This window comes from Patiria miniata, unplaced genomic scaffold, assembly GCF_015706575.1.
Source record: "Patiria miniata isolate m_02_andy unplaced genomic scaffold, ASM1570657v1 HiC_scaffold_20, whole genome shotgun sequence".
NCBI classification, from domain to species: Eukaryota; Metazoa; Echinodermata; class Asteroidea; order Valvatida; family Asterinidae; genus Patiria; species Patiria miniata.
In genome coordinates, this window is record NW_024037059.1 from 34,832,564 (window position 1) to 35,120,921 (window position 288,358).

The 288,358-nt window shown below is 40.3% G+C and overlaps 17 protein-coding genes and 1 non-coding gene across 19 annotated transcripts; 11 read left to right on the forward strand and 7 right to left on the reverse strand.

Annotated features, from left to right (window-relative positions):
* The first annotated feature begins 4,433 nt into the window (after window positions 1–4,433).
* On the forward strand, window positions 4,434–11,266 carry LOC119728076 (laminin-like protein epi-1). The gene is made up of 10 exons (XM_038200151.1): window positions 4,434–4,486; window positions 5,061–5,229; window positions 5,845–6,017; window positions 6,412–6,519; window positions 6,873–6,990; window positions 7,847–7,993; window positions 8,758–8,903; window positions 9,019–9,198; window positions 9,813–10,118; window positions 11,062–11,266. Exons 1-10 carry the CDS (start codon window positions 4,434–4,436, stop codon window positions 11,264–11,266), a joined length of 1,605 nt encoding a protein of 534 aa, XP_038056079.1.
* A 1,729-nt stretch (window positions 11,267–12,995) lies between these two features.
* LOC119728724 (laminin subunit alpha-2-like) lies at window positions 12,996–17,572 on the forward strand. Its single transcript, XM_038201070.1, has 4 exons — window positions 12,996–13,113; window positions 14,175–14,277; window positions 16,478–16,600; window positions 17,214–17,572. Exons 1-4 carry the CDS (start codon window positions 13,021–13,023, stop codon window positions 17,357–17,359), a joined length of 465 nt encoding a protein of 154 aa, XP_038056998.1. The 5' UTR covers window positions 12,996–13,020; the 3' UTR covers window positions 17,360–17,572.
* Window positions 17,573–20,537: 2,965 nt separating this feature from the next.
* LOC119727159 lies at window positions 20,538–26,752 on the forward strand. 2 transcript variants are annotated; one of them, XM_038199022.1, is made up of 7 exons: window positions 20,538–20,594; window positions 22,408–22,524; window positions 22,944–23,222; window positions 24,181–24,408; window positions 24,699–24,878; window positions 25,465–25,543; window positions 25,898–26,752. In XM_038199022.1, exons 2-7 carry the CDS (start codon window positions 22,422–22,424, stop codon window positions 26,310–26,312), a joined length of 1,284 nt encoding a protein of 427 aa, XP_038054950.1. In that variant the 5' UTR covers window positions 20,538–20,594; window positions 22,408–22,421; the 3' UTR covers window positions 26,313–26,752. The 2 variants fall into 2 exon arrangements, with proteins under 2 accessions (XP_038054950.1, XP_038054951.1); XM_038199023.1 differs by having other exon boundaries at window positions 25,901–26,752.
* Window positions 26,753–35,419: 8,667 nt separating this feature from the next.
* On the forward strand, window positions 35,420–45,774 carry LOC119728077 (fibroblast growth factor receptor 1-like). Its single transcript, XM_038200152.1, has 14 exons — window positions 35,420–35,575; window positions 37,068–37,373; window positions 37,635–37,862; window positions 38,103–38,225; window positions 39,402–39,552; window positions 40,105–40,196; window positions 40,903–41,139; window positions 41,490–41,600; window positions 42,066–42,253; window positions 43,004–43,126; window positions 43,333–43,444; window positions 43,625–43,724; window positions 44,031–44,130; window positions 44,267–45,774. The coding sequence occupies exons 1-14, from the start codon at window positions 35,497–35,499 to the stop codon at window positions 44,342–44,344; spliced, it is 2,028 nt and encodes a 675-aa protein (XP_038056080.1). The 5' UTR covers window positions 35,420–35,496; the 3' UTR covers window positions 44,345–45,774.
* A 5,085-nt stretch (window positions 45,775–50,859) lies between these two features.
* Window positions 50,860–60,137, forward strand: LOC119728078 (fibroblast growth factor receptor 2-like). Its single transcript, XM_038200153.1, has 14 exons — window positions 50,860–50,917; window positions 51,541–51,819; window positions 52,781–53,008; window positions 54,160–54,306; window positions 54,698–54,848; window positions 55,427–55,518; window positions 56,208–56,438; window positions 56,693–56,803; window positions 57,282–57,469; window positions 58,143–58,265; window positions 58,471–58,582; window positions 58,769–58,868; window positions 59,165–59,264; window positions 59,377–60,137. The coding sequence occupies exons 1-14, from the start codon at window positions 50,875–50,877 to the stop codon at window positions 59,452–59,454; spliced, it is 1,983 nt and encodes a 660-aa protein (XP_038056081.1). The 5' UTR covers window positions 50,860–50,874; the 3' UTR covers window positions 59,455–60,137.
* A 5,039-nt stretch (window positions 60,138–65,176) lies between these two features.
* On the forward strand, window positions 65,177–73,205 carry LOC119728080 (tyrosine kinase receptor Cad96Ca-like). The gene is made up of 14 exons (XM_038200154.1): window positions 65,177–65,294; window positions 65,946–66,242; window positions 67,269–67,496; window positions 67,750–67,953; window positions 68,304–68,454; window positions 68,996–69,087; window positions 69,800–70,030; window positions 70,355–70,465; window positions 70,871–71,058; window positions 71,897–72,019; window positions 72,226–72,337; window positions 72,523–72,622; window positions 72,918–73,017; window positions 73,128–73,205. The coding sequence occupies exons 1-14, from the start codon at window positions 65,177–65,179 to the stop codon at window positions 73,203–73,205; spliced, it is 2,133 nt and encodes a 710-aa protein (XP_038056082.1).
* An 8,850-nt stretch (window positions 73,206–82,055) lies between these two features.
* On the forward strand, window positions 82,056–88,329 carry LOC119728081 (protein SLG1-like). The gene is made up of 6 exons (XM_038200155.1): window positions 82,056–82,155; window positions 83,565–83,837; window positions 84,158–84,385; window positions 84,675–84,824; window positions 85,780–85,858; window positions 86,997–88,329. Exons 1-6 carry the CDS (start codon window positions 82,056–82,058, stop codon window positions 87,412–87,414), a joined length of 1,248 nt encoding a protein of 415 aa, XP_038056083.1. The 3' UTR covers window positions 87,415–88,329.
* A 6,353-nt stretch (window positions 88,330–94,682) lies between these two features.
* On the forward strand, window positions 94,683–101,896 carry LOC119728082 (kyphoscoliosis peptidase-like). Its single transcript, XM_038200156.1, has 6 exons — window positions 94,683–94,807; window positions 95,754–96,075; window positions 97,396–97,511; window positions 98,145–98,267; window positions 99,279–99,462; window positions 100,390–101,896. Exons 2-6 carry the CDS (start codon window positions 95,770–95,772, stop codon window positions 101,521–101,523), a joined length of 1,863 nt encoding a protein of 620 aa, XP_038056084.1. The 5' UTR covers window positions 94,683–94,807; window positions 95,754–95,769; the 3' UTR covers window positions 101,524–101,896.
* A 15,371-nt stretch (window positions 101,897–117,267) lies between these two features.
* LOC119728824 (kyphoscoliosis peptidase-like) lies at window positions 117,268–124,237 on the forward strand. Its single transcript, XM_038201220.1, has 6 exons — window positions 117,268–117,752; window positions 118,364–118,715; window positions 119,161–119,276; window positions 120,204–120,326; window positions 121,325–121,508; window positions 122,408–124,237. Exons 2-6 carry the CDS (start codon window positions 118,380–118,382, stop codon window positions 123,539–123,541), a joined length of 1,893 nt encoding a protein of 630 aa, XP_038057148.1. The 5' UTR covers window positions 117,268–117,752; window positions 118,364–118,379; the 3' UTR covers window positions 123,542–124,237.
* Window positions 124,238–127,242: 3,005 nt separating this feature from the next.
* Window positions 127,243–147,933, reverse strand: LOC119728083 (adhesion G protein-coupled receptor L3-like). The gene is made up of 27 exons (XM_038200157.1): window positions 147,889–147,933; window positions 147,375–147,414; window positions 145,637–145,941; window positions 144,439–144,592; window positions 142,569–142,679; window positions 141,741–141,895; window positions 141,256–141,414; window positions 139,840–139,987; window positions 138,712–139,160; window positions 138,406–138,627; window positions 137,778–137,993; window positions 137,298–137,366; window positions 136,678–136,792; window positions 136,125–136,247; window positions 135,611–135,807; window positions 135,000–135,064; window positions 134,457–134,598; window positions 133,525–133,637; window positions 132,781–132,886; window positions 132,262–132,415; window positions 131,540–131,606; window positions 131,279–131,345; window positions 130,625–130,710; window positions 130,074–130,194; window positions 129,743–129,784; window positions 129,506–129,571; window positions 127,243–128,855 (listed from the first exon to the last, which is right to left on the reverse strand). Exons 1-27 carry the CDS (start codon window positions 147,931–147,933, stop codon window positions 128,757–128,759), a joined length of 3,636 nt encoding a protein of 1,211 aa, XP_038056085.1. The 3' UTR covers window positions 127,243–128,756.
* A 5,604-nt stretch (window positions 147,934–153,537) lies between these two features.
* LOC119727258 (sushi domain-containing protein 2-like) lies at window positions 153,538–157,458 on the reverse strand. The gene has a single exon (XM_038199117.1). It carries the CDS (start codon window positions 157,453–157,455, stop codon window positions 154,006–154,008), a length of 3,450 nt encoding a protein of 1,149 aa, XP_038055045.1. The 5' UTR covers window positions 157,456–157,458; the 3' UTR covers window positions 153,538–154,005.
* A 6,016-nt stretch (window positions 157,459–163,474) lies between these two features.
* Window positions 163,475–175,462, forward strand: LOC119727106 (monocarboxylate transporter 13-like). The gene is made up of 6 exons (XM_038198969.1): window positions 163,475–163,835; window positions 168,543–168,839; window positions 169,326–169,687; window positions 171,926–172,151; window positions 172,964–173,107; window positions 174,476–175,462. Exons 1-6 carry the CDS (start codon window positions 163,682–163,684, stop codon window positions 174,676–174,678), a joined length of 1,386 nt encoding a protein of 461 aa, XP_038054897.1. The 5' UTR covers window positions 163,475–163,681; the 3' UTR covers window positions 174,679–175,462.
* Window positions 175,463–186,174: 10,712 nt separating this feature from the next.
* On the forward strand, window positions 186,175–210,330 carry LOC119728085 (monocarboxylate transporter 13-like). Its single transcript, XM_038200158.1, has 8 exons — window positions 186,175–186,327; window positions 193,582–193,690; window positions 194,444–194,569; window positions 204,618–204,914; window positions 206,792–207,153; window positions 207,783–208,044; window positions 209,246–209,389; window positions 210,066–210,330. The coding sequence occupies exons 1-8, from the start codon at window positions 186,175–186,177 to the stop codon at window positions 210,272–210,274; spliced, it is 1,662 nt and encodes a 553-aa protein (XP_038056086.1). The 3' UTR covers window positions 210,275–210,330.
* Window positions 210,331–211,925: 1,595 nt separating this feature from the next.
* LOC119728831 (thiopurine S-methyltransferase-like) lies at window positions 211,926–227,273 on the reverse strand. The gene is made up of 9 exons (XM_038201228.1): window positions 227,108–227,273; window positions 223,810–223,939; window positions 222,981–223,073; window positions 222,091–222,223; window positions 220,259–220,311; window positions 217,583–217,657; window positions 216,675–216,760; window positions 215,669–215,713; window positions 211,926–214,210 (listed from the first exon to the last, which is right to left on the reverse strand). The coding sequence occupies exons 1-9, from the start codon at window positions 227,181–227,183 to the stop codon at window positions 214,098–214,100; spliced, it is 804 nt and encodes a 267-aa protein (XP_038057156.1). The 5' UTR covers window positions 227,184–227,273; the 3' UTR covers window positions 211,926–214,097.
* Trnal-uag lies at window positions 215,360–215,432 on the reverse strand. The gene has a single exon. It is a non-coding gene; the product is annotated as a tRNA-Leu (tRNA).
* A 5,769-nt stretch (window positions 227,274–233,042) lies between the features above and the next one.
* On the reverse strand, window positions 233,043–241,368 carry LOC119728830 (thiopurine S-methyltransferase-like). Its single transcript, XM_038201227.1, has 9 exons — window positions 241,168–241,368; window positions 240,010–240,124; window positions 239,105–239,197; window positions 237,881–238,013; window positions 237,375–237,427; window positions 236,761–236,835; window positions 235,406–235,491; window positions 234,752–234,796; window positions 233,043–233,383 (listed from the first exon to the last, which is right to left on the reverse strand). Exons 2-9 carry the CDS (start codon window positions 240,090–240,092, stop codon window positions 233,271–233,273), a joined length of 681 nt encoding a protein of 226 aa, XP_038057155.1. The 5' UTR covers window positions 240,093–240,124; window positions 241,168–241,368; the 3' UTR covers window positions 233,043–233,270.
* A 4,753-nt stretch (window positions 241,369–246,121) lies between these two features.
* LOC119728829 (thiopurine S-methyltransferase-like) lies at window positions 246,122–256,732 on the reverse strand. The gene is made up of 9 exons (XM_038201226.1): window positions 256,540–256,732; window positions 253,728–253,853; window positions 252,871–252,963; window positions 250,683–250,815; window positions 249,782–249,834; window positions 249,149–249,223; window positions 247,957–248,042; window positions 247,489–247,533; window positions 246,122–246,452 (listed from the first exon to the last, which is right to left on the reverse strand). The coding sequence occupies exons 2-9, from the start codon at window positions 253,808–253,810 to the stop codon at window positions 246,334–246,336; spliced, it is 687 nt and encodes a 228-aa protein (XP_038057154.1). The 5' UTR covers window positions 253,811–253,853; window positions 256,540–256,732; the 3' UTR covers window positions 246,122–246,333.
* Window positions 256,733–257,538: 806 nt separating this feature from the next.
* Window positions 257,539–276,635, reverse strand: LOC119728881 (monocarboxylate transporter 13-like). The gene is made up of 7 exons (XM_038201316.1): window positions 276,204–276,635; window positions 269,828–270,185; window positions 268,694–268,990; window positions 261,819–262,168; window positions 260,720–260,945; window positions 260,058–260,201; window positions 257,539–258,790 (listed from the first exon to the last, which is right to left on the reverse strand). Exons 1-7 carry the CDS (start codon window positions 276,228–276,230, stop codon window positions 258,555–258,557), a joined length of 1,638 nt encoding a protein of 545 aa, XP_038057244.1. The 5' UTR covers window positions 276,231–276,635; the 3' UTR covers window positions 257,539–258,554.
* Between the last annotated feature and the right edge of the window lie 11,723 nt (window positions 276,636–288,358).

Genomic DNA, 288,358 nt, shown 5'->3' on the forward strand with positions numbered 1-288,358 from the left:
TATCGGGCCTTTCGTAACGCGCTGTTGTATTACAAACAAATGACATCCAAATTGACCAATCCACAACTTAGTCAGCATTTCTGTTCAAAATAATGTCACAGTCTATTGCTGGTGCATGGGGTTGCGTAAAAGTTACATGCTATGATATTATCAGAGGTTCTACATAGTGGCTTTGCCCACGTGAATGTCATGATCCTCAGACTCCATGTACAGGCCCATATCAGACTCCATGTACAGACCCCGAACCGTGTGTTTCTTCGGTTCATCGGATAACCAATCCAACTGGAAAGTATGGTCTCAATACAGCATCGAGTTTCATTGATTCTGTATTTTCTCCTCAGTTTATGGAATTTCTTAACTTCCTCCTATACATAGTTGACTTCCTACGGCGGCAAGCTCGAGTTTACCGTCTCAAGCAACGTCATCCCGGAGAGAGGCGATTCAACCTCCACCCCGCTGATCAGGCCTGATGTCATGATCACAGTAAGATGCTCTAAAAAGTTTTTAAAAAATCCTGAGTATATTAAAAAGAGCTAGGACATAAAGATATTGTGTATTTTTTTTAAATTCGTGCCACATAATATTGAAATACGTTTTTCTTTCTGGCTATAAATGCAACAGCGCCTCATTGTGTTGGAAAATAACAATTCTTAACCATAACAGTTCTGAATACTCTAATATAATTTTTTTCACACACTAAGAAGAAGGGTTAATAGTGTGAAGTTAAACAAGGTGTTAATCAATTTCTTTTTAATTCTGAGGCATAAACGCCTGTACACAATGTTACCAAAATGGAACTCATTAGAACCATCTCTACTGATGTTGTCGTTTGTCTTTGTTACCAGGGTAACAACATCGCCATCACGTACACCAACAGGGAGCAGCCGCAGAATGGCCGGCCTCTGGACATGTCTCTCAAACTTCTGGAGGTTAGCCACTTTCGTTGGAGCTTACTTAGCCATGACATTTACTAAGAACACAAATATATTGGTGCACCACGCACAAGTTCCCCCTGGATGGAAGAAAGGAAGAGTTCAAGGAAGACCACTGGGGGAGACATACAAATGCATGCAAAGTTACTCATGCAAAGATGTTATGGTTGTGTGCACATTGAGAATAAAATTTTAGAGGAAGTTGAACGGAGCACGGAACAATAAAAGAAACTGCCAGTTGTAGAGAAGACAATTTGATGCATACTTCATGCCATACGCGCCTGAACCAGCAGTGCACACTTGAATGAACACGAGAACAGGGTTCCGAATGAATGACATGGAAGTTGTCATTCCACTTATTGGGGAGTAGATGAAGAACGTCAAGACTTATATTAGGCTCCTACCCAAACTGGCGCTATTTTGTGTATAAAAATGATGAAAGCATTCATTCAGTTCAGGAGCAGAAACGATACGACCATACAAGTGTGCGTGGTTATATAGTGGGATTGTCAGCTTTGTCTTTACCAGTTTGTAAAGCTGTTCCGGGACTTCCATAAATTTCGTATTAATTCAATTAATTGTCCCTTTTTTTCCATTCGGCGTTTTGTTCGGCTGCTGCCATTTTAAATGGTGGCCCAGCTGCACTCCACATGCATTCGGGCGTTCATAATCGGCCCTATGAGAACGCTGTTTGCGGGTAACTCGAGAACGGAGTTACGATAAGACATTTCTGTCCTGTCCACTGCGCTCTCGAAAGTGGGACAAAAGTGCCCTGTCTCTTTCTGTTGACGGAACCGATTATTGTACAAAAAGAAATTAAATGTTTTTTTTTTCCTTGGCCACAACGCTGTAGATAAAAAAAGGTAAAGGGGACGAACCTGTGTTCACAGGAACGGAGTGCCCATCTCTCTTTCATTAGCGATTGGGCCAGACTCAATATGCTGCGGGGGGGGGGGATCGCCACACCTCCTCCACAGCGAGTCTGTTACCTTCCCAGCATTTCATAATGCCGGTACCACTTGAACACCTGGGTTGAGAGGAGTAATTGAGGTAAAGTGCCTTACTTAAGGGCACAACACGCATGTCCACGATGGGGCTCGAACCCACAACCTCACGATCATGAATCCTGTGCTCCACCGCTAGACCACACGTGCCCATGTGCTGTAGACAAGACTACATGGTCTGGTAGGTGTTTGAGTAATTACATGAGTTTTGAGTACTGAGTATTTTTGTTTTGTTGCTGTGATAGGATAACTTCAAGTACAGCTTCTCGACGCGGACGGTGACCCATGAGGATATGATGACGGTGCTAGCCAGCATCACGTCCATCCAGATCAGGGCACAGTATTACAACAAGATCCTTGATGCAAGGTGTGTACCAATTGCATTGGTTCAGAAATGAGAAAATAGTCTTCAGAGAACCCATATGTCAACATCAACATTTGAATACTCATTTTTTTCCTAGAAAAAAATATGCAACTATAAAAATGTGATAACCTTTCAAAGAGAGCTAGATTCCACTCTCCTGGAGGCCTCCTTGTTTGTTTTTCAGTAAAACTTCAGGGTGTTTTTTTTTTCTATTAACTTCCAAGTTTTCCCTTCACTGATGTAGTTCTGAGGAGCATTGCATTTTTTTTACTCGTATGTTTACAACTGTTTTTGGATCGGATTTGACATTATATTCTCTTTTATTAAAAAAAAAAATACCCCCACAAAATCAATACAAAGATTAAAGAGGAAAAACTAGTAAGATAGCCTGTATAACTACATAATCCATTTCTAACCTCAGGTTGATACAGTTAACGTTGTCTTTTGCAAGTAAACAACTAAGCAACAAAAACCCTCAGATAACTAGAAATGTGTCTTTGACATGATGAACACCTGGTGACGTCACTTCAAAGTTCATCTATAACACATTCCGGTTAACATACATATCAAGCAACAACCAAAAATAGACAAATAGTTCTTTAGATATAGGCCTCAGAAAGATGTACCTTTAATGTGACGTCGCATCACAATGTGATGACGACATGACTTCAAATTTCATCGATAACACATTTGCCGTGCATGTCAAGTGAATATGTTAACATTCACATGTAGATAAAAGTATTAAGAAATGACCCTTTATGTGATGTCATATGACCGTGATGAAGTCACCATGAAATCACTTCAATTTGTATCTGTAAGACGTCCTGGTGTCAGCACCAATTGCAACTTACCAATTTACAACCAAATCCGACATAGTTATGTAGACCTGAGATTAATGCCCCTTTCATGTGACGTCACATGACATGTGATGACGTCGTAATGACACCACTTCTATTTTCATGTGTAACACGTCCCTGTCTATGTGCATACCAAGTTTCAACCAATAATATGTCTTCACGTGACACACGACGACGTCATTGTGACAAAAATCATCGGGGACCATCTTCGGCTGGCAGTCAAAGTGCCTGCTAAAGTCTTAATTCAGTCAGACATCGTTTGAAGAAAAACATGTACAAAACCTATGGAGAAAAAGTGCACTTTTAATGTGATGTAACTCAATTGACACATGATGACGTCATGACGGCGAACATCTTCTAAGACCATATGTTGGTTGTGATCTATAAGTGCCAAGTCTTAAGTCCATCGAATTTACGAAAGTGCCAAAGTGTACTGGTGAAAGAAAAACATATACAAACGCTATGGAGACAGTCTGAAACAGGAGGGATACAATTTTACCAAAAAAAAGAAAACAATAGCTGTTTCGGCGTTGCCGAAAAGCTAAAACAAAAAAAACAAAAACAAAATCAGAAAAAAAATCAAAGGCTTTTTCGCTTTTAAGTTGAAAAGCAAGAACAACAAAATCTTAACGTAAACGAGAGATGTTTTGGCTAAGCAGCTGGAAAAAGCTCAGAAAAAAAATCTTTACGAAAACAAGAGCTGCTTGGGTGTTTACCAAAACACCTTATTACTTACAAAAATACACTGAAAATAGACAATCAATAGTAATATTTGTATGCTGTGATATTTACACGTCTTGGATATTGTTGACTTCTATTTGTGTCCTCAGCCTTAGCGATGTCTCATTGGACGTCACCAGGAGAGATGGAACCGGCTCCCCAGCCTACGAGGTGGAACGATGCCGTTGCCCTACTGGTTACACCGGTCTGTCGTGCGAGGTATATTCAACCTTTCTCTATTGCCCCCTTTGTGGTTTGCTTATATTTCGTATCACGGTAAACATATTGGTGCTCAGAAAAAAATTGTACAGCACTTTTAATCACACAAATGTTGGGATTTTCAAAACTCTGGGTCCATATAGTAGAAGGGGCACTCCAAAACCGGCAGGGGGATTTTGGAGGATTGAGGAGTTAAAGCTTGCCTTATGTTGAGGCTACGTACGAATTGATTTTGTCAAATTAAATGTTTGTTTCTTAATAGTGGCTGCAATCTGCATTACCCAGCTGCGTCTTCAACAGTGGAGACATTGACGAGGTGATAGTGAACGGACACCCCATGAGCCTCTGGAACTTTGCCGATGCCATCAATGCCTACGACGGAATCTCAAGGTAAGGACAAATGTATGGGAACATTAAGGAAAAAAACAGGAATATTTTAAATGAGCTTCTAGAAAAATGACTGGACAATTTTGAAACGGTCACTGGTTTTCGGATGAATCATAGAGAACCATGGAAAACTAAACTTGGAAGAACGGGAAGGATTTTGAAAAGTTCAGGAAAGGTAAATGTTACTCGAAGAGACTCGGAGAATGTTAAAAAATGGACACGGGTATGCATGTCGGAAGGTCCGGGAAAAGTAATAGAAGCTTCTAAGGGAAGTCAGTTTATGAAATAATTATTTCGAAAATTGTCATCAAGCAAAACAAAGTGTACAAAAGAAAATAGAAAATTACTTTAAAAATAAGATGCTTGAGACTTTTGTGAGAAAATTGAATTTGAAAAGTGACATGGGAAAAATGCCTTGTTCAGAGACTTTTTGGAAAACAAATTTGCAAAATATTTCTAGTCCTTGGTCAGAAGTAAAAAGATCCGTAATTTAATAAATTAGAAAATGGCATTTTACACATTTTAAAAATAATAATATTTTCCACTAATTCCCCTACTTTTGCGGCTTTCAATCAAGGAGTGACACCATCAGTGTTCCGGTGGATCCTGACACGGACGGAGTCCTGTTTGACGGGAGCGGCTACATCGCACTAGAAAAAGAAGCCTTCAATGCCCGCTTTACCTCCATGAACATTGCCTTCAAGACTCACGCTGCCAACGGCCTGCTGTTCTTTATTGGTGACCAGGTGATTTTTTTTGTATATCTTTTCTTGTTTAATGTGATCTGTTTTTCTCTGTGGAAAATTTTCAGACTTGATACAGGATTTAATATCAGTTTATTTCGACTCCATTGTTAAAATTAACACCACAAAAATAAAAAAGGTAAAAACATGAGTTGCCTGTTCCATTAATTCGTGATTTATTATTTGACACACCACAACCCAAGTGGCAGTCTAATTATTACCCGTTCTTCACGCAGCCCATCTCCAGTAGAACGTCCGATATATCTAAGCATGCGTGACGTCATTTAATTCCGAAATCAGGACTAAGATTGTGATTGGTCTATTTCGGTGCCACATTTTTGTAATACAACAACCTGTACAAAAATGCTAGTCATCGTGGGCGTGATGTTTACGCACGTGTTGAGAGGTCACATTACGTGCATATAGAAGGCGCCTGCTGATTGGCCAGTCTCTCGAGGTCATACGCAGTCTACTTGCTTAATTACTAGCCGAATCTGTTTACATATCATGCACAGACCATGGTCGGCTTCACCAGGGCCAGGTTACATAGACTGCCCAAGTGCATGAATTGTAAAAAAAAACACCTTATTTTGAAGGAGAAACATTATTGTTCCATAGGGCAAATATTTCACCGTTGAGCTGAAGGGCGGCCGCTTGCAGTTTGACTATGACCTGGGGACTGGTCCCCTGACTCTCATCACAGACCTCCAGTACAACAACGGGGAGCAGACTATGGTCCAGGCTACCCTGCGGGGGAATGCGGGAAGCCTGCGAGTAACACCATCGAGCAAGTGAGTAGCCTACGGATCAGTTTTACTGAAATGCTGACACTCGCATTTACCGGAATGATTTGATTGATTGAATTAATTAGATTGATATTATGTATTGATACGTAAGTTGATCGGTTTGATTTGGGTTAATGGGCTTGTTTGGATTGATTGGATTGATTAGCTTGAATTTATTGATAGGATTGATCAGGTTATTAATACAAGATTTGATTGGGTTGAAAGGGTTGACCATGGGTTTGATTGGATTAAGAGGGTTGATTGGATTGATTAGCTTGATTTGATTGATAATATTGATCAGATTGATTGATTGGAGTGATTGATGCGATTGGATTGATTAGACTGTCTACATTGATCGGTTGATCAGGTTGATTGGAATACATTTTGGCCCTATTTTCAGCGTTGTGGAAGCAAAATCGGGAGAATCTCCAGGAGATGGATCAGAACTGGCTGCTGGAGAATACTTCTACGTGGGTGGCTTGGCGGCAATCCCCGACGATCTCTTCCCGTAAGTCGGCTGGAATTTGAAGAATTATCTTGCTTGATGAACCACGCCATCTTCTCCTTTCTTGTATTGTTATCCTGAAAACAAATTCACTGTACTATACTGATCTCTACGTATGTGTGCCTCAAATCTTTACCCATGTCATTGTGTCATATGCTACAAGTTACAGGTAGGCCTACATCTAGTAGTCTCCTTTTTGGGAGGCCCAAAAAGCAACTTATGACGACTTCACTTCTTTGTGCATGAAGATGGACGCATGCACAATAGAGCCAGTATAAAGAAATTAGGTGTGTATTTATGGACACAACTCAATGAAGCTAAACCACCCCTTTTGTTTCCGCGATTTTGTCTCCTAGGTCAGTGACCCGTGACGGTTTCCGCGGCTGCCTGACGGAGTTGTCCTTCGGAGGCCAGCAGATCAACCCTTTGAAGAACAAAATGAGCTTTGGTATCTACCCCAACTGTGGTACACAGGTGAACAGAACCATTTTTTTTGCCTGAAGTGAAGTTCGAAACCATGGCATTTGAGCTCTACGCCACCACTCTCTGGCTCCTGTTTGAGATCAATTGCGTATACCCCGAAAGGTTGGATGTTCTAATTAGGTGCACAGCAAACACTCCATTCGGGAGGTATGGTCAGAGGAATTTGCAAGACTGCAAGTAATTAAGTGTTTGTTTCTGGATGTTAAGTTTTGGGCACTAGCTTCTTTGTAATTCGTCTAAAGGGAAAGTATACCCTCATGCCAAACACGTATTGATTAGTTTTTCCAGAAATTTTGATTTGACACTATTCTTATTTTTCTTATTCATTATATATTGTTTTTATTATAAATATGTATTAGTAGTTTTATGATTTTGTATTCGAGCAGTTACAATTGTTGTAAAATACATACTTAGGCCAAAAAAAAGTCTCCGGTTTCTGGTATTGAGCTTGTCCAAAAAGTGGTGCGGCGACGCGGCTTTTTTTTTTTTTACCCGACTTTTTTTTTTTTTTACCTGACTTTTTTGCTTCAAATGTCGGCTGGTGACTGCAAATGGTGCCCGACTAAACTTAGTGCAAATATATGGGAGTCCAGAGAGGCCACATAAAGCTTATTCTCGATCATAACCCCATCTAAAAACACGTTGAAATTGTGCAGCAGCAGAATTCCAGTCAAACCAGTGAGTTTGGCGGTTTTGAGGCATCATCTTTCATTGAAAAAAAAACTTTTTCATTTTGCCGACGCGCATGGCTACGGCGACGCGCGCGCATACCAGAAACCGGAGACTTTTTTTTTTTGGCCTAATCAGATGTCCGGGCCTTTTTTTTTTATTCCGTAATGCATTGCAGAGAGTCGGCCTGGTATCGTTCAACGGTCCCTTTGGCGGTTACGTGTCGCGGACGCCGATAGATATCAAAGGCGACATCAGCATTATCTTCAGGTTCCGCACCTTGGAGCCCGACGGAGTAATGGTTTACGCGTCCAATGCTGACAAGGTAAACGGAACAGTAAGCAGGAAATCCATGTAAGCAAACAATTCTGTGCTTTCGGTTTAGCGTATTTCACAGGTAATCGGGGAATTTAAAATAAATGAACTGTTCTGTCAAAATCAGGCTTTTCTGGGCAAAAGGTCAAAAATGAGATTTTTGCATATTGTTAAAATATGTACAGTTTCCTTATATATGTAAGTTGGTTTAATTTTGAAACCGGTCATTCCTGGGCAAAGCTATGCTATTTTGAAGTTCATCGTGTCGAAAAGTAGAAAACAGAGAAAATGGCAGTTAAAGTTATCTCAACTTCAACCTCTGCCCAGAAGCGTCTGCTTTTGATTTGGCTGGTGTGATTATGTATAGTGTTATGCGTTCGCTAGGTAAGCATATGATTTCTGCACTACTGCTGTAAGCACGCGGTGGTGATCTTTTTTTCTTATAAGCGCAGCATTCCGTGGTTAGCAGGGCCATTAAGTTGAGCCTTGGGTTCAGACCAAATGCGTGAAGAGGCTTCCAGTGAGTTGCGAATCTCAATTAACTGAATAAACTGAATATGATGTTGCGTGCTCTGGGAACAGTCCTAGTCGGGTAGTGCTGTTGTAAAGGATTACATGGTAATGGCCAAATCCGGCCCTTTGGGTGGACCGGATTTGTGAAAAGACTTCCAGTGAATGGATGCTCTCAATCAACTGCATCGAATGTGTGTACTCTGTGACCAGATTCAAAAGGCTAACATCTTATCTTGCGTTTAATGTGTTTTTTTTTTTCAGACTCAGTTTGTGGCAGCCATGATCGTCTCAGGCGCGGTGTGCATTGTCGCTGACGGTAAACACGATAGCATTGAGGTTGTCTCCAACCAGAATTCTTACAACGACGGGGATTGGCACACAGTCATCATCACTAAGAACAACAGGAAGTAAGTTTCGGTGTTCCTAAAAATCGGTTAACTTTTCGTCCTTGTACCGTTGCAGTAAATTTCTGGAATTAACATTTAAATCATTTCCCCCTCATTTTATTCTCCTATTTATCAGACTAACAGTCGTGGTGGACGACTCCGACTCCAACTTTGCCCGTTTCCAGAAGAGTGCGTTGAGAACAGACGGCTATTTCTTGGTTGGCGGCTTCCCTCAACCTCGCTTCGTCGAAGCTGCCATCTTGCCCACGACGGACAACTTCATCGGCTGCTTATCAGATCTGACTGTCGGTTTTGAGTAAGTAACTGCTCTCGCAGATATCCAGACACTGCCTTTAAGATATATTGTCTGTACTCTTTGACAGTATCATTTTTTTGTTTTACGATTTCTAGCAAAATTTCAACCTGAAATTTTTATCAACGAAGAAAAACAACCGTGTGAAAGAAGGCTTTTATTTTTTTGTTGCTTTTTAAACAGATCCGCGTTTTGAGTAGAGTGGTTCCCAAGGACAAATTATTGATATGAAAATGGATTCACGAACCAGTCTAGCTTGTGAGAAATAAATTAATGTCATGCCAAAAAATAAATTATAATCTGTGAGGTAAATATTTTATAACTCCTGGACCGATTTTAATTTTTGGATTTCTCTTTAAAAAGTGACGTTTGTATTGGCAGAAAAAGTAGCTTTAAAACAGGAATCTCTTTTGGGGGTGGAACTTGAATTCAGCATGGATAGTATTAAGTTTCTTTAGACAGTATATTAATGAAAATCTTTTTGTTTAAACATAATCTTTTTGTCAAACTATGACATCTTTATAATTATGATATAGGCCTAAGCAGAACAGTCCACGGACTCAGTTCAAGAACATGAGAAACTTGTGACAAGTTATCAAAAACAATTTGTAATACAGGACTGTGAACTTCAACGATCAAATCCTCTCGGACAACAACGCCAATGTAAACGTCTGCCCCATCAGCTTAGACCATCCCACAATTCCCTCCTCCTACACCATGGGGCCACACCCTGGTCCCGTTGCCCCCACCATCGCGCCTGTGCCTGCCAAGACCATGCCAGGACCAGTCGAGGGCGCCTGCAAGCTTCCCAGGGTGGCCAGCGCCGGCGAGCAACTGCCGGAAGATGAGGGAGCCGATCAGTATGGCATTACCAGCTACAGCCGCAAAGAATATCCTGTCCTGGATGATTCCTTCAAACGAAAGTGAGTCCATCGACAAAATCGGGAACGAGGACATTGACAAACAGGGGAACCACCAAGCTAGGGCTGGGATCGCTCAGTCGGTAATCTGGCAATCTGGAGGTCACAGAATCGAACCAATTCCATTCAATTTCAATTTCAAAATGGACAAATTGGGGAACCGCCAACGTAGGGCTGAAATTGCTCAGTTGGTAGAGCACCGGAACGGTAATCTGGAGGTCGGAGGTTCAAACCCCTCTCCAGTCAATTTCGATTTTAACATTGACAAACTGGGGAACCGCCAAAGAAGGGCTGGGATCGCTAATCTTTTAGCTCACAAGAACTATTATCCGGTGGTTAATGGCTCGAACCCCACCCCAGTCAATTTGCTTGTTCAACTTTTTGTAAACCGTTTTGAGAAGTTATGAAAGTTTTGACTTAATACCTTGCTGTGGATCATTAATAATTGACAGTGTTTGAAACTGCGGCCTTGCCTCCAGCCTGGGCTTCATAGTCAATCATAAAAGCCTTTGAAATGTGGAAACACTTTATATTAGATGTTTTCGCAACAGAACATATTCACTTTCTGAGCCAGAGCCACATTCAGGGCCTGAAAACTATGGAAGCCCAATTTTCAAAATTCTGGTAGTCTGGACTCATAAATATTTTCAAAAATGTTAAGAAATTTTTGAAAACTTTAGCCTGATTAATAGAATTTTTTTTTACCATATAAAAGCGTTTATCTTTGCTTTCAAAATGATACCTTGTGCTTTTTTTCCTCTGAAAATTTGGTGTCATTTTTTTGCAAGGAGTCAAATGTGAATGAGCAAGTGTGCTGTTAATATTAACCTAGATCACAAGATATTTTTCAAATTTATCGCGCAAACTGCATCCGTTCGGTGGCCCAGAAGCACATTATCTTGTATTCTCTTTGGTTTTTATTTTAAAATCCGTAATCTGACAACAGCATGGTCATGCGAGTGGAGCTGAAGACATTGGCCCGCAACGGTCTGATCATGTTCACGTCCGACACCCGAAACATCGACTTCACTGCAGTGTACCTGCGGGATGGCAAAGTGGTCTTCGGTTGGGACTATGGGAGTATACCCTTGCTGATTGAGTCACCGGAGAGCGTCAACGACGGAAACTGGCACACGGTGAGATTTGCTTGACTCGGCCCAAGGGCCATGAGTGAAAAAAAAGAAAGTCTGTTCCAAGCATAGAGCTTTATTAAGCCGGTATGGCTCATCTCTGGTTTCCGTGAGGTGAACCGAATAAACATATAGTTCCCCTGAATGTGATGCTAAGAGGCAAATGCTGAGAGGTGGAGAGAGGCACGTGGCGGTAAAGTGGCTTGCCCAAAGAGACAACATATGGCGAGCAGCAGAATTCGAACCCCTGACACTCTGATCACGAATCACATTCCACTGTAGGTTACATCCTTTTGATCGCTGGTAACCATAATTATATCGGTGGAGGGAGGCAAATGGGGGTGGAGTGGCTTGCCCAAGGACACAATGCACGACCGGCAGCAAGATTCGAACCTCTAACACTCTGCTCACCAAAATTCCACTGCAGGTTACTCCTAGCTGGTAACCATATATGGGTGGAGGAAGGCAAATGTGGGTGGGGTGGCTAACCCAAGGACACAACGCAACGCAATTGGTAGCAGGATTTGAACCCCTGACCCTCTGATCATGAGACATTAGCATCTCTCTTCATGGGCCCTCAATTGAACTAAACCACAATTACAATTTACTGAAAGGTTAATACGTGTAAAGGTACCATTAAGGAGACGCGTTATCGTAATTTCTTCGCACGATGGGAGACATCGGTCATTAGGGAGACATTTGCATGACTCCCTAATGTCACAGCTCCCCTTTAGAGGCAAAATTTTGCCGTCGCAATTAGATTACATTTGTTGCTCGTGGTCTAATTAATAGTAAACATACCGAAGTTTGTTTTAAAAAGGACAAGGGAATATTGGGTTACGGCACAAAGTTGAAATTTGAAGAAAACAAAAGTGTGCACAGGTCTATCGGAATGTCTCCCAAATGACCCATTACCCAAAATGTAATGCTTTGTAAATAGCTAGCCGCTGGTCCCCAGCTTGTTTTCGGCTAACCGCCAGGCAATATTCTTAACGTTTGGGCATAGCAAGACAATAACTTGGACAAAAAAAGTGCCGCTATAGACCTGTTTTATCATGATTGTTCATCGTTTGTTTGTTCCATGTAAAGAGTCTAATGCAACTCCTAGAATATAGTTTTATCTAGTAGGTCTTTATGCGAATGAGAATTTACATATTCATGAGAAAACCATCAATGCAATCAAAAGCAAAACCTTCATTGATGTAGCTGTGCAAACAATTCAGTCTGCTGTTGTTAATAATCAGGGTTTCCAGCTACTCTGAAAATCAGGGAAAACCTTGAAAATGAGTTTTCATTTTACTAGTCGGGGAAAACTTAGGGAATTTCGGAAAATCACCCCCAAATCGGGCAAATGTCCGGGAAATTTGACGGTGACCCAGAAGGGAAAGGTTTTCGCCAATTTGGCGTTTTAGGCGAGGAGTTGCCCGTGCATTATCAGTATGCCTAAGTTGCTTTACTGCAACGACCTCGGGACTTCCCAGCAAGCTTGTTAAAGTGGAAATTTCCCTGGTAAAATTAATTGCAAATATTGTTCTGTTTTTGTTAAGTGCTGTGAACCTAGTATAAATTGTTCATCACGTTTAATATCTGATCCCTATTTTCATGCACCATGGTTTGTTAATGTGAACAGATTTCTTATGGAATTGTTCGTGAATTTTGTCATCCTAAAGTGCTGCAAGCCCTGTTTAAATTGTTGTTCACATTTTTCATGGGTTTTCCCCTCTTCCATTCCCCTAGGCTCTGCCTACTCTATTGACAGCTCTTTTGAGCTGAGGATGTCCATCAAGCCGAGAGTCACCACGGCTGTCCTGATGTCCGTCCAAGGCGCTCGCGGGGACTACCTCTCTCTTGAGATGGTGGACGGAGTGGTAAGTCCAATCGGAGCAGTCGCTCTAGCAGTGGCGTAACTAAGGGGACAAGGGGATACCCTCACCCCCAAACTCTTGAGTCCGAATTTGGAAGAAGCAGAAACGAGTTGTTGTTTTCTGGAGAACCTATTGAGCCTCCCAACCACCCCCAAGTTCCCCCTGGAAATTTGACCAGTAGTTACGCCAGTGCTTTTTAACCATGAATATTTTGTTGAACTCTCGTTGGAAATATTTGTTTGGATGAACGTGCCTCGCTCAGAGTGTTGTAATCAAATCCATCACAAGTCTCCACAAGCTCCCACGACCACGAGTCCAACAAAAGTCCATCACAAGTCCATCACAAGTCCCCACACGTCAATTTTAGGTCCGCGCAAGTTCCCACAAGTCCAGCACATGTCCTCACAAGTCCCCACAAGTCCAGCACAAGTCCCCACAAGTCCGTGCACGTTCATTTTAAGTCTGCGCAAGTCTCCACAAGTCCCCACACGTCAATTTTTAGTCTGCGCAAGTCCCCACAAGTCCCCGCACGTCAATTTTAAGTCTGCGCAAGTCCCCACTGTTTAAAGCTATATATTTGTCAAGCTTTACACACAGACTGAGACAAGCAGATGTTATAAGTTGGCTGTGCTATTGCCAAGTGTGGCCTTTATTATTACATTCTATGTTTAAGTATAAATGATCAGTGTAGTGGTCTTGCAATGTTGCAGTGTCAGCAAGCTGACGTGGACAGTGGTCTGTTACTTAATGTCTAAACAAGTGACCTTAGCTGGGGTTACTAGTTGCAACATCAGCACATCAACACACCCACAAGTCCATCACATGTCCCCACACAAGTCCATCACATGTCTCCACAAGTCCCCACAATTCCATCACAAGTCATTCAGTGACAAAGGCATTTCTTTGTCAATGTCCCTCTTCTGTTTACTTGTGCACAGAGATTTGATGGACTTGTGATTTACTGAACCACAGTAACAATCACTCATTGCAAAAGGTCCATGATTAATCGACTTGTGTCAAAATAATTAAGATGGTTAACTATTATTGTTCTCACCTTGTATCAGCTGTACCTGTGCTGTGAGAATGGAGGAGGCCAGATAGTTGCTACCTATGTGCCTCCCGAGGGGACCTTTTTCCCGTGCGATGGCAACTGGCATGACATCCTAGGTACTCCATTTTGTTATCATTTTGTTTACGAATTTACCATTCAGAATAAGCAACCCTTCAGCACTTTGCATATACACTCTGTATACACTCTGTTGAACGCATGAAATTATTCGGTGCAGGGGCAGTTTGGGGAGTAACAGACAGGGTGGCTGGTGGTGGTACAGGTAGTAGTAACAGGCAGGGTGGTTTGTAGTCTCGGCCCTAGGGAACTAATCAGCGATCGAGAAAAAAGTTCAATGGCTCACCTTACGGTTGCGCCATACGGGTTATACGTCGTGCGGTGATCAAGCACGGAGCTATAAGAAGGATATGTGTTTGTTCGAATATATTCAGACGGTCTTATTTACATGAAATGGCCCCGCCCCCATTGCGAAGTGACCAAGACGTTAGTGAAAGAAAGTAAAAACCAATTATGCAAGTGCGCTACACAACAATGCAACAATCGCTCTTGATCGCTCTTGGGACAAGACTAGGTGGTTTGAGTGGTACAGGTGGTATAGGGAGTGCGATTTGGGGGCAGTACAGACAGTAGCCTTTAGTCAAGTCCCACGCGCCTATACCCGGACCATCCGGACACGTATTGCACTCCAGATGCTGGCACGTAAAAAGACTAGCACGAGGGTCTTTACTATCTCGTGGGACTAATCACTTATTCATTTATTCACGTAATATAAATCAAGCAATATAAACCAATCATCTAACGGTGGTTTGCGGTTACCAGCAACAGCACGCGCGCGTGCTGTCTGGCGCCAGACGACGGCTGATTTACGTTAGTAATTCTGCATTTTCATTGGTCATTTCAGAACGGGTAATGCATTATGCATGTCTACCAAATCGGTAGACAAATGTAAAGAAAAACATAAGCGTTCTCCACGAGATGGTAAAGGCCCTCGCGGCTTCGCCGCTCGTGCTAGTCTTTTTACGTGTCAGCATCCGGGTTGCGTCACATGTCCGGGGAAGCGCGTGGGACTTGACTAAAGGCTATACAGGGAGTAACTCGCAGGGCGGTTTGGGACAGAACAGGGAGTAACAGGCAGGGTGGTTTGAGGCGGTATAGTCGGGCTCCGTATTATCGCGGCATCCATATTATCGCGGCATCGAAGATTTCTCGTTTTGCGTTGCCAAAACTCCTTCAAGTGGCGATTTTTATGCAGTTCACCAGGCAGTAAGGACTTTTTTCCGAGTTGTATAAAAAGGACGATTAAAAAATGTTGTGTCTTTCGGGACTTTTAACGATTTTTAATAAAAATTAACATTTTCCAAAATTTGCAAATTTTCCTTCACCGTGTCTGCTAAGAGGTACCGTCTTTATTTTAACATAAATCTTTAATGGTGCTCTGTCCATGAAGGTTCCATTGTCTGGTTCCCCCTCTACAGCTGCAAACACAAAATAAAGTCGAAGGACAAAATTTCCTCCGCGAAATCTTAAAAACTTTGACGGAATCAAAATAAGGACAACGCTTTAACAAAAAATTAAACGACACACCATGTAAAGTGAATGGCGCCCCCAATCGCCATTCAGTAGACTTGTCTCAGTGATAAGAAATCATCCTGCAGGCATAAAGTCTTTAATCAACTTCAACGTTACAGGGAAAATATCAGACTTTATTTAGGGGGGGATGTTTTGGTCAAACATTAACTATGAAAAAAAAGTTGAGATCATTTAAAAAAAAAAAAAAACTTCCCGCATACCGCGATAGTAGGGAGTCCACCTCCGTTCGCACTCTTCGAGCATATCTATTTTCACAGGCATCGCACACGGAATAATCCACATCACCGTCGGATTTGTTTATATCAAATTGAAAATGAAGAGTTATACAACACAAAGACAGGACAATTCGGGACGAGAAACGTGATAAGTACCGCGATAATACGGAGTCCCAACCTACATGAGGCATAGGGAGTAACAGGCAGGATGGTTTGAGGTTGTACATGTAGTAACATGCAGGGAGTAACAAGCAGGATAGTACCCGGAGCAAAGGACAGGGTGGTTTTGGACGGTACTAGGAGTAACAGGCAAGACATTTTGGGGCGGTTCAGGGAGCAATTGGCAGGGCGGTGTGGGGGCGCGGTACGGGTAGAAACAAGCAGGATGATTTGGGGCAGTACAGTATCTGATGTCTTACATCTTAAGTTACAAAAACAATGCTTGGCCTCCCCTCGAATCAAAATTCCGACTTTTCCATACATTTTTTTTCAGTGGAGAAGACCAAGAATCTGCTGACCTTGACAGTGGACGGTGAGCCAGGGGAGCCCGGCCTTGGCAGTTACAACTTCCCCTCTGCCGACACTACAGCTCCGCTCTTCTTCGGTGGCATACCCGGTGAGCAGAATGTTGTTTTCATTGCACATTGTGATATTTTATGGTACATTGTAATATCGCCCTCTAGAAACGCATGTGATGGAGTGTGCCATGTTCGGTTGTGACATGTACGAATTGTCGACACAATTTTTAAAACCCTTAAAGGAATTCAAATAATAAATGACACACAGTTAAAGATGCAATCCCCTTACAAATGTTTACCTCGCAAAGTAGATTTTAAGTTTTTCCCCTCAGTTTTTTTCCCAGCAACATATAACTTATACACCGACATTTAGTTATTGAATTATTTCTTTACAAAATTCAAATTATTAGTTGGCAGACAATAAATCGGCTCTTGAAGGGCGGGTTCAGTCATGCACAAAATGATTGGCAGACGCCCAAAATTTGAACAAAGTAATGTTTCTTTTAATGAAACAAAACTTGCAAATTGAAAATTTATTAGGGTAAAAAGTAATCGACCACAATCTGACCTTCACGGTTCCGTGGCCAGATACAGAATTGCTTGCCATATTTGTCTGTTAAAAAAAAAAAAAAAAAAGTCAGTCGTTTTTAACCGTTCCGTGTTTCAATCCTTGTTTAATAAACCTTTATTTAAATGCATCTTTCCTACCAGATGGTGCCAGTCATACAGGCCTGACCACCGCGGAGAGATTCGTGGGCTGCATCCGTGACGTCATGCTACGCGACGACCTGGTCAACTTCAAGGAAGCGGAGAACATCGTGGGCGACATCAACGTCATGTCCTGCCCGGCCACCTAGAGAGGGCGCTACAACTTCCAACGAGGTTCTGCAAAAAAATGCAGAAATGTTGAGCACTCCTAGCATACATCAAGTTGTATTTGCGTTTTTACATTTACTCTTCAAATAAGTGTTTTTTCTAAGGTTTGTGTAGTCTGCATTGTGCGGATTAGTTATCTGACCTTAATTGTTTTGGGTTTTATTGTGATAATGGAAAAAGGGGGTGGGGTGTGTGCAGAATTTTTTTTTAGAAACTGAGCTATATGTGTTACTTTTTGACTCATGCATGACTGGAAATGGAATGGAGAACACTTGAATGTTCGGAACAGCTAAACTAGTAGAACCTGTCATCATAATTTTACCGATATTAGACTAAGGCAAAAAAAGGCTCCGGTTTCTGGTATGGAGCTTGCCCAAAAAGTGGTGCGGCGACGCGGCTTTTTTTTCACCTGTTTTTTTTTTGCTTCAAATGTCGGCTGATGACTGCAAATGGTGCCCGACTAAACTTAGTGCAAATATAATGAGTCCAGAGAGGCCCCATTAAGCTTATTCTCGATCATAACCCCATCTAAAAACACGATAAAACTGTGCAGCAGCAGGATTCCAGTCAAACCAGTGAGTTTGGCGGTTTTGAGACATCATCTTTTATTGACAAAAAAAAAAATCATTTTGCCGTTGCGCATGGCTACGGCGACGCGCGCGCATACCAGAAACCGGAGACTTTTTTGTTGGCCTAAGCCTTAAAACCCATCCACAATAGAAACTCGTGAACTGAGCATGTTTTTGTTAATACAACATAGTTAAATCCCCTTTAGTAAAGTTAAAAACCTTCTCTGACCCTAAACTCATTTACAGTAGAACACCTTCATAGCAAGGTCCTTGGGACTTTACTAGTTACCTTGTTATAACAGGTACCTTGTATTAACAGGTAATGAAAAACAAAGAAAAACTAAGACTTGGGACCTAAATTGTCCTTGTTATAAGCAGGATTTTGTATTAACAGTGCTCTTCTTATCAGAGTTCGACTGTATATCTTAATTTACCGTCCCCAGATATAATTGTTTCTGTTTTGTACTATTAAGGGATTCAAATAGAGTTGTGTAGGACTAAAGCAAGGAAGCACTGAGCCGGTGATATTGCAGAACATCAATTTTGGCCAAGTGAGGGCGCTGAAAGATAAACATTTCATTAACCGAAATAAATAAAATATATATGTACTTTTGACCTCATAATTACCTTCACAATATATATAATAGCGATGAAAAAAACATAGTTCCCTAAGCATCCATGCACTTTTGTCAGAAATCGAATCTTATAGTCCCTCTTAATTGCCATTGTATTGTCAAACTTTTAGACTAGTACCAAGTCCCTCCGTCATCAATTCTGTCTTCCCATATTTTATTGGAGCGGGAACCAATCTGTCTCTTCACTCTGCTGTCGATCGCAGTTTGCAAACTTGGTGAAATTTCACTTGTTTATCGAAAGTACTCTTTGAAATCACTGTACTTAAAGGGAATGTACATCATTTGCTTTTGCTGCAATTTTAAGCAATAAATGGATTTGGAAGATTAGTATGTTATAGAAAATATTGTTAAACTAACTTGTTTCACGTTTTGGGCTTGTAGATGCTGGAAAAACCAAGAAAACATATCATGTTCTTGTAGTCTGGCTCCCCGACCCCACTTAACCCCTTAAGCACGGGTTATAATGGGGACATTCCTCCACACAAAGAGCAAGTGGCCCGCATGACTGCACAGCCTTTGTGTGATAGCGGGCCTGCACAAAAGCATCAGCTGTGGAATTACCCACTAGCCGCGTGCCACTGCATACCACAACTGGCAACTGCATTCCAATGAGGATTAGCGGCCGCGGCCATGACCGCTTCCCGGGCCCATGGGGTTAAGATGAAACGAGCAATTAATACACTTTGGGGATTTGTGAGGTCAGAGAATCAGTCTAGCAGTCTTGTACCCCTTCACAGGTGTGTAATCAATTGCAAAGAAATGTCAAATAACTAAATATGAAAAATTAGGAAATGCTTTTGAAAATAGCTAGTTTTCTCCAACGCTGGTTGGCCGACCAGCCCTGAAAAATACACTTTTTCTTGAAAATATCAGCACACCAGGAGCCACAATTTTAAAGGATGCTTTAGACCATCAGTCCCTAACAATTCAGTAAGGCATTTCGTGATAATTTGATCATTTCATTTTTTGATGTTTGCAAATGATGTGTCTTTCCTTTGATATCAAGTTTATACAGTTTTCATATTTTAAAAGTCTAAATAAAGGTCCGTTAATTCAACTGCAACTCCAACCAACTTGTGTCCTCGCAATTGTCTCTGATGTAATTGACCTATCGCCGTTTGCGAGATAGCCACGGTTGTACGTGAACTTTTGACGTATATCATGTGATTGGACAATAATTTACAAGTTGCGCTGACGCGATTCTACTTGGATAGGTTAATTGCTAATTCTATGAATGAAGACTTGCAAGCCAATGTAAATAGGTGGCCAGTCCTCCCCCTCCCCTCCCTTCCCGAAAATGAAGAGAAAAGGGGTTGGTAGTAGGGAATTTTTTTTTTTAATGAAACTATAGGGACTAGACAATATTAAGAATGAAAATTACTCAATTTACATTGGAATACTTTGGAAAAATCAATCCAGGGGAAACTCGAGTGAAAACTGAATCTAATCAACAATTGACTGAAACGTCTGGTCCTGGTTCCGGTCGATCGGAGTGAATTGAATTTTCATTCTTTGGAAATAAGAGAGAAATAGGCCGCCATTATCAACCCGTTATTGATTTGCTAACATGCACGATTTAATATACTAAATAATAACAACGAAGTACATTTTTTTCTGCTCACATTTCACGAGTAGAACATCTATTTGTCCATTTTTTGGCCACTGTGTTGCATTTTCTACCGATCCTCAAACATCGTTTAGTCATCATTAGTCAGCCGTACCATTCCACTGATTTGCAGAACAAATAATATCTCAGCACTTCACTGACCTTTTAAGCACGTGATTGAGACTTGCTCTCATTAGATGACGTACAAATACGAGGAAGGAAGTACCCATTGGTTTCACATATCACAACCACTTCCTCTATTGCGCCATACAGCCTGAAATGCATTACGTGCGTGTGAAAGATAAACTTCCATGGAGATGTGCATGTGCCCACACACAAGCAACCTTCACTTGAACCGTACACCTATCGAACGTTCTCAGCCAAAGACTGGACAGCATTCTAACGGGTACGTGTCAATGGTCCGAACAATTTAATATGCTATAATCAGTTGTTTTTGTTATAATGGCGGATTATACAATTGAATCAAGTACCGGTAGTTTCATCGAATACCGGTGAGATAATTGTTTGAGGCGAGTACCTTGGAAAAGACAGTGAAGGACTAGAGCAAAGGCCTTTTTCATAAGATGATGTTTTTTTAACGCTTTATAGCTCGTGCATTTGACGGAGTTCGAGGGCAATGTTTTGTTTTGAATAGATAGACACGGGTAAATATTTTGTTCATCCATTGTTACTAATTATAATTAAAATGACAAACCAAAGCCTCTCAGACGCAGCGCATTAGGCCTATACCATTGTGTCAAAACGCTTCAAAGTTAAGTAGTAACCCTTTTAATCAAGCTTCGAGACCAGTTTTCGACAGCAGCTCGAGATCAGCACATGTAGGTGTTTTACTCTTACAGGTATCAATTAATATTCCTGGATGGAGACGGGCGGTTGTAGTAAAGTGTCTTGCCCAAGAATACACACAAAAGTATTTTCCCCGTCAGGATTAAAATCCACGTAACTATGATCAACCGCACAAGTTAGTCGCCATAGCCATTGAACCACGACGTTTACCACAGTTATTTACTTAGTACAAAAAATATTTGCTGAGCAAAAACACACTTTTAATACATGCCCTACTGTCATGCAATGTTGCCTGTAACTCAGTGGAATTTTACTGCCAGAACATTTTTTTTGCTAACAATTTACTTTCCTCCCAGCTGCTCCACGAAAATTGATCAAAGAAAATTTTACAGCGTTAGACCGTGAGACAAAGAAGAGCTTGTTTCCACTGGTAATGCAGTAATCAATGAAAAATGTATCACCAACCGATTGTCACAAAAGTTGACCGATACTGTATCACTAACCGTTGATGTAACAAAAAAATGACTATTAGTGTAGTAAATATACTACACTATCAGTCAATTTTGTTACATTTTTGTTGCTGACCGATAATGCATAACTGATCGTGTAAATGTAACTACACGATCAGTCAATTGTTGTTACATTATCAGTAAAGTGATACAATGTCGGTCAATTTGTGCGACATTATCGGTTGGTGAATGGTTACTACGTCATGAGTTGTAAAAGAGCTCTTTTTTTAAAGAATCACATTTTTTTCTCCCTCAGACCAGATTTAAAAGCGCTCCATTTGACGCGGGGGGATTTGTTTCTAATCGATAGAACTTATGACACTGATTGTCAATTTTTTGTACGAAAAGTAGCGTAAAATGTGACATTTTCCATTGACCGTGTACTGGTAAGGCGCACAGGCGGTAGTAGTAACAATTATAAATGACTACTCTGTAAAACCTGTTAACGATTGTATTTAATAGCTTTTAAGACATTAAGAACCCATGTCTTGAACTGCCTTCCGAATTTCAATAATCCATGTTAAGAGGGAGTCAATAGTAAACGAGCTAAAGATCCAGCATATTCTTATGTCATTAACATTTTGTCAGGTGATCTCTGGATCTCAAGATGAAGGTCGCTAGAAATCACATGTTTAATTTCCGGGATCGGTTTTGCCTTACACGTGCAATTTGAGATAGAGCTGCACGTCACTAGAGTTCCGCAACGTTTCGATGCACGTATATACATTTTCCGCCTGGGGAAGTAATTCTGTCCAGCGTAACACTGTAAAAGGCACTGTAAATGCCAATCGACCTTGTATGTGTAGACATTTTGATATAAAGTATAATGTAGCTACTAGTGTTTCCTGTAAGCTAGACGGCAGATTTGATGTGTGAGGTGTAAAATTGTTTTTTCATTTCAAGAACATTTTGCAGACATGACAAAGATGGGCGAAAAGATGTTCCGTCTTCGCTTGCTACATGCAATACTGTGGAAAATGACCTTCCAACTCACGTTTGTTACCTCCAAGCAGCAAAACTGTAAGTAGGTCTACGACTATTTCATGTATGACTCGAGATTGTTTATGTCTCTCTGCATTTGATCGAGTTCATTTTTCTGTCCAGAAAGATTACCTGCTAAATTCAACCTACCCAAGAACCCAAGCCAAGTGTATAGCAACTGGCTTAAGATTGAACCAATCAAACTTATGCAAGCCAGATGTAAAGTCTGATTTTGTTGTTGTTGATCGCACCATGGGATCATTACATTATGATTGAAAATTCAGTTTCTACACAGCATGTCTAGCCTTTTAACTTTTAAAGAATTGAGAGCTGTCATTGTTTGAACGGGTTTCCCCAACATGTATAACATTATGACTGAAACTGACTTGTCAAGGTAGGTGTCAAGGAAACAGTGACCAGCATAACTGGATAAATTGCTGCTTTCTCTCTCGTTTCAGTACCTGGCTATTTGGGATGTTTTGGTGATTCGACTGATCGCGCCCTCCCGGCGATCAGTGAATCGTCCAATGAACAGTTTGTAGAGCGCTGCTTCAGACACTGTCTGGAACCCACCCAGTTTAAATACGCCGGACTGGAATACTCATACGAATGCTACTGTGGGAATAACGAGGACTATGACAAACACGGGGAAAAGCCGGAGTCCGATTGTCAAGACAGTTGCGCCGGAAACAGCAACCAGATCTGTGGAGACAGTTGGAGTTTATCTGTGTACAGAGGTAAGAACAGATACCAATATAAAAACCTGTCAAACACATTTCTCAGGTTTTTGTAATGTGGATTGGCATTTCAAACTAGTGTTGTAGTGGAGTCCATCACAAGGGCGGATCCGGGGGGGGGGGGAGGTGGGGCCAACAGGGGCCACCCCCCCAAAAAAAAAACACCCATTTTTTAAATGACGTCACAATAAAGGCAGGCACTGCGTACACTACCATCTTTTCCTCCAAAATAGGTTAAATTGGTCAGAAATTGGCTCAGAACGCTCCACAGAGCATCTAGAATCCAACAATTTTGGGGGGTCTGAAGCAGGCCCCGAACTTGCCTTACGCCGTCATTTTTGAGACCCACTTTGGGGGGGGGGAGACCATTTCTTTTTGGTCCTCCCAAGATTGTGTTCTGGATCCGCCTTTGGTCTTATGCACCAGTTGAACATTTTTGTCGAGTTCTCTTAATGTATTTCATTATTTGTTAACTAATGAATGGGAATATGGGATGGCGCTAGACTGTTTATGCAGGCATAATGCAGCCTCATTTTACTGTCATTTCGTTTTTAATCTGGCTTATAACATTAGGGAATGTTTAATTACAAAATTTTAAATTATTCATTGAAGAATACTGGAATTAATCAGTGATTAAATGCTTTCATTTCTCTTCGCAAGTTCCAAAACAATTTTTGGAATGAACAGAACAGATTTTACCTCGCTTTCAATTCGATAAGGCTGACTCGTACATAAGGCCCAACACAAGTCAAGTGAAGTCACACTATTCAAATGAACTGAGACGAAGGTATTTTTGTCACTCCCATCTCATGTTACTTGTGATCGGACTTGTGAAGTAGCTTGTGATTTACTGGTGGTGGCATTGTGATTGACTCGACTATAACACTGATCCCAACCCCGCATCTGAAATGCACAAGGTACATGTATTATTTTTGTATGAATGTCTTTAAATTTGCAGTATCAGATGGAGTATGCAGTAACGACATAGGACCACCCACCAAAGGAGAACACGCCATCACCAACCCGCGTTCACTGTCTTACAATCTCAACAACTTCAAGTTCTTCGGGACTCGTGTAGATTTCTCCTGTGACCCTGGATATACCCTCCATGGAGCATCAAGCATTGAATGCATTGCGACTGACTACAACAACGTCACGTGGAGTGACTCGGTACCGACATGTGAAGGTATTTCAGAAAGACATAGTAATCGATCAAAATGAGAAAAGCCTTAAACTAGATTTTACTGAAGACTGAAGATGTGACGAGCTAATATCATTTACTTTGTATTTTGACAGCGCCCCCAAGCACTGAACATTTAATATGCTGACACCGCCCTTGCACTTTACGAATTTTCACGGCTGGCCCCGGACCAAAATCAAAATTGGATAAAACAACCCCAAGAAAAATTTCTCGCAACGCAACTGCCCACAAAACCTCTGTAAAAAAAATCTGACGTCTTCTATTTTCTCCAACAGTTTCTACTAACACGACAATTCCAACGACATCTGCGCCTACCACTACGCATTTACAAAGCACTGTCACTGACTCACTGATGACGAGTGGAAACTCGACAACCGATAGGACGCCCTCTTCGACGGATTTTCCCAGCGAGACACCGGGGGACAACGAACCAAATACCGGAGCGCTCCAGACAGGTACGAAAAGTAGTAATTCTCACCCATAATTCACCGCGATACCGGTTTACGGACTCCGTGGCTCTCAACGGTGGTAAAGAGGGAATTATGACGGCCATTTTGAATGCGATCTGTACCAACATGGGTTTGTCGCCCACGCACACAATTGTGTATTTTCCTGCAATCGGGGACCCCCTGTTGTCCATCTTGTGTTGGTACTTTTTAGGAAGACCTCCCATATGTTTTGTACAAGATCGCCCAATTAAGGACCTGCGGAAATTGGGAACCCTGTTGTCCTCTATTTTTCAACATCCCTATTGAATGCAGAAACAAACTCAACGAAAAAGCTGTGGATTTGTGCACACTTAATATTAAATAAAATTGGAGCCGCTGGACTTGCTGATGAATTTAATCAAAATGTGTGATGTTTCCTCAATCTTTTTGGCTGCAAAGTCGATTTACTTTTGCAACACTTTTCAATCATTAATCCTTTAAATGTTTCTTTTCTCTTTGCCAATCTTTGCAATATCCTTTTTATCCTCCTCCGACCCCCCCCCCTCCCTCAACAGACCAATTCCCACTCTTTTCCATCCTTTCTTCTTTACAGGAGCAATTGTTGGAATAGCTGTTGGAGCCGGAGTGCTAACTACACTGATACTGTTAGTGGTTCTCCTCTGCAAGAAAAGGTACGTATTGAATGATGTAGCATTTTGTACGATTGCAACTCGTCTTGCGAAAATCCTTCTAAAGGTTTTGTTTTACGACACGCAACTGGTGTATTAACAAACTGCCCCCCCCCCCCCAGGTAGAATAAGGTATTTCTATGTTGGGCGAACAATCCAAAGATCTCTCTTGCTTCCCGTAAAACCTCGTAAACCTCCCTTAGAAGTTTCTGTCTAATGATACCTTTATGTGGCTAAAATGTTGCATGTCTCCCTTTTAACAGTTAGCACTGTCAAATAAAAGTTACTCCGCTATGTATGTAACGATGTCACTGCGAAACACTTTTTTGAAGATGCTCCTCTGACTTTTTTTCCCAGAAGAAAACGAAATAAGAAGAGCCCGGATGTTAGGGGGGTAACATTTGGAGACAGTTACACAAACAACGCTTACGCACTACCGGAGATCGTGAGCCAGTCGATCACGGACCAATCAACGATGCCCATTTACAGTCAGGTCATCAAGAACAAAACCGATTCTGATGACGTGTACGCTACTCCTGATGACATCACCAGCCCCGATGATAACGAGAACGTGCCTAGCGACCAACCAAAGGGCGTGGCTCCATCACGTGATCAGGAGAGTGGGTGGGTTGAGAACACGCTGTACATGTGCGAATCATTCCCAGCCGAGCCTACGACGAGAGTCAATTATTCAGACGGACAAACAAACAGTGGACCACCGCTAACAATGGAAGGAAAACCTGGATGGGTTGAAAATATCATCTACGAATAAAAACAAATGTAAACCCGCTGTAGAAACCTGTATCACAAAATTAGCAGACTTGTACATAGAAATGCGACTGGATCTTGACTTGGCGTCGAGAGATGTACATGTTAATATACATATACTTAAAAATGTTGTTCAATTTTTGTATTTTCTTCAACGACGTCATTTCAGAAGTGCTGTCTTTTAAAGAGCTTACAACAAATATTACAAGATTAGCATATGTGAATTAATCAAATAAGTCAATTATGATTTGCTCTGGTTCAGACATTGGCAAAGTATAATGTTCTGCTTCTGTGATTACTTATAGAAAACGACAGTTTTGTGACGGATAATTATTGTGACAATTCCAATGATGACGAAATGCCACAAACTGTGACTGTCAATGTCTTTGCCCTTGTTATTATACCGAGCAGCAGAATGGTGTGCAATCCAAGTGTGAACTAGTGTGCAGTATTGTGCAGTATTTGCTTGAGTGGTTCTATCTGAAATGAATACACAAACCAAAATATCATAAGTACAAAAATAATGAAATCAAAATGTATCTCCACATGTATTAAACAGTACCGATTTTACATGCATTGATAATTAAATGGCTGACGTGAAATCCTCAAGCATATTGTTGTGTCCATTGTGATTTATTTTCTCACCAAACTAGAATGTGTGTTTGTCTGTTTCAACTTATATCCACTTAGTGCAGACTTTCCTTCAGTGTTTAAAATGCAAATCATCACACAAAACAGTTTTCAAAAATATCCACATTCTGTCATCTGAGAAATTCATGGTCATAGTTCATTTCTAATGAAAAACTACCGATTTCACATAATCTTACAAAACATGCTTCTATGCAGAAATCGGGTACAGATACGTTGGTTTTACGCACTCACGCCACGAGTATCGTGTGTGAGTGTGACCAAGTGTTTATGACGTCAGTCAAGTGCACCTACCATGTGCCCCCAAAATTGAAACTCGGATATTTTACCCAGCATACCGGTAAGAAGGTCGACCTTTGAACCCTAACCCAGTGACCTTGAATAACGAGCCAGCCAATGGCTGCTGGTGTTGTTTCTGTTCGTTCAGGCCATCCTTTACAGCGTGTCCAGGTTCTTTCCTCCAAAGCAGCATGATGTTACACCTGCGCAGGAATTTTTCTAGAGGGGGGGGGGGAGCAAAGCATTTTGTTCCAAAAAATCCCTATATTTTCCAGCATTTTCCGGATTGATCATTTTTTCAAGGGTGGGCAGGGACATTTGCCCCTTCCTCAACCTATTAAACTAACAACAATATGAGTTTTTCCTTTTTTCCCCTGTGTGTGTGTGGGGGGGGGGGGGGCAAGCGCCCCCCCCCTTGCCCAACCACAACCCCCCCCCCCCCCTCGCGACGCCCATGCGCAGGGGAAAGCAACGGTCTGTAACTTCTCCCCTGGATCTCCGTCGATGTGTTTGGTCACGAACCTGTCTACATCCAGACAGTAGAGGGAGCCCTGTTTGCACTTCCCTTTGACATTCGTTTCCATGTGACCCGAAAGTCCCTGGAAACAAAATAAAGGAAAGCACGTGTTAAGGTTTGCAACCCCCTAGTGTTATACCATACCAAAATTCAAGAGTAGGATTTTAATATGTTGGTTAAAGTTGCAACACATCAAGCCTGTAAATATATTCTCTTTTATTTTTGACACGTTCATAAGCACCGAGTACACAGCGCTTTTATCGCAAATTTTTATTATCGCAGTTATTTATCCACAGGTAAACAGAGCCGACTTTTGTTCGTCGTTGTCTCCTGCATTAACAAATGAATAACTTTTGTATTTTTGAAAATAACGATTTAAAATCCATTTTTCTTTTTAGAATGAAACTCCAAAACAGAACGGACAGTACAATTTTTTTTAATTGTGTAGTACTGGTGCAAAATTATATCGCTGAAAACCGAGCATAGATATACTAGTTTAACAAATAAGTTAAGTGTTGAATGTTAAGTTGAACAAATGATGTTAAGATGAACAAATACAAAAATAAACTAAGTCAAATTCAAAATTACTTAATCATTACTTAAGCTGTATGGATTTTTGGTTTTGTTTAACTAAATAGCTTTCAACATCAGTCTCTGCAGAGCTTACTTGACTGACCAGGCTGACTGTGTTTATTTCTTGTGGAGAATTATGTGTATCTATATATATAAGAGAGAGTTTAACTCGGCCTCCAAGACGATGTTTGCTCATGAAAGGATCCGAGACCGCGGGCTCCCGCGGTGCCAAAATCGCTCCACGTCCGTGGAAAAATGCGGAGGGTGTCTTCCGGCGGGTCGGACACTTCGGGTCGTCCTGATTTTCCCGTACGGACCGGCGATCCTTTTCGTCTATTTTTCGTGACTGCATTTTGCGCAGGAATTTGCCGTCGTGTGCGCTTTCACGTTGACTGCCTGGCCGCCCCCTGTCCTGGCTTTTCTGCGTGTCTAGACTGTGCGAGGTCAGCGGCTTCGACGTAGGGGTTCCGTTTACGTGTTCTACTCGGCCGTTCTGCAAAAGCGTTCACCAAATTGTGGGTGGGGTGACCTTGGTAAAATATTTTTTCTCCATGGTGCGTGGCCACCAAGTGCCCCTATTCTTTCATATGCTTCGCTTGCCGCCCCTGCGCCAAGTGCAACGAATACTCAGAAGGACTACACATTAAGTATGCCTTGCGCGGTCTGACCAATCGAAAGTCTACACTGCGTAGTATTTCCGGGCTATGCAAAACTGTCGATGGCAACGCGCACTGCAGCCTGCTCCACACCCTAGAAACGAGGTTGGGTCTACGGTGCTCGCTATTTGAAGCGCAAGCATGTGACGTGTAGAGTGCTGTTGCTTCCATGATGTGTTTACAGCTCCATGCTTCCACCACCAAGGCTGAGCGTTGTGAGTTCGCTGCCCGCCACGTATATTTCAGTGTTGTGTTATAATTTCGGGGGCCTGTTTGGGGTCAACGAAGGATCGATGCATTCACAAAAAAAATGACGAAAAAGTGTCCGACCCGGTGGAAGACACCCACATTTTTCCACGGACGTGGAGCCATTTTGGTGTACGTGTCGAGGGAGACCGCGGTCTCGGATCCTTTCAGGAGCAAACATTTCTCGGAGGCCGAGTAAAACTTGCTCTTATATAGATGGTTGAACCAACTTCAATAAAAGTTAAATCGACTTTTTCCTCGCAGACGGTCTCGCAAATTGTAAGAAGTTCAAGTTTACGTTTGTTGAAGAGTCCAATACTGAAACTTTATTATGACCTTCGTCCATGATTCAGACCGTTTGTAAATTTATGGTAACACTCAACATTTTCATTTCAAATGACACCTACCTTTACGTTTTATTGCATTATGATTTATTGTCGAAACTGTACAATCAGCCTTCGCCTGTGTACTACGGTAACCTTTTCACTGCGTTTTCCAAATGCGACTGCCTCACAAAATGCCAATTTAACAGACCAACGGGAACATTTACAGACAGTTGCCATGGTACATTATCATGTGCGTAAATCGACGGGGGACAGGGGGAAACAACCCCCCCCCCCTCCCCATTTTAAAGCGGGGGACATTGTTTGGTTCCCCCCCCCCACTTTTTCTTCCCCGAATAAAAATTGTAGCCTACAACAAAGATTCTACTGCTCAGAATACATGTAGCTGATTCAATTACTCCAAACTCAAAACTTTAAAAGATGATCTTTTGCTAAAATTGGTTATAGTGGTCAGAAATTGCCTCAGATCACACCACAGAAATTGCTTTTCTATAACTGCATGTCTCCTTAACTATATCCCCATTTACATTTAACTCCCCAAATTTTCATCCCCAACACTACGCCCTACCCGATCTATGATCGGGTAAATCAGCTTGTCAAATATAAAACGATGGCTGTTGTCTGACTATTAGGGGACTATTCCAGTTTTGGACACGATATATCGTCAACAGGCGGCGCTATTCGTCGTCGCCTATTGGGGGAGTAATAGTAGCGGCTGTGAGGTGCTGTCGCTTTCATTAATTTTGCTCATAAAAATGACAATTTAGCCAATGGCAAGTTGCCCCTCTCCTCCCTCCCGGCCCCGCCCCCAGTGCTGACGCCACTGTTTGTGTATGTCATGTAATCGCGTGCCCTGATTCGCAAGGGCGTCGCCATGATTTTTCTCTAGAGGGGGGCAAAACATGTTTTTCCCAAAAAATTCTTTGAACACATTCTTGATTTCTCAGTTTTAGACGGGGGAAGGGACATTTTGCCCACCCACCCCCCCAACTCATTAAATTTACACCACTATGACTTTGAGCCTCTTTTTCGTTTCTTTTTTTCTCTTTTTTTTCCTCTTTGTTTCTCCCCCCCCCCCTTGTTTATTGCTTTTCCAGGGGGGAGGGGGGCAAGCGCCCCCCCCCCCCTCTTCCCCCCTCGCGACGCCCATGCTGATTCGTCTATATCCACAGGTAGGCAAGGTTTGTGAAATGTGTTCAGAATGTCGTATGTAAGGATTCTATGTTTACAGGGTAAGCACACAATTTCTGTGCTAGCACTGTAAGCACAAATCGTAGATCGCAAACGTAAAATCCTTGGTTGTTATAGCAGAACCACCAAAGTGGCTCCTACCATACCGATTTGTCTTGTCTCATGTTTCTCTGTCACCGGATCCCAGCGATGCACTACTCCACCGACGTACTCAATGAAGTACAAACACTGATCGTCGTCCTAGTAGGGTCTTCCAAGAACACCATACACCTCTTCAAAAACCAAAGACACAGACATCCTCATATAGCTATCTCTCTTCATCTGAAAGAAGACTGAACAAGTAGGCTCAAAGTTCTCCTGGTGTATGCGTAGTCTCCTAGAGTAGTGTAGTCCATACCGTCACGAGTAAACGCACAAGTGAGTTAATTACCAGTAAAATCCGAGAATGGATTATGATGACTTCACATGATACGTGACCTGTACTGATGTGTGAAAACCGGACTACAACTCTGGCACGTGGATCTCAACTGAATATCAACATATGCACATGAAGAAGATAGTACCAAAGAGCAAGTAACAGTATTGTCCAGATCATTAAAGTCATGATGGCCGGAAACGTGATCCTGGTAGAATCTTTCTTGTAGGCCTAGACAAAATGACCAAACATTTATATTACACAATTCTGCCATGATTTTTGTATTTAAGATCACTTTAGTCTAAACACTTTGATGCTAATTAGTTAATTTGAGACTATCGATTTTACCTATCTCACTGACTGACTTACTGTCACTTGTGAGCGGGGCGACTAGTGCTATCGTATTGGAATACACCGTAACGCAAATGAGTGGGCTAAATCCCCATATTGTATTACCCAGATGGATGAAAAGACTTCCAGTGAATAGCCACTTTGAATCAAATGAATAGAATGCTGTACACTCTGGTACTAGACTTGTTTATAGGTTGAGTAAATATTGGGTAAGTACTTAATGGGTTTAAGTGACCCATGCAGAAACCCAGAAAAAATTAAATCATTACAACTAAAAAAACAAGCTTACCATGAAAGATATTTCAAAACATAGTTCATCAGTATGATCAAAAGGTCACTACACCGGCACCGCTGCGTTCTGCGCCAGGCGCGTGACAATCCCCATTTAAGGATTGTTTAGTACTACTCGCGCAAGGCATATACCTCACGGTGTTCATTACCAAATTGCGCGTGCGCAGATCCTTGTTTAACAACGGCAACGGAACATTGCATACGGAACATGAACTGTCCGACTTTTGTGAAGCTTCTTTAATGACATCACAGTTTTGCTCTTTATTATGGACATAATTGTATTAGCATAATAAAATCAAAGGGCACCAAAACGCCCTTAAAATGGCAATGTGGATATTAAAAATAATGTATGTTAAACGGAACACAATCGTACATCTTCAATGATTGAACTTAAAAAAAAAAAACCTTTTACATGGGCCCTTTACGTCCTCAAAGTTATTGTAAATATTATGCCCAACTCGGGCGATACACAATGCTGTGCGCTACCGAGAGATGGCAACGGAGAGTTCATTTTTTCCAGTGCATTGTGGGAGATGGTCGACAAATTCGCAGCCTCGGACATTTGAAATTGTTCGTTTTTCCGGTTTGTAGTTTCGTAAGCGTATGATTCGAGTATCTGTTTGCCCTTTTCTTTTCTTTTTATCAATATGGTGTCTTTTGTAAGGCGGCAGATAGCTATGCCCCAGTCTATAACAAATAAGCTCATGTTGTCTACTGACACTCATTCAAATGGGCCATGTTTTGTCGACCGTAAACTTGAAAAATGAATTCTCCATGGCAGACTCTTGGTGGCGCACTGCATTGTGAATCGCCCGAATTTTCAAAAGAGTTTTCCGTTTTCATTTTACTAAATATCGTTTACATGTTGTAGCGCGGTATGTAGGAGCGTGATTATTAGGCTACGTTGTTGCTTTAAATAAAATCGTTTTATTTTTCAGATATCGCGAGGAATCGCTTCGACAGCTTGAGACTTCATATTTAAAAATAACGATGACCTGCAGTACCTGCGCCATTGAGGTGCCCTCAAAGTATTGTTTAGTGTATAACCAGCAATATTAATAAAACAGGTTAACTTTTTTTGAATACCCTAAAATTGGAAGAGATCAAATAACTTGTTTATAAAATGATAAGCTGATAAATGCGAGAACTTTATTACCGTAGTATGGTGTGTATTTCTCTCTTTTTGCAATTGAGAAAATATTAATGTCTGTTATGATTTTTTTAATGGTATCGGAAGCATTCTGCGGTCTATCATGCTGTTTAACATATATTATGCTACTTCCTGAATTTGTTTGCACCAGTTTCGTTTCCTCTTTTAGATTTGAGGAAAGCAACATTACCCGAAGGAAACACGCACAGGTTGTGGTGGTGATGTGGGTTGTGGTTTTTGACATTATGCTAAGTTTAACTGCCTTTCCTAGTATTTTCAACAATATGGTGAGTGCAAATGATAACCCCTACAGCGAACGCATGGGCCATTCATTGACTTCCTTCAATTAAAGGGAGACTCCAACTTGCTAAAATGATTGGTAGCCATTTAGAATTTATCATTTTACAAGGTTGTTGAGAAAGAAAGCATGGGACATATTAATGCGATGATGAAACACACAAGATATTAATAGGAAGAAACAAGAAAGAAACACATTACCTCTAAACACTGTCCGTAAAATATGCTACAAAATATGCTCAGGTGAAAACAGTATTTATTAAGTATGCAGAATTTAATTAGCTGTTTCTGTGTACACACCGAAACAGCTCTTGTTTTCGTTAAGATTTTTCCCCCCTGTTTTCCCCCTCCTCTTTCAGTTATTTGTCCCCATATATTTTGTACACGTTTTCTTCTACCAGTCCACTTTGGCTCTTTCGTAAATCCGATCGACTTCAGACATTGCACATACTTAGACTACTACCCAAAGATGGTCCTAAAAGAAATTCGTCATCGTGGCGTCATCAGGTGTCAGGTTACGTCACATTAAATATGTATTTTGTCGCCATATGTTTTGCACACGTTTTCTTCAAGCCATACACTTTGGCACTTTCTTAAATCTGATGGACTTCAGACTTGGCATATATTTATACTACGGTCCTATGGCACATATTTAAACTACGGTCCTAGAAGAAGAAAACGTCAGGTTACGTCACTTTAAAGATACAATTTTTCCCCATATGTTTTGTACACGTTTTCGTCAAACATTATACTTTAATTGGCACATTCTTAAATTTGATCGACTTCAGACTTGGCACATTCTTAGATCATCACCCCTAAATAGTCATAGAAGATTTTTATCATCGTGACGTCATCAGGGGTCAAGTTAAAGTTCAAAGCCTTATATCTTTGGAAGAACAAGTCCGATTGGGTTGAAAATTTGTGGGTACATACACAGGGATATGTTATAGATAAAAAATTGAAGAGACGTAATGATTTCGTCATCACAAGGCATGTCACGTCATATTAAAGGTGCATTTTTAAATGTCTAAATGTACAGTACAAAAGATCCAATTTGGTTTGAACTTGATATGTACCTATATCGGGATGTGTTATAGATCAAAATTTAAGTGACGTCATCACAACGTCATCACATTTCATGTGACGTCACATTAAAAGGGCATTCATAATGCCTTTATATATAGGTTGGATTTGGTTGTAACAAGTCCGTAGGTACTAAAACCGGGATGTCTTACATGTGACAATTGATGTGACGTCACGATGACGTCATCACAGTTATCTGCCCTCGCCTAAAGTGGCATTTTAAAATCTGTATATACACATGTGAATGCTGACATATTCACATGTCATGTACATGACATGTGTTATCAATGAAATTGGAAGCTGTGACGGTCGTCATCGTCACAGAGTCGTTACATACACACGAAACAGCTTGTTTTTGTCCACAAACACATTTCTAGTTATATTTACTTCGGGTATTGAAAAAAAATACAGACATATAAAAAATATTGAGCACGTCAATCCAGTGACAAATCCATGATTTTCCGAAATGTGGCTGGGGTGTTGAAATATTATTCCATGGATGATGTTGCAGTAAAAGACCCAAAAAAAACCCAAAGACCTGAAGCAGTGAATCAAGTCCGGTTCCCCGACTGGAGCAATTTATAGACTTCGGGAAATTGTAAGGTATAGAGAATCAGTCTAAAAGGCTTGTACCATATAACAGGTGTGTAATCAATCGCAAAGAAAATGCGGAATAACGAAAAAAAATGGGAGCAGTTTTTGAAAACAAGCCAATTTCGACCAGCGTTGGCAAAACACAATTTTTCTTGAAAATGTCAGCATACCAGGAGCCACTATTTTACAGGATGCTTTAGACCGTCAATCACTTACAATTCAAGGTATTTCGTGATAATTTGATCATTTCGGTTTTGTATGTTTGCAAATGTTGTATCTTCCCTTTACATTGGTTCTACATTTACATACAAACACATGCAGTGAGCCGTAACGGATATCTAACCGGAAACAAATCGTATTGAGTTGCAGTTGCAACTCATAGCAAAGGATGTTTGACACGGTGACAGTCTAAACAAAGGACTAAGCTATTAGTAAATCTGCAATCGCGCATTTTTCATCTATGAGTGGAGTGCATTTAGTACTGGTGCACATAATCTGGTCATTGTCGGTGAAACATAGCCATGTTTTTTACTAAAGCATCGCCTGGTTAGTAATGGATCCTTGCATGTTTGTTTTTGCTCTGTTTACCACAGCTTGCAAGCTTGTGTTTGTTTTGTCACAGCCGCGGAACGGTAAGTCATTATTATTATTTTGTTTTAATTGAGCACATTCATTTGAATGTCAATACAATTTTGAGTTCTCGGAGAGAACTCTTGCCCTTCACCGATAGGCATGCTATACAGGGTAGGCATATTGTCTAAAAACCTGTAAGAAGAAATTGATTGGGTGAGACTCGAGCCCACGGCCTATATTTGGACTTGTAGGCCACCCTTTGCCGGGGTAAAATGGACGAATGTCTGTTTGATTGATCGCGTCATTGCAGTGGGAACCGTAATCATTTGTTTGTTAAGTATCATTCAGTATATATTTATCCTACAACCTGCGCTTTCCCACTGCCAGCATAATTTCATTACAACCCAAGAGAGGACGATGTGACAGACTCAGCCTTTGGTCTTGAGCAAACCTAAGAAAGAGTAAATCCGACTGCCGAAATTCAATGACTCAACTAAGGACAAGACTTTAGATTATGTACTAGACTTTAGATTATGTACCTAGAGGAGCACTATTGTTTTGATGGCCCATTTCCCATCTCGAGAGGGGCACAGTTTTATTATTGCGAGAGGGCTGTTCGTGCTTTCGAGGGATAGTTTTCCATCTCGAAAAAGTTCACAATCTTGTTTATGCGCGAGCGCTTTTGTGTTTTTGAGGGGCACTTTTGCATAACAAGGGATGAGACAATTTTTGAGCGCAATCATAACGGATGCGTTCGTTTAGCTCACCCGGGTCGACACGGGTAAAGGCAGACGGGTCAGCCACGACAGCCGTGCTAATCGAACGCTAAACCGCGGGCCATCACGATCCTCATGTGACGCCCTTAGCCGTGGCCGTAGCCACTGACAAACCGCCCGTTTCGGATTGGGTCTTAGTTTAAGATGTACTGCTTAGTCAAATTGCAAAACTCAAAACTGGGCTTAAATTATAGCCTCAAAAGTCGCAATGAACTCAATAAATGATAACATAGTCCCTATTTGAGACTTCAAATAAAGTCAACTTTAAGTCCACTTGAGATTTCCGCTGTCCGGCCGCCATATTTGTCCGTTTCTAGGAATGAACAACGCATGGGTGACCATGGAGGAAGGAATGGGGTGACGTACTTCCACCAGACAGTGGCTCTGCTGTACGAGAAGGGTATGTGGTGGCTGACCCGGCTGAGCCTCGAGAATGACGTCAGAGCTAATCGAACGGCACGGGGCTGACCCTAAACGAACGTACCAAGTGCTTTCATGTGTACGTTTGAAAGGCATTTTTGTTTTTATCTCGGGGGGGGGCACATTTATGACCGCGAGAGGGGCACTTTTGTTGGCCTGAGAAAATCTGGCGGGGGAGTGCCCTCGAAGCGGCAGAGGTGACTCGGACTCGGGTTCGGACTCGATGTTTGGTGACTCGAATACAAGTCTGCTATATGTACACTACTGAAACTTGTTGAGACACTACATAAAGTGCTGCTTTGCATTTAACGAGTGATGATACTTTTTCACTTTTCATTCTGACTTTTGATAACAGCTCCTGGTTATCTTGGATGCTACGTGGACTGTGAGGATGTGACCTGTGTCAGCGATACACGTGTGCTCCCGATCGGACCAATACACAGCATCAATCAGTCTGTAGAGTGGTGCTTCAGACGCTGTCTGGATGTAGAATATATCAGCTACAGATACGCAGGACTGGAATACGCACATGAATGCTTTTGTGGAAGTAACGAAGACTACGAAAGAGACGGGGAAAGGGCAGACTATGAGTGTCAATATAGGTGTAGGGGAAACAGAAACCAGCTCTGTGGGGACTCCAATCGGATCTCTATATACGAAAGTAAGGCTTAACCCATAGAATTTGAATATGCACCACGTATTTTTAAACGTACATGTGCCAATAGTAGACGGGGCGTGGCTTAAATCAGGACTGGGGTATTTTGGCTGTTGGTAGGACCGGGAGGGGAAACGTTGGTAGGACCGGGAGGGGAAACATGGTGTTCCTCATCTTAACTATCATGTGCTTCGGCCGATTTTCCTAAAATTTGATCATCTGTTCAGTAGCAAATCGCAAAAAGGAATTTTCTTTTTCTTAATAAAGTATTGCAAGGAGTGTGCAGTAATGACACAGGACCACCCACCAACGGAGACCACGTCATCACCAACCCGCGTTCACTGTCTTACAATCTCAACAACTTCAAGTTCTTCGGGACTCGTGTAGATTTCTCCTGTGACCCTGGATATACCCTCCATGGAGCATCAAGCATTGAATGCATTGAGACTGGCTACAACAACGTCACGTGGAGTGACTCGGTACCAGCATGTGAAGGTGGGTTAAGTAACACGCGTTAAGGTAGTCCTGTCTGTTTTTGCATTCTCTACAAATTTCCAGGAGGAGGCGACGAACTAGTTTGAAGACTCTTTATAAAGAGAACGAAACAGATAATCGAGCATACTCTAGAAAAAAAGTAAAGGGTAAAATCATGCGCACGAAATTCCTCCATCATAATATCAGCTGATCAAAAAATATTCTCTTTCCGGTCAACGACACTTGTGTCGTCTATTGCAGAACCCCAAAGTAGGACAACGACGGCTGGCGTTGACTTCATCACATCAAATGACATTAGCAGCAAGCCCAATACTAGCCCTGTGATAACAGCTGGTGTGTCTGTAGGGGTATCTAGCAGCAACGGTAAGTTAGTGACTGTTACCACCACTCCCTTGTGGCAGAGGTTGGAGTCCCAAACCTAGGCTTCGTCTCCAGTTTCGGCTTAATAAAATTCGAATCGCCTCAATAATGTTCCATAGTTTGTTTCAGACACAATGCATGACTGTAATATATATTTACGTGTTCTTTGGAAAAATCAGACGTGTGGTTGCGAACTCCAAAGTGTGCCGGTTGTTATCAGCAAAGCTAATCCGGTAACGTACTTAGACGCTGTAACAGAGCAGTGATCCCCAAAAACATAGCAATTTAAACGTTGTGTTTCTCAGAAAATATGCTCAGTATAATGGAAATATTGAAATATAACATAAAAAGAAAAGGGAAAAGGGAAAACTTAGCCGTCATTGATTCTGAAACGTAAATATATTTGTTACTGGTAAAGCTGACCTTTAAGCAGCGGCCGGCAGCGGAAAGCTTTTCAAAACGGAGGCATAGGCCTATGCATCATCAAAAAGGGGCACTTGCTCAGTTAAAGCCATATTCCGTCGGTGCAGCAGAGTATCCAGCATTTGGGGGGGGGGGGCACATCCGTTCTGAATTGTCGAAACGTTTTTATCACCGGAAACTTGGCCTCCGTAAAAACAAAACGTGTGGGGGAAGGGGGATCCTCAGGGAATAAACCCTGAAAGTTGCAAGAACATACGGTCTTCCATACGGGAGAAACTAATTTTCAAAGATTTCGCACGCCAACGTGATCTGATACACCGTACCCTCTGGAGACGTGTGTACCATACGGAACAAAATATTGTATACGTCTCCACAGGGCAATTTCTATAGATGAATAGATGTCTCCACAAGGTTTTCACGAAATAGATGTATAGATTTTACACAAACACTAGGAATTTCCAAGCTATGTTGATCCGTCGCAAATGGAAGAGTTTTAGAAAAGGGATTAAGTCCAAATTTCAGCCAAGGAAATTATTTCTGGTTAAACTTTCAGGGTTTATTCCCTGAGGATCCCCCTTCCCCCATTTTTAAACTACACTTTTCAACTCGAACATTTTAGTACACGACAACAAAGGAATGTCTGCACAAGGATACAAATTCCTCTTTGTATGCTCTTTGAAACGTTGTTAAAAATCAGAACAACATTGCATCAAGCGATTGAAATAATGTTAACAATGTTTTCTTGACATCATACAGAACCGTCGGATGTTGGAGTCATAGTTGGACCATTCGTGGCGGGCCTCATCGTTGTATTGGCAGCTCTTGGTCTGTTGATAATTTGTATGTGGCGGCGTAAAAAGCGAGAATTAGTGAACGACTGTGACAACCAGCTTGTCAGAAATGACAGGTGAGACGCAGTTAACGGACACAGAAACACTATATACAATCTTTCTTGATCATTTGCGTTTATCCCGATAGAAACCTTCGAATTATTATGAAAAGCTTTCTTGGATTAGTATTGGTACAATATACTAAACACCCTTTGAAATTATTTGGGCTGGCTTGCTGTGATTTAGAAGAAATCAGGAAATGTAGATGATTTCCAACGATCAGTTAATGGACTGATTTTTGGAAATAAAGAGTGCTATAGACGAAACTGTGTTTTGTGATGATAAGGTTGTGTATGGTTTTCCCTGTTTATTTTCACTGAAAAGGGTAATATCCATTGAGCTTAAACTTCAATATGATAGGTTTTGAACATTTTGTCATAACTTTTGAAGGCAAAATTCATGAAAAGCAGATGGTCCGTATGCCTTTATAAACAGAGTCTGGAAGGATGCAGTGAACAATACCTTTTTTTGTAAACAAAAACTTCAGACGATCCCCTTCATCAAATGCAGACCACATGAAGTAAATTTGGAAACATCAGGTTGAGCAAATTTAACGTTTTGTTTCTCAGCAGTTACATGCAGCCAAACCATAATTCGCAATCACTGCGTTCAGAAAGACAGGATCAAGTTTGTACAATACAGGCAGATGGACAACTCGAGGGTGAGTCACAAAAAGATAAGTAATGAGTTTATTAAATCTTTACAAATATACAAAACATGCATATACGCAATCAGGAACCTTCGCAAAGAATGGGTTCGTAATTATAGAGTTGTAATAATCCCCAAAATGTTTGCCACGGTTCGAGTTTAACACAAGAAGGTCACAACTCGATCACAAGTCAACAATATATTGATTACAAGTCAATCGCAAGTCAATTCTAACTGAATCATAGGTCGATAACATTAAAATACAAGTTAATCAAAAGACAGTCACAAGTCAAAAGCAGGTTATCATGTAATCAAATCACTGATATGTCAAAACACAGTTAAGGCCTCAAATGACGGGGTAAACAATTCAGTGCCAGTTTGAGCCTTCTTCGTGGTTCGTTTGAAAAAGAAAATCTGTTGAGACTAGTATAGGTTGGGATTTACTCGGGATAACTTGTGATTGACTTTGATTGGCTTGTTTTACACCTGAGATGACTTTGATCACTTTTGACGGCCTGCGATTGGCATGTGATTGTCTTGCTATTAGCTTATGACAACTGCTAAATGATGACTTACGACGACTTGTGATTGAATGTGATAGACATATATGATTGACTTATTACAACTTTGTTGCTTGGTGTCCATCAAATCTGATTGCAAGAAAAGACAATATCCATACACAAAATATTTGTACATCTCTCTCTGTTTTCAATTGTCAGCTATCCCCTTTGGTGCGTTGTCCGCATCGACAGCGAACGAGTGCAACCCTGGACACGAGATCCAAGCTGCGCTTGCGGCATATGGCAATGTAGGCCCCAATCTATCGCTCTCGAGAGATCTCGTTGAAATCGAGAAAGAGATTGGTAGAGGTGCCTTTGGGAGAGTGCTGCTGGGGACCGCACTTGGGATCGAGGATGTTGACAAACGAACCAAGGTTGCAATCAAAACTATCAAAGGTAAACTCCATGTTAACATTACTGATTCTGAGCAGTGCATGCAAAGATCATATTATAGCCTTTGTAGATACGGCGGCAATAAACGTCGTCGTATTGCCCAGATCATAGCCTTAGCGTGGCACCATTATGAATCTTACATTAAGAGGGCGCTATTCCGCTTGGGTAAACTCTTTTGTGTGCATCGTGTAGCTCCTTTGTGTTAATCCACATACGCTCCTATTGTGATCTCAAAGAGTCCCATAACAGCTAGGTAATGACAAGAAAAGTATTAAGGTAATGTGCAAAGCAAAAAGTTCACGAATATCATAAATAATGTATTTACATAAAGTTAACTTATTCCCTAACACTAGAGGGCGCTGACAGACAGGCGACTATGGAGCTCCTGGAGGAGTTGGACGTCATGAAAAAGATTGGGTCTCACCCAAACATCGTCAGATTACTTGGCTATTGCATAGAGACAGGTAGGACTCCGTGCAATTGGCTATTATTTTCTACAATATTAATCTATGCAAATAAAAATACTCACTTTATAATGTGTAGTGTGGAGTTAAAATACTGTAGACATTCTTGAAATCGCTACGAGGAGTTTTTTGTCTTCTTTAAAACGTAGTACATTGTCCTGAATTGATTATCCAATTCTATTTGTAGATATTGCATAACCCTTTATGTTTATGAGAACACATTTGCCCAGTACATTGGTCTGTGGATAAAAACAGTTGTGACCGAACACACGTGAATGAGTTTTTTTGTTCATACCCAAATTAAGAATTATCAAGATGCCAAACTGAAAATATCAAAATGACGGACGGGGAAGCTCATTGTTCTGCATTCGAAAAAAAAAATAAGAAATCTTTCATGTCATGTTATTCGGCCATGAGGTTTATTAGTATTATTGCTAGTAACTTTGTAAGCTTAATTTATTAAAGATCCCATCTATCTCATCGTGGAGTACCTGGGTGAGGGCGACCTCAAGAAAGTTCTGATGGGATACAGAATCACAGATACTGGGACCGGCTACGGCAACATTTCTGGTCTGAGTCAATCACTCTCGTTGACCTTGGTCAAATTCGCCAGGGACGTAGCCAATGGAATGGCATTCTTGGCTTCGAAAAAGGTAGTATTAGGGCGCTGTATGATTCACTGGTAGCCATGGGCGTCGACAGGATTTTTTTTAGAGGGGGGCAAAAAAGTGCCCCCCCTTGCCCCCCCCCCCCCCCCCCCCCCCCCTCACGACGCCCATGCTGGTAGCCCTATCACATTTTCACATTTGGTACTCTTTAATAAATAAATCTAAAAAACTAATGAAGAATATATAATATTTGTTTTTGAATTAAAGCAACATGTAACACTTTATCAAAGCGCCCTCATTCCATTCGCTCAACAATTTGGCCTGTTGACGTGGGTATTAAGGACTGAAGATTGCAGACTAGTAAATAGGCCCAATATTGCCTACAGTTCAATGCCCGCAGTTGTTTTTCTTAATGGAGGGTCTGTGACCCTTGCACTGGAGAGTTTGTAGCAAGTAAGATTCCAAGGTGTGATCCAGACTTGAAAAGTATTTGCTGAGAAAATGGGGATCAAATTGAAAAGGATTTGGCTCGTTTTTACAATAGAGTTGATACTTCATTTTCAAAATGGCCATGGAATTCAGGTATCCGACTGGGATACCAAATTTCCAATGCAAATGTGAGATTTGCGGTTACCCTTCTATTTGTAAGTCACTTCAAGCACATCAGAAAATCAAACAACAACAACAGCTGATCCGTTATCTGTTCACATCTTGCAATTTCAAGTCGCAACTGACTAGAATCCACAATCCACAATTCACAATCCACAATCCTCCAAATCTTGCTGACCTTTGCAGTGCATTCACCGTGACCTGGCCGCCCGTAACGTACTGGTTGGTGAAGACATGGTCTGCAAGGTGTCTGACTTTGGACTCGCACGTGACGTCATGAATATCAGAGTCTACCAGCGAGAATCCCAGGTATCGTTTGTTTTCTTGAAATACATACCAATAATTTTATCATCATATCCCGCTGTAACCACTTCATAAGGGGTTTTTGTGTCTAGTATAAATAGAAAGAAGTATTTGGTTACGGACTTACAAAACCCAATAATAACACGAAGAAACATGTTATCTAAGAAATGTACACTGTCGTTAAAACGGCTGGGCAATTATTTGCCCGACAGGGTCCACTGCCCATGCGCTGGATGGCACTGGAGTCCTTAATTGATGACGTGTACACAATTGAGAGTGACGTATGGTCTTTCGGGATTCTGATGTGGGAGATCGTAACACTTGGTAAGATTTTTTATTCAGACTTCAAATATGTTTTTCATTTCTCGAAGAAGATGTAAAATCAGATTACATCAACAGCTTGATTTAAATAATAGCCCTCAGCCCATGATGTTACGTGACATAATTTTTTTTAAGAGGAATATATATAAACACTGCTGAATTAAATTTTAACAATGATGATAGGTGCCCGGCCATACCCACACATTATGACTTCAAAAGATATGGTGAGGCAGCTAAGGAAAGGCTACCGCATGTCCAAGCCAAGTAACTGCAAGAAACAACTGTAAGTATTAACCGGGCTTATACCGCAGCTACGGTAAAGCAAATTAGGCTGATAAACCACTCCAGTCATTTGTGTGCAACTAGTACTAACCAGTGTCAAAACTTGATGACTTGTCATGAGAAGTAAAGAAAATCCATCACAGAAAGACATATTTACACTTAATGGTGATCACAAAGATGTGAAATAGACTGACACCATCTACTGAAACAGACACTGGAACTATCTATGGTAGTACAATAAGATGGCGTGTTTATTTAGCAGGTCTTACATGTTTTCATCAGTTTATCATATACCACATTTTTTCAGATATTCCATTATGCGCAGTTGCTGGCATACCAACCCGAGGGCAAGACCAACGTTTCGAGATGTTGTCGAGAATCTGGAGGCGTTGCTTAGTGAGGAAATGGTAAAACACACATAAAACATTAGCAAATAATTATAAGATAAAATACAAATAAAACTTTATGTTAGTGAGGGACCCACTCGTATTTTTATCAATAATTCAACAAATTGTGAATTGTTTTCTTCATTTTATTGAACAGGAGTACATAACTGTTGGAAACATCGACGAAAGCATCTACGAGGTCCCAAGAATCATGGAAGAGAACGAGAAAGTGTGAATCACGAAATAGAAGAATGTGTGAAATATTCTGGGAATTAAAAGATAATTCAAAAGCACTAGAAATGATGATCTGGTTTCGACTGAAAATACTTAATTAAATTTAATTCGTGACTTATGCGAAAACATTTGTATGCAGATGGATAGTTCCAGGTTATTTTCTAAACCATATTATTGAATGAGATTGTGGCATCAAGTTGTCATAGTAACATAGTCGCAAGAAAATGTAAAGTTAATGAATAAAACACAATCTGACGAAATTTGTCAGAGAGTATAATAATTGTAGAAAAACTTGACTTGCATGTATGACAAGACCATCGTTCTAAATAAGCAAAAGTCAAGCATATCGGATTGCACAGTTGAAAACATTTGTGGCCTTGGCACAATTAAAGATGTAAACCCTAATTATAAAACAAAACCTGAATGAAATAAGTCTTATTATATAAAGATAAAAAAATCATCTTTTGACAATATGAATTACATTACATGTACGGATAACGAAGACAGACGGTGTGGTGCTCGATATTTTTGACCACGAAAATTCGTGGTGTACCTCGTAATTAGCATAAATAGGAGGTGTGGCTATATTTAAGTTCTAGGTTTAAAGACCAATTGTATGACAGTTTGCTAATCAATTGTGGATGATTGTTGTGTTCGCCTCTCTTAACCAGATTGACATTAATATCATTATTAATATTACCATTTACTCAGATTTATACAGTCTTACTCTCTGCTTATTAATAATTAGATTGATATTAAAGGAGTAATCTTCTGAGTAAATGAAGTGGTATCGGTTTAACAATCTGCATGAAACCTGCTTAACAAGTTTGATATATTTAGTAACATTCTGCAAAGTAGATTGATATAGTTCGTCGTTGCTTAACTACATTGTATTTAGTAAAACATCTGCTTATCAACTAGTTTGGTATTGTGTAACATTCTGTAAAGAAGATTGATATAGTTTGCCATTTCTTAACTAGATTTTATTTAGTGTAACATCTGCTTCACTAGTTTGGTATTGGGTGACATTCAGGGAAGTAGATTGACAAAGTCTGTCATGGCTTAAGTAGATTTTATTTAGTGAAACCATATGCTTCCATAGTTTCACATTTTGTAACATTCTGTAAAGTGGATTGATGTTGTATGTCATTTATTAACAAGAATTTATTTAGTTAAACCATTCGCTTACCCAGTTTGATATTTTGTAACATTCTACAAAGTTGATCGACAAGGTATGCCATTGATTAGCTAGATTGTAGGAAGTGAACCATTTGCTTAAGTAGTTTCATGTCGTGTAACATTCTGCAAAGTAGATTTCTATAGTCTGGCATGGCTTAACTAGATTTTATTTAGTGAAAAGATCTGCTTAACTATTTATATTTTGTGTAATAATCTGCCTAATTAAGTATAATATAAAGCTCCAGTGGATCAAAGGAGGTCAGCATTACACAGTATGCTTTGAGAAGTGTGCGTTTCCTATGGGAAGTTTGTGGTTCAGACTGGCGGATGGCAGTTACATGCGGAGAGAATTGCCAAACAACAAAGCATGAATTCCACTTTTGTGTTCGAACTCAGCTGGCATAATAATCGTAACACTCATCAGTTTCTCTACTTTTCTGCACTATATCGTTGGTCATACGATTAAGACATACCAAGAATATCAAAGACTTGTTTTCCCTATGATCAGACTAAAACTGTCTTACCAAAACTGGCTTACCGAAACGGTACCCAGTGCCGCAACTCTGACGGTTGCTCTGAATACCGCCCTCTGTTTAATAGCGAAGAAGCTAAATTGTAAGTCACGGAGTCATCGCTGTCTAATGCATATCTTCTGATAAAAAAAACTAGGCTTGGGAATAGCTACATCGCAGTCGTAGGGCAGTCGAAACCAGCCCTGTGTGAATTTAGTGTGATGATATGTTTATATGCAATGGTTGGCGTTGTTTCCTCATTAGATTTCCATCTACACTCGAGTGACTGTCAGGAACCGAGAGTGTACAATAATTAACTACGTGCACTTCAGCACTCTGTGGCAAGTGGTACAACGGTATCGATAGACTGAGGCAAAAGTCGGGAAGTTGTGGAGTTAGGTTTGGGTGCATTACCGAATGGCATGCAATCGTGTTTATATTGACTGAAAAGTGTTCAGCTACTGAGGAAAATTCGTTGATTACAACACAGACTGACACCATTGTCATAGCTCGTAGAAGGGGGCCTATTCATACCGGGAGATGGGGAGCGCCCCCCCCCCCCGCCTCATTGATAATTTCGAGGCGGTGATGAGCATTGTGATCGTTCCCCTTCCCTCACCCCCAGACATGTCAAGCATGGCGTCCACCTGTCAACATGACCTCTAATAAGAAATAAAAGAAGTTGCCAATAGGGCAGAGCCTGAAGAAAGTTCACTAGCCACTCGAAAATACTGATGGATTTGAATAAAATGCGAACGGATTAGACTTGATTAACAAATTTAAGTAATATTGGAATCGGGGTATACAATTAATGACGTTCTTTATATGTGATGTATGTGCTATCAATCAAAGCAATAGTAACTATATAAATAAAAGTGATCAAGTAAGGATACAATTAAAGTGATCAACCATCCGGGTTTAAATATGACCTTCATTCCACAGGCACAGAAAAACAATGCGCCAAAGAAAAATGTACATGTACAGTAGGGTACTAAAAATGTAAAAGTAAAGTTGACATGAACAGATAAGTGATATTCACTCTGTGATGTTTGTGTTATCAAGCAAAACAATATCAACTGTAACATATCTTCAAAGTGATCAAGTGTCAGGGTTCATGACCTTCATAGCCACACACAAGGATTAAACCGTATGCGCCACAAAATATAGTAGAGTACTGACAAAATACACTACGAAATAGGCCGCATTTGCTTAAGCAGCTTCAACCGTTAGTGACATGTACTTGTGTTTTGGGGGAAAATTCATTCATTCGTATGTAGATACGAGATACCTCCAATGTGATCGTTTTCTCCAGAACCACTAACATTGTCAGATCATCACTCAGAAGTTCATGTTCCTGACATCCACTGATTCTATTCCACTGATTCGTAGTACGGTTTTAAACCATGTGATTAATACCTGTTCTCATTAGATGACGTACAAATACGAGGAAGGAAGTGCCGCATTGGTTTCATAAATGAAAACCACTTTCTCTATTTGGCTATGCGATAAATATATGAACTGCATACGTGCGTCTGAAAGAGACGTGTTCATATGCACGCAAGCAACCTGAACATAAAACAGTGATCGAGCGTTCTCAGCCACAGACTGGACAACGTCGTAACAGGTATGTGTCAATGATCCAAACGATTTTACATGCCATATTTTTTTTGTTATAGTGGTTTGTAAAACATAATCAAATACGGGTGTACGATTGTTGATGCAAGTACCGTGGAAAAGACAGCATAAGTTAGACCAGGGGCTAATTCTATAATGTGGAGCTGATATTAAACGCTTCATGGGCCTTATGTGGAGTTAGAGGAAAATGATTTTGTTTTGCATGGATTGACAGGGGTAAACATTTTGTTCATGCATTGTTAAATGACAACAAAAGCCTCTCAGACGCAACGCATATGAAGGTCTACACTCTAAAAACAACTTAGTCAAAATATTGACTGGTTTTCCTAGTAATTGAAAATTTACTTAGAACTTAATTAAGCATGCAAAGTTTCGTATCATGACTAGAAAAAGTCGTTGGATTTGACTCCAATTTTAGTAACATGTATTTGCATAACTATTTTTCCTATAGTTATTAATATTGACTCGAAAAATCTTGTCAGATTGACTGATTTTTAGTTGCACCAAGCTGTCCCTGAATCGCTTGTCAAAATTTAACTGGTTTCTAGCCACACTTGCCCCTTTTTTCGGGGGGGGGGGTGGTGTATAACAATCATTGTGTCAAAATGCTTCAAAGGTATTAACCCTATAAATTATTCAAGCCACCAGACAAGTTTTCGGCAGCTGCTCGAGATCAGCGCAAATTGGTCTTAATTGTGATTATACATGTATCAATTGAAACTCCTGGATGGAGACGGACGGTTGTAATAAAGTGTCTTGCCCAAGAACACAAAAACCATTTGCCCCGTTAGGATAATTGAACCCACGTATAATCAATCGCACAAGTCAGTCGCCGTAGCCACTGTATCACGACGGTCCCCATGATAATTTCCTTATAGTACAGAAAATATCTGCTCCGCTAAAACCCGCTTACATGCCCAATTTACATGCAATAAAATTAACATTGCCTGTAGCTCATTTGACTTTTGACCACAATATGCTTTCGCTAACCATATACTTTCTCCCTAGCTGCTCCGTGAAATTTGGCCATTAATTATCGGTACCCCCCCCCCAAAAAAAAAACACGCAGGTCAAAGCAGAATTGGTTTTTTTAAGGATCAGTCAGTTGCCGCCGTGTCTCGCGTAGCTGCTCTATTTTCTCGTCCACACACCTTACAGCAACGCGAGACCAGCTAACGATGGCCATAAAAAGGGCTTCAAAAAATTGGCAATTTTCATGGCAAACCACAACCGATCCAAACAAACAAAGCTGTTTTAGGTAGTTAAAGACCTACTTCATACATCTACCAAGGTATTTTTTTCTCAAAAAAAAAAGGATTTCGATGCATTTTGACGATATTATTTCACGGACATATCGACTAAAAATTGTTCGAGAACGACGAAAGTATCCCAAATGTTGAGGCAATCAAACGAAAGAGTGAACCTTCATCTACAAAAAAAATCTCGTGAACGTGATGTCGTTAATATTTTAAGAATTCAATGTACACACAACTTCCATTTTGCACATCGTGAAAAGATCGTCGCAATTGTAAAGCATAGAGCGAGAAGCCCAAACACGTTTTCACCTTGTGACCCATACGCCCACTGATTGGTTGAGCTTGCGCTCGAGTATGGCCTGCTTAATATTCATGTCATTCATTGCGCGAATAACGCGTGCTATTCACAATGTTTTCAGGCCAACGTAAGTCGGCGTACGTTTACACGCGTACATTGTGATTGCAAATCATGAAATCTCGCAAAAGTCTTCATTTTTCAAAATTTTTGAAAATGAAGCGTATACTTTCCTCTTGTATACTTTCCTCTTTGTTTCGGCCGTTTTTAAGAATCGAATGTACACCTAAAAACTATCGGCCCTCGATTTTGTTGATAAAAAATATGATTGTGTTTGACAGGCCATAACAACACTTTATATTTGTCAAAAGCAGCTATTCTTGTCATCAAAATTAAGCACACGATTTCAACTTTTCACTTATTTAGCCATTTTGGCTAAACATTGCATGTTTCCAGGCACTTTTTGTGTTTTCTGTAGCCTCGAATAAATCTCGTAAAATCGCGTACGCTTTTGGGCCATGCGTGCTTGACTTCGGGACGAGAAACTGAGGTCAAACAGGGCTGTGTGCGTGACACGGCTACTGACTGGGATCACCGAATTTTGTCAACCCGGCCGTTTACGTTAATCCTGAGGCCAGAGTTTAAAGCACACCATTTAACTCCCATAAGACGCCTTTATCGTATTGAGGTTGACTGAGGTTTCTTTGATGTCTTGACCACTTCTTGAGGAATTCTATAAACTTACAACACATTTTTTTTGGAAAAAGAGTGGCGTAAAATGCGACATCTGTCATTGACCGTGTACAGGTAAAGCGCGCAGACCGTAGAATGAATTATATATGACTGCTCTGCAAAACCTGTCAACAATTTCATCTAATTACTTTTGGAGACTAAGCACGTAGGCCTATGTCTTAAACTGCATAGCGAATTTCAATAAAATATGTGACGGGCAATCTGGACTGTAAGAGGGAGTCAACACTAAGCAGGCTATAGATTTACATGTTCTTTTGCCATTGACATATTTTGTCAAGTGATCTAGCTCTGTGGTCAAGGTGAAGGTCGCTAGAAATCAGGTTTTGCCTTTCGTGTGCAATTTGAGTTAGAGCTGCACGTCCCTAGAGTTCCTCAACGCTGTTTTCGATGCACGTATGTGCCTGGAAGCAATTCTGTCCAGCGTAACACTGTTAATGCCATACGAGTTTGTATGTGCCGAAATTTTGGTACAAAGTAGAATTTAGCTAATAGTGTTTCTTGTAAGCTGGACACTAGCAGTGGCGTATCCGGGGGGGGGGGGCAGGGGAACTGTGCCCCCTCCCCCCTGCGGATTTTTTTTTACATTTCTTTTGTCAGCAATGATTGAAATAAATGTTTATAGAGTTCTTCTGACATCAATCTCACCAAGGAAAACCCGCTGAACTACCATTCCAATGCGCCGTGATAATGTCCATATAATATGTAGTATGCATAATAATAGTCAGTTTGAAAAGCCCCCCCCCCCCCCACACACATCAAAAGCTGAATACGCTGCTGCTGAAACACATAATTTGATGTGTGAGGATGTATATGTTTTTCATTTCTGGAGCATTTTGCAGACATGACAAAGATGGGTGAAAAGATGTGCCGTCTTCACTTGGTACATACATTACTGTGGGTAATGACCTTCCTACTTGCATTTGTTCCCTCCAAGCAGCAAAACTGTAAGTAGGTCTACGACTATTTCATGTATGACTCGAGATATCTCTTTGCATTTGAGTCCTTTTTTTTCAACTTTCAACCCTGAAATATTGCAAAATTCAACCTACCCAAGAAACCAAGCCCAATGTTTATTGACTGGGTAAATTTTGAACAAATCAAACTTATGCAAGCCAGATGTAAAATTTGATTATGTTTGTTGATCCCACAATGGAATCATTACATTATGATTAAAATTTAATGGTAATTCAGTTTCTACACTGCATGTTTATCCTTTAACATTTAAAGAATTGAGAGCCGTTATTGTTTGACCAAGATTCCCCAAAATGTATGGAATTCTGGCGCAAACTTCCTTGTCAAGATAGGTGCAGTGGCGTAGCCACGGGAGGGGGGGGGGGGGCGAAAACCTTGTCGGCCCCCAGTCGCCCCCCCCCCCCCCCCCACTGAAATTTTGAGTTTCTAAAACAATTATCATTGCTCTACATGACGCCCCCAATGAATTGTTCCAGCCCCCCCCCCCCAGCGCCCCCCCCCCCCTGAAAAAATCCTGGCTACGCAACTGGATAGGTGTCAAGGAAACAGTGACCATGCATAACTGGATAAATTGCCATTTTCCCTCTCGTTTCAGTACCTGGCTATTTGGGATGTTTTGGTGATTCGAATGATCGCGCCCTCCCGGCGATCCGTGAATCGTCCAATGCACAGTCTGTAGAGCGCTGCTTCAGACACTGTCTGGAACCCACCCAGTATAAATATGCCGGACTGGTATACTCATACGAATGCTACTGTGGGAATAACGATGACTATGACAAACACGGGGAAAAGCCGGAGTCTGATTGCCAAGATAGATGCGCCGGAAACAGCGACCAGATCTGTGGAGACGGTTGGCGTCTATCCATATACAGAAGTAAGTACGGAAACCAATATAAAAACCTTGCCAAACACATTTCACAGGTTTTTGTAATGTTGATTGGCATTTCAAAGTAGTGTTGTAGTGGAGTCCATCACAAGGGCGGATCCTGGGGAGGAGGGGCCAACAGAAACCACCCCCCCCCCAAAAAAAAAAAAACAACACCCCATTATTAAAATGACGTCACAATAAAGGCAGGCACTGCGTACACCACCATCTTTCCCTCCAAAGCATGGCTAAAGTGGTCAGAAATTGGCTCAGAACGCATCACAGAGCATCTAGAATCCAAACATTTTCGGGGGCCTTAAGCAGGCCCTGAACTTGCCTCACGCCGTAATTTTTGGAGACCCACTTTTTGGGGGAACCATTTTTTTCTTGGTCCTCCCAAAATTGTGCTCTGGATCCACCTTTGGTCTATGGGCCTTATGCACCAGTTGACCATTTTTGTCGAGGTCTCCTTATGTATTTCATTAATTGTTAACTATTGAATGGGAATATGGGATGGCGCTAGACTATTTATGCAGGCCTAATGCAGGCATATTTTATTGTCATTTTGTTTTTAATCTGGCTTTAAACATTAGGGAATGCTCAATTACAAATTTTAAATTATTCATTGAAGCGGACTGGAATTAATCAGTAATTAACTGCTTCATTTCTTTTCGCAAGTTCCCCAATTTTTTTTTCGAATGAACAGAACAGATCACCTCGCTTTCAATTCAATATGGCCGACTCGTACATGAGGCCTAACACAAGTCAAGTCACGCTATTAAAAGGAACTGAGACAACGGTATTTTTGTCAACCCCATCCCATGTTACTTGTGATCGGACTTGTGAAGTAGCTTGTGATTTACTGGTGGCAGCATTGTGATTGACTCGACTATAACACTGATCCCAACCCCGCATCAGAAATTCACAAGGTACATGTATTATTTTTGTATAAATGTCCTCAAATTTGCAGTATCAGATGGAGTATGCAGTAACGACGTAGGACCACCCACCAACGGACACCACGTCATCACCAACCCGCGTTCACTGTCTTACAATCTCAACAACTTCAAGTTCTTCGGGACTCGTGTAGATTTCTCCTGTGACCCTGGATATACCCTCCATGGAGCATCAAGCATTGAATGCATTGAGACTGACTACAACATCGTCACGTGGAGTGACTCGGTACCAACATGCGAAGGTGGGTTAAGTAACACGCGTTAAGGTAAGCCCTGTCTGTTTTTGCATTCTCTACAAATAACCAGGAGGAGGTGACAAACGAGTTTTCAGACTCTTTTTAAAGAAAACGAAGCAGGGAAGTCTGCATATTCTAGAAAAAGTAAGGGTAAAGGTAAAATCATGCACATGAATTTCCTCAATCATATAGACTTTCATAACAAATTTGTCTATGCAAAACAGCATGAAATTAAACCCTAGTAAGTGCTTTCAAATGAATGTTGATTTCTCTAGAAATAGCCCTGTAATGCCTGTTATTTCTGTTGATGATTATGAACTCTGCATTACACCACATATCAAGGTTTTGGGGGTTAATATCCAAAGTGATATCAAATGGGACAAAAATGTGGACAGCATTGTCAAACGTGCTTATGTTAAAATCCATATGTTAAGGGTTCTCAACAGTTACGGTTTGCCTCACAGTGATCTCATAACCATCTATAAAAGCTTCATCAGACCATTGATGGAGTATGCACCCCTGTGTTGAACGGAGCACTTACCCAGCATCAGGTGACTCGGCTTGAAAAAGTACAGAAACGTGCCTTGAAGATCATTCTTTGGGTCGCGTATTCGTCATACACCCAAGCTTTATCGCATTTCAGCTTAGATTCTTTGGCAAACAGACGTAATCAAATATCATTATCCTTTTTCAACAAAACCCTTAAACACACTGACATTTTTCGTGATTTTTTTTCCGCCTCAACATACTAGAATGCTGCGGAATAAACCATCCATCCCTGAAATCCATTGCCGAACAAAACATTATTACACCATTGCGCTTCCTACCCTAATCAGATTGCATAACCAATAATAATAATTTTAATTTTTCGATATGTAAATTGCAATGGACATCTTTTTAACAGGATGCTTTGTACGCGTGAACTGTAGAAGTCATTGTTCGTGTTTTAATGGTTTTCTGCTTGTGTGTGTACATTGTAATGGTGATTGTTGTCAAATAATTTGTTGATTTGGTGTTAAATAATTTATTATTTTGTTAAATCCATTGCAATTCAGTTTTTAACTGCAATAATGGATTGAAATAAACCAATATGAATGAATGAATGAATTAATAAGCTGATCACCGCAATATTCTCTTTCCGGTTGTCATCATTGCAGTACCCCAAAGTAGGACAACGAAAATCGCGTTATCCACAACGCCACCCCAAACTAGAACAACGACGGTCGTGTCCTCTACAGCAGTAACTCAAAGTTGGATATCTGGCGTTCACCTTACCACGTCATATGACGTTGGAAGTAGCAACGGTAAGTTAGTGACTGTTGTCTTCACTCCCTCGTGACTGGGTTGCGGTCACAAACCTAGGCTTCGTCTCCAGCTTCGGCTAAGTGAAATTGGACTCACCTCAATAAAGGGTATGTTTCAGAAAAAAATGCATTCCGTAACATGACTGTAGTATTTACGTTTTCATTGGACATAATAGGTTTCAGACAGATGCTGAAGCCATTAATATAGTATACTCGGATAACACACTTCATATACAGTGTTTATACGACGGTTAAGGGAAAGCCTAATTGAATTTGAACAAAGTTTGACAAAACTGAATGTAACTGCTCTTTGAAATGTTGTTAAAAATCAGAACAACAGTTGTATCAAGGGATTGAAATAATGTTGAGAATGCTTTCTTTTACTTTACAGAACCGTCAGGTGTTGGAGTCATAGTTGGACCGTTGGTGGCGGGCTTCGTCGTTGTTTTGGCAGCTCTAGGTCTGTTGATACTTTGTATGTGGCGGCGTAAAAAACGAGAGTTAGTGAACGACTGTGACAATCAGTTTGTCAGGAATGAAAGGTGAGACGCAGTTAACGGACACAGATACACTTTACACATTCTTTCTTAAAGGCATATACGATCATTTGCATTTATCCCCAAAGAAACCTTCGAATTATTGTAAAAAGCTTACTTATTTAATATTAAACACCCCGTGAAATTACTTGGGCTGGCTTGCTGTCATTGAGAAGAATCAGGAAATTAAGGTGATTTCCAACGATCAGTGAATTGACTGATTTTTTTCGAAAATAAAGAGTGCTATCGACGGAATCGTGTTTTGTGATGATAAGGTTGTGAATGGTTTTTCACTCTTATATTTTCACTGAAAAAGGTAATATTCACTGAGCTTAAACTTCAACATATGTTAGGATTTGAGCATTTTGTCATAAGATTTGAAGGGGTGTTAGTAATGGAAACGAGCAAAGTTTTTGAAGTTCAGATGGTCCGTATGCCTTTATAAAAAGAATCTGGAAGGATGCAGTGAACAGTAAATTTACTTTGTAAACAAAAAGTCCCGATGATCCTTTCGTAAAATGCAGACCACATGTAGTAAATTTGGAAACATCAGGTTGTTCCAATTTAACATTTTTTTTCCTCAGCAGTAACAAGCAGCCAAACCATAATTCGCAATCACTGCGTTCAGAAGGACAAGATCAAGTTTGTACAATACAGGCAGATGGACAACTTGAGGGTGAGTCACAAAAACGATAAGTAATGAGTTTATTAAATCTTTACACATATACAAAACATGCATATACGCAATCAGGAACCTACGCAAAGAATGGATTCGTAATAATAGAGTTGTTATAATCCCTAAAATGTTTGCCACGGTTCGAGTTTAACACAAGTCAGTCACAATTCAATCACAAGTCAACAATATATTAATTACAAGGTAATCGCAAGTCAATGCTAACTGAATCATAGGTCGATAACATTAAAATACAAGTTAATCAAAAGACAGTCACAAGTCAATAGCAGGTTATCATGTAATCAAATCACTGATATGTTAAAACACAGTTGAGGCCTCGTGTGACGGGGTGAACAATTCAGTGCCAGTTTGTGCCTTGAAAAGCTGTTGAGACTAATATAGGTTGGGATTTACTTGTGATAACTTGTGATTGACTTTGATTGGCTTTGATTGACTGAGATGACTTTTGATCACCTGTGACGACCTGCGACTATATAGCATGTGATTGTCTTGCTATTGACTTATATTAACAATTGCTAAATGATGACTTACGATCACTTGTGATTGAATGTGATAGACATACGATTGACTTATTACAACTTTGTTGCTTGTTGTCCATCAAATCTGATTGCAAAAAAAGACAATTTCCATACACAAATATTTGTGCATCTCTTTCCGTTTTCAATTTCCAGATATCCTATTGGGTGCGTTGTCCACAGCGAACGATTACAACCCTGGACGCGAGATCCAAGCTGCGCATGCGACCTACGGCAATGTAGGCCCCAATCTATCGCTCTCGAGAGATCTCGTTGAAATTGAGAAAGAGATTGGTCGAGGTGCCTTTGGCAGAGTGCTGCTGGGGACCGCCCTTGGGATCGAGGAAGTTGGCAAACGAGCCAAGGTTGCAATCAAAACAATCAAAGGTAAACTCCATGATGTTAAAATGACTGATTCTGAGCAGTGCATGGAAAGCCCAATATATTGCCATAAACTACGTTGTCTTGCCAAATTATAGCCTTAGTATGGCACTATACGCTCCTATTGTGATCTCAAAGAGTCCCATTACAGCTAAGTAATGACAAGCAAAAGTATTTTAAAGGTAATGTGCAAAGCAAAAAGTTTACGAATATCATAAATAATGTATTTGCATTAAAGTCAACTTATTTCCTACCACTAGAGGGCGCTGACAGACAGGCGAAGGTGGAGCTCCTGGAGGAGTTGGACGTCATGAAAAAGATTGGTTCCCACCCAAACATCGTCAGATTACTTGGCTATTGCATAGAGACAGGTAGGACTCCGTACATTTGGCTATTATTTTCAACAATATTAATCTATGCACATAAAATACTTACTTTATAATGTGTAGTGTGGAGTTAAAATACTGTAGAAATTCTTGGAATCGCTACGAGGAGTTTTTTGTATTCTTAAAAACGTAGTACATTGTCCTGAATGGATTATCCAATTTTATTTGTAGATATTGCATAACCCTTTATGTTTACGAGAACACATTTGCCCAGTACATTGGTCTGTGGATAAAAACAATTCTGACCGAGCACACGTGAATGAGTCAAAAATCTTTTTTTTTTCTTCATACCCAAATAAAGAATTATCAAGATGCCAAACTGAAAAATATCAAAATAATGGACTGGGAAGCTCATTGTTCTGCACCCCAAAAAAAACCCAAGAAATCTTTTCATGTCATGTTATTCGGCCATCATTTTTATTAGTATTACTGCAAGTAACTTTGTAAGCTTCGTTTATTAAAGATCCCATCTATCTCATCGTGGAGTACCTGGGTAAGGGCGACCTCAAGAAAGTTCTGATGGGATACAGAATCACAGATACTGGGACCGGCTACGGCAACATTTCTGGTCTGAGTCAGTCACTCTCGTTGACCTTGGTCAAATTCGCCAGGGACGTAGCCAATGGAATGGCATTCTTGGCTTCGCAAAAGGTAGTATCAGACCGCTGTATGATTAAATGATATCACGTTTATCCAAGCATATTTTCACATTTATTACTTTGAAATATTTAAATCTAACAACGATTAATAAAGAATATATAATATAAGTTTTGATTTAAGCAACATGTAAAACTTTGTCAAAGCGTCCTCATTCCATTCGCTCAACAATCAGGCCTGTTGATTGGCTTTTTAAGGACTAAAGATTGCAGCCCAGTAGGCCCAATATTGCCTGCGCCGACCAAATCTACAGTTCAATGCCCGCAGTTGTCATTTTTAATTAATGGAGGGTTTTGTGGCGCTAGCACTTGAGGGGTTGTAGCAAGTAAGAGTCCAAGGTGTGATCCGGACTTGGAAAGTAGTTGCTGAGAAACTTGGGATGAAATTGGAAAGGATTTGGCTCGTTTTTACAATAGAGTTGATACTTCATTTTTCAAAATAGCCCATGGACTGCAGGTATCTGGGATACCAAAGTTCCAATGCAAAACGTGAGATTTGCGGTTACCCTTCTATTTGTAAGTCACTTCAAGCACTTCAGAAAATCAAACCAACAACAACAGCCGCTCCGTTATCTGTTCACATCTTGCAATTCCAAGTCGCAACTGACTAGAATCCACATTCCACAATCCACAATCCACAATCCTCCAAATCTTGCTGACATTTGCAGTGCATTCACCGTGACCTGGCCGCCCGTAACGTACTGGTTGGTGAAGACATGGTCTGCAAGGTGTCTGACTTTGGACTCGCTCGTGACGTCATGAATATTAGAGTCTACCAGCGAGAATCCCAGGTACCGTTTGTTTTCTTGAAATACATACCAATAGATATATCATCATATCCCGCTGTAACCACTTTATAAGAGGTTTTTGTGTCTGTTATAGATATAAACTAGTATTTGGTTACGGACTTACAAAACGCAATAATAACACGAAGAAACATGTTATCTAAGAAATGTACACTGTCGTTAAAACAACGGCCAATATTTTACCTGACAGGGTCCACTGCCCATGCGCTGGATGGCACTGGAGTCCTTAATTGATGACGTGTACACAATTGAGAGTGACGTATGGTCTTTCGGGATTCTGATGTGGGAGATCGTAACACTTGGTAAGATTTCTATTCAGACTTCAAATATGTGTTTCATTTCTCGAAGAAGATGTAAAATTAGACTACATCAACAGCTTCATTTAAATAATAGCCCTCAGCCTATAATGTTACATAACATAAATTGTTTTTTTAAAAGAGGAATTAATATATAAACACTACTGAAGTAAATGTTAACAATGATGATAGGTGCCCGGCCATACCCACACATTATGACTTCAAAAGATATGCTGAGGCAGCTAAGGAAAGGCTACCGCATGTCCAAGCCAACAAACTGCAAGAAACAACTGTAAGTATTAACCGAGCTTATAGCGCAGCTATGATAAAACAAATGAGGCTCAGAAATCACTCCAGTCATTTGTGTGCAACTAACCAGTGTCAAAACTTGATGACTTGTCAGGAGAAGTAAATCCTTCACAGACGGACATATTTACACTTAATGGTGATCACAAAGATGTGAAATACACTGACACCATCTACTGAAACAGACATTGGAACTATCTATGGTAGTACATTAAGATGACGTGTTTATTTAGCAGGTCTTTCATGTTTTATCAGTTTATCATATACCACATTTTGTTTCAGATATTCCATCATGCGTAGTTGCTGGCATACCAACCCGAAGGCAAGACCAACGTTCCAAGATGTTGTCGAGAGTCTGGAGGCGTTGCTTAGTGAGGAAATGGTAAAACACACACATAAAAACATTAGCAATTAATTAAAAGATAAGGGACCCACTCGTATTTTTATCAATAATTCAACAAATTGTGAATTGTTTTCTTCATTTTATTGAACAGGAGTACATAACTGTTGGAAACATTGACGAAGGCATCTACGAGGTCCCAAGAATCATGGAAGAGAACGAGAAACTGTAAATCACGAAATAGAAAAATGTGTGAAATATTCTGGGAATTAAAAGATAATTCAAAAGCACTAGAAATAATGATCTGGTTTTGACTGGAAAGAGTTTATTAAATTTAATTCCTGACTTATGCGAAAACATTTGTGTGCAGATGAATAGTTCCAGGTTATTTTCTAACCAATATTATTGAAGGAGATTGTGGCAAGTTGTTGTCATAGTAACATAGTCGCAAGAAAATGTTTAGTGAATGTAAAAAAACCCACCAAATGACCAAATTTGTCAGAGAGTACTATATAGAAAAACTTGAGTTGCATTTATGACACGACCACATCAAAGTTTAAAATAAGCAAAAGTCATACATATCGGATTGCACAGTTAATAGATAGTGGTCTTGGCACAATTACAGATGGAAAGCTCGATTATAAAACAAAACCTGAACGAATTAAGCCTTATCATATAGAGACCAAACAAGTCATGTTTTGGCAACATGAATGTAAGCATTACTTGTACGGATAACGAAGACGGATGGTGTGGTGCTCGATTTTTTGACCACGAATGCCAAATAGTTTTGGCTCGCGAAACAGTGGGTTGGTGTGCCTCGTAATTAGTATAAATGTTGTGAAAATACGTTAAGCGATAACTGTAACAATCACTAGAAAGTGTGGCTAGCTTTCCTTTTAAGCCCAAGGTTAAAAAAGACTTTGGAAGATTTTAGTGTACGCCTCTCTTAACCAGATTGACTTAACATTATTAATATTTACAATTTACTGGGAGTAACAGAGTAACTTTCTACTTAACTAGATTGATATTAAAAGTGTAATCTTCTGCTTGAAACCTGCTTATATAACTAGTTTGATATTAAGTAACATTCTGCAAAATAGATTGATATAGTTTGTCATTGCTTATTTAGATTGTATTAAGTAAAGCATCTGCTTATAAACTAGTCTGGTACTGTGTAACATTCTGTAAAGTAGGTTGATACAGTCTGCCATTGCTTAACTAGAGTGTATTTAGTGAAACTATCTGCGTATTAGTTTGATATTTGTGTACAATTCTGCAAAGTAGATTGATAATAGTCTGCCATTGCTTAGCTACATTGTATTAAGTAAAGCATCTGCTTATAAACTAGTTTGGTATTGTGTAACATTCTGCAAAGTAGATTGATACAGTCTGTCATTGCTTAGCTAGGTGTTTTTAGTAAAACTATCTGCTTATCGAGTTTGATATTGACTTTTTGTGTAAAATTCTGCAAAGTAGATTAATATAGTCTGCAATTACTTAACTAAAGTTTATTTAATGACACCATCTGCTTAACTTTTTTGATATTGAGTAACATTCTGCGAAGAAGATTTATACAGTCGGACATTGAGAAGGGTGGATCCAGAACACATTATTTTTTTAGGAGGGCAAAAAAAGTCCCCCCCCCCCAACAAAAAAAGTGGGTCACAGATTTACAGCGTGGGGTTTGGGGCGGGCCCTCTTAAGGGCCCCGAATTTTTTGGGGGGGGATTTTAAATGTGTTGTGGTGCGATCTGAGGCAGTTTCTGACCACGTTAACTAATTTGTTTTCGAGCAAAAGATGGTGGATTACGCAGTGGCTGCCTTTTTTGCGAGCCTCACTTTAAAAAAACACACACAAAATCGGGTTGTTTTTTTTTTTTGGGGGGGGGGCATGGCCCCGTAGATCTCTCCCTCCCCCCCCCCCCCAGATCCACCCTTTGACAATGATATACGTACATTTTATTTAGTGACACCTTCTGCCAAACAAGTTTGATATGTGTGTGACATTCTGTTTAATTTGGGACAATAAACAGCTTCAGCCGCTCAAAGGAGGTCATCACTACCCAGTATGTGTTTCATTCAGGAAGTCTGTGGTTGAAACTGGCGGATATGGGGTTTGGGCAAAGCAGATGAAGAGTGCGCGGTTTGTGGAGAGATTTTGATTGGCGTGCATTTAAAGCCTCACTTTCATTTTTAAATATGGCCGAAAACATTAAGGTAAGTTTAATCACAAATTGTAAATAATGCATCAGAACCGACTGGTATTAATTTGCAATGAGCATTATTTCATTGCTTTCATTTCTATCCGTAAGTTCCAAAATGAAGGGTTTACCTAGTTTACCAGTCATGTCCGACTGATGAATAAAGTGTATTAAATCCCCTTTTGCTTAGCCTCAGATCGCAAAGTACACATAAGGCTATGAAACTTTCGCGCAGCACCGGTTTCCTTAATTTTCTGTCACTTTGTTGTTGACGATAGGATTAAAATATTCCCCGGATCTCATATTTTCCCCGAATTACCTGAACAATTCAAAATGGGGTCCAAAACGTTAATGATCATTCCGCAACTCTGACGGGTCGCTTTGAATACCGCCCTCTATTGCCAAAAGAAGCTATGCAAGTCACGGATTCATCGATGTCTTTTAATGGGTATCTCAAACAGGAATAGCTACAGGGCAGTCAAACCAGTCTAATGTGAATCTACTGTGATGATATATTTATATACAATGGTTGGCGTTATTTCCTCATTAGATTCCCTCTACTCTCTAGAAATAGGAACTGAGAGTGTACAGTACTTAACTATAGTGCACTTCAGCACTCTGCGGCGAGTGGTATCGCGGTATCGATACGCTGAGGCAAAGGTAATTAAGGTCCGATCGGGAATGCTGTGGAGTAAGGTTCGGGTGCATTACCGAATGGCATGCAAGCGTGTTTTTATTGACTGAAAAAGTTTTCTTTTGCTTCTGAGGAAAATTCGTTGATTACAACACGAAGATAGATACATGTAGCTCGTAAAAAGGGGCCTATACATGCCGGGGGTGGGGAGGGTCCCCCGCCTTATTGGAAAATCCGACGGTAATGAGCCCTTCTTCCTCCCCAGACATATCAAGCATGGCGTCCACCTGTTAACATGACCTCGAATAACAAATAGAAGAAGTTGCCAATAGGGCAGAGCCTGAAGAAAGTTCACTAGCCACTCGAAAATACTTAGCCACTCGAAAATACTTATGGATTTGAATAAGATTAGACTTGATAAACAAATTAAAGTAATAATCGAAACGGGGTATACAAGGGATGATGTTCTTTATATGTGATGTCTGTGTTATCAATCAAAGCAATAATAACGTAATAAATAAAAGTGATCAAGTAAGGATATAATTAAAGTGATCAAGTATCCGGGTGTAAATGCGCAAAAAAACTTACATGTACAGCAGGGTGCTAAAAATGTGAATGTAAAGTTGAGATAAACAGATAATAAGTGATAGTCACTCCGTGATGTTCGTGTTATTCAAAACAATATCAAATATAATGCGGATGTCTTCAAAGTGATCAAGTATTCGGGTTCATAACCTTCATAGCCATGCACAAGGATTAAACAGTATGCGCCACAAAATATAATAGAAGGACTGAACAATTACACAGTTGTTCGGTAACGACGAAATATGCCGCGGTTGCTTAAGTGGATTCAACCGTTATTGCCAAATGTAAGTGTGTTTATAATGTTAAGGGATCACATGAAAAACTTTGACCGGATAAAGTTGTTCCTGTTTCATTCTCTAGGGTGCACCACGAAGTGACGTATCGCCTATGGACTTTGTGCACAAGGTACGTTACTTTGTGGTGCGACTGACGATTCGTAGAATGTTTTGGTGACATCATATATAACGATGTGTCAAAATCTGACTTTGCAAACAACCCAACTGAACGATACGGGCATGTGACGTATAATGTGCAAGGAGGTTTGTATGATGAACTGCGCCACCTTCGGGTGTCCAGTCACACCCCCTCCTACAGACACACCCACACTAGTGTGTATTTACCTGCAATCGTGGCCCCCCTATTGATCCTCTTGTGTTTGTACTAACTTTTAAGGAAGACCTCCAATATGTTTTTTATACGATCGTCAATTGTGGACCTTTAGGAATTGTGGACCCTATTGTTCTCTATTGTTCACCGCCCCCTATAGAAAGCAGGAACAAACTCACCCCCCCCCCCCCCCCCACTCATGGGTGTGTACATTTATATGTACAATTTCAATTGAGGTAACAAGCTATTCCAATGAATTGTAACAAGAGCATTCCTTCGTTCATGATCGGCCCTGTTACTTGTGAACGTTCTTGTGATTAGCTTATGAAAGACCTTTCCTTTTTTAAATCAACTTTGTAAGGGAGTTTTCGATGTAGTGATAAAATAAACACTATGAAAACATCATCTAGTTTACACACACACAAGATTTATCACCAAAACGTTATATTAATGTCGTCACCTTCCTTGAAAATCAATCAACAGAAACAATGTTTCTGTCAAGGATCAAACTGCGCGAAAACACATTGTTTGTTGCCATGCTGTATGTGAGAAAAACAAAAATACTTGCACACGCGCACCTTTTTCGTTAGAAATTGTGCCTCTCGGAAAAACTAACTTGTAGTACCATTTTTGTGGTTATTTTATCTTACCAATGTCCAATTTTGATGTTAAATATTGCCAATAATATGCTGGGTAATGTAACCATCCAAATGGGTGACAAGGAACAAAACTTTTTAGAAGCGTGGGTATTATATACGCCTACCATTTCTATTTGTACCTAATGAGTAAAAGTGACAGGCGCACAATCACATTAATTGCTGTAAATCTCTACACAACACTGTCGGTATTCAGTTGGTTCATGTTCTCCGTACTAGCCATGCAAAATAAAATGTCGGGTTCACATAGGCCTACATCACGCAGTAGAATTGTCTAAATTGTTCAGTACTGAAATTTTCGATGAAAGTTCCGTTTTCGGTTTTGTGTCGGACAGTTGTAGGTCGAAGTGTACAAACGAAGTTCGCATTGTATGCTAATTGTATCCTTGTCTATTTTCAACATAAGTAAGTAAAAGGGAAAGTATAAACCTGATTGCGAGCTGCGCATGAGTCATTCATTTACTTCCATGAATTAAAGGGGTACTTCAACATCCTAAAATAATTATCCTCAACAAGTCTGTCCGTAATGTGCATGTCAGTGAAACAATTAGGACTTTAAGGGATTTTTATAATTTGTGTTCATTGGTCAGTTGGGGGCGCAGTCTGTCACCCCAGCCATCCTCCTCGGATGGGCCATTGTAATCTAAACGAGTTTTACTCTGTTCAGCCCATTTTTCAGGTCCCCTTTTGAGACGACAGTCTTCCTTTAATAAGGAACACTTCCTTATTTTTGGTGATGTTTATGCGATTTCATTTTTTTTTCTCTTCTCTTGATTAAAACTACTTTTTACGGTGCTTTGATTAATAAAGCAGTAATCACAATGTCCACGTGATTTTTTTTCTCAGGAACACATTTAGTGGTTAAATGAGACATGAAGGTGCCTTATCAAGAATTGCATTAAAAAAGTTATATCTCATGAGGCATTTAAATTTGTTCCAAGTAACTATTTAAGTATTGTTTGATTTTATTAGGGAATTATCTTATGAATGCAAGTTTATGGACACTCGATATTCATGCTTTACGATCTGTTACTTACAACACCTCCAATAAAAACAAAACTGCTGCTTGAACTTTGGTTCTCACATTTACACAAATGGGAAAAAAATGTGGTGAGAGCGGTAAGGGATATCTACCCGGAACCAAAACGTATTTTGTTCAACTGCGTTTCAATGCGACGGATGTTTGACACGATCTCAACAAAGGAATAAACGTTAATTCTCATCTACAACTGGAGCACATTATTTAAATTGGCTTTAGGGAATTAATTAGTCATGTTTCTTCAAAAGTACAAACGTAGGAGTGATGGAAGCTTTTCCAAACTCCCGTTCTTATTCACTCTGTTCACAACAGCTTGTCAACTCGTGGCAGTTTTCTCGCAGCCACGCAATGGTAAGTCATTGTAATTGTCTCTCTGGAGATGGTGCTGATTGTCGACACATTGTGTCATTGGTCGAGTTTTTCATTAGGTGAATTTTGTAAATTGCTGAATTTCAACAGTCAGTTACATAAGCAAACATGAAGTGTTGTAATCACAGGAAGCGTAATTAAAATAAATCAAACCCGAAGTTTAAATTCGGTCAAATTGTTCAAACAGCTTTCTTGCAAGAGTGAATCCTGCGTCCGTAAGTCAACAAAGCGCTTACTCTATTTTTGTTTACTTCGGAACATCATGATTTACAACCTAATTATGAGATGTCATTGTTATTTAAGCTGTTTCTGTCACTTTCCAGACTTATTTGCGAAAGAAAACTAGGGTAACTGTTATAAAGGAATTATTGTTATCGTATTTGCTTTCCCGTTTTCACTTATAAAAGCAACATCGAGCTGCATAGTTATACTTCCATTATTATAATTATTGTGTATGGGAAAATGAAGGGATTTCATGTCAAGCTTTAAATGAGTGAGAACCCTGCAGTTTAAGGTTCATATTAGTTTTTAAAAAATCTAACGTATCGGGCACCATTCCATTGTTTAGCGTAAATGCATACAATAATGTTTACACCATGATTTAAATATCTGCAATTGATTTTTCGATTTTAGCTCCTGGTTATTTGGGATGCTACAATGACTGTGACACTATTTTTTGTCGGCGTGCCCTGCCAATCGGGCCAGAAGTTAGCGGCGATCAATCTGTGGAGTGGTGCTTTAAGTACTGTCTAGATACGCGTACGTCAAGCTACAACTACGCAGGACTCGTATATGCAAATGAATGTTTCTGTGGAAATAACGAAGACTACGACAGATTTGGAAAAAAGGCGGACTCTGAGTGTCAAGACAGGTGTACGGGAAACAGCAACCAGTTCTGTGGAGACTCAGACCGGATCTCTATATACAGAAGTAAGGCTTCGTCCATTCAAATTAAATAATGCGCTGTTATACATTGCCATGCCATGCAGTGGTAGATCAATGTTTTTTTCAGAGGGGCTTGGACTGGGGTGTTGAATTCCACAAGTTTTCAAGCGATTTTTTTATTGTGGGGTTTTAAGGATTGGATTTAACACAAAGGCAAAAGGCCTCAAACAATTAATCGAGATGTTCGACTAGTATGACGTTTAAGATTTGGCCAACCATCTTCTAAACACACTCTTGCAATACAAACAGAAAAAGGAAAGCGATTCTAACATGAAACTGGAAACTGTCACGGTTACAGTTATTAAAATGTGTCTAATGATAAGGCGCTTTGAGATTGTTGATGCGATGGAAAACGCTTTTTATAATCATTAGGAAAATAACGGCACTTAAATCACATTAATGACAAGATGTTTAACTAACAAGAAAGGAAAGTGTATCTTGTCAGGGTGATTTATCTTGTTCGAATTACAAGTCAAATCATGTTATTTCAGAAATCTGTATTTGTTGTACGGATGGCAAGTTCTTGTTTGTCATTTTGACGTAATAACGAGCACGTTGATCATCCGTACTGAAAGGTAGACCGGTTTTTGTTATTTACCTCTGTAACATCGGCGGTGGGGGAGGAGGGGCTGGATACCTCTTCAGAGTGGACGATTATGACCACTATTTTTTGGTCAATATAGGTGATTCTCTTCGTGACGGCGCAATTACATACGCTTCGCGACACGTTAAAAAAACAAAAAGGCACTCGTCGACAAAAAAGGCTATCGTGAAAACAAGGGCACTCGCAAAAAAAAAAAAAATTGGGGAAGTCCCTTCCACCCCTACCCCACCCTAGTGATACGCCCTTGCCGTTAATGAATAGAGAAACAGCTCTGAACAGCTCAAAACAAAAACTCATGGAAAATGCCTAAAATGTTCACTATGAAGTATTTCCACAGAAATTTTTTTTTTCAGAAAGCTATTCCAATGTATGGAGTTGACTATAATGGAAAAATATTTTTATAACAGTATCACAAGGAGTATGCAGTAATGCCATAGGACCACCCACCAACGGAGACCACGCCATCACCAACCCGCGTTCACTGTCTTACAATCTCAACAACTTCAAGTTCTTCGGGACTCAGGTAGATTTCTCCTGTGACCCTGGATATACCCTCCATGGAGCATCGAGCATTGAATGCATTGAGACTGACTACAACAACGTCACGTGGAGTGACTCGGTACCAACATGTAAAGGTGGGTTAATATGCGTTAAAGTAAGCCCTGCCTGTTTTTGCATTCTCTACAAATGGCCAGGAGGAGGCGACAAACGAGGTTTTAAACTCTTTATTAAGAGAACGAAGCCGAGAAGCGAGTAAATTCTAGGGAAAAAAGTCAAAGAGTCAGGGTAAAATCATGCACATGAATGTCCTCAATCATCTATACATTTATAAGCTGATCACCACGGTATTCTCTTTCCTGTCAACGGCACTTGTGTCATCAATTACAGTACCCCAAAGTAGGACAACGACAATCGCGTTATCCACGACGCCACCCTTAAGTAGGACAACGACGGTCGTGTCATCCGCTGTAGCATCCAAAAGTTGGACAACTGGCGTTGACCTCATCACGTCAAATGACGTTGGAAGCAGCAAGTCCAATACCAGACCTACGACATCAGCTGATGTGACTGTAGGGGTATCTAGCAGCAACGGTAAGTCAGTGACTGTTGTCCTCACTCCCTTGTGGCTGAGGTTGGGGTCCAAACCTAGGCTTCGCCTCTAGCTTCGGGTGAATGAAATTCGACTCACCTCAATAAGGGTCCATGGTTTATTTGAGAAAAAAAAAACATTCCGTAAACATGACTGTAATATTTACGTTTTAATTGGACATTATAGGTTTCAGATGCTGAAACCCTTCAATATAGGTTCAAAAGCGTCAGCAGCAAAGTTTGCAGAAAATGAATGCAACTGCTCTTTGAAACGTTGTTAAAAATCAGAACGTTGTTAAAATTGCATCAAGCGATTGAAATAATGTTAATAATGTTTTCTTGACATCATATAGAACCGTCGGATGTTGGAGTCATAGTTGGACCGTTGGTGGCGGGCCTCATCGTTGTATTGGCAGCTCTTGGTCTGTTGATAATTTGTATGTGGCGGCGTAAAAAGCGAGAATTAGTGAACGACTGTGACAACCAGCTTGTCAGAAATGACAGGTGAGACGCAGTTAGCGGACGCAGAAACATTATATACAATCTTTCTTGATCATTTGCGTTTATCCCGAATGAAACTTTCGAATTAGTATTAAAAGCTTACTTGGATTAATATTAATACTATACTAAACACCCCGTGAAATTATGAGGGCTGGCTTGCTGTCATTTAGAAGAAATCAGGAAATGTAGGTGATTTCCAACGATTAGTTAATTGACTGATTTTTGGAAATAAAGAGTGCTGTAGACGAAATTGTGTTTTGGGATGAAAAGGTTGTGTATGGTTTTCCCTGTTTATTTTCACTGAAAAGGGTAATATCCATTGAGCTTAAACTTCAACATGATAGGTTTTGAACATTTTGTCATAACTTTTGAAGGCAAAATTTATGAAAGGCAGATGGTCCGTATGCAGAGTCTGGAAGGATGCAGTGAACAATACCTTTTTTTTGTAAACAAAAAGTCCAGACGATCCCCTTCATAAAATGCAGACCACATGAAGTAAATTTGGAAACATCGGGTTGTGCAAATTTAACGTTTTGTTTCTCAGCAGTAACAAGCAGCCAAACCATATTTCGCAATCACTGCGTTCAGAAAGACAGGATCAAGTTTGTACAATACAGGCAGATGGACAACTTGAGGGTGAGTCACAAAAAAAGATAAGTAATGAGTTTGTTAAATCTTTACAAATATACAAAACATGCATATATGCAATCAGGAACCTACGCAAAGAATGGATTCGTAATAATAGAGTTGTTATCATCCTAAAATGTTTGCCACGTTTCGAGCTTAACACAAGTTAGTCACAACCCGATCACAAGTCAACAATATATTAATTACAAGTCAATCGCAAGTCAATGCTAGCTGAATCATAGGTCGATAACATTAAAATATACAAGTTAATCAAAAGACAGTCACAAGTCAATAGCAGGTTATCATGTAATCAAATCACTGATATGTCAAAACACAGTTAAGGCCTCGAGTGACGGGGTGAACAATTCAGTGCCAGTTTGTGCCTTCTTCGTGGTTCGTTTGGACAAAGAAAATCAGTTTGGACTAATAAAGGTTGGGTTTTACTTATAATAACTTGTGATTGCCTTTGTTTGGCTTGTTTTAGACCTGAGATGACTATTGATCACTTGTGACGGCCTGCGATTGGCATGTGATTGTCTTGCCATCGACTTATAATGACAATTGCTAAATGATGACTTACGACGACTTGTGATTGAATGTGATAGACATATATGATTGACTTATTACAACTTTGTTGCTTGGTGTCCATCAAATCCAACTTCACAAAAAGACAATATCCATACACAAATAATTGTACATTTCCTCTGTTTTCAATTGCCAGGTATCCCCTTGGGTGCATTGTCCACAGCGAACGATTACAACCCTGGACGCGAGATCCAAGCTGCGCATGCGGCTTACGGCAATGTAGGCCCCAATCTCTCGCTCTCAAGAGATCTCGTAGAAATCGAGAAAGAGATTGGTCGAGGTGCCTTTGGCAGAGTGCTGCTGGGGACTGCACTTGGGATCGAGGAAGTTGGCAAACGAACCAAGGTTGCAATCAAAACAATCAAAGGTAAACTCAATGATATTAAAATTACTGATTCTGAGCAGTGCATGAAAAAGTCAAATTATCGCCATAAACTACGTTGTCTTGCCAAATATATCCCTAGTATGGCACTATTATGAATCTCACATTAAGAGGGCGCTATTCCGTTTGGGTAAACTCTTTTGTGTGCATCATGTGGCTCCTTAGTTTTAACCCACATACGCTCCTATTGTCATCTCAAAGAGTCCAATTACAGCTAAGTAATGACAAGAAAAGTATTAAAGTAATGTGCAAAGAAAAAACTTTACGAATATAATATATTTACATGAAAGTTATCTTACCCACCACTAGAGGGCGCTGACAGACAGGCGAAGGTGGAGCTCCTGGAGGAGTTGGACGTCATGAAAAAGATTGGTTCCCACCCAAATATCGTCAGATTACTTGGCTATTGCATAGAGACAGGTAGGACTCCGTTCAATTGGCTATTGTGTTCGACAATAATGGTTTACGGAAAATAAGCATATGCAAATAAAAATACTTATTTTCCTGAATGGATTATCCAATTCTATTTCCAGGTTTTCCCTTTACATGAGAATACATTATTTTGTCCAGTACATTGGTCCGTGGATAAAAGCAATTGAGAGCGAACTCGACAATATTAATCCTTTACAGTCATAATTTTCTACCCAAATTAAGGATAATTAAGATGCCAAACTGAGTAATTTATCAAAATGATGGACTTGGAAGCTCATTGTGCTACACCCGAAGAAAGAAAAATTGTTCAAGAAATGTTGTCATGTCATGTTATTCAGCCATGATTTTTATTAGTATGATTGCTTGTAACTTTGAAAGCTTAATTTATTAAAGATCCCATCTATCTCATCGTGGAGTACCTGGGTAAGGGCGACCTCAAGAAAGTTCTGATGGGATACAGAATCACAGATACTGGGACCGGCTACGGCAACATTTCTGGTCTGAGTCAATCACTCTCGTTGACCTTGGTCAAATTCGCCAGGGACGTAGCCAATGGAATGGCATTCTTAGCTTCGCAAAAGGTAGGAGTCAATAATGATCCGTGGGCGGAACTTTAACACGGTGATTGTGTTTAAAATTCCATAACTCCAAAGGTACACAAGTGATTTGAATGATTCTTAAAAGGGCTACATGCAGAACGTCACTTAAACAGAAGTCCCGACTTTTGGGTTTCCCTTTTTTTGACTCACCCTGTATTGCGTGCGCCGACCAAATCCACAGTTCAATGCCCGCAGTTGTCTTTCTTAAGGGTTTGTAGCAAGTAGGAGTCCAAGGTGTGATCCGGATTTGGCTCGTTTTTACAATGTAGTTGATACTTCATTTTGAAAATGGCCATGGACTGCAGGTATCTGGGATACCAAATATCCAATGCCAACTGTGGGATTTGCGGTTGCCTCCTATTTGTAAGTCACTTCAAGCATTTCAGAAAACCAAATCAACAACAAAATTAGCCTTTCCGTTATCTGTTCACATCTTGCAATTCCAAGTCGCAACTGACTAGAATTCACACTCCTCGAACCACAATCCACAATCCTCCCAAGGGTGGATCCAGAACACAATTTGTTGGGGGGCCCAAAAACATTTTGGTCCCCCCAAAAAGTGGGTCAAAAAATTACGGCGTGGGGCTCGAATTTTTTTTGGATTCTAGATGCTCTGTGGTGCGATCTGAGGCAATTTCTGACCACTTTAATCAATGTTTTTGGAGGAAAAGATCGTGGTGTACTCATTGCCTGCCTTTATTGCGCCGTCACATAAAAAAAAATGGTTTCGTGTGGGGGGGGGGGCATGGCCCCCTTTGCCCCCCCCCCCCTCCCCCCTGGATCCGCCCTTGAATCCTCCAAATCTTGCTGACGTTTGCAGTGCATTCACCGTGACCTGGCCGCCCGTAACGTACTGGTTGGTGAAGACATGGTCTGCAAGGTGTCTGACTTTGGACTCGCTCGTGACGTCATGAATATCAGAGTCTACCAGCGAGAATCCCAGGTATCGTTTGTTTTCTTGAAATACATACCAATAAATTTATCATCATATCCTGCTGTAACCACTTTATAAGGGGGTTTTGTGTCTAGTATAGATATAAAGTAGTATTTGGTTACGGACTTACAAAACCCAATAATAACACGAAGAAACATGTTATCTAAGAAATGTACACTGTCGTTAAAACGGCTGGCCAATATTTTACCTGACAGGGTCCACTGCCCATGCGCTGGATGGCACTGGAGTCCTTAATTGATGACGTGTACACAATTGAGAGTGACGTATGGTCTTTCGGGATTCTGATTTGGGAGATCGTAACACTCGGTAAGATTTTTTATTCAGACTTCACATATGTTTTTTATTTCTCGAAGAAGATGTAAAATTAGACTACATAAACAGCTTGATTTAAATAAAAGCCCTCAGCCCATAATGTTACATAACATACATTATATTTTTTAATAGAGGAATATATATAAACACTGCGAATTAAATTTTAACAATGATGACAGGTGCCCGGCCATACCCACACATTATGACTTCAAAAGATATGGTGAGGCAGCTAAGGAAAGGCTACCGCATGTCCAAGCCAACAAACTGCAAGAAACAACTGTAAGTATTAATCGGGCTTATACCGCAGCTACGACAAAACAAATGAGTCTCATAAACCACTCCAGTCATTTGTGTGTAACTAACCAGTGTCAAAACTTGATGACTTGTCATGCGAAGTAAAGAAAATCCATCACAGATAGACATATTTACACTTAATGGTGATCACAAAGATGTGAAATACACTGACACCATCTACTGAAACAGACATTGGAACTGGTAGTACATTAAGATGACGTGTTTATTTAGCAGGTCTTACATGTTTTATCAGTTTATCAACTTCCACATTTTGTTTCAGATATTCCATCATGCGTAGTTGCTGGCATACCAACCCGAAGGCAAGACCAACGTTCCAAGATGTTGTCGAGAGTCTGGAGGCGTTGCTTAGTGAGGAAATGGTAAAACACACATAAAAACATTAGCAAATAATTATAAGATAAGGGACCCACTCGTATTTTTATCAATAATTCAACAAATTGTGAATTGTTTTCTTCATTTTATTGAACAGGAGTATATAACTGTCAGAAACATTGACGAAGGCATCTACGAGGTCCCAAGAATCATGGAAGAGAACGAGAAAGTGTAAATCACGAAATAGAAGAATGTGTGAAATATTCTGGGAATTCAAAGATAATTCAAAAGCACTAGAAATGAAGATCTGGTTTCGACTGAAAAGAGTTTATTAAATTTAATTCCTGACTTATGCGAAAACCCTTGTACAAAGATATAATTCCAGGTCATTTTCTAAACAATATTATTGATTGGGATTGTGGCAACTAGTTGTCATAGTAACATAGTCGCAAGAAAATGTAAAGTTAATGAATAAAACACAATCTGACGAAATTTGTCAGAGAGTATAATAATTATAGAAAAACCTTGAGTTGCATGTATGACAAGACCATCGTTCTAAATAAGCAAAAGTCAAGCATATCGGATTGCATAGTCGAAAATATTTGTCACCTTGGCACAATTAAAGATGTAAACCCTAATTATAAAACAAAACCTGAATGAAATAAGTCTTATTATATTAAGACAAAAAAAAATCATCTTTTGACAATATGAATGTACATTACATGTACGGATAACGAAGACAGACGGTGTGGTGCTCGATATTTTTGACCACGAAAATTATTGGTGCACCTCGTAATTAGTATAAATAGGAGGTGTGGCTATATTTAAGTTCAAGGTTTAAAGACCAATTGTATGACATTTTGCTAATCAATTGTGGATGATTGTTGTGTTCGCCTCTCTTAACCAGATTGGCTTGGAATTATTAATATTACCATTTACTCAGATTTATACAGTCTTACTCTCTGCTTATTAATAATTCGATTGATATTAAAGGAGTAATCTTCTGAGTAAATGAAGTGGTATCGGTTTAACAATCTGCATGAAACCTGCTTAACAAGTTTGATATTGAGTAACATTCTGCAAAGTAGATTGATATAGTTCGTCGTTGCTTAACTACATTGTATTTAGTAAAACATCTGCTTATCAACTAGTTTGGTAACACTCTGTAAAGAAGATTGATATAGTTTGCCATTTCCTAACTAGATTTTATTTAGTGTGACATCTGCTTCACTAGTTTGGTATTGGGTGACATTCAGGGAAGTAGATTGACAAAGTCTGTCATGGCTTAAGTAGATTTTATTTAGTGAAACCATATGCTTACATAGTTTGATATTTTGTAACATTCTGTAAAGTGGATTGATGTTGTATGTCATTTATTAACAAGATTTTATCTAGAGCAACCATTCGCTTACCCAGTTTGATATTTTGATATATAACAATCTGTAAAATAGATTGATATAGTATGCCATTGATTAGCTAGAATGTAGTCAGTGAACCATTTGCTTAACTAGTTTCACGTCGGGTAACATTCTGCAAAGTAGATTGCTAAAGTCTGCCATGGCTTAACTAGATTCTATTTAGTGAAAACATCTGCTGAATTAGTTATATATTGTGTAGTGTTCTGCTTAATTTTGCATAATAAAAAGCTTCAATGGCTCGAAAGAGGTCAGTCATTACCCAGAATGCTTTGCGAACTGTGTGTTTCCTACATAAAGTTTGTGGTTGAGACTAGCGGATGGCAGTTACATGCAGAGAGATTCGCCAAACAACCAAGCATGAATTGCACTTTTATGTTCCAACTCAGCTCGCATAATAACCACAACGCTCATTAGTTTCTCCAATTTTTGGCACTAAAAATCGTTGGCCATACGATTTAAACATACCTAGAATATCCAAGACTTGTTTTCCCTATATTATCTGGCTAACAATACCTTACCAATTGCCGCAACTCTAACAGTCGCTCTGAATACCGCCCTCTGTGAGCGAAATAAGCTAAATTGTAAGTCACGGAATTTTTTCCCTTTATATGCTAGCTCCTGGTTACAAAACTAGGCTCGAGACAGTTGCAGGGCAGTCGAACCAGTCTAATGTGAATTTACTGTGATGATATATTTCTATTCAATAGTTGGCGTTGTTTCCTTATTAGATTTCCATCTACACTCAAGTAATTGTGAGGAACCGAGAGTGTACAGTACTTAATACGTGCACTTCAGCACTCTGAGGCGAGTGGTGCCGCGGTATCGATAGGCATTCTGAGGCCAGTGGTGCCGCGGTATCGATAGGCACTCTCAGGCGAGTGGTGCCGCGGTATCGATAGGCTGAGGTGAAAGTCATTAAGGTCCAATCGGGAATGCTGTGGAGTTAGGTTTGGGTGCATTACCGAATGGCATGCGAGCGTGTTTATATTGACTGAAAAATGTTCCTATGCTACTGAGGAAAATTCGTTGATTACATCACAAACTGACACCATTGTCATAGATAGCTCGTAGAAGGGGCCTAAACATACCGGAGATGGGAGCGTCCCCCCCCCCCCCACCTTATTGAAAATTTCGAGGCGGGGATGAGCATTGTGATCGTTCCCCTTCCCTCACCCCCAGACATGTCAAGCATGGCGTCCAACCTGTTAACATGACCTCAAAAAAGAAATAAAAGAAGTTGCCAATAGGGCAGAACTTGAAGAAAGTTCACTAGCCACTCGAAAATAGTTATGGATTTGAATAAAATATGGACGGATTAGACTTGATAAACGGATTAAAGTAATAATCGAATCGAGGTATACAAGGGATAATGTTCTTTTTTGTGATGTAAGTGCTATCAATCAAAGCAATAGTAACTATATAATTCAAAGTGGTCAAGTAAGGATATAATTAAAGTGATCAAGCATCCGAATTTAAACGTGACCTTCAAACCACACATGCCCACACAGAAAATAATGCGCAAAAATTTAAAAATTTACATGTACAGTAGGGTACTCAAAATGTCAAAGTAAAGTTGAGATAAACAGATAATAAGTGATATTCACTCCGTAATGTCTGTGTTAATAAGCAAAACGATATCAACTATGATATATCATCAAAGTGATCAAGTGTCCGGGTTCATGACCTTCATTGCCATACACAAGGATTAAACCGAATGCGCTACAAAACAGGGGCGTTGCACGGCCATTTTTATTGGGGGGGGAATTTTTTTTGAAAAGGGCACTTGCACATCCGTTGTGAAATGTACACAGGTTTTTTGGACACTTGGCCTCCGTAAAATCAAAAAGCGGGGGGGGGGGGGGGCTGGAACCATCTGTCGATCGGGGCGCTGTTCAAAACCGACAATTTATGGTGCTTTTCAGGGCGATACATGTGCGAAATTCTGAAAAAGGCACCCAAAACGGCAGATGCCACAAAAAAAAGGGCACAACTTCTTTTTTGAAAAGGGCACTTGTTCGGAAAAAGGGCACTTCGAGTAAAAAGGGCACTCTTTACAAATTACTGGGTGGTGAGGGGTAAGCCCGTTGAAAAAAAGGCATTTGAATGGAAAAAAGCAGATACCCCCCCCCCCCCCCCGCAGGCTACGCCTATGCAAAATGTAGTAGAAGTACTGACAAACTACACTGTCGTTCGGTAATGACGAAATAGGCCGCGTTTGCTTTAATAAGTATTCAACCGTTATTTGATATAACTTATGTACTTGTGTTTTGGGGGAAAATTCATTAATTCATATGTAAATACGAGATACGTCCAATTTGATCCTTTTTCTCCAGAACTGCAAACATTGTTAAATCATCACTCAGAAGTTCATTTACCTGATAGCCACAATAGTCAGTGGTTCCATTCCACTGATTCGTAGTACAGTTTAAAGCACGTGATTAATACTTGTTCTCATTAGATGACGTACAAATACGAAGAAGGAAGTGCCTCATTGGTTTCATATATCAAAACCACTTCCTCAATTATGCGATAAATACACCGAACTGCACAGAGACGCGTTCACATGCACACAAGCAACCTGAACTTAAATCCTACAGTGAGCGAACAGCCGAAGACTGGACTACGTCGTATTAGGTATGTGTGAGTGGTCCAAGCGATTTTATATGCAATACTATTTTTTTTTTTTTATGGCGGTTTGTAAAACATAATCAAATACCGGTGTATGATTGTTGGTGCAAGTATCTGGAAAAGACAACATATCTTAGCCCAAGAGCTTATTTTATAATGTGGAGATAGTACTTAGCGCTTCAAAGGCCTTATGCGGAGTTAGAGAGAAATGATTTTGTTTTGCATGGATAGACAGAGATAAACATTCGTTCATTCATTGTTAAATGGCAACAAAAGCCTTTCAGACGCAACGCATGTAGGTCTAAATAATTATGGTTGCGAACGCGAAGTGTAGCCCCTTGATAGGCAACGCTAATCCGATTACGTACTTAGACTCTATAACAGAGCAGTGAAATTCATGAACCCCAAAAACATGGCCTTTTGAATGTTTTGTTTCCCCTACAATAAGCTAAGTATGATTGAAATGTTAAAAACAGAAGAAGTAATTCATGTTAGTGAAAAAAAATCGCCGTCATCGATCGATGCCGAAACTTGCAATACTGGTTGCACTGGTAAAGCTGCATCTTCAAGTCGGGAAGAAATCGTTCGAAAACGTCCCCAAATGTATGCATTTATATCAATTTCTAGGAATTTTCGAAATTTGTTATTGCGGGAGTACGGTAGTTGAACACTGATATTATGTAAATATTTTCCGAATTTCAGGTAATCTGTCGTTGCAAACGACAGTGTTAATGCACCTTGAACTTTCTCAAAGGAAAATTTCGACGAGGATTTTTTTCCGACCAAACCCACGTGCATGGTCTTCAGCAAAGATCCTTTAGCGCCGTAGGCGCTATGGTTTACCCATTTCGGCCCGGAAAACAACGACGATCGCATACGAGCACATTCTTTAGCGTCACTCGGCGTGACTTGGCGCGGGTCTTGGTATCGACCAATGGAAGCCGGCAAAAAGGGTGATATTTATTAATAATAACTCGTGAACAAAGCTGTTATGCAAATGTTTACTGCACACCGTAATGGACAGGACCCTTATTAATATTCGTGAGGCTTGAAAAGATTGACAGAATTTCAAATGTCAGTGTTACAACTTTTAAAACTGCACGTAGCCAGGCCTATTTTTTCAATTTCAACGAAAAGTAATGAACATATCACAACGATTTTAGCACGAACTTGGATCATTATATGGGAAATAAACCCTTAAAGTTGCATGAGGATACGGTCTTCTAAACGGGAGAAATTGATTTTCAAAAATTCCGCCCGCCAAGGTCTGTGTGCATGTAGTTTCATTCAAAATAAAGTGTTACGTAGGCCTAACCTTTAGAAATCGCCCTTCGCAACCACACGGCTGTATACACTCTATAAAACAACTTACCAAAATATTGAATGGTTTTCCTAGTTATTGAAAATTGACTAAGAATTTAGTTAAACATGCAACATTTCTTACAAAGACTAGAAAAATTAGTTGGATTGACTCCAATTTGCATAACTATTTTTCCTATGGTTAATAATGCTGACTCAAAAAGTCTACCCAGATTGACAGATTTTAAGCTGCACCCATCTGTCCCTTATAGCTAGTTTAATTTAACTGGGGTCTATAGTCTAAACTGACTTGGGGGGGGGGGGGAGGGTATATAACCATACTGTGTCAAAACGCTTCAAAGTTATTAACCCTATTAATACATCAAGCCACGAGACACGTTTTCGATGGCAGCTCGTGATCAGCGCAAATCGGTCTTTATTCTGATCTTTCAGTATCAACTGATATTCCTGGATGGAGATGGACGGTTGTAATTAAGACAGTGTCTTGCCCAAGAACAAAAACCATTTTGCCCCGTCAGGATTAGAGCCCACGTTTAATCAATCGCACGAGACGGTCTTACTACTGTTACACGACCGTCACCACAAACAAATTCCTTCGAAAATAATTATGTGCTTCACAAAAACACGCTTACATGCCCAACCTTCATGCAATAAATATTGCCTATAATTCTTTTGACTTTTTCATGAAATTTGGCAGAAGTCAATTTAGCCAAAGTCTTTTTTTAGATTCACCGAACAACTGGCCCTGCAGGTTTATCTTAAAGCAAGAGTTATATTGGACTTTTTATGAAGCCTTTATCGAACTGAGGTTGACTGAGTTTTTTTGTTTGCTGTCTTGACCACTTCAACAATCCAATAAACTTGGATTTTTTTTCGAAATGTCAAATGTTCGAACAAAGAGTGGCGTAAAATGCGACATTTTACATTGACCTTTTTAACAGTAGCCTATCCAGCTTTTGATGTCAGGGGGACAATTGCACATCCGCGCCCCGAAATGTAGACATATGCTTCTTTTCCCTCCGGACACTTGGTCTCTACAAAATCAAAAAGCGGGGAGGGGAGCGGGGAAGGGGGCGCTTCCAAATAGGGGCCCTCTTCAAAAATGACCATTATTATGCATATTGCAAATTATTACCCATTTTCACGACGCATTCTAATGGTTTTGTGCGAGTTTTCTTGTGTGGGATCGATGTCAGAACTCTCTAACCATTTATTGAAATTATTGCGGAAAAAATGTTTGTAACAAAAATCTGCTGGGGGGGGGGGGGCAAAGTGCCCCCTTGCCCCAACCCCCCCCCCCCCCCCTATACGCCACTGCCTTGTAAGGCGCACAGACCGTAGTATGGATTATAAATGACTACTCTGCAAAAAGTGTCAACGATTTTATCAAATAACTTTGGAGATGTGCTAAGCAGGCATGTCTTAATCTGCATGCAAGGTTCAGTAAACTCGGTGACGGGACAGGCGAGATTTTAAGGAGGAATCGACACTTCACAACAGGTTCGGATTAGGGCTACCAAATTCATGTTAGTGTTATTAAAGTACAAAGCACTTCATAAATCAGGTATAGCTCCTAGCTCTAGAAGCCTGTTGGCACTAAGGGCGGCAATGCTTCTCAAAAGTGGAGGGTTGTACATCAGAACTAATGCGAGTGCGAAGCCTAAATGGCGTGGGGTTCGGGGCCCGCTTAATTAAGGGCCCCGAAAAAAAGTGAATTCTAGACGGATCTGGGCTGCAATCTGAGGAAATTGACTACAAGCAAGGTTTTAGCAAAAGATCATCAGTTAAACATTATTTTCGAGTTTGGAGTCAATGGGGCGTATGTATAAAAACTAGCATTTGCTTGTACTACCTAATTTTAAGCATTTACTTGCATTTGCATGAATGAAAATGGAGCAAATGCTTTTACTGGAAAGCATTTACTGAAAGCTAAAAGTATTTACTTGTTAGCTTTTGCTAGACTAAGTGTTTACTTCATTTCGTATGAATAAAAGCAGTAAATGCTTACTGGTCATTTTCAAGGCTGGGTTGGGGCAACCTTGAAACTATAAAGCAAAACTTCTGCACAAAAAACTGCTTCATTCATTAAAATTAGTCGCCCCCACATTAACACAAAACGTCAATAGACTACATATAATATCATACACTGTATTATGAATGACATTTATGCAAAATTTAAATATTCTTTTATTATTAATTTCATTACTAGAAGGAACGATAATTTTGCATTTTGTTCACGATTATGAGAAGTGTTAGCGTAAAATTCAGTGCAGCATAAAATGATTAAGGATAAATTTTATTCAGCGGCAACCTGGGGATTGAACAAAATGAAATCTTTTTTTTCTAGTTCATTAGGTCACCAATCTTTGCAGACCATTCTTTTTTTAATATTTCAATAAACAAAACAAACTCTTTGTGTATTGAATGTTGGTATGATTTTACCTGCTTTAACACATGTCTGTGATTTGTATGCAATTGTGACGTCTACGTGACACTGTTGACCTTTAACATTTTTATGAATGATGACAGTATACTTTTATGCTTGTATTCTGCAACTGGCGAAAAGTGTCACGATTTTTGATTGATTTAAAGATCAAATGTACTACTATACAATACAGGTACTGTATGCATCAACTTGATGTGAGCTATTAGTCTATCGCCCTTTTTTACCGTTTTTTTTCTTCAAATGTCGGCTGATGACTGCAAATGCTGACGGACTAAACTTAGTGCAAATAGGCCTATATGGGAGTACAGAGAGGCCACATAAAGCTTATACTCATCGAAACCCCTTCTAAAAACACGTTAGAATTGTGTAGCAGCAGGATTCCAGTCAAGCCAGTGAGTTTGGCGGTTTTGAGACATCATCTTTCATTGAAAAAAAAAACAAAAATCATTTTGCCGACGCACATGGCTACGGCGACGTGCGCGCATACCAGCAACCGGAGACTTTTTTTGGCCTAAAGGAGAACTTGTATTCATACGATCGAAATCAAGCATTTGCTTTTCCTGAATGCTTTTACTCCAGAGTAAATGCGTTTACTTTTTGCTTAAACCTCCTAGTTTTTTATACATATGAATCAGCTATGCTGAGCTACAAAGTCAAATAAAGGCTGCATAATTTCTATTCAGCAACAAAAATAGTTGATGAAACGACATGTCCCCGTTCTCCACCGATCGACGCCCAAGGTTGGCACCGTGCTTCAGAACGACAGACTTCACACATAAATGTTATACGTAGAGCCTACATGATTTGTATGCCTACATGCTGTGCAGTGTAAGTTGCTAAAAATCGAAAATTCTAAGAGAGACCCTACAAATAAAAAAAAAAAAACCTTGGCACAGTGCCTACCGCCTTTTGGGTAATCCGGGCCTGCTTCACAAGCTAAAACTCAGCATGTTTTCATTCAAGTTCAATTGTCACGTGATCTCTGGAGGTCAAAGTGAAGGTCGCTAGAAATCGCACTTTCAATTTCCGGGTTCGGTTTTGCAATGCGGTCAATTCGAGATATAGATGCACGTCAATAAGGTTCCCAGTTGTTTTCGATGAACATTATATTCTGCCAGGAGGTAATTCAGTCCTGAGTGAACTTTATAAAACCATACGACCTTGTTTGTGAGGAAATTTTGATACGAAAAATATCGTATCTAGCGTACGTTTTGTAAGCTGGCCAGCAGATTTGACGTGTGACGTGTACATGTAATATTCATTTTAGGCTGCAATGGGTGAAGGGCTTATGATTCGACAGCGTTTGGGTCGTGCGTTGTTACTGTGGCTGATGACTTTTCAACTTGCGTTTCTTCCTTCCAAGCAACAAAACTGTAAGTACACTTTTATGATTTTATATGAAAACGGTTTTTGTTCTTCTATTAAACTTGTCATTGCAGAACGTTAAATGCAACTTCAAAGAGTTTGACAAAACCACCACTTGTACAATAAACCAATGATACATTCTTTGCCATGAAAGAGTTGAATATCAAGCTCATTATACGATGACTGCATGAGCATTGCAATCCAATAAAATCATGCACAAAAGGTTGCTGGAGTTTGGATTTCGGAATTTCGGGTGCATTTTTGGTTTATTTGTGCGCATGAATATATCGCCCTGAAAAACACCATATATTGTCCGTTAGTGTGTATAATCGTAGGTTTTGAACAGCGCCCACATCGACATATTGTACAAGCCCCCCCCCCCCCATTTGATTTACGGAGGTCAAGTGTCCTACAGAGAGGAAAATACGTGTCTACATTTCAGCCCGGATGTGCAAGTGCCATTTTCAAGAAATGTTCAACCCCCCCCAACAAAATGACCTTGCTACATCCCCTGTCCAACTGAACTGCAACAACAAGTATTGTAAGCAGAATTGAGGTATCTTACCTTATACCCCCAAACCCTCATTTCAACCTCTGCCTAGTTCTGTCCCATCTTGCCAGAATACTTCACACATAACATGCAGTTGTTCTTTTTGAATATAAAGCAAGACATCTAATTCTGGCTTTCATGACTGGATTTGAAACATAATTCACTGTTTATTTTTCATACGTCCATTAGACGTTTTTGTATGATCCGTATCCAATAAGCAGATTAACATAATTCACAATGTGAACCTCATTAAAATCTCGAAAACAATAGAGAGGTTTTGCGCTTGTTTTTTTGTTTTTGTGAAAAAACGCGTGGTGATTGAGCCCGACCCTACTTTATTGTACACACTGTCAGTTCGGTAATCACTGCGAAAACAAAAAAATATGAAATTTAGATTAATTTCTGCGTTTTATCACTTCGTCAAATGCATATACAAGGATGTTTTTCGCAGGAGTAAGAAAAACAAACAAGAAATGCATTGATTTACTTCAAACTTCCGGTTTCATGACCTCAAGACATTTTGATTCCACACAACAAATTACCCCTACTAACTATATGACATCACATTGACGTATATACTTGTGCAAAAAAAATGTATGCATTCTGGGGGATCAGGGTTGATGTCCCACTGAGTTTCAAGTTCATGCGTTGCACTCCTCGAAAGAACAGTTGCAGAGTAAAAGAAATCGTACACATTGTATATATACGGAGGGGTCTTCGGGGATCAACCTGATCACCTGCACCTTGCATAGCTAGTGTATAAAGCTGTAGTGCTAAAACTTTTTTGTAAAGGTTATATTTACCGACGAACTGTTTGCGCTGTGCGTTAATTTTTATACGAGTTATGTTTTCAATGTTTTTCCCCAGCTCCTGGCTATTTGGGTTGCTTTCTGGACGTTAATGGTGATCGCGCTCTATCCGTTGGTCCTGCAGAAGAATACATGTCAGTAGAGTGGTGTTTTAGGCACTGTTTGGAACCTACAGCATACAAATACGCTGGACTACAATACGCACACGAATGCTGGTGTGGGGATAACGAGGACTACGACAGACACGGGGAACAATCCGATTGTCGTGATAAGTGCACAGGAAACAGCGACCAGATCTGTGGAGACAGTTGGCGCATATCCGTGTACAGAGGTAAGTACAAAAACTATTACCAACTGAACAAATTTAACAGTTTATTTGAATGTACTGGAGATTTTTCAATCAAAGCCAGCTGTCTGCATGACAATTCCTCATAAGTCCATCACAATTCATCCAGTCCCACGTTAAGTCACAAGCTATTCAAATAAGCCGAGACACAGGCATCCCTTCGACAACTTGCAATGTTATTTGTAAGAAGACTTGCAAAGTATCTTGTGATTTACATGCGGACTGAACTGTGATTGACTAGACTGCAACACTGATCCCTTCATTAGAAATTCACAAGGAACATGTATCTTATTGTCTTACTGCAGTATCACAAGGAGTATGCAGTAACGACATAGGACCACCCACCAACGGACACCACGACATCACCAACCCGCGTTCACTGTCTTACAATCTCAACAACTTCAAGTTCTTCGGGACTCGTGTAGATTTCTCCTGTGACCCTGGATACAACCTCCATGGAGCTTCAAAAATTGAATGCATTGAGACTGGCTACAACAACGTCACGTGGAGTGACTCGGTACCGACATGTGAAGGTATTTCATTAGTAAGAATAGAATTAGACTACAAACAATTCTGTCTCTGAAATAATGAATACTGAATTCTTATAATTAGACGTAAAGGTTAAGTCTATACATGTATAGCCAGTCAGTTCAACTTCATTGTGAATGCACTATATGAACAGGTTCATCAAGCACAATAGGCGAAGGCCTATAGGGGACGTTTGTGGTTCGCCCCCTGCCCTCCAAAAAACATGAATGACGTAACGCTACTGCGAGTCACACCGCTAAAATAGGTGTTTCCTTTGAATTTCTTAAATTACAGTTCCTTCAATTCAAACAACATTGCAAAGCAAAGTCACTGACTCACTGATGACGATTGGGAACTCAAAGACCGATGAGATGCCCTCTTCAACGGACTTTATCAGCGAGACACCCGCGAACAACAACCCAAACACTGGAGTGCTCCAGAAAGGTGCGAAATTTACCTCAATACCTGTGTATAAACTCCGTGCAATGAGTGCGCTCTCATACAAGGGTTAAAAAATGAGCGTGAAGACGGCCATTTTGAAGGCGAACTATACCAACGAGTTGTAACGAGTCACTGATTGTGTGAATCAAGTCGAGTCGAGTCATCAGTATAAGAAGAGACTCGAGCTAGTCGAGTCAAGTCATTTGGTCAAAAAGGTCTAGTCGAGTCGAGTCACTGTGTGTAATCGAGTCTTTATGAGTCGAGTCGAGTCAACTATTTAGCTCGAGTCGCTAATATTTGAGTAATATAATAGCAAAAAGGACAAGAGTGACAGTCATTTGTATCACTAACAGTTATAGGCTAACGAGAAGTAAAACCTTGGTCTTATGGCCTATATGGTTTGGCTTCAGGTATAGTATTGTTTTCCTTTGATAAAAGGTCATAACCCACAAATCGTGAAATCCAGGATTTTAACACTCATTTTGAGTTTTAGGAGCCAGCAGCAGATGAATGAATACAAAGTTTTGCTTTTATTTTTGAGATTCGAGTCTTATTAGTCTTCGCTCGAGTCAAGTCGATTCATCTTGTGAGGGACTCGAGTCGAGTCATTCGCGCGCAGTAACTCGATTGAGTCAAGTCCAGTCATTTGCCCACAACTCTGCCCACCACCCAAAGAAAGACGCAGCGGGTTGGTGCGCATTTAGATGAAACTCGAGCCACGGTAGGCCTAATTGCTGATTAATTCAATCATAATTGTGCAATTTCCTCTTTTTAATTTGGTTGAAAAGTCTTTTACCGAGGCAGCACTTGTCAATCATTAACACTTTCAGTGTTTTCTAGTCTCTCTGCCAATCTTTCTCATATCTTTTCACCCTAATCCCATCGCCCTTTCAATTTCTCTCTATATTTTTCTTACCGACTCCAATTCATTCTAATACATGTACTTTATTGTTCACAGGAGCAATCGTCGGAATAGCTGTTGGAGCAGGAATACTAACTGTACTGATACTGTTAGTGATTCTTCTCTGCAAGAAAAGGTACGTATTGAATTCCATATGCATGGGCGTCGCCAGGATTTTTTCTAGAGGGGGGCAAAAAAAATGATTTTTGCCAAAAAATGCTTGTATTTCTCAACACATTCTCAATTTAGAAGTTTAAGAGGGGAGCAGGGACATTTTGCCCCACCCCCACCCCCACCTCATTAAATTTACAACACTTTGTCTTTGCGCCTCTTTTTCTTTTCCTTTTTTTCTATTCTTTTTCTTCCTTTTTTTTTCTTTTTCTTTTCCAGGGGGATGAGGGCAAGTGCCCCCCTTGGCACCCCCCTCGCGACGCCCATGTCCATATGTCATTTTGTACGACTGCAGCTCCCTAGCAGAATCCTTTCAGAACTTGTTTTAAGACGTGCTTTACTTTGCTTTACCTCCTAATAGCCTCTTTACTCACAATAAAGCCAAACCATCTCGAACTACATCGTTTCTGCAAAAGCTTCCCGACTTTTTTAAAAGGAGGTGACTGAGGTGTTGAAGTCTGTAGAAATGGACACAGATTAGTAATACTATATGAAGATACTTCAGAAAAGAAAACTTAGGATTATTTCTGTTATATGACAATAGTCAGCAGCCCTACAGCTCCGGAATTTCACCTCAAATTTCCTTATCAAATGTGTTACCTTCTCTGTGATTCAGAATTTGCACACCTCCCACCATAAAGCATATACAGCGTGACAAAACATTCAAGTTATTCCACAATGTAACGATGTCAATGCGTAAGGCCAAAATGAAAAAAAAAATGGTCTCGTCAGACCGAATTCCGGAATTGATGCGGCGACGCGATTTTTTTTTTTTTTTTTTTTTAAATCTTGAATTGTACAGACAAGGTGGATATATTCGGCTTGTTTGTGTCCTCATTAAACATTGGTGTCCTCCATAATTTGCTTTGGTGCCCTTTATCATTTGCTTTGGTGCAATTTCCACATTCCTTGGTGCTCCTTGGTACAAACATTTAAGGAGGTGTGGCAATAGAGGGCGCTGTTGTAGCTTGCGCGTTAATTGCAAGGGAAAAAAAGGTTGACGCGCAAGATTAAAATCGACGCGCGCGCTGACCAGAGACCGAGTATTTTTTTTTTTGGCCTAACACATTTTTAAAGATCGTCCTCTGACTTTTTTTTTAAAGAAGAAAACCAAAGAAGAAGAGACCAGATGTTACCGTGGCAACAATCGGAGACAGGTACACAAACAACGCCTACGCACTACCGGAGATCGTGAACCAGTCGATCACGGACCAATCAACGATGCCCGTTTACAGTCGGGTCATCAAGGACAGGACCGATTCTGATGACGTGTACGCTACTCCTGACGACATCACAAGCCCCGGGGGTGACGGGAACGCGCCTAGCGACCAAGCAAAAGGCGTGACTGCATCACGTGATCAGGAGAATGGGTGGGTTGAAAACACGCTGTACGCGTGCGAATCATTCCCAGCCGAGCCTGCGCCGGCGAGAGTCAAATATTCAGACGGACAAACAAACAGTGGACCACCGCTGAAAATGGAAGGAAAACCTGGATGGGTTGAAAATAACATCTACGAGTAAAAAAGCTCAATTGGAAACATCTCGCAAGATGCAGACCAACGAATTCGTGTTCATGCATGAGTCGCGTGATTGTGCCATGTAATTTCTGAAAGGAGTAGATTTCTGCTGTAATAGTAAAACATCAGGTTTTTGACCTCAGTGACCCCATGATGACATTGGACCCTAGTTTGGTCATGTGACATGTTTGGGCTGGGCTACTTATTCTGTTGACAAAGTTTGGTTGAAATCGGTCAAAATATGTAGGAGCAATATCAACGTTGAATTTAACTAACGGTCTAACGGAGAGACATTACGTTGAGCTGCTATCCCGCAGCTAAAAATGTTGACCCACTGTAGAAGGGCTGTTATACTTCTAGTCAAATGATTGACAATTAGTAGCCCTGAACAAAAAATGCAAATGAATCTTGACTTGGCGTCGAGAGATGTACATTTTAATGTACATTGTGTAATTTTAAATTTGGGGGAAAAAATGACTTTTTTCCTTCATCGATGTCGTTTCAAAAGTGCCGTCTTTCAAAGAGCTTGCCAGAAAAGAACAAGAATTAACTAATGTAAAATAATCAAACTATTACACAGACAAAAATATGATTTACTCATGACTGTTCAGATATTTACACAGTGTAATATACTGGGATCTGCACTAGTACTAAAAAAAATATGGGTAAGAGAAAAGATGACGGATAACTATTATGAAAATTCCAATGATATCAAAATGCAACAAATAGCGACTGTCAATGTGTTTTCTCTTGTTATTATACCGAGTTGTAAACTACTGTTCAATCCAAGTATGAACTAGTGCCTGGTGATTGCTGGAGTGGTTCAATCTGAAATTAATACACAGACCAAAATATAATTAGTGTAAAATAAGTATAAGTCAAAAGGAATGCTCTGTACTAAAAAAAATTGAATTATTAATGTGACAAGTATAAAAATATGAATATATAGCCCCCTCTATCTATTTTTCAAGTCCTTTTATCATGCCTACATATTCATGAGTTAATTTACATAGTAATGTAACCACTCTTGAGTGGCTTTTGTTATTAAAACTATACGAGGCGCATTAACATACAATTTGGCGCCTAGGGTTAAAGGTAGCGTCTATCATTTGTAAATTATTTGTGCATTATGCTCGTTTGGAGCAACAAAAGTGCTCAAAATCTAAAGAAGGGTGTTGAACAACTAACCTGATGAAGTGTCCGCTCAGTGAATGCTGTTCATTCCGAGAAACAATATTCTAGGATCTCGATTTCAAGTTTCAGAGTCATGTTTTGTATTGGACCTGAATTCAGCGTATGAGACACGTTCTCACTCAGCTGATTGCAGCTACGTGATGTCGATGTCGCACATTGAACCGACGAATTATAGCAACTGCAGCGCGCGCATGTGCGTTGTGTGTCATCGCTTGCGCGTGCTTCGCCGAATTTAGACGCATCGTTGGTAAGGCCTTCTTTCATTAGTTTTATCAAAATGACAGCTTGCCAGAAATAATAATTTCACAGAGACTTTACCTCTTACTCTCTTTAAACAAAGTTTGCTTTTCAACATTAATTACGTCTGTCAGTAACTTCTTGGATAGCCGCAAATGATGGACTGTACCTTTAAATCACTGTTCGGCGCAGGACCACTCAAGGCATGTCATTTCGGTCTTCGTCTATTTTCAAGTAAAGCGTTGCTACAATTATTTACAATATTCTTTAGTTGACTAAATATATTCTGATTAAACTGATCCCTCTAATATTCAGTCACTCTTTTGTAGTATTTTGGTCCATCCTTTTATGACTTTGTCTCACGATCTTGTTTGAGTTGTTTCTCAGGAAGTGAGATGAAACAAAAGGAACTTTAATTCATTTGAATGTCGGTAACACTGTAAATATGTGTTACGTACTTGCCACCTAGATAATCCATCATTTGTAACTTGTAGATATTGATCCATCGGTATAACTGCTTTGCTGACATTTTGATACCTTAGTTTTTAAAGTTGCGTTTTCAAGATGGCGGACGCCGCCCAGATTTTCGACGCGAAGTACATTTTGCTAGATATTTCGATATTTCATGTTTGCTCTTCATTGTCATTGATTGAATTCTTATCAATTCACCTTTTCTGTGAGCTGTTATATGTGAGATTAGCCAGTATGGCAAATATTTGTTAAGACTTATCCTGACCTTTCTAAGTTTGATTGAGACATTTACGATAATTTGTTAAGCTTTAAACTGTTTGATTACTTAATTACACATTTTGGCCTGGCTTTTCACTGTTTGATGATTACTTATTTTTAAAATCACTGTTCGACTGAGACCGCTCCAGACAAGCCATTTCTGTCTTCGCCTATTTTCAGAATAAATATCTAAAAAGATAAGCCAAAAGTCAGCCAGTGTGTTCCTCTACACCTTTATTTTAAACGCGGTCACATTAACAAAAATGCAATACTTGAATTAAAATTGTACCTGTACTAAACACCCGTTACGTTTTTTCCGAACTGCCTTGTCATTTACCAGAAATTAAGAAAAGTAGGAGATTACTTACGATCAGTCAATTGACTGATTGTTTGGATTTTCATTGATATTCACTTCACAAGTTAGGCTTTGAACGTTATTCTTTCAATTTTGGGTGGCATTTTTATTATAAACGAACAAATTGCATGAAAAGCTATTGGATCCTATGCACCTTGAGCAATAGGTGGGCGCAGACATCCGAGAATCGTTTTACATTGGCTGATGTAGCTCACAGACCTATGTTCTGGAAACTTTATGGTTCTTGCGTACGCTGTTACGAAGTGCTAGCTGATTGTAACACGTAGAAACCGATGAAACCTGACTTCACTCCACCCCGATCTATACTCATGGTCTAAGATATTAGATGGGTTCTTCTTACGCATGCATGCGAATCCCCAGTCAGTGAAGCCGCCTGGTGGTATCCGGGGCGCTATCTATTATACAACATATCAGTCCCGCCAGTATGCCTTGTTTGCGCAGCTACTATAAGCCGGAGCAACACGGATGTAAGGGCCCTGTCACACTTCTGCGTATCCTAATTCCTTATGAGTTGCGCATTGACAATTTTTTCATACGCAGTCGTACGCACAATACGCACCTCATATGCATTTCTATCGTTTTGTGTAGGTTTTATGTACGCAGATATACGCATGGTACGGCCCAGTACGCAGGATAGTTTTGGGCATGCACAAAACTACACTGCGTACGCTGTTACGCCAGTCAAAAGTTATAAATACGCAGCGCATCGGTCCCGCATCGGTCGAGTGCGTTTCGAGTACGCTTTGTGTTCGTGACGCACCCCTCAGCATAATTATGAGCCGCCTGTATTGGACGTATACATAGCGTACTTGCAGCGCAGATGCAACGCACGCTGAACGGCGAGCGGCGGAAATGCGGCGGGAATACGCTCAGAAGTGTGTCAAGCATACGGTCGGCATATGTCGGGTGCGTCCGGAATACGCTCGGCATGCGCACTGCATACTGACCTATTCGCAGCCCGAAAAATAATGTTGTGCACTGCATACGCAACTCATACGCATCTCATACGCAATGGATGCGCTGAATTCGTTACTTGTACGCGAGATATGCGTCGCACATAAGTCAAAGTGATCAAAACATTTCGACGTTAATTGAGCGTACGGCTGCGTATTGAAAATTTTTGATAAGGAACTCATAAGGAATTAGGATACGCAAAGGTGTGACAGAGCTTAAAGCAAGGTCAGTCCACGTAGAGAGATAGATAACGGCCGACATTATCCTTATGCAACATGCAGGTCCTGCATGTTGTGTGGCGAAAAGGGGCAAGAGGGACGGGGCGGAAAAGGGGGATAATATAGGGTCGTCGGAAAAGGGGGGGGGGGGGATTTGGGAAACCTCTTCAATATCCTCGATAGCGCTGCCACCAGGCGAAATAGTTCAGGCCTAATCCTCCGGAGTTTCGCCTCTCCGGTTTAGCACTTCGCGTTGGCCGACGTGGGTTCGGGTCACAATATATGACGAAGTTACCGAGAAGCAGACACCTTAAAAGGGGGAGGGGCTTAAATAAATTCTGACAGGAATCCAGTTGTACAGAACAAAACTGTTTCCAACTATTTAATTCAGATCCGCAACAATATGAATAAGAACAATAACAAGTTATAAGAAACTTGTTGTATCCGCAACAATAATAAAATAAGGTCAGGTATTTACACTCTGTACATTTATTTACACTCCAGTATTAAAGCCTCATTGTACAATCCAATGAATCTCCTAATAATCCAGTAAACCTCTTTATCCAATCCTCGCTTAGTTCCAATCCAGAATTAATTAGCACTTGAATATGACCAGGGGAGTATGGGGAAAGAGTAAGCTACAGACAGTATAGTAAAACGATATGGAGCAAGGTACGTTTAAACCTGTCCACTTACTTGCAGAGCGAAGACTAGGTATCGTTTAAACCTGTCTACACAACTTGCAAAACCTAGACTAGGTATCGTTTAAATCTGTCTAGGCTACTCAACTTGCAAAGCAAGACCAGGTATCGTTTAAACCTGTCTACCTTCAAGAAGAATTTAGTAAGGTCCCAGACCTTCCTCAAAAATATTAAATAGGCCCCAGGCCTTTCTCAAACCACTCGGGAAAACAGACTCGTCAGCCTAATTCCGCTAAATCTCCTCTCAAGAACTCAGTAGTTCTGTGAGAGAACTTAATAAAAACTTACTATACCTCTACTGTCTGTCTCTAACTCGATATTCAGATACACAGCTCCCCAGTACACAGTTGATGCACCGGCAGCTCCCCAGTGCACAGTCAATGCAGGGCTGTAATAAATCTATAAATTATCCTTGCTCCCCAATACACAAATAAATGAGGCAGCAATAATTATCCTAAGTTCTCCTTATCCTGGCTCCCCAATACATAAACGAATGCAGAGCTCCCCAATGCACAAACGATGATGCAATGGGCCAGATAAATCTAAAGTATTTTAATAAATCCTGCTCCCCACTGCAAATCCAATGCAGAGCCTCCAATAAATTCTTAAGCTTGGATCCCCAATGCACAAAGTGATGCAGTGCTCCCCACTACACAATTCAGTGATGCAGTGGTCCAGTTAAATCGATTAAATAATTTATCCTGGCTCCCCACTATACAAGTGAAGAAGCAAATCAATGTGGCTTGGCTCCCCAGTATTTAGTTCACTTACATCCACTTCGTTTAGACTAACTTGCTCCCCAAAGCACAACTTATCGCATCAGAAATCAGCTGCACAATAATACACTTCGACCAACATCCACCAAATCCAAATCCAAAATTCCTTAATTAGCCAAAAATCTGTCCTATTTATACCCTATGGGCTGCGCGCCCGGCGCCCAGCGCGAAGTCAAAAATACGCGCTAGTAAATAGGCCACGCCCACATTTGTAAAAGGTCACAGTAGCGTAATTCACATAGCGATAATTTCTCCTAAATTTCTCCAAAATTATACAGCAAAATATCACACAAAATGGCTGAAATCAATCTTCAAGACATTCCTAACAGTAAATCTGCTCTAAAACTGTGAATAAATTATACAGAATCCCAAAATGCTCACTTTCACAGGGTATGAATGAATATAAACAAACCCTAAGTTCATTGAAGAAAATGCAATGATGTCACATATATGAATATTCATTAGCCAGTCACTGACTTACCAGACGATAGCTTACAGAAAAGTCATCAAAACTTTCCTAATTTCCACAGTTGCTTCAAATTAGACAACTCTATATCTAAAGAAGCTAGATAAATATTTATCTCAACTTTCTACAAACATGAATAACTTTTTAGAAGTCTCAGTCTGCCAGACATAATTTTACAACTTTCAGTCAATCACAACCGTTTTAACCACCGCTCAAATGGCAGCCATGTTGGATTTTACCATCACGCTATTTATAGCACAGCTGACATGAATAAACAAACACGTGAGTGCACACACACAATTTCGGCAGGAAAATACTCAAAACTGCTTGGAAATAATGCCTTAAAAGACAACAGGAATTTACTAGACGAAAATGCCTGGTCTCTAGAAGGATAAGGGTAAGATTTACAGTAATAAAAACTTGAGAAATGTGAGATTTGGGGGCATTTTCGTCACAGTTGCATAAGGATAAAGTCCACAAGGCAGCGCTTTTATTAACAGGCTTCCTTGCAAATTGCCTTTTGAATTGCCACCTGTGGGAGTGATATTTGGAACTCCCCGAACATTCATTAACGATATGCCAATTGGACTTTGAGTCTCACCTATTCACATGGCATTAATGGGTTTACGCCTGCTACTACATGTACAGTGCATTGCAATTCTATGATTGCACGGGTAGATATGTTCCAGCGTACGTTGCCAAGTGACTCCTGGAGTCACTTGGCAACGTACGCTGGAACATATCTACCCGTGCAAATGTGGCGGGGCCAAGTTTTAGTTAGTAATTTGTATGTGTTTATAGTGTATTAAATAGGAGTAGATCCCCTTAGTAAAAAAAAAATCATTTTAGTTTTAGTTTCTCAAAAAAAACCTCAAGAAGCAACTTGTTGAAAAAAAAACTAAATTTTTATCAAGATAAGCGAACCATCATCAAAAGAAGTAAAGCACTAAATTTGTCTTAAGCAAAAAGGATATCTAATCTTCAAAACTGGAAGTTCTCAAGATCTAAACGGACCAGACTCAACTTTTACTCTTTGAACTAATCAGACTGGATTTATTTACTGAAAACAATTATACAAAATAAATGAAAATAGGAAAATATTATACAAAAAAAACTCACCAAATGACTCTAGCAGACTGAGCTTAAACAGGACACACCACTCCAGTTAGGAGAAACATAAAATGACCTGTATACTATGAAGTTGTCTCTGTTGGTCTGCTGGCTGAACTAAAGTGGCTTGACCATGTGGGGGATCTTATATAGGGGGACTCGTGGGCTAAACAAAGAGGGGGTCACACTACCAACAAAAGGTGGGGGGAGTCATCCAAACTAAAACTAAAATGATTTTCTTTTTACAAAGGGGAGCTACTCCTATTTAATACACTATAAACACATACAAATTACTAACTAAAACCTGGCTCTGCCACACAATCACAAAATTGCAATGCACTGTACATGTAATAGCAGGACATAAACCCATGAATGCCATGTGAAATAGGTGCGACTCATAGTCCAATTGGCCATCGTGAATGAATGTTCGGGGAGTTCCAAATATCAGTCCCACAGGTGGCAATTCAAAAGGCAATTTGCAATGGAAGCCTGGTAAAGCGCTGCCTTGTGGACTTTGCACGTAAAAGGAAGGGTGATACTTCAGGAAGTTCAGGTAGACTTGACGCAGTGGATCGTAACGTGTTGCTGACAGATTCACAGTGAAGTTTTGAAGAACTTTTAGCAACGAATTGAAAGGTAACTTTATTGAGTTATTTTCTTTTATCATGGGTAGGCTTATACATTTGTATTTTGAAAAGTCATTGTATCAATTAAAACAGAAATTCTCTTAAATAACGCCGTTCTGCATGACACTACAAAATAAAATAAAAAAACATGGCAAATTACATGGTTATCACTTTTGTTCTTCCCTCCCATGAGTCACTTTGAAAGTCCCATTGCAAATTAAGAAATATGGTACAAAATTAATAAACTACCATGCATGTATATGAATAAAAAACAAACTCTCAACACCAAACAAAAATTTGATGCGATCAAGCGAAATGAGTCGTTTGTCGGGAATTTTCATTTTGAAATTCAGGCCAAAATACGGCCACTTCATCACATCACTTCATCACCTCCCTTGGTGCTCCGACTTCCATAATTGTTTGTACTAAATATGGTACCAGCATGCGGTTTTCACAGCAGTAATGCTGAGATTGTGCTCTTTTCATATCTGTAAAAAGAAATGACCTGGGTCGACAAACGACTGATTTAGCTTGATCACATCAAAATATACAAATCAAAACCAGCAAAATTAACTGAGGACGCAGAATTTAGCTAGGGGATTGAACCATTCCAAATCTTCAGGAGTGCCGGGTTCTGGCAGGTGCCCACACCTAGGTGGGACACTCAGCAGGTGTTCTATTGTCAATTCCTCCCCACAGTCGCACACACTGAATCCCTTAATCCAATGTACTTCAACCCCTCTGATTATTAATCTGTCTGCCCATCTGTTACACAATATGCTATTAAATTTTATTACCGATTATTTGGGGTAAATGGGTTAAATGGGTAACAGGTAGCTTGATGCATTGCAGGTACCTTCGAGGCTGCTCTTTATTTCAATTTTGGGTAACATTGAATACGCGAGGTACATAACCATATCGCCTCTGTCTGTACTCTCACATGAATATACTTGCAGAAATAATTGTTCCATCATGGGATGTGGAGCGTCGAAAACCACAGCTCATGAATCGACTAGTACTAGTCCTAAAGACGCTCAGCAAACAAAAGATCGGCGCCAAGAACAAACTCAACGGCGTGAACAAGAAGAGCAACAGCAGCATCCGCAGCAGCTACAGCAGAAGCAGCCATCACCACCACATCAACATCTTCAAGACAGCGGGCCTGCAAAACACAGCGAGCTGAAGTACCTACCCAAGCCGACTCCGCCTGCTACAAAGAAAAAAGAATACATTCCGGACTCGAATGTGTTCGCGGATATTGACGACCACGCATTACAGGTACATGTATAGGCGAATCCTGGTGTAGGCACAGGCGGGTTCAGCTTCCTGTGTGTTGCTAGTCCCAATTAAGGGCAATTAGTACCTATCTCACCGACTCACTGACTACAGGGCAATGCCAAGGGCGGATCCAGAAAACAATTTGGGGGACAAAACAGTTTTGGCCCACAAAAAGTGGGTCTAAAAATTACGGCGTGGGGTTCGGGCCCAACTAAAGGCCCCGATATTTTTTTGGATTGTAGATGCTCTGTGGTGCGATCTGAGGCAATTTCTGACCACTTAATCCATTTTTTTTTCAGGAAAAGATGCCATTGCGACGTCAATTAAAATGATAATATTTTGTTTTTTTTTATTTATTTATTTATTTTTTTTTATTTTTTATTTTTTTTGGGGGGGGGGGGGGAGGGCATGGCCCCGTAATTCACCCCGCCCCTGGGCAGTGCTATAGTATAGGATCACTCTGTTACGCCAAATGAAAGGGTTACATCTGACCAATTGTGTTGACCAGATGCTTTAACCCTCCGACGCAGAAACTAGCCCTTTTGGGGACCCAATTTGGTTAATTACCTTATAAAAAAAAAAAATTCAAACCAATTCTGGTGATCTTCCATCTAATCCTAGCCAGAGGCACCCACTACGGATATATGCAGTCACCTTTAGTGTGTGACCCCGGGTGAGGCATATCTGAGCCTGACAACCTGGGCTGCCCATATACACGTGCACAAAACAAAGTCACTTGCGGGTAGCCAAGTGCACGACTTGACCACAGACTATGTATACAACATCTGTTTCCTGTCAATGACCTCCTTATTTATAGTCTACAGACATGTCGAGATTGTATACATATAGATACAGTGTTGTGTAGCCTCAAACAAAGGCGTTAAATGTCTGGGTCCCCGGAGGGACCCCTTACTGTAAGTGTGTTAGTCAATGGGCCGTCTGCGTCGGAGGGTTTTAAAAGAGTTCCAGTAAAAAGAAAACATTCAGAATCGATTCAATATTATTATCACTTTAGTCAGGGATATTAAAGCATTACGCTAGTCTTGCCTTGTGTCGGTAATCCGTCAGTCCGTCAGTTCAGAGCTCTGTAGGTTGGTTGGTTGGTCAGTTTACAGTTCTATCGGCTGGTCGGTTGTCGGACGAGCGGACACTGAGTTATTGGTTTGTGGGCTGGTTGGTTGGATTAGGTTCTAGATTGGTCAGGTAGTAGGTTTGTAGTACAGTCGGATGGACGATTTGATTCACCAAATCAATAGACCGTTCATTAATATCCTTGATTCAGTCACTAATTTATTTTCTTGTATTGATTTTATTCGCAAGGCGCCAAAGTCTGCAGCCAGCTCGGTAGAAAACCTCGTGAACTATTTGACCAAGGTTTGCTCAACCAATCTGGAGAGAATCCGTGTCCTCTTCAGGTGGATTACCAACAATATCGAGTGAGTACGCAATGACCTTATCCATACGAAACTTAAAATTTCAGTTGCAAAATTCAAATTCGAATGTCACGAGAAGCCGGATAATTTGTTTTGAAACTCAGTTGGTGATGGCTCCCTACACGTCAGTAACTGGAATTGTTGGAGAATGTGTATCTGGTTAATTTGCCTTTACCTCAGAACACTTCGAACAATGGGTAACCTAGCTGCGACGATACATTAAGCCCGAGGACCTGAACCCAAGTCCCCGCAAGGTTTCTCTGTACAAACCTTGTAGGACTTGTCGGGAAAAAGTGTGTCCAAACAATGGGAACAAAAGAAGGACACCATGTCCTCAGAGTGGGAGTATATATTATTTTGCACTGCAGCGTATTCTTTAGGTGTGTGCTTTTGTTCAGCAAAATACGCACGTGTAGTCCTCTAGTGCAATCACATATTTAATTGACATGGTAAATCACACCTCTAAGATGGCCGCTGTAAAAAAAGGTCAATAGTCACAATCAGTATTCCATGACAACTCGGAATGCAGTTAAATTGTTTTTCTTAATCAAATATTTTCTGTAATTACCAATCCACGTACCGTAAAGCTTTATTAATTAAGTCGGTCTCAATTTCAAAATTTTACTTTTTTTCAAGGTATGACGTCCAGAGCCTCCGCTCTGGTAACATCCAAGGAGGGAATTGTACGCCGGATGCGGTGTTGCAGAGAGGCTGTGGGATGTGTGAAGGGTACGCGGAGCTATTCCAGGACATGTGCAGGTGAGTCACATCGACGTTTTGAGCCAATGAGAGAGCTCCTCAAAGACGCCATTTTGGGATACAAGAAGACCTGATTCCAAGATTATTGACTAACTTTACATTTTTTTGTTTCGTTTTAGTACAAACTATATTTTTAACAGTCGTTATTTTTAAGAATAACGTAAAGGTGTTTGAATAGCCGCGTATTAGTGCTCTCAATCGTTAGAAATAAAAGCATATTACATTTGCATTCTTTCTTGAGGGCGCCCTGGAGGCACTCGTTGTATTCAACGCCCTCAAGAGTGCAAATAGTAGAGCTCGCACCTCGTTTCGCTCGTACCCCCCGCCCGCAAACAGGACGCTGGGATACTCTGATGAATTCACGCTCCGATTGGTTTGATTTTGCGTGACCAGTGACCTGCGCGTCATCAAGGTCATGACTCTACATGATTTGAAACGGCCGTTAAGACTGATTCATTTCTCGTTGAAAAAGCGTAACAATGTGGGAAATTTTGTAAAACTTATCTGTGTAGTAAACTTACAATTCCCGTCACTCGCTCAGGCTCCGTTTCAAGTCACGAACGGTCGGATTGCTTTATGCGACGCTCAAAATTTTGTCCACATGGTCCGCAATGAAACAGAAATCACATCCGGTATGGAATGCGCGTATTTCTATGAAAAGTTTCGGATAGCATTTGAGCACATTGTCTTAATGCGGTCTTGAACAGCTGCAGCCAGATGCTTTATACATGGGTCATAGGCCATTTCCTTCACAAGATTCTGTGAAGCTCATCAGAGTATCCCAGCGTCCTGTTGGCAGGGCGGGGGTACGAGCGAAGCACCTCGTACGATTTCGCGATATTTGCCGAGCCGTACGCCGAGACGGATCTTATGGTCCACCTGAAGATTGCGGCTTAACAAACAACTTTCGGTTTAACACCAGTTTGCAAAAATTTCCTGATGTTGTTGAATGATTTCCTATTACAAGGTAGTTAGGTAGGCCTGCATTCACCTATTCGTACCACTTTTCAGGCGGGCGGGCATCACATGTGAGAAGATCAGTGGGTACGCCAAGGGGGCCAGGTATTCGGCTGGAGACTTGTTCGAGGGCAAGGATACAGATCATGCATGGAACGCCGTGTATGTAGATAACGCCTGGCGTCTACTCGACTGTACGTGGGCTACTGGCTTCGTAAATCCCGCTCAGCCTTTCCAGGTAAGGTCAATTCACAAACAAACAAAGGGAAGAAGGCCGTCCAGCCCCCCCCCCCCCTCCCCATGTGGATTTTCCTTTTTTCGACTCTTTTGCTAATATCTGTGTATCCAAATGAGCAATCACCTTTTCTACCTGATTTTGAACTTGCATAGGAACAGCTTCTTCTTTTTTCTTTTTGGAAATAAAAAGACGTCAAAATATATGTTTAAATGTGTGATTAGAAAAACGGGGGGAAGGAGGCCCCCCAAAAGACGGCGCGAGCGGACAAGGACTAAAACAGGTTTATCATGAGTCAGTTAGCCTGCTAGATTGAGAGTTTGACTATCCATCTAGCAGACTAATTGACTGATCGACTATGATTGATTTAAATTATTTATGATTTATTTAGTTGAATGGACACATTGACTTGTATCGGCTTCCAAAGTAGCATTTGCGTCCTGAGATGTTAGATATAATCGATCAATGCATACACCGATTGGTCAATGTATTGCACACTCAATCATCGACCTATCAGCTGACAAAATACTCGACAAACCGATGGACTAATCAACTAACTAAATGGACCAAACAAGTTAGTTAGTTGCAAACGACCGACTGACTTACTATCAACAAATGTATCGCCCTCGATTGCTTCGCTAATCAGTTGATCGATTTATCAATAGATCAATGGATTAATCAATTAATGAATAATGTCATCAATATGAGTCTATTTACGGCTGATCACTCAATCAATATCAATTGAAAGTGATGAACATTTCGAGATCAATTAATTACATTAATTGAATAATATTCATCCGCAAATTTTGAAAACAAGATTGATTTCTTCCAGAAAAGTTAAAATCAAACTGTGTTGTATCAATTAGACTTAAGTGCACGGCTTGACTCCCTCGAGGTAATACTAATTTGTGATTCTTCTTTCTGTTCCAGTTCAAGTTCAAGGAACACTACTTTCTGACCGATCCTGAGGAGTTTATTTACACACACTTTCCTTACAACAAAAGCCAGAACATGGACAAGTGGCAACTGCTTGATACACCATGGACTCTGAAGCAATATGAAGAGGCACCTTTTCTGAAAGGAAGGTTTTTCGACCTCGGTATAAGTCCCTCGAGCTTGAGTCACTGCAGATCTCTCATTGAGTTCGATGACTCCGTTAAATTCGGCTTCTCATCCGACCGGCAAATCTCGGTTACTCACGACCTAACAGACAAAGCCTCCGGACAGACGTTCAGTCAGTACTCGTATTTGTACGTTCATCAGGATGATTTTAAAGCTGTCACTCTTGTGGTGAACCCGCCCTCTGTCGGCGACTATAAGCTAACTCTTTTTGCCAAGGAAAGAACAGCCGGTGACAAAGAGAAGGAATGGATAGGTGACTTCTTGCTAAGATGTACCTCCGTGTCGTGTCCCAAGAACCCCTACCCTACCGGGTCCCAGTGGGGTCTTAATGCCAAAGCTACGGCTCTTGGTCTCGCATTCAAGGGGACGAACCCGTCAGTGGCACCCGACGACACCGGTCTCGCCAAAGTGGAGTTTAAAATTGACAAGAACAGGCCCGTTGAGACCAACTGTGTTTTGTCCAAAGCGGATGGGGTAGGATCTGGTAACAGTGTCCTGAGAACCAACACGAACGACGGTTTCACGTACCTAGTGGTCGTGCCTTCGGAAGGCTTGTTCAATTGCACACTCTTCGCCAAGCCGGCCGGAAGCGAAGGCAGCCGCCAGTACATGGGTGATTTTCTGGTTGAGTCTAAGAGTACCCCGTCCACTCCCAGAACCTTCCCACATGTATATGATCTTTTCGGTGATGGATGTGAGCTTCTGGAACCGATGCAAGGCAGACTACCTGCAAATACCGAGTTGAGATTCAAGCTCCGTGTTCCAGACGCAGGCGACGTGGCTGTATTCGCGAACGGCAGCCAGTGGCATCACCTGGAGAACCCTTCGGGCGATGATCTATGGCAAGGAAACGTCGCAACGGAAGTTGAGGGCGATCTCACAGTTTATAAAAAGAACAAAAAGGGTACATTTTCAGGATTGCTCAAGTACACTATTGCTTGATGCATTACTGTCGTGATAAAAAGCCTGAAGATGGTGGACGGATTCTCCAGTTTTCTTGTCTCGTTTGCTGATACTTTTGTAACCAAGGGAGCCATCGACCTTTCTACCAGATTCACCTACATATCTACATTTTGAGGGTAACAAATAAAAAGGCAAAAAATACATTGCAATTGTCTGATTTTTGTTATGAAAACGGGAAGCGTCCAGGAAAGAGGAGGCGTTCGGGGACGAGAAACTGGTGTTTTTTTAATTGGCCTTATCATCGGGCATAATCAGGATATATAATTTGATAGAAGCTTCAATGCTAATGTCATTTCTGAGTCGTTAAAAAATGCATTTTTTGGCAAAATGCTATTAAAATTGAATTTACATATTTTTTGGGGGGCTCAAAAATGAAATTCAAAATGTTGAGGGCGCTGTTGTGCTGCAGCCACACTATTTGTTTTGCTCTGAAAAGTTGGTGATAAATTCCACATTATTTTGGACATTCCCATCTTACTGCTGTCATCTTTTCATCAGTGGTTTATCAGGTGGCAGTTCACCTACTGAATAAGTTTGGATGTCATATATTCATCATCCTGCAAGATATTTCAGCATGATTCCTGGTCTTACTTTGGCCAGTTTTTCATTGGTACTGTTCCTGTGCTGCTGTTCAGTGATCCATCCAACTGGGACACAAAGCTTGCCAACAATGAATGGGACACCAGCTATAACTGCATGTACTCTGTATGGAAGATCTTCGGATGAACGACCTCACTCAATGCCGGGTGCTGGTGAACACAATGGCAATAGAACGTATGTACAATACACTAATGAAATGCTGTTGTATCCTGCCACGGGGCTAAGAAATATCTTCCCAGTGAGACATTTTCTCGTTTAAAAGAACTTCAAATATTTCGTTTAAGGAGTCGTCGTGCAGGTCGTCATATTCAGAATAGACTTTCTTATATCTCTGAACCCAAGTTTGCAGTGGTTGGACCACCGCCTAATAACATTCCAGTTATTACAACTTGTAACAGAGATCAACCACGACTATGTCATACCCCTACCACCATTCACCGCAATCCCAGAAACATTACAGCTATCCACAGAGACAAGAAAGATAAGCTGAATGTTCATCTATGGAATGCCAACTCAGTGAGAAACAAATCTGTTCTCCTCAGTGACTACATTTTGGATAACAATGTTGACATAATGTTCATAACTGGGACCTGGTTAAGATGCAATGATCCAGTTGTTGTTAATGAATGTACACCAGGTGGCTACACTTTCCTGAACATTGCACACGGGGGCAACGATGCACATGGTGGATATTGCCGTCATTTCTAAGAAGAACTTGAAGTTGTCCACGATGGAGACCCGCACTCAACACAACACTTTTGAACTTGCATGTTTCATAGATCCTGCAAAACGAGTCTGCTTCACTGTCATCTATCGACCGCCCCCTTCAACACGAAATGCCTTCAGAACCTCTGACTTTCTTGTCGAATTTGCTGAATCGCTGGAGGAGCTAGCACATCCGGGCTGATTCTGCTTGGGGATTTTAATATCAATGTGCCTCACAAAACCGAAGTGGCACGTTTCCTGTCGTTATTAGATGAGGCTGGACTTTGTCAGCATATTCAGAGACAAACACATCGGCATGGTCACATACTGGACCTCATCATCTCCAAGCCTGAGAGTGCCTTGTTTACCAACTGCCGAGTTCATAATAAGCTGTATTCTGATCACCACATGCTGAGCTGTGCTGTTAACATAGCCAACCCTGGTCCACAGTTTATCACAACATGCTCTCGAAGTTATCACACCCTGGATAGAGAGTCCTTTTGAAGTGCTCTTGCAGATACCCATGCTGCATTTCCATTTTGACAGCCCCGTTGATGATCAGGTCGCCTACTACAACAAGGCTTCGCGGTCTGTCCTTGATGCGCATTGTCCAGCATCAACTCGGACTCGTCACCATCGCTGCAATCCGCCATGGTATACTGATGAGATCCACTGTGCGAGACGCAGTCGAAGGAGATCTGAGAACCGGTGGAGGAAATCTGCGACCGCTGCAGATCTCCATCAGTATCTCCATCAAGTGCATCTGGTCTGCAAGCTCATTCACATTGAAAAGTGTAATCAACTAAGTAATCAACTAAGTGATGCCAACACCAAGACTGCCCTCCGAGTCCTGAACACACTGCTGAACAGGCCAACAGTTCTGCCTGTTTCCTCTTTTATGAAGGTGTTGAGTGAAAGATTTGCCAGCTTCTTCAAGGGAAAAGTGGAGAGCATCAGAAAGAGCCTGGACACAACTGGCCTTGCGGACCCTACGCCTGAACCTCTCCCATCGTTGAATTATGCATTTTTCAACTTCGACCCTGAACCTGCAGAATTCGTCCGTAAATTAATCTCTGCTGCTCCAAACAAATCATGTTCACTTGATCCATTACCAACGTGGCTCTTAAAAGAAAATATCAACATTATGCTGCCATAGGGTGTTTTTCCATCTGCCTTGAAGGAAGCCATAGTGACACCAATTATCAAGAAACCCGACCTTGACCAGACTATCTTGAAGAGTTACAGGCCAGTGTCGAATGTACCCTTCCTATCCAAGATCATCGAGAAGATTGCGTTGCAGCAAATATCTAAGCACTTGGCAGTTAATGATCTCTATTCCGAGCACCAGTCTGCATATCGGAGTGGCCATAGCACCGAGACTGCTTTGCTGAAAGTAAAGAGTGACATCTTGCAGGCCCTTGATCAAAAGCAAGCGATCATGATGGTGTTACTTGATTTATCGGCGGCGTTCGACTCGATTGACCACTCAATACTGCTCCGTCGTTTGTCATCGGAATTTGGCTTGTCTGACGCTTCGGTGACATGGCTGAGGTCGTACCTAAGGGGCAGAATATCCCAGCAAACACATAATGCTCTGATAACATTTTTGTAAAGTCGTACAGATGTTATATCTATCACATTTGAAAATAACATTGTAATGACTATATAGAAACATCATGACATATACACAAACATTTTAATAACGTGATTTAAATGCCTCATGTTTGACGTTTTATCAGGTATGTTAAAGCGATATTGTATAAACGTTTTTACCAAAAGTTTTAAAAAGAGTGATCGATGAAATATCATGATATTTTACAAAAACATTTTAATAACGTGATTTAGATGCCTCATGTTTGACGTTTTATCAGGTATGTTAAAGCGATATTGTAAAAACGTTGTTACCAAATGTTTTTATAAAGATTTATGGAGGAATTATCATGATATATACAAAAACATTTTAAAAACGTGATTTAAATGCCTCAATTTTGACCTTTTCATCAGGTATGTTAAAGCAATATTATCAAAACGTTATTACCGAATGTTTTGAAAAAAAGATTTATGGAGGAATTTTCATGACATAACAAAAACGTTTGGAAAACGTGATTTAAATGCCTCAAATTTGACGTTTTATCAGGTATGTTCAAGCGATATTATCAAAACGTTTTTACCAAATGTTTTAAAAAGATTGCTCTAAGAAATCATGATATTATACACAAACATTTTAATAACGTGATTTAAATGCATATGTTTGACGTTTTATCAGGTATGTTAAAGCGATTTTATAAAAATGTCGTTACCAAATATGTTTATGAAGATTTATGGAGGAATTATCATGATAATATACAAAAACATTTTAAAAACTTGATTTAAATGCCTCAATTTTGACATTTTATCAGGTATGTTTAAGCGATATAATCAAAACGTTATTACCGCATGTTTTGAAAAAAGATTTTTGGAGGAATTATCATGACATAACAAAAACGTTTTAAAAACGTGATTTAAATGTCTCAAATTTGACGTTTACCACGTATGTTTAAGCGATAAAATCAAAACAGTATTACCACATGTTTTGAAAAAAGACTTAGGGAGGACATGTCATGACATTACAAAAACGTTTGGTTTGGAATAGGGATGGCACTATCCCATTCAGTGACACTTCTTCTCTGCTGACTTGTATGGCTTAATATGGATTTTAAGCATGACTGAGTCTTTGCCGGTTATGTCCGATTGAAATGTAGAGTGGTCGGACATAAGAGATTGAGTGACTATGATAGGTTGAGTAATCAAATGTGATTCTACCTCACTATCACATAGCACCTCGGCCTTACGTGAGATTGCACCTTCCACCGGAATGTATCGTCACGCTTTAGAGCATCTATTGTAATAAAACAATAGGAGACCCCTATATAACCACGCACGAGGCACAGGTTCCTCAGTGCATTTTTCGTGACCGGAGTGTATCGTGTTAGTTTTTTGCTCTACAAACATGATCGAACAGGTCGATATCCTAGAGCTGTTGGCCGGGGCTACAGACGAGGAGACAACCCAAGCGACTCAAAACGAGTCCGGCCCCTCCAACTCCTACAGCGGCAATCCGCTGGATAAACCATCGGGTAAGCCTAAAGGCAAAACCTCGACCAAGGGTAAACGTAAATCAAACGATTTGGTTACTCGTAACGAGTTTGAAACCCTTCAAAACCAGCTCACTTCCATGGCTAATGCAATGGAACAGATACAGAATTTCATTCTATCTGAGCCACTCCCTAAACGGGCCAAAACTGACCCGACATCCGATGACGAGTCGGACAGCACCCTGAATGTTAGTAAGGCTGTCGACGATCTCTTGCAAAACAAAAAGCAAACTGAGCAAGGGGATTCCGACATGGCTGTGCTACAAGACTATGAACAGTTGTATGATGATGGGAGTGCAACTGGGGCCCCAATCAACGAAAAGTTGGCTGGGCTCATGACCAAAATGATGCGTCAGAAGCTGGCCGATGACAAAGTCACTGAGAAATTGAAAAGTCTAGAACGCCCTTCAAATATTGAGGCGTTGGGAGTCACCAGGGTAAACCCTGAGGTATGGAATACCCTTAAACCAAAGACCCGTTCGCTAGACATTAAAATGCAAAAGGCCCAACAATCCCTTCTAGCAGGTGTGGTGCCTATTGTGCGGGCAATTGAATCACTAATGGCCACGGCTAACGCCCCCTCTGCGTCCGATAAACTGGACAATGCCAGAGTCGAGATTAACCGACTACTTGACGCAGTCTCCATGATTGGGCATGCCAATCGTGAACTGAATCTCCGCAGACGAGATCTCATTAAACCCGATTTAAATCAACAATTCGGGGGTCTTTGCTCTGCCCAAGTACCCATAACTGGACTGTTATTTGGGAACAACCTTACTCAAAAATGTAAGGACATACAGGAAACTAATAAATTGGGGCACAAAGTCGGTCAACGTTACCGAGGCTCAACGGGCAAACCTGGCTATGGACAATTCCAACGCCGGCGGGACACACGACCGTATCAGTCGTCGATGTCCCGCGGGAATTTTCGCCAGGGCGCTTTAAACTACAAGCGCCACAACAACACCAACTGGCGGGACAAGAAGTTCCAATACGCTCCCGCAAGACAGTCGAGTGCACCAAACAAATAGATCTGTGCACTTCGGTGAGTAAATACAGTCAAAATCAAGCTGATTTACCGATAGCAACGAATGCATCTAAAAACATACATGTATATGAGTTTGTGAGCAAGCAACAATTTGGAAACGCTCACCCCAAAACGGTCTCTAATGACACAATGCATGAGCACAAATGTGATAGTGCGAATAGTATCATAGCAGGCAGACTTGCTAAATTTATAACAAAATGGCGTGAAATAACTTCAGATAATTGGGTTCTCAATGCAGTACAACATTACTACATTGAATTTGCCAAACGGCCTTTACAAAATACCCTCCCTCGTGAAATTTTATTTTCACAACATGAAATTAGTCTAGTATGTGAAGAAATAGACAAAATGCGTCTAAAGGGCGCCATTGTTGAAACAAGCCATGTAAAAGGGGAATTCCTTTCAAATATCTTTATCCGCCCTAAGAAAGACGGATCTTTTCGGCCCATTATTAACCTGCGTTGGCTCAATGCCTTTGTTGCATACTTCCATTTCAAAATGGAGACAATACATTACGCAACGCAGTTGATCACACAAAACTGCTTCATGGCGTCTATTGATTTGAAAGACGCATATTTTGCTATTCCCATTGCGCAGGAACACAGAAAGTTCTTAAGATTTATTTGGCAAGGGAAAGTTTATGAGTTTACCTGCCTGCCTTTTGGGCTTTCAAGTGCCCCTCGAGTGTTCACTAAGGTAATGAAACCTCTTATTGCCACACTCAGAAACATGGGTCACGAATCTTGTGACTATATAGATGATTCGTTGCTATTGGGCAGAACATTTGATGAATGTTTAAATAACATCAAAGCCCGGACGTCCCTTACTGAAGATTTGGGATTTGTCATAAACAGACAGAAGTCTAATTTGGAACCCGCACATGAGATAACTTTTTTGGGGTTTGTGCTAAACTCAGTTCAAATGACAGTCACTATCCCACCACAAAAAGGGGACAAAATTGTGACATCCATTTATAAGCTAATACATGCTCCTCATCCTAGTCATAGGACTCCTCGTCTCATGTGAATTAGCAGTGCCCTACGGACCGCTTTTTAGACGATCGGTAGAGAACCTAAAAAACGCAAAATGGCGGTAACTTTGAGGCGCAAATGACTCTGTCCGAGCGAGTTATTTCTGACCTAAACTGGTGGGCTTCTAATTTAAAAACATCATCAGCCCCAATGCGTAGAAGCATGCCTGATTTTATTGTCGAAACCGACGCTTCATGTCAGGGCTGGGGAGCCCATTGTGGCGACCAGACTTTTGGGGGACAGTGGTCTTCTGAAGAATCAGTGAACCATATTAATTTTCTTGAGCTAAAGGCATGTTACCTGGCCTTAGAATCACTTTTTTCAAAGGCTCATGACATTCATGTCCATTTAAAATCGGACAATTCAACTGCAGTTGCATATGTATGTCATTTTGGGGGCTCACAATCCCCAATATTGAATGAATTGGCCAGGGAAATCTGGCTATGGTGTATGGTCCGAAACATATGGCTTTCAGTGTCCCACTTGCCAGGCATTAAAAATGAAATCGCTGATTTTGCCTCAAGACACTTCCATGAAGATTTGGAGTGGAAATTAGATTCATGCATTTTTGCGAACATTACTGAAGTTTTTCCAGTACCGCAAATTGATCTGTTTGCATCTCGTCTGAATTTTCAGATAGAACCCTTTGTATCTTGGCATCTAGAGCCAGGTGCATCGCATGTGGACGCGTTCACCCTTGACTGGTCACGGTCAATCTTTTATGCGTTTCCACCATTCTGCTTAATTGATAGAGTGCTGTCAAAAATAGACAGTGACATGGCTGTGGGAATACTTATTTTTCCAATTTGGCACACACAAACGTGGTTCCCTAAATTGCTCAAAATGCTAATAAGGTTACCTATTATATTGCCAAACAAGCCTGATTTGCTCACACTTCCCTCCTCAGATAGACGTCATCCACGTGACGTGATAGATTCGATAGAATTACAATTAAACTTCATTTCTTTCGTTTAATTTTTAAATTAATGGTGCGAGCAGAGGATTATGTTCGCAAATCCTCTTGATAGCAAGAGCATGCTTTCGTGCCTTGCTGTTTGGGCACTCTTCAGTTGCAGATTGGTGATTCAAAAAAGAATCGAGGCTGACTCGCAGAAAAGTTGAGATTGGGTATATGTTCCAATCAAATTTCGTAGCATTCGAGTGTTTTGAGTATAGCCATATGATTTCAGTTGGTACCGGTTTGTTCCTCTAATCAGGAGAGCAATATGTTGCGGGTTTTGTCAGGTTCGGTTGGTTTTTCGAAGAAGCCAGAGTTTGTTGGGAGTGGGTTTAGCTCTTGATTTGCTGTGGTAGTTTCTCCCGGATGTTTTGGCGGCTTTTCTGAAGGCAATGGATTGGGATTTTGGAAATGTTTCCGTAGAGTAGTTTATTGCCTTGGATTATGTTCCAGTGCTTGTTTATTGCTCAATTTAGGTCAGGGTGTGTTATGGCTGGGTTGTATGTTGTGGTGAAGACAGGTGGAGTTTGTTTTGATTTTTCTTCATCCTCGAATTTAATGTGTTAAACTTGTGTGCAAGTTTAAATTGAGTGGCTTCTGTGTATTTTTCTAGCGTTTCACTAGAAGTTGATTTCGGATGCCAATTCGAGAGTGGTTTGAAAGGATGGTTTTTAGAGCGTTTGTTACGCATTAGTGATGTACATTTTAGTCTTCGGTTGAAGATACATTATTGATGTTGCTTACGAGTGATTTGCGGTTTGGTTAAGCAGAAGCAGGTACATGTGTGACATTGAGACCTTGTCCAAAAAGCAATTATTTCGGTTTGCGGGGAGGAAATTTCATGACATTACAAAAACGTTTTAAAAATGTAATTAAAATGCCTCAAATTTGACGTTTTGTCAGGTATGTTAAAGCGATACTATCAAAACGTTATAACGAAATGTTTTGAAAAAGAGTGATCAATGTAATATCGTGATATTATACAAAAACATTTTAATAACGTGATTTAAATGCCTCATATTTGACGTTTTATCAGGTATGTAAAAGCGATATTATCGAAACGTTCTTAACAAATGTTTTTAAAAAGATTTATGGAGGAAATATCATGGTATATTCAAAAGCGTTTTAAAAACGTGATTTAAATGCCTCAAATTTGACGTTTTATTAGGTATGTTAAAGCGGTATTATCAAAACGTTATTACCAAATGTTTTTAAAAAGATTGATGTAGGAAATTTCACGACATATACAAAAACGTTTTAAAAACGTAATTAAAATGCCTCAAATATGACGTTCTATCAGGTATGTTAAAGCGATACTATCAAAACGTTATAACGAAATGTTTTGAAAAAAAGATTTATGGAGGAAATTTCATGACATTACAAAAACGTTTTAAAAATGTAATTAAATGCCTCAAATTTGACATTTTGTCAGGTATGTTTAGGCAATATTATTAAAACGTTTTACCAAATGTTTTAAAAGGTTTATGAAGGAAATATCATGGTATATTCAAAAACTTTTTAAAACGCGATTTAAATGCCTCAAATTCTGACATTTTATCAGGTATGTTTAAGCGATATAATCAAAACGTTTTTACCAAATCTTTTAAAAAGGTTGATTAAAGAAATATCATGAAAGTATACAAAAACATTTCAATAACGTGATTTAAATGCCTCATATTTGAAGATTAATCGGGTATGTTAAAGCGATATTATCAAAATGTTATTACCAAAATCTTTTTAACAAGATTTGCCCAGATGTTTTAATGACGTGGAATACGTGTACGTCATGTTCAATGTTGCCATGATATTTTGCAATAATGTTATGGCGACATGGTCTTAGAAAACGTTTTAAAGGCACATGTCTGATATTAATAGAAAACATTTGTCAGATGTTTTCTTTACGTTATACCGACATAATACTTGAAGATCATTTAATGACCTAATGGCAATTAAAGTTGTCGTGGTACTTTGTAAAGATGTTATGGCGACATGGTCTAAGGAATATTATTGTTGTGCTCTTACGACTTTCCTCAAAGCTTGCTGTTGAACTGTGTCATGTAATAGCATTACGAAGACCATATCGCTATGACATTATTACATAATGCCTTAATGTTAAGATAACGTTACGCGCACAATTATCAGGAATGTCATGAAAACATGTCACCAAAACCGTGTCGCTATAACATATTTAAATAACATTAAGGCCTTAACATTAAAATAATGTTACGCGCACAATTCACTGAAATGTCGTTACAATGTAATAATAATATTTTTAGACCATGTCGCCACATACTTATGCAAAAAATTTCAAGTCATATGCTATATTGTAGTGCTCGTTTTACACTGATGTTTGAACTTGCTCGTGTTGGTACAGTGTTGGAATCAGTATCTATGCAACGCCATTCCCACAGTTTGTTCTTGCAATTATAAATTTGCATCAACATTTTAATTTCATTATTCTGTATCCCTGTTTTAAAATGTTATATTTTAAAATAACGAGGTTAATAACGAGACAATCAATGAGTTTGTTGCCAACTTATTGACATAAAGATCATCTAACACTGCTTGGTAAATGCTGTAAACGTTGTGGCAATGTTGTACGATGGTCTTCTACATGACAACATTATTATATGTTCATACATTGTAGAACGTTGTGATGATGTTATAGCAACATAAATAATTTCACTGTGACCTTAATTTACATGTTGACCCGAGGTGGGCGTGGTAAACTTTGGTGAAGCAATTGTGCCTTTTTTTGGCAATGAACGATACTTTTGAGTAATAGCGGTTTGTTTTAGGGTGTTTTTATGTAGAGAATGTTATAATATTTAGCTATTCAAAGTCTCACAGAAACACAGTTGCCAAAAACAAGCAAAACATAGCAAATAAAATATTTTACGTGCAAACTGTTACTACAGATAACGAGAGGCACATATATACCAAGTAAGCACCTTCTTAGATTGGAGAAGGGCATGGTCAGAGGACCTATGTATGTGTATATTGTATACTAACCAATATGAATAATGATACTAATTATTTGAGTGATAACCAATATGAATTGCATTTCAGGAACCTTGGAAATCGCTAACATAACCGATTGATTGCAGGAACGAAGTGGGAATGGCAATGCATAGACTCGAACACCGTGCAAATACGTGGTACAGTTCAAACGTCAGTATCCATCGTAACTCACGTAATAACATGTGGTTTGAACGTGTCTTAATGATGTTAAGGCGACATGGTCTGAAAATATTATTATTATATTTTAACAATATTCCGGTGAGATGTACACGTAACATTATCTTAATGTTATTTAATAATGTTATTTTAATAACATTTTTAAATGTTATTTAATAATGTTATTCCACTCATTTTTGCAGGAAAGTCGTAAGAACGAAGTAATAATGTTTCTAAGACCATGTCGCCATAACATTTTTGCAAAATGTCACGACAACATTAGTTGTCATTGAAATATTTATTTTGATGTTAAAGCATAATGTCAATATAACGAAATAAAAACATCACACAAACGTTTTACATTAATGTCAAGAAGGTGTCGTTAAAACGTTACTAAGACCATGTCGCCATACCATTATTGCAAAATGTCATGACAACATTAGACATAACATGTACACCACGTTATTAAAACATAAATGTGCTAGCTGGGTATGCAGGGTCAAAGTCGTTTCCGAGTTGTCGGAATCCCAGCCTCTTGATTACGGAGTCCCACAGGGCTCAGTGATTGGCCCGCAGCTATTCATCATGTATACACACCCCATCGCTAATGTCATCAAACAGCATAAGTGCGTGTGTTACCACTCATATGCAGATGGTGTACAGTTGTACATTGCTATTAATCCAAGGGTTTCCATTTGCCGTGGAAGCTGGTCTGTCTTCTCTGTCAGCGTGCATCGCCGACTTGCAAAAGTGGATGTTACTTAACATGCTGAAACTTAACTGTGATAAGACCCAATTTATGGTTGTCACAAATCCGTCTACACGGCATCTCTTGTCAAATGTATCACTCCAAATTGAGAATGCTGTCATCACACCATCCAACACTGTTCGGAATCTCGGCGTGGAATTTAATTCTACAATGAAGATGGACCATCACATGTCTTACTTGTGTCGTTCTCTCCACTTCCATCTTTGTAACCTTGGACGCATACGACGATACATCGATAATACTACATGTGAACAGGCAGTCCGGGCCGTCGTCACCTCAAGGCTTGACTATACCAACGCCTTGCTTCAAGGAATTTCGTCCTCGGATGTCCAGCGGCTGCAACGGGTTCAAAACCGTGCTGCCAAAGTAATCCACAAATGTGGGAAGTATGAACACGTTACACCTCTCCTCCATCAACTTCACTGGCTCCCGGCCCACCACCGAATCGTCTTCAAGATCCTCACCACAGTCTACAAATGTCTCCATAACCACGCCCCCTCATATCTCACCACTCTCATTGACGTGTATCACCCCAGACGACCTGGCCTTAAGTCCGGTTCAGACAACACACTGCTTGTAGTTCCTAAAGTGCATTCTTTGATAGGGGAACGTGGGTTCTATGCACATGCCCCACGTCTTTGGAACAGTCTTCCGAGGGAAATCCGCTCAGCACAAACACTTCAAGGGTTCAAGAACTGTGTCAAGACTTTTCTGTTAAATCGTTAATCTGCCTTCACTGTTTTCTCTAATTTTGAGTCTTAGTTTCTGTAATTTTACTTTGCTGTTAAGCGCTGTGATACCTTTTGTGTAAGAGCGCTCTATAAATGCTTGTTATTATTATTATTATTATTAAACTTCCTGGGAGATCTGGAAACGACCCCAAAATACATTCCACCTGATTTCAGGACAGTATGTGCCATTCCAAGGAAATATTGTGTGAAAATGTTCGGGGAACAATTAATCAATAATATATTTTGTTCTTTACAAAAGGTGATTTTTTTCAAATAATTATGAAATATAATTGTATGATGAATATTAAATTATGCTTCCCTTGCATCACAATGCTTTTCTAGATCGATTACTTAATAAAACACGAAATTTGAGGCCCATACGGTTTAAAATCATTATTAACCCCCCCCCCCCCCCCCCGGATTTTTGTTTGCAGGGTCCTTAACAACGGCATTCCCTTCTGGTGCTCAGGCACTTGTCAATTAAGCCAGTGTCTCGAGGTGCTCTACCAGACGGTTCGATGCTTCGATTCTTTAGTCAATTAATGTTTAAAGCCCACCTGTTAACCCTAAAAGGGCCGGGTTATTTTGACCATCTCTCAGCCATCTCTCAGAACGACCATTTGATGCTTTGAAGATGCGAAACGAAGAATCCCCAGTTTTCACAGTTATTACAGGAATACCCTGTTGTTTGTTAGACATGTACAATGTACATCACTTCTTAGTGAACATCGACCCCACAACAGTTTTGAACACATTAATACCCCATTATTTGTTTAGTACATGCATTATTGCCATGACCTTGAACAAATTGCAACAGAAACCAAATCAACGGTTTTCAATCCCTAAATATGTCCTCATATCACATACAAAAAGTCACAAAAAAATCCTCCCGGCGGGGAGGGGGGGGGACATGATTTTTAAGCTCTTCACGTAAAAATTGCATAAAAAGCTAATGATCCTATAGACCTTGAGCAATAGGTGGGCGCGGACATCCGAGAATCGTTTTACATTGGCTGATGTGGCTCACAGACCTATGTTCTGGAAACTCCATGGTTCTTGAGTCTGAAGTGCTGATCAGAGTGACCGTAAGGTCATGGCCAAATGTTGCTAAGTGCACTTCAAAAATCTGTCGGATTTATCAAAAATCTGCCAAATTCCCCCAAATTACTCGAAATACAACCACTTAAAATCACATGCAGATGATGTTGCAGTTTTGCCTTAATTTGAGACTGGAATTACATTATACACAATCTATAGTCACGTAAAAATGTTATGAAATTGCGTAAATTTCCGGCAAAATGAGATTGCGTCACGACGAAGTCCGGTTCCCAGTGGACCTCAGCACCTAGACTAGCCAACCGGGCATTATGCGAGGGTTTGTTTGAAAAAATGAAAGCTTTTTCACACAAATGTACCATTTTTTTTCAAATTTTCTGTAAAATAACCAATTTTGCGGAATTCTGCCCTAAATCTGCCAAAAAAAAAACATTCTGTCAAATGTTCTGTCAAATTCGTTTTTAACCAAAAACTATCAAAGTTAACCGAAAATCGGCTAAAACGGCCACCCTGGTGCTGATTGTAACAACTGATATAACCTGACTTCACTCCACCCCGATCTATACTCTTGATCTAAGATATTAGATGGGTTCTTCTAAAAGTTTGTGGGATGAGGCCTTTTCTTCGCTCGCCACGCGGTCTGGTTCGCCGAATTTTATAAAACTTCACAGAGATGTAGATTATGGTGTACCATATCGAAAAAATTTGTTCCCCGATTCACACAAAAAATCTGGCATAAAAACATCGAAAATTGTACAAGGAAAAAACATAAGAAACAGCGCCCTCTATTGACATACATGTAGTCAAAAACCTTTTCTAATGCAATGGCGTACGAGTTCAGGCGGTCTGTTTTGACGCGAGTATTTTTATTGTTCTCGCACTCAAACGGCGCGGCGGAAACTCGACCCACCAACACTGCACTTAGAACAGGATCTCACACCACCTACATGACCTAAGTATGCCTGATATTTAAAAATTGTTATCATTTGATGCAGCCAAAAAAAAGGAAGCGGGTGGGCCGTTGGGGTTTACTTGTGGTTTTAACGGAATGGATGGAGCGACAACAAAACACGAATCAATTCTTAAAACAATATTCAAATAACAAAAACGATACTCAGCTGAAACAAAATAATAGCAGTTGTAATGCTGCAACTCAAAGCTTCCAAGTAAGGGAATATAAGTTCTTTTTCTTTTAAAGTGGGTCCTTCAATTTACAATGAGACTTTTGACATATTATGCCTATGTACAACAATTTATGTAATCCGTATGTGATGTTTATACATTTTGTTAGTTGAAAATAAACGAGTCAAATGCTCATTCAGTACAGATTGAACAAACTTTTGTCATCTAAATACCATTCTTCTTGTGTGGGTGAAAACTGTGCATGTTTTAATTGCCCCCCCCCCAAAAAAAAAAAATACCACATAAATAAATGATATATAAAAATATAGATTGTATTAAATAAATCACGATTTGCATTTCCTTAAGTGCTTAAGTATTTGTAGTTATTGCCTTTTTTTTTATTTCGGAGTCATTTTTTTATAAACATTTGTAATCAATAATACAAATTAACCTAAGTACATGTAATGTATGACGGAACATGAGATGAAATTTTGAGTGGTTTTGTAATAAGACGCTTCAACGTATCTGATGTACATGTATATAATCCCTTTTTAAAATTCTGCGTCACTGCTATTGAAAAGGGGGAAGTCTGTTAAAAAATTTCACTTGTGGATTTTCGACAAATCCCCCCCCAAAAAAAAAAAACGGGGGGGGGGGGCAGAACTGAGAGATGTTACCCTGAGATTCTCATCTGGGTATACGGTTTAACTATACTAATACATTTTTATTTGGCTAATACATTACATTCGATCTTAAAACGTCCAGTGCATTGATCATTTCAAGTTGGACAAACTGTAATAAAAAGGGTTTGGAATCGTGATTAGAAATAATAACACAAATCCAGAATTTGCATGTGTTATGAAAGTTGAAAGAAGTCTAGATTTTCTCGGCTATTCTACAACATTTTTCATTCACATTCACAAACTCTAACATTCAATTTCGCCCAAGAAAAAATTCACACGCTTTTAACAAAACCAATTAGTCATTCACCATTCAATTTGAAAGTTAGGTCAACTTCTTTTTTTAGGTCACCGGGTCGAGAATATTCGTCATTACAGATCAAATTCGTCTAAGGTGTTGCCGAATGGCAACATTCAGTGATCGAATTCGTCTTATATACATGTAAATCAATTAGACAAATTTAACTTCTGAATGACAAGGTTTGGCGTAGATGAGAAATTAAATACTCAGTTTTTTTGTGTGGTACATCATAAACTAAAATTCGGCAGACCAGATCGCGTTTCTCGAAAACTAAAGCGTTTTCGGGCTCTCTCGTCCCACGGACTATAATTAAACGCTTGTGAGAATCCCCAGTCATCTAAGCCGCCTGGTGGTAGGGGGCGCTATCAATTATCCAACATATCAGCCCCGCCAGTAATAGTGTAGCATTTGTTTGCGTAGCTACTATACACCTTAATAAGCCGGAGCAACGCGGATATAAAAGCAAGGTCCGTTCATTGTGTTTGATTCATGAACTGCGAGCCACTTACATAGAGAGATCGATAACGACCGATCTATCCCTATGCAACATGTAGGAGTCACTTGACAACGTACGCGGCTAGACCAGCTATCCGTGCAATCATGGAATTGTAATGCACTGTACATGTACATAAACCCAAGAATGCCATGTGAAATACGTACGACTCTCAGTTCAATTTGCCATCATTAATTAAGTTTTGGGGGAATTCCAAAATATCGCTCCCACATGTGGCAATTCAAAAGACAATTTGCAATGGGAGCCTGCTAAAACGTTGCCTTGTGGACTTTGAACGTAAACATTGACTGTTTCTACGAAGGGATAGTGGTACGTCAGGTAGACTTGACACAGTAGAGATTCACAGTGAAGTCATGATGAACTTTTAGCAGCGAATTGAAAGGTAATTTTATTGAGTCATTTTCATTTATCATGGGTCGGCCTATACATTTGTATTTCGAATAGTCAGTGTATGAAACTGAGGGAACACAATTTCTCTAAGAATAACACCGTTCTGCATCACAGTACAAAATAAAAACAATCATTTCAAATTACATGGTTATCACTCTTGTCCTTCCCCTCCCATGAGTCACTTTGAAAGTGTTATTGCAAAATAAGAAATATGGTACAAAATTAAATAAACAAGCCATGTATGTATATGAATAAAAACAAACTCTCAACACCAAACAAAAGATACAAATCAAAACCAGCACCATTAATAACTTGGGCGCAGGGGGTTGAACCATTCCAGATCTTCATGAGTACCGGGTTTTGGCAGGTGGGGGCACTCAGCAGGTGTTCCATTGTCAATTCCTCCCCACAGTCGCACACACTGAATCCCTTAATCCAATGTACCTCAACCCCTCTGATTATTACTATATCTGCCCGTCCACCTGTATAATATGCTATTAAATTTGACCTAGATGCATTGTAGGTACCTGCGAGGCTGCTCCTTATTTCAATTTTTAGTTACATTGAATACGCGAGGTACTCTAACATTAATTGTACTTTCAGAAATACATGTTTCATCATGGGATGTGGAGCGTCGAAAACCACAGCTCATGAATCGACTAGTGCTAGTCCTCAAGACGCCCAACAAACAAAAGATCGGCGCCAAGAGCAAAATCAACGGCGTAAACAAGAAGAGCAACAGCAGCAAAAGCAGCATCCGCAGCAGCTACAGCAGAAGCAGCCACCCTCACCACAACAACATCTTCAAGAGCATGTCCAATCCAGCCCGCTGATTGACAGCGAGCCTGCAAAACACAGCGAGCACCGACCCAAGCCGACTCCGCCTGCTACAAAGAAAAAAGAATACATTCCGGATTCGAATGTGTTCGCGGATATTGACGACCACGCATTACAGGTATGGGCGAATCCTGGTGTAGGCACAGGAGTGTTAGTGTCCTGTGTGCTGCTGGTCCCAATGAAGGGCAAGCCTAATTTCCTCTTAGTACCTATCTCACTGATTGACTGACTGTCACGTATGAACTGGGCAATGCCGAGGGCGGATCCAAAACACAATTTTGGGGGCCAAAAAAGTTTTGGTCCCCCCAAAAGTGGGTCTGAAAATGGGTTGGTCAGTTTTTAGTTCTATCGGCTGGTCGGTTGTCGGACGAGCGGACACTGAGTTATTGGTGTGTGGGCTGGTTGGTTGGATTAGGTTCTAGATTGGTCAGGTAGTAAGTTTGTAGTACAGTCGGACTCGGAAGGATGATGGATTTGATTCCCCAAATCAATAGACGGTTCATTAATATCCTTGATTCAGCGACTAATAAAATCATTTTCTGTTTATTGACTTTATTTTCAAGGCACCAAAGTCTGCAGCCAGCTCGATAGAAAACCTCGTGAACTATTTGACCAAGGTTTGCTCAACCAATCTGGAGAGAATCCGTGTGCTCTTCAGGTGGATTACCAACAATATCGAGTGAGTACGCAATGACTTATTATCTATTTATTTATTTATCTATTTCTTATTTTAACTGGGTAGCCCATTCAGTGGAATCCACTGATCTCCCATGGGTCCCAGTAAGGAGAAGACAATGTGAAGAAATTACAGTTTTAGAGGTGGGAGGAAAAGCCCAGAAGAGTATTCTGAGGAAATCCCACGGAATAAGTTGGGGACTGAAAACCCAATCCACATATTGACCCAGGCGGGATTCGAACCCGGGTCACAGCGGTGAAAGGCGAGGAAAGTACCGCTACGCCAACCTGACTTCAAAATGAACTTATCCATACAAAGCTCAAAATTTGTAGAATAATTACAGTTGCAAAATTCAAATTCGAATGTCACGAGAAGCCGGATAATTTTTTTGGAAACTCAGTGGGTGATGGCTCCCTACACGTCAGTAACTGGAATTGTTGGAGAATGTGTATCTGGTTAATTTGCCTTTACCTCAGAACACTTCGAACAATGGGTAACCTAGCTGCGACGATACATTAAGCCCGAGGACCTGAACCCAAGTCCTCGCAAGGTTTCTCTGTACAAACTTTGTAGGACTTGTCGAGAAAAAGTGTGTCCAAACAATGGGAACAAAAGAAGGACACCATGTCCTCAGAGTGGGAGCATATGTTATTTTGCACTGCAGCGTATTCTTTAGGCGTGTGCTTTTTTCAACAAAATACGCACGTGTAGTCCTCTAGTGCCATCACATATTTAATGAACATAACAGATCAAACCTCTAAGATGGCCGCTGTAATAAAGGTTAATAGTCACAATCAGTATTCCATGACAACTCGGAATGCAGTTAAATTGTTTTTCATAATCAAATATTCTCTGTAATTACCAATCCACGTACCCTAAGGCTTTATTAATTTAGTCGGTCTCAATTTCAAAATTTTACTTTTTTTCAAGGTATGACGTCCAGAGCTACCGTTCTGGTAACATCCAAGGAGGGAATTGTACGCCGGATGCGGTGTTGCAGAGAGGTTGTGGGGTGTGTGACGGGTACGGCCAGCTATTCCAGGACATGTGCAGGTAAGTCACATCGACGTTTTGAGCCAATGAGAGAGCTCCTCAAAGACGCCATTGTGGGATACAAGAAGACCTGATTCATAGATTATTGACTAACTTTACATTTTTTTGTTTCGTTTTAGTACAAACTATATTTTTAACAGCCGTTATTTTTAAGAATAACGTAAAGGTGTTTGAATAGCCGCGTATTAGTGCTCTCAATTGTTAGAAATAAAAGCATATTACATTTGCATTCTTTCTTGAGGGCGCCCTGGAGGCACTCAAGAGTGCAAATAGTAGAGCTCGCACCTCGTTTCGCTCGTACCCCCTGCCCTGCAAACAGGACGCTGGGATACTCTGATGAATTCACGCTCTGATTGGTTGGATTTTGCGTGACCAGTGACCTGCGCGTCATCAAGGTCATGACTCTACATGATTTGAAACGGCCGTTAAGACTGATTAATTTCTCGTTGAAAAAGCGTAATAATGTAGGAAAAGTTTGTAAAAACTTATCTGTGTTGTAAATTTACAATTCCCGTCACTCGCTCAGGCTCCGTTTCAAGTCACGAACTGTCGGATTGCAAAATGCGACGCTCAAAATGTTGTCCACATGGTTCGCAATGAAACAGAAATCACATCCGGTATGGAATGTGCGTATTTCTATGGAAAGTTTCGGATAGCATTTGAGCACATTGTCTTAATGCGGACTTGAACAACTGCAGCCAGATGTTTTATACATAGGTCATATGCCATTTCCTTTACAAGATTCTGTGAAGCTCATCAGAGTATCCCAGCGTCCTGTTTGTAGGGCGCGGGGGTACGAGCGAAGCACCTCGTACGGTTTCGCGATATTTGCCGAGCCGTACGCTGAGACGGATCTCATGGTCCACCTGAAGATTGCGGGTTAACAAACAACTTTCAGTTTACACCAGTTTGCAAAAATGTCCTTATGTTGTTGAATGATGTTCTATTAAATAGGTAGTTAGGTAGGCCTACATCCACCTATTCGTACCACTTTTCAGGCGGGCAGGCATCAGGTGTGAGAAGATCAGTGGGCACGCCAAGGGCGCCGGGTATTCGGCTGGAGACTTGTTTGAGGGCAAGGCTACAAATCATGCATGGAATGCCGTGTATGTAGATAACGCCTGGCGTCTACTCGACTGCACGTGGGCTACTGGCTTCGTAAATCCCGCTCAGCCTTTCCAGGTAAGGTCAATTAACAAAAAAATAAAGGAAAAAGGTCCTGCACTCCCCCCCCCCCCCCATGTAGATTCTCCATTTTCTCGACTCTTTTACTAATATCAGTGTATCAAATGAGCAATCAACTTTTCTACCAGATTTTGAAGTTGCATAGGTACAGCTTCTTCTTTTTCTTTTTGGAAAACAAAAAGACAAAATATTGCTTAAATGTGTGATCAGAAAAACGGGAGGTGGAGGACCCCAAAATACGGCGGAAGGAAGCGGACAGGGACGAAAACTGGTTTATCATGAGTCAGCCTGCTAGATTGAGAGTATGACTATCAATCTAGCAGACTAATTGACTGATCGACTAAAATGATTTATTTGGTGGTTCAATGAACAAATTGACTTATATCAGCTCCCGTAGTAGCATTTGCGTCCTGAGATGTTAGATATAATTGATCAATACATACACCGATTGGTCAATGTATTGCACACTCAATCATCGACCTATCAACTGACAAAATACTCGACAAACTGATGGACTAATCAACTAACTTAATTGACCGAACAAGTTAGTTAGTTGTAAACGACCAACTGACTTATATCAACAAATGTCGCCCTCGATTGCTTCGCTAATCAGTTGATCGATTGATCAATAGATCAATGGATCAATCAATTAATGCATTATGTCATCAATATGAGTCGATTTATGGCTGATTGCTCAATCAATACCAATTGAAAGTGATGTACATTTCGAGATCAATTAATTACATTAATTGAATAAGATTGATCCGCAAATTTTGAAAGCAAGATTGATTTCTTCCAGAAAAGTTATATCAAACTGCGTTGTATCAAATTGACTTAAGTGCACGGCTTGACTCATTTGAGGTAATACTAGTTTGTGATTCTTCTTTCTGTTCCAGTTCAAGTTCAAGGAAAATTACTTTCTGACCGATCCTGAGGAGTTTATTTACACACACTTTCCTTACAACAAAAGCCAGAACATGGACAAGTGGCAACTGCTTGATACACCATGGACTCTAGAGCAATATGAAGAGGCACCTTTTCTGAAAGGAGGCTTTTTTGACCTCGGTATAAATCCCTCGAGCTTGAGTCACTACAGATCTCTCATTGAGATCGATGACTCAGTTATATTTGGCTTCTCATCCGACCGGCAAATCTCGGTTACTCACACCCTAACAGACAAAGCCTCCGGACAGACGTTCAGTCAGTACTCGTATTTGTACGTTCATCAGGATAATTTTAAAGCTGTCACTCTTGTGGTGAACCCGCCCTCTGTCGGCGACTATAAGCTAACTCTTTTTGCCAAGGAAAGAACAGCCGGTGACAAAAAGAAGGAATGGATAGGTGACTTCTTGTTAAGATGTACCTCCGTGTCGTGTCCCAAGAACCCCTACCCTACCGTGCCCCAGTGGGGTCTTAAAGCCAAAGCTACGGCTCTTGGACTCTCATTCAAGGGGACGAACCCGTCAGTGGCACCCGACGACACCGGTCTCGCCAAAGTGGAGCTTAAAATTGACAAGAACCGGCCCGTTGAGACCAGCTGTGCTTTGTCCAAAGCCGGCGGGGTAGGATCTGGAAATAGTGTCCTAAGAACCAACACGGACGACGGCTTCACGTACCTATTGGCCGTGCCTTCGGAAGGCTTGTTCAAGTGCACTCTCTTCGCCAAGCCTGCCGGAAGCGAAGGCAGCCCCGATTACATGGGTGATTTTCTGGTTGAGTCTAAGAGTACCCCGTCCACTCCCAGAACCTTTCCACTTGTTTATAATCTTTTTGGTGATGGATGTGAGCTTCTGGAACCGATGCAAGGCAGACTACCTGCAAATACAGAGGTGAGATTCAAGCTCCGTGTTCCAGACGCAGGCGACGTGGCTGTAGTCGCGAACGGCAGCCAGTGGCATCACCTGGAGAACCCTTCGGGCGATGATCTATGGCAAGGAAACGTCGCAACGAAAGTCGAGGGCGATCTCACAGTTTACAAAAAGAACAAAAAGGGTACATTTTCAGGATTGCTCAAGTACACTATTGCTTGATGCATTACTGTCGTGATTAAAAAGCCGTTAGGCAAAGTTTAAAAAAAAAGAATTCTTCTGGCTTTTTGGAGGGAAAAAAGGAGGCGACCTTTATCCTGAAGATGGCGGACGGATTCTCCAGTTTTCTTGACTCGTTTGCTGATACTTTTTAACCAAGGAAGCCATCGACCTCTCTACCAGATTCACCTACATAGCTACATTTTAAGGGTAACAAATGTAAAGGCAAAAATACATTGCAATTGTCTGATTTTTGTTATGAAAACGGGAAGCGTCCAGGAAAGAGGAGGCGTTCGGGGACGAGAAACTGTTGTTTTTTTAATTGGCCTTATCGTCGGGCATAATCAAGATATATAATGTGATAGAAGCTTCAATGCTTATGTCATTTCTGAGTCGTTTAAAAATGCAGTTTTTGGCACAATGCTATTAAAATTGAATTGAATTTTTTTTTATTTTGGCTCAAAAAAAAAATGAAATTCAAACTTCCTGGAAGATCTGGAAAAGACCCCAAAATATACATTCCACCTGATTTTAGGACATCATGTGCCATTCTAAGAAAATATTGTGTGGAAATGTTCGGGGAACAATTAATCAATAATTATTTTTTTTCTTTGACAAAAAAGGTGATTTCTTTTTAATATTTATGAAAATAATATAATTGCATGATGAATATTAAATTTTGCTTCCCTTGCATCACAATGCCTTTCTAGATCGATTACTTTATAAAACACGAAATTTGTGGCCCATACGGCTTCAAATCATTATTACCCCGCTACTTTTGTTTGCAGGGTCCTAAACAACGGCATTCCCTTCTGATACTCAGGCACTTGTCAATTAAGCTATTGTCTTGAGCAGCTCTACCAGACGGTTCTATGCTTTGATTCTTTAGTCAATTAATGTTTAAAGCCCACTTGTTAACCCTAAAAGGGCCGGATTATTTTGACCACCTCTCAGCCGGGGGGAGGCGGATTCCGCCCTCTCCCTAAGATCTCAGCCATCGAGTAACAAAACAAATTGAAACTCATGCATAGAGCAACTCATCATGGACATACCTGAGAAATTTCATGACTATAGATAAAAGGGTTTTGGAATTATGGCGCATAGCATTTCCGGCCTCGATCGTTGCGGGCTTATCCGTCATCTGATCTGAATTTTGAAAGCTTTTGCGCGTATACATAATCCTCCGGTGCAAACTGGACGCAAAATACTGCGAAGACACATACAACGACCATTTGAAGATACAAAACGAAGAATCCCAAGTTCTTACAGTTACTACAGGAATACCCTGTTATTTGTTGGACATGTAGAATGTACATCACTTCTTAGTGAACATCGACCCCACAACAGTTTTGAACACATTAATACCCCATTATTTGTTTAGTACATGCATTATTGCCATGACCTTGACCAAATTGCAACAGAAACCAAATCAACGATTTTCAATCCCTAAATATGTCCTCTATCACATACAAACAGTCAAAAGAAACCCTCGGGGGAAGGGACATGATTTTTAAGCTCTAAAAAATGCACCATAAATGCCCTTAACCCAATAACTGTCGCCCAAGGGGGACCAGTGCTTAGCCAATAAAGGCTCATCATAAGTTGGTAGGATTCCTGTGCGAGCAGTAGAGCATTGAAGCTTCCAAAACACACAAAACCTGTGCAACATGTTTTTACATTACTACAGACTCAGTTACTGCCATACTTTAACTGACTTAATATTATTTTAATCGAATTGATAATATTTAAAAGCCAGACAAAATAGATTGCCTACAAATCCTGCCTTTATAAGTATCCTCCTTTACAGTTATCAGATTTTAGGGTTTTGTGTGACTTTTTTAGAGCTAGTTTACATTTCTGTTAAGAAGGTTACTGTTTGCCTGTACACTGTCAGGATTGTAAAAGTTTTCCTGCTGATGTTTCCCCATTTGTTTTATAAAGTCGAAATACATGTATCTCTAAAATTGTGTAGGGGAGGAAATCATTTCACCCAGGAAATTTTGGGGAGATTTTAAAAAAAAATCCATTGGATAACATCCTATAAACTTTCAATTTAAAACTTCACTAATAAAAAATGATCAAACATATATCTTTTTCATTGAAGCACAGTTTGGATTTTAATACACAACAGAGGGCAGGCAGTCACTACAGAGTAATTGTTTTCTTTGAAAGTTTTTGCATTTTTTGATGAGTGTTGCATGGGACACTAAGGTGGCCTCATTTTCAGTAGGGGCACTCGTTAAATATTATTGTAATAATAAAAAGCTAATTTAATTACGTCTCCCCAAATTCAAGGAGGTTGGGGTGGGGAGGGGGAGGGGGGTGGGTTTTGTTTAGGCGTCAGTAGGGGTGGGCATGATCTGGTACACGGTACCCTGTGGAGACAAGTGAATAATAGGGAACACGACATTGTAAAAGTCTCCACGGGGCAATTTCTATAGATGAATACGTCTCCACAAGGTTACCACGAAATATATATATGTATTTTACTCAAAAACTAGGAATTTCCAAGGTGTGTTGATCGATCGCAAATTCAAGCATTTTATATCAAGGGATATTAAGTTAAAACAACACTTTCAAACTCTAAAATTGCAGTACGAGAACACAAACAATTACTCCACAAAGGATACAAATTCCAGTGTGTGTGTGCGTGTGGAGATGGGTTGGTGGGTGGGTGTGTGGGTGTGTTGGGGTGCTCTTGTATTGTATTACGCTCAAGGACAGACAACAAAAGGAGCACAAAGGAGCGTTTGACCCTCGGACGACGGTGCCTATTGTTAAAACCGGTCCTCGATCGTACGGTTATGTGCTTAGTTTATGGGAAAGTGTTATATTAGAGGGACAAAGGAAAACACAATAGTTGACCTCAGGCGTTTAGTAAAAAAAGACTGTGTGGGTGTGCGCGCGTGTGTGTGTGGGTGTACAGGCAAGCTTGGAATGGTTTGGGGGTCAAAAGTTCAAAGGTCAAGGTCACAGGTGTGAGTTAAAGGTTAATGGTTTCAGGATGATAACTTCAGTAAGAAATGAGATTTTGGTGTCTCACTTCCGAAGGGGGTTGCCCTTGGGTACAGGCAAGTTGGGATTGGTTTGGGGGTCAAAATGTCAAAGGTTAAGGACACAATGGTGAGTTAAAGGTTAATGGTTTCTGGCCGGTAACTTAAGTTAGATATTAGATTTTGGTGGCTTACTTCGGTAGGGGGTTGCCCTTTGGTACAGGTTTGGTACAGGCAAGTTTGGATTGATTTGGGGTCAAAAGGTCAAAGGTCAAGATCATAGTGGTGAGTTAAAGGTAAATGGTTTCCGGGTGATAATTTGAGTTAGAAATGAAATTTTGGTGTCTCACTTCCGTAGGGGTCTGCCCTTGGGTACAGGCAAATTAGGATTGGTTTTGGGTTCCAAAGGGGCGGGCGACCGTTATTGCAATCCGGTCGCCACTAGAGGTATAGTGACTGCACACATCATGCACACCTCTAGGGGCGACCGTTATTGCAATCCGGTCGCCCCTAGAGGTACTAGTGACGACACAAAACATGCATACCTTTAGGGGCGACCGTTATGGCAATCCGGTCGCCCCTAGAGGTACGCGTCAGCTGTAATAACATGTACAGGGATTGCAATCAATCGATTGGCCTGACATTTATTCACAATTATTGCATTAATGGGCAGAACTTTTTTACTTAACACACAAGAAATCAAGTGTTTTATTAATTAAACTGACATTTATTTTTACATTGTACATGGGTAACTAGAACAAAATACAAGTTATCAGTCAAATATAGTGATCATGTTAAGCTACCTAAATAAACAACTAAATTTTGATAGATAAATAACCGATTCATATTTACAGTTGATTGAACAATGCTCATTCATTGCATTCAAGTCCTCTAGAATAGACTTCCCGATTCCAAACCTGTCATTCAACCGATTTGCACAACTTACAACCGCGAAGCAACCAAGATAAGGTCCTAAAACTTCACCCTAGCAAACGATTATCGTCTCCTCCCTACAAATGGCTTGCGAGCAACAGTGCCCAGGGAGCATTTGAGGAATCCTTGTGTCATCTCCAGAAATAAATAATGCTTATAATTATAATAATAATAATGTGTAAAACTGTTTTTCATAAACACAAATACATGTACTTCAATTACATATTAATTTTAAATGTTCATTCAATTTGGGTAAAAAAGGTTACTTTTCAATGCTCCGATGTGGAAATGTACGCCACAGATTTCTCTTTTGTACTTCTTACAAAAAAATACAATTGTGTGTTTTATACAAAGAACATTTTATAACATAAGTGCTACCGTGCATCGACTTGTTTCATTTAACACAATTAAGCGAGTCGATCAAAATTCACCACAGAAAACAGTAGTTTGAATGTCTGTATCACTGGTTACCAATAGCCGTGCGCATTGTAATGTACAGCAGGGAGCCAACTGCATTGAGGTTTCGAAATGCCGTTTGACCATATATGTGGCACTTGTTTACGAACTTGGATGTTGTCGTCACGTGATGCCAAATTTCAGCAAACGGTTCTCTTCTGCACTGTGTATATCACCTGCAATAAGCCAGTTCAATATTTCAACTACGCATGCACACAATGATATGTGTCACGGGTCATTCGGGATAATCGAAGGCGTAAAGAACGCGCTCGGAGAATGGGCTTCCACGTAACAGCGCGTATCATCACGTCAGCGATTTTATCCCAAATGGCCTTTTACTTGGGCTACGTCATCGAGATACCGAACTGGCTTATTATGTGGGCCAAATAACATGCAAAAGATGCTTAAATGTTTGGGTTCCTCGGCGGTTGCCTGTCGGCATGACGTCACAGGGCACATGGTGTATATCTGGACTAGACAGCTTCTAACTTTGTTTTAACACGTGTGCGCAAGGTTCGTCACGAGTTCACCACTAAAAATCGTTGACCGAACCTGCTCTTTATAGGCAATCATCTTAAAGATCTGTCTGTACAGCCAGGGCGAATATGTTTTTTAAGAGGAATCAGGGCGATGTAACGACGCCATGGTGTAGTTAAAAACAGACGTGAATCCCAGGTTATTTAAGTAATTTTTATGGGTTGCTATCAATAAAAAATTATTTGCAATTTTGCAATTTTAAATATTGTACCACATAAAACTTGACCCTGGACGTAAACTGAAGTTCTGTAAAGATATACTTAATCCGAAACTGATACTGATTTAGCTATTGGCAGAACCTAAGCGTCGTCAGAGTTGTGGGTGCTGGGAGCGACCTTCACCAGCCTAATATGGGAAGTCTTATTGCTGCTCAGAGTCCACACATTGGTTTTCCCAACCTACCAATGAACAATAAAGAGTTAAAACTAATAATGAGGATGGCAAAATTGTATATGTTGAAAAGAATTCACAAACGAATGAGCAAGAAAACAGTCAACCCTATAAAAGTCCCCGGTCAGATTTGACCTGAAATTAATGTCCTGTTTGACCTGACTCTTTTCCGGGTCAAAATTACACTTCTCTTGATCAATTTTCGATCCCGTTTGCAGGCGCGGATCCAGAGGGGGGGGGGGTGGTGTTGAGGGTCACCCCCCCCCAAGCTCTGTCCCAAAAAAAATTCTTATACAAATTCCTAAAAAATAATTTGAAAATCCCCCCCCCCCCCCGCTGTGACACCACAAAAAAACTGTTTAATGTCCGCCTGTTTAAAATACGGTACACCATTTTGTAATGAGTGTTAATAATCGTCGAATTTGAACAGCGCCCCCTATTGAAATTGGTACCAGCCCACCCCCCCCCCTCCCAGTTTTTGATTTAACGGAGGCCAAGTGTCCGGAGAAAAAAACTTGTGTACATTTTCAGAGTTTTTGGCTGATGAAACCCACCCCCCCCCCCCCCTTGCGAAAATTCCTGGATCCACCCCTGGTTTGACTTTACGGTGAGTTTCGAGATGGTTAAATAAGAACTACATTGGTTAAACAAGACTTACATTGCCACTACTGTCCATGTTGCGGTCGGCCCGTTTCTTCATTTCGTGGCGCAGAGCAGTGCGAACCTGAGTAAAAATGCAATTAATGAACATCAAACAGGTGAAATCCACTCGCAAAATGTTAAGCAGCAGTGAAGTAATTTTTTTCAGACGACCTGAGTCAACCTGTATAATATTTACTCCCTCTCTCTTAACACTGCCACTTGTTGCATTCCGCAAAAATCTACAATTGCTTACCTCGGAACTCAGAAGGCAGTAAAAGACGAACATGAAGAAACCCTGCAACAAAAAAATACAAGATTTTTTACTTTCTCTTTTAATGAACACAAACATGAAGACACAAAGTTACATAACTCCTTCAAAAGTGTTCCAAAGTAATGTATGGAATGTCATTTATATGGTATTGAAATATGACCTGGTTATAGCCTCAACCAACACGTGCACATGTTCAGATTACAAAACTGAATCAACTCTTGCAGGGGAATTGTAACACTAATCCATACATTTTTAAGTCCATATTCGTATTTGGTCCGAATTCCAAAATTGGTCGTTTCAATTGTTATCCTACCTGCAAGCCGTTCAAGATGACAAATGCATATTCCAGGACGATGCTGTATTGAGTGAACAGTCCAATGATCCACGAGATACCAAGCAGGGGTACCAACATCAACGCGCTCTTACAGGCGGCCCTGTAACATGGATAATTGTAAGCACTTCCGAAAGATCAAAGAAGGCATATTGTCCAAATACATGATGATACCCGCGAAGTATATACTATATACTTCAAATGAAGTATTCATCTTTCATCATTACTTTACATTTAAACCAGTAGATGAGTAAACGTAAATGTATTGAAACTGATGCATGCTACTCAGCCCTCTCCCTCTACATATTTCTGAAATATATGAATCAAATGAGAGATACAAAAAAAGGGGAAATGAGATCCCTGCTCCGTTTTTGTTTTCAAATTTGTCACAGCCGGCTGACCGGTTGGTATCCCCCCCCCTTCCCTCAATATTTGCTTCTTGATTCACTCTTGGTTGAGAATTATTTAAGTGGCAAATTATTCACCATGGCTTTAGACTAAAAGAAGAAAGGCCTCCATTTCCATTCATTTACCTGATACGGTCCAAATTAGTCTGACACTTGAGGGCGGCAGCACGTGTGACAACCACCACCACCATGACAAGAACCATCATGTTCACCTACGTCAAGAAGAAGCAAAGATTTACAATACGTTTGCAGTTGCGCCATAAGTTATTGTAAGAAAGTTATTCATTTCATTGTTGAATGTGTAACAAACTATGAAAACTGGCGATTTGAATATCTACATCGTACACAAACAAGGGCCAGATGTAGTTGTAAATAACGTTTAGCTTAATGGGCTCCGTGCGCCAACATTTGGGCGCCCTTTTACCAAGCAACGACGTCCCATGGGCGGGACTTTTAGCTGGTTGACGCGCACCGTTTCTTGTGTGTGACGCACTGACGCACGTACGCAAGGAAATTTGTACTGTGTACACGCAGTGGTATGGCCGCGCGTCGCGGAAAAATTGCTGCCAGGCAAGATGGCGTCGGTCGGTCACCCCCAACTGTACTTTCTTTGCCGATGAGGGGGTATTTGTGAACGGAGCGGATACCTTATTGATTAAGGTGGGTATGGTCTTGTTTCTCACTAGGGTGGAAATGAGGGAACTCATTAGCTGCAGTGATTAATAAACAACACATTTCTAAATATACAACCTTGGAAATTGGTAAAAAGAAAACCCTTACCGTGATAATGAGAATGACAGGCCCGACAAAGGCCCAAATCAACCCATCTTGGGCGGTCAACCAGCAGCTGAAATAACAATTCATATTAAAAAATACGTGTACTAAAGAATGTACACGTTTTGGGGTATATCGCACATATATCTACTGATTACGGAATATCAAAGACGTATTATGGTTGATTGTAGCAGTGGTTTTTTCTACGTCTTAATCGTTGCAACTGTCTCTCAAATAAAGTGATCAATGTTACATTGTTAGTCTTACTGTGCTCCAGCTCCATACAGTTTGTATTTGATGCCAAGGGAAACCCCAACCACCAGGGCGGGAACACCTGAGCAACAAAAATAGGAAGAGACACATTGAATGTACAGTTTAGGAAATCCAGAATGAACAGGTACAAATGCTAAAACATCAGTATGCACTGAAAATACAACTCAAAAGGAAATGAACAACTAAAAAAGAAAAGTATGTGGAGGAGAATTATGCCGACTATTATGGGGCGTAGTGGTCCATGCAATACCACATACGAGGAAAATAACATTTGAGAGCAATAAGTTCAATCTCAATAATTTTCTTTTTTACTTAGTCATCAGTAACAATATTGTAACATAGCTTATGCACGTCAGTGTTACCTTTCACTAACAAATATAATGCACAACATGTTTCAGTCATATGCCTATCGGCTGAGCGAAGCACAGCTGAAAGGCCATCGATTATATTATTTGTTGCCTAAAACAGGCAAACAAGTGTATCAGTGAATGGGAGGTGTGTTACTTACCTAACACCATGTGAATGAAAGATATCTCTTAGTGAGGTTCTGAGAGGAACCATTTGGTTAAACTCGATGTTTGGAACAGTAGGCTCTGCTCGTCATCAGACTGCCGGACTCTTGCTGGTGTACCGCAAACCTCCCATTCACTGATCATGTCCACAATGCAAACCATTAAGTCTTATTTTAAACAAGGGTATGTCTTTGGCTAGCTTACCCCATCCTACCACGTAATACAAAGGCAGTTTGCTCCCTCCTTGCTCAAAGACGGCAATGACTTGACGGTACAGATGGACTCCTTCCACCAGGATCCAACAGAACACGGCCAGGAACAGGTAGTGAAGACTTATGGCCACGATCTTACACGGAATCTGAACGTTCACAGGGAAATGATTAATGGTTTAACAATAATTAAAACCGCAAATGCACTACATATTCTTGGTCTTAAAAGGAAAGCGGTAGAGGTAAAGAATTCATATTTATAAAAAAAAAAGGAAATAAGGTCGTCTGTATTTGCGTTGATGCTCATCATTATGTCCTTGTGTAACAATAACAAATAATAACATGTTGCCTTTATAACAAAATAGAAAGGGCAGACCGCAGCTTCAAAATATGGGTAGTGTTCATTTTGTGGCTACAAAAAACTTGGACTGAATATACCCGATAAACCCCTTATAGCCTCATGTTCAATAACATAAGTACGTACAAATGGATTGATACAAATATCATGCCATACCAATTCAAGGTTTGATGCCACGCCCAACAGGAACAGCACCATTGCCAATAGCAGTGCCGACATTAAGTTCTTATGAATGGTTAGGCGCTCTGACGCCAATGAGGACCTGCAAGGATGAAATATATTAATGGGAATCAAACTTCCCAAAGTTGTCTCATAAACTCAGGGGGAAAAATCATTGTCTTTTGTTCCAAACCAAAAGGTTAATGTTCGCCTGCGTTGTCTGATGAAGTAACTGTAGCTACGAAAGTTTATTCCATAATTTCATTTTAGCTAGTCTTTAAACTGCTTCCTTCGTTATATACATGTATCTAGCAGACTAACACGACTGTATACGTTTTTCGTTTAGATTATATTATATGATATATATTCTTGAAGCTACGCTTGAATGGGAGGCATATGGCACAGTATAATACTCATCTGTCTGTAACCTGGGTGCGAATCCCCCAACGGAAAGTCCATATCTGATATCATCAGTGAAAATGTTCTCACAAGACTTTTTTTTAGGGCTTCTCACCCACTTTCAAAAACTTAACGTGTCCTTACATTGATTGCCCCTCACCCGTAAAGGTTTCTTGCAGCCATAATGACTTCGGAGCTTTCATGTCTTGTTTCCAGAAATAAATGAAAAATACCAATCTAGTCCTTTTTTAACCAAAATGGAACAAGCATCAGAGGCAAAATACCACTGAAAGTAACAGATAATACATCCAACTCGTCTAAAAGGTCTAGGTATTAGCATACCCAAGGTAAAAGAACACCACCAGTGCAATGACGAGAGACACAATGGAGATAGTCGAGCAGGTGTAGGTCAGAACCAGCAAAATATTGCCATGGATGTCAGAATCAGAAGTCACCTAATACGGAAGGAAAAAGGATAGGATGTGTAGCTGGCTTATACTGATGCTTAGGGGCAGCATGCATCTTTTGGTTAGTTTAGGAAAGAGCAGTTTAATAATTACTCGCCTTAAAACGAGGTTGGTGGCTGCAATCATTCGCTATTAAAGTTATTGTGTTACGTTAGCCTGACATTTAATGCGTATTTTATTTTTTTTTTGCTGTCAAGGGATACTGATATGTGGTGTAGCAATATAACAGTAGTATATTAGTAGTTCTGTAACAGTATAAGCATGATTGAACAATATAGGTCACCTGATCAGCGTCACGTGACAAAGAATGTGAATATCTGATACCATCCTCGATCACAGTCACCTTTTTTTTTGCTTCGAAAATCCGTGAAACATAGGTGTCTTTGCTCAGATTGTCGAAGTACACTGATTACCTGGGTTAATTTTATCCAAGATACGGCGAAAACTGCAATTACCCAAAATTGGGTTGTTCTATAATCAATTGTTTGGGTTAAAATTTCCGTAAAATTCAACCAAAAGTTGTAGTCATACAAGACCAAATTTAATTTGGACTTGTATATTGACTACAATTTTTGGTTGAGTTTAACAGAAATGTGGTGATCCCCCACAGCAGCAGCCACAGCAGGGGCATTATATTGAGTCTGGCCCAATCGCTTCGAAAGCGAGATGGGCATTCCGTTCCTGTGAACACAGGCTCGCCCCTTTACCTTTTTTTACCTTTTACATGGCGGATGTTTTTGTTCTCAAGATCTTGCTTAAATTACCAGGTTTACATAATTTGCAGGAAGAATCAATAAAGATGCTTACAGGTTTGTCAACCACTTGCATCAGGACTGCAAAATTTGTTGTGTGGTTGCAGAAACAAGACACTGCATCTTCCGTTTCCTTGTCTGATTCCACAGTGTAGCAGCCAAAATCGGACCACCTGCCACTGCCTGGTGTAGAACTACTGTGTGAAAGAAATATAAGAAGTATAAGTTTACGGGTATCGCCAAAACATCGGGTATCGTCAAGAGCTGCGTCCTATCAGAAAAATATGTTGTTACAAAACAAATCGATAACACGTATAATCGACTGCTGCAAAACAGTGGGATCCTGTAAAATAACATAAAAAATACAGTGGAATCTGACGTAAATATACAATGATCAGAGAAAAAACAACAGTAGAATTTACTTTGCAAAAACAGTAACTTCTGATTATTTTATATAAGTTAAACGTAGGTATGAGTGACACACTTTTACAAAAATATTTAAAACAAAAACAGCGTCAGAATATAGAACAGAAAAATAAACAAAATAGCAAGCAAAGGTAGTATTCAACTTATTCTTTGTGGTATAATACATAGTCACCTTTTATTAAACTCCCAAAACACACAAGTGAATTGTGGCCGCTCGTGTTCCTCGATAACTACATCCTGTAATGTAAAAGAACAGAAAATTCATAGTTAAACTTTGAGCTATGATTCGCTATAATGGCAGTAATTTCCTTAATTTCAATGATGTTCATGAGATTTTGAGTTTACACTTCCTCAGTTTGTCTATAGAATGTTCCCAACTTAATTTATGAAGTATATTGGAAATTTGAGACCCATTTTATGTATCACCTTATAAGCGTTTACAAGGTGCTTCGGCGCATTAAGCACCTATGCTGCCAGAAACACCGGGGCGAACCCCTTCTCTTAGCGATAAGTGTTACATGGTTACTGGACCTACGTATACAGCTTTACGTTCAATCCAAAGAGAGAAGCAATAATAATGGTTAAGTGTCTTGCATGAGGATATAAGTGTCAAGACCGGGACGCGAACCCGCAATCTGCTGATCAGAAACACCATCAGAGCTTGGGATCGGTGCTCTACACCTCTCGGCCATGACACTCCACAATTCAACACTATAATTACCTCAAAAAACGCATTAAACCAGAGGTAATCGGATTAGAAAGTGTTGAGTTGTTTGAACTTACTCCCACATCTTTTGGGGTCGAATATGACACTGACATTGATATTTGGTCGCTGCTGGATGCCATGACAGTCACGATGTCGTTCTGAAGTCGCTGTCCTCTCTCCGGTGTCATGGCCATGTCATCGTCGGGGATGTCCTTCGGTGACATAACGGCGATATTTCTAAACACTCCACCGACAAGAAGAGCCCTCTCGTAAGCTTTTATTTTCAAATGATAGGAGAAATAAATAAAATGGCGTCTGTCAGAAATTGTGCCTTATTAAATAATGTTGTTGGTGTAATTTGCTTTAATTAGACAACTTGGAGGCTTTCGAGAAATGTCTCCATCATTCGTATGGCTGAAGAAGCCTTTCGTTCTTTGCGCAATATTAAAACAATCTACTTACCAAGTCGGCCTTATTGCTGATAACTTTCTTTTTTAGAAACGTTGCATAGTCATACCATATTTAGAAGTATTCCTAAAATGAGGGTTTTTTTTACCACAAAAGGCAGTAAAACAAACCCCAAAGTTTTACCGGAAAAGTTCTTCTCTTGAAATTCTTGGGCCGCGATTGCAGCTGCGAATTTGGCGTCCTTGCTCGTCCAGTTCCACCCAGACAGAAGGAGATCGTCCGGAGAAATGTCGTACAGGTTAAGGCCTAAACAACACAAGATGAATGATTTTGAGACACATGTCTATGAAACTTTAATTGCTGGTACTGTTTATTTATCTTTATTATTTTCGATAGGAAATAAGCAGAGGCTCACGAGGCTGTACAGTAGTGGAGTAAATAAAAGAGGCGCGGCCATGGGGAAGACAAACATTAGCTTTGGTTGCTAAAACATATTTAGTCACCCCTATCCCCAACTCCAAAAATGACTGTCCCCGCCAGAAAGTGAGTCCCCCCCCCCCCTTGGGATGAACTACAGTTACGCCACTGATACGTTTGTTCTGTGGAGCGTTCATACGTAAAAAATAGAATAATACTTTGTCGTATGAAATAGAGGTCACTGACGCCAAAGAACAATGATTAGGTCAACACTTCATTCATGGATTCAGTTAACAATATTCGAACAATGAAATGTTACCGATATTTTCTGAGACTACTTCAACTGAAGACTTCTTGTTAAGTTTCGTCCCTACTTTCAAGGCCATTTTCTCCAAAGAGTTGATAATTTGGATCGGTCCTGAAACTTGTTCGTCCTAATAGCAAAAAATAAGAGAGGAAATAACACTTTAGTTAAAATAGTTAGTGCATTAATTCTCGAACGAACACAATTAATGCAGCCACACAACTCGAATGTATGTAATGCAACAAAAAACGCAAGACGGTCTGTATCTAATAAGCAGAATTGTTCATGCACAATCAATCAAACGTATAATAATATTTGAGTACACGGTCGAACGCAAAATGATTCTTTTATGACTTTTTGGTATAACTTGCAGCTATCTTGGTACAAATTGCACTTAACTTGGTTAAACGTGATATTTCTTTGCATGTCTGTTAATGTTGTAAGACTATAAGTTGGTGCTAGCAAATGGGATTTAACTTAGTAATAACAAGTTGTTAACTTGGTTTAACTTGGATTAACATGGTAAAACTTTGTGTTGACTTGATATGATTCGGTTGATCTGGTTCTTGTAAGAACCACCTCTCTCGTTTTTTTCATGGTATAATTGTATATGTTTATCGTATATGAGCACCTACCACTTCCGCCTCCTTCCAAGAGTCTTCATTACCAGTGTCCAGCAGGTTGCTCCCAACATTCACCATTCTCTGCAGGTTGATAATACATTTTTGAATACCTTCTACCACTCTGACATCGAGACATGAATATTATACTTGTTCCTCGACATTGACAGTTTTACAAGGGTTCAACATGTAAATGTGAGTTTTATAAACCTTGCTTTCTCAAGAGTAACCAATACTCCAAATTCTATTTAATTTGTAGCAGCTAATGTATGTGAATGACAGTCTGACAGAGACTCGGCATAACTTGTATCCTGATGTCAACAGTGGGTATACGTCACCACAATGCCATGCCCCTCCCCAGACTGGACATTAAACCTCCGTTACACCACTGGTTGGTGTTTTAAGTGCCCACATTCAATCATGAATCGAAGAATGCACCCCGCTATTATACCAGTGCATTGTCCATACTATATACGTGGAAATACAAATCAATACCTCTAGCGCAACTTGGGAGCTGCCAGCGTCACTCGAGTCCCAGTCTGAGTTGGCAACAGAGTCTAGGAAGTTAACGGAGGCGATTAAATCTGTGGACGGGATACTCTCGGTCCTGTTGGCGGTGACTTTCAGGAGGACTTTCAGACCGACTTCGGACACTACTGTGGAGATACCAGTGCTGCTCCCAGAGAGGGAGTTGCACAGAAAGGCAGTATCCTACAAAGGAAAGGAACATGCAAATTAATTGATACGAGAATTATGGACTTAATCGTCAAAATTAGCTTGATTAGCTTGTTCTTTTAATGAATAAATTAAAACTGGGATGTAAAAAAATGATTCCCTACCTGTCAAAATTTCACAATAATTTTCATGAATGAGACAAATTGGTGCGTTAAGTTTGATACGTTTTTTGATACGTTTTTTGCACGCCTAAAAATACAAGATCGAGTAAGTTTTTAATATATTGATTTACGTTTTGTTTGGAATATCATTGCGAGGTTTGAAATTTAGCATTTCTTCAACTGTCCTATCTCCTGGTCACTTCAGGCTTCCGAAGACTGAATTTTGAAGAACTGTGTCAAGAAAATGAGTTAACAAAGAAATACAAGGGCAAGATAAAACTAGATACCTGTTCGCTTAGTCCTTGTGAGTCCGCTTCCAGTCTTAAAGCATCCAGAAACTCTTGAGATTGTCCGGGACCAGTCTCGCTATAAACTCCATCAGAAAATGTTAATTCCGTGGCTATCACAGCTTCAACTGGTAAACACACAGGCGCCTTGGTGCTGTAAAGGCCCGGAATTTCAACAGATGATGTCATCAACAAAGTAGTGTAGTGAGCCGTTGAAGGAACCTCTGTTGTCGGCTGTTTTGTTGTGGTTGGTGAATAAGTGGTGGTCGGTAAAACAGTCGTTGGTACATCTGTGGATGGAACAACAGTCGTTTGTTGAGAGGTTGTGGGTGCTGCAGTGGTTGTTTCAGAAGTTGTGGGCGCTGCAGTGGTTGTTCCTGAAGTTGTCGATGCTACAGTTGTTGTTTCAGAAGTTGTCGATGCTTCAGTGGACGGCTTTGCAGTTGTTTTGGCTTCCGTTGTAGTGCGTTGTTCTGTGGTTGGTTCATCCGTGGTTACTCTGGCTGTGGACAGCTCTTCTGTCGTTGTCAGTGCCACCGTTGTTGTCTGTGTCTCCGTCGTGGTAGGATTGGTCGTCGTCTTCTCGGTAGTTTGCGACATTTCAGTGGTCGGTTGGGCAGAGGTTGCAGCCGATGTCAACCACCTTTCGGTGGTTGTGTTCACAGGTACACAACTCTGCTCGACACAGTCGTACACCGGGCCTTGGCGACAATCACTATCCACTGCACAATTACCTGATGTGAGTATACAAGTGGCTTAGGTAATGAGGCTGTGAGATAAGGCTCTCTACGTCTGTGCCCGTGGCTCAGAATTTGGAGAAGAATTTTTGGAGAAGACTTTTTCGCTACGCGGCAACCAGTGGTCCGATTTTAATGTTTTTGGTATCAAAAGATGCGCAAAGCTCGAGGCTAAAAAGTCATAACAGCTCGGGTCGCGAAAACAATTTTTTTAGAGGCTATCACGGAAAATGTTGAGGGGGGGGGCGGATTCCGCCCCCGGCCCCTTTAGGGTTAAAAATTTTCAGAAGGAGGCCTGCTTTATACTATGTTTTATACAGACGAGTGTCTGATATAAGCAAACATTCCTGTGACAGAAATACTCAAGGAATATAAACGCGTTAAATGCTAACATAAAAGGGCATTTTTAACCCAAACACTATTAAAGTTGCCAAGACTTGAAAAAGCTGATAAACGGTCTTAAGACTTGTAACAATTAAGGCACGATAACAAAATTATTTTGAATTGCAAAATGAGCCACCTTTCCTACTGACAGCTGTATTTGGGAACCTTTGAGTAGACATTATGTTTATTGAAAATAATACTTTTCCTTTTTAACGTAAATTAAGACTTGCTGTTTCGATGTTAATGCAATTTATCAACAAAATTTAACCAAAAAACGGGAGAATCACAGAAAAAAACTCACTTGGAGCTCCGCCCTGTAAATTACAGCCAAGTAGTTCAAGACGTAATCCAATTTTTGAAGCTTGAGGATAAACAACCACTATTTTTATGAAGTCTGTTTCCACGGGATACGGGAAAATATTTGTCACGATTTCTGTTTCGTCCGAGTTCAAGGTGAAAACCTGTAAACAAATGATAAAACGAGTGGATGGGTTATTCTTGTTCGCTTGTCCCAAAGACATCCAGCCTATACAGTACTCTTTGTATCTCAGTGACTCCCTGTCACTGTTGAGAGCCGGGCAGTGCTATCGTATAGGGTAACCCAGTCACGTGGGCTACATCCGGCCATTTTGTACAGAGGCATGAAACTGAATATATATTTGTGGGATCTGGGACTAGCTTTACTAGGCTTGCCTAAGCTCAGTGTTGTAGAACAGGTACTCGGTACTCGTACTCAAGTACTACTCGAGTACCTTTTTCAAAGTACTCGTACTTGCACTCGAATGCCGAAGTACTAGTACTCGAAATGATGGTACTTGTACTTTGGCAGCAAAGTACTCATACTCGACATCTCAAAATTGTACTCGATCATCTCGTACTCGAATAGCAGTACTCGAAACCAAAATGGTTTAGCTTGACTTACCACGGCCTTCAATTTTATCGATACTTTCAGTTTGAAATGGTAGATTGGCTTGCGGAGAAATCAAAGTTTCCTGATTTCCTCTGTGCGCGTCCGAACAAACACAAGTCGGTGTGTTTATCGGTCTCACTGGGCCTGGGCCAATTACGCAAAATGAACCATTTTCCGTATGGCTGTATTCGGAATAGAAGTACTCGTAAACTCGTCCTCGGAAGTACAAGTACTCGAACACGGAGACCTGTACTTGTACTCGGAAGTACAAGTACTCGTAATCGTACTCGGTAACCTAAGTACTCGGCAGTAATCGGTACTCGGAAAAAAAAGTACTCGACTACAACACTGTCTAAGCTTGTTCGAATGTAGCATGTAAATAAATCGACTTATTGAAATAATTGTGAATAAAATGCGTTATTTTGAAACCACTTTTAGCTGTAAAAGAATTCACGAGTTAAGAATGGCTGCATTGTTTTAGATATACGGCAACATTTGTTCCCATCAATCTCCTTCAAATGAAAAGTTATGGAATGCATCGGCTACTTTTAAATTTTAAAGGCCAAAAATACAATACATTAAAAATTGCACCATAAGAAGAACTTCGTGATGACATGAAAATGCAAATGTAGCATGGTTTGAAGTTGCTCCCAAAGTATTGGAAGTTGACAAACTAGTTCCCGAGGCGAAGCCTCGCGGTTGACAAGAAAGTGATGGTTAATGGGCCAGTGAAAATTCGGCTCTCGCTCATGAATAATGTATGAGATGTAGAAATATCATATAGAATGCAAAGTCATATTTAAAAGACGTATATCTAACCTTTTGTTCGCCATTTTCCTGAATCGTGAAGATGGTAGCGAGGCCACCATACTCAACTGTTGCTGTTCTGATAAAATCACGATCAGGAAACCCCAGGATATAGATAACTTCACCATGTGTGCTCATGCCTGTTACTTTTGTGGTCTGGTTAAACTGTACCTATCAAAATAAAATGTAAAACGTACAAAGAACTATCAAATGCCTTTCAACTATAGTGTTCAATTGAAAACAAAATGTGTAAGGTTTTCAATCTTCCTTCCATAATAAATGAACACATTTCAGTACAGGTTTTAGAGCCATTACACAATGGCGGACATAAAAACATAAGACTACGCCAGCCAGTCATCAGCCAGCCAGATAGGTACGAAGAGGATATAGAGCTGGCCTCATGCGACCACCAAATAAAAAGTTGAAAATGGTTCTTAAAAACATTATTCCAACATGTTGAGTCTGGTTCCCTACCTCATTCCAGCAGATATTCTTACCATTAACCACGGGGCCGGGTCAGAATCTTCAGGGGACCATGCCCCAGGGTTACCAAGCCGTGCGTTCGTGTGTGGCCCAGTGGCGCGAGAGGTGGAGGCGGAAATTTGACAATCTTGGATCTCTCCGGACTCCAGACCAAGCGGGGACCAGCATTCTAATAATACCACAACAATGAATATCAAAGAAGAACATTTCGACAATCTCGAATCGAATAATTGCTTGAAAAAAATCATATGCGTTACATCAAAAAGCCTACTACTTTTTATTTCAAAACTGTTCAACTGTGGAGTGCTTTGGCCTCGTGGCCGTGGGCATTGAGTTCGTGGTCTGCGGGTAATCCTGCAGGTTGTGGGTTCGAGACCAGCCTGGTTAAATGGTGCATGTGTCCTTGGGCAAGGCACTTTGTCACTAATTGCTTCTCGCCACCCAGGAGTGAATGGGTACCTGTGAGGGCAGAGATGGTTATTGTGATTGATTGATTCTTGCTACTTCTTCAGCAATCAATGTGTCTGTATATTTGTAAAATAATTGTCTCGCAGAAGAAAATAAACACAGCTGGCTAGATTAGAACAAGTCATAGAGTTAAAACAATGACGTAAATGTTGAGTCAAACCTTTCTTCCTCAAAAATATTTAAATAAATCACGAAGGAAATTTTTTTTTACAATGCACCTATGATAAATTAGTTTCACACAAGACTTGAACTGTTTGAAATTTGGCTAAAACATTACCATCACTTGTAAGAATCTGTCCAAAACTGTAATCCGTTCATATGCCTAAATTTCATTTTATGGTTTTAAAATTCTGTAATGACGAAAGTTCACTCACCCATACACGAAGGTAGTCTATCTGACAATACAGCCGACACCGTGACTGCACATGCGCAATGTCCATTATCGCATAAACTGGTTGCATTACAGTCCGTAGCCATGGCACACTCTTGGAGATAAAACAAGATGCAAAAGAATGCGTTATTACGACATCTGGTTGCCTGATGGACAGAATAAAGCAGAACATTTCAGCTAAAAAAAAATAAAGCACAAAATTATGATAACCTTCGGCGTGGATGTGCTTGAGATTACATCTCTACCCTGCAGAATCCAACAGGGTCCAACTATTTCATACCCGATGGAGCCTGTTGCATTGAGCAGTAAACCCCTTGTGTACATTCCTTATGCAAAATGTTGGTTTCAGTAGGCATCTGAACCGCATTATAACGCCATGATGGACTCCGTTGGATTCAACGGACAACTGAAAATAAGGCACAGAGGATTGAGCAGGAAACTGCGGTTGCACTCTCTTGGATTTAGCAGGGTAGTCCTGAGGAACTATTAGGGGGTTAGACTTTTTTCCCCTCTAGAAACCTCCATGCGCGCGCAATCGTTAGCACATCAACACCATCAAATAGTGCTATAAGGTTAGCACAATCTTTTGCTATAGTGAACACAACTTTTAAGGTAACTGTTCTAAAGCAACTGCAACGAACACTTCACTATTGTCAAGACAACTCTGCAACGCAACGGATACACAGCCAACCAAATCCAGACACAAGATCTAAAACCACATCCCGACCAAAGGGTCTGCTATACCCAAGGTCAGCCCCTAGGCACAGGACAGTCACCCTCCCGTACATAGGCAGTCCCTTACACCACATCCAGCGCATTCTCAGCAACAACGACCGTGACATTGTTAGTGTCACAAAGACAGGCAGTGCCCCGAGACCAAACCTGGCATTTACAGGATTCCCTAGCTGTGAATGTACATCAGGGAAACTAGACGTGATTTCAACACATGACTGAAGGGACATAAACCACATGGCCGACGAGGGGACTAAACGGGGAATCCTTCATCATCAAGCCTCCCCACTGCGAAGACCACACCATCAACTGGCAACAAGCACAGCTCATCACCAACATCCAACAGTGGAAAAAAGAAAAGAAAAAGAGGCGCGAAGTCATAGTGGTGCAAATTTGATAGCTTGGGCTCTAAAACTGATAAATCGAGAACGTGTTGAGAAATACAGGGATTTTTGGGCAAAAAAATATGTTTTGCCCCTCTAGAAAAAATCCTGGCGACGCCCATGTTATCTGGCGACCTTTCCTTTAATGTATAGTTCCAATGAGTATTCTTTACCCACGAACCCCATCCAATCCCCATAGTTCCCCCTCAATAGAATTTCCTATGGGTCCTCTATACCCCTCGCACTTTGCTTGATGTTCATCCCAGCTGTAGGCCTACCGGCCACCATCCGTCTTACATGTTTCATTGAGCACGCGCAGCCCATTTAAGCATCTTACACGGCATCGTAATTAGTCACCTGTTAGAATCTCCCGTGATTCGTCCAGTTAAACCAACTGGTTCTTCTCAAAACCACACAACTCACAAGAGATATCATTCACATGGTGCTACCGCAAATCTCCCATTCATTGTTGAGTATAGCGCCATGAAATTGGGCCCTGATCTCATTAAGGAATACATGTAGTAAAACGTTAACCCCTTTACGTTTTATACTTCATAATCAACGAAATTATATAGATGTGTTTTCGCTTGAAGAGCTAAGTAAAACAATCATTACATTGTACACCTTTAAAACTTGTGCCTGCATATTACATCCCAGCTGAAGAAATTGTGCAGTAACGCACCAGAAGCAGAACAGAACTCATCACAGACATTAATCGAAATCACTCCTTAGGCCTACCAGTGCTGGGCTGTTCGTAGCATCCGTAGAGCTCCATACGCAATCCAATTAGAGGGTTTCTCACGATGACGAGGCGCACGTCTATCACACGCAGCGATGGCTCAAAGTCAAACTTCACGATTTCCCCTACCTCAGTGTAATTGGCCGAGAGAACCTGTTAGTGAAGCGCGAAAAGAGGTAGTTCCTGATTTAATTCTGGGCATAGACAATTTAGCTTGATAAAAGCAATGCTCGATTTTATTGCATTCTACAACAGGTTGAGCTGATTTCGACGAAGCATTATGCTACTCAAACTTAACCTGAAGTTTTGAAGATACGATATTACTAGTAGCATGACTTTATTGATTTAGGAATTTATTGATGATCAGACATACAATAAAACAGACATTTTAAAAAAATGGCAGGCCCGAAGATTGCTCACAAGCGAACTAAATCACAAGCAAAATACAAACCTTATACAGTACAGCGCAGTCATATAATTTTTTTTGAAGTAAACAATAGAGACATTCACCTAAGATCGCAAAAAAAAGACATTAAGGTCCAATTATAAGTTAAACAAAAAAACTTTAAAAGATATAAAAACCTTATCTAAGAAAAATAATAATTTAATAGAAATTGACCGGAGCCCCACTTTAGTACCTGGGTGGTTCATTTGAAAAATTTGTAAACAAAAAATTAGAAAGTTTGCGGACAGGGAAGGCAGGTTATCCTCTATGGGTTTCAAATAAAAAAATATACTTTTTGGTTACTCAAGATGCCGAGAAGGGCACATGTAAAGGACTTTCAGCAACCGTCAGTGGAACATTTAGGCTTGTTTTTGTATTGTTCAGAAACTGTATGTCCTTCCCTGTTTGGGGGCATAGACGGGGTATTGAAAGGAGACGTGATACATAATCACGTAATTACTGATTGCGTCAACTACTTTTCTGGATGTTGAACAGGGGCTAATTTCATTGAGCTGCTCAGCACAGCAGTTTGCTAAGCTTAGCAATTTTATGCTTAGAAAAAAAAGTAACCAGCCAAACCGCCATGATATTTGCTCATGATATTTGCAAACCCCGGCCGATATTTGCTTAGCAAACACATCTAATCAGCGAATTCTTCTCTGCTTAGAAACTCCGTGAAGTTGCGCCCCAATCATGGAACATTTGAGCTTACCCCCCAAAAAACATCTAATCACAATGGTCACATTACTCACTATTGGGTATCTAATCCATGCCATGTCGTCGCCCCTAACAAGAAGATGGAAATCGAAAAGAGTCCCTTCTGGGGGCGGGGCCGGCGAATCTGCAGCCTGGGTGCTAAGCCTGGTCAGCCAGGCTCCTTCTGTGAAGGAGACTTGGATCCAGGGATCGGAATCATACGACTTGGGTTTCCAGCCGGCGGAGGCATGGTGAAGACGAGCGTTGGCCGCCGGGCCCGTCGAGTCACTAGAAGATGCCGATATCATAGCGTCTGTTATCAGCGATGACTCCATACCCAGCGGGTTCTCTGCGCAGTTCACTGGCAAGCAACACCGTGAGGAAATCAGCAAATAGCTAAATCAGTTTAACAATTTTACAAAAAGCGCTTAGACTTATTTTGTTCATATCTGCCAGTCAACTATGAGGTCCAGCTTCAAAGTCAACGGTGGTGGATTTGGGCCTTTTAATTAAGAATCGGCGTTATTTTGAGTTCACGATGAAATTATCATTTGTAATTCATTTTGTTATGATATTCTAATTTTGTTAAATGATAAAGAATATGCATAGTGGCATCACGAAATGAGTACGGCTTCATGATCAGAGGGTCAGGGGTTTGAATCCAGTTACTGGCAATGTTTTGTCCCTGGGCAAGCCACTTGCCTCTCTCCGCCCAAGAGTATAAATTGGAACGCTACCAGCATCATAGCTGGTGAGTAATCACCCCTGCGATGGAATGACATCCCATCCAGGGGAAGATGGGCCACATTCCAGATGGGCCACATTGGCTCGTGACGGACTTTGCTTCCTATCATGATATGGCCCTTTGACTTTAAGGAAATGATAACGGTACCTGTGGAACATTTAGATCTACTTCATATAAAAGAGTGGAGATACTTAAACACTGAATGTCTTTAAGGTAACTTTGAATACATACATCCTAACATTTTGAAATATTAGTTTAAATTAAAACACATTACAGAATCAACAACACATGGTGCTCGAGAGGTTATTGGAAAAACGCAATTACTATTGTTTATCAGTGAAGGCGTTTCCTGCATAACTGCTTTGCAAACCAAGAACCAAATTTGTGCAAAGTATTCATCGAAGAGCAAAACAGTGTGTCTAAAAAAAATGCAAAAAAAATATACCGGAATGCCAAAAGGTAGCATGTGTAACCAACATTGGTATGATTTGAAAGATACGCTTCTCCATCCTAAAATGAGAAACAGTACGTGTAACAGTTTCATAAAATTTCGATTATATTTAAACGCATTTTATAAAGAAGTTCCAAGCTAATACAGAAGAAAAAATGTCAATATAGCGGGTCAGATTCGACCCGAAAATCCCAGTCAGATTCGACCATAACACTGATCCGTGTAAAATTGACACTTTTCTTAGTCAAAATGACAAAGACGTTGGGGTCAAAATAACACTTCTCCGAGTCAAATGGCCCTGAAAAAAAAATGACGACTTGGGGAATAGGCATTTCGACCCGGAAATGGTGAAATCTGCCCAGAATTTTGTTGGATCTGATCCCGGACTTTTACGAGCGTATGTGCAAGTAAAGACATCTACTTACGTGGCAAAAGTACACTCGCACATCAACTACTGTGCTGATAAAAGTACAAGAGTGGTCATTCAGGAGGAAAGAGAATAAAACGATTAAATGAGGGTGAAACATTCCTTATGAGCGTGCAAATTGTACACAGTGATAACTTCTTTGCACTGTACTCCAAAACGCAGGCAACTTACCCACGGATGAAACACAAATTTCCATTAGACGCAAAACAACCTGTGGTGTATGGGAAAAACAACCAAACACTTTAATGGTGCTCAATTGTTTTGAGATAAAATAAAGCAAACTTCAACTTTTATTGATTCGGAGTTGTGGTATGATACCAATGCGTATCCTCTATCCAATATTTGGGTCCAGCGCCCCAAAAATGGTTGAAAGCGGAGTGGGTTTTATAGATGCGATTATAGATGTTTATTAAAACAACATATTAACTGCTTTCAGAGTGCATATAATTCTGTTCAATTGATTTAGTGTGGCTATACTCTTTTCATGAGTCTGATGTGCACAATAGGTCGGACTTAGCCCATCATTGGCGTTACGGGGCAATCGGGCTAATCATTATACGATATCACTGCAAAGACTATGATGGTCAGTGATATATATTCAGTACGATATGTACAAAGAGGACATTCTGGGACCAGCAACAATGGCAACGAGTGGGTGGAGAGGGGTTCTAAGTAGGCTCCCTACCCCAACACATCCATCTTTGTAACCACCGCCAATCGTGGACCCCATATTGTCCCTAATATTCAATCCTTTCAACTTTTTACCAAAGCTCTCATTGGCTTTGTACTCGAATTTCAATCGTGGACTATCGGTCAATCGTGGACCTATATAGACAAAAGGGTTAGGGCACAGACGCGATTAACCGAGAGTCCACGATTGAAATTCGTGGACGTATTGTTTGTGCCCTAGCCCTTTTGTCCTAGGTCCACGAAGCCGTGTGTATTTGCCTGCAATTGGTGACCCCTATTGTCCCTCTTTTGTTTGTATCCTAACTTTTTAGGAAGACCTCCCATATGTTTTGTACACGATCGTAAATTGGGGACCTTCGGGAATTGGGTACCCTATTGTCCTCTATTGTCCAACGTCCCCTTTTGAATGCAGAAACAATCTCACTGGCGCGCTCGTTTGTTTATGGTGTAAAGAGAGGATTTTCAATTGTTCCTATTCCCCTTTCCCTTGTTTATATATATATTTTTTTGCAACAGCTCTCATTGGTTTTGTACACGTTTTCTAAGCAAGGTCGTCCAGGTTCCTGTCCGTAATTCATGGATGATGCTGCATGTGTGTGTCCTCGATTTACATCATAAACACGCACCCGCCCAATCCAACCTTACCCTGCTGGGTTCGCCACAGTGGTGAAGTTGTCTTTAGTTATTGCTTTCTCGTCAGCACGAAAAGTCCAGCAACAGGCAAATATGAGCGGATCCATCTATCGCAAGAACTCACATCTTCCATAAAGACTAACCTTCGTGTGCCTCGGTGATGAAGATCTGAATTCGGCCGCCGCAACAAAAACGTTCATGACCTACCTCGCAGCCACTGTGCTAGAACCTTTTACTTTCTAGAAACAACGTATACGTCAGTGCAGCATTCAAGGAGATGCCATTTTGTACACAGCCTTGGCTGAATTTTGTTAATTAAAATAAACTAGCGTGCACCGAAAGCCCTTGGCGTGAGCGCTGATCGATACAAGGTCTTGTTCGTCGTAATGAAAAATTACTAATTGTTGTCTTTATTAATTTCGACAGTGGTCGATGTACCGTGAAAGAAGTACATTGGGCGTGCTGACTACATGAGAAATTTAGGAGGAACCACAACCAGTCACAGCTTACAGTCTTTATTAGTATGGCGTCAACAGTGACATTCGAACGAAACACCCCGGAATTGAAGCCCCTGAAACCGATAAGTAGAGTAGGCTCCAGCTCAATTAGTCTCCCGTTAAAATTACAGGCTATGGAGATGTCTTACAGGAAGTTAAGGATTTTTAACGTCATACCCGTTTTACATGAAAACAATTAATGCTAGTTGAATTGACACGACGATTGATTTCTAATTTCCTGATTCATTCCTGAAAGAAAACTCATTTTCGTGAAAATTCCTTTAAAACCCCGACAGAACAAAAATTGTAAACAGGTTGAAGTTGAACATCGTTTCTTTTTCACTTAAATCGTTTCAATTTGGATAGACTGGCATGCGCAGCGTTCTATAGCTTCAATTTCCGGTAAAAGTAAAGTGCTGTTATCCAATAAAAATTTGCAGCATTTCAAGTCTATTTTCAATGATTGTACCCAAAAAACTCACGCGAATCGACGCATACTAACGAAAATACTTTTCAAACAACCGTCTCCTGGGTTAGTTTTCACAAATTCGAAGATATGGCCCAAAAAAAAGTCTCCGGTTTCTGGTTTGGAGCTTGCCCAAAAAGTGGTGCGGGGACGCGGCTTTTTTTTTTTTTTACCTGATTTTTTGCTTCAAATGTCGGCTGATGACTGCAAATGGTGTCCGACTAAACTTAGTGGAAATATATTGGAGTCCAGAGAGGCCACATAAAGCTTATTTATCGATCATAACCCCATCTAAAAACAAGTTAAAACTATGCAGCAGCAGGATTTCAGTCAAACCAGTGAGTTTGGCGGTTTTGAGACATCATCTTTTGTTGAAAAAAAACGCGCGCGCATACCAGAAACCGGAGACTTTTTTTTTGGCCTATACTTTAAACAGTCTTAGGGGACGGCCAACTCCTTTGGTGCACCGAATATCCACATTTTGACTTTACCTTCAAAGATTTGCGATTGCCAACAATATAACAAGGAACCCAAAGCATGAACGCTTACCTGCAAAAACAACGACCAGGCGACATTCCCACGGAGTTTCATTGTGAAGGGCAATATTTCAAAAATTAAAAAGGAGGGTTTTTTTGAACAACCAGTATATGCGTTCCTTAAAACGCAGACAGCCAAATGTCAACGTGACCCCCAAGACGTGAGTTTCTTATTAAGGTCCAAAGTCACGTCTGCGTACGTCTTATAAATACAACACCCAATACTGGTTTCTAAACTGTACACCCTTGCTTTCCTATTGGACGGATGTCACACGTGCCCCTCATAATTAAAATCATGGTCAGAATTCAGTACAATGACGGTCATCGCTTATCGATTTCCAAAGTGAAACAGATAAGGGTTTATATATGTAATTAACCTTGAATATTGATGCAGCGGAGACGCTGTAGACATTCAATGACGATCGATGTCTGACAACGTGGCGCCGTCACGCTATACTAGAATATTGACACGATGTCGAACAAACGATAAACGAAAACAACATATGTTTTGCCATCTCAGCGCACCGGCGGATCTAGGAGGAGGGGACGAAGGGACTGACCCCCTCCCCTCCCTGACTTAGCGAATCCATCCTCCTTCAGCCCCCACCTTTTCTCTTAATTCCAAAGAGTGAAATTAGGGACTAGACGTTTTAGAGTGAAAATCACTCTCATTTTTGATTGAAATAGTTTGAAGAAAAAAACCACTTCAGCCGAAGCTCGAGTGGAAACTCGATCTTTACGATTGAGGAAATTTCACTCTAAAACGTCTAGTCCCGGCTAGTTTCCGACTGTGGGACTGAATCTTCACTCGAATGGAGTGAATTTTTCACTCTTCGGAATTTAGAGAGTTACCCACTACCACGCTTACAATATAGCGCCCCCTTCAAATTGCTGCTCCGGGGCGGATTCAGAAATTTTTGCAGGGGGGGGGGGGTCATTAGTCACAAAAAGTCTGAAATACAGACAGGGTTTTTATTTTTTCTTCCTCCGGACACTTGGCCTCCGAAAATCGATAGGTGGGGAAGGGGGACGGCTCGTACCATACGCAGGGATGTGTGTGAATTGTTTTCGTTGTGCTGAAAGAGCCCATACCTTGTTTGCGATCCGTGGACAGAAATATAAAACGGTGGTTGTGTTTAAATTCCGTAACTTGAAAAGTACATGAAGAAAGCATAAACTTTCTTTAACTTTGGGCTAATGAAATTGGGCTTTCAACTCCTACATTTAAAAAGTGCTACATGCAGAACTTCACTTAAACAATAGTCCCGAGATTTGGGTTTCGCTTTTTTGACTCGCCTTGTATATTTGGCCAATCATTGGCTGACATGATGCCGGATCAATGATGGTTTAGAGGCCATTTATTTGCTTGTTTTTGAAGTTGGTCTTTATAATTATTACATATTAATATACCCCACGTGATCGAGTCTCAACCAATCAGAAGCCATGAACTCTCCAAGGTATTTATTAATAAAGCATAAATGTGACTCTTCCTTTTGGACAAATCATCTGCAGGTTGTGTTCGTTATTAAATTGAAACAGTAAAACCATTAGTTTGCAAGCCGAGTATCGAAACTAGATTATACAGTTAAATGAAATCAATGTTAATCATATTAACATTATCGCTTTATGCATAAGGCGATAATGGTACATTTTAATGGTACAATAGGCATGCATATATGCTAGAAAGTCCTCCATACCATTCTAATGCGCTCTAACACTCAAAGCGGAACTGTCTGTTCGAAATAGTTGAGAAAAAGGGATTCACATGAATATACATGGTAAACTTTTGACCAATGGGTTTTAAATACAGGATTTGTTAAATTTGCTGTTATTCGTATTAACGTGTGAATGACAAATCAATCTTAAACACTTAAATTCTCCACTCTCTTTTGAAATATATATATTATTAACTAAACCTTTCGCTTGTGAGTATTCATTACTATAATTCTACACGAAGAAAATAAGAGCTGCATACAACTTCGACTAGTGGTTCAAAAAAGAATTCTGTTCAAACCAAAGCGAAAAGGTCACAAAATAAGCTAAACCTCTAAGCAAAAAAAAGTTACAAATGGATCTATCGCATTCAGCAGTCATCTTTTTGGTGTGTTTTGTTATGTTTATTCGTCAAAATTCCCGTATAAAATCAAACACCTTGTTTTAAAAAAAAATCATAAACCATGAGCACTACAGAAACAATGCTACATTTTAGTTTGTTGAGGTAACACAAGAAGAGTAAGTACTTTTACATACAAATTAATATCAAATTTGCTTTTTGTAACTAATTTTCATTTATCACGGCATACAGAGCACATCACTTCTTTAAAAATTAGTTTCTGAGGCCTACCAGAAAATAATGAATCAATACAAACTCCCCATTGTTATTATTATGATATCTTAGCACGTCAATTTCATTGTTTGTCTTGGTAATTCTAAGAAAAACTTTCGTCTTATAAACTGTCTAAAATGTATAAACCTATCAAAGCATTATTGGTTTTGAAGTAATTTTTTAAGCGTTTAATATTATCTGTAATGACTTGAATGGTGAAAATAAACAACGGTTTCCCAAAAAAAATACATTTTACAACGCTATCATCGTATTACAATATCCTTAGTTATAAATGGCTTCTATAGCCTCAAAATGGAATTCTACAGCCTCGACCTGGGCTATATGAACCGACTAGTGAATTTAATTGAGGTAATGATTCCGTAAATCGTGGGATCCACGATTTTTTTTTTTGAGGTTTTGTGGTGGGGGTACTTCATTGCGACGATAATATTGTAGCGAGATCCGGGGTTTCGTAAGGGTGCCCTCCGTACAGTTTATGTATATCCCATAATAATTATTCTAATGATGCAATGTCAGTAGTGTAGTAGCATGGCATTTGGTTATGTTGAAGTATGCATGTTTAGCTAGCGCACTCTGTGTGTCGCGCAAGTAGTATTGGCGGATCGGTCGCGTTCGTTCCTTGGCCGTCTGCCGATAAGATTTTTTCCAGGTTTTTCCAGCCAATTTCCTAAAATGTTCATTCACTTCTGAAAATCGGTCATTCGTTTTCGTCTGAATTTGAATACACGTCTTTAATCCCATTTCAATTCAACGAAAGTCCAATCGTATTCATTACTCGTGCATTCGGTTTTGAGAAACAGATGTGCATTCATTTACGCAAGCATATTTCGCGCAGAGTTCTGGCATAAAATTTCGTGAATGTGCATTCAAAAGTACGTTTTCTCATTCAAAATAGCAGATTGCATCATATAGCATTAAACCAAGAGTGAAATAGAATGACCAATGTTTGAAATCGCCCTCTAAAAGCGAAAAGGAAGTCTTATAAACGAATCTGAATGAGCATAAACGAAAGGTGATGCTCAATCACTTAATTGATTGAACTGAAACGGAATCAAATGCTCTGGTAGCGAAAATGAAACGCGTGTTCAGAGCGATTCTCAAATTCAGACGAAAATGATTGACCGATTTTCAGAAGTGAATGAGCATTTTAGGAAATTGGCCGGAAACCTATATCATGTTGCGTCCTCTATCAAGAACTTTGTAACAGGTGTTCATCCATGTCAAACCTTTCCTAAGTAGGTGAGCACCCGTCAGACACCATCGTCCAATTGCTGGGGTTCAACGCCAGTATTTGAGAGTGAGAGCCAATGATCAAGCCATTGATGATTAAAATACGAGTTGTGCGTATTTAATCACTATTCCCTGTGTCGAGAATCAATTTTAACTCCATTCAATTCAATTCAAAAAGACACGGAACAAACCAACTGCAGGTTCTACCCGCCTTCCTTGATGATCAAGTGGAGGAGTGCGTCCTATAAACGGACCTGCCCAAAGTCTACTTTTATAGCCGCTCGTATACGCGACAGAGGATTTGCCGGGAGCCGTAGAGTACACCGCCACAACAGGAAACAAAAACGAACTATTATTCGATGCTTTCCTGTTTCCAGATAATACAGTCTTCTTCTTTTTTCATTTATTGTGTCTTCATAACTAGGTAAATTAGACCACCGATTGCAAGAACAGCAATCAAACCAACGACAACAATCGCTGCTGTGATGCCTGCAGCTAGCCTTTCCTCCTCTCTTTCTTCCATACCATCACAAACAGGGAGATCAGACGACCACTGGCCAGCTTCAAGACATGTCAATCTGGAAGACCCTTTCAAGATGAAGCCATCTTCACAAGCCACATCAACAGTGGCGTTCACGAGATACACGGACCCATACAGCAACCCGTTCTCCACATCACCCGGGTAGCCACAACTGACAATCTTGACCAATCCTTTCTGGACTTCAGTTATTGTACTTTCCACCACAAGAGTCTCGTTAGCAAAAGACAGGCTGCCGGTGATTACCGCATCAAAGACACACTCAATGGAATCGCCACACAGGTCCTTGGTTTCCTGACTAACTTCGTTCAGATTAGGAACCTTGAAGGTCGGGAAAAACTCAGGGAAGTGATATGTGCTGTAGTCAAATGGGGAAATGTACGTAAATTTAGAGTCCTCTTGTGCTACCAACCACTCCAAACCAAACTTATGAAGTTCCTTCAGCGAAGAAGCGGACTCCAGGATGGTTCCATTTGGGAACTGAAGGTCGTCATCTGGGTTTCCGTTTAGGTTTCCAAGAAGCCCTTTAACTTGACCCTGGAAATTGGTGTCCAGTTGAGCGATGAAAGACATCACCTCAGCGTCGATGTACACGGTAACAGCGATGCCAGCATTAAATGCTATCTTGATTTTGGTCAAATCAGAATTGAAGCGGATTTGAACACCTCTGAGGTAATGAACTTTCACTGGTCTGGGGTCAAGACGCCACGGCTCACCGTCTACAAGAATCAGTGTCTCGTTCATGTTAGACAGCTGCACCTGGACTTTTGAAGAATCGTTCACTTGGAGAACGAACGCCGTGTAGACAGAGGCGTTAGTGTTGCGGTACCTCTCCATACGGGCTTGAAAGGTTAAGTTATGTTCTTCAGATGACGCCATCAGAAATTCTCCAGCACCGTTAAAGGTGAACTTGTAGCCATCCAGACTTGTCAGATGGGGATCCCCAATGCCCCCAGCCGGTCGAGGTGGTTCGTACTTAGAACAATCATCAGATGGTCTGTACTTGTAGTACTCCGTACAATTGTCTGACAGTTTGCACAAGCAAATCCACGGAAAAACGTCGTACCATTGATGCTTCCAGAAATGCTCTCCTGGACTGTACCTGTCGGCTGTTCCTCCCCCAGGGGGACCTACCAGGATATTACCGTCTTTCCCGTAACAGCACTGTTGGCCTGTTCCCGTTTGCATTGAATGAACAGACCGATAACACACATCATCATCCTTCTGAAAGTTAAAATCAACCTCAGCCTGTTCTTTGATGCAGGGACACGGAGGGAGTCCTGTGGGCACAGTACTTCTCAACGGGTACTTGGAAACTCCACAGGTCATTGAAGTCACTGTTATCACGGCAGGACTGTACAATCTTAGGCGCAACGCTGCATTTCCCTCTGGAGAAGGAGTAAGATAAAATGTTGAGAACGACAAACCATGTTCGTATAGGGATTGGAGGTCGATTGGATGTATCGTCAGACTTCCACTGTTCAAGACGCTGTTTTTCACTGAAACCGCTTCCATCAGGACAGGATCATTGCTGGCGTAATCTGTTTCTTGCATCATAACAGTCACATGTGAAACGTCTTCACCAAGAATTGTAGGATCCCAGGATAACATGATCGGATCATCTGAGGTTAGGTCAATGATGCCATCTCCAAATGAAGAATTCTCCTGTTGGATTTGTACAAGAGGTGGCAGGTCCTCTTCAGATGCAATATAGATAAAGTATGGAAATGATTTACCGTCACCAAGTGATACATAAACGGATGTTAGTCCGTTCATGTAAAAGGTGGGAGTGATACAGACAACAGTGTAAGGGTCAGTGCGGTCAGCTGAAACCAGGACATCTACTAATCCTGTGGAAAACTTGCACTTTGCATATTCAGTGACTGGGACTTTAGTTTTCAAACAGGGAACGGTTATAGTGAGAGGCTCACCACCAAGTTCTCGCAAATAGTACGGCGTCAAACTTAGCAATCGTTCATTGCTGAAAAGAGACAGACCAGCGGCGTAGCCATAGGATTCGGCCCTTTCATACCCGTAGACAATGACGGAGAGGGGTGATGAATAAGAATCTGTTTGTTCCACGTAGTAGACACCTTCACCTTTTGGAAGTTGAACCGTAAGTGAAATGTAACTAGTGTGAGGAACATCGCTCTCGTGTACAGTTGAGCCTTTGATAGGAGAACCGTTGAGAAAAACGGTTTCCATGGAATCATTCTTCACAATAACATTGATGTAATTGAAATAACCATCTGCATCTTCTCCAGATTGAGGAGGTGTCGTAAAGCCGAACGCGTACCCGAAGTGTTCTTCTGCAGGAACCTGAATGATGGAGGGGTCGACTGTGATACCATTGATGGACGCCAAATGCTGCATCATCAGAGCGGGTTTGCTTGACGTAACGAGGCCGGAACCCAAAAGACGTCCTTCCCAAAATTCACCCGGTTCCAACGACTGGTGTTCAAAACCGGGGATTGTGAGATTGGTTTCGCTGAAATAAGCAACAATTCGGTAGATGTTGTCATCGTCACTGCGGGCCGCGGTGTAGATGTGTTTCTGTTCCCAACTCTTAACTGGTACCAACTGCTCAGTCACCGTGTCACAAGCTGAACCAGCGTGGGTTGTGCATTCATTGCCACTGAACACAGCAACTGGTTTGTCACTATAGATGGTACTTCCTGTTAGGTCCTCCAAATCATGACCTTGGATTTGAACGGCTTCCAATTCATTGAGAACGAACCTCAGCACATCATCTGCATTATATGTTTGTCCTTCGAATGTTACCGAACCCCGTAAAGTTACCTGAACTGAGGTGGAGTCTCCTGTAGCAATGACAGCGAACTGAGTATGCCCTCGCGATATTGGATGTAACGTCATCACCACATACTGCGTGCCGAGATTGTTTGTAGGTATACCAAGAAAACCGTCGGACGAATAATCGTGGTAAATCAGACCGTACGCAGACACCTCACTAGAAGCTTTAATTTCGATTCCTTTCCAGCTCCTTTCACTGCCATTCATATTCAGTTCAACCGGAACATTGGTTCGTCGAAATCCACCTGCTTCTATTACAAAGCTCTCCTGGAACCTCCTCCCATCCAACTGAAACTTGCTGCTAATAGTAACGGAGGTTTGCTGGTTACTAAAAGCAACCACCATTATGTAAAGTCTCGTATTAAATGAGTATTCATATACGCTATCTGTGAAGCCAATTACAAAGCGTTTACCTCTTGATCTCCCCAAGCATTTCGGCTGGTTCATGTTTGGTGATTGCAGATCAAGAGCTGACACTGGAATTTCTGGAAAAGTATGGGCCATGCAGATGACCAGCCAGAAAAGGTGTGATTTCATCGGGCCAATCATACTACAAAATAGAAAAAATGGACATAACAATTCAAGTACTTAACTCATCTATCAACTTTCTTCATTGCCAAAATGAACTGCGAATTGCTGAAATTTACATGTGTCACTGCATTTGACGGACCGATCAATCGACTGACTGAGCAACGAACGACCAACCGAGTGACCGAGCCGACGATTGACTGAACGACCGACCGACAGAATGGCAAGGAAAGCCTTCATTTACATCAAAACGAATTAACCTTAGGCCAAATACCCTTATGCCAAAAATGAACAATGTTATACTTGAACACAAACACAAGATCACAAAGTTCTCTCGTGTATCGCCGACTATGAAAACTAAAGCTTTGCCATTTCCGCGATGGTCATCGCGGAAATGTGACTTCTTTCTCACCTGGACAACAATGTGTTTAGCCGCAAATATTCCGTCCAGAGAAACCACGGTGCGGTCCAGCGCTCCAGAAATCTAGACGAGTTTAAAGGCACATAATAGGATCATTTACATAGATCCCAAAAATAAACTTCAGATTTTTCAATCAAAACTCTTACTTAATCGTACTGGTACTCAACACCCCAAGACATTATTTCGTCTGGCTTGCTGTCATTTTGAAGAAATCTAGAACTGTTCAGTCACTCCCAAACGGTCTGTCCATTGACCGATTTTTGATTCTTGATATAAAAATTTTGCATCTGATTTGTGCTTCTTGGTGTAAAGGCTGTGCATGGTTTTCACAGTTTTCTCGAGAAAAAAAAAAAATCGGTGTTATTCACTGACTTGCAACTTCAACATGGTAGATTTTGAATATTCTTCTCTCAATCTTGAGCAGTGTTATGACTGGAAACGCACAAAAGCAAATGAACTAACCTTTATGAAAGGGCGTCTTTAAAAAAATAATACTAACCTTCTGGTTACTCTTCTGTTTAGTTACTCATGATAAAAAAACAGCCAACATAATCCAAAATGTGCTTTCTCTTCATAAGACCAGTGCTGCAGCTCCCGTTTTAGATGCAGTCAATTGAATGACGTCTCGTGTATCAACAACATTCGGTAGGAATGTTTGCCGAAGATGCCACCTGTAGTGCAGTACTGGATAAGCACATTATAGGGTCATGCACGTTGAGGGATTCGATTTCATGTCATTCCTTGGAATGCCAACCTTTACGTTGACATTTGTACATGATGACATGCTTCGCGTGCATTCTCAAGGGTTTACACTTACAAACGTACATGTTCAAAATATCTTCGTTCACGTTCTTACATTTTCTTTTACTTCTTTGTGTGCTCATGTTGTCGAGAGAATATAAAGACGAGTATTCCTTTTATTTAATTTCGTAAAGCACAAACAAGAACATAAGGATATCAAAGTAGTCCTAACATTTTGCTTCATCATTTTCCTTTGAATAAAATTAATTAAGGCCTACACCTTTAAAAAGAACGCGTCTACAAAGATTCGTTTGCAAAAGAAAACTAACTCTGGACTGGCAGAACTTTTAGGCAGTTCCTTTTCCGGAGGGACCTGTATTCTGTTTTCAAAATCATTATCATGTTTCATTGCTATTCACTGAGAAACGAAGTGCAAAGTGGAGACATTAACATAAATGCGTGTGTCTCTGCAATGCATTCGACCTCACAACCGACCAAACGATCCACGGAGCTGTGGCTGACCAACCTACTGACCAACTGACCGACCGAAGGCTCTGGAAGTTTAGGTCTGGGCCGGGTAAGCCTGGTCAGTGTAACAGGGACATAGCGGAAGTTCTGTGGCCAAAGTATTTTTCAACTGGTACTTTGAAACCTCACGGGTGATTTCAGTCAATAGTAATAAGAATCAGCAGGAATGATGTAAATTCAATATTAGGTTTTGCTATTCACCGACGTATAAGCACTGTGTACTCAGTTTGTTAACCCCGATTGAAAGTGACCCAAAAAAAATCACTCAATATTTCTTGTTCCGTTGTATAAGAAAGCGCTTCGGCGCGAAGTACGCACGACTACCATTCATTTGAATGATGCAAATAGATCGTAATGAGATTAATTAATTTAGTTTCATCGGCCCATTGGGGCAACCATAAAAAATCGTGCTGCAAATCTCACTTCCACTTGTCTTCGGGTATTATTACAACAAACTCAAATGTAGTATTGTATATAAAGTGCTCATGGTTTATGATATTTTAAACAAGGTGTTTGATTTTATACGGGAATTTCGACGAATCAACATAATAAAACACACCAAAAAGATGACTGCTGAATGCTATTGATCCATTTGTAAAGTTTTTATTTTTCCTTAGACGTTTGTTTAGAGTCATGATATTTTCTTTTTGAAGTTTATGAAGGCAAAAGGGTTTCTTCATTGCTTTCTTGGTTTTACAGATAACGTTTTTGACATGTTCGCTTTGGGTTGAACTGATTTTTTTCTTTTTTGAACCACTAGTCGATGTTGTATGCAGCTGTTATTTTCTTCTTCTAGAATGATAGTAATGAATACTCACAAGCGAAAGGTTCAGCTAATAATATATATATTTCAATAGAGAGTGGAGAATTTAAGTGATTGAGATTGGTGGTTTTTTTGCAATTCACACGTTGATATGAATAACCGCAAATTTAACATAAACAAAATCACAAATCCTGTATTTAAAACCCTTTTTCTCAACGATTTCAAACAAACAGTTCAAATTAATAAAACGAAAACATATTTCCGCTTGAGTATTACAGCGCATTAGAATTAAGGGCTTCTAGCATGGGTGTACTCATATATGCTTGTATTTTCCTTGTGTTAGTACCCATGAAATGGCGGCGTTTCAGCGCTCCTCAATCGCTGAAATGGCTTGTAGAGCGTGTTAGTCTCGCCAGGCCTTGTTCACTTTTAGTCTTTGAACGCCTTGGTACTAAACACTGACTCGTCTAGTCACAAACTCGCACATTTGAATTTGAACAATTGTTATCTGTGTGATATACGTGATTGATTACAGGGAAGTTGAGGTCAACAATTTACATACATTTGTTTAATAGTCATTAATTCGCAAATATTTTCAATAAATTGTAATGCTTTATACTCCTTCGAAATGGCCATATTTTCTCCTTGATTAACTGGACCCAATCAGGACACAATAATAAATGCAAAAAATCGGACGTTTAATACAGATGTTGTAGATCCTAAACGTTGTGCCCGGGCGTGCTGTATTCTCGTAAAATCTCATAGGTTTTGAGGCCAATTACGCTCTATTGTTGAATTACTTTGGTGACTCGAATACAGCATTGCAGGTAAGCTTGAGATGTCCTTTAAAGCGTGAAGCTGACTATCGACCATATATCGGTTTGCCTTATGCCGCTTGCAAAACGCACGGAGGGCTATACGTGAGGAAGTATAATGTGCACTATACTCTTATTTTATAAAACAAACGTTGTTGAACATGTGGTCCAATGAATCCGTGCCGTACACTTCATGTTATGCCATAAAAACCCATTTGAGCATCATGATAATTACATTTGTAGAAACACCACTGGTTTCATGTGTTTGGGCAATACGTGTGGTTGTGCTTGGTGAATTCCAAAGGCATGGACTGTGCATATTAATAATAGAAAGTAAGCAGACCAATACACGACGTCTTCCTTTTTGCGAGTCACAAAGCGATTTGAGACTATTTGTACTGCCCGAGTAATTGTCAGAGGAAATTCGGAGAAAGTTTGTCCTAAAGTACAACAAAAATGTTAACGTTTTAACAAGATAGCTACACGCCTAGAGGTATGAATCGTGATTCACTACCATATGGTTAAGTTTCAGATTTGAAATTCGGGAAATAATTTTTTTCAGGAAAGTTAACACGCATTGGTTTGTGTCTCACAATCGGGAAGAAGTCCAGCATTTAAGGGCAAGATTGATCCCACCTGTTACGGCCGTATTTGTACCAAACTTCTTCTGAAAACTGAGCAGATAGATGTGGTAGTTGAGAGCTGGTCCTAAAGCGAGTGCAAACTGCAGGGAGGTGAGCACGACGACTATCCAGCCCCACCAATCACGCAGACATCTCGAACTTAAAATAAGAACTTAATTGTCAATTACCGGTCTATTGACGAAATTCATCTTAAATGTGTTTAAGGTAGCGGATAAGCATAGCTTTAACACCAGTGGCGGCGATAGGGGGCCATGGAGGCATCCCCCCCCCCCTTCCAAGTTCTTTCCTTTCCCCCACCCAAGTTTGCCCCCCCCCCCTAGTTTTCCCCTAACACTAATATCTACAAGTAGATTAATAATGTTTATTTTCTTCGCTGTTAAGATTCATAAAATTTGGGGGCAATGAAAGCATTAAAACATTGATACTTAAGACAAAACACGCCACACATGCATTTCTACAGCCGTAGATAGTGTGCAGCCAACGTCTTTATACATTTGTTATACATTTTGTTAGTGTTACACCATACTGCGGTTTCTTATGTTTCTCATTCATAAAAACGACTAGACCTCTAGGTTGCTCTAGCGGCTTATTTCCGGACTATTGACAATGGTAATCACGCAAACATCTCGGCAACTTCCACTATTATCCAACCAAAACCCTCGACCATATGTGAACAACAATTTGTGCAATAAACCACGGACCCTCTGAGAAGCGCTACAGCGTGGGGCCCCTACCTTGTGTACACAGCACACACATTCCTTGCGTAACAGGTCAAATGAACTGGACCATTTTACACAATGGGGGGGGTTGGATTCTAGCTGCTGTGCACAGTATGGAAAATACATGTACCAGTACACAATACAAGATTTTGGGGTTAAAAACTGTTCAGCTAAATGAAGTTTTATTGTACAAGTACTCATGTTTTCCTCAGCACATTAACAATGGTATAAATACAAGATTTGATAAGCAAAATGTTATATGCATATAGACTGTACTATAAGGGCGAGATAACACAACCATGCTCAAACACACCCCTCCAGGGATTGATGCTGTGCTCCAACAAGCATCAACTGCAAACGAGACTTGTTTTGCCGATATCCAGATAATGTTATGAAAATAACAGGGTTGATTCTGGGCTCGTTGAAAAAAACACAAGGAGCGTCGAGAACCGAGAGTAGGCAACCATAAAAACAGCGTGCTGCAAATGTCACTTCCAATCAGTGCTTGGGTCTTATCCTAATACAAACAACTAAACTAAGTGATCTCTTGCATTATCGCGAGACCATGTAATAATGCATGATGTGAGACATAAAACTTTAATTGTCAAGGAGTTCATTGTCCAGTCCTCATTAATACGGCTCTCTATGCAAGGGACCTTTACACCCGAGAAAATTGAGCTAGAATAAACAAATCCCTCATATTTTATGTATCACCTGATTACTTTGTTAACCACGATACCAAAGCCAAACATCGGTAGACTAGGATTGGAACGAGACTTGATTTTGATTGTATTTAATGCCAGCGTAACAAACTTTTAAAATTTGTTGAACAAACCTGAAAATGAAATTTTCAAATCTCATATCATCTAGGTGTTTTAGGGTGATTTTTCTGAATCATTAATTAGAACCATTGTCAATTGACTCTGTAACAGACATTACACTTCCTTCCATAACGCAGGAATTGCCCAAATATAGTCAGTCCCTGATGACAAGAGCCGTAATGTAAGGTCGCTGCGGCATTAAAGATCGTTGTTTCAACAAGATGAATCAAATCCAGCCTTGGGAATTTCGGCAGCTCTAACCAGAAAATTCCGAGCTGACGTCACGCGCGCTGTATTCAAGCTAATGCACCCGCGCGCGTGAGATATGCCAGGAGTTTCATGGGTGGCACTGCCGAAGTTCCCATGAGTGGATTGATTACATTGTAGATGGCTATCTTTACCGTCGAGGCGGTTTTACCGCACTGGTCTGTGAGCGGCTGGATTAGGGAAATCAGTCTTGAAAAAAGACTATCGTTTAGCCTGTTTCCTAATTCGCGAAGTACAAGCGTTGTATGGGTACGGGACTATAACGATTTACGAATTCGGTGAATAGACAGATGGATGACATGGTGAATTGTCCTGAGGCTGTTTTGGACGGAAAGGATTCAAAAGCCTGTAGTGCGACTTCGATTACTGACTCATTAATGTATCAGTCTGGTAGCGGCGGCGTACGGGTCGGTTCGGAAGACTAGACTTGTATGAAAAAAGCACCTGCTGATCGATTTTTTTTTATATATGTAACACTTCTTCATGAAGTTGCCGAGATGTTTGCGTGATTGGTGGGGCTGGACAGTCGTCGTGCTCGCCTCCCTGCAGCTTGCGCTGGCTTTAGGACCAGCATTTAACTACCACATCTACCTGCTCAGTTTTCAGAAGGAGTTCGGAACAAATACGGCAATTACAGGTGGGATCAATCGTGTGCTCTAAATACTGGACTTCTTGTATGTGTATGTGAGACACACGGCGATCGTGTAGTGTAGGGCCCCTGTTTTGTTTTGAACAAGTTAGAGTCAAAAATGTTTTTTATTGCTCAAAAATCACCTTTACAATCAAATGCAGACTTTTTTCAATTCCACTGACACCCATTTTGCAATTTTGAACGGTTTCTTGGGGTAGAAATCATGATTATTCTGCGCGGTTTGTGCCTTGCGGTTCATCGCGCCGTGCGTGCTCACGGTACATCGCGCGCCGGTGATCACCATCTTTCATGACATGTCTATGATATTCCGCCATAGCCCATGGTGGAAGCTTTAATTGACCCGAAACCCCGAAAGCAATAACATTGTCAATCAGCATGACAATGGTCAGGCAAAGTTGTTTTTGCTTGCCAGAATTTTTTTCATCCGATCCTTCAATAGGGGCAAATGTTCATACCTTTTACTCATAGTTTTTTCTTTTCATTGAACAGTTTCACTGACGTTGCTAGCATTCTGTACTCAACATTAACAAATAGCAAGGTGAACACACATCCCCAACCTAATAGGGGTGGGACGGGTTTTCATTGAAACTAGTCAATCCCGTGCCTTATGCCAATTCCAGTGTAGTTTCGTTTTAATAAAAAAAAACTATCCATGGTGTACCCTCTGCAAGTTTCTCCTTATAAAAACTCAGTAGACCGATAAATTCTTGCCTAGCCCATTGGTCTTTTATAGGTCTTTTATATTTACCATTCCCTGTAACAAACAAATAACACTGCAAATATATCGAGAGCTACATCGTTTGGTGAGTTAGAACTATGTGAATATTTTTTATGAACAGAAATTCATCCGCTTCCAGTGGAACCATTTGTTTTGACTTGAACCAAAAAAACATCCTTTCGGGTTTTATAAGTTTCAGTATACTTCAGTATATTTCATCACAATACATCCAGAATCCAACATTTTCCGGGGCCTTAAAGCGGGCCCCTGGCCATGTGGCCCCACGCCGTAAGGGCTCGGAAAATAAAACAAAACATACAAATGTAAGAAAGCAGCCTTGCAACAATAATATTTACATGCAATGTCATGCATCTTTTTCCAGAATTAAATGGAACCAAAAATGGAGATAAAGATACAGGGTTCTTCTTTTTTTCAGTACAGTTAAACGTTTTAAGAGCAACAGTATATTCTAAACAAAATAATGAAATAAATTGTCTTTATAATCTCAAAAAAACTTTTGCTAAAAAAGTCAAATGAAAGTGGCCAGGAATCGCCTCAGATTGCACCGTACCACAGAGCATCCATATTCCAAATTAAGCCACGCCGTAGAGGGCTTTGCACTCCGCTTTCGCATTGATTTTGTCCTTCCTTTAGAAATTCCAGCACTCCCTGGAAAAAAGTTTGTTCCCTCAAAACATCAAAACCCTGCCCTCTATCTATGACATACCTGTTTATGGAGAATGTCGCCAACTAGTTTGGTCGGTCTAACAATTTTAAAGTGGAATTTGTTCCCTTATAGGAACCGGGCCCTACACTACACGATCGCCAGACACACCAAGTGCGTGTTAATTTTCTAAAGCTTATATTTCCCGGACTTCAAATCTAGACGTTTTCCCATATTTACTGTGGAAATCACCAATGGGTAGGACATCGCAATCCCTACCGTGGACGTCTAGCTATCTTGTTAAAATGTTAAAAAAAAAGCCATCGCTTTGTGACAAAAAGGAAGAAGCCATGTATTGGCCTATAGTAAATGTACACTCCATACCTTTGGAATTTAACATTAACAAGAAGACATATTGTCACAATACACACAAAACAATTGCTGTTTTTACTACCAGAATAACTGTTCATGGTGGAACGTGTACGGCACAGACTCGTTGGACTATGTACATTGTACATCAGTACTTGTGCGACATGGTACATGTATTGTTATACGGCGACCCAAGGAGGCCGATTGTTAGTTGGGAGGATTTATCAAAAAATACATGGATGTTGATCACAAAATAACACACCAAGGGGCACGTTATAAAAGAATATCAGAAAAATAGAAACCGGGGGAGATCATGCCAATATGAATAATATAGGTTTTGTTTAAATGGCTAGTTGCTAACAGAGCTAAGAATTCGGATTGGGGACCACTACGATGGGACACCGTAGTCTGCTAGTAGGCAAGGTAAAAATTACTCTGGGTGCAAGGGTAAAGAAAATTGGACGATGCTCACAAGACTATGCAGACCACTGGACCCTTTGGTGTGAAGTAATGGTGGTGGTGATGGTGCAAAGTTAGAGCCTTTCACAAGGCCAAACTAAACTAGGCTCCCTCCTTCAGCCATACACATGCGTAGAAAATAAGGAACCGAAATGCATTATTTTGCAAGCGCCATAAGGCAAAACGATTGTTGACTGAGTCAGCATTATATAACGTTATGTCTAAAACAAGATAAGTTTGCGTTAGCACCATGTGAATAAATCTCTTTTGTGAGTATGTGTGGTTCTGAAAAGAACCGGATTCCAACGATGATGCGATGTTATAAGGATGGGTGCGGTGAGGCGTGAGAAGGATGCAAACTGGTGAAACTCGAAACCGGTGAAGCTGAGAAGCCGAGAAGGATGCAAGTTGACTGAAGAATGATGGATGATCACTGGAGCGTGTCAGTACACAGTGAGGGGGCAAAGGGGAAGGAGCTCAGGGTATAGGTGACCCATAGCTGAAAACTGAACCTAAGTTGTCCTAGGGTATAGGAGACCCATCGGACTTGGACTTGAGGATGGGGCGCAAGATGTCGCTGATGTAGAAACCGATGTTTTGGGGAAGAGTGTTATGCTTGATGATCTCGATGGCTTCTCTGATGCGTCGGGGGTACCAGCGGTCGATTCCAGTGAGTAGTTCTGCTTGGCTCCAGTTGATCGGGTGGTCCTCGGTGTAAGAGTGTTTGACGATGGAAGATTTCTCGAAGTCTCCCTTCCTGCCATGGGCTTTGTGTTCATTGAGTCTGGTGGGGAGGTCCCTGCCAGTCTTGCCGATATACACTTTGCCACATTGACATGGAATCTTGTACACCCCTGGTCTGCATTCTGGGTCACACCGATCCTTGTGTGACGTCAGCATGCAGCGCATACTGTTCGAAACGTTGAGTCCCTTCGGTTCTTTTCAGAACCACACATACCCACAAAAGAGATTTATTCACATGGTGCTACCGCAAACTTATCTTGTCTTAGTATCTTTCCACCATGCAAACCTTCAAATCTCATCTAACGTTATGTCTAGCATATTTTGCATTAGATGCAGCACGAATCATAGCCCTAAATGCAAGGCTGTGTGTCCTGTACCAGAGTGCAGACAAGCTGGTACAGGACTAGCCCGACTGCGTCTGGCCGTACAGTACTATCGCAAGCTCTGTAGTACGGCCAGACGCCCAATGCTTCCAAAAAGACTGAATTTTTTTGGCCGCTGATGTAGCGATTTTGCTACAGATTTCGATCGTGATTATCTTTTCATCCAGGACCAAAATGTCCAAAGTTAAGGTTCTTAGTCGTAGAGCAACTCATGCCTTTTCGAAAAAAACGTTCTTTGGTCTCAATATTTTCATCCATCTGGCCAAAAGACGACTTTCAGTCATCATCTTCCACAAATATCGTCCCGAAAATGCTCCCCCATGCGATTTCAAAATGGCGGCCGCGCTGTAATGTATGCATTATGCGAGCGCGCTTGGGCAAGATAATGAATATGCATCATAGTTTATGACGTTTGTCGGACACTCGGCGCGGCTGGCAATACAAACACGAGGTCATGATCTAAATAATGCATATGCACCGCACTGACTGTCTCGCTTACTCAGGAAAGGAGTCTTCAAAATAATGTGTAAGTATATTGGTGAAAATAAGTGATTTGGGATAATTTTGTCAAGTCCCGAGTCACGCAGGTTGAGTCTGGGTCCAAGTCCGAGTACGCAGGGTCGAGTCCAAGTCCGAGTCATTTGTCATCGTGACTCAAGTCCCGTGCAGTCCTGGTCGAGGAAAATGGAACTCGAGTCACAAATGATATAACTCTGCAAATTTGCAACTGTTCCTGGTTGGATCTTCAGAGATATTCTGCACCAATGTAACAACGTTTCAGCAGCATAACTAAGGGGGCATGGTGGCAGGCGCTCTTCGTCCCCCCCCCCCGGCATGTGTCCCTAAAAGGCATTGAGTGGCCCTCCAGGAAATTCGGCCGAGTAACTTCCCCCCTGCAAATTGGATCCCCTTTACGCCTCTATCACTTCTGCACATGGTTGGGGTGGGGCGGAAAGTGAATTTCAATAAAAGTCAGGGGAATAATAGTCCTTGGTGAGTAAATAACAGAAATGTAGTATGTCACGAGCCAATATGGCCCATCAGGCAGGGGGGTTATCGACGGTAATGACATGATGGGGGTGCCAATCCATCGCAGGTTATTCCTCAGGTAATGCCGTTACCCATTTACACTCTTGGGTGGAGATAAAAGGTACACAACATATGGCCAACAGCTGGATTCGAACCCCTAACCATCTGATCATGAGACACGAGCCCTATTAAGGCTACACTCCTACAGACTGAGTGGTCCTGGCAAGAGTTGAACCGGACTCATTAAATATGCAAGGTGAGAAACCACTAAAATACTCCTTAAACTGGTATGAATTGTCAACATATATAATATCCCTTCCAAACAGGATGGGTGGGTTGCGTGGCTCACTCCCTTATGTGCCTCGGAAGCATACCAGCAGACGCCCTCATTCGGCGGTTGAGCCCACGGACGGTCATTCTGGTGGGAGTGTTGCTGAACTGCGGGGGGTTCTTCGCTACCGCCTTCGTGCCGTCACTGGGATACGCGTTCCTGACGTACGGGGTGGCCGTGGGGCTTGGCACCAGCTTCATTCTTCAAGCCGGGTTCACACTGATTCTGCTATGGTTCCCGACACGGTACTGCGCACGGGCATCCTCCATCATCGTGATTGGTACACCGTGTGGTAGGTCGTGAATCTACTATTGTTATTAAAATGCTATAATTTACAGAATGCATAGTAATTTACAATAACTTATAGTGTTTTATAGTAATTCTGTCTGTCACATGAATTTGTGCAGAAATATACCATGATATTGCTAATATAGAAAAGCAAGCTGTACAAACATACCAAAGAGTTATAGGAGAAAATGCCATAAATGAAGAGCTATACGAAAAGCTTGTCATAAAATGAAGAGTTGTACAAAGCCATACAATAGATTAAGAGATGTTCAAAAACCAAACCATAAAGTAAAGAGCTGTGCAAAGCATTCATGAAATGAAGAGCCATACAAAAAAACTTTACCATAGAACAAAGAGGTATACCAAACACCATACCATATCCCAACCTCGTTCCCGTGTTTTACAACACTCACTAGCTGCTCTTTTTTATTGTCTCGTGGTTGAATGAAGTATATGGAAGGAGGCTAAATGTTGCCATCTCTTATCATAGGTACGTTAATCTCCGGACCAGTACTCAACACGTTGATATCGGCATACGGCTGGCGTCACGCCTTCATGATGGCATCTAGTGTCATCTTCATCATCAGTTTCTTAGCCGGACTCTTCATGACTACTCCCCCGCCTGTGCCAGACTTGAAACTCCGGGAGGCCGATATGGGTTCACCAGAAACGGAGCTGCAACCTATTGGGTTGCACCCGGACGACAAACTCCAAGAGATCGGTGAGATGAAGGATGGCTCGCCATCACCAACCCCGGCTTCGGTCCCATTCTACCGGCAACTAGCACCCTGGCTCATGGCCATAGGAGTCGCTGTCGGAACTGCGGCGTGGACTTTCCACGCCATAAATCTGGTAAGTTACTCTCTGGAACTTAATAAAGCAGCATCGACATAGGAATACACTGTCATACCAACTACACTCTAAAACGTCTTAGCTCGGATTTGACACGGAATCAGGGTCAGATTTGGCCTGATAGTTTTCAGGGTAAATATGACACTGTGCACTTTACAAAGACACTACTTATGACAAGAGGATTCCTGGTCACAATTGGCCCAGAACATTATCCAGAGAAGTGTCATTCTGACTCTGACCACAAGTCATTTTGACCCGGAAATGTCGTCACCGTTTTCACGAAGGGGCGAATTTCATGAAAATCGTCTGTTTTTCGAAATTTGTTTTTTGGTGAAAATGAATAAAGATATCAATATCTACAACCTGGTGAGGCTATACTTTCAAAAAGTTAATTAAAATCTTAATTTACCTAATTAACGAATGGGCAAATTTGCCAAAAGTGCCGTTTTGCGTTTTCACAAAGACGCGAATTTCCGCACTCTATGGTATTAATATTTTTTTAGAAAAAAAATACATTGTAATACTGTAGCGAGTATATCACGAAGGGGCGAATTCCATGCGCGTGCAATAAAACGTTTTCACGAAGGGGCGAGTTTCAAGGCGCATGCGCAGTGGGGCAGAATCTGCGCGTACTGTACAAAAATGCATTGACTCAGACCGCAGAAGGGCGAAATCTGCGCGTAGTCTCTTAAGCGTTTTCACCAAGGGGCGAATTTGCTAATTGGTCTTTCTTTCGTTTTCACAGCAGCCACTTCTCTTAATTGATTAATTCTGCAAAACTAATAGCCTATTTTTCTTAAAGTTTGCTACATTTAGGAAGATCAGAAGCTCTTCTTCCTCTGATACCTAAATCTTGCATATTTTATGCATCTTTAAGTTTCAAATGGTCAAATGAAAAAAAGACCAACTTTAAATACGATTATCTCAAATGTTTGTTCAGACAGTGAAATACTAAATTCACCTCTTCGTGAAAACGGTGACGATGTATTACCCGGATTCTACGTCAAAATTGCCATGGGACTCTTAAGAGTGTAACATTAACAGTATACAAATATTAAGTGGCTCGAGCGTGGAATGGGAGGAACATTATCGCAAGGTAAAATCTGGACTTTTCCATTTCACGAGTGAACTGAAAAAGTCCATAATTTACCGAGCTATAATATTCCTCTCATTTCACAATTTAAAGCCACTTTGTTTTATTTAACTGACAATATAGATCCTTGTCATTTGATTATTTGAACTTTTATTTCAATACAAAAGTGATGGAAAATGTATTTCTCCCTCCAAACCACCCCTTCACGAAAATGTTTGAACCCAATGCTTTAGCGCTGGCTCTTTGGGACAATACGCGCAACGCTGAACGCGCACACCAGCATGCATTTGCACACAAATACCGCGTCACGGAACAAGAATAATCCTAACTGTTCAATAGTATACAAATATTGAATTCTTCCAGTGGTGTAGTAAAACTAGCCTCCCGAGGTGATCCATAGATATTTTATTTTCCCAAGGCGAAGCCGAGGGAAAATGGAATGCTCCATGGACCACCGAGGGAGGCTAGTTGTACTTCACCTCGAGATAAGCGTTCAATATTTGTTTTATAACACTTCACCCACAGATTCTGCTTGATTTTAATATTGCTGATTATTTAAATCTGAACACAGTTTAAAAATACTTTTCAGTACGAAATTGGTGGGAAATGTAGTACTCTCTTCCAAACAACCCCTTCACGAAATGTTTGAACCCAACTCTGCGGGGGCTCTCTTTGGAACAATAGGCGCTGCGCGCAACGCTCGACGCGCACACCAGCATGCATTTGCACACAACTGCCGCGCCATGGGTATAATATTTGGTTGCTAATGGTATAGTACTTTGGTTGCTACGGGTATAGTACTTTTGGCCGTGCACATAAAGATAGCTAAAAAAGAAAGTACCATGTGACTCGCTCCCAGCCAATCTGTGGGTGCTGTGTTATGATATTGCCCATTCCCCATGGGCGATTTTATCCAACATTTCTCCCAGTTCTTTAGAATAGTTTGTTATACTTGAATTGTGACTAGTGGTGGGCTTGTGAGGAGATGCGAGGACATGCGAGGATTTCGTGATTGGCTCGACAGCTAAAACACTGTTCTATACCATTCAAAAGCCAGGAAAATAATGTACGTCTCTTGAAGCGAATTAAATGGGATCCCATCATATCAGTTGATAATGTATTCCATGATTGCTATATTTTTGAAGGCGAGTTTCATGGACAGCATCGGTCTAAGTGATGGCGATCTCTCGCTGGCCGTAGTAGTTCTCTCGCTCGGCCAGATCACGGGCAAGATTCTGATTGGGATCTTCGGCGATTCGCTGCCGTTCCTGAGACTGTATCTCGTCGCCGCTTCGTTCATCGTCGGGGCTGTCCTTTCTGGTTTTCTGATACTGACATCGACCTTGCCGCCCATGCTGGCACTGGCGTATTGTAAGTACAGCCAAGGTGACAGCTACAATGGTTTACTGGTGTCGTTTGGACACACTGCAGGTTATATGCACTCTGCTTTTGGTATTCGAAATACACTGCAAAAACTGTAGTGTTAATTTAACACCATTCGGTATCTATATAGGACAACACCAGTAAAATTTAACACCAGATGGTCCTATATAGATACCAATGGTGTAAATTTAACACTCCAGTTTTTGCAGTGTATGTAAGCATAAATCGCCAGAAACCTGTTTACCTCTGTCCAATATCAATTTTTACTCTTACTGGTAAAAAAGAAAAGGCAGTGTACTGGCACTGTTGCCTGGATTCCTGAAAAAACCTATACACCAATCCCGGAAAGCTGGCAATTCTGTCACGAAGGCCCCATCAATGGCGAAAGCTTTGTGCTAGCAATATTGTTTAGATAATCGTAACGGGGTATTTGCTTTGTACAATAGCGTGCACAATGCTTTCTCCATTGAAGGGGTGGGGGAAGTCATAACTTGTACAGGGATCACGTGCCCGGATTCGTCTGTAAGGAGAGGAAGAAATATTCAGGTTTAAAGTTAGGAAGAACCCGCGGAAACCCACGGAATCAGGTAGGGACTGAAAACCCAATCGACAATGTCGGCCCGAGTAGGAATCGAACCCGGGTCACAAAAGATGGAAGGCAAGGAAAGTACCACAACACAAAACTGACTCCCGAAAGCCAAATAATGAAAAGCAATTTTTAAATAGAGTAGCATTAAACCTATACAACTAATCCTTTACACACACTTTAATGCGATTTAAACAATTTTTTTAACTTTCAGTTTTCGGGATGTCCCGAGCTGGATTTTTTGCCACTTACGTTTCGTCTTCCATGGAGATTTTCAACCACTTCGGGCTCAGTGTTGTCACATTGCTGGTGCAGATACCGTTTGGAATTGGGGTTCTGATAAGTGCTCCACTGGCCGGTAAGATGACAGAAATGTTTTAAGCAAGGAGATTTTCTAAGCACATCTGCTCATCAGTACGGAAAATCTTCCAGCACACCAATTTACTCAGAAATAAAATTTCTCATACAGCACACACATTTGCTGAGCATAGACTTTTGCTCTGCACAAAGATTTGCCAAGCACAGTGTAAAGAAATGTGCCAAGTACAGTATTTGCCACGTACAGAAATTTGCCAACTACACACATATGCCATTTTGCCAAGCACAGAAATTGGCGAAGTACAGAAATTTGACAAGTACAGATATTTGCCAAACAAAGATTTGCTAAGCACAGAAATTTGCCAATTACAAAAATTTGCCCAGAACAGAGATTTGCCAAGTACAGGAATAAGCGCCCTACATATTTGCCAAGAACAGCAATTTGCCCAAACAGACATTTGCTAGCACAGAAATTTGCCATGTACAGAAAGTTGCCAAGTACAGACATTTGCCAACCAAAATAAATGTGCCTAGAACAGAAATTTTCCAAGCACAGATTTGCCAAGCACAGAAATTTGCCAAGTATGGACATTTGACAAGCACGAAAATGTGCCAAGTACGGAAAATTTTCAAGTGATTTGCCAGGCACCGAAATTGCCGACCACAGATATTTGACAACCACAGACATTTACCAACCACAGAATTGTGCCAAGCACAGAAATTTGCCAATCGCTAAAATTTGCCAGGCACAGACATTTGCCAAGCACCGTAATATGCCAAGTACATAAATTTGCCAACCACACAAATTTACAAAGTGCAGAAATTTGCCAACCACAGAAATTTGCCATCAACAGACATGAGTTTTGCTGAGAACAGAAATTTGCCAAGTGATGATTACTTTCTGCCCAACAGCTCAATGAAAATGAGCTCGAAGTATATGTACATTTTGAATATATCTTAAAAGGTGGTCTGGAGCATTGAACTCGTGGTCTGTATAGGTAGTTCGAGTCCATGTTCGGGTGCATGTGCCTTTGGAAAGGCACTTTGTTACTCATTGCACACACAGAAGTAAATGGATACCTGTGAGGGCAGAGATTATTATTGTGATTGCATTTAACTGCTCTGCGCCGAAATGGCAGCATCGAGATATATACTCGTCCAAAGCTGAGATTATCTCTGGAGCAGGAGTAATAATGATGTAGCTCCTCAGCACCAATAATGGTGGATACGTGCGCTTAATTTAAAAAAAACGCATAGTGATTACAGTGTACCAAACTTTATCATGAAGGAACAGAAATTAGAAATATTGAATGTGATTAATCCAACCTGTACGCCTTAATTGCAGATAATAATCTTCACAAGTAAAATTACCAGCACTTTATTATTTTTTTTGATAAATATTCTGTAGGTGGTTTGTACGACTTCACAGGAGACTACACCCTCAGCCTGGTAGCCATAGTGGGTCTTCTCGGGTTAGCAGCTGGTTGCATACTACTCATTGCAATCCAACGGAGAATAAGGTGCAGAACCAACGAAAAAGACATCAATGCCGTCATGAACGAGACTAAATACGCACCAATACAAAGCACAGACAAAGTCGCGGTAGTTTAGGGGTGCTTTATACGTCCTGCCTTGGTCTAAGAGTATCAGTGGGCTCTCACGCATTTTTACATGAGATTCTGGGGTTTAAAGGAAAGAACACTGCCAATATGTTACCTACAATTTTCAAAATAATAGGGAATCCTGTACCCCATTGGCAGATTACATCCCTGCCAGATTTTGCTTTCTCCCTGATTTTCTTGTGGGATGGATTCATGTTAGCTGCGAGGATGGTTTTGAGGACTGGAAGCTTTTAAACATAGGACATTTTCTGAAATTTAAGGGATTACAGATATCTAGGATTTGGAACCTTCCTGCAAACTTCTCACCACTTTCCAAGCACAAGAGAATTCGCCTCAATTTGTCAGAATTTTGTACATAATTATGTGACCTTATGAGGTACCGGGAACAAAGGGCTACAATAGGGACAATGGGACACCAAAAGCCGGTCTTTAGAGATCTCAGTACCCAAAAAATAAAGGCAATTTTAGATTTCAATCGAAACATATAGGAGAGCAGTATGGAAGTAAAGGTCTACAGTAATGGTATCCCAAGCTGTGTTTTGTTAAGGGGAGGAGTTAACCCCTTATACTGTGAGTTGTTTTCCCTCCCTTAACCCTCTGGGGATGTCCATTACCAGACTCTTGTTAGATGAAGATACAAAGAACAATTCAAACCGGTAGGTTTTAGGGAACGCATCCGCATCCGATTATCAGAGTCTGTGAGGTGACGGCTGAAGCCATCCTCGTCTCCATGGCGTCGACCAGTATGCTCCCTCTAGTTGTTCTCTCACCCTGGTTCTCCAGGGGTCTACTATTTTAGCGAGGTTGAAAGTAGACCCTGGGAACGAAGTTCGGGTTGAGCCAGACAAAGAGGGCTTTAGTGGCTGGCTCTTTCGCCATGAAAGACAACTGCAACCGTTGAATCTCCATTGCATCGCATCCAAATATGAATATTCCGCTTATAGGCATACACGTTGTATTTACCCCATTGCGCTCGTAAAGAGATGCCAGAAAGGCAATGTAATACACCACGAAATCAGATATTCTGTTCTTTTTATAATTCCATTGTATTCCTGTATATCCAAGTACATGTATATTTATTTTGATATAATCCTGTCTTGCTCTTCCATAATCTTTCTGCAGGTGCAAAACAATTTCGAAAATCGGTAAAACTAAACAAGTACGTTAAATTATATTTTAATTTAAACAGTTTTGCTGCTTTGTGATTGTAAAATGCTGGTAGGCTTTAGCTTACCAAACTAAGTGTAAACGCAATAAATTCAATTACGTTCAGTTTGCTTTCCCGGTCAACACATATTAACAAATGTAATCAAGTCAGTCAGTAGTAAGGATAGTGGGGGTGCTAGACTTAAATGGAAAATCTGCGGCGAGCCCAGGCTCGCCGCTCTCGTTTCAAAAATCCCCAACGTCAAATTCCCCAGTCCAAAATCCCCCAGTCAAAATTTTTAAAATTTTGAATCAAAATTTTGATCAAAATTTTTAGATAAAAAAATCTCTGATCTAAATTTTGATTTTAAATTTTTAGAAATTTGGATTTAAATTCTTAAAAATCTAATCTAAATTTTTACAAAAATCTGATCCAAATTCTTAGAAATCTGATCTAAAATCTTAGAAAATATTGCTTATAAATCCAAAGTCTGACCTCTAAAAAAAATGACAAAAAAAAAAAATAAATATATTATATTTTATATAATAAAATGGAGACCAACACAATCAGACCAATCGTTAAAGGATATTCTAGATGGAACAAAGCAACACTACGTGATTACGTACAGCGGTATCATATACCATACAATAGAAATGTTTATCTTAGTCGTAAAGTCTACATTGAGGGAATAAAGAACTACGAAGCTCAATTTAAAAACTTGAGGCAAAAGAGACTAGATGAGCTCAAACAGATTGTAGACAAACACAATATAGAATACGTACCGTCGGGTTATAAAGGACGATTTTTGAAAAAAGATTTAATCTCAGCGATTCAAACATACAGACAACCCGAGGATTTTCAAGAGGCTGAGTTTAGAGCGACGAGGAGATTTAGAAACAACTTTAGAAACTGGGAACTGATTCCTAGACTTTATAACCACGATTTAATCAAGTTTTTTGATTCACACAAGGAGCAGGTAGTCAATAAAATCAAGTCAGAATTGAGAGAGCTCAGGGGCTTAAAAGTAGAGCTCACAATCAAAATAAAATACGAAAAAACCAAACCTGATATTATCGAAACGATCGAAGCTATTCATTATAGCAAACCGAAAACCATTTTAAATCAAAGTCAAATAAAACAGGTTTTAAAAGAAGAGATCGATGAGCTATTCAAAAAGGATGAAAGGTATACGAATCAAGGATCTGGCTGGGTTTTAAAGAAGATAATGGCGTTGTATATTAACATCAACAGATATAATCCAGCGAGAGGTAGTTCTTACATAGACCTACCCAAAAAACTTAAAATTAAGAAGGCGATGATAAACATCAAAAACAAAGACGACGAGTGTTTGAGATGGTGTTTGAGAGCTGCTCTTGGGTTGTATACAGACAAAGTGAAGAATAACATAAAAAACGATCCTAAATATAAAATTCATAAAGAAGAACCTGTTGTATACACCAAAGACGACGGACTCAAATTTAAAGGCGTTGACTTTCCGACACCTGTAGACCAGATACCCAAGATAGAAAGACAAAATAATTTATCGATAAACGTATACGGTTATGAGGGTGAGATATATCCATTATATGTATCTAAAAACTACGAAGCAAAAGAGATTGATCTGCTTTTGATTTCTAAAGGTGACAAGCATCACTATTGTTGGGTGAAGTATTTTACGAGGTTGATGTACGACGTTACAAAACATAAATGTAAGAAATACCCCTGTCGAAGATGTCTATGTCATTTTACCAATCAAAACAAATTAGATAGACATATCGCTGATTGTAAGGGTATAGATGCACATCCATCAAAGATTGTATTTCCTCTAGGTAAACCAAAATACATAGACGGGCAACCAAGTGAAGAGAGATCCATCCCGATATTAGAATTTAAAAACTATAGCCACAAACAAAAAGCACCATTTGTCATTTATGCTGACTTTGAATCCATACTGCAAACAACAACAACACCCACACCCCCATCTAAACCTACTCACTCAGACAACGAGGCAAATACAAAAAAGATTAACGTTCATAAAGCAAGCGGTTACTCATTGGTTGTTGTCCAATGCGACGGTAAAAATGTGTATCAAGAGACTTATAGAGGCAAAGACGCTGCATCAAAGTTTGTAAAAACTGTGTTAGAATTACAGTCAGACATCAATGATATATTCAACCTCTGTGAACCCATTGAATTTACTGAGCGAGATAAAGAACAACATGATAAAACAAACACTTGTTATATTTGTGAAAAACCAATTTATCCTAATTACTCAAGCAACTGTCAGTGCCAAAAACCCAGAGAACCCAAGACGATAAAACAAAAGGGGGAGTATCAATACAAAAACAAAAAAGGATTTATCGAGTCTAAATGTCTCGACTGCGAAAAGAGAATCAACAAATTCAGAAAAGTGAGAGATCACTGTCACGTAACTGGTAAATATAGGGGTGCCACACATGCTTATTGTAACCTCAAACTGCAGGTTAAACCCGGTTGTACACCGATACCGGTCTTTTTTCACAATTTACAAAATTACGACGCTCACCTGATCATGCAGGGAATGACAGAATACGATGACGAAACAGAAATACAAGTGATCGCTAAAAATTCAGAAAAGTATATTTCGTTTATGATAGGAAATCTACGATTTTTAGACTCGTTTAGTTTTATGGCATCATCGTTGGATAAGCTAGTGAAAGCTTGCCCAAAAGAGTCGTTTCATCTACTCAAAAAGCATTATCCGAACCCTGACTTATTATTACATAAAGGAATTTATCCCTATGAATATATGAACTCGTTTGATAAGTTTCAAGAGACCAGCCTACCACCCATCGACAAGTTTTACAGCAGACTAAAAGACGAACGTGTGTCGCAACAAGACTACGACAGAGCTCAACGCGTGTGGAACGAGTTTGGTATACAAAATCTAGGAGAATATCACGACTTGTACGTGACTACCGATACCCTCCTCCTTGCAGGCGTATTTGAAAACTTTAGAAGAACGTGCATTACAAACTACGGGCTAGATCCAGCCAATTATTACACCGCACCCGGATTGTCCTGGGATGCTCTATTGAAACACTCGAAAGCTAAACTCGAACTATTGCAAGACGTAGACAAACATTTATTTTTTGAAAAGGCAAAACGAGGAGGTATCTCGAGCGTGGGTGGAATGAGGCATCACAAAGCCAATAACGAGTATCTTGATGACTACGATTCAAACAAGCCCTCGAGTTATATCGCTTATCTGGATGCCAACAATCTGTACGGTTGGGCTATGAGTCAATATCTACCGTACAGCGATTTTAAATGGGTGTCTTCGAAACCGTTTACTGAAGAAAGGATAACCACGCTTAAGAAAACGTCCAACACCGGCTACTTTTTTGAAGTAGACCTCGATTACCCGCACGATCTACACGTCAAGCATAACGATTATCCCCTAGCACCTGAAAATATGGTCGTACCCCAAGCTTGGATGTCTGATTATCAAAACGAGTTACTTCAACACGAACCTAGTAGCAACGTACAAAAATTAACGTGTACGCTTAATTCAAAACAAAAATACGTGTTGCACTACGTTACGTTGCAGTTATACCTCGATCTCGGTTTGAAACTAAAAAAGGTACATCGCGTGTTAAGATTTAAACAAGCGCCTTGGATGAAATCTTACATCGATAAAAACACGCAACTCCGAACAAAAGCAACCTCTGATTTTGAGAAAGACTTTTTTAAACTCATGAATAACAGCGTGTTTGGTAAGACGATGGAAAACGTTAGAAATCGAATAGACGGTTACCTACTGAGAGACAATAACGAGAGCGATCAAAAAAAATATCAAAAAATCATACAAAAACCAAGCTATAAAACAACAACACCGTTTACAGAATGTGGCCTGTCATTTGTCGAAAAGTACAGGACTAAAACCGTGTTAAACAAACCCATTTACTGTGGAGTGAGTATCTTAGATCTCTCAAAGACGCTGATGTACGACTTCTATTACAACCATTTGAAACATAAGTACAAAGATAAAATCAGGTTGATGTATACGGATACGGACAGTCTGTTGGTTGTCGTTTATACTGACGATGTATACAAAGATATACAATCTCATGGGCGACAATACGACTTTTCAAATTACCCAACAGATCATCCTTTGTACGACTCAACTAATAAGAAAGTGATCGGCAAATTTAAAGACGAATTTGGAGGTAAGGTCATTCAAGAAGCCGTTTGCGTAAGACCTAAGATGTACTCGATTTTAGCAGGTGGCGACAACCTTAAAAAAGCCAAGGGGGTCACAAAATCGGTAACTGACAAAAAATTGAAACACCAACACTACTACGACTGCATCTTTAAAAACACACCTAAAACAGAAACGATGACTCACATTAGATCAGAAAATCACATCCTTTATACCTTATCACTAGATAAATTGTCGTTGAGTCCGTTGGATACAAAGAGGTACATTTTACCGGATGGAATACACACGCTCGCTTATGGTCACCGCAATCTAGATATTAATTAGGCGGTAATTGCGTGTCTTCGGGTACGACTTGAAGCTCTGATCGCACAAAACTCCTTTTTGGGCCGTCTTGCAGGTAATAAAGAGTAGGGCCCGTCGTGACTTTTTTACCGTTAATCATTTTAAATTGACTCGTTCTTTTTTCAACGTTATAAATGTCTACACTCCAAATGGGATCTGTGGCTCTTCTCGAAGTTCCACCCTCTTGCTCGCCCGGGTAATATAAATATCTAACCATTGCGTCTTGCGGTAATTGTTGCTCTTTTGTTTTAACGGGGTTAGCCGGCGATTGCCGGACCTGTTCTAGTTTAACCGCCTCTGACGGTGCTTTAGCTATTAATCTCGTCGTTTCATCGTTTATAGCTTTGATCACGCTGGGTAATCGCTCGACCCATTGCGTGTTTCTACTCTCGGGATTTAACATTTCTTGAGCGTACTGATGACCAAACAGTCTCTCGGCTAGCGTTCGATTAAATCTTTCTACGATACCCTGCGATCGGTGGTTTCCAGGTTCGCCTACGATAATATCGACGTTTTTTGAAGCCATCCATTTTTTAAATGCACCTTTAAATTCGGTACCGGCGTCTACTCTCAACGTTTTAGGGTAACTCAAAGGCGATCTCGCGTAAATCTTGACGATAGCATCCTGGGTCTCACCCGCCGTTTTAGAAACCAAAGGTTCTGCTTCGTGGTATCGACTCGCAACGTCGACAACCGTCAAAGCGTATTTATAAGTCTTGCGTTTTACTTTATCCCAGGGTAGGTATAGCACATCCATTTGGTGAAAGTCGTTTGGTGTTTCAAACTCTCGCAAAGTACTCGTAGGCCTGGGTACATACGCAGGACCCGGTAGATAAATTTGCCAGATCGCTTGTTTTTTAAGCCAATCTCTGATTACCTTTTTATCGAGTTTTGTTTTATCGTGCAAATGATCGACGGCACTTTCACCTCTCCAATAACCGCTTGGACTATAATACAGTTCAGATAATGTTTGCATAATTTTATAAAAGACGTTTATAATAATATGTCTGGCTTTGCTATGATGTTAGGAGGTGCGATCGTCAACGCCTTAGCTTTTACGGGTTCAAACTTTTTATTTTCAAATCTGAAACAGAGTGATGCTGACGAGGAGCGTAAGAGACACGATTTAGCGATAGAACAACTCTCAGCCGCCAAAGATAAGTGGCAACGAGAACGAACGGAGTATCTAGATTTTCTCAACGAACGTATCAGAAAACAAAATGTCTCTAAAGAAACATTTTCCAACGTAGACCGAGCGTTGCGTTACTACAACGAGGTGAGTGGACAGTCTACCGAACTACCTGTAGGACTGCAACGCGAACCCAAACTCGAAGATTTTTACGAGCCTAGCGACCAACAAATAGAAAAAGAACTAGCATTTATCGCGGGAGGAACGCTAATCTTATCTTTTTTAGCTTACAGATATCTTTAAATTTAAAATCTCTTATTATAAAATGAATGCGTATGGAAAAAAGCTCAATCCCAGAAGGCTGTTGAGAGTACCCAGATCTATCAAAGGTGAGAGAAAAGAGGTGGTCATTACCCACAATCCCAGTAGTATATCAGCGGGGCAAACGCTGAGAGTCAAGTTTCCTCAATTAGGCGTAAACGACGTAATCGTACCCGGCACTTGTAAACTAGCTTTCAATCTAGAACTCGACGGTGGAAGTGACGATAATAGAACCATTTATAACAATTTAGCTAGAAATTTAGTCAGCGAAATCAGCGTAAGGCTTCAAGGTCACGAAATTATAAGTTATCGTCACGCTGACGTATATCACAACTTCAAAGATAATTGGATTAACAGCGAGGCAACTCGAAACATGGCGTACTCAGGCATAGAAAAAGAAAACGTGTCTAAACTAAGAATTGGAGCTGCAGATGGTAACACAGGTGCTAACAGCGGTAAAGATCAAGCTATCGCGAATGCCTATGGTAACAGATACCACATCCCCCTAGACATTGACATACTAACTTCACATCACCCCTTTTATCCAAGCGGTTTAAGACAACCTCTGACGTATGAGATAAAGTTTAACGATCATGATAAAGTAGTCAGCAGTTCAGATACAGCGGCGATGTACAGTGTCTCAGACTTGTCTCTCGAATACGAAGTGGTGACTAACAGAGACCTAGCTATGACCATCAGAAATAAACACAAGGGGTTACTGCAATATCTGTTTGATCGAGTCCACTCGCTAGAAGTTAGATCCGTCAACAAATCAGACACGCTTTGGAACGTCAGCGTTAATCAACCCATAAGGAGTCTCAAGGGTATTTTGTTTTTGTTTAAAGACCCTTCAGTCAAAAGCCCTCAGCGATTTTATAATCCAAAAGTAACCAAAACATCAGTGACTGTAGAAGGTAAACCTAATCAACTCTACAGTCAAGGCATGTTTCAATATCAACACTGGAATGAAATAATCAAGTTCTTTGGAGACAGCGATACAGAAAGCGGGCGTGGAGTAGCTAAAGACTTGAATTTGACGGGCTTTGACCTTGGAGACTATCTAAAAGACAAGTATGGTCTGTGGCTCGATTTTAGAAGTAACGACGACAATTCCGCTCACGGATCTGGTAGGAAACTCGGAGACGGAGGAGGCATCAACATCCAATTTAACAGAGAAGCCGAAAGTCAAGGTGACCTCACGATGTACGTCTTTTTGGTCATGGATGCTCAATTGAACTTGGAAGACGGAAATTTTAAATCTCTGTTAAGTTAAAATGACAGGCTACATTCTGCCGCATTGCGCTTTAATCGTCGGCAAAACAAATTCGGGTAAAACCAAATGGATTTTGGATCTGTTAGAGTCAGACTATAAAAATACATTTGAAGCGATAGTCATCATTTGCCCTACCGTATTTAAAAACAAAACGTACATCGAAAGAAAGTGGGTTTACACAGATCCTGAGGTATACCTCTGCGATCCGGAATTGTACAAGATGACGCTCAACGAAGCGATCGATTTTTACAGGAAGGTATTCGAAGGTGTTGCCACGCTGTTTATCGTGGACGATTGCTCTTCAGATCAAGAGGTTAGGTATCGTAAAAAGACGTGTGCGCTAAGCAAGATGGCGTTTAGCGGAAGACACTTTAATCACAGCTGTTGGTTACTAACCCAAAAGTACAACAGCGTTTTAAAAGATTATAGAGAAAACACGGCTTGGTTGGCATTATTTTATTGCAAAGATAAAACATCGTTTGATCAAGCGTTAGACGAAAATGACGTCGTACCCATTGAACAACGCGATGGTATAAAACGACATTTGAGAGATGTCAGGTATAGTAAATTAGTCGTATACACCGAACCTCCGGTTAGTTACGAGCTACTTGAGGGGTAAACAATTGAGTAACGCAAAATGCTCTTTAGAACATTTTGTCCTAAAGAGCATTTTGCGTAAGTAAAAAGCTTGTTAGTTATTGACTTGGTTAGATTTCCTTTTAACGTTGCAACTTTTACATGCCAACACACAATTACTTTTAACGTGCCCGATTGAATTATCTAAGCGTTCTATCGTTGCCATATCGTCATTAAAAGTATCGTATTGCAGCGCGACTTGGCAATCATCGTAATAACAATTTTTATAGTCCTCTGTAAGACCTCTTAAAAAATCAGTGTCGATAAAAAGTTCTGGATTATATCTATCTTTATCTTTATCCTTCTTTCGGCAACCCAAGATCCATCTTGAAATAGTAAACTCTACGGCTTTACAATCATCACTTTTACAATCCCTACATAAGCAGCGTTGACGACCGTGCGTGCAGATACTAGAACCACCGCAATCTTTACATAAGCAGCGTTGACGACCGTGCGTGCAGATACCAGAACCACCGCAGTCTTTACATAAGCAGCGTTGACGACCGTGTGGGCAGATACTAGAACCGCCGCAATCTTTACATAAGTAGCGTTGACGACCGTGTGGACAGATACCAGAACCACCGCAGTCTTTACATAAGTAGCGTTGTCGACCGTGTGGACACTTTCTTTGTTTCAGTTTACTTCTACACTCATCACAGGTTTTGTACTTTCCACCGTTTGCTTTGGTGCTTAGATCTTCACTTTTACAAAACTTACAAACGTTTGATTTTGAGTAATAATTTTGCTTATTTTTATCTCTTCACTCATTACACGTCTTATAAGCTTTACCGTTTGATTTTATACCAAATTGCTCGCAGGATTTATGGCACTGACCACAAACTTTTAACACTTCCATTTATATATGCGATGATAATAAAAAAAAATTATAATTTTTTTTTATTAGCGATTATTTTTGCTGAGTTTAAAAACTCAGCAAAAATACAGTACTCAGTTGTTTACAACTAACTACTGAGGTGTTTACAACTAACTACTCAGTTGTTTACAACTAACTACTTAGGTGTTTACAACTAGCTACTCAGTTGATTACAACTAGCTACTTAGGTGTTTACAACTAACTACTCAGTTGATTACAGCTAGCTTTATAACTAGCTTTATAGTAAATGATAGCAATATTAGAGTATTTGCAGTTTTTGGCTATTGTCGTCATATCGATTAATTTATCGTTTTACACATACGAATACCTTCGCTTTTGTAACAAAGTAGCAAAAGCTGCAACAAATTTTAATTCGCTTTTAATTAAATGGATGACCTTAAACTGACTTTAACAAACGAACAAGATCACAACGAAGAACATAAAGATCGTTTGTGCGGTGTCGTAGCAGCCGGAAACTCTAGAAAGTACTTGGGAAAGGAATACACCGTTGAGCGTATCAAAGCTCTTGACAGCAAAGAACTCGACAAGCTGTATCATCTGTACGAAACTAAATTTGGAAGTGAAATTGTTCAAACCGTTGGTAGGTATACTTTAAGTATATTCTCTCGCGTGTTAGCTGTGGTTACACCCGTACAAGTTTTAGGATATAACGTCACTATAGATTCTGAAGAAGAACTCACCAACGACTTGAGTTCTGATCCTATTATAAGCGCGAGTATGGCTGGTATGTTGAGCGACATTTGTTACAAGTACGGAACCCTTTTATCACCTCTAGTTGCTACGATTATAACAACAAAACATTTAAAATTTAACAAAGGTATTATAAATGGAAGATCAGAAAGTAGCGACGCCAGCAGCGATCACAGCTCAACCAGCAGAGACAGCAACGCCAGCGGAGACAGAGACGCCTCAGCCGACGGTAACGTCGGTGTCGACGGTAACGAGAGTGACTAAGGCTAAAAATCCTAAACGAATACAGCAGGGTAAAGCTTTAGCTGAGCACAATAGGCAAATGAAGTTAAAATTAGCAAAAATGGTGACATCAGACGAAGCTACGAGCACACCAGGCTACCCAGCGCGCCCAACGCGCTGGGCGATGTGGGGTGCCATAGCGTCAATAATAGGAGTGGGGTTGCTGATATACAAAGCAACTGCGTCTGTAGTACAGCCAGTGCCGGTAGTAACGCAACCCGCGCCCAGCGCACCCAGCGCGCCTAAGACTCTAGACATGGAATAAAATAATAATTATAATAGTTATTATAAAAGATGAGTAACTTTGACACCAACGGAATAGCTAATACGATTTATCACGGAGCCGTCATATCAGGTCTGGTGATGGGATACGCCATGGTAGGAAATAAACTACTCAGAATGAAAGCGCCGGATTTAGGTAGATTAAGCGTAGAAGATGCGGGTAAATTGACAGGTATTATAAGTGGAGCTCTGGCCACGCAAAATTGGTTGGTGGCCCAGGGTATACTACCAGGCAGTATAATGAAAACGGTATAACTTTTGTTGATTATTAAATAGGTTTTATTTAAATGGCTGAAGGAGGATATGACTTTGACCGCGTTGTTGACAACGATTACGATGAAGACAAAGAAGACGATGACTATGAAGAAGAGACTAATGTAGATGACGACTTTGAATTTCCTCCACAACCGATAGGCATAGAAAACGCCCTGGGCACGGGGGTAATAAGCAGTTTATCTACAGAAATATTAAAAGAAGATGTTGATTCATTTTACAAAGAAAATGATATAGACCCCCCGCCTTCAGACTACAACAACTTTGAAATTGGTGAAGACGGAAATCTATATGTTAACATATAAAAGTCGAAAACAATTAACTTTTAGACGGGGTAATAAAAGATTATATTACAAATTAAATACCTTAAAAAAGGATTATGGTATCTCATTTATTCGCAACATCCTCAAAATTGCTGACTATAAAACAGCACCACTTGACAAAGCAAAAGAAAAACTCGAAGAAATACAACCCGAGAGTACCACCATGGAAGAACTATCCGGAGAAGCCGATAAGATAACCAAGATTATAAACGATTTGCCGCGCGACATCGAAGTTCAAACAGAAGATTTTCAACGCGACACTGACACTCAAACGGAAAGATTAAATTACAGAGAACTCCAGGGGTTAAACAAAAATCTTCAGACGTTGAGTGGTAGCCTAAAACTGAAATTAGCTCGTCTTAGAGAACTCGATGATGAGATAGCAGCCACGAGACAAGATTTTTTCAAATCTCACAGCAAAGAAAAACGACAAGAGTTAAACTATAAATTGAACGACTTAAACGTTGAAAGAGACGCCAGATTAGAAGTCGCAAAAATTGACGAACAAGAGCTCAGAAGTCAGATCACTAGAATCAAAGAAACGATTGGTAGAATATTAGACAACTATAAAACAACACCAGTTGCCAAAGCAAAAGAAGAACTTAAAGAAGTACAACCCGAGAGTACCACCATGGAAGAACTATCCGGAGAAGCCGATAAGATAACCAAGATTATAAACGATTTGCCGCGCGACATCGAAGTTCAAACAGAGGGGTTAAATTTCAGAGAACTCCAGGGTTTAGATAAAAGTCTTCAGACGTTAAGTGGTAACCTAAAACTGAATTTAGCTCGTCTCAATCAACTCAATGATGAGATAGCAGCTACAAAGCAAGAACTCAACGAATCTCACAGCGAAGGAGAACGAGAAGAGTTAAACGCTAAATTGAGCAAATTATACGTTGAAAGAGACGCTAGATTAGAAGTCGCAAAAGCCAACGCAGAAGGACTCAGAAGTCAGATCATTAGAATCAAAGAAACGATTGGTAGAATGTTAGACAGCGACACGACTCTGGCAGAAAAGATTAGGACTCTGTTTAGAGAACAAGGTGTGACCTTAGTGAGTATTTTAGTCGCTTTTAGTTTAGCCATCAGCACCATAGTGAGTAGCATCGTCGCTAGCGTGAGAGGCGCGGGTGCCCCACCCGCGCCATCGCCAACACCAACACCAACACCAACACCAAAAGGCGGTATCAAAGAGTGGATTTCAAAACAACTCGCTAATTTTGCATCTGCTCTTCAAAAACTCGGAGTGAGCGCGTTGGGTGCTCTGCCGGGTATCATAGGCAGCGTACTGAGTTGGATATTTAACGTGTTGAGTAAGTCCGTATCGTGGTTGGCCGAACACGTGTGGGCTTTGTTTTTGGGTGTGGGAGCCTTGGTGTTTGCATACCTGCAAAAACGATGGTAGTAATAGTTGTAATCAAGTTTAAACACCCCAAAAAAAAAAATAAGCCTTACCAGCACAAAGTTGGTAAGGCTTATTTTTTTTGGTGAGATCAGAGTGTGACTTATCGCGTTGCCTCGTAAGCCAAAATACCCATGCCAACGATAGCTAATATTCCTACCGTCAACGATAATTTTTCGTCTTGGTGAGTTTGTAGTTTCGTGGGCTCCTGTGTTAAAACTGTAGGTGTTGGTGAGGGTGTAGGTGCTGGTGTTGGTGCTGGTGCAACAACATCGTTCGTCATAGGCTCTGGGGGTGTAGGTGGCGCGACGGCATCGGTGTCATCAAAAGAGTCGTCCGGTTGAGGTTGTGAGTTTAAATCTGGCACCAAACCAGTTTTCATAATCTGGGTAGCGATTTGAAGATTGTTGTTATAGCCGTCGTGCGTTCCAACCCTCAAGTTCATATCCGATGGGATCAGGTACAACCCCGGTTTCACGACAAAATTTAAAGGCGTTCTGGCATACTGCAAAGAGTCTTGAAATTGATTGATACTCGTTTCCATGTCGTCTACTGCATTGATGATATCTTCAACAATGACGTTAAATTGTCTCTGAGCGTCTAATCCGGTGCCCGGTGTTAACACGCTCGTTTTTGTTTGAGCCTGCGCACCGAGTAAAGCGTACACGTAAGATCTGATCGATTCGTTGATCTTTATGATTCCCGCGGAGGTAAACAAACTCTTGGCGGGGATGAAGTCTAACCAAGCCTTTTGTACTGATTCATTTTGTTCGATAAAGGCTACGGTGTAATCGCTATAACGCCCCGAACCCTTGGGTGGATCGTCCAAACCAAACCCCATTTTAGTTCCACTCATCATATCTTTACGATACTCACTATACTCGAGATTAAGGTCGGTTGTATCATAATCGTTTCCGGGTACGGGTACGTAAGACGTGTCCCAATAATAAGCTATACCTAAACCGTTAGAGTTTGTGTCTCTCGTCTGTTTAAAAGACTTGTTTTGATCTATGCCAAACAACAAACAGGTATCGGTAAAAGCTCTGAGATTATAACTGTTGTCTAGAGCGCTAAATGCGTCATCTCCTGGTAAAGGAGCGGCAAAGTCGTACAGGATCTTTCTAACCGTAAAATATAAATGAAAGTTAAAGATGGCCCAAACGTAACGGTTGCTCGCGTTTAAAAGATCGAATCCAACACCGCAGCCCGTAGTAGCGCAGTAGATCGCAAAATTTAACTGATTTTGATAAAACGACATGGGGTGTGATTTCCAACGATCTACATCCTCATCCGTTTTGATGCGAGGTAATTTATAGTCTGAGGTTAAGTCGGGGAACAAGGTTAAAAACCCTTTGGTATTATTAACTATAACTTCCAGTTCACTGGGTTTAGTGCTGTTTAAAAACTTTGCTTGACTCATTATTTTAGTTTTATTATAAAGGGACTTTAAAATAAATGCATTCGTTTCACTTGTTTCAAAATGAGCAGACGTTTAAATTAGAAGACGTTGTAGATAATCTAAACGGTCAAAAATCTGTACGCGTAAGAAGGGTGACGTTTAACCCCGGATATTTTAATATTTCCAGCGCCACGGAGATTGATTGGTATACGCATATAGATGGGAGACCAGCTAAAAGACTTAATGATGATAGAAGATACGAACAGGTTGACTCAAATATAGCAGTAAGAACAGATAGAGATTTTATTGAATCGTTGATACCCGAGTACCCCTACGACTATTTAATTAACGACGAAAATACTTTCAACAGAGTTATAAACGATCTTATAGAAGCGTACGAAGAAGATAGACTAGACTCTGCTTTAGAATCGATCGAAAACGAAATAGGACAAATAGAAGGAATAAAAGGAACTTTAACCATTAAAAAGAGAGATAAAGGAACACTATCCGACGTACAAATCAATACGATTAATTTTTTAATAACAATTATAATGGAAAAAAAAGGCTTTATCAATGAAGGTAAAAGGATAGCGCTAGAATATATCCAAGGTACAATAAGCAAACCTAGAGCGAGAGTAATTAGACAAGCTGGGGTGACAATACGGGGAAGTCTTATCGTGTCGGGTGATGATTTAGATTTTATTTCTCCGAGTCTTTTAGCGCCGTTACCAGCCGGAGTCACCGGTTCGGTCACCATACCACCGGGGTGGTACGACGTCGATTGGTTTGATTTCATTTTAAACTCTATACCCGGGGTAAGTTTTCGAATATTTAGAGAATCTAAAAATGTGACGTTGGTGGTAACCGACGTAAATCTCAAATTGCGCTTAAACAGAGAAGTCTCTCGATTACTCAATTTACCCAAAGGAAGACTGGTACCCAAAGTGGTATATACGGGGTCTTACAACGTTAATCCGTTTAAATTTTTGTTTATTCGCTGCCCGCAATTAAGTACGAGTAAAAACTTTTTTGATGGTCGTCCGTCTGACATATTAAAAATCATACCCGTGGCTACGCGCAAACCCGAGCCTGATAGAGTCGAAGATTTCAAGAAACTTAAAAACGGTATAATCGACAAACTTACATTTTCAATCATAGGTGAAAAAGGACAGATCATCAACAACAAGGGTGTGAGTATAATGATAGAGTTGGAGATCTTTTAATTTTAAAATCTTTTTATATTAAAACATGAGTATAGATAGTAAGGCCTTATACCCCGATATTTCTGGAGATGTACTCCGATTAAATAGTAACGAAGAAACAAAAGTGTACAGACTTAAAAAGATTGAAGAGATTCGATCTTTAATCTTGAAAGAGAGAGACCATAGAGAGCGCACCTATAAAAAAATAAAGAGAGTGATCGACACGATTAATTACGTAGAGATAGGATTAGAAGGATTGGGGGCTATAGCGGGGGCTGTCAGTATTCCCGCTCTCTTAGGTGTTATATCAGCCCCCGTTGGATTAGTGCTAGAAGGAACGTTTATAAGCGCTTTTGGTGCAGATATTCTGCTTAGAATCGCGTCTAGGCGATTATCCGCCAAGCTTAAAAAGCACGATCAGATTAAGATATTAGCTGACTCTAAACTTAACACGATTGAAGAATATGTGTCTCAGGCCATCAACGATGGGGATATATCGCATGAAGAGTTCTTATTGATTACAAGAGAGCTCGCAAAATTTAACGAGCTTAAGCAAAAAATCAGAACAAAGACCAGCACAAAGCTTCAAAAGATTAAAAACGATACAGACTTTGAAAAAGAAGTTAAAATACGGGTAGACGAACTGCTGGCAAAGGAAAAAAAATCTCTTATCAAAAAACTTACAAGTTCAAATTCTCGGGAAATAAACACTACGATAGTTTTGGAGACGATCCACCGAGTTATACCTTTCCTCTTAGAGTGTCACCCTCAGCCCCACCTTTAGGGTGTGGGGGTGTTGGTGCTGGTACCTGACGTTTGCCGCGGGGGAGACGTCAGACTATAATTAGGATCGGGGGAATTTGCCACAGGGGATTTTGGTGAGATTTTTTTGCCGCGGGAGATTTTGATCCGGTATCCAACGTCATACTCAAATTTTGGATCCAAATTTCTAAAAATTTTGATCAGATTTCTAAGAATTTGGATCAGATTTTTGTAAAAATTTAGATTAGATTTTTAAGAATTTAAATCCAAATTTCTAAAAATTTAAAATCAAAATTTAGATCAGAGATTTTTTTATCTAAAAATTTTGATCAAAATTTTGATTCAAAATTTTAAAAATTTTGACTGGGGGATTTTGGACTGGGGAATTTGACGTTGGGGATTTTTGAAACGAGAGCGGCGAGCCTGGGCTCGCCGCAGATTTTCCATTTAAGTCTAGCACCCCCACTATCCTTACTACTCAGTCTACACGCATGTTTTTAATTGGTTAATGTTCAGTCCACAGATCCATTTACACCAAATGCAAGTCTATCAACGTTTACTAAAATAATGGGAAAATGGGCACAAGAGAGGGCGTTCTTTTCTTGTTGGACGCCACGCTCCCGTCGTGTGAAGGGTGCAGACCTGTAAATAGGCCCAAAATTGTCTTTTTACTATGTGAGCTAAATCACAATTTGTATGCCCTCGAATTATTTTGCTATTGGATTATTTTGTGGACGGTGAACTTTAAGGTTTGTGAAAAAGATGGGTGGAATCCGTGTACAGGAGTGTGAGCTCGTATTTCTGTGAAACCGGGCCGTAAAATTGCTCTATTTTTCAAAATGGCGATGGGCCACAGGACTACTTTTCGGAGTGAATTTTCTCCCAAAAAAAACCCGGATAATTAACAAAAATTGAACAGAAAATGAAAGATTTAGGAAATAAGCTTTAATTTGAATGATGTCTCAAACACCTTGGAGAGTTGTGAGTATTTTAAATATATTTTGGAAGTAAGTGTAATTATCACTGGGGGTCGATTTACAGGTCTGAAACCTATAGGTTTTCAAAATGGCCGATCGCCGCGCATGCGCTTTATATGCCGCGACAATGGTTTTTCGGTGGGCGGGACCTTGGAGGGGGGACCAGCATTTCAATGGGGTCAAGGAGGGCGGTTCCGCAACAACTTCTCCCAAATCTTAGGGGGCCGATAGGCCATCAGCTGATTACAGCAAATTCGGAAAATGGGGGGTGGCGGGGGGGGGGGAGGAGTTGATTTGGGGTTGGAACGAGCTGGAACTCAATTAACGCCCGGTGCGTGCGCCCTACAGCAGGGCGGGCGCATGCAGAGTGCCTATTTTCAGGCCTGATATCGAACTCGGAGATTTGTTTATCCAAATTTATTGATAAAATATAAGTTATGGCTCCTTCCTCTATCCGTACAAGTTGTTTTGGGAGAAATAGCAACATTTAGGCTATATTGGTGCAGACCTGAAAATAGGCCCAAAATTACCTAAGCGGGCCAAATCACAATTTGAATGCCCTCAAATTCTTTTTTATAAGAGCATTTTGTGGGCCACGAATTTTAAGGGTTGTTTAAAAAACAAAAGGTTGGTGGAAGCCATACACAGGAGTGTGAACTCGTATTTCTGTGAAATTCGCATGAAATTTGGCCCTAAAACTGCTCTATAACTTTGAAATGGAGGACAGGCATCATTTTTCAAAATGGCGATTGGATTTGTCTCCCAAAAGTCATCCGATAATTGAACAAAAACTAAACAGAAAATAAATATCAGACAATAAGGTTTAATTTGATGGGTTTCTCAAACACATTGGAGAGTTGTGAGTATTTTAAAATATTTTTGGAAGTACGCGTAATTATCACTGGCGTCTATGGGAGTCGATTTACAGGTCGGAAACCATAACCATATTTCGCCATGAAAACAGCCGTGGGCAACAATAAGCAAACAACGAGCTGCAGATGTAACCGTCACTGCCTGGTCTTTATACACATAAATTATGCTTACAACAAAGGTTAAGGTACGTAGAGCGCCTTCACCGAGAAGCCTTTGGTCTGCTGTATTACATACGCATGATCAGAGATTTTGGACTTCTATTGTCACTTGAGTAATGGCCAGTCCTCAGAAGGCACTGCACCTTTTCATCTGAGAAGATAAAAGTGGATTATAGACATTGAGAATAAACGAATCTACACCAGTGCACCATGTTCTACAAAATTCACTACACCAACATCATCTTTACAATCAACCAGTCCAGGCATTTAGAAACTCATTCAAATTCTCATTCTTCGTCCGCACCATACCAATATGGAACAGGCTGCAGCTGGAAGCAGTAATAGCACCATCAGTTGCAGCTTTTCAGGCAGTGGCCCTTCCGGCGGTGAGAGACATGCGTCCCACCACCACCCACCAGCAACTCTAAGAAGTGAGGATGTTTTTACTTGCACTTGTATCTATACCGCACCTGCACAACTGCACAACTTGAGTCACCTCGATTTCTTCTCCTTGGAGAAGCAATGTGCTTTTTAGGAGTCTACGCATCAAGCACCAAGCGTCAAGAATCCCTCACACTTTATGTATGCATTATGTAAGCCGATATGCTTAAGTAGGCTCGTCGAAGGCAGGGTAGATCGTTTGTGCATTTTATTTTTTTTTTGAAGCGATAAAAGTGCTCAAACTCCAAAGACGGGTGCTTAACAACCAACATACTGAAGTTGTAACTCTGTGAATGCTGTGTTTCCCGAGAAAACAATATTCTGAATCTCGGTTTCAATTCAGAAATAGCCGAGTCACGTTTTGAATTACACCCGAAATCAGCGTACGGGACAAGTTCGCATTCAGTCGATTGCAGCTGTCCGATGTCATGCACTGAACTGCCGAATAAAAGCAACCGCGCCAACAACACAAATTGTTTGTTCGTTCATAAAGCCATGTTGCAAGTTCTTCTCCTGATGGGCCATCCATTTACATTGACGGTACTCTCCAAGATCGAACGCCCGTTGTACCAAATTCTCAGGCGTTGTAATGATCGCCTTACGTGGAGTGACTGCATTTCTTCACTTACCAAAATCGTTTCACGCAATACAGGTGTTATATCCAAGCTCCGGACCTTTCTGCCATCGACTACTCTTTTCACCCTTTACAATAAACTTATTCTTCCATACCTGAACTACTGCAGCTTTGTGTGGGCACAATCAAGAACTAATCAACTACACTCCCTTATGGTCATTCAGGAGTAAGCCGTCAGGCTTTGCACCCTCTCACAACTACGAGATCATACTCACTGCATCTCAATTTGCCAAACGTAACACACTTAGCCCGGCGCACACATTTCATACTTTACCGATTCACCGGATTACCAAATCACCGGTTCGGTCAGATCAGTCCGAATTTTCAGCGCACACCTCTGAACAACTCGGATGCACGCGATGGCCCGATGATCTGGTGAAACGGCACAATTGGGAAGGTGTGCGCCGGGCTTTGACACTCACGGATATTAACAAACTTCAAGTAAGGATTTCCATGCTCAAGTATACTAAGAAGCTTCTTCCTCATTTATTTTCGACCTTTTCACTTCTGTGCATGACATTAATGAATATAATTCACGTCCTAGAAGCAATCTACGTCCCTTACACTCACACAAGTTTCTCCATGAACACTCTTCGTTTCTGTGGTCCTCGTCTTTTGAGAAGGCTTTAGACACAGCCTTAAAAACACAGTCTTCTGTGGGCCGTTTCAAATCTGCCTAAAAACAATATAATATCTCCCATTACGTATCATACTCTTTCACCTAGTATTTTCACCCTGTATTTTTTTTTTCATAATATTTTTTTCCAATTGCGTATATTAATGTAATGTAGTAGGCCTATATGTTCCATTAATTTTTTTCTAAGGTATTTATATTCTTTCATTGCTATTTAATTTGATCCGATTCCAACGTTTATTTAGATGTTGTGTTCGATTATGTTTTTTACTTATAGTTGCATGATTATTCCTCCCCATTGCATTACATTTTTTTGTTAATCAATCGCCTATTACATTGTATTTATATTCATCCCATGTGTATAGATTGTATCTATGTTTGCCCGATTGTTAGTCTGTCACTGTTGTTAATGGTATTTTGCTGTCACTGTTGGTAATGGTATTTTGTTTCAGGTTTTTTTAATGTAACGGGTTAGGCATCTCCATATCGGCCCTAATCTTCGGTAGATGCCTCCATAATTGCAACTCAGTTTATTGTTCTTTTTATCATAGTTTCTTAGTAATATTGATTGTATTGTTTGTTATTTCTCTTTCTTTGACTATTTTAAATTTTTTGGCATTTTGGAAATAAACGTTGATTGAAAAATGAGGGAAATCAATTCCAATCCTGACAGAGTTGTAATGACTCGAGTCAATGACTCGACTCGAGTCCGACTCGAGTCACATTTTTTGGCGACTCGACTCGACTCGAGTCCCGACGGGTAAATGACTCGACTAGACTCGAGTCACTGCGAGCAAATGACTCGACTTGACTCGAGTCCCTCATCAGAATGACTCGACTCGACTCGAGGAAGGCTAATAAGACTTGAGTCCCAAAATAAAAGCAAAACTTACTTGCGAAAAATATTTGCAATGACTTACGCTGCGCCGTTCGCGTTGCCAGTTTTTGTTCACGTCACGTTAATGTTCGCGAATAACGTACGTTTATATACAGCGGCAGTCTGTTTCCTTCCTCCATAATGAAACAACAAACATACATCGTGTCGCGGACTCCTAACTTGTGGTTCTATAACATGTAATGCTAAACCCGGAACCAGACTTAAAACGCATTTCTCAATCCGTGGTTTCATCATTGGTTTCGGGCGATTTTGAAGTTCTTGGTGGAACGCTGGCTAAATTCATGTCCCGATTTCACACCAAAAAATGGATACGGACGGGCCCACCTTTAAATAATCAGAAACAGTTTTGTATAATGCAATTAGGTTTTAACGTTGTCAGCGATCAGCGAACAACAAAATCTTGACCCGAAGCCAAACCAGTTATAAGACCGAAGTTTCACATCTTCTTATCTGTGACGTGAGCTAGCAATGGAAACTGTTGGTTGGGTACCATACAGCATACGCATACTTTATGTCTTTGGATTTCCGTAATAGATAGGTGCCTTGTATTCTTTCTCTCTTGTGTTTGTTGCTTTTTATTGTAATTTAGTGTTCAAATATTTGTGACTCGAATTGACTCGAGCTAAATACTTGACTCGACTCGACTCGACTCGACCACACTCTGTGACTCGACTCGACTCGACTCGACCTTGTTGGCCTAATGACTCGACTCGACTCGAGTCACTTCTTTAAAATGACTCGACTCGACTCGAGTCACAAAAATCAGTGACTCGTTACAATTCCTGCAGTATGGACAAAAATTCCTGCAGTATCGTTCAGCCTGTTGTCTAATTCGCGATGTATTGGAGTTGTATGGGTATATTTCACGAAGAACTGGTTCTCTAATTGCCAAGGCAAGTGTAACAGCAATGCTTATCTGGTACCTCATTTATTTATTTATATATTACAATTCTTTACCCTAAAACAAATTTAAGACGAATTCCGTAAATACACCTGTAAATAACAAGTCTTGTTATTTACCGGTGTATTTACGGAATTCGTCTTAATATGTCTTATCCTGCGGCTGTTTTGAACAGGAAGTATTCATTAAGACGAAGCCTAGCATGACTTCGGTTTATGGATTATAAATGTAGTCTTGTAGCGTTGTACAAATTACAAAGTACAGTTTCTTATTAAAGTCATAGTCATTCCATACAAACAGAAATGATTCACTGAAGCAGTATATTGTGACATCAATTATGAATATACATGTATTTGTTAGGTAGCGGTATATTGCGATTACAAAGTACGTTTGCTCATTAAAGTCAGAGTCTTTTCGGAAGAGTACACTTCTGTGACATAAAGCACCTGATAGTCGAGGGTTTTGGGTTGAATAAAACTTCATCATGAAGTTGCCGAGATGTTTGCGTGATTGGTGGGGCTGGAAAGTCGTCGTGCCCGCCTCCCTGCATTTTGCAGTCGCTTTAAGACTAACCTTCAACTACCACATCTATACCAATAAAATTGTATTGTTTCTTATTTCTCTTTGTCACACTATTTGATATGTTTTGCATTATGCTAAGGAAAATTGATTGCAATTTTTTTAGGAAATCAAAGAGTATCGTTCAGATTGTTGTCTAATTCTCGATGTAGTGGAGTTGTATGGATATATCACCCAGGACTGGTTCTGATTGCCGAGGGAAGTGTTAAAGCCAGGCGCGGTTCTAGAGCCAATTTTTTTTGGGGGGGGGGCTAGCAAGGTGGATCCAGAATTTTTTTCAGGGAGGCGTGCTGAAATATAGTCAGGTTATTTTCTCCGGACACTTAGGTACGTCAAATTCTTACATTTTCCTAGTGCATTTTTTTTATGGAAATGTTTGGGGTTTTTTTTTTTTGGGGGGGGGGGCTAGAGCCCCCTAGCCCCCCGTAGAACCGCCACTGGTTACAGCTATGCTTATCCGCTACCTTGAACACATTTAAGATGAATTCCGTCAATAGACCGGTGATTGACAAGATCATACCTCCTGCGACTGTTTTGAACAGGAAGTATTCGTTAAAGGGAATATACATCATTTGCTTTTGCTGCAATTTTCAGAAATGGACGGAATTGGGGGGTTGGGAATATATAGCAAATATAGTTACACTGACTTTTTGAGGTTTTGGGTTCGAAAATGCTATAAAAACCAAGAAAAACAATCATTTTCCTGTAGTCTGGTTCCCTGACTCCATATAAGAAGAAACAGAGCAGTTTACACACATTGGGGAATTGTAAGGTCAGGGAACCAGTCTAGCTGGCTTGTACCCGTTCATAGGTGTGTAATCGATTGCAAACAAGTGCGATGGTCAATTGGGGCCAGTATTTGTAAAAAAAAGCCAGTTTTTTCCAACGCTGATCGGCCGATCAGCGTTGGAAATTGATACAAAAATAGCACTTTCTTGAAAATGAGAGTATACCAGGTGCCGTGATTTTACAGGATGCTTTACACTGTCATTCACTAACAGTCCAGCAAGGTATTTCAAAATGATTTGGTAGTTTTATTTTTTGATGTTTGCAAATGTTGTATTTTCCCTTTAAGGCGAAGCCGAAAGCATGACTTCGGTTCATAGGTTATGAAAGTACGAAGTGCAATGTACAAAGTACCGTTGTACCGTTTTATATTAAATGATAGTCATTCCGTACAAGCAGAAACGATTCACTGAAGCAGTGCATGTACAGTGTGACCTGAATTATGAATATATCAGTCGGGTAGCGGTTTACGGGGATGACAAAGTACGTTTGCTCATTAAAGGAAGAGTCTTTTCGGAAGAGTACACTTCTTTGACATAAAGCACCTGATGATCCGAGGGTTTGATTGGACAATACTTCATCATGAAGCTGCCGAGATGTTTGCGTGATTGGTGGGGCTGGATAGTCGTCGTGATCGCCTCTCTGCAGCTTGCGCTTGCTATAGGACCAATATACAACTACCACATGTACCTGCTCAGTTTTCAGGAGGAGTTTGGTACAAATACGGCCATAACAGGTGGGATTATTTTTGCCCTCAAATGCTGGACTTCTTCCCAATTGCCAGTCACACAGCAATCTATGAAGCCCGGGAAGGGACAGGGTGGATTTTTTTTTTTGAATTTCCTAATTCGTTCGCACGAATTACTAATTCGTTCGCACGAATTGCTAATTCGTTCGCACGAATTACTAATTCGTGCGAAAGAATTACTAATTCGTTCCCACGAATTACTAATTCGTTCCCACGAATTACTAATTCGTGCGAACGAATTAGCAAACTCCAAAAAAAAATTCCACCATGTCCCTTCCCGGGCTTCATAGCAATGCGTTTTAACTTCCCTGAATAAAAAAAAAAATCCCGAATTTCAAATCTGAAACTTGATACTTGATATTAACTGTAAAAGTTGCTCACTCGGTTAATAACAACCATGGTAGAAACAGTGGCGTCGCCAAGGGGGGGGGCCAGGGGGGCACGTGCCCCCCCCCCCGGAAAACCTAGTCCCCCCCCCCAGTGCCCCCCCCCCGAGTGCCCCCCCCCCCCATCAAATGCTGGTGCCCCCCCCCCCCCTATCCTCTGCAAAATTCTGCGCGTTGTTAAAATCATTACCTCAAAAATAGCAATTTCTGGAGATATCTTCAGATCGAATTTAGCATCAAATGTGGCACCATTTTGCATCTAGCCCATCCTCCGTATGCGAAAATTTTCCAAAGGGGAGGGGGGGTCCTTAGACCCCTCCCCCAGGACAGCGATCCGTATCCACCTAAGTGCCCCCCATCAAATGCTGGTGCCCCCCTATCCTCTGCAAAATTCTGCGCGTTGTTAAAATCATTACCTCAAAAATAGCAATTTCTGGAGATATTTTCAGATCGAATTTAGCATCAAATGTCGCACCATTTTGCATCTAGCCCATTCTCCGTATGCGAACATTTTCCAAAGGGGAAGGGGGCACCCCCTCCCCTTAGACCCCTCCCCCAGGACGGCGATCCGTATCCACCTAAGTGCCCCCCCCCATCAAATGCTGGTGCCCCCCCCCTGTGCCCCCCCCCCCCCCTGTGCCCCCCAGACTGAAAAGTCTGGTGACGCCACTGGGTAGAAAATCACAATTACTACCTCTAGGAGTGTAGCTATCTTCAAGTTGTTAAAACGATAACATTTTGTTGTACTTTTCGACAAACCTTCTCTAAATTTCCCCTGAAAATTGCTGGAGAAAAAAAAAAACAGTCTAGATCTCAGATCGCTCCGTGACTCACAAAAAAAGAAGGCGTCATGCATTGGTCGGTTTAATTTCAAGTATTAATATGTACAGTCCATGCCTTTGGAATTCACCAAACACAACCACAGGTTTTGCCCAAACACACATGAAACCATTGGTGTTTTTACTAATACAATAGGCCTACTTATTGATGCTGGAATACGTTTTTCCCCATGGCATGTCAACATGTAGTGTACGGTACTGATTCATTGAACAATGTCCAACGGCAGTTTTTTATACAATAAAAGGAGTAAAGTGCACATTGTACTTCCGTACGTAGGCCTACGTGTGCGACGAGGCAAACCGATTGTGTTCGATATTCAGCTTCAAGCGTTAAAGGGCATCACAAGCTTATCTGAAAATCTGAAATGATTTTGCATGGGCATTCCCCGAGTCAGAGTCCGAGGCCCGAGTCATATAGGTCGAGTCTGAGTCCCAGTCACGAGGTCACCAGGGTCGAGTCCGAGTCACGAGTCATCTTTTAGTATTATATATTGGAAAGAAAAATATTGAGGTATTGCTGAAACATCACAGTGTAAATGCTTCCATTTTGTCATAGCTTATCTCTTATTTAATGAACTAGAAATACATGTATAACATCATAGAATAAGCCAATGAAGACGATCGATCTCAGTTAACATTAAAAAGGGACTTCTACAAATAACGGTTCATTTCGGTATAGCCTACTCGGTTCCCGTCAATGCCAAACAAGTTTTGCTATCTACATATTATGCGTCATTAAAATTGCTCAAGAAATTACTGTTTATATTTTATCAAAGTCATATGCAAGACTTTTAAAGTTAGTTTACATTGTACACTTATGCAATGTATGGTTTTAGAAGTAATCAAAACTACGAATACTACCAGTATTAAAAACCGCTTTCAGGTTGTAGATGAACTGAGTGCCCATGTGCACGTCAGATTTAAACACCAACTGATTAAGGAGTTGACATGTTATCACTCTAAAACCAGATTGGTTGTCATAACCAATACAGCACCAAGGGCGGATCCAGAACACAATTTTTTGGGGGGCCAAAAAAAATTTGGTGCCCCAAAAAAGTGGGTCAAAAAATTACGGCGTGGGGTTCGGGGCCCGCTTAAGGGCCCCGAAAAAATTTGGATTCTAGATGCTCTGTGGTGCGATCTGAGGCAATTTCTGACCACTTTAACCAATGTTTTTTTTGAGGAAAAGATGGTGGTGTACTCATTGCCTGCCTTTATTGCGATGTCACATAAAAAATTTAAAAAATTGGTTTCGTTTTGTGGGGGGCCATGGCCCCCTTTGGCCCCCCCCCCCCTGGATCCGCCCTTGTACAGCACCACACACCAGGTACTGCCTGGCAGGGTACCAGTGTCTGGAAAGGATAATCTGGTACCAAACAGTATCAAGCTTGGATTTACGCAATATCGATGCATTGATTTCCAAAATCAATATATCGGGAATTTGCTAGCCGCGTGTGTATTATGTACAGTACCTAGATGCATTTCTTCTATACACTGCGCACACTGACTGTATCGCTTGCTCGGGAAAATTAGTCTTCAAAATAATGTGTAATTATATTGTTGAAAAAAAACCAGTGATTTGTGGTAATTTTGGTTGAGTCCAGAGTCACGCAGGTCGAGTAGGAGTCCAAGTTCGAGTCCGCTAGGTCGAGTCCGAATCTGATACATTTGTCATCGTGACTCGAGTCCAAGTCCGGGTCATGGAAAATGGGACTGGAGTCGAGTCCGAGTCTGAGCCACGAGTCATGTGTAACCAATTTTGGTTGGATATGCAGAAATATTTTGCCCCAATGTAACTTGCCCACAAATACAATGTTGGAGGCCAACGGGCCGTCAGAGGGTTCAGTGATCCCTCTCTCGAGTAGGTCCTCCACTTGTCTGGCGATCTCCTCTTGGTTGCAAGAAGGATGGCGCTAGAATATTTCCCTTATCGGTTTCGCATCTCCAGTCTCAGTGTTGTGTCTTATGAAGTCGCACTTCCCATTGTCCAGATCGTCCTTCGAGAAGACATCGGCGGAGTCAGTGAGGAGGCTGGCTACCGCCTCGTGGTGTTGGGGTTGTAAGTCACCGGTGCTGCGCTGCCACAAGTCCAGGAGATGATGGGGAACACTACTGGATTGTGTGCCTCCTGCCGCTGAAGCTCCAAGCTACACCTCCTCCACATCTCCCTCTTGAACCTGTGAGAGATGACCCCATGGTTCCGCTCCGAAGGAGGCATTCCCTTTATCCAGGGTTAAGAACACCCAAGGCCATAGTCCCTCCCTTCCCCGTTTTCACAAGCGTCCTTGCCAGAATTGATCCTTTGCTCGTTAACTCCTCATTATCCGCCACCAGTTCAATGATTCCTGTAGTTCCTCAGCAGTGTTGAAGTACTCGTACTCGGTACTCGTACTTTACGACTCGAGTACTTTTTTGGAGTACTCGCACTCGTACTCGTACTCAAATGTCAAAGTACTCGTACTCGAAATGACGGTACTCGTACTCGGGCAGCAAAGTACTCGTACTCGACATGTCGAAATTGTACTCAATCATTAAAGTACTCGTACTCGAAAAGCAGAACTCGGGGGGGGGATGTTATAGCTTCCCTTACCATGGCCTTATTTTATCGATACTTTCAGTTTGAAATGGTTGATTGGCTTGTTGAGAAATCGAGATTTCCTGATTTTCTTCTGTGCAAGTCCAGACAAACACATTTAACAGCTAGTCGTGAGTGGGTCTGTCTGTTTATCGGTCTGACTGGGCCTGGGCCAATTACGCACAATGTACAAGTACTCGTACTCGTAATCGAAAGTACAATTACTCGTACTCTGAGACTCATTCTTGTACTCGGAGGTACCCGTACTCGTACTCGTACTCGTACTCGGCAACCTATTAGTACTCGGCAGTACTCTGTGCTCGGAAAAAAGTACTCGATTTCAACACTGTTCCTCAGCTTCCAACTTGTGAGTGGTTCTTCCTAGGACTAGCGCCTCATGGCTAGGAGGTATTACGGTATCTTCCGCAACATTTTATCTCACCCGGTATGGGTCCTGGAGAAGGGATATCCTATTAAAATTACTCAAAGATCTCGTCTTTGAGTTCATTAATTTGTGTGAACTCACTTGAAATAAAGCAAATTCTCAAACATGCATCAGTTTTCTCAATTGTACAAATCAGCCTTATGTTTCATTTCCATATGGACGTCATGTATTTGCTTCTGGTATCAAGGTACACCGCCAGGTAACATTACGTCTAGCCATTTGAATACCGCAAGAGGTATAACCTTTCAAGAAATACCCACCAAGCACTTGGTCATTTATTATATTATTATTAAGTTAAGAAGGCCCTGAAGGGTTGTTGCCAAGGAAGATGCTGTTGCTAGAAAACAAACAGTAATTAACATGATTATATGGTTATTGAGGTCAAAATAATATCCAAATCAAATTACTAATTTTTTTTTCTAAACTTTTATCTATTGATGGAATAAGGCAATAATTGAGAGGAAATAAGTCTCTTAGATGGCCCGCGTTCCTCTAAATGCTGCTATCGGCCGTATTTTTTTTTTCTTATGTGACGTTACTTATCTGCTCCTGGTATCCAGGTCCACCGCCAGGAAACCATAACAATAGGCAATTCGACTACCCCAAGGTGTAATCTTTCCAGAAATACACACCAACACACTTGTACATTTCTGGCAAATAAACATCCCCGGGCTGGCTCCTGGACTATGACATGATGCGAAGGGATGCCAGCCCTTGCAGGTTTTTCCCCAGCTAATTACCCATTTATACTCCTGGGTGGAGATGAAAAGTATTCAGCAGCTGGATTCGAACCCTGGAACTCTGATCATGAGTCATGAGCCCTAACCACTAGGCTACACTCCAACAGACTGAATACACTGAGTCCAGGAGCATCCTATATTTGAAAAGTGTAACGCTCTCTAACATTCCAACATTTTGTAGCTGTTGCTTGTGAATGTTAAAATATAGGAATCACTGATTTTTGACTCACTAGTTAAGTGATATTTTCATGATGGCGGAAACCTTCCAGACTTTTGGGCGCGAACTATTTGACCATTATTCCAATATCTTCTTTGTTCTTCATTTTCAATTATTGATTCCTCAATTTCTGCAAATAACTTTGTGAGATTAGCCAGGATGGCTGATATTTGTTTGAATTTATCGTGATTTTGTCCAGTGAACTTAATTTAAGAATTTTGTAATTATTGTTATTTAGCTTTAATCATTACACATTACAAAGTGACGAAGGCAACTCAACATGTCTTATTGATGGCCTCGTCATTTTACAGAAAATAAACAGAAAAGGATCCAAGCCAGAGCGACTAGCCTGTGTGTATCTACACTTTATCTAAAACCCCGGACACATAGGTGGAAGATCCGGGCATTGGTGGAAGATCCTTGTATGAGTCGAAAAGGACTCATTAGATATACAAGGTGAGAAACGAATCACTACAATACACATGTACTTCTAAAACTGGTACCTTGTCTAAAAGTATGTATCCCTTCTAAACAGGATGGGTGGGCTGCGTAACTCACTCCTTGACGTGCCTCGGAAGCATCCCAGCTGCCGCCCTCATTCGGCGGCTGAGCCCTCGGACGGTCATTCTGGTGGGAGTGTTGCTGAACTGCGGGGGGTTCTTCGCTACCGCCTTCGTGCCGTCGCTGGGATACGCGTTCCTGACTTACGGGGTGGTCGTGGGGCTTGGGGACAGCTTCATTCTTCAAGCCGGGTACACACTGAGTCTGATGTGGTTTCCGACGAAGTACTGTGCACGCGCATCCTCGGTCATCATAGTCGGTACACCAAGTGGTATGTAGTGAATTTAGTTTTGTTACTGACATTCATACAGCGTGTCCCAATAAACATTGTGCATGAAGAAGTCGCTGATTTACTAAAATGTTTGTCTTACTAGCTAAGCAAATTTTATATTATTTTAAAGCAAGTGGTCTTGTTTATAAGTGCAACATAAAGGCCATGCAATATTTCAAGCAGTGCGTAATACCAATAACCAAATAAGTGGTATATACAGGGTGAGTCAAAAAAGCGGAACTCAAACCCTCAAACTTTTTCATATTTCATATTTTAAAAAAATATGCAGCACCAAAAACAATTATTACTGGAAAGCCAATTTCATAATCTACTTTTAGATACAAAAAAACATTACTGAAATTGCTCAATCCGTTCAAACAATATCACCAATTAAAAGCATTTACCCTAAAACCTGTTTCGTCCAAAACAAGCAATTTGTTGTGTGTTTTCACCGTTTGGAACAACGAAGAAAATGACACAGAATACTTGTTTCAACAACTGTCAACAACTGTAGTACACAATATGATCATGGGCGTCGCCAGGATTTTTTCTAGAGGGGGGCAAAAAAGATTTTGCCAAAAAAAATGCTTGTATTTCTCAACACATTCTCGATTTATCAGTTTTAGAGGGGGGCAGGGACAATTTGCCCCCCCCCCCAACTCATCAAATTTACACCACTTTGTCTTCGCGACCTTTTTTTGCAGATGTTGTAGTATTGCCTTATTTAAGGTTCAAATTACATTATAAACAATCTATAGTCACATAGAGATGTTATGAAATTGCGTAAATTTCAGGCAAAACGAGGTCTGCGTCACGACAAAGTCTGGAATCGTGAACCTCAGCACAAAGACAAGCCAATCTGACCCATTATGCAAGGGTTTGTTTGAAAAGATTGAAGTTTGTTTTATTTAACAAATGTACCATTTTTCTTCAAATTATGCTGTTGTTCTGTCAAATATCCATTTTTGCAGAATTCTGCCAGAAATCTGCCCAAAAAAAATCCATTCTGTCAAATTTTCTGTCAAACTCGTTTTGAAACAAAAAATCCGTCCCAGTTAGCCGAAAATCGGCTAAAACGGTCACCCTGGTTTAAATGGTGATATTCTTTGAACGGATTGAGCAATTTCCGTAAATTCTTCATCTAAAAGTAGCTTATGAAATTGGCTTTTCAGTCATTATTTTTTGATGCTACCTATTTTTTTAAATATGAAATATAGTTTTTGGTGTTTGGATTCCGCTTTTTTTTTACTCACCCTGTACAACCAAATACTAAGTGTGGAAATTACATTGTGCAGGTCGAAAAATACATAGGTTTGCATGGTTGGATTTTCTTGATTTTTTCACCAAACATAAACAAGACCGGACCATCGGCTTCAAAATGCTATAAAATTTGATCAGCTAATCTAACCAGCTTTTGAGAAATTCAGCGATTTCTTCATGCACAATATTTATTGGGTCACGCTGTATTTACAGTAATTTACAGTAATTCTTTCCGTCAGATGAATATAACTCGTGCATTAACATACCATTATACTGTAAGATGTACAAAATTAATATCATACCATGGAATAACGAACTGTACAAAAGCTACACCATAGAGTGAAGAGCTTTGCAAAGACCATACCATAGAAAAAGGGATGTTCAAAAACCAAACTGCAAAACACACAGCTTGGAATGTGTAAAACACATACCATAGAATGAAGGCTGTACAAAAAAAATACCATAGAAAAAGAGCCTACAAAGCATCATACCATATCCAAACCTCGTTGTCATGGCATCAAGCAGTACCACTTAATACTAGCTGCTCTCTGTTATTGTCTTGTGGTTGAATGTAGTCTCTGGGAGCGAAGTTAAATATTGCCCTCTCTTATCGTAAGGTATGTTGATCTCCGGACTGGTACTCAACACGTTGATATCGGCATACGGCTGGCGTCACGCCTTCATGATGGCATCCAGTGTCATCTTCGTCATCAGTTTCTTCGCCGGGCTCTTCATGACTACTCCCCCGCCTGTTCCAGACTTGAAACTCCGGGAGGGCGATAGGGGTGCACCAGAAACGGAGTTGCAACCTACCGGGTTGCACCCGGACGACAAACTCCAAGAGATCGGTGACATACAGGATGGTTCGCCATCACCGACCCCGGCTTTGGTCCCATTCTACCGGCAACTAGCACCCTGGCTCATGGTCATGGGAGTCGCTGTCGGAGCTATGGCGTGGACTTTCCACGCCATCAATCTGGTAAGACTCTTACCAGATTGATGGTAAAGACACTCAAACTGTCACACCAACTGTACCCTAAAACGTCTCAGGTTAGACTTTACTAAGTCACTTTTGCCAAGATTTCTAGGTCAAAATGGCCCGGAAATGATCCAGACAAATGTCATTCTGACTCGTAAAAGTGTAATTTTGACCCGGAAATGTATTACCCTGATTTGGGTCCAAATCGACTTTAAAAAGTGTAATTCTGTGCATGTATATCTTAAAGAATAACGTTTACGAATTTTCTTTTACTATATATATATATATATATATATATATGATCACAATGTGGATTTGATAAGGCCTATTGTAAATTGGCGTTTGCGTGTTATGAATTGGCCTCCAAACACATCGTACCAGTGGTGGTGCTCTTGAAAACCATCACTCTTGGCGATAGCAACTTCCAACAGTGTATCCATGCATGACTTGTCCTAGTTCTTGAAAATAGTTTGTGACTTGAATTGAGACTGGAGGACCTGTGGTGGCCTTGTGAGGACATGCGTGGACATGCGAGAATTTGTGATGGACACTGATCTACCATTCCAAAGCCTGGAAACCAGTGTATGTCTCTTGCATCGAATTAAATTGAATCCAATCACATCAGTTGATATATAACTTATTCCATGGTTTTTTTATTTTCAAAGTCGAGTTTCATGGACAGCATCGGTCTAACTGAGGGCAATATCTCGCTGGCTGTAGTGGTTCTCTCGCTCGGCCAGATCACGGGCAAGATTCTGGTTGGGATCATCGGCGATTCGCTGCCGTTCCTGAAACTGTATGTCATGGGCGGTTCGTTCATCGGCGGGGCTGTCCTTTCTGGTTTTCTGAGTCTGACATCGACCTTGCCGCCCATGCTGGCACTGACGTTTTGTAAGTACAGCCAAGATGGTAGCCACAACGGTATCTATGTGCCTGCTGGGCACATTGTATTATGTGCATGTACTCTAGAATCTGCCAAAAGCCCTAAGATGACGATGACTCTTTCACAACTTGACTCAAAACTTCATTCAAGCTTACCATGGGTATTAGTTGTTGAAGACCCCAGCACTGTGAATATGTTAATCTAAATACCAGCGCTTTGTAAGTTTGTGTAATTATTTGTTATTCGAAAAATAAAAGCATAAACCGTCTGAAAAAAAAGTTATCAATTTTTTTTTCAAAATCAATTTCTACTCTTTCTGTTAAGAAATCAAAGACAGTGCATTGGCACTGTTACCTAGATGCCTGAACAAACCTATAAACCATTTCGAGCGAGCAAGCAAGTAATCCTGTCACGAAGGATCCCTTCAGATCAATGGCGAAAGCATATTGCTAGCTATTATTTAGATAAACCGTCACGCGACGGGGCAGTTGCTTTGTACACTAGCGCCTACAATGCTTTTTCCATTGAAGGGGGCTCCCGAGTGTAAAGTGACCACGCGCTATATGGCCGTATTCACTAGTTGGCCATTTTTGTCGAGTTCCCTGAATGTATTTCATTAATTGTTAACTGTTGAATGGGATGGCGCCAGATTATTTATGCAGGCACAATGCAGCCTTATTTTTACTGTCATCTTTTTTTTTAAATATGGCTTTAAACATTCGTGAATGTTGAATTACAAATTTAAAATTATTTATTCAGGCACTGGAATTGATTACCAATTAAGTTGTTTCTTTTTTCTTCCCAAGTTCAAAAAATTAAGATTACCTAACTTCAATTCAATATGGCCGACCCGTGAATAAGGCCCATAGAAAGTGAAGTAATTTTCCGTTATAAAGTTGGAAAGAAACCCAGCAGGATATGCCAGGGATACCCACGAAATCAGGTAGGGATTGAAAACCCAATCGGCAATGTCAGCCCCAGCGGGAATAGAACCCGAGCCACGGAAAGTGTAAGGCAAAGGTTTAAACTACCACAGCGCGAACCAAAAGTACCACTGACTCGCCAAAACCAATCCGGAAAGCCAATGTTCGAAAATGCAGCGAATTCTATGGGCAAAAGTGGTTTTGCAAAACTTGAAAAGGTTGTGAATTCCAGAAGACTTGGAGGGTTGGCAATATGAGATTTAAGCAGCTTTTTTTTTACTTTCAGTTTTCGGGATGTGCCGGGCCGGATTTTACGCTACATTCATTTCGGCTTCCATGGAGATTTTCAACCACTTCGGGATTAGCGTTGTCATATTGCTGGTGCAGATACCGTACGGAATTGGGGTTCTAATAAGTGCTCCACTGGCCGGTAAGGTGATAGAAATTTGTTAAGCAAGGAGATTTGCCAAGTACAGAAATTAGCTCCTCAACAGAATGTGCCAAACAGAATAAACTTGCTCTCAGCCGAGTTTTGCCGAGAACAGAAATTTGCCAACTGACACGATAACTTTCTTCCCAACAGCTCGAAGTATCTGTAGATTCTGAACATGTCTTAAAATAGGCCGTGACCTCGTGATCTGGAGCACTGAACTCATGGCCTGCAGGTAATTCTGCAGTTTGTGGGTTCGAGTCCAGCCTGGGGCTGTGGTGCTTGTGTCCTTAGGCAAGGCACTTTGTCACTCATGGCTTCTCCCAACCCGGGAGTAAATGGTACCTGTGAGGGCACAGACGATTATTGTGATTGAATTTAGCTGCTTTGCGCTGAAATGGCAGCATCGAGCTATATACTCCTCCAGGGAGCTGAGATCGTCTTTGGGTCAGGAGTAATGATGATGTAGCACCTTGAGAACCAATAATGGTGGATACGTGCGCCTTATAGGAAACGCATAGTTATAACACTGTACCAAACTTTACTTTAAAGGAACGGAAATTAGAAATATTTCGCTAGGTAATAGGCCAACCTGCACGCCTTAATCGCAGATTATTATTTCCCTCACAAGAGAAATAACCAGCATTTTACTTATTATTTCATTATCAATCTGTAGGTGGTTTGTACGACTTGACAGGAGACTACACCCTCAGCCTGGTAGCCATAGCGGGTCTTTTCGTGTTTGCAGCTGCTTCCTTACTTCTCATTGCAATCCAACGGAGATTAAGGCGCAGAACCCACGAGAAAGATATCAACGTTGTCATGCACGATACTAAATACGCGCCAATTCATAACACAGACAACAATAAAGACACGCAAGTTTAGAGATGCTATATATAAAAATATATCCTTCCTTGGTCAAGAGTATATTGTGGGCTCTCTCGCATTTTTGCATGAGATTTTGGAGTTTAAAGGAGAGAACAGAGCCAATTATATTACCAGCAATTTTTAAACAACTAGGGAATCCTGCCCCGCTATTTGTTAAGTTCACCACCTTATCTGTATATGATCTTTATAAATATATATTGTGTGCTCTATTGTATAATAAAAATAAAAAAATACTGCCTTTGAATATTATATCTTTTTTGTGTGTAAAGAACACAGGTATTCTTCATTACGACACAAGGTCGTCAAATAAGCTTCATCTTAATAAAGTTAGAACATCCCTACACCTCTCAACCGTACGACACCAGGGACCCCTCCTTTGGAATAAAATTCGATCTCTCTGCCCAATGACCTCAATTAGTATGTAAATTGTATTATAAAAACCTACTTCTCACTACGGTTAATGTCAATGGTGATTAAGAGCAAACTTATTACTTTATTGCCAAGTAAAATTATTACATTTAAAGTCAAGGATGGTAAATGTACTTAAAGTAACTTATTATTCTTTTTTGTAATGTTTTGCATGAGCTCATGAATTGAATGTAATATTATTTTTTTAATAACATATTATTGATATATCCTATGAATAATCATGAATTGTATAAGTACATGTATTCATTGTGAAGGGGGCAGACCCAGTACAAGCTTCGGTTTCTTGTCTGGCCTCCCCATACTATTATTTCAAGTTCCGTTAAAATGTTTACCTGATGAACATTATTTAACATAATTACCTAATAGTATGGAAATAAACCTGAAACCTGAAACTGACGGAATACATCCCTGCCAGCTTTTGCTGGGATCACAGATATCTAGGATTTGTAACTGATTCTTTCCTGCAACCTTCTCACCACTTTTCAAGCACATGACGTCATACTGTCCTCCCAATTATTGGTGCTAAGAGAATTTGCCTCAAGTTGGCAGAGTCTTGTACTTATGTGACCTTATGAGGGTACCGGGAACAAAGGGCGACAATAGGGACAATGGGACACCACAAGCCGGTTTTTAGAGATCTCATTACCCAAAGAGGGAAAGGCAATTTTAGATTTCAAGAGAAACTCAGGAGAGCAGTACGGAAGCAAAGGTCTACAGTAATGGTATCCCAAGCTGTGTTTTGTTTAGGGGAGCGGTTAACCTCTTAGACTGTGAGTTGTTTTCCGGCCTGACGAAACGTTTGTCAGATGAAGATACAAAGAACAAATTCAAGCCGGTAGATTGAAAACAAATCCGCATCCGAATGTCTGATTCTGTATGGTAATGGCTGGAGCCAACCTCCTCCCCATGGCGTCGGGCAGTATGCTCCCACTAGTTGCTGTCTCACTGGCCCTGATACTACTGAATCGTTTCTCTCCCAGGTTCTACTATTGTCTCGCGAGGTTCAAATTAGACCCTGGGAACAAAGTTGGCTGGAGCCTGACGAAACGGGCCTTTACTTGCAGCCTCTTTCGCCATAAAAGACAACAGCCGTTGACTCTCCATTGCATCACATCCATGAATCCATCACGTTAGTCATACACGTTGTATTACAATATTGCGCTCGTAAAGCGATGCCAGAAATGCAATGTAATATATCAAGAGATCAGGTATTACTCTCTGTCTTTCAGATAATTTCAATTTATTCCTGTAAAACATGTATATTTATTTTGATATAATCCTGTCTTGCTCTGCCATATCTTTCTGCAGGTGCAATTCAATTGTCAAACTAAACAAGTATGTAAAATACTGTAATTTTATAATTTTTACTGCATAGTGATTGTCAAATCAAATTAAGTGTAAACCCAATAAATTCAATTATGTTCAGTTGGCTTTCCTGGTGTCAACACGTGTGTACACATGTAATCAAATCAGTTTACGAGGGTGCTTTTTGATTGGTTAATGTTGCAGTCCACAGTATACGTCTGGACCAATTGCAATTCTTCTCATATTTTTACAGTCTCATAATTTGTTCATGTTGCGGTCCACGCTTTTATCAATAAGCTTTTTTTCTCTCGACATATGTATTGCTATCTACTAAACAAGTTCGTTTTCACATACGTTCCAGGCAGCAGAGCAAGTATTAACCAATGGAGGTTGCCTCAACATTTTTTAAACCTGAGATATTTTACGAGAATACAGCACACCCGGGCACAACGTTTAGGATCTACAACTACAACATCTGTATTAAACGTCCTATTTTGTGCATTTATATTGTGTCATGATTGTGTCCATTCAATCAAGGACAATAAATGGCTATTTCGAAAGAGTATAAAGCATTACAATTTACAATATATCAAAGATAATTTAAAAAAAAAATAATTTGTTTACCTAAACTTCCCTTCAATCAATCAAGTATATCGCACAGATATATAACAATCAAACGTGGGAGTTTGTGACTAGACTAGTCATGATCAGTGTATAGAACCAAGACGCTCACAGACAACAATTGAACATGGACTGGCGAGACTTACATGCTCTACAAGCCTTTTCAGCGATTGAGGAGCACTGATGAAACAACGTCATTTCACGGGTACTAACACAAGGAAAATCCAAGTGCGTTTCCTTATATCACGGAGGTAGCTAATTCTACCTCCATGCTTAAATCTGACTAGAACGGCGAAGCCGCCATGGCTCGCTCCCAAAGGCGGGAGGGGAGACTGAAGGTAGGGTTGGGGATGGGCATGATGGAAGAAAATCAGGATACAGGATGTTGCGCCAAGGTGTCGGGTTAATTATAAATGCTCACATACATTTTTGTAAAATTTAACAAGTATTCTTACATGTACATTTTAACAAGTATTCTTACATGTACATGTAGGCTACCACATCACCATTATCACCATTATAAACGCACTATCACCACCCAATCCCCACCCGTACCCCACCCAGGTTTAGAGCTGATAAACTGCATTTCTTTTCCTTTTTTCAACTAAATAACGAAGAAGCCAAAACATGTGGGGTATGGTCAGAACGGACGGACGGACGCCCGGACAGACGGAAATCGGTATTGCATACATGTAGGCTCGTACCGGTATCTGTTCGCAGCTAGCCAAAAATTTAAGATCGTAAAAAAATAATTTTGGAATTGAAGTAACAATTGAAGACTTGGAAACCTGTCTTTTAATAGGCCTACCCCAAATGGCATCTCACATTCATTCATAAATATAGCCGATTTCCCTTCTTTCAAATGCTTCCGTTTGTTTCCGGTCCATATATGTGCATTGTCACTAGATTGCCTTTTCAAATCCCTCTTGTTTCCAAACGTAATCTCACGGTGCATGTTGCAGTCTGCATAGGACGGGTGGGGGAATTCCAGCAATGTGTAATGTCCGTGACAGAGCTTATAAACCTGAAAATGTATATTTCAAATCTCACTCGTCCATCATCTAGTAACGGTTGGGGAGATTACAGACTAGGAGTATTTGATAATTTCTCTGAATCAATATTAAGATCTCATGGTTCAATGGCTCTGTAATGGACAAAACACTTCCTTTCTTAAACGGTGGAATTACCCTTATGTGTTCACACCAATTGTTGCTCTGTTTTCAAGTATAAAAGTCGCCCAGTCAACACGTGTCCTCACAATAGTTCATTTTCCAGCTGAATTTCACAGGTCCATATCAGATCGGTGTTGTTGTCATCAACAAATTGATTCATTTATCTGATCCGAAGGCCACAGTCACTCACTCTCTTTCCTAGCTAATCAGCTGCAGCTGCTACTCTCATAATGACAGACTTGTCATCATCTGCTGATGTCATCATCTACGTACTTTTCATCTTCTGACGACAATTATGTCTTGATGAGCAAGGTTGTTTGTGCAGTCATATTATCTAACCCTCTGCTTCGCCACTTGTCGTTCATTCCATCTGTAACCTGCAGTGGTTGGATTTCCCAACCTTCAGCTAAAAAAAAAAGCAGGGAAAAAAACATCTTTGTGACGTCATTAAAACAATAAAGGGGCCACTGCATGAATTTCATACTTGTCCATGTACACATTTTGTGCAAATTTCCTTTCATCTGAAACTTATGGAAACAATGAGACATTCCTTGTTTGGTTAACAGTTTATAAATTATATAAAAGCCCAATTAATAAGCTTTATTTTGGTGTAAGAATCATTCAAATCGCTCAAGTACTTTTCCAGTTATAGAATTTTGAAAACAAACACCGTTTTTAAGCTTGTAATTGTCCACGGACCACAATGATGGTTACTGATATTTCAGCAAAACGAAAACTATTCACGTATCAAACAACACCTCAGAACACCCTCATAAACATTATAACTGGCACTTATCATAACATTTATCTAAAAACCTGCTGCTTCCAATGTTAAAATAACATGTTTTCTTATGCTTTGCCCTGCCTTCTACTTGGCTACCCCAGAGACTTATGGAATTATTCAGATATTTTCAGGATACAAGATAGTTTCATTTTTACTGAAATATCACATACCTTAAATTTGATCTGCAGACAAGGTTAAAAAACGGAGTTTGTCTTCAAAATTCAATATCTGAAAAAGTAACTAAATGAAAGCTTATTAATTGGGCTAAGCTCATTAATTGGGCTTTCATATCCTAGATCTGGAAAGCGCTACATGCAGACCTTCTTTAAAAAAAAATAGGGGCACCATTTGGGTTTTCTTTTTTTTCTCACCCTGTATAGCTGTAACACTGAGGTTTTTGCATTTGAATGACTTCGCAGTTTTGCTCATGGCTATAGAAATTTTCATTAGCATAAACACCAACGAGGCATCAAAACACCCTTGAAAAATGGCAAATTGGACAATAGAAAATAGAGTTTGGGAGTACATTTTGTGACTGTTGGAATGACAGATGTGTTGATTTTACATTCCAAAGAACTGCCCAAAATTTATTTCAATTGCAATAGCAGGACAGTTGCTCTTTCCAAGTCAAAATGGCAGCACCCATATTTCCTAAATTATAAGATGGAATTTTTGCGCCGGGGTGATATAAATCAAATTAGGTTTTGCCCTTCACCGACGTTTAAACACTGTATACTCAGTGTGTTACCTCCCAAGTGAAAGTTGGAAAAATCACTCGGGTGGGACTCGAACCCACGACCTCCTGCTTTCTAATGCAGATGTCTTACCACTCGACCACCAAGCTAACGGACGGTTCGAATCTGATGTACATAGCAGCGGGTACCGCATAAACTATTTTAAGATGGAATTTTTTTTTAGAAAGCAGGAGGTCGTGGGTTCGAGTCCTACCCGAGTGATTTTTCCAACTTTCAATCGGGAGGTAACACACTGAGTATTCAGTGTTTAAACGTCGGTGAAGGGCAAAACCTAAATTGACCCATATTTCCAGTATCTACACAGGAAAAAATCAGTTGCTCTCACCATAAAGTTTTTTCACTACGTCTGCTGGAGTTGAAAATGGGGGACCTTAATTAACACAAAGAAAAGGAGGTAATTATTAAGTTAATATTAAATATGATATGAAATTTTGCATGATGGTAGTATATATACTAGTGAGGTTTCCATTAACACCATGTGGAGTAATCTCTTTTGAGAAGAAGTGTCTTCAGACTAAAGACGATCAGAGCAAACTTGATCGGAACGTCGAGTTTTCACAACCATCTGGTTCTTTTCAATACCACACTTCCTCTCAAAAGAGATTATTCCACATGGTGTTACCGCAAACCTCACTATATAAGTTAATATTAATCCACTTATACGGATATTAAATAGATGTGCATATTCTTATAATCTTAAAGGGAATGTACATCATTGGCTTTTGCTGTAATTTTCAGAAATGAACTATTTGAGGGGTTAGTATAATAGATCAAATATTGTTTACACTGACATTTTTGAAGTTTTGTGTTCGAAAAGGTTGGAAAAACCAAGAAAAACAAAAATTTTCAAGTAGTCTGGTTCCCTGACTCCACAAAAGATAAAATGGATCAATTTATAGATGATGGAAAATTGTAAGGCAAGGGAACCAGTCTAGCTGGCCTGCACCCGTTCATGAACATGTAACCAATCGCAAACAAAATTTGGACTGGAAAAAATGGTAAATTTGGAGCAGTAGTTGAAAAATGGTTAGGTTTTTCCAACTCTGGTCGGCCGACCACCGTTGGAAATGTGTACAAAAATACCATTCTCTTGAAAATGACTTCACACCAGGTGCCATAATTTTACAAGATGCTTGAGACTGTCATTTACCAACATCCTAGTAAGGTATTTCGTAAAATTTTGGTAGTTTTATTTTTCGATGTTTGCAAATGTTGTATATTCCCTTTAAGAACTTTTACAAAACTAGTAAAGCCACATTATGGATCAACACATTCAAAAGTAGACACGTTCTTGTAATAAATCTACACAAACACTTAAAAATGTGACTTACCATTCATTTTACTTTGGTCATATTCAAAATGTTCCAGAAGACATCTGCCCTTTGGTTTCAGAAGCGATCTCATCTGATCGGCATATCTGTAAAAACAGGAAACAGAACCACTGAGCATGAAGGATAAGAATGCATTTTCATCCATATGAAACACTGTCATGATAAGATCACTGCGATATCCCCCATAACCTGCACCAAATTTTCCAATAGTTCAGAAATATTCCAAGAGTTTATTTTTTAAAATGCGATGCATCTGAACAGGAATCAGAACCAATGAGCATCAATGATTAAATACATGTTCGACCGAACGAGACACTGTCATGAGCACACTGTGATGATGACACCCCAAATCTGTACCCAGTTTCCAATAGTTCAGAAATATATGAAGTTTATTTTCAAAATGTGACATATCCATTTGAAAAAGCTAACACAAATTTAAGTGAAAAAGTTGAACATTTTGGAACATTTATATACACAGTTATAACAGCCGTTTCTAAACTACATCTTTCACTTATTGTGTTTCACTATCAGGGGCGTGAGTGACCACTGATAAAAATAGCTGAAAACAGTTGAAAAAAAGGTGTAAAAAAGCTGAATTTGGAAATCTCCTACACTTTTGTACACAGCAAGTGAGGGAAAAAAGCTGAAATCCAAAACAAAAAAAGCTGAAATCAGCTTTAAAGCTGAGATTTCACACCCCGAACTATATAACAGCCGTAGAAACTGACTTTAAGTAACCAGCAGAGGGCAGTATTCTAAAAGGTAACAAAATAGAGCTTATCGCGTTTTGGAATCAAACTTTTCATACTACACTGTACAATGGATTTTTTTCTCAGCAGTGTGATTCAAGGTTTTATTTCAGCAAATACAACATATCTATCACTCCAAGCACGAGAAAAAGGACGTACTTTTGAATATCCTCACGGAGCAAGGCAACCAACGAGGCACGGTCCCAAATGCAGTCAAATTCGCCAATAATATCTCTGCAAGCAAAGAAAATACAATGAAGTATCTGGAAATCCTGTAAGATTTGGGTAAACATATCACCTTCAACCACAATCTTCCTACATTTTAACCTTCAAAATCTTACAGGTTTAAAATATTTAAATAGCAGGATTGAAGAAGGTACTGTCCAGGCATTATGCAGGGTGGATACAAAAGAAAATTCAAATTCGCCAATAATATCTCTGCAAGCAAAGAAAGTACAATGAAGTATCTGGAAATCCTGTAAGATTTGGGTAAACATATCACCTTCAACCACAATCCTCCTACATTTTAACCTTCAAAATCTTACAGGTTTAAAATATTTAAATAGCAGGATTGAAGAAGGTACTGTCCAGGCATTATGCAGGGTGGATACAAAAGAAAATTCAAATTCGCCAATAATATCTCTGCAAGCAAAGAAAGTACAATGAAGTATCTGGAAATCCTGTAAGATTTGGGTAAACATATCACCTTCAACCACAATCCTCCTACATTTTAACCTTCAAAATCTTACAGATTTAAAATATTTAAATAGCAGGATTGAAGAAGGTACTGTCCAGGCATTATGCAGGGTGGATACAAAAAAAATCGAAATATTATTGCTAATTGGAACAGAAGTAGGGCACATGTGAAGGGAGATATCCTCTGTTAGGGTTGAATCTCCTCTTTAAAATGACACCCTGATCATGTCCTTACATTCACAGTTGACTGAGCAGTGACCAATTATATGAAAGGGTCTGTTTAGAGGATTGGGCCACTTTTCAATTGTGGTTCGGTTGTGTCAATTGTCACAGAGTGAAAGGCTATGGTTGCCAATCAAGGCAGGTGGAAAAAAAAGAAATTTCCCATGAAAAGTGACGCAAGTCACTAAATAGACGCTTTCATACAATTGGTCACTGGTGCTCAGTCAACCGTGAATGTAAGGACATGATCAGGGTGTCATTTTAAAGAGGAGGACAGAGGATATCTCCCTTTGATTCACATGTGCCCTACGTCTGTTCCAATTAGCAATAATATCTCGGTTTCGGGGTTTTTTTTATCCACCCTGTACAATCGTAAACAAGTACTCTTTGACAAACCCTAAAGAGGCCAGGTTTTTTGGGACCATCTTGTAATGAACTGTGATAACCTAGTTTATTCTCGATTTCTTGGTTCGGCACTGGAGAGCACTATTATTCAACACTGCAATACACACTACACAACTACAGCAATGCATGTATAACAATCATGTACAGTGAGAAAATGTATACACCGCGTGTGAGTGTACAGTCTGAATGTAACGCGGGTCAGGGGTCATGACAGTACACAATAACAGTTAGTAGAGTAGCCAAACAAGTATGTCGATTGCTGAAATATTACAATCTCATACCCCCCCCCCCCCTTCAGAACTTTGGCGTGAAGCAATGAAATGGAATGAAATTGGGCACACTTGTACATGTAGAGCAATTAAAGCTCAACATATTCAGGTGGCGTAGCGGTACTTTCCTCGCCTGCCACCGCTGTGACCTGGGTTCGAATCCCGCCTGGGCCAATACATGTATGTGGATTGGGTTTTCAGTCCCTGCCTGATTCCGTGGGTTTTCCCCAGAATATTCTTCTGGGCTTTTCCTCCCACCTCTAAAGCTGTAATTTCTTCTCATTGTCTTCTCTCTACATGTTTCTTCAGGCTTGCGAGCTACAGTGCCTAGGGCGCTTTTGAGGAATCCTTGGTTTCATTACCAGAAATGATTAATAATAATAAATAATAAGAATTTTGTTTTCATACAACACAATGTTTTTTTTATTATTGAATTTTTAAGTTAGCACACTGTTAACACAGCAAGCTGTACTATCCATGTATTGTATATGGGGAAATGCAATTGTGACCTGCCATATCATAATGAGGAATAACCCCCCACCCTTGACTTTTCAAGTTACATACATCATGTTAAAGCAGAAAGCATTGGCTTTCCAATAATACCAGATTTATTTTTTTTATCTTAATTTATTCCAAAGATATGCCACAGGAACTTCAACAGTGTCATGCTGAACTTGGAAAACCTAATTCCAGAAAAACGGCTTTAAAAAAAGAAATACGCATTGCGCCGCCAACGTTAGTGGAAAACGTGCTTCAGTTTCCAACTTTTGTGGATATTTTTTTCCTAACGAAAATGCATAGTGTGAATCTTGGATACTCTACTCAAAAATAAGAACAAATCAATATTGATTTCGACATGATTTTCTAGTGACATATCCAACTTCAGGCATTGATTACTCAAAACATGGTTTAAGGGGACATTCCTCAATTTGCCACAGTAGGCCATAATTTCCGTGGTGCGCAGCCTCAAATAATGTCGCGCAGTGTATGTTGCCAAAAATATTGCTAAAGAGGGGATCGGAGGGGTGGAACACACCCCCCCCCCCCCCCCCCGGTCCATTCAGGGATAAACGTGGCCTTGCATTATGATACAGTGGATAACTCTGTTACTTGAGCCTTAAGAAAGATTTCTGTAGTGTATTTAATACCCAAACCACACACCAAAACTGACAGATTCAAAAGGTCTTCTTAGGAAATATGTTTGAAAAAAGAATTCAGATAATTTTTTTTTTGCCAGCCTTACCTCTTCAAGTCAAAGACGTTTGCTTTGTAGAGATGAATACTGTCGTCTTTACTCTTAAAAAAAAATGCAGAAATAAACAGTATGATTAATCAACTTAAATATAAAACAAATTGCAATGTTTATGATGTTACTGATAACCTTCCTTGTGATTTACATGTGCTCTGGCTTGTCAATGACTTGTGATCTACATAATTGACTTGTGATTGACTTATTGAAGCCTTGTGATTTAGCCTGCGTTTGACTTACAAGTCTTTGTGATTTAGCCCATGTTTGACTAGTAATTCATTTGTTGTGACAGACTTTTGACTAAATAGCGACAAATAAGGTATACAAAGTTCATTGAACTAATCCAAGGGTACCAAAGGTCAGATATGATGTCCCCAGATCTGAAAATTCTTTTCATGGGCACGAAGAGCCAACTTTTAGACTTGGGTCATGAGAAAGTGGGGTTTCGAAAAGGAAATCTAATAAATATCTATAAATAGAGCATACACATTTTTTTTTCACCTCTTAGAGGTCACCAGAGGTCAGATATTAAATGCCCTACCTATGAAAATTCTTTTCATAGCATGAACACTTAACATTTAGAGATGGGTCTTGAAAATTGGGGTTCGAAATGTAAATCATATAAATAACAATACAGCACATGAAGGTCATTGACTTTTGGAACGTCGCCAGTAGTGTTTCCCCTGGCTAATGAAATGAGCGAGGTGGTAAAAATTTAAATTGATGATTGAAACAAAATTGACGCAGTTTGCAAACTCAAAGGGATGCTGCCCTTACAAAATGCGAGATGATTCCACTTACACATCCAAATTATAAGTTTTTGATACATAAAGGTCAAGGAAAATGCTCAAAAATTACACAAAATAAAAATTTTTCAATTAGTAGGCCTATTTCCTTCATTGCAAATCTTCACAGCAAGATGGTGATATTGGCAAAAATTGAGCGAGGTGGTCACTGAAAGTAGCGAGGTGGGCCGCCTCACGTTTGAATGGGCAGGGGAAACACTGGTCGCCAGAGCCCAGAGGTTCATATCTGATCAGTATTTTCATGGCCTGAAGACCTATGATGTAGACTTGGGTCATTGGAAAGTGACGTCTTCAAGAATATTTACTATAGAGTATTTAAGGTCATTGACCTCACAAAGTTCACCAGATGTTAAATACGAAATGCCTTCACATCTGAGAATTGACTCCACCAAGTTTCATGCTTTAGTCACAATTGTATCAGATATTTGCCCTTAACAGCCCCACTTTGACGCTTGTCAATGTGATTACTAGCCAATCAAAAGGTGATTGACTAGCAATCAGTAAGTGGTTGACTTGAGAATGACTTGGCATTGACTTGAGACTGATTTATGATTGACGTTTGATTTACAAGTACTGTAATTTGATTTGTGACTGACTTGCAATTTGGGCGATTCACAATGCAGTGCGCCACCAAGAGTATGCCATGGAGAGTCAATTTTTCAAGTTTAGGGTCAACAAAACACGGCCCATTTGAATGAGTGTCAGTAGACAACCTAAGCTAATTTGAAATAGATTGGAGCACAGCGTTCTGCCGCCTTACAAAAAAAATATATTGATATAAAGCAAAGAAAAGGGCAAACAGATACACTAATTAAATGCTTAGAAACTAATGGCCGGTAAAATCTAATAATTTCAAATGTCCCGCGCTGCGAATTTGTCCACAATCTCCAACAATGCACTGGGAAAAATGAACTCTCCGTGGCAAGTACTTGGTGCCGCACAGCACAGCGAATCGCCCAATTTGGCTTGTGATTGACTTGCAATTGACTTGAGTGATTGCTGCATACAATATACATGTACCTTGTACAGATCAGCATCACTGACTCCTTCCATAGGGCTGGAGGTAAATTCCACTTTGTTCTCCTTGAAGAAATCTTGAATCGCCAGAGCCGACAGCTCCACTCCTACAACAGTGTGACCTTGATCAGCCAGCCTAGGCATTGAAATTATTACAAAATAGCTCACTCAGTTGTAAGCAAAAATTATTAACATCTCACCCACATATTTTTTATCTTGATCGGCCAAGAGCGAGTCACTAGCTTTTTTTTAGTATCTTGCTGTGCACAGCCGAAAGACTAAACAATGGCTAAAAAAAGCACCTTTACACATAGCAACAAACACAGCAACTGGCATACAAGTGTCCACACGCATACAGGTGTGAACTTGAGCGTAAGTGCTGGGTGCAATGAAAAAAAAATGTGTCACGCGCTCTGTATCATGTAAGGCGATATCCCGCCCGGCTGTTGTTGTATAACACTGCATTCGAATTGGCCAATCAAACCATTTAGTCCTGATTTGGGAATGAAACGACGTCACGATTTTGGTAGTCGACTCCGATTGGATGGCGAGCGGCTTACATATACAAAAATGTATCTGCATATCCAAACATATCAGACGTTATACAGGAGACTTGCTCCGTGGATAACGGGTGATACTCAGACTAGGCTATACAGTCGAGTCTCGTTAATACAAACTCGTTTGGACCTAGCCAAATTGTTTGTTATAGGGGGCCTATCAGAATATTTTATAAAGAGGAACATCAGTCCCATTCATTGTGTACATTAACGCACTGTTGGGACCAAGGCCTTTATGTTTGTTATAACCAGAATTTTGTATTAACAGAGTTTGTACTAACGAGAGTCGACTGTATATGGGATTTAACAACAAGGTAGCATTATTTCCATTCTTACCATTTCATGTCTTCTGACTTTCCACACAGCGGAACGAAGATCCGGCATTTCTCTTGTCCGGCAGTCAACTCGGCTATATATTTTATGAGGTTTCTGAAAATTTGTATTTTACACAATGCCAAGATGTTAGAAATGGGAAAATAACTTTCTAGTTTGAAGCCAACACCTTTACCCCATAGATGTGTCTCAAGTACTGGACTTTCTCTGTATTTAGAACCATACAGCAAAGTCAGCAATGCATGCTAAATGTCCTGAAAAATATTACCTTTCCTGAATTTGAAATCTAGACTTTTTTCCCCCACTTGAAATCAAAACTTGCTGAATCCTGTTTTGAATTGGGTCTGAATTCATCGTCCAAGACATGTTCTTACTGAGCTGAATGCAGCTACACAGTATCGGGCACTATTCCGACGAATTATAGAGGGCGCGCATGCATGTGCATCGTGTCAACGCTTGCAAACTGCTAACAGAAATTTCCAACAGTGCGTCTTAAGATGCCTTCTTTTGCTGATTTCTTCAAAAATGACAGCATGCCAGAAAGAATAATTTCACAGTGAGTTCAGACCCCTTGATATTTTTCAACCAAGTATGTTTTCCAACAATAATTACGTCAGTCACTTTTTGGATAGCTACATGATGGACTGTAGCTTTAAAAGTCAGAAAACTGGGGGGAAATTCAAGAAGAAAAAAACGTTTTTTACATGTCTTTCTGATTTTAGACTAAACTCTGAAAAATATCATGCCTGGAATGTTCACACTTAGGAGTGGCCTAGCTATAGGTCATATGGCCAGCAGTATCAATTTATAAAAAAACAGTAATTAAACTTACGGATTAACTTCGGACTTGTGGAAAGTTATTTGGTTATTCACCCATCGCTGCCTCCAATACTCATCGTCAAGGACTTTATTAGTCATGCTCCGACCGAGAACTTTGCCACTTCTTAGGAGTGAAAGATGAGCTGCGAAAAGAAGGAAATATTAAACATCACTGAAAGAATGTGGCATCCTGATGTCTCTCTGTATAAGCATTTTGCATTGTACTTTTTAAGTTATACTTATAGGTGTAGGCAGGATTAACTCTGCCGGTTCTGAACATCTATTTATCTGCACAACCACTTTTCATCAGTCATGTCGGTTGCAATAACAATCAGACTCAAGAACCATCTATGAGTTATAAACCTAAAAGGGCCAGGGGCGGAATCCGCCCCCCCCCCCCAACTGTTTCCGTGATAGCTTTGATTTTTTTAAATTTTTTCGCGACCCGAGCTGTTATGACTTTGCAGCCTTGAGCCTTGCGCATCTTTTGATACAAAAAAAAAATTCGGACCGGCCACGGGTTGCCACGCAGCGAAAAAATTTCCAGCGCTACACGCCGTGAAAACTGAATTTTCCCATATACAGGCATGCAACTGGGAAATCACAAAAAAAGAGGAAATTCTAATTTTTCCCAGACTTTGTACAGTGTTTTTCTATTTTCAATGGCACACATGGGAAGTAAAAAAAAGAGGAAATCAGCTGATCCGAGAAAAGTTGCATGCCTGCATATATATATGTCGTGTGCACGGAGCAGAATTACCATTCGTACATATGTATAATTAATTAGCCTTAATTTCAAAACCCTTTGGCCTATAGTCATGAAATTTTTGGGTGTGTTCATGATGAGTTGCTCTATGCATGTTTCAAAATTGTTCGTCACTTGATGGCAGAGATCGGAATTAATCCCCCCCCCCTTCCAACAAAGCAACATATGAAAGAAATAATAATTAACATCATTGAATTTAGGCCTAGTACTAGAACAGGCGCGGATCTAGTCCGAGTAACTTGGACCCAACTTATCGCCTTTTTATCATTTGGACATGGTCTATCGCCAGACCACGTCCAACTGTCAAAAAAAGGCGATAAGTTGGGTCCAAGTTACTCGGACTAGCGCGGATCCAGGGGTGGGGGTCAACCCTCGGAAAAATTCTGCCAACCGGACACCACTTACCTGCCGCCAAACATCCAAATTTTCACCTTACCTTGTGATTTCAACCAAGAGGAATCCAGGAAAGAGTGGACATGCGAAAAAAAATTGGTAAAACTGTGTTTTTGGAGCACATTTTGCATGCACATGTAGTGCTGATCTGAGTTGAAGCAGCCGGTCAAAACTGATTGAAGTGTCTGGAACAGCGGTATGTTATACGCATGACATCGATAACCATGACGTCGCATGAGACGTCGCATGAGCCGGCCAATGATAGTGCAATACGTCATTATGAATATTTATTTTCTCATGAATATTTAGTTTATTTCAATGGATACTTCAAATACGTCCAAAATTGATCATTGCAACAGCGATCGTATGCGGCCTAGCGGTTAAGAGACTCGTGTATCAAGCAAGCGTCCGAGGTTCGAATCTCGATGAAGTGAGCGACTGATTGATAAATAGAAATTAAGGAAAGGAGGGGGTGAGAGTAGAGGAGGGAAAGTGTTGGGAATAACCATAAAAGAGGTAACTTTTGGCGCTAGAAAATTAATTGAAAAAAGTGGTGTCCGGTTGGCAGAATTTTTCCAAAATAAACTACAAACTAAGCCTAAATGTGATACAGTGATAATCAAAATTTGACAAAGTTCGACATGTTTTTGAAGTGTGGCCTTTATTTACGGAGGTAGTCCAGTAAATTGGCCACATTTATGGGGCTAGGATAGCTGGAGTTACCCAGCCCTGAGTTTTATCATTGGGTTGTCTATTAGGGCTGGAGCGCATTTTTCTCGAAACTTGTAGTATTTGCAAAAAAAAATTGGAAAATGTTCAATTTTGTCCCCGTTACACACTAATTGCAACTGCAACTCACCCCAAACTTGCCTGGAATAACCATTACACAGGTCCTTGAAGTAAAAAACGATCCACGATGAAGATTCAGCCTACAATTGCAGTGAAAACAGGAGAAATAACCGCTAACTTGACAACCTTGCTGGATTGGCCAGGACCGCTATTGGTTTGTGCACAAAAAAAATTGTGTACAATGAATGGCGGTCGATTAACAGGCACAGAGAGCGATCGCTGTCAACTACTCGTTTTGCCGGCTGCGCTGGCTGTTGGCGCGTGACGTCACGCGGAAGCGTAACACCCGATGACTGTTTCATGCACTATTGGTTGCGGTTCCAGTACCAAAGCTGTGATGCGAGTGGTAAACCTTATACTAGTGCATGAAACAGTCATCGGGTGTTACGCTTCACGATTCACCTATCACTTCTGGGATGCTTAGGTCTTATGATGTTCCATTTTCCGAGATATTCTTCAATCTTTCTGGAGCCCATATGCACTCGTGAAACGTCTGGTGATGGCAGCCATTTTGAATGGGACAAGAGATGACCTCAAGCTGTGACGTCGCGTTTATGCAAATTGCTTGTCGAGCGCGCGAGGGCGCGAGTTGCAAATGCGACGGCTGTTTCCTGTACCGTAGATCCTAAATAGAGATCGGTGCACGTGGCCCCCTGACGATAAATGCATGGTACAGGAAACAGCTGTCGCATTTGCAACTCGCGCCCTCGCGCGCTCGACAAGCAATTTGCATAAACGCGACGTCACAGTTTGAGGTAATCTCTTGTGCCATTCAAAATGGCTGCCATCACCAGACGTTTCACGAGTACATATGGGCTCCAGAAAGATTGAAGAATATCTCGGAAAATGGAACATCATTAGACCTAAGCATCCCAGAAATGATAGGTAAAACATCATAGAATACAACCATAAGAAAGTAAGAAACTGAGAATGTAAGAAACGGCCCGCAGATTTTATGAAACTTCGTCCTCAGTAGCGCGCGGTACCACGGTGTGTGGCCAAGAGGTTCAGCGCAGCATACCGATGGCCACACTAGTGGGGCTAGGTAACTCCAGCTAGGGCTAGGAGTAGTCATGCTCCACTGCACTCCCACTCCGTATCCGCGTGGCTGGCAACAGGGTAGTTCTGCAATTACATACATGTTCTCCTTAAACATGTTGAAGGAAACCACCAAACATTGACAATGTAACCATGGAGAAATAAAACACACATGACATGTTTTATTTCTCCATACATGCCATACGTCCGGAAACTGGACAACACAGACGACACAAACTGAATTTGAACAGAAACGCTAAATTACGTTTTGAGAGAAATCTCCAAGTAGCAAACGAAACTACGGCTGCAAATATACCCAGTCTTGCTGGTCTCCTTATCATCACCCTTATCCAAGTGACTTTACTTGTAGAAATAAAACTATTCACTTTGTGAACTCACTTTTGTTGACGTTACATCATGACCGAGTTACGCAAGACATGTGACAAACAATAATGCCCGTGTAGCGCCCTCAATAGCTTCGCCAACTAATACAGTGTGTATACATCAAAAACAAAATGCAAACAAATTATAACGAAATGACGTAGAATGTGTAACCAACATAGATAATATAAGTATGGGTTGAAAGATACGCCTTTCGACTTTAAAATGAGACATCAAACGTCCAAATCTGATAATTTTTGACAGAGTTATGAGTAATTTTCGAAGAGAGGTCAACTTGACCACGGGACCAAGTTTTCAATTTTAGGCATCGGGACAAACTGGTAGCATAATTCCCTAGGCTGCGTGGATATTTGCCTGGCCAACAAAAAAATGGGTTGAGCGATTAAACACAATCTTTTTTGCTATTATCTCAAATGTTTAGCAAGAAAACATGATTACAAACTGATAGCAAGAAAGTGTTTAGAGTTACGAACTGATGAGCTGATTCGTGACTCCGTAATCATAGATCAAGCCGGGGGCAGAGCCTGGGCGGCAGAGCTGGGGCCGTGGGACAGGGGGCACTTGCCCCACCCTCAGATTTTCCCAGACCAACAACAGTGTCCCTCTCGCGGTCATAAAGTGCCCCCTTGAGATGAAAACAAAAGTGAATTATGATCGCACTTGACAAAATTGTCTCCTCTCATCCAAAAAAGCCCCTCATAACAAGATTCAGTGTTAAAGGGAAAATCCAACATTTGCAAACATCAAAAAATAAAACTACCAAATCATTTTGAAATACCTTGCTGGACAGTTAGTGAATGACAGCGTAAAGCATCCTGTAACTTGAATCATGGCACCTGGTATACTGTCAGTTTCAAGAAAAGTGTTTTTTTTTTATCAATTTCCAACGCTGATTGGCCGATCAGCGTTGGAAAAAAACTGGCTTTTTTTCAAATACTGGCCCCAATTGACCATCGCACTTGTTTGCAATCGATTACAAACCTATGAATGGGTACGAACCAGATAGACTGGTTCCCTGACCTTACAATTCCCCAATGTATGTTGTAAACTGCTCTGTTTCTTCTTATATGGAGTCAGGGAACCAGACTACAGGAAACTGATTGTTGTTTTTTTTTGGTTTTTAAAGCATTTTCGAACCCAAAACCTCAAAAAAGTCAGTGTAACTATAGGCTTTATATTTCCAACCCCCCAATTCCATCCATTTCTGAAAATTACAGCAAAAGCAAATGATGTATATTCACTTAAGATGGAAAACTATTATCCCTCGAAATCACAAATACTCCTCTCGCAATAATAAAATGTTGCCCATCCTTAGTTGTGAATGCTGCGCTGCCGCACTTGTAGTAGCACGTTTGTTTATGGCAGGTTTGTGTAAATCGAGGATTTTCTGTTGCTCCTCTGCCTTTTTCCTTTGTGCACTAACTTTTCCGCAACAGCTTTCATTGACAAAAACCGGCAATTGAAAAGTGGCGCAATTCCCTAAATAGACCCATAAAATTGGTCACTGCTCAGTCAACCGTGAATGTAATGACATGACCAGGGTGTCATTTTAAAGAAGAGGTTAAATCCTTACAGAGGATATCTCCCTTTGATTCACATGTGCCCTACTTCTGTTCCAATTAGCAATAATATCTCGGTTAAGTTTTTTTTTTAACCACCCTGTATACACGCGCATACATAGTGCCTATTGGCGAAACACGCCACTTTGAATCCAACCATTGATCTCCACTGTCTTTTTATGGAGATAAATGTTCGTCTCTCTAATGGAGTTCAATGGTTCAAATTAATTCTTCTCCGTGTGCAGTGGGCGTGGTTTAAGTTGGAATGACGTCACACTATGAATCGAATGGGAGAGGCGCACGTGTGCGAAGTGGGCGGTGCAATAATGGATCGGGTTATTCAAATAGACTTGGCCCGACAACATTTGCTCCTTACCTTTCATTATGTTTGGCCCGTCACAACTTATTTAAAACTCGAATTTCGACAATATTACATGGTTGTATCATGACACCTTCAGTAAGTTTATGAATTCAGAAATTAATTATGAATTCAGTATTTTACATTTTTGCTCAATCCGTTTCTTTCACGCGCCATTAACGGACTTCAAATTCATTCATTTTTTTTTAATTTGCAATGTTAGCTTTCATTAAAGACGTCAATGTAGAGATTGTAGTACATGTAGTTGTTGACTTTCTTTCAAACAAGAACTTCTGCAAAAAAAAATGGTTGAAACAAAAAAAACTTTTAAAGTGGCTTCTGAATGCAGAGATTTTGTATACTGATTGTGAAAACCTAATTATTGCAGATGTTGGACTTTTTGTATGGCCACATGTGTTTGAAAAAAATAATCCAGGTAGAGTGGACGAACGTAAAAGCAGACTTGTTTGGATGAAAAGCCATATTTTGACCGAAGGAGGGGGCTGTAACGAACATTTTCTGGAGGGCCAGCAGGCAGGCGTAACAGGCATGGTGGCCGTTTTAGCCGATTTCCGGCTAACTTTGACAGATTTTTTGTTAAAAATTGAGTTTGACAGAAAATTTGACAGGATGGATTTTTAGGCAGATTTCTGGCAGAATTCTGCAAAAATGGTTATTTGACAGAAAAACATAGCAAATTTGAAAAAAAGGCATCTGTTGGTGGTCTGAACTGGGGGTTATTAGCGAGTCACCCCACGCACTATTGCGCTTATACAGGGCGACCGAAACCCAAATGTCGGGACCATTGTTTTAGCGAAGTTCTGTGTGTAGCACTTTCAGCATAATGAAAGCCGAGCTCATAAGCTTTCTTTTAGTACAAGACTCATTTAAATCACTAGTGTACTTTTCAAGTTACGAAATTTTAAACACAACCACTGCTTTAATCTCAGTGAGAGGTTTTTACTTCTCATTTTTACCCTTTAAAAAACCGTAAGGAACATTTTTTACAAGACGTAAAGTCTATCTTGGGTTTGTGTTGTAAGGCATTAGATTTGCATGTAATGGTCCAATCAGAAGATGGGAAACGGATGTCGTTTGAGAAAAAAAAACAGATTCGCGTCTGGGCCAGAGGTGCATTGCCATTATTTCTTCAATTTCCCAATGGCTCTCAGAACTCCCTGATATAGAAGAATTCGAGTACATGTATATTACTTTTATTCATGAGCTCAGCGGACGGATTTTTGGCCTTTTTATTGGGTTGCACCCGATGTCATGTAAGTTGCAGGGGTGGTTTGGAGAACTATAAAAGCTTTTAGACACTGGAAACGTTCTGAGTGTTAAGGGATTATAGATATCTAGGATTTGGAACTAATTCTATTTTGGAACCCTCTCAATAGACTCTGCGAAAAGAGGTTAGGCTGGGGCCAGACCAAGCGGGCTTTAGTTGCCGGTGTCATATGAAAATCCGACTCCTATGAAAATCGGACACCTTTTCCCTATTATTGGATAATCCCTCGTACGTGACAGGTTACTCTCCCGTATGTGATCCTAAAAATAGCATATTCTCGTGCTTGCACATGCACAATACTACATGTACCAATGAGTCCGCATTTTATGGGGTCGGTTATTCACGCTATACACCGGCTCTCTCGCCAACAGCCGTCGACTTTTAGGCCTACATCGCACGGCATTATGAATATCCCGTAAGTCATAGTACATATTGCGCTTGTAAAGCGATGACAGAAACGCACTGTAATACACCAGGAGATCAGATATTATTGTCTATTCAATAATCACATTTTATTCCTGTATATACATATACATGTATTTTGATATATTATGTCTTAAAATTTAACATTCGCTCTTCCATAAACATTCTGCATGAGCAATATGATTTCGACAATCTGTAAAACTAATCAAGTACAATGCATAATGTAAAATGATATTGTAACTTAAACAGTTTTACGGCATAGTGATTGTTAAATGCTACAAGTCTTGCAAATTGCTATACAGGCAATAAATTCAATTACGTTCAGTTTGCTTTCCCTGTGTCAACATGTGTGTGTAAGTGTAGTCAAATCGGTCAACAAACGTGGTCATGATTGGTTAATGTTGCAGTCCACAGATACGTTAAGACCAATTGCCATTCTTCTTATGTCGTGATATTTTTTGAACGGATTGACCAATTTCAGTATTTTTTCCCTCCAAAAGTAGCTTATGAAATTGGCTTTCCAGTCATTATTACTTTTGGTGCTACATATTTTTTTAAATATAAAATATAATTTTTGGGGTTTGGGTTCTACTTTTTTTTACTCACCCTGTACCTTGACTTAAATCTCAAAATTAAAGATTGCAAGAACAAATACGAATTTTATTATTTGTATTTTGTAGCGACATGTAAACTTCAGTCGCCGTAAATCATGGGGCAAGTTCGATCAAGCAGTGATTAACTAGTGCTTGGTTCGTGACGCACATAGCACATGCACACTGACTGTGAAATGCGAACGACAAAAATAGTGTTGTCACGTCAAAGGTCGTGAGAAAATGGGGGTCGCATTTTGTTAAATACTTGATGTTTCAGTTTACACGAAAACAGTGATTGTGGAAGTTAGGACAACTTACAAATCGCAGTATTGTACAATATAGGACAAATCGCAGTATTGTACAATTGTGACAAGTTTGACAGAATCGTAAATTATATTAAAAAGAATATGCAACGAAATGGAAATATAGCAGTAAAAGTTCAGGCCTAAGAGCTCAGTGAATAAACCTTTTTTGTGTGTATACATCCAACATGCAGTAAATGGTCCTAGTCTACTAGGAATACATGTACGCTAGTTCGTTTTCCGACATTTTTGTTGCACTATATATTGCTATGAAATTTGCTATTGATAACCAGCTATAATCGTTGTGCAACCAACCGCGGTAGGCAGGTCCTGAATACTCGACTAGACAGTCCAACCATCGTCAACTAGCGTGCGTTTGATCGGAGCTAGTCGAACTATTGTTAAAGAGGTTGTGGAATGCTTGAAACCATTTCCGTCATTTTTTGGGTATATGTAGCCTAAGGTGTGATAAAATAAAAACGACTATTGTTTCTGTCATGAAATGAGTACAAAAGGTCCTGTTTCGACCCGAACGTGCAATTTGTGTAAAAGTCGTCGTTGCGGGCAGCAAACAAAACACAGTAAATCGTGACGTAATAAACAGGACTCGTATATGCTACTCTGCATCAGGAGTCCTGTTTATTACGTCACGATTTACTGTGATTTGTTTGCTGCCCGCAACGACGACTTTTACACAAATTGCACGTTCGGGTCGAAACAGGCATGACAGGACTTGAAAAACAGCTCTCAAAAGTACCTTTTGTACTCATTTTATGACGGAAACAATAGTCGTTTTTATTTCATCACACCTTAGGCTACATATACCCAAAAAATGACGGAAATGTTTTCGAGCATTCCACAACCTCTTTAATGGTCGTTGATCGAACTTGCGCTTGGATACAATTCTATTTATACCCCCAAATAGCAACAATCGTTCAAGAGTACGGCCGATTCCCTTCTTTCAAATATTTGCTTTCCATTCCTTTCCAGTCTACTAGGTGCATTGTCACTAGATTACCCTTCAAATGCAAAGTATAATCTCACGGTCCATGTTGCAGTCTGCATAAGACGGAGGGGGGGGGGGGCAATCCCGGCATTATGTATTGTCCGTGACTGCATGAGCTCTTAAAGAGCTCAGTGAATAAACCTGAAAATGTATGTTTCAAATCTCACCCGTCCATCATCTAGTAATGGTCGGGGAGATTACAGACTAGGAGTATTGGTCACCCGGTCACTACATTGTGTCCTCATAATAATTAGTTCATTATCCACCCGGTCACCACACTGTGTCCTCATAATAATAAGTTCATTATCCAGCTGAATTTCACAGGTCCATATCAAAATGGTGATCTTGTTATAAACACATCGATTCACTTATTATGATCTGAAGGCCTGATTTCAGTCACTCACTCTCTTTCCTAGCTAATCAGCTGCAGCTGCTAGTCTCATAATGACAGAGTCAACATCAGCTAATGTCATCATCTACCTATCTTCTGACCACAGTTATTTCTTGGTCAGCAAGGTTGTTTTTCCGGTTACATTATCTACCCCTCTGCTTCGCCATTGGTCGTTCATTCCATCTGTTACCTGTAGTGGTTTGATTTCCCAGCCTTCAGCTAAAATAAAGCAAAAACAGGGAAAAACATCTTTAAGAAGATGTGGAATGTGCATTGTGACGTCATTAAACAAATAAAGGGGTCACTGCATAAAGTTCATCTTGGCACATGTACACATTTTGTGCAAATTTCCGTTCATCTGAAATGTATGAAAACTATGAGACATTCCTTATTTTGGTTAACAGTTGTATAAAATGTGTATGAAAGCCCAATTAATAAGCTTTCTTTTAGTGAAAGAATGAATCAAATCGCTCATTTACTTTGAGTTATGACATTTTGAAAACACCGTTTTTTTAAGCTTGTCCACGGACAACAATAATGGTTGCTGATTAATTTTCAGCAAAACGAAAACTATTTACATATCAAAAAACACATCAGAACACTCTGACAACCATGATAACTGGCACTTATCATAACACATTAACCTGCTGTTTCCTATTTAAAACAACATGCTTTGTAATGTCAAGCAGGGATGTGAAATCTCAGCTTTTAAGCTGATTTCAGCTTTCTTTGTTTTAGATTTCAGCTTTTTCCCGTCACTTGCTGTGTACAAAAGTATAGGAGATTTCCAAAGTTCAGCTTTTTTACACCTTTTTCAGCTGTTTTCAGCTATTTTTATCAGTGGTCACTCACACCCCTGGTCAAGAGATCATAGCTTTGCCCTGCCTTCTACTTGGCTACCCTGGAGACGTATGTGATTATTCTAATACATGTATCATATTCAGGATACAAGGTGGTCGCATTTTTACTGAAATATCACGTACCTTTAATGTGATACGTGGACATGGTTAAAAAACGGAGTTTGCATGAGGTGGTGAGATAAGAGAGATCCCATACCCTGGTACGGTCTTGATGAAACACCCGAATATAAGGCCCCTGGTCAGGCTTTCTTCTAAAAGAGGATTCTCAGCATGCCTTCAAAATTCCATAACTGGAAAAGTGCATGAGCGATTTGACTGATTCTTTCATTACAGAAAGCGTATTAATTGGGCTTTCATATCCTATATCTGGAAACCGCTACATGCAGACCTTCTTTAAAAAATACATGTAGGGGGCACCATTTGGGTTCCTTTTTCTTTTTGACTCACCCTGTAAAAGCTGTAACATTGAGGTTTCTGCATCTGAATGACGTTACGTTACAGTTTTGCTATTGAATATGGAAATTTTCTTTAGCCTAAGCATCAAAGAGGCATCAAAACACCCTTGAAAATGGCAAATGGACAATTGAAGATAAAGTTTGTGTTGATTTTAGATTTCAAAGAACTGCCCAATATTAATTGCAATTGCAAAGCAGAACACTGTTTCAAAGTCAAAATGGCAGCACCCTTATTTCCATTATCTACAAAGGAAAAAATCAGTCGCTCTCACCATAAAGTTTTTCCACTACGTTTGCTGGAGTTGAAAATGGGGGACCTTAATTAACACAAAGAAAACAATGTAATTTTTAAGTTAATAGATCTGCAATTTTGCATGGAAGTGGCGTATGTAAGTGAGATTTGTGGTAACATCGTGTGAAAAATCTCTTTTTGAGAAGAAGTGTCTGCAGACGATCAGAGTACATGATCTGAATGTCGAGTTTCACAACCAACCGGTTCTTTTCAGAGCCACACATCTTCTCAAAAGAGATTGTATTCGTCATGGTATAACCCTCAGTGTAAGTCAATAGTAATCAACTTACACTGATATTACACTCTAAATAGTCCCGGGTCAGACCTGACCCGGAAAAGGGTCATGTGGGGCCTGACCCTTTTCCGGGTCAAAATGGCACTATTCCGGGTCAAAATTACACTGTGGGACTCATTTAAAAAGTGTCATTTTTGACCCGGAAAAGGGTCAGACACCACACGATTCCTTTCCGGGTCAAGTCTGACCCGGGACTTTTTTGAGTGTAGATACATGTGCATATTCTTATAATCATAAGAATTTTTTATAAAACTAGTAAAGCCACATCGATCAACACGTTCAAATGCAGATACATTTTTTTGTAATAAATCTACACAAACACTTAATAATGTGACTTACCATTCGCTTTACTTTGGTCAAATTCAACAGTTTCCAGAAGACATCTGCCCTTTGGTTTCAGAAGTGACCTCATGTGATCGGCATATCTGTAAAAATAGGAAACAAAACCACGAGAAACAATACATTTTCATCCGAATATGGCACACTGCCATCTTAAGATCACTGCGAAGATATCACCTCTAAGTGTTAACCAAATTTCTAAACGTTCAGAAATATAATTTATGAAGAGTTTATTTTCCAAATGCAACGTATCCGAACAGCAATCAGAACCAATGATAATCAAGGATAATAATAAATTTTCATCCGGATGAGACACTGTCATGATGAAGCTACGATGATCGCCCCTGAAATTGTGAACCAATTAAGTTTTCAATAGTAATACAGTGTGAGTCAAAAAAAGCGAAAAGGAAATGTCTCATCGTGTTTAAGTGAAGTTCTGCATGTAGCACTTTCAAAATCTATTATATAAAAGCCCAATTCATAAGCTTTCTTATACAAGAACAATTTAAATCACTCGTGTACTTTTCAAGTTACGGAATGTTAAACACAAGGGCCATTTTAAAGTTCTGTCCACGGATCACAAAAAATGATGCATCCATATGAGATTTGCTTTCGTTTTGCTGAAAGAACACTTACCTTCTTGTGATCCGTGGACAGAACTTTAAAACGGTGGTTGTGTTTAGAATTCCGTACCTTGAAAAGTACATAAGTGATTTGAATGATTTTTGTACTAAAAGAAAGCTTATGAATTGGGTTTTTATATCCTAAATTTTAAAAGTGGTACATGCAGAACTTCACTAAAACAATGGTCCCGACATTTGGGTTTCGGGGTTTTTAAGCGGCGTATCTGAACAGGAATCAAAACCAGTGAGCATCAATGATAAGAATACATTTTCGACCGAATGAGACACTGCCATGGTAATACTGAGATATCATCCCCAAATGCGAAAACCCGTTTCCAATAGTTCAGAAATAAACGAAGAATTTCTTTTCAAAATGTGGCATATCCATTTGAAAAAGTCAACACAAAAAAAAGGTGAACAAGCTGGACGTTTTTAAAAATTAATAGAACATACACGGCATTACAGCCATTTCTAAACTACCTATGTCACTATATCGTATTCTTAAATTGTGCTAAGCTAATACCGCTGTAGTAAATGACTTTGGGCGGCCAGCAGAGGGCAGTATTCTAAAAGGTAAGCGTTTATCTCGTTTCGGAAGCAAACTCTTAATACTATGACTTAATGAGTATGATGGACATTTTTCTCTGCAATGTGAGTTTAACGTGGTTAAATTTTGTATTTCAGCAAATACATGTAGAACATATCACTGCAAGCACAAGAAAAAGGACGTACTTTTGAATATCCTCACGGAGCAATGCATCCAACGACGCACGGTCCCAAATGCAGTCAAATTCGCCAATCATATCTCTGCAATCACAGAAAATTCAAATTATCAATCAATCACATAGACAGCTTTAGAAGAAACATCTTGCGGCAGCTAAAAGGAATTCGCTGGTCAGACTTCGTCTCAAAATGAGAGCCTCAAACACTGATTGGCGACAGTCTGTGTCTTTCTGCCGACACAATCCGAGAACAGAAAGTCGCTTGGCTCGGTCATGCGGTACGACGGGTGGTCTCGCAGTGGCAGTGCTTGATGGAACCCCACTTCGATACCGTCCCGGTGTCGGCAGACCCAAACTCCGCTTGATCCACGGCCTCACCAAGTGGAGTGGCCTCAGCTTGGCTGAACTAACTGCTGCAGCACTGCACCGACGCCAAATTACCCCTGCACCAGCCACAAAACTCAAAAGAAGAGGACGGTTCTTGCGTCATCCGGCAGTATCCTACGACATCTCATGTTGAGTTTGATACCCAAACCATACACCACAACTGACAAATTCAATCAGGTCTTTTTAGGAAATATGTTTGGGAAAAAATTCAGACAATGATGGCTTTGCCTGCCTTACCTCTTCAAGTCAAAGATGTTTGCTTTGTAGAGATGAATACTGTCATCTTTACTCTTTAAAAACAAAAAAACACAAATTAACAATTGAATATAAAACAAACTGCAATGCTATTTGTGATATTTGTGACGGTACTGATAATCCGATTTGTTATTCACTTGTGATCTAACATTTGTGATTGACTTATTTATGCCTTGCGATTTAGGATGTGTTTGCCTTGCATTCAGTTGCGATTGACTTGTGGTCTGACTTGTGATTTGGTCTGTGATGACTTTTCTGATTTGACTTTAGGCAGGCTTATCACTTGACTTGTGATAATGCTTGTGTTTGGCTTGTGACCATGCTTGTGATTGGCTTGTGATTGACTTGTGATTGACCTGCGACTGACTTACATGTACCTCCGATTGACTTGTACTGAATTTTGATTAACTTTGATTGACGAGCTATTCAACTTTGATTGTCATTCATTTGTGAATGACTTGAGACTGTCTTCTGTGAATGCAGCATACCTTGTACAGATCGGCATCACTGACTCCTTCCATAGGGCTGGAGGTAAATTCGACTTTGTTCTCCTTGAAGAAATCTTGAATCGCAAGAGCCGACAGCTCCGCTCCTACAACAGTGTGGCCTTGATCAGCCAGCCTACATTGAAATGATGCGCATGTTGAACAGTCATTGCAGTGCAGAAACCCGAAAATGAAATTGTCAAATTATTGTGACACAGATTACTCCGTTGTTAGCAAATATCATATAACACCACACCCAGATATTCTGTATCTTGATTGGCCGAGATAGAGCGAGTCACATGCCAATTGTTATTTTTTTAGTTTTGTGCTGGTGTGCGCAGCCATGTGACTAAACAATGGCTGTAATTTTACGCACAGCGATTTATGAGAGTTGTGCATACACTCTACAGAGCTGGGTTCAAACATTTTATGAAGCGGTAGTTTGGAAACAGCAAGTACATATTTCCTAATTTCACATCGAAATAAAAACTACCTTTTAATTGGATTTTGGTTAAATTAATCAGTTGTCTATTAAATTTAGGCCGAATCTGTGAGGCATTAGTCCGCATAGACGATAGGGCGCGATAGTCCGAATCGACAATAAGGTTTGATAGTCCGAATAGATGATGAGGTTCGATAGTCCGAATATATTATGGTAGGGTTCGATAGTCCAAATTGACAATAAGGTTCGATATTCCGAATTGACAATAAGGTTCGATATAGTCCGAATGGACAATATATGGTTCGTCAGTCTGACACTTCAGACTATTGGACCTTACTGTTGATTCGGACTATCGGACCTTATTGTCGATTCCGACTATCGGACCTTATAGTCTCTTCGGACTATCGAACCTTATTGTGAATTCGGAATAATGAACCTTCGGACTATTAAACCTTATTTTCGTTTCGGACTATCAGCGAACCTTCGGACTGATTAACCTTATTCTAAATTCGGACTACCGAACCTTCGAACAAATGAACCTTCAGACTAATGAACCTTCGGATTAATGAACCTTCAGACTATTGCATCAAATGTTTGGATTAACGAACCTTATTTCATTTTCGGACTAACGAATCCCCTCTTATGGAATTTTTGTGCATTCGGACTATCAAACTTTTGGACTAAAGAACCTTCGGACTATCGGACCTCGGACTATCGGGCAGCCCCCCCCCCCCCCTATGGTTGTGATCGATGTAACAACAAGTTAGCATTTTATCCACTCTTACCATTTCATGTCTTCTGACTTTCCACACAGCGGAACGAAGATCCGGCATTTCTCTTGTCCGGCAGTCAACTCAGCAATATATTTCTTGAGGGTTCTGACATGAAAATTTGTAATTAAACAATGCCAAAGTGTTAGAAGTGGGAAATAAATTTCCAGCTTGCAACCAGCACTTTAACCCCACTATGTCTCAAATACTGGACTTAAGAGCCACACTGCGATGCATGCTCAATTTCAGGGGGGAAATGTCTTTCCTGAATTCAAACTCTAGAACTGCTTTCCCCATTTGCTATTCATTATTGAGCTCCCTACCTATCTGGAAATAACAGGAAAAATCTAATTCTATACACGTAGTAGGTTCTATTTTCTAGTTATCCTGTAGTTTCAGGGGAAATTTGCAAAGACTTTGTACAAAAATGGTATTATTGTTATTATTATAAATCATTTTGTTAAACATTCACCGTGACGGCCAAAAGGCCGAATTGCAGTTTAATTTACACACATTAAAAATTGTTACATCTTAAAATTACAGAGAATTACGCCAAGTGAAAACACATTAGAAAAGGTCAAACACGACAAGATACACACAAAGTAATTAGACCATAAAATTATTAAAATCAAAATTTATATATATTGAACCATTTCAGGGATGAAATTGTCTGTTCGAAAAAATCTGAAAATTGAACAAAAAGTAGCGTTTCTTACAGTAAATGTCCTCAAAAAGTATGATTTCAGTCTGTTCGAAAAAATGAAAATTGGACAAAATGTAGTGTTTCTTATAGTAAAAAATGTCCTCAAAAAGTATGATTTCAGACTTAAGTCTGACAAAAATGTCATGCTGGGATTTTGAACCTACATGAATGAGCCTGCCTTGTGTCCAGCAATAAAAAAAAACCTGTTAATACTCACGGATGAACTTCCGACTCGTGGAACCCGATTTGGTCGTTCACCCAAAGTTGCCTCCAAAACTCATCATCAACGACTTTAGTCATGCTCCGACCGAGAACTTTGCCACTACTTGGAACTAAGATTTGCAAATACAAGGAAACATTAACCTTTCATAAAGAATGTGGCTTCCTGATTTCTCTTTAATTTGTGAGCTTTCATATTTTTGTTTTAAGGTCTGGGTGGGATTATGTCCACCGGTGAAAACAGCTATTCATTAATTATTTGCACAACCAGTTTTCATCAGTTGTGATGAGTCACTAAACTGCACTCAGACTCAAGAACCATTGAGTAACTTTTAAGTAAATTGGTCTCGGAACTTAACATGGCAATGTAAGAAGCTCCCCGATATCCGGGTTCAAGTGTTGCGCAAACCCGACCCGAAACAGAAACCGACTTCTGGTTGGGTCGGGTCGGTTTGTCCATCATTTCAGTCGGGTCAGTTTAGCCCCACTAGTGTGGCCGTCGGTATGCTGCGCTGAACCCAAGCGCAGCATACCGACGGCCACACTAGTGGGGCTAGGGTCAGTTTTGGTTTTGCACTGTGATTTTCGAGTCAGTTAAGCAATTTAGGAAAAACCAAAAAATACTGAAACTTAAAAAAAAACCGATATCGTTCGGAAATTCTCACCGTGCAATATTGCAGGGTCACTGTGCACACTGTCTATAACATGCAGCCCAACGTTGTAAGTGGCGCGGCGCCTGGTACAGCATACAGAGAGACGAATATTTTCGGGTAGGTTTCCGTCCGGTTTGCGTCGGTTTTTCTTCAATTTTTTTGACAAATTTTGGGTACATATTCCAAGTGTTGCCTTATTCACGGCAGTGGTCCAGTAAATTGGCCACATTTACTGGGCTAAAGTTACAATGCTAAACAATATTGAATATACTCATTCAAGTGGTAGAAAAGTGGCATCAAGATGCTGTAATCTGTTAAAAGTGCTTTGTTAAAGTAGGCTACATTAGGAGCCTCAACGTGTATACTGTTATTTTGTACATGTATGTAACTTGAACTTGAAAGTTGTAGTAGACTACTAGCAGACTAGTATTCCAAGGCTACGTCCGGAAACTGGACAAAACCCAGACAAAGAAATGAACTGAAATTTAAAATGAAGCGCTTACGTTTTGAGAGTCAGAGAAACTTCCAAGTAGCAAACGAAACGACGGCTGCTAGTACTCCCAGTCTTGCTGGTACTCCTATCGTCAAGTATCATATCACCCTTTTTCAGGTCTTTTTCAGGGTACAGGTCACATGTAAAACCAGTGTTGCGAAGTCACTTTCGTCAACACGCACTTTGTACTCAGCACGGTTATGCACACACTTTGTACTCGGCACATGTATACATGTATATAGTACGGTACGTAAACAAACACATGCCAGTTTAGCGCCCTCAATAGAGAAATGGTTAAGTATATATTTTTTTCGCTCGTCTCTGCACTGAGACAACAAGACCCGCCGTCGGAAACACCCGAGACACCATTCACTAAGTTCAGGATCATAGTTACTGCTCGCACACAGTCCCAATCCCTTCCTTTGTAACTTGAGAACCACACAGCTACGCCAATTGCCCGCCCGTATACTACGGGATTACAGTTTGCTGATGACATCACTATTAAGTAACAATCGGTTCACCAGATAGCAGCTGTGGAGAGGAAGGCACCTGAGGTATAGTAAAAGAGCAAAACCTCACGGTAAACATTTCTAAGATAGGGCAGTAGAAACAGAAGCAACACCAGTTGGAAGAAATGCATACTTCTTCAGGAGGAAAATGCTTTCGATAGCGTCTTTCAACAAATTCAGGAATCTCCAACAGTGATGCAATCTCCAACACAAACTCAAAACATTCCGTGCCTTCATATCTTCCGTATTTCTGTACAAAAGTGACATTATGGACACTAAGTAACTATACAGAAGAGAACATTGATGCATTTCACAGAAGGCTCTTGCGTTCAATACTTGGTATTACATGACCAAAGAAGATCTCAATTAAAGAACTCTACAAGAAAACTACAGGATCACTTGGAGTATAGCCATTACCAGAAGACGTCTTAGGTGGACAGGCCATCTCCTGAGCTAGAGACTACCCGAGGAAACTCCTGCCAAGCAAGCGCTTCTCAGAGGCGATCCGCGAGAACAAGCTGCCAAGAGGTGGACAACGAACCACGTCGCCGAAAAGAGTGAACACGGAACTGACAACCACCAGATTCAACATCAAAGATCGACACTGGCACGTGGCATCCGACAGGGAGCAGTGGAGGACACTTAGAGTGTGCAATGTCAGATCTACTTGACGCAAGCGCCTCGATGATGTTGTTTCCAGGCCGCACTCGGGGGCCTACGAAAACGTTGGGGCCTACGAAAATACTGCAGTGTGCCATAAAACACATATAGGCCTACCAACACGCACTCACGCAGAAAACAGTTTTTAAAACAGTATTTAAACAGTTTTAGGGTCTCTCAGAATTTTCGATTTCACCAACTGAGGCTATACAATGTAGGCCTACATCTTGTATAGGCGTCATGTAGGCCCTACTTATACGTGTAAAATATATGTCGTGCAAAGCGCGGTGCCAACCATGGGCGTCGATGGGGGGAACATAACGTTACCCCTCCCCAACTATTTTCGTCCCTGAATAAACAAAATTGTGACCTACATTTTGCATTTTTATTCTATAGCTCAGAATAGCTGATTCAATGACTCAAAATTCGAAAATGATGATCTTTTGCTGAAACAAATATTGGTTAAAGTGGTCAGAAATTGTCTCAGATCGCATGACAGAGCGTCTAGAATCCATTTTGTTTTCGGGGCCCTTCAGCGGGCCACGCCGTTTAGGCTTCATTATAGTTCTGATCAAGATACACTTTATGTACCACCCCCACTTTTGAGAAGCCTTGACGCCCTTTGCCGCTGCTTATAGAGCTAGGACCTATACAGGTTTGGCCTGGCTTGATTTGTACAGTGGTTTGTACTTTGAATTTGGTGCCGGTGTCACATGAAAATCCGACTCCTATGAAAATCGGACCCCTATTTCCCTATTATTGGTTGATCCCTCGCACGTGACAGGTCACTCTCCCGAAACGATCCTTAAAATAGCATGGTATCGTACTCACGCGTGCGCAGTACTACCAATGAGTCCACATTTCATGGAGTCGGATATTCACGCTACACCGGTGCCTTGGGCGGAGTATAGGGCCTACGGAACGACGGGGCCTAGGGCCTACGAAACACCTAATCCGGGCCTGGTTGTTTCTCATCATGCCTTGCGAAATCTTAACCCCTGCTGGAATTGTCTAATTTAAATGTGTCTAATAAGAAATTTAAATTAGGACTGCAGTCCATGTATCTAATAAACGACTCTGTTGAAAATAGGGTTGTTGTTTTTTAAAGAATCCATCCTTTTAAACACGAGGTTTCGATGTCGCGTTATGCAACGCGCGCGCATTTTTTTGTCCAACGTAAATTGAATGCGAGTGCGTCGAAATAGGACCACGTCGTTTTAGGGGGTCTGACAAAATGTACGTACACCTTTCGTCCATTTACAACCGAAGATACATGGGTTTTTTTTTGGGGGGGGGGGCAAAAACCAAGGCTACCATAATCCATATCGTACAGGCATCGCTCGGTTTGGAAAAGAAAAATAATGTTCGTACGGGACGTGACGTGCACATGCACAGGGCGGGTGCGAGCGCATGTAGGGCGTGCAGTGCACAGATAAAGAGTAAAAAGACCAACCTCGTTTCCATGGGTTCGATCTTGCTGCGCCATGTTGTTTCCCATCATGCCTTATTGTGCATGTAAAGCGATGACAGAAATGCACTGTAATACACCAGGAGATCAGATGTTATTGTCTGTCTATTCAATAATCACATTTTATTCCTGTATATACATATACATGTACGCTTCCATAATCCTTCTACATGTGCAATACAATTTTGACAATCTGTAAAAGCAAACAAGTACAATGCCTAATGTAAAAGTTTAACAATTGCTCTACAGGCAAAAAATCAATTACGTTCAGTTCCCTTTCCCGATCAACACTTGTATACAAAATAATGTTATCAAATCGGTCTACAATTCCAAGCGTGGTCTTGATTTGTTAATGTTGCAGTCCACATATACGTCTAGACTCATTCTTCTTATATCGTCTCATAATTGGTTCATGTTCCGGGCCACGCTTTCATCAATGTGTTGCTATCTAGTAAATAAGTTCGTTCTCACATGCATTTTTCAGGCTAATCAGGCAGCAGAAAAAGTATTCACTAATAGAGAGTAATTAGCCTCAAAAACCTCTGAGATTTTACGAGAATACAGCACACCCGGGCACCACGTCTACATCGTGTGTATTAAACGTCCTATTGTGCTCTGTCTGGGCCCATACAATCAAGAGCAATAGGCCCTAATGGCTATTTCGAAAGAAAACAAAGCACTACAATTTACAATATATTGAAAAGATTGCCGTTTGACGACTATTAAAAAAAATTAAGTTGTTGACCTCAAGCTCCCTTCAATCAATCAAGTATGTATCACGGAGATAACAATTTAATTTCAAATGCGGGAGCACTCTGTGACTAGACTCGTCACCAGTGTTCAGTACCAAGACGTTCACAGACAAAAAGTGAGCATGGATATATGAATACCAAAATGTGCGCATGCCTCATCTATAAGAAGCATGCGCTTGAGCGTGACACCACCGCAGTAAAAGCTTCTAATTCTGATTGCTGGATCCACTATAGGTCCATGTTAATCTGCAGTCTGCATATCTGGGGGCAGTTCCAGCGTTATGTAATGTCCATGACAGAACTCTTAAAGGGAATGTACATCATTGGCTTTTGCTCTAATTTTCAGAAATGAACTATTTGAGGGGTTAGTATAATAGATCAAATATTGTTACACTGACATTTTTGAAGTTTTGTGTTCGAAAAGGTTGGAAAAACCAAGGAAAAACAAAAATGTTCAAGTAGTCTGGTTCCCTGACTCCACAAAAGATAAAATGGATCAATTTATAGATGGTGGACAATTGTATGGCAAGGGAACCAGTCTAGCTGGCCTGCACCCGTTCATGAACATGTAACCAATAGCAAACAAAATTTGGACTGAAAAAATGGTAAATTTGGAGCAATAGTTGAAAAATAGTTAGGTTTTTCCAACGCTGGTCGGCGGACCACCGTTGAAAATGTATACAAAAATACCATTTTCTTGAAAATGACTTCACACCAGGTGCCATAATTTTACAAGATGCTTGAGACTGTCATTTATCAACATCCTAGTAAGGTATTTCGTAAAAACTTGGTAGTTTTATTTTTCGATGTTTGCATATGTTGTATATTCCCTTTAAGAGCTCAGTGAATAGACCTGAAAATGTTTTTACCTCCGTCATCCAGTAATGGTCGGGGAGATTACAGACTAGGAGTTTTGGATCATTTCTCTGAATCAATAATTAGATCTCATGGTTCATTGGCTCTGTAATGGATAAAACACTTCCTTTCTCAGGAATAAACCTGAAAATGTATTTTTCAAATCTCATACCCTCATTATCCAGTAATGGTCAGGGAGATTACAGACTAGGAGTGCTGGATCGTTTCTCTGAATCAATAATTAGATCTCGTGGTTCACTGGCTCTGTAATGAATAAAACACTTCCTTTCTTAAACAGTGGAATAACTCCTATGAGTTCACACCAATTGTTGCTCTGTTTTCAAGTATAAAGTCGCCCAGTCATATCAACACGTGTCCTCACAAAAATCAGTTCATTTTCCAGCTACGGTATTTCTCAGGTCCATATCAGATCGTTGTTCTTGTTATAAACCAACTGATTCACTTTAACCCTTACTCTCTGAGGGTAGTTTACTGCATGTCAGTTGGTTATGCCAATGCCCTCCAGCTGCAGTTTATTGGCAGATAGTTTGTCTTAACAGTGAAGGCTCCAATTGGCAGGAGTTGGAGGCCCTGGAGGGTGCCTGATACTGACCAGCTGGGGGCACTCACTTTGTTATCAGAGGACTCTCATTGTTCTCTGTGGCATGTATTGGAGTGCCTGTCCAGTTACCCTTGAAATGACATGGCAGATATTGGAGGGCCATGCAAAAAACATAGGAGATTTTCTTGAGGCACATATTGGCATGCGTTGGAGGGTCTAGTAGGGTAAGGGTTAATATCTGATCTGAAGGCCTGATATCAGTCACTCACTCTCTTTCCTTGCTAATCAGCTGCAGCTGCTAGTCTTATAACTACACACTTGTCATCATCTGCTTGTCATCATCTACAGCTTTGTCATCATCTGACAATAGTTATTCCTTGGTCAGCAAGGTTATTTGTACCTTGAAGTACTCGTGCCCTTTGCTGCGAAATGCTTCTTTCAGTCCGCCATCGTCTGTAACCTGTAGTGCTTTGATTTCCCAGCCTTCAGCTTAAAAAGCAAAAAAAATAAAAAAAAGGGGAAAAACATCTTAAGAATATGTGGAAATGTGCAAAGTGACGTCAATAATAAATTACAAAGGACCATACATCAGAATTTTATACTGGTACATAAATTTTGAGCAATTTCCATTCATCTAATTAAAATGTATGGACAATTTGAGGCATTCCTTTTTTAGGTCACATTTTCACGAAGTGCATTATTTTACAAATCAAATGTAGCATTTTTTTCCTGACAACTAAGGGTTCTGTTGCTGTGACAACATTCTGTCCAGTTTAGTGGTTGTCAAGTCTGCTCATTATACTGTCATGAAGCAACGATTACCAACAAAAAGAACAGAAAATTCACCAAACAGCAAGAAATGCAAACTTTGGGCAACTTAGGGCGCGGAAGTAGTAAATACATGTAGCTGTAACACTGAGGTTTCTGCCTCTAAATACCTTTTTTATTTCATTTATTTCGCAGGTATTAACAATATATATAAAGAAACCCAAATGTTGGGACTATTATTTTAGTGAAGTTCTGCATGTGGCACTTGCAAAATCTAGGATATCAAAGCCCAATCTTTAAGCTTTATTTTAGTACAAGAATCATTCAAATCACTCCTGTACTTTTCAAGTTACGGAATTTTAAATGCAACCACTGTTTTAAAGTTTTGTCCACGGATCACAAGAAGGTAAGTGTTCTTTCAGCAAAACAAAACAAAATCACATTGGGATGTGAGTGAATTGTTTTTCGTTTTGCTGAAAGAACGCACACCTTTTTTTGTGATCCGTGAACAGAACGGTCGTTGTGTCTAAAATTCCGTAACTTTAAAAGTACATAAAGTGATTTGAATGATTCTTCTACTAAAACAAAGCTTATGAATTGGGCTTTCATATCCTAGATTCTAAAAGTGCTACATGCAGAACTTCACTTAAACAATGGCCCCGACATTTGGGTTTCCCTTTTTTCGACTCACCCTGAACATGTATAAAACGTAACCACAATTAATACAATTAGGTAATTACAATTAAGTTGCTCTCACCATAAAGTTTTTCCACTACACTTGCTGGGGTTGAAAATGGGGGACCTTAACGTAAAGAAAAGAATGTAATTATTGGGTTAATATTCAATAAGATTTGAAAATTTGCATGGTGGTAGTGTATGCTAGTGAGGTTTATGGTAACACCATGTGGAATAATCTCTTTTGAGACGAAGTGTCTTCAGACTGAAGACAATCTGATGGCATACTGATGAGAATGTCGAGTTTCACAACCAACCGGTTCTTTTCAGAACCACACTACTAAAAAAGAGATTATTCCACATGGTGTCACTGCAAACCTCACTAGTATAAGTTAATATTAATCAACTTATACTGATATTAGATAGATATATGCATATTCTTATAATCATAAAAACTTTTACAAAACTAGTCAAGCCACATTATGGATCAACACATTAAAACGTACTAAATGTACTAAATCTACACAAACACTAAACAAAAATGACTTACCATTCATTTTACTTTGATCATAGTCAAAATGTTCCAGAAGACATCTGCCCTTTGGTTTCAGAAGTGATCTCATCTGATCGGCATATCTGTAAAAATAGGAAACAGAACGAATAAGAATCAAGGATAAGAATACATTTTCATCCAAATGACACACTGTCATGATAAGGTCACTGCGAAGATATCACCCCTGAATGTTTACCAAACTTCCAATAGTTCAGAAATATACGAAGCGTTTATTTTCAAAATGCGACATATCTGAACAGGAATCAGAACCAATATTAAGCATCAAGGATAAGAAAATACATTTTCATCCAAATGAGACACTGTCATGATGAAGCTGCGATGATATCAACCCTAAATGTGAACCAAATTTCCAAAAGTTCAGAAATATATACAAAGACTTGTAATTATTTTTAAAATGCGGCGTGTGCAAATAGGAATTAGAACCAGTGAGCATTAATGATCAGAATGCATTTTCTAAGGAATCAGACACTGTCATGATAACACTGTGATATCATAACCCACATACGAAACCCCATTTCCAATAGTTCAGCAATATACAGGAATTTATTTTCAAAATGTGACATATCTATTTGAAAAAGCAAACACAAAAAAAGTGAAAAATGTTGATGTTTCTGAAAATTATAGAACATACACAGTAAAACAGCCATTTCTAAACTTCATATTTCACTTGATAGTAGTCTTAAATTGTGTTGAACAACTTTACAGCCATAGTAACTGACTTTGGGAGTAACCAGCAAAGGGCAGTATAAAGGTAAGCGTGTATCTTGTTCTGGAAACAAACTCTTTATACTATGGGCTCCGTGCGCCAATGAAAGAGGGCGCCCTTTTACCTAGCAACGACGTCCCATGGGCGGGACAGTTAGCTGGTTGACGTGCACCGTTCCTTGTGTGTGACGCACGTACACCAGGGGATTTGTACTACATGTATGTACACACGCAGTGGTACGGCCGCGCGTCGCAGCAAAATTGCAGTCAGGCAAGATGGCGTCGGTCGGTCACCCCCAACTGTTCCTTCTTTGCCGGTGAGGGGGTACTTGTGAACAAAGCGGATAAGTAATTGAGTATGATGGACATTTTCTTTAGCATTGTGAGTTTATAACATGGTTAAATTTGTTATTTCAGCAAAAACAACATATTTATCACTGCAAGCACGAGTAAAAGGACATACTTTTGAAGATCCTCACGGAGCAATGCAACCAACGACGCACGGTCCCAAATGCAGTCAAATTCTCCGATGGTATCTCTGCAAGCAAAGAAAATTCAAATCACTTAGTGTATCAATCCAGCACATAGACAGCTTTAGAAGATACATCTTGCGGCAGCTACTTGGAATCTGCTGGTCAGACTTTGTTTCAAATGAGAGCCTCAAACCACTGATCAGCGACAGATGGTGTCTTTCTGCCGACACAATCCGAGAACAGAACGCTGCTTGGCTTGGTCATGCAGTGCGACTGGTGGTCTTGCAGCGGCAGTGCTTGATGGAACCCCACTTGGAAACCGTCGGCAGACCCAAACTCTGTTGGATCGAAGGCCTCACCAAGTGGAGTGGCCTCAGCTTGGCTGAACTAACTGCGCCAGCACTGCCCCGATGCCAAATTACCCCTGCACCAGCCAAAAAACTCAGAAGTGGACGGTTGTTGCGTCAATGGGCAGTATGGTAGCCTACAACGTCTCATGATGATGATGATGATTTGATACCCAATCCATACACCAAAACTGACAGATTCAAAAGTAACCGGTCTTTATTATAGGAAACATGTTTGGAAAAAAGAATTCAGATAATTGTCTTTGCCAGCCTTACCTCTTCAAGTCAAAGATGTTTGCTTTGTAGAGATGAATACTGTCGTCTTTACTCTTAAAAAAAAAATCAAATTATGAACAATAAAATTGAATATAATATAAACTGCTATGATACCTGCGTTATTTGCGACGTTAGTGACAATCTGAATTGTGGTTCACATGTGATCTGGCTTGTGAATGACTTGTGATCTTATCATTGACTTGTGATTGATGTCTTGTGCTTTAGCCAGTGTTTGGCTTGCAATTCAGCTGGGATTGACTTGTCATCTGACTTGTGATTTAGTCTGTGACTGACTTTTCTGATTGACTTTTGGCTGACTTAATATCAATCAATCAATCAATAGAAATTTATAAAGCGCTAAAATCAAAAAGTTTGCTCTAAGGCACTGATGGGGCACCAAAAAGAAGAAAAATTATTGGTGGTACACCTCCTGAAACAGGTGAGCTTTCAGGAGTGTCTTGAATGTATGCAGTGAGGTGGTTTCTCTAATGAATTCTGGAACTTTGTTCCAGATTCTGGGGCCGTATACAGAAAATGATTATCAGCAAAAGAGACACAAGGGGTTCTGGGCTCAACAAAGTGTAGTGAATAGGAGGTTGTTGATCGAAGTCGTCTCTGTTGAGAACTAATTTGGAGCATGTCCGTGATGTAAACGGGAGCTTGTTTCAAGTACGCTTTAAACATACGAATGATGACCTTCATTACTTGTACTTGACTCGTGATCATGCTAGTGATTGACTTGTGATTGACTTGCAATTGACTTAAGATTGACTTGTGATTGACTTGTGATTGCCCTGAGACTTAAGTTTGATTTACTTTGGATTGATCATCAATTTAACTCTTGATTGATTGTCATTCATTTGTGAATGACTTGAGACTGCCTACTGTGAATGCAGCATACCTTGTACAGATCGGCATCACTGACTCCTTCCATTGGGCTGGAGGTAAATTCCACTTTGTTCTCCTTGAAGAAATCTTGAATCGCAAGAGCCGACAGCTCCGCTCCTACGACAGTGTGGCCTTGATCAGCCAGCCTAGACATTGAAATCATGCTAATTTTTTTACTGCACCACTCGAGGAAATCAATAATTTTTGGTATAATTATTAATAGTACAAAATCAAGCAACTTGTGGAATCATACCGCCTGGGGCGGATTGCAATAACCGGTCTTAAAGCTGTCTATGCGCATTAGACAGTCTAAAAGCTCTGGCTGTCAGTCAGTCTATAAGTTAGACCATTGCAATGACACGGTCTAAGTATTAAGACAGTCTTAAAATAGTTAGCCTGGGTTGGGCTGGCTTAAAACGGTCTATTGTTGGGATTTTTGGAATTCACTGGTGTAATGAATTATTCTTTCCCAAAATATTTTTTTCCCAGTTGATGAGTGTTTGATTATTAAATCTTAAAAAAGCAGAACACTGCTTGGAGGGAAAATTCTCTGGGATAGAAGGGATCTTCTGGAAAAATGTAATGACACTGAGTTGTACTGCAAATACAATTTTCTCAACATAAAATTTCGGAATTGACATTTGATTTCGCATGATATGAATCACACAAACCTAAAAAAAAAAAAAAATGTGCAGTCTCTCCAGTATTCGCCCGTAACCATGGAATGTTTGTTTGTGAATCATTACTCTAAGCGGGCTTAGTAAAGACCAGCTTATTGCAATGGGCTAAGTTTGGTGTCTTAACCAAGACCGTCTAAGAACAACAGCCGGCTAAAATCGGACTGGTTTAGCCAGCCGACTAAGACCGCGTTATTGCAATCCGCCCCAGGTATACTGTCATTTTAAAGACCAAAAGACTTTCCTACCATTTTGAAACAATCAGCAAACCCAACAATCACCCAAACAAATGATTGTGGAAAACAGCTTTTTTTCTTCAAATAGTATTAAAATGGGCACAAGTCAGCTATAGAGTTTATTCCTGAGTTGGCCGTATTAAATCGAAAGCGAGGTAAACTCTTCATTTTTGGAAATTGCGAGTAGAAATTAAAGCAATGAAATAAAAGTTCATTGCAAATTAATACCATTACATGTATGCTCTGATTATTAATTAAGCATACCCTGTTTTAAAGGGAATGTACAACATTTACTTTTGCTGCAATTTTCAGAAATAAATGGATTTGGAGGATTAATATGTTATAGCAAATATTGTTAAACTGTCTTGCTTCACACTTTGGGTTCGGAGATGCTGGAAAATCCAAGAAAATCCACCATATTCTTGTGGTCTGGCTTCCTGACCCCACTTAAGATGAAACGGAACCATTTATAGACTTTGGGGAATTGTAATGTCAAAGAATCAGTCTAGCAGGCATGTACCCCTTCACAGGTGTGTAATCAATTGCAAAGACAATGCGGAAGAACAAAATATTAAAAGTGAGGAGCACTTTTTGAAAAAAAGCCAGTTTTCTCCAACGCTGGTCGGCCAACCATCGTTGGAAAAATACAAGTTTTCTTCAAAATGTCAGCACACCAGGAGCCACAGTTTTACAGGCTGCTTTTGACTGTCATTCCCTAACAATCCAGTAAGGTATTTCATGATAATTTGATCACTTCATTTTTTGATGTTTGCAAATGTTGTATTTTCCCTTTAAGCCACATTTAAAAAAATAAATTGAAAGTGAGGCTTGAAACGCAATCTAGCCATGAAATAGTATGGTACCATCCTAAACAACAGTTTACAATTTATAAAATGGATTCAGGGAACATGATGGAAGATGGATTCCTCATGAATAAGGTCTGTTGACCTCGTACTGGACCATGCTATATAGGCCATCAGCCTCGGTCCAAAATTTTGGCCACCGGTATCAAATGAGGGGAATAATCGTCATAGCGATTTTTGGCAAGGTATACACCTCCAGAGTTGGAAACTATGTGATAGCATTGCAGCGGTGGCAGCTTATTGGGTGCTATCACCCTTTTTTTTCAAAATGTCCATCAAAATGCTTGTTACCACTCTAGGGGCGGTATACCTTGCGCATGCGCACTATAATCATTTTATGCCCTGATTTGATACTGGCCAAACCCCCCGGCTGATGGCCTAATAGTTGGGATGTAACAACAAGGTAGCATTATTTCCATTCTTACCATTTCATGTCTTTTGACTTTCCACACAGCGGAACGAAGATCCGGCATTTCCCTTGTCCGGCAGTCAACTCGGCAATATATTTCACGAGGATTCTGAAAATTTGTAATTACACCATGCCAAAATGTAAGAAGTGGGAAATTAATTTCTAGTTTGCAACCAGCACCTTAACCCCATAAATATGTCCCAAATACTGGACTTTCTCTGTATTTTAGAGCCACACTGCGATACATGCTACATTTCTGGGGAAAAAATTTCTTTCCTGAATTCAAACTCTAGAATTGTTTTCCCCATTTGATATTCATTATTAAAGCTCCCTACAACCTGGTAAATAACAGGAGAATCCAATTCTATACCTGCAGTAGTTTCTAGATGTTTCTAGTAATCCTGTAGTTTTCAGGGGAAATTTGCAGAGACTTTGTCCAAAATGACTGCAGTATTTTCTCAAGGTCATTTGTCATGTACATGTACGTACATTGTAGCTTTGACCTTTTGATTCTCACTGGTTTATTTATCAGAAATGTCAAGTCCATAGAGAATACCAAGTGAAAAAAACAGTCTACATTTTAAAATCAGGAGACACAACTTTTCAGGAAATTAAGCATGCATTGCTGTGTGGATTTACATATGGAGGAAGTCCAGTATTTTAGACACATTTATTGAGCCATTCCAGCCATGAAATTGACAGTTTAAAACAAAAAATCCGAAATTAAAAAAGCAGCATTTCTTACTGATAATGTCTTTCTCAAAAAAGTATGATTTCATTATCAGACTAAAGTCTGAAAATATCATGCCATGATTTTGAACCTATGAGCTTGCCTTGTGTCCAGCAATAAAAAAAAAACCAAGTATTACTCACGGATGAACTTCCGACTTGTGGAACCCGATTTCGTCGTCCACCCACATCTGTCTCCAAAACTCATCATTATCGACTTCAGTCATGCTCCGACCGAGATTTTGCCACTACTTGGAAGTGACAGAAGATCTGCGAATACAAGGAAAAAGTTAAACCTCACAGAATGTGGCATCCTGAGGTCTCTTTGTGAGCTTTCATATTTTTTTCTAAAGTTATAGGTGTGGGTGCTGGGCGGGATAACATCCATCGGTGAAAGCATTCATTTGCACAATCAGTTTTCATCAGTTGCGATGACTTGTCAAAATTCAAACTACACTCAAGAACTTGAGAACCATTGAGTAACTTTTTGGTAAATTGATCTGGGAACTTGACAGGGCAATGTAACAAGCTCCCGGATGTCTAGGCTCAAGTGTTGAGCAAAGCTAACCCAAAAGCAAAACGAACCGACCTGAAACCGGCCAGGTTGGTTGGTTCATCATTTCAGTCTGGTCTTTTTTCGGTTTTGCATTGCGATTTTCAGATCGGTTGAGCAATTTAGGAAAAACCTGAAATAAACTGGGGAAAAAAAACAATTCGGAAATTCACACGGTGCAATATTTATTGCAGAGTCACTGTGCCCAGTGCGACTAGTCTGTAGTCTGTATTTCACTGAACGAAAGCCAGCTACCAGCGGAAAAAGGGTCAAAAATTAAGTTTTTTTCTGCAATCAAGTAAGTTCCCAATCCATTAGACTTTAAATTTTGTATTAACGGTGATTTCAAAAGAGCAAACACCTAAACTCGCCTGCAAATGGGGGGATTCCCTGGTGGGTTTACTGAAAACCGAGTGTGGTTTTCGCACTCATCTACACAATATAACACAGTACCGGGGTTCGCAATTCAAACAACGTACCATGCCGACGCGTGATTGGCCCGTGCCCCGCGTGTATACATTTCACAGGGACGGGGATATAATACGCGTAGTGCCTGCTTGTGGATTTGTGCACATATGGCGCTGTTTGTTTACATTTAGCGTATACATGTATTTAATAGCTACGTACTTGGCTCCATCAGGGTTTGCTCTCAAAAGTCTTCCACAACAATATTCTCCATTATTTAGTCTTTCCAATGGTACTTTACTTGATTCAGAATGAACTTCCCAAGATGATGAAAAATCCCACGAAATGTGACCATTATTTTTGTTCCGATAGAGACCTTTATAGGCCTAAACGTCGCAATCAAAGGCAGTTTTTTGTAGGTGTGTCCTCATCAAGTGTCTTGCCAAAAAGTTCACAGTCCTATCTGATAAAAAAGTAAAGTCCTTTTTCCGTCGATTTATTGTTATATCTCGAATATCAAAAACTTATTTGTAATATAAAAAGGTGATTGAAAAGACGTCCTCCGTTGAGCTGTTTTTACGCAAAACGAGACTGGATACATTCGGTCCCAAGAGGGCGTTTTATACGAGCTAAAGCACGGACATGCGCACAAACCTAATGTCACCCTGAAAACAGCGGTGCCTGTATTACCAGGGTGACCGTTTTAGCCGATTTTCGGCTAACTTTGACAGATAATTTGTTAAAAAAACAAGTTTGACAGAAAATTTGACAGAATGGATTTTTTGGCAGATTTCTGGCAGAATTCTACAAAAACAGCAAATTTGAACAAAAAAGTGTACATCTGTTTGAAAAAGCTTCAATCCTTTCAAACAAGCCCTTGCATAATGGGACAGGTTGGCTGGTCTAGGTGCTGAGGTTCACTGGGAAACGGACTTCGTCGTGGCTGGATCCGCGTTTTACCCGAAATTTACCAATAATTTCACAACATCTTTAAAAGGACTAGATTGTTTAATATGTAATTTGAATCTTAATTGAGGCAATACTACCAATCTGCATGTTAGTGTTTAATTCTGGGGAATTCGGCAGATTTTTGATAAATCTGACAGAGTTTTGATGTGCATTTAGCAGAATTTGGCTCTGACTTTACGGTCACCCTGTGTATTACAAACGTGAAAAAAATGTGTACCTGTTGATGAAGGAAACAAATGTCACTCAGTCATTGACAATGTTGTCAACTTGAATTAAGTACATATAAGTTGTGGAGTAGTGGTGTTCCCTAACATGGCGCAATTCGACGTTTACCCCGACTTTCCTCATGTAGTGATGCATAACTTTTTTGATGACAAACTTCAAATTAATTCAGTGAAATACTGGTACTTTTAACTTAATGCTTGCTATTTAACCTCTGTGAACAGTTGCGGTGTCAAGAAATTGAATCCGAAATTCAAAAACGGTGGCGTCCGGAATTTGAGCACAAAATCGGCCGAGTGTTCCCTAACGTGGCGCACTTGAATAAATCTCGGAAAATTCCAAATAAACATTTAACTTAAGAATTTCTGTAAAATTGATAAATTGTGATAAACCATCATTATCTCTACATACATACCCAACTAAAAGTGTATCAGAAAATTATATTTTTATTCTTGGGGGGACATTTTCAAAGGGTTCACTGTGCACTTTGAAATAAAATCGGAAAATCACGCCGAAATAAATTGTTCTTCTAGTTTGTACGGGTAGTCTGTATAGTCTATAGTATACATAAACTCATGATTTATGAACGGGAGTGTTTAGAACTTAATGACATTTCAGCTAAAACTTTTGCTTCAACTAGGGTCTACAGGCGAAAAATCAAAGTGCGCCACGTTAGGGGCTGCGCCACGTTAGGGTACATCAACAATACTTGTTGGTAGTACGCTACGGCAACGTCCGGAAACTGGACAACACAAACATTGACAATCAACACAAAGTGCAAACTGAAATTGAAAATGAAACGCTTACGTTTGAGAGAAATTTCGAAAAAACAAACGAAACGACAGCTGCTAGTACTCCCAGTCTTGCTGGTCTTCCTATCGTCACCCTTGGCTTTGTCCAGATACAGCTCACGTGTGGTAGAACTTGAAGTAACTAAAATGTTGCGAAGTCACTTTTGTCAACACACACTTTGTACCCAGTGTAAACAAACTCATGCCGGTGTAGCGCCCTCAATAGAATTTCGCTTCGCTTTCGCTTTCGCGGGAAGTATGAACCGTGCACTTACATGATACAGAGCGCGTGACACAGGTTTTTTTGTCTTTGACGCGCAACGGGTGAATGACCGAAGACCCGATAAAGCACCCGCTGATTGGTCAAAATCTAGAGGTCAAGATGCAGCTGTCTTGGTAGAATGTTATTTACACCAACCTTCGGACATTTATGCGAAGGCTGTGAGAATTACATACGTCCGGGCACATAACAGAGGCCCCCGTCAATGGCGAGGCATACTTGTGCCAGATATTGTTCAGATAATCCGTCAAGCTTAAGGGTAAGTAGCTTCTTTTGTTGGCAGCGTGCTTTTGCCATTATTTTTAGCTTCCGCAGTGGCGTATCCAGCGGGGCGGGGGGCAGGGGGGAACTTTGGCCCCCCCCCCCGGCAGATTTTTTGTCAGCAATGATTTAAACAATTGTTTATAGAGTTCTTCTGACATCAATCCCACCAAAGAAAACCCGCTCAACAACCATTACAATGCGCCGTGATAATGGAAGATGGGTACCAGCCTCCCCCCCCCCCCTGCTTTTTGATTTTAGGGAGGGCAAGTGTCCGTAGAAAAAAAAGATGTCTACATTTCGGCGCGGATGATGTGCGGTTGCCCCCCCCCCCCCCCGACATCAAAAGCTGGATACGCTGCTGAGCCTCCGAGAATATATACAGTGATAGCCTGCTCGGTATTGTCGATCATAATAAGGACGAAACGGTTGCCTTTTGATAACAAAACAATCTTCTCAGGAAAGTAATCGGTATAATCGGTATAGGTCTGTGTTTATTCGGTTTATTCTATTTCTTCGAGCTGGAACCAACTACAGTTTGTAGCAACTATGGTAACATTTATTTATTCATTTATTTAACTTATTCAAATAATGTGAAATATATATGACCGAGAATTCAATATAGCCTACATCATACACGCGTAGTCCAATTTGCATAAAATTGCATTTTTAATCAGATGGAAAACAGAAAAAATGCCATTGCAATTGGTTGCATCTGACCTGATAAAATGATTCATTATTTCTCTACAATTCTTATAGACATTTGGCTTTGCATAATACAACTATACACCAGTCATTTATTTGTGCACTTATAAATGGCTATGTATACTTTAATAAATATTATTGACTCACATAATTTATCACAAACAAGGCCTAAATCTCCGCTATAAATACAATTACAGGCTAAATGTTCCACTCACAAACCAGGATCTATCCTACTTCTGTCATTAGCTGAGTGCATGCTTTTCGTTTTACATATCAATATATGTTTAGTTTGTCCATTAATTGAAAGTAAATACGGTAGTGTCTCGCAGCACTCACTAACCCCTAAGTTTTTCATTTTTTTAGGTATCAATTTTAAGTATAATATGAAAAAAACTTAAGTTTTCCATTTAGGTACAGGGCACAATACATGTATATAATTTGACGTCACGCTGAAGTCTGGTCCTGCCAACGATTGTCTTTTTCTGCAACCATAATGCGCATGCGTCAGTATATAACGTGTTCACGGGCTTCACTTATCCAAAGCCATGAATCGGGAATAAAAGATGGCGTTTAATTCATCGATCAGTACAGGACTCTAATAAACACAATTTAAGAGAGAAATTCACTCATCTGATTTGTTCAACGCATGCGTATTAAGGCAAATGACTTTGCTTGTGTGCAGAAGAAAAAATGTGTATCCCACCAAGTGTTGTTGTTAGAGCGCCCCCAACCGTGTATCATGATCTGTAAGACAGAATATTGTGATTTTCAATTTTCGTTGCACGTTATTTCATGGATTGATAACCGTTTGCCATAATTTTCCGTTGCCTCTCAAATTGAGACATCTCCATGACGTTGGTTGACCCGTCATTGCCGCCTCCTTCCACGACTGTCGGCGATCGTAACCTTCTGCATAGTTGGATGGCGGGAACGAGGAGGAAAGTGATCATGGCAACCTCGAAGACGGCCGTGTTGACGTAGAAATCCACGATGTAGGATTTACTGAGGTCGTAGACCATCCCTGGGGACGTGAATGGAAGACAAGGTGCATGTATGAAAATAAAGGCTTATTTAGGCTTATTTAGGGTGCGTTCGTTTAGCTCACCGGGGTCGACTCGATCGGGTCAGCCCCCTGCCAGTTCCATGCCGTTCGATTAGCTCTGACGTCATTCTCGGGGCCCACCCGGGTCACCCACCACAGACCTTGCTCGTGGAGCAGAGTCATTGGTGGAAATACGTCACACGCATGCGTTGTTCGTTCCAAGAAACGGACAAAAAATGGCAGCCAGGACAGAGGAAATCTCAAGCGGACTTAAAAATTACTTTATTTGAACTCTAAAGGTAATAATTTCATAGAGTTCATTGCTAATTTTAAGGCTATAATTCCAGCCCAATTTTTTTAGTTTTGGAAACTGACTGAAAATCAATAAATCTCAAACCAAGACACATCTGAAACGGCTACGGCCACGGCTACGGGCGTCACGTGAGGATCGTGATGGCCCGCAGTTTACCGTTCGATTTGCCCGGTTGTCGTGACTAACGCGTCTGCCTTTAACCGAGTCGATCCGGGTGAGCTACTGGAACGCACCCTTTATCTGAGAGATAAATGTGGCTCGGAAAGACTTCCATACTGGGTCACCACTCATATTCCCTAATATGACCTGAAAAGTACCAACAGTTGTAACTCTGATGAAGAAACACTATTTAAGGAGTGCAAAAATTCTTAAGATACTTAAAACTTTTTCCCGTCATGGCCCATAGACTTAGTGCAGGAGGTCTGAGTGGTGGCCCAGTATGGAATTCTTTCCTGTGGCTCTACTTCTGTGGGCCTATATTTTGGTCAAGATGCTCTGACAATTATGAGGACTATAGGCTAGATATAGTGCAGATAATCTGTCATAGGGCAGTTGCTTTGTACAATAGCGTGCACAATTAGGCCTGGGCGAGTAATGGATTTTTTCTACTCGAGAACTGGCAAAGAAATTACTTGCGAGTAGTTGAGTACTCAAGAGTAGTTAACCGAATTCCCAGAAAAAAAGCAGAAAAATGACATTTATCAGGTGTTTGTGGTAGGCCTGGGCGAGTAGTGGGTTTTTTCTTACTCGAGAACTCACAAAGAAATTACTCCCGAGTAGTCGAGTACCGCGAGTTGTTAACCGATTTGTTGTCGTCTTCTTCGTTTTCTTCGATATACGCCCATAGCGACTATGTGGTATGGGAAAAAATATGGTCACTGGGGCACTTTGATCAACGCGGTGGGTACGAGGCGGATGTAATAAAGTATATACCTGCGATCCCAGGGCCGATGATGATGGCAATTCCTGGGGGGACTTGGCAGAAGGACCAGGCCTCCTTGGCCGAGTCTCGATCGAAGAGGGAGGTGGTGGTTGAAAAGATGAGCGCATTGAAGACTCCATTGAAGAAACCTATAGCTGTTATGATAAATTTGATATGAAGCAACACATTTTATACAGGATAGCTCAAAGAAGTTATATTAATTAGAAGTGTGTGTGACATTAATAGTAGTATTTCTGTATTTTGTTCATTGTTATTTTAGTTCTTGGGATATTATGGGATAGGGTGCAAAAAGGTTGATGATTCCTTAAAGAAAGATTCGGCAGTGTGGAGTCAATGGTTGTGAAAAAAAAAGTCTTTAAAAAAAATTGTAAGAATAGTGTTATTATGAATACAATCACCAATATCACTGTTGTTCACGTGTAAGTCTATAATGTGCTGTTTTGGACCAAGCCAAGCTCCGGAGCTCAGTCAAGCGGATGGATTAAAGCCATCCGTGGACAAACAGGTTTGGCACATGACATATTTTAAACTACATGTACCATATCTCAGAGTCGAAATATGCATTTGCCATCATTTCTTCGTCACTTATGTTTGAAGATCAATATTGCTGTCAAAAGTGGGTTTCTAGTGGCAATGATTTAATTCGACGTACCCAGGGCGTAGAAAAACATGGCGACGAAACTTTTCGCAAAGGTGCAAAGGTAAGTAGCGATGGCCATGATGCAGGGACATATAACGTACATATGGATGAGGGGGAAGGGTAACTTCTCGCCGAGCACACCTGCCGAGAATCGGCCCACCATATCGGCCGCGCCCTTGATTGTCATGATGATTGCGCCGGAGGAGGGCTCGATTCCGATGGTGTCCATAAAGCGAATCTGTGAATAGATGTCGATTGAGACAATGAAGGATTCACTCCAAAAGAATCCGGGTTAGATTTGACCTGATACTTTTCCGGGTCAAAATGACACTTTCGGGTGAAAATGACACTTGTCGTGATCGTTGTTCGGGTTTTTTGACTTCGGCGAAAGTGTCATTTTGAATTGACCCGGAAAAGTTATCATGTCAGATAGAAACCGGCCTCGTTACATTTAAGAGTTTGGAGAGTTGAAATTGATGGAGACATAGAGTCAAAGGTAATATTTGACCAAACAAAATGAACCACAAGTTGCTTAGAGTTACTTTTGAGGGACACGACTTATTGCAAATCCTGCACAAAAATTACTAGGAACAGTCGACATTTCCAACGACATAATGTTTGAATAATGATGTCAAACTGAGTGGTATATCAAACTACAGATTGTGTGCCTTGTGCTTCTTCTGAAACTATAGGAAAAAAGAAAGATGTCTACGATGGCCCCAATTTGCCCTGATAGTTTATGCTTTTCAGTGTTGTTCAAATTGTTCATGGGAGTTACTTTTTGAAGCAGAAAAATTGGACAATACTGAGCTTGTGTAGGGCTATTACGCCAGGGTCCTCAAGAAAATTCGCAGATGATGCAATAATGTTTAGAAAATCACTTTAAGCAAACAGTGTGTTTCAGATATTTGAAAGGTATATGAGGGGCAGGCGATCGAGAAATTGCATTAGATGGGAATTAATGATGTTGGTGATGAGGACGCTAATGCGATGTTAATAACAATCGTGCCGGCTGAGGGCGGTGTACAGCTCTAGTATGTCAATTGAGGGCGGCATATAGCCCGAAATCCTAGAGCTAGTTTGAACGGGAAATAATTTTCTGATAGCTTACCAAATGAATGAAGGGGAAAACATATCCTATTCCTTTAAAAAGCTGCCCGACCATGTAAAGAATGTAGACTGGATCCAGCCAGAGTGAGACACGAACACCAAAGAGCTTCCGTATGGGCGGCTCTTTTTCCTGCTTGATCATTTCTGTCAGCCACTCCCCATCGACTTCGGTGCTCTCAATGCTGCCCTCCAGCGACCGCGTGTCGTCTTCGTCTTCCAAAGGCGGCTGTTTGAAGACGAGGCAGCATGGGATACCTATGACGAGTGCAAGCGCCGCCAACGTTCGGTAAGTGTTCCGAAGTCCTACAGTCTCCACGAGGCTCTGGCAGACTGGATTCATGACTAGGGAGCCTGAGGTAAGAAACAGAAATAACAAATATGCAAATTATAACCTTTCAACTTTTTCAGTAGTCTGGTTCTCTGACCTGACGATCCCCCTGACGTCTTTTCTAATAGATTATAGGCCAGGTAACCATCGCATTCAAAAACAGAACATTACTTAGCAACGCTCTGCCCTCGTCCGAGTGTATACACACGTACAAGCTAAAAGGCCGAACTGGTAATTACATACAGATATTTGGCAGTACACCAGGCATGGAATTTCTTTAAACGCAAGCCTTAATATAAACCAAAATAATTAAACTTCACATGTTGTTGTAAGTAGGACTAGGCCTAAATGGAAAAGTTTTACATCTGGAAATATCCGAGCCATAGCGAAAACATCAGAGCGTCGACAAAAACGTCTTCGGCAGACCGGACATTTTGGGATCCTCATGCCCATTTTGATAACGTGCCGTGGATCGAGCCTAGTACCTAACCTAAGATTCATCACAATAGTCGGAATCTATTGATCTGGACTTCTATCTCGGAACTGTCGATGTCGATCTCATTTTCCTTTGTCATAGGAAGCCACGTTCAATGCAAATTAAAGTAAATGTGTTTTTACGTATTAGGAATATACAGTTATCTACGATAGAGGTTAATTCAAAAAACAAAAACAAAAAGGAACATAAAATATTATTGTTCTCGTGTCATTGCCTTCAGCATCACCGTCTTCCTAATGTCATCGCAATCAGCAGTGTTTCCAAATTTTCATCATCATCCACATCTGCTTAACGCATCCCCACCATCATTTTAATCATCATGAAAATCATCATCGTTATCCGCACGAATCATTGTCATCATCATCACAATAAAAATTATTCTGTCGGTGCATGTGTTCATTCCGTTCATTTGCACTCAATTAAATCACGTGAAATTTCCTAAATCACGTGAAAACTACAAAGAACTAATACATGGATCCATCAATAACTATCCGCGCATTTTGTGATACAAATTACAATCAGGTTGTCTGTAATCAAGTTATTTCTCAATTTTTTACACAATATTTTAAACTACAACAACAGAACATACATGTATTCAGGAGAACACTTAAAGTGTAGAACAGACTATATACACTTAAAGTGTAGAAACACAAGTGAGAAACGCTTCTATGCTTATATTTTTTTATGCAGTAGGTTAGACCATGTCACAGTTCTTTAAAAACAACAACAACAACAACAACAACAAAACGTGTACATGCTTATTCGCGAGATACCGACTATAAATTTCTACACAGCAAATCATTGTTGGTTTAAAGGCATATGTTTCGCATTTATCCCAAAATTAACCTACCGAATTATTATTTAAAAAAAATTGGGATTAGAGATACACTATAAGCTAGCACGCCGTGAAACTAGTTCGCTTGGTTTGCAGTCAGTTCGCTTGGTTTGCAGTCATTTATTTGGGAGAAATCAAGAAATGTATATAGGTGATTTCCAACGATATAGTGGAGCGGCTTATTTTAGGTCAATTTTTGGCCAAAATCGTGCACTTTGTGGTAAAAGCATGAAATTTGGCAGGTGGGGTAAAAATGGGCCAGACATCATTTTAAGATCGAGATCCATCCTGGATCTCGCCCATTTTGGGGGCGGAGCTTGAATTTGAAAAAAAAAGGTGCAAACAATGCAAACTCATAAAAACTGTATTTAACATCCATTTGGGGGGGCAGAGCTTGAATTAAAAAAAAAAAGTGCAAACAATGTCAACTCATAAAAACTGTATTTAACATCCATTTGGGGGGCGGAGCTTGAATTTAAAAAAAAAAGTGCAAACAATGCAAACTCATAAAAACTGTATTTAACATCCATTTGGGGGCGGAGCTTGAATTTAAAAAAAAGGTGCAAACAATGCAAACTCATAAAAACTGTATTTAACATCCATTTGGGGGCGGAGCTTGAATTTAAAAAAAAAAGGTGCAAACAATGCAAACTCATAAACATCCATTTGGGGGGCGGAGCTTGAATTTAAAAGAAAAAAGTGCAAACAATGCAAACTCATAAAAACTGTATTTAACATCCATTTTCCTTGTTTTTCAATGAGTTGAAATAAACGTAAACATAAAATATGACATTCTAGCATTCTAACACCTGTTTTTCCGCCCATTTTGTGGGCGTGACCTAAATGTTCAAAAGAGGCGGTATATATTAGAAGTTTGGTTCTAATATGGAATACATCGTTCGGCATGTCCAGTTAAAATGGCCTGAAAATCATTTTAAGAGGTGGTCCCATCTTGGATATTACCCATTTGGTGTAGAAGATCTGTGGTTTTCACTGTTTTTTTCGAAAAGAGTAATATCCACTGAGTTGAAACTCTGGCTAGGTATCGAACATTGTTCTTTGGATTTAGAGTCGAGTTATTTGAAACGAAACAAAATGCATTCAAAGCAAAAGATCCATAAATAAAGGGAAATAACATAAAAAGTAAGTTGCATTTGTGGCTATTTTGCCTGTGGGTAACTTACAGGAATGATGTCACTAGGTTACGGTGTTCTATAAAGGTTAATCTAACGTTCAAAGTTATGTTCGCCTTCGCAAGAAAAAAAGGCTCGAAATTTTAATGATCAGTCTCGGTTAAAGATCCATAAATAAAGGGAAATAACATAAAAAGTAAGTTGCATTTGTGGCTGTTTTGCCTGTGGGTAACTTACAGGAATGATGTCACTAGGTTATGGTGTCTATAAAGGTTAATCTAACGTTCAAAGTTATGTTCGCCTTCGCAAGAAAAAAAAGGCTCGAAATTTTAATTATCAGTCTCGGTTAATATCGCAAGATGAAATGGATGCCCCAGAGGGATGGAGAAATTAAGTTCTGTTGCTTGGGAAACCGGATTTACATCACGCTAGAACACGGGGTTCAACTAATTAAAGTGTAAAGTCGGTCTTCCATTAACGGTGCAATTTCCGATCGAATTTCTTCTAAACCTTGTTGGACTATATACCCTTTGACTTCTTTATACTATACTGCTTCGAGTTTTATTAAAGAGAAATTACCGCGTGAGTTGTTGTAGGGCTGTATCGAATACACCGAATATCCGAATACTCGATCCGGAAAGCATTTCACCAACTAGAGAATTCGAAGAAAAAGATGATATTCGGAAAACGTTTTTCCCTCAACGTCAATGTTCGAATATTCAAATATTCGATTAAATCCAAGTTTCAATAACCGAATACCAAGTTATTCGAAAATGCACAGCACTAAGTGCGTTGCAAACGGTAGACCCGTGAATTGTGTTTAATCATAGTGCGCGAAACGCTTGAACGGCATAATTATTTACTCATGAATGAAATTGTTGAAATTATTTTTTTACGCTTTCTGAACTTTATATAAATACCATTCACTCAGAACTCGTGCGGGTCCTTTGTTGTTGCCGGGTCTTGAATCACGCGTTTCCATGGCAACACGAGGTGAGATCAATGCAAACGCAATAAACCATCTTCCTCATGGAATAAATTAAAAAACAGGGGCCGCTGTAAAATTGTGAAGCGGCGACTAAAAATAGAACAGCGAAGAGCGAGTGCGTACTTAGCCAGTGGCCGGGACATCATTTTCTTTTATTAAAATGTCAGATGCTTTTCAACTTTTCAAGATTTTATTTGTGAATAATACGGCAAGAGCAGAAATCCTGTTTTTCCTGTGTCAAATAATACCAGTTAAACCAACATCCGAAATAATTTTTACAACGCTAAAATCATGGAGGCATATTTTAGATATCTCTTCGTACTAAATGCAGCAGAAGTTATACCACCGATGTATGATCTGATGTGTATTTTTTTTCATTTATTTATTTATTTATTTATTTATTTTTTACCAAACTCTTCACTTTTGTTGACTGGAATCTTCACTTTCGGGAAATAAGGGTCCACATTTCTTAAGACTTCACTTGTTTTCGAAAAAGAGCATTAAAACAAACGTAATTCAAATAAACATTAAAAGCGAGCAGAAAGACGGACAAACTCGTGTATCCAAAAACATAACACGGCTAATTAATAATGAATACGTTAATTGGCTTTCATTTGTCATGCGCTGCAATTAATATCTGACAAAAAGTTGGTAATTAAGGATGGTTTACTTTTAAGAAAAAATGTACCACCCATCAACAAAGGAAATTTATTGGGACCATAATTATAAGGGAAATCTACTTTAAGTCTTGAATATGTTTGACTTTGCAATAACAAGCAATTCAATCATTATACTACATGTATATCTTGCTATCTTGTATATAGATCCTATACAGCGCTAGCTGTACAGAAACATAAAAGCAACATGTCCACGGAGCATTAGATTGTTTTTAATTTAAACACATACATCTCTGCTTTCAAATCACTCCCACGTATTCGCATGTAATTTGTCAGAATTCTTTCCGAATTTATTATAAACAAGATTTTAATTCAGTCTCTTCAAAATGGCAAAAATCTAACTGAAAGTCTTATTGCGAAAACTATATATATAGAGACGAATGCACAATCTTGCTGCCAATTTAATTATCTTGTATATACAAAACATGTTCAAGTGTATAAATAAATGTAACCTTTTCAAGTACATAACACATAGAACAAATTGCAATTGATGATGTTTACTTCGGGAGACGGGTTGGCGTAGTGGCCTTATTTTTGCCTTCCACCTCCGTGGGCGGGGTTCGATTCCCTCCCGGATCCATAATAATGTGGATTGGGTTTCAGTCCCTATACCTGATTCCATGGATTTCTACCCAGAATATTCTTCTAGGATTTGCCTCCCACCTCTAAAATGGTAATTGCTTCCTTGTCTTCTCTCTATAGGTTTCGTCAGGCGTGCGAGGTAACTGTGACATGGGGACTTTTGAGGATACTTGTTTGCATCACCAGAATAGACCTAATTGAACGAATGAGGGCGCTAGCTGTAATGCCGCCATCTTGGAGTATAAACAGACGTGAACCGAAGAGTTTAGTTTACAATTTGCTACAGCTCAGAAATTACTTGTTTAAAATCTGAATCTTTTAGATTTAAGGAAAGTTACAAAACTGCTTCAATAAATGGGATTTTCAGGTTGTTGATCCCAGAAATGGCGTCGTGACAGCGCCCTCATTTGTTGAATACTACAGCGCCCTCATGATTTGCTATATTATATAACCACTGACCTCTATGGATAGCCCATAGGCTGTTGGAAGTGATGGTTGCAGACCAGTACTGCCATAGACCTCAGTGACAATTACGCACACTTCCAAAAATTACTAATAATACTCACAACTCACCAAGGCCGTTTACAACACACATTAAATTTAATCTCAAGTCATCATTTTTTATTTTCCGTTCAATTTTTGGGGGTTAATGAATGGCTTTTCGGAGAAAATGCCATCCCATGTGATCACCCCTAAAACAGTCCTGAAGCCCATCGCCATTTTGAAAATGGACGCCTACTCTCCATTGCAAAATAAAGCCATTTCAGGGCCTAAATTCGTACGAACTCGCAGTCCTCTGCACAGCTTCCACCCTTCGTTTTTACAGACTCTCAAGTTATTGGCCCTCAAAATGCTCTAATACTGGAGAATTTGAGGGCATGCAAATCGAGATTTGGCCGGCGTTGGCAATTTCGGGCCTATTTACCGGCCGCTGTACCCTTTAATCATCGACTCACCGTCCACCATTATTATCACTCCCATAACAATGGAATTGTAAAGTTAACCGATCTATGCTAACTATTGATTAACCGCAATCTTTACTTTTTTTATTAAATGTATTCTTTCTCATACACCAAAAGAAATTCTGACTCTTATATTTTTATATTAAATTATATTGAGATAAAAATTGTTTAATATACTTTAATTTTCTTTTAATTTTAATTTAAGTGTACGATATGAGTGGTTATACTGGTTCTCGTACCATGTTCCAATTGAGAGGCAGATCCGGTGCGTAGCTTCATGTTCAGCGTACAATGGCATATGAAATCTCCAGATTCTTAAACATGGAAAAAATTCATCCTCGTCCCCAGATTTTACTTTATTTTCATCTTCGTTGCCAATAAAAAGCCCTGGGATGGGAACTTCTTCCCGTATCCTGATTCGATACCGCAATTAGCAAGAAATGGAATTATACTTGGTGTTGCTATTTTCAACGTGTATTACGTGTTTTCACGTTCATTGTAATTATGACGTCCATACTTTGTCAAACATAATCCGTTCCTTTCCATTTTGCTCATATTAATGATGAAATGTCATACTGCATATTGACATATAGAAAACAATCGTGTTTTCGTATATCACGCCGCAACGATTTGATTCTGTTTTTATCCCCGACACCACATATTACAAAAACGAACGCTGGTGTAAAGCAAAGCTGGACGGCACCAGCCTATCCCTCATTTGCCGATACGTATCCAAACATTTTGGATATGTAAATGATCCAATATCAGGGTGAGAGACTTTAGTGGTGGGAGCGTACCGCTCGACACCCTGGAAACGAGGTTGGGAGATCAGTGTATATAACCCAATGAAAGAAACAAAGAAAACCTCTACTTACCAAATGGGATACCAGCGACCAGAGCACACGTTGCCAGCACGTGGTTCTTGACGGGGAACCAGGCACCCGTGAGTATCAAAGGCGGGTTGTAGCATAGGTTGGTGGCGCAGCCGAACATGAGACTGTAGGTGGCGAACATCCACCAGAACTCGGTGACGAAGGAGCAGAGAAAGAGGGCGGTGGCGCCCAAAAACACGCCCACCATAGAGACACGCCTGCAACCGAAGCGGTTGTAGAGAGGCGTGGAGATGGGGTTGCCAACGTACGCCATTCCAAAGGCAATGGAACCAACCCAGCCTGTTAAAAACAGAAACATTTTCGGTATAACACAGAAACAAGACTGAAAAGGGGACTCGAATCTTCAGCCCTCGATTTAATACTATTATACAGTGCCGGTGTGTTATGAAATATGGACCCTACAAAATACCGACTCATATACTGCACATGCACTTATAAAAATGAAAACTCATTTTGATCTGGGCAGAAGTCCTAGATATCACGGGAGAACAATATTGCCATGACACCACTTTTTCTAGGGACCGTCCCAGAATAACCCGAAGGACTCCTTTCAATAAAAACTGCAAATCAAGGGTCAATTACTATAGATTTTCCGCTCATAATTTGCTAAGCACAGAAAATATTTGCTGAGCAAAAACAGGTTACCAGCAAAAATTTCACGCGATTTGATTGCAACTGGTTCCCAGCTGGTTTTTGCTCGGCACAAAAATTATGAGTGATGTTTTCTGCATCCATTAAGCCCCGCCCATGATGTTTTCGACCAATCATAGTGGGCAGGTGATTGATGTCTGACTGACGTGCACAAAATCCGACTTGCCTGCACCTGCGTATGACGCGCGCGACCGGAATCCGGTTCGTTAGTGTAACGTCAGTTCAGTTTAAACCACGCCCACTGGCCATAAAGTGGCATTGGAACCATTGGAACCGGAAGCTAACGCAACTTGAGTGTTTACCCAATGAGGCTTGTAATCAGTGGCGCGCGCGTGTGTGACGTTTTTACTAACGAACCGGGTATTGAGAGAGGCGTACGTTTTGTAACCCACGTGCGCAGTGGGCGGTGCATAATGGACCGGTCTATTTGGCTCAGTGTTTGAGGAAAAAAACCTTTTTACTTACTTATGGCTGCGGTGCTGCCACCGAACGTATCCAGCAACGGCAAGAGTAGCTCACCGAAGCTCATGACCATTCCCATAAAAGGGATGTCTAGGATAAACCCAGCCAGGCATATCATCCAAGCCCTGCGGTTGCCCCTCCGTCCCCACCCCTTGTTGTAGAATGGAATCTTCCGGTGAGTGCCGGCCTTGTTGAAGGGGAGTTTCTCTCCGCCGTTGGCGAGGGCGCTGTTATTGTGGTCGGGCATGCCGGGAAGGTGGAAGCGAGCCGGGTCTATGGTGACGTGGGAGGGGCCAGGGGTGGAGGGGGGACTCGGGGTGTAGAGGCTCCGGGAACTGAGAGGCACTCGCTCCTCGGAATCCTGTCACGGGATACACAAGAAAGAGATCATTAATAATGGAGGTCGTCTTAAACATAAGTTACTATAGTTATTTGTAAGATAGAATTTTGCAACTACAAATAATAATGCAAAATATGCATGATTAGTACGCAGGTCGTGAGTTCGAGTTCACCTGAGTACGTGGGACTGTACACGGCTTCTGTAACTTTGAGAGAACAGAGATTGAGGTCATTTTGATCAATAGAGCACACATCGAATCTCATGTCAATCCGGTTCGTTAGTAAAAACGTCATACACGCGCGCGCACCACTGATTACTAGCGCCCATTGGATAAACACTCAAGTTGCGTTAGCTTCCGGTTCCAATGGTTTCAATGCTACTAAATGGCCAGTGGGCGTGGTTTAGACTGAACTGACGTCACACTGACGAACCGGATAACAAGGCAAGGCAAGCCTAGTTAATCTGGTCCCAGAGCGCTCAAAATTGTGTTTTATCGATTAATTCTGTTTTATTTTATATTGCATCTGGTGTACACAATGGACCGGATTTAACCCACTACGGGGTAATCCCATACCATAGCACTGCCCGGCTGTTTTCGCAAACCAACGGCCAGGCTAATGAGTCAGTCAGTCAGTGAGTCAGTAAGGCACAAAGAGGACTATAGGTTGAAGTATCTTGAGGAAGTATAATTAAGGGAATTCATACTGTGGTAACCAACTCCTTATATGGAGATTTGCGAGCGCGGCGCGCGTACTGCGCGATGTGGCGCAGAACACAGCTGTGCCAGTGTATTTCTTAATTAGGACTATAAAAACTGACTCAGTGGTAGTACTGCGCATGCCAACGTGGGGATTATGAACGTTCAACAAATAAAATGGTAAAAGGCACCAGATTTCATAGGAGTCCAAATTTCATGTGACACTGGAAAAGTATTTAATACCAGCCAGCCGGTCTTTATCAACCGTTTAAAACCGGCCACGTGACGGGCTCTCGACCAATAGGAATGGGTAAACTGTCTTATGTATCTATGAATTCAGTTTAAATCAGAACTGGTATTGGTTGTATGGGTTTTAAAAGGGGGGATATAGACACATGTTCCTTTATTTTTTGTATTCCGTACCACTTTAAATTCAAGCAATCTACCGGCAAACGTTCAGCATCGTTTGTCGTGCACAATTTGAATCAATTACTCACCCCTATCCTACTGACAGAAAATAAATACGTCTGGATAGACATTATGTGGGCGGTTGATGTTTGCAGCGTCGTCATCAAATTGCAAAATTTGACCAAGAAATGTTCTCGTCCCTTCATGAGCGGGCTTGTGTATTTATGCACGCCACTGGGCGGGTTTTATTTTACACCAATCGATATTCTCCAAAGTTCAAACTGTGTGTGTCGCATACTTTACGAATAATGATGCATATTTTTTGCTGATGCCTCTCGAACTTATATGCTATTTTGTTATTTCACGATACTATAAATTTTGCCTGGCTCAGAGTGTCTGTCTTACGTTCCCTTTGAACGTCACTGGCTGACCGACTCCCTCACTGACTGTCACTTGTGAATTAGATTGGGTATCTTCACTGACTGACCATTTTGTGATCTTACACTGCTCTGGGAACAGATTTATGAGGCTTGCCTATCCATGTCCTTGTAGCATCCACACCACATGTGCATTAGTCTGGCGCCGCTTGTCTCACGTACTGCCATAATGGCATAGCGGTACTCCGAGTCAGGTTGGCGTAGCGGTACTTTCCTCGCCTTCCAATGCTGTGGCCCGGGCCGCCTGGCTGGGCCAATAAGTGGATTGGGTTTTCAGTCCCTACCTGATTCCGTGGGTATTTCCCCAGATTATTCTTCTGGGGTTTTCCTCCCACCTCTTAAACTGTCATTACTTCTCGTTGTCTTCTCTCCACAGGTTTCTTCAGGCTCGCGAGCTACAGTGCCTAGGGCACTTTTGAGGAATCCTTGGTTTCATCACCAAAAATAAATAATAATAATAATTTTAATAATAGTAATAATAATGTGTAGGCAATACGTCAAGTCTCCATGCGAACGACGATTTTTGCCCATCACAATCACATTGCCAAAATGAATCAGCTTCGCTAGTCTTGACTTGGCTTGCAACTTGGAAAAACCTCTTCCATTTTAACGTACGCGTCGCAGCCATCTCAGAGGGCATCTTTCCTCATTTTAATTCAGTGACAATGAATGCACAAAATTGTCACTCAAGCATATCCCAGCAAAGCAAAGGCATTGCCCCCTATCTAAGATGGCTGCTACGCATGTGGTCTACAAAACACACAAAACGCATTTTTATTTAAATACACCCATGCATTGCAGCAACTCATGTGGCACGATGAAGGCGACGGTTGTATGAAGCGCATCACAGCGGAACAACCGAAATTAAATTACTGCTTGCTTGCGTCACAAACACGGCGATGAAAAAAAGAAAGACCGCGGAAAAAGAGAGAGCGGAGCGGAAGTGGCTCTCAGGTCGACGGGATGAGGAAGCGAGTTTGCCCGCCGGTTGGAATGAAACAATTCACTGGCGAGAGTCCGCGAGGTCGTAATCAAGTAGCATAGGGTTCAGATCACGCGTGGAATCTAAGAAACTACAAGACTTTTGGGGTTTTTTTCTGTCAAATGAAAATGTGGAAGCGAATAAGGTTCAACTATAGCTTATCCATGTACAATTTAACGGTTCAGCTACACGTGCTGCGCCTGCGGCAACGATAGGAAGCGTAGTTTTGTTTTACTTTGAGCAAAACTACTTCAGATCGGGTTCTTAAAAACCGGAAATTCCTTTTGTATTATATTGGAATTGGTAGGATAATGAGTGTGTTGATACAGATATTGCCTTATGAGAGTAGGTTTTATTGAAGTTCAAGCATAATTATAGCATATCACAATGCTATCGAGAAAAAAATCACAGTAAGAAAAAAGAAATAAACGACAAGAAGGAATTTTGCGCCTGCGCGTTAAAGGTCACGTGGTTACTGAAAAGATGATGGGATATAGAGGCTTTTAAAGATATGATCCAACCGTTGAGTCTTGTGGACGACACTGCGACACACACATTCTAGCAGGTCCTTAACCTGTGTACTTTACGCAGACGGTTTTCCTTAAGGTGTTTGATTTGTATCATTCATAATTGAACATTTTCAACGATCTGTATAATTTTATTACGCATGTAGAACCGTTGGCAGTTTGAGGCCCAAGCCGCATACATCTCGGGAAATTCGGCGGCTGTTTCATGTTTGTTGTACATGAAAACGTATTTGCTCTCTGACAGCTTATAAAAGTACTAGGCCTAGACGCGGAACAGTATCGATCGCATTGGAATTCTTTGATCAATGAATACGAATAGATGTTATCGATTGATGTTGCGTACGAACAACAGTGCAACTTTCAGTTCTCTTCTACATGTTTTGTGACTTGCAAAGACGAGGATCATTAGTCAACTCAAACGAAGTACAGTGTACTGTTTAAATATTGAGAGGTTATATTCCATCTTCATCAAAATGGATTGCACAAAACAGACATAAATATAAGAAAGGAATTCTTTTTATATATTTCTTTCAAAATAGTCCCGAAATTCCAGATTATAATATAATTGGCAACTGCAGGGTGAGTAAAAAAAAAACAACCGAATGTCGGGAATATTGTTTTAGTGAAGTTTCTATATCTAGGATTTGAAAGCCCAATTCATCAGCTTTCTTTTAGTACAAGAGTCATTCGAATCACTCATGTACTTTTCAAGTTACGTACTTTTAAACACAACCACCGTTTTAAAGTTCTACCCACGCCGCACAGATCACAAAAAAGGTGTGCGTTCTTTCAGCAAAACGAACACAATTCTCAAACATCCCTATTTGATTTGTTTTCGTTTTGCTGAAAGAACACTTACCTTCTTGCGATCCGTGGACAAAACATTAAAACGGTGGTTGTGTTTAAAATTCCGCAACTTTAACGGTACATAGGCCTAAGTGATTTGAATGATTCTTGTACTAAAAGAACGCTTATGAATTAGGCTTTCATATCCTAGATTTTGAAAGTGCTACATGCAGAACTTCACCAAAACAATGGTCCCGACATTTGGGTTTCGCTTTTTTTGACGCGCCCTGTATAGACCATATGAAATTTGTTTACAAAATTTGATGTTGTGGTCACGTGTTGGAAACCGTCAACAAATTCTCTTCCGCACTGCATGTACATCTTTTGAAATATGACTGGTTTAAAAAGTGTTGACAAATACTGTTTAATGTGGGCAAAAATAACAATAAGTAAAATATACTTAAATTGTTCGGTTTCTCGGCGGATGCCTGTCGGCGACATCACAAGTAACATAGTATATAGATGATGCATTGGTGGTCTGCACACGCACACAAATTTCATGAAACTCGAAAGTGCTTATATTAATCGTAATGAAAAATATATTAATCGCAACTTGGAGATTGAAGGACATTATTATAAGCTTTAATATTTTACCCCATTGCTAAAATGTCAATGCCAAATGGGTAGTACGCCCCCATTTTCGAGCAGACAAATTTCTCGCCATTAAGTGTGCAGCCTTGACAGAAAATATCCATTAATACATGTCTGTTTGTGAAAAACACAGAGATTTTTTTGTAACCAGTATACTATCTGCCGTATTATATTGCATGGTTAAAAAAAAAGGCCAGAAAAGAATGATGACTGATTCAGATACGGTTGATGACTTTACTGTCAGGTGCTGTTTAATCAAATCAAATAAACATGGCGGCATAATTTCGCGAGGCGCACCTGAGCAACGCTGAATTGAGCATTGCTCGACCATTTCTGATTTAATAAACAGAGAGGCATCGTGCAGGAGGCCTTGTGTTGTTTAGAAGATGAAAATCACTTCCCAGAAATGGAACAAGCTGCCATTTTGATAACCCTTGATCTCAGCAATGAATACATGAGAACAAGAAGCAGTCAACGCCAAAGATGTGTTTTTACATGTATTGAGGAAATTGATTCTCTTATTTCGGACTTGCTTCATGCATACTGTGATGCCGTAGACTTATATAGAGTGAATTGGTGACCTTAATTTTGTTTGGTATAAAGGAAGACCATTTGTATCAGCAATTTCATTATCGGTAAAATTGTGGAGTTGGTTCATGTGTGCGTAGCTAGCTATATAGTTAAGTGAGTGCAGCCGAGTTTTTAGTCGAAATTTATCCTAGTATACGGTGTAGCGATCCAGTCTATGTTCAGAACATTCGAGATGTTGTGATTTAGAGTAGAATGGAATACAGTGCTATAAAACAAACATTCTTCAGACTGTAAAAGGTTCAAATGGTCAGTCTGTATTGTTGGCAATCCTATGAATTTGTTGCTGAGAGACTTCTGAGCCACTCATTCTTAAATGATTCATGGCGTCCGAAAATTTGGGGACAATACTGTGTATGAGGGTCCCAAAACTTACGATAGTAAAAACATGCAATACAAGAAAATAAACTGGCACGTGAAACAACCAGTCCAACCCCTTTTAGTATTGCCATGAAACATCTGGTATAAAACCAGTCTCTATTGCTACACATTTCTGTAATCATGTCACCAGACTACTGAAGGGTCAATCTTCTCAAACGGTTGGATACCAGTCTAGTCTTAGGCTTCACATTGAAATCACTTAGTGTCAGTCTGAGGTGCAAAATGTTAAAGAAAAGTCTCCTTTAACAATTTAATTGAGACCTCAAACTTAGCTGGTGAAATACTGAGGACTTTGTCTTGAAAATTTTGGAGAATTTTGTTGACTACAAGTTGGCACGATTTTGTTTTGCATGGTTTTTTTTTCTGAACTCAAGGTCCCAGTGTGGTGCGGAACCCGAGTCTATATTTCTTCATAAAATCTTTGTATGAAATAAATTTGATGGCACAGACGATTTTCTTAGCCTTTAAGGAATACATAGCCTATTAGCATATAATTAACAAATTAAAGGAAACTGAATCTGTCATCATCGGATGAAAGGAAGCCTAAAATAAGTTCAAAAGCTGTTTCACACCATCGCTTACCATCACCAATTCTTCCTCGAAAACCATGATTTCGTTGAGGCTGACTGACCTCCGCCGAGAAAAAAAAGTCAGGGTTATTAAAAGTCCCAACTTTATTGAAGCTGGAAAACTCTCAATTGTTGCACTTCCTTGGCCGCCAGGAGATTATGCAAATACACTCGGCGTCATTGCTCACTAAACAGTCCACACTCCTCCTTCTTGGATTGAAGATGTTGACTTTCTTTTGGAGGCTATTCCGAAGGAACAACCGGGTTTAATTGCCGAAGGGAATTCGGCAACACGGGAAGAAACTCGCTGGAATGGAGTCGGTCCACATCAATCAGACAGCTGTACGCCAGCCCTCCGTTTCTCACAACAAGGAACGCCAACATGGCCGACTTTAAAAAGCTAAAAAAAAAAATTCGGGCTTGGTTCTTGAGGGCACGCAAGTGAAGCTTATCAATTCTTAATATCGAATTGGGCTGTGAGAACAAAAGGGGAAGAGGTCGGGTCTTTTATTGGTTGTTTTCTGAGTTCTTTGCACCGGACTATTAACAACGGTGAAAATCGATTGTTCGGCATAGTTACGGAATTGATCTACAATAACGACGGCTGTTTCCTGCTCGATATCCAAAACAATAATTATGCATTGCAAGTCATGCACTGCACTTTGGGTTGCACGCACTAATTTGATTCATTGTGGGAATGGATCTAATTCAAATTGTATGTTCTGCAAAACCGTTTTCTATATCTTCTTTTGCAGGAAATTTAATGAAAAATTGACGAATTGATGAGTGCAAAACGGAAAAAAGAAAAGTGTTCGTTTTTTTATTTCAACTTTCAGTGTACTTGTGGATGAACAACCCTTCCTCCTCAACTACAAACAAAAAAACAGGAGAATAAAACAAGTGCAAATTTAAAAAACTATTAAACTTCCATGCAGTCAGAATGGTATTGTGAGTAAAAGACAACAAGTGTCTGACTTTACAATGATGCCCCTGGAGGGACATCAAAGACGTAAAAAAAATGCACGAAATTTTCTTTTTTTTCACGACATCTTTTTTTTTCACGACATCACACACTCTCACAACATTTTCCACGACCTTTTTTTTATAACATCGGCATCGTGTCTTTTGTTGGCCACGACATCGCAAACTTTTTCACGACGTTGCAATTTTGTTCACGGCATCGCAAACTTTTTTTCACGAAAGCGCAAGCTTTTCTTCACGACCCACAAGCTTATTCACGACATTTTTTCACGACATGGCGATTTTTTTTCACGTCTCAAATTGTTTTTCACGACATCTGTCTTTCACGACATCGCAATTCTCTCACGACACTGCAAACTTATCGTGAATTACTTATCTGCCTTTCCCGTGCTACGCGTGGCTTTCGTCCGATTCAAGCCGAATCCATTATCATTACCTTGGTGACACAGCGCGACGTTTGACCGATCGCTTAATCAAATCACTCCCAACCCACATTTTGGGGCGGGAAGTGGCGGGGGAAGACACTCAAATGAAAACCCAATCACCGGCTTGCCTGCGAGGCAGACTAACCTTGTGTTTGTTTTAAACTCTCAGCCCTGCCAGATGGAGTGATGAGACACTTGCCGAGTGGTTTATATAGGGTTCTTTCAACAGTTGGTAAGGGAGAGTTTCGGGCTCAAGTTATATATCCTCCGGCAACGGAAAGAATTGATACAGGGCAAATGGCATATTTCATTTTAAGTTTGAAAAAGATATTTTCAAGCTATTTTTTAAAAGATAGAGTAGATCATTTGCAGCTATCCAAAAAGTATGACTGACGAAATTATAGTGTGGAAAAGCTTACTTGGTTTAAAGATAGTAATGGCAATAAACTCCCTGTGAAATTATTTTGTCTGGCATGCTGGCATTTTGAAGAAAACAATAAAACACAGCCATTTGCAAAGATGCGTCAAGTGACGCATTTTTTGCAAATTTCCGTTAGTAGTTGGCTTGTAATATTCGGCAAATCCGTGAATGGGTGCGCGCAAGCGTTGACAAGACGCACACGCTGTTGTTGTTATTCGTCGGTTCAGTGCGTGAAATCGCGTATAGCTGCAATCGGCTGAATGAGAACGTGTCCCGGATACTGATTTGATTCAAAATATGACTCGGCTACTTTTGAAGTGAAATCGAGATCCTAGAATATTGTTTTCTCGGCATATGCAGCATTCACAGAGTCAGAACTTCATCGGAATAGTTGTTAAGCACCCGTCGTTATATTTTGGGCACTTTCGTTGCTTCAAACGAAAACAAAATGCACAAGTGACAAATGATCAACCCTACCTTTAACCTATGTTGCACCAAGATATTCCTGTGTATTTTATCATCAGTTGTAAACATGACATTTCTACAGATTGGTGGTTACATAATCCTTCTGCCAAAAAAAGGTTGAGTTTATCCTGTTGTCCCGTTGTCCCTTGTGGTTGTATTTACGTGCGAGACTAGTTTCAATATTTCGTGTGTTTTTGTTTGTTGGTTGGTATCTGAATATGAACACGCAATCTTTGCTATGGGTGGCAAAACTGAAATCTTCCCAAATAAGCAGATACCTAGTCGGATTCACTTTCGAAAAGGAAAATCCTCTCTATTTGGTTGGTAAAAAAAATGCACAGTGGTTTGATGCAGTGGGGTGATGTGGTCCAATGGTTACGGTGTTCGACTCGTGTGCCCTGGTACACTGGTTCGAACCCTGACAGGGAACATGGTGCTTGTGCACTTGGGCAAGGCACTTTACTACGATTGCCTCTCTCCACCCAGGAGTATAAATATGTACCTGTGAAGGTACATACCATCATGCACTGATATCGAGCTGCTGCAGGGTCTAACTCATGCTGAGCAGGGATTGTGATGCACATTTGATCATATTCTTATGGAATTTCCGCAATTATGTATTGTCGTGCCTGTTAACAATATATCGATCGCATTCAGCAACCATATCTTGGAGGGATGTACGGTTAATTCATTAACAATGAATGCACAAGATGTCCACCCGTGCGTGTCCCTAGGACACACGCCTCAAACATGGCTGCAGTGCAAACGATCTATACAGTGACGCAACCACTGTGGAACGGGCGATAGCTCAAGAAGCTTCAAATCGAATCTCACAATCCAATGGCTTATGTAGGGCATCTTCACTTCACTGACAACGGAGATTGAGGCCTCTGATTCAAAACCGCTCAGAAAAAAAGACTACCCTATGATTCTTCAGTCATCTCTTTAATTTTTGTGTAATAAAGAGGGAATTTTTAATAAAACTGTATACTCTTTTCGTAAGAAGTGACTAGTCGAAACAAAATCTTAGTATTTCCTTTTAGTAGCGGTTTAGCCCGTCGTCCAATTCAAATTTGGATTATTATTCTCACGATACTAATACCCATGCGTGATTGCTACGGGATTTTAACAATAGTCACCCTAAAAGCTAATGAAGAAAAGAAGTAAAAAATCCATCATCATACCATGCATTATGATAGTATCAACCCATCAGTTCCCTTTAACGATACCGCAAAACATGACCCAGGACACGTTATCAGTGCAACCTGCAAATCGCGTTTTACCGTCGAGTGATTTTGGTGTCTCTTTCATCAACGCCTGATTGTTGTTAACCAACGCTGTAGCATGCGTGCATCGGTATCTACTTGATGCAGTATACGCGGTCCCAGATGCTTCAGCATTACAGTGGGCCTTATAGAGGTTTTCTGTCTTTAAGCCCTGCGGAGGTAAAGTAATTCTACTGATGTGGATTATTCGTCGTTCATCCTTGATTAGGCGAGGTGCCGGGGTGCCTTTTGTTTTGCAATATAAGTGTGCCTTTGCCGACATTGCGAGCCTGCGCCGCGCGCGAGCCACGGTGAAAGTTAATTGGGCCCCGGGCAAACTGGGGGGAAATTCGTGGGTTTTTTGTGTACCGTGTTATTCACCGCGCCGAGGCGAACAAGAGTTGAGGTGTACTATACACAATGATGAAAGCTCTCCGGTTTGGAAATGCCATTCGTTATCGACACGAAAGACAAGACGGAGCGATAACTTGATGAAGACTGAATGTTTGTCACATCGATCGTTCACTCGGTGCATGTGTAGCATACAAGCGCCAGGGTTTGGCTTAGATTCCTGCGGAGGTAGGCCTACAAAATGATCAGATGAAATGAGATTGGGGAACTAACCTTGGAAATCACAGGAAGTAACATTTAAAGTGATTTTTCACTTTGATAGAGGGAGTCGATGTACATAGTCTGTTGCACTGAGCAACTTCTTTTGTACTTTGCGCAAGTGAATTAAAGTAGGGTAGCCATGCTCGACATGTTGATTAATTAATTTTGAGTAGGTCTAGAAGGGCGTGATGAACAATTCGATAGACGATAACTAGGCGATACAGGAAATGTTTAGTCATCCACACGGCATATTTAATCGAAATACAGACTACATGCCGAATTCAGTCTCCTAAATTTCATTTTCTGCACTTTCTTGGCAATTTGGCATTATTTTGTTTTCATAAAACGGCTTAACACATTTTAGTGTAGGTCCTTTACCACTGCAGCACACTCAAAACCTAACCTGTTGAAGTTTCAGCTCAGCAGATATTACACTATTCAAGAAAACAGTGAAAGGCATGCACACACATTGCGATCGCGAAACACGATTTCATCAACAGCACTCATTATTCCGAAAATCAGTCAATTGACTATTCGTTGGAAATCACCTACATTTTCTAAATGACAGCAAGCCAGACGGAATAATGTCCCGGGTGTTTAGTACCAGTACGATCTTTAATCCAGGTAAGGTTTTTGATAATAATTCGGTAGGTTACTTTGGGGATAAATGCAACTGATCTGTGACTTCAAACAAACAATTTGTCTTCTATTATGAAACTTTTTTGTTTTTCGAAAAAAAATTTATACGGAAACTTATCAAGTTAGACATAACGATCATCAAGCATCTAATATGAAGTGCACATGCGCGTTGACCTCTAAATTTGATCTCGTGACCTTTCACCTCAGAAACCCTCAGTTGCGCCTTAGGGTTTCAATATATCGAGATATATTTCCCAAGGAGGCGTAGAGGGGTTCAGATTCCCCCCTCGGGTTTCCGCATTGCTTTCTAGAATTACCAGTTAATGATATTCTAAGACAGGTGGCTTGGATTTACCTTTGAAATTATGGCTCTTTCCCGAAATGAAGTTTAAAAACAATATTGTTCATAATCAATTTTATGCAAAGTGCATGCGTGACGTCATCATTATTAATGGCATTTTTCATTTCTTATGGAAGTCATTATACAGGGGAAAAATTGATCACATTTTAAAACAGAGGTTTTCAAGATTGGAATGGTCGAAATAGTGATCCCCCAAACGTTTTTTTTTTAACTTATAAGATACTTACACAAAAACCAATTTCAATAATAATGTTAGGACAAACTGAACATGACACCAAAATAAAACATCACGTGTTAATACTGTTGCGTGTAAGAGAAAAAAATGCGATCAGCATGCGACCCACAACACAATTCAAGACAGAACAAACCCAGAAATTTTAGTGACGAAGATTTTTATAGAAAGGAATCAGACCGGCGAACAAAAATCTCGATGGCTACATCAATAAGAGAAGTGAAAGGTGACTTACCCGCGAACGACGATATCGGCACTACCGTAGCTATGACGAGATACGAGAAGTGTTTAAAATTGCATGGAGGCGAAACTGGTCGATTGCCTTCCAAAATGCCAGGGTTTAGTGAGATATCTCCGATGGCGAATGCGGATGACAATCATAAATGTTCTCGCATGTGCGATCGGCTCACTTCTGATACTGTATATCGCATCCTTCACAAGATGATGAACTGACGTGCTGATCAATTGCCGCCGAACACTCGCACCAAAGTCGATGTGATTTACCCACGATCATGAGTTGAAAACCGCGACTTATTACGATCATCCAAGAGATTAATTTGACAAATCCCCAACTGTCATGCGTTGATTCAATTATCAAGCTTCGACAGAATTGACGTAAGGGGTAACGCGAGAACTCGACTCTGTCAGTCGAACTAATATTTACGGCGGCTTACGGAGTTGTGGAGCCCTCCCGAGGGATCCAGTGCAAATTTATAGCAACAGCCTGGATTTAATGAACAGCGGCGGTCCCTCCTTCGGACTTAAATTGACTCTCCGCGTAGTTCTAAAACAAAGTGGTGTCGTGCTATCTACTGTAGCTCGACGATGGCGTTGCAGTCAATGAGGCAATGCATCATCGTTATGGCGATAGCATCCGAGTTGTCACGGGGGCATCAAGAGTCAGTATAGGAAGGGGGAAAATGACAGGCGTGGTGATCTTTGTACCTCGTCGATGACAGATCAATGAATGAATCAAGTGGTTGCGTCCTTATAGCGTTTGGTATCAACCCACGGCGCGTGTTCACCCGAGCAGCGGCGATCCACGCGTGTCAAATTCGCGGCGAGTGGCGAAGACGATGTAGTCGGTCGCCGAGGCAATATTGGACATGCCAAGCCACTACCAAGTGTGAAATCGACAACAATGCGGGTTCACGATTGTAATAATTAAAGGAGCAGAAATACACAATTTCATTCCTGTTGGGGAAGGGACCAATGACAAACTGCGTTCGTAGGTATACTTATACGGTCACTGCCAACCGAACGCAATGGCAACTGTGTGTTATGATTATGCTGGTGAATTTCTTGCCTGTCAATTTATGGGGGGGGGGGGGGGTTGCCAGAAAGACATTCACGATATCAAGTTGACAACGGGTATTTTCTTACCCTGTCTGTGGATCTGAGATTAATGAAATATCTCCGATACCATGGTGGTAACTAGCAACCGATGATGGGAATGTATGAAGACAAAAAATATGCCTGATAAATCATAAAATAAAGCCGATGAATGACATACCTTGCGATTTATTTCACATGCATTCTCGCAAATATTTATAGACACATTCTTCTGAAACAGGTCTACTTCTAATTATCAGAATTTCAGAAGGACGATGAATTCGGGGCTGGATGACGATTCGCCAATGATTTTCCACTGTTTTGTGTTCCGTCACAACACCTTAAATACGGATTTTGATATAAAATGATATAATATATATTTTTGTAAATTCAAAGTTGAAATCTGATACAAATAAAAGAAGAAGAATAATAACATTTATCTTGCTTCAGGAACCATTTTAACTTAAAATGTGACGATCACGATTATTTATTGTTTGAGTTGTATTCGTTCTAGCGATTGAGTAAAAAAAGCTTCACGCTCTGTCAGACTTGGTTCGAAAACAATAAGTGAATGCATAAGATTAGTAAGATTAGGACGAATACCGTTAAATAAAAAACGACGAAACTAAAAAAGAACAACAATCTGCGTCAGGAAACTGATGCAGCTTTTTCGAGCGAAGTTCGTCCTTTCGGGCTATTTAGTGCGTTTCTCACGAACATGAAAATAGTTCGAAAACCATTAAAAGTAGAATTTAAATTTTCACACGAATGAATAATATAACGCGAATGAATTTCAGGTGACCAAATTTTGGTCGTCATACCAGGCACACATGTTCCTTTTCAAAAAGTTGCTTCAAACTCGTACAGTATGCACTCCATGGTAAAAAAACAAAAACAAACGTGGAGTAAACACTGTTGGGCAACGTAATTCGCCCAACATTGGTATAATAAGGATAACTCGTTTTGGGTAAATTTGGATAAAAAGTGACCAACTTTTGGGAGGAAATTGCTGCATAGTGTAAAGGCAGTCGGTACGTCGACCAACATTGGGGAAAATACCAACCCGTTTGCCCACCTTTTTTTTAGTGCATAGCAGCGCCATTTGGTTAAGTCTGAAACAAGCGTGCGACCGTGATATCGCATAGTGAACTAAAACGTGATATGCATTTAATGTGATGTTAGTCGAGTCTTAGTTTGACGGTCTCACTCAAAATTCCATTTTACAGTATTAACTGTTGAAAATCGTACAGACGAGAAAAAATCGCTGCTACGTCCGATGAAAAATCCAACGGGGATTTTCTCCATTAATCAATGTAAGTAGTTTTTGTGGCTTTTCTATGACCTGGACCTTTAAACACAAAAAGAGGGGGGGGGTAAACAATCAATAACATTGAAGGCCAACGCAATGTAAATGTAATCTTTGAAAATGCATCTTTTTGTGCCATTTAACCTTATTTTCAATAATCGTCTTGCCATTTTCAAGGGTATTTTGGTGCCGTTTTTGTTTTATGCTAACGCGAATTTCCATATTCTTGAGCAAAAGTGTGATGTTATTTCAGGCAGAAAGCTCAATGTTACAGCTATTTCAGCATCAAAAGTTGCCGGAGTTTTGCTGTCGTAAATTGTCTTTTCTTTGTCGATTCGTTGTTGTGTCAGTACATGGCAGTAAGCCACTGAGCAAACTGTTTTCACAAATTGTTTTCAAAGAGCGACATTTTGAACATAAAACCACAAAACTGAACAGTGTCTTCCTGAAATGACATCACAGCAACTGCGCCCTCGGTTATCTGGAAAAGCATGGACAGTTTTAAATGTTTAAAGAAGTGCGTTTTTCAACATAAAATTTACTAAAAAGGGATGTGAAATAGTTTTCATATATTTAAGAGGAATAGACAGTTGCACAAAATACGAAAAATTCATCCCATGGCCCCTTTAAATGTTGCAACCTATTGGTCGATAGTGCACCTTTAAGACTGACGTAACGAATTAAATCGTGCACTATATCTTTGCAGTTTCATCAACATAACGTACTCGGACCTTTATACATTAGCATGCGGAACGATCTCAACAACACAACAAGATCACAATTCAATCACAATCATAATTTGATAATAGTGATGTTGTTACGGACTACCATTGTTGTGGACAGGGTGCGCGAAAAGCAACGTGTGCGTTCCAGCAAGAAACATTCATAAATTAGTGTAATTTTGGAAGCCGGGGGAAATTCATGAAGAAATTTCGTTTGGCCCTGAACTCGAAGTATTGTACAAGATGTAGTTTTAAAACAATCACTGTACACATATTTATATGCGCCATTTTGTAAATGGGAATAGGCGTTAAGTTTGCAAATATTAATTGATGTCATATCATGCATATGTGATACTGGAATCGTTATAAAGTCATGCAGAGGTTTGTGTTGGCCCTGACCTTGAGGCTTGTTTTTTTTAGATAAACATATTGGCATTACGTTTGCATAATGATTTTTGACCGTAGTTGGCAGTAGCAGATCTAGGGGGACACCCCCCCCCCCCCCCCCACACACACACACACATTCATCCGCTGAAATTGTTATGATACTAATACAAAATATGGCCAAAAATAATAGCATTTGACTAAAGGTTCCTAAGTTATTCTCAAAGTTACCTCAGAAAGGGGAAGGGGCAGCCCCCGCATAGGGGCACGCCTTCACTTAAATATCACCCCCCCCCCCCCCCCCCGGCCCGTCTGCATGCGTTTTCTGAAAGTTAGATCATCATCCGTGCCTGGGTGGCCGCGAGCTTTGAGTAAAAAAAAACGGAACCAAAACCAAAAAATATATATATATTTCATATTTAAAACCATATGTAGCACCAAAAAAATAATTCCTTGTCAAAGAATATCACCATTTACACGCACTTACCCTAACAACTGTTTATTGTTTAGTACAGTATTCTGGCTGTTTGGAACAACAAAAATGACACAGAATACTTGTTTCAACAACTGTCAAAAAAACTGTAGTTCACAATTTCTTTATTAACAACCCTGGTTAGGCAAACAATCAGATTTATAAAATCCACTTTTTTTAAAAGACGGGCCGTCAAAAGGACTTTGCTGAATATTTTAACTTTTAAACTGAAGTTTTATCGCAGGTGATGCTTGAAGACATTAATGTGACAACGATTCTTCAAATTGCATTTTTGGACGAAAGAGGTTTTAGGGTCATTTCGTTTAAATGGTGATATTCTTTGAACGGATGGAGCAATTTTAGTATTTTCTTCATCTAAAAGTAGCTTATTAAAGTGGCTTTCCAGTCGTGATTATAGTTGGTGCTACATATTTTTTTAAATATTAAATATATTTTTGGGGGTTTGGGTTCCGCTTTTTTTTTTACTCACCCTGTAGTACGGCGGATTCTTCCCTTCCATGTTTTTAAAGGGAGATGTCGTTATTAATTTGTTAGTGCTAGTCTCGGCGGCCGGTCTGTGTAGTTAGGTTGTTTATCATTGTTTTTAGAATATTTGCGTGCGTAATATTAATTGTGTTTTTAACTTGTGACTTGACGGCCAAAATATTCTTGCAAACATACGTAGTTTGGAATAATAGTTTTAGAAAATTACGACTGTGGCGTGTCAAACGAACAAGGTTAATCCGTTGTTTGTTTTCAAATGAAAATACAATAATTATATCTGTCTAATTGAACCACGGCCTAAGGCCAAAAAAAAAAGTCTCCGGTTTCTGGTATGGAGCTTGCCCAAAAAGTGGTGCGGCGACGCGGTTTTTTTTTTTTTTTAACCTGTTTTTTGCTTCAAATCCGGCTGATGTCTGCAAATGGTGCCCGACTAAACTTAGTGCAAATATTATGGGAGACCAGAGAGGCCACATAAAGCTTATTCTCGATCATAACCCCATCTAAAAACACGTTAAAATTGTGCAGCAGCAGGATTCCAGTCAAACCAGTGAGTTTGGCGGTTTTAAGACATCATCTTTCATTGAAAAAAAAACTTTTTCATTTTGCCGACGCGCATGGCTACGGCGACGCGCGCGCATACCAGAAACCGGAGACTTTTTTTTTTGGCCAAAGCATCGATTTTCAATCCGTAGACAAACTATCATGGCCCGGCTCTTTAATGTAGGGGTTTCTCACTGCAAGGACGGATCTGACCCATTTTAAACAGAACATTTTAAGATGCGCGTAGGCGTATACCTGGGTTATTTATAGGAATTATTCACAAAGAAACAGCCAGTTTAATCAGTTTACTTTCCGTCTCCATAAACACTTCGGAACCTAGATTTTGTATTTATCAAATTTCTACAGCCCGTGGAAGTATGCGTTCGGGACCCAATTTCAACTGCGTACACAAAGCAGTGGTTAATTTAGGTCCGATTTTTGCTAACACACGATATGGCTCTTTATTTGAGAAAAGCAATATAATTCGAACCGTGATGAGCTTCAGTCGGTACTGTTTACTGAGGCAACTAAGTCAGTGTATGGCAGGGTAGTCTGCAGCCCCCCGTGCGGAGTTTAGAATTAACGGGAAATAAAATGAAATCCCCTGCGGAAAAATCAAGTTGGACTAATTTTGCTCGTATTTTAGTCCTAGTAGGCCTACCTAGCACACTCTAAAATGTCTCGGGTGTATGTTTTTCTTATACTGGCCCGTAAAGTCATGCGTCCGTGGCACACATCACGTGAGTGAATTTTCTGTCTTAAATTGTGTTCAAACAAGTCGGCTATAATTTATTTAATTGAAAACGAGGTAACATCTTCAATTTTGGAACTTGCGAATAGAAATGAAAGTAATGAAATAAAGTTAATTAGCCTTCAAATTAATAATACCAGTCTACTCTGATGAATAATTTAAAATGTGTAATTAATTATATTACGGCAATGTTTTAAGCCACATTCAGGGGCGGATCCAAGATTTTCCAAAAGGGGGGGGTGTGAAACGTAACAAGCAGTAAATGGTGAAGGCAAGTTGTGGCGCCTACGCCGAAGGCTAAGGAAGAGGGGGGGGGGACATAATGTGATTAAAAGTAATGTGAGCGCGTAGCGCGAAGCCGTAACGCCGCGGTGTGGTGACAATTTTGGATTCTAGATGCTCTGTGATGCGATCTCAGGGCATTATCTGACCACTTTAACCAATTTTTTTAATTGAATCAGCTATCCCGAGCTAGAAAATCAAACTGTAGGCTACATGTTTATTCGGGGACGCCAAAAGTGGGGGGGGGGGGGGGCAAACTTGAAAGTGAGGTTTGGAACGCATCAATGATTGATCTCCAATATATAACGGAGATCAAATGGTCTATACTGATCGGTGAAGTAAATTTCACCTTTTTGGCTCTTGATAACCGGTTATTTTTAAGGGCCGTCAAGCTACATACATGATTGCAGAAAACAAAATAATTAAATTAAACCCGGAATCCGGGTTACCTGACAATTCATTTCTTGGCCGGAT

Excerpts from the sequence above, each read along its gene's own strand:
- LOC119727159 (XM_038199022.1), top strand. The coding sequence starts at position 22,422 with ATGACAAAGATGGGCGAAAAGATGTTCCGTCTTCGCTTGCTACATGCA. Across the intron at positions 22,525-22,943 it reads TACCTCCAAGCAGCAAAACT|TACCTGGCTATTTGGGATGT; the intron begins GTAAGTAGGTCT and ends CTCTCGTTTCAG. Across the intron at positions 23,223-24,180 it reads GAGTTTATCTGTGTACAGAG|TATCAGATGGAGTATGCAGT; the intron begins GTAAGAACAGAT and ends TTAAATTTGCAG.
- LOC119728076 (XM_038200151.1), top strand. The coding sequence starts at position 4,434 with ATGAGCCTCTGGAACTTTGCCGATGCCATCAATGCCTACGACGGAATC. Across the intron at positions 5,230-5,844 it reads TGTTCTTTATTGGTGACCAG|GGCAAATATTTCACCGTTGA; the intron begins GTGATTTTTTTT and ends ATTGTTCCATAG. Across the intron at positions 7,994-8,757 it reads ACGCGTCCAATGCTGACAAG|ACTCAGTTTGTGGCAGCCAT; the intron begins GTAAACGGAACA and ends TTTTTTTTTCAG.
- LOC119727258 (XM_038199117.1), bottom strand. The coding sequence starts at position 157,455 with ATGGCCCATACTTTTCCAGAAATTCCAGTGTCAGCTCTTGATCTGCAA.
- LOC119728080 (XM_038200154.1), top strand. The coding sequence starts at position 65,177 with ATGTTTCTTCAAAAGTACAAACGTAGGAGTGATGGAAGCTTTTCCAAA. Across the intron at positions 72,020-72,225 it reads TCTACCAGCGAGAATCCCAG|GGTCCACTGCCCATGCGCTG; the intron begins GTATCGTTTGTT and ends TTTACCTGACAG. Across the intron at positions 72,338-72,522 it reads TTGGGAGATCGTAACACTCG|GTGCCCGGCCATACCCACAC; the intron begins GTAAGATTTTTT and ends CAATGATGACAG.
- LOC119728881 (XM_038201316.1), bottom strand. The coding sequence starts at position 276,230 with ATGGTTTTCGAGGAAGAATTGGTGATG. Across the intron at positions 270,186-276,203 it reads TCGAGGAAGAATTGGTGATG|GATTCCGAGGAGCGAGTGCC; the intron begins GTAAGCGATGGT and ends ATCCCGTGACAG. Across the intron at positions 262,169-268,693 it reads GGTCGCTGGTATCCCATTTG|GCTCCCTAGTCATGAATCCA; the intron begins GTAAGTAGAGGT and ends TTCTTACCTCAG.
- LOC119728085 (XM_038200158.1), top strand. The coding sequence starts at position 186,175 with ATGGCTGAAGGAGGATATGACTTTGACCGCGTTGTTGACAACGATTAC. Across the intron at positions 208,045-209,245 it reads CATGCTGGCACTGACGTTTT|TTTTCGGGATGTGCCGGGCC; the intron begins GTAAGTACAGCC and ends TTTTACTTTCAG. Across the intron at positions 209,390-210,065 it reads AATAAGTGCTCCACTGGCCG|GTGGTTTGTACGACTTGACA; the intron begins GTAAGGTGATAG and ends ATCAATCTGTAG.
- LOC119728082 (XM_038200156.1), top strand. The coding sequence starts at position 95,770 with ATGGGATGTGGAGCGTCGAAAACCACAGCTCATGAATCGACTAGTACT. Across the intron at positions 97,512-98,144 it reads TGGATTACCAACAATATCGA|GTATGACGTCCAGAGCCTCC; the intron begins GTGAGTACGCAA and ends CTTTTTTTCAAG. Across the intron at positions 99,463-100,389 it reads ATCCCGCTCAGCCTTTCCAG|TTCAAGTTCAAGGAACACTA; the intron begins GTAAGGTCAATT and ends TTTCTGTTCCAG.
- LOC119728083 (XM_038200157.1), bottom strand. The coding sequence starts at position 147,933 with ATGGGGTCCACGATTGGCGGTGGTTACAAAGATGGATGTGTTGGG. Across the intron at positions 138,628-138,711 it reads CAACCTCTCAACAAACGACT|GTTCCTTCAACGGCTCACTA; the intron begins GTTGTTCCATCC and ends CCGACAACAGAG. Across the intron at positions 132,887-133,524 it reads GTGGTGTTCTTTTACCTTGG|GTCCTCATTGGCGTCAGAGC; the intron begins GTATGCTAATAC and ends TCATCCTTGCAG.
- LOC119727106 (XM_038198969.1), top strand. The coding sequence starts at position 163,682 with ATGAAGTTGCCGAGATGTTTGCGTGATTGGTGGGGCTGGACAGTCGTC. Across the intron at positions 172,152-172,963 it reads CATGCTGGCACTGGCGTATT|TTTTCGGGATGTCCCGAGCT; the intron begins GTAAGTACAGCC and ends TTTAACTTTCAG. Across the intron at positions 173,108-174,475 it reads GATAAGTGCTCCACTGGCCG|GTGGTTTGTACGACTTCACA; the intron begins GTAAGATGACAG and ends AATATTCTGTAG.
- LOC119728078 (XM_038200153.1), top strand. The coding sequence starts at position 50,875 with ATGACCTTCCTACTTGCATTTGTTCCCTCCAAGCAGCAAAACT. Across the intron at positions 53,009-54,159 it reads CTCGGTACCAACATGCGAAG|TACCCCAAAGTAGGACAACG; the intron begins GTGGGTTAAGTA and ends TCATCATTGCAG. Across the intron at positions 59,265-59,376 it reads CGTTGCTTAGTGAGGAAATG|GAGTACATAACTGTTGGAAA; the intron begins GTAAAACACACA and ends TTTATTGAACAG.
- LOC119728724 (XM_038201070.1), top strand. The coding sequence starts at position 13,021 with ATGTCCATCAAGCCGAGAGTCACCACGGCTGTCCTGATGTCCGTCCAA. Across the intron at positions 13,114-14,174 it reads TTGAGATGGTGGACGGAGTG|CTGTACCTGTGCTGTGAGAA; the intron begins GTAAGTCCAATC and ends ACCTTGTATCAG. Across the intron at positions 14,278-16,477 it reads CAACTGGCATGACATCCTAG|TGGAGAAGACCAAGAATCTG; the intron begins GTACTCCATTTT and ends ATTTTTTTTCAG.
- LOC119728824 (XM_038201220.1), top strand. The coding sequence starts at position 118,380 with ATGGGATGTGGAGCGTCGAAAACCACAGCTCATGAATCGACTAGTGCT. Across the intron at positions 119,277-120,203 it reads TGGATTACCAACAATATCGA|GTATGACGTCCAGAGCTACC; the intron begins GTGAGTACGCAA and ends CTTTTTTTCAAG. Across the intron at positions 120,327-121,324 it reads CTATTCCAGGACATGTGCAG|GCGGGCAGGCATCAGGTGTG; the intron begins GTAAGTCACATC and ends ACCACTTTTCAG.
- LOC119728830 (XM_038201227.1), bottom strand. The coding sequence starts at position 240,092 with ATGACTAAAGTCGTTGATGATGAGTTTTGGAGGCAACTTTGGGTGAAC. Across the intron at positions 236,836-237,374 it reads AACATCTTTGACTTGAAGAG|AGATATGATTGGCGAATTTG; the intron begins GTAAGGCAGGCA and ends CTGTGATTGCAG. Across the intron at positions 235,492-236,760 it reads CTCCGTGAGGATATTCAAAA|ATATGCCGATCACATGAGGT; the intron begins GTACGTCCTTTT and ends CTATTTTTACAG.
- LOC119728081 (XM_038200155.1), top strand. The coding sequence starts at position 82,056 with ATGGGTGAAGGGCTTATGATTCGACAGCGTTTGGGTCGTGCGTTGTTA. Across the intron at positions 83,838-84,157 it reads GCGCATATCCGTGTACAGAG|TATCACAAGGAGTATGCAGT; the intron begins GTAAGTACAAAA and ends GTCTTACTGCAG. Across the intron at positions 85,859-86,996 it reads ATTCTTCTCTGCAAGAAAAG|AAGAAAACCAAAGAAGAAGA; the intron begins GTACGTATTGAA and ends TTTTTTTTAAAG.
- LOC119728831 (XM_038201228.1), bottom strand. The coding sequence starts at position 227,183 with ATGATAAGGAGACCAGCAAGACTGGGTATATTTGCAGCCGTAGTTTCG. Across the intron at positions 222,224-222,980 it reads AAGTCAGAAGACATGAAATG|GCTGGCTGATCAAGGTCACA; the intron begins GTAAGAATGGAA and ends TTCAATGCCTAG. Across the intron at positions 214,211-215,668 it reads CGTAGTGAAAAAACTTTATG|CTGAAGGTTGGGAAATCCAA; the intron begins GTGAGAGCAACT and ends TTTTTTTTTTAG.
- LOC119728077 (XM_038200152.1), top strand. The coding sequence starts at position 35,497 with ATGGATCCTTGCATGTTTGTTTTTGCTCTGTTTACCACAGCTTGCAAG. Across the intron at positions 40,197-40,902 it reads GGCAGATGGACAACTCGAGG|CTATCCCCTTTGGTGCGTTG; the intron begins GTGAGTCACAAA and ends TTCAATTGTCAG. Across the intron at positions 43,445-43,624 it reads GTGGGAGATCGTAACACTTG|GTGCCCGGCCATACCCACAC; the intron begins GTAAGATTTTTT and ends CAATGATGATAG.
- LOC119728829 (XM_038201226.1), bottom strand. The coding sequence starts at position 253,810 with ATGACTGAAGTCGATAATGATGAGTTTTGGAGACAGATGTGGGTGGAC. Across the intron at positions 249,835-250,682 it reads GTGATGCCGATCTGTACAAG|AGTAAAGACGACAGTATTCA; the intron begins GTATGCTGCATT and ends TTTTTTTTTAAG. Across the intron at positions 249,224-249,781 it reads AACATCTTTGACTTGAAGAG|AGATACCATCGGAGAATTTG; the intron begins GTAAGGCTGGCA and ends CTTTGCTTGCAG.